The sequence below is a fragment of the Maylandia zebra genome, linkage group LG5 (genome assembly GCF_041146795.1).
Source record: "Maylandia zebra isolate NMK-2024a linkage group LG5, Mzebra_GT3a, whole genome shotgun sequence".
NCBI lineage: Eukaryota > Metazoa > Chordata > Actinopteri > Cichliformes > Cichlidae > Maylandia > Maylandia zebra.
Window position 1 is genome coordinate 11,589,315 of NC_135171.1, and position 279,205 is coordinate 11,868,519.

Consider the following 279,205-nt stretch of genomic DNA (forward strand, 5'->3'; position numbering starts at 1 on the left):
GAGATTTGATTGTGGATCATAGCGAAATGTGATGGATATCTATATGTTTTTATACTATTTCTATCATGTACTTTCTATTTTGAATATAATAACCATTCTATTATTTTGAAGTGCACTTTACACAGCGTCCCAGCTGTTGTTTTCACACGTGTCTGGCCACAGACAAAAATAAGCGCAGACAGATGTGGCACAGACAGAATGTGTTTTTTTGCTGCTGCACTTGGAACCCTTCACACCTCTGTCATGATATAAGTGTGGATTCCAGTACAACCTTTTGGGGGCTTAATGGAGTCGAGTGCATTAGGTACAAGTGCAGTATCAAGGCTTCTTAAAAACTTGGGCCAGTGCAGGAGGACTTTTTGGCACTCTGGAGTTGCAATATGAGCACTTGAGGAGCAGATCAAACATGAGGAGGAGTGAGAAAAGATGAAGCAGTGTTTGGTGGACTTCCAGGATGCAGGCCTTGGAGTCTGTGTACTGTAGCCTGGATGCAAATATTCTACGAAACAGCATGTGATAGAGCTGATTAGCATGAATTTAAGAAAGCAGAGTGAAATATTTTCCAATGAGTGAATTATTCTCTGGTCACGGTAAATCCAAACAAACATGTCACTTTAAGCATGCCAGTGCTTTCAGTATATCTGTCTCATCTTTGGCTCTTGGCCCATAAGAGGGAAATCAAATTCTTTACAAGCCGGTCCTGTTTTTGTTTTGATTTTTTAAAGCTAGATGTGTCGTTTTTATCAAGCAGGAGAAATGAGGCATCTATATTTAACTTTGGAGAGCTATTGAGCAGGATGGTGCATGCGGGACTGACTCAAAATAAACTAGAATGACTGTGTTTGTGCCAGAGGAGGAACGTGTCACACTGTGCAACAGTATTTCTCATTAATGCGTTTTTAATAGCTTTTGGAAACAATGCACTTTTGCTTCCAAAAGCCACAATGTGGGAGGAATCCAGGCTGCAGTGGTCACATTTTTCAACACATTGTTTTACATATGCAAACCGAAGCTTTACAGAGAGACATAAACAAAGGCTACGCACTCATCGGATTAGCCATGATTTTAAAAAAAGGTGAGGGATTTCATTGTGAGTCTACTGTTGGAGAGCCACTGTCTGTGAGCTCTCTGTGGCACTGAAGTCACTGCTGCTCAATAAAGAAACTTTGATCTGTAGATACTTGGAGGTCCTGGTTTCATTTAGGACCTAAAACACGTTTAAACAACTACTTATTTATTTAGTTATATATTTATTTTAAATGGTAGAGTGGTACATTGAGCCTTTCAGAAGTGCAGAGGTTTTCTTTGGCTGCAATGACCTGACTCATGAAGATAACTTAAATCAGATGATCTGACGCCTTAGAGTAGAAAGTATCAAAAACCCACTTTTTCTTGTGCGCATCCAATATGCAGACATCCTTGTATTTCCCTCCACCTTCATTAAGCGACTTGGAGTGTGTAGGTCCAGCAACACAACCCATCTGTCTCCATCTGTCTATGAGGACCAGAAAAGACATATAGACCTGCAGATAAGCCCTCTTCTTCCTGCCTGCCTATCTACCTCCTAATTTTCTCTTCATGTCACCAAAGGTGGCTTTGATGATAGACGCTCCTGCTCAGCCTGCAGCACAGTATGAATCCTGGTAGACATCTACAGCTGCTTTGAAAATCAAACTAACAAGGTGCTTGTGCAGCTCCTTATGTGCTTTGCGCTCATGTGATTTCTACCTTGTTGGAAATTAGCATTTGGCTAATTGTAATGTATGAACAGATCTCACGTTTTCTTGCCGTTATCGCCACATAAGTCACATCTAGAATAAGTGTAAAAATTAGTGCCTAGCATGAGTGCTTGCACTTGCCTCCCAGGCACCCGGCTCTCTCGTGTGAAGCCCTGCATTAAGATGTTGGCGCTTCAAAGTGAAGGACACTCGTGGAGCAAATTGATTTTAGAGTACAGTGCTCGAAGCCTTCCAACAAAGACTTTTCCAACTAGTGAAAGCGAGCAATCGCTAGGAATGTGCTTTGACCGCACATGTTTAGGGCATATTTAATCGCAGATTGCGACACTGTTGCGGTGGATTTAAGGGAAACTTGAGGTGTTACCACTCTCTGCGCGAAGCCTTGTGGAAAGTAACCATTTTTCATTTAGGGTCTCCTCTTCAACCCCTTTACATCTCTCGGTTTGTTTGTTTTTTCTTTGATGCAGTTGCCATGCACTCTGAGACGTGACAACAGGCCTGAGAGGGAGCGGGAGCAGCACGCTGAGCTGCTGCGCGTAACGCTGGCTCCATAATCGCCTTGTCTTGCTGCAACCGTGAGCAAATGGATTCTGGAAATGCTAATGCTTCATCATACACGGTCGCACAGATGCTAATGGAGCCAATGTGCTTTCCAGCCTGCAAGCCAGTTTAATGATTCTGCATCCAGCTAAATTTATATTTAAAGGTCGCAGCATGAGATTACTCCTGCCCTTTGCACATTCTTCCTGTGTGTTCTCGATGTCATTATTTCACATGGGTGATGTAGGGTCGGTTTGGAATATTGCATCAATTAGGCCCCAGTGACCGGTAATTGTTAAAGAAGAGCATGGTGCCAGTGTGGTGATATTTGGTGATTTTGTTTTCAGTTTTCTCTTATCTTGTACTTTTAGAGCACTGGCTGGAACTGATTGTCTTATAGAATTCTGTTAATGGAGGTGTGGAAAGCTTGGAAGAAGAGCAAGTGTCAACATTATTAAGAGTCTGAAAGGGAAAACTGGCAAAGTACTGTCAAAGCAAGCAAGAGAAGCAGACCCATCTGCTTCTGAACAAGTTATCTACCTGATAACTATGACCAAAACCTTTAATGCTAAGAATACTACAGGGTCCGGTGGCTGTAATAAGATGCTATTCTCAGCTGTGTAAATGCACCAATGACAGGACAATTACAAAGACAGGTTCATCTCTAAAGCCAGAAAAAGACCATGAGTGACTTTCAGTGCTGGTATGTGCTCCTGACTGAAACTATTGGACCATTCCTTTTTCTTACGATCATGCATTTCATCCACAAAAACTTGTTTTGTTTTGTTTTTTTGTTTTAATGAAGGGATAGGGGGTTATATATAATTGATACACGATTGTAACAATGGAAACATCCATTGCATTTTGGTTACTACCTCCCTATAACCAAGCCTGTATGACGTCCACTTGTGCCAAGAGAGTAGTGCAGATTATAGTGAGGTTAAAGCAAACCAGTTGGCATCATGTGTGCTTCATTGTTTAGTTGTTTAGGTTTTTTTTTATGGTATCATGGATTGCCCAATTTGCTTATTCTTCGTGGAACTCTTTCATTGCCATCTTACTATCTCAGAATGAACAAAAATAGTTTTATCAGCACTGTTTGTCTATATCACAGTATGCTTTACAGTATGTTTTGCAAGCCACGACGACATTTTTCATGATGACGAGGCTCCCATCTTAATTTCTTCCATCCACTAAAATTGAAATATTCCTGAGTTTTCATTAATATCTGTATCATAACTTATTTTAGGAACTTTAGAATCCTTTTTAGAATCGAACATTCAACTCAGGAGTCGATGTTCGGATTTAGAACATAATAATAATAATAATAATAATAATAATAATAATAATAATAATCCAAAGAATTCTCCCGTGTCCAGTAACACATTATATTGTCTTCGAGGTTTGCATCTAAAGGAGGCTAAAAGGGGAAGTTGTAGGTCCACCACTTCACCCCCAAACCCCCAACCCACACACATCCTCCCCCCATACCCCACGCCCCATGCTCCGCCACCCCGCCGCCCTCTCCTGCCTTTGTTCTCATCACAAGCCCGGAGCAGATGGTGCTCTGCTTTGCGTTGGCCGGCGGTGACAGACAGGCGCTCTCAGCCAATAGCCTGCTGGGTAATCAGCTGAGCGGTCTGGACAGCGCCAGGTGTTTTTATAATTTTTCTTCTCCCATCCGTAGGAGGAGGAGGTGCAGGCTGTGGCGGTGGTGATAGTGGTTGTGGCAGAGCGGAGGAATATCGGAGCGACAACGCAGTCGGTGGCGGGTTGCAGCAGGTTCAAGATCTCTGTGCAGACCACACCATGCCTCTCTCCGAGGCGCCCTGGGACTGATCGGATACTCGGAGCGACAAATCGCTGTAAACAGCCGCCAGCTGAACCCACCGGGATACCGGAATATGTGTTAGGACGCTGTTTGATGAGCCCCGTTCACTTGGCACCGGTGGCGTTTATTGTTGTGTGCTGACGCGTGTGTCTGGATAAAGGACCCCGTGCGCTCGGGAACATCAGACTGGAATGCCAACAAGGTGAGACCCGACAGGAGGAGGGGAAGGAGAGGTTCCCTCTGCTTTATCGCGTTAGTTTCCTCTCATGAACTGTAATTTCTATAAGAAAGAAATGAAAGCGAAGATGCCAGAAAGAGATTAGTGATGTTTGATGTGTGTAGTGATTCACAGAGTGTGGATATCCGTCTCCCCCTGCAAGAGACACGCAACGAGTTTGGGTATATTTAGGATGCAGACGCACTCAAGGGCATTTTTTTATGCATGCAGTCTGGTTTCAGCCCATCAGTTCAGGTTTGCAGTCTTCTCTGAACACACGTGAGAGCGTTTAACCTTACAGTGCACGACACGTTTCGACTCTTATTACGCCTCGAATCTTATTCCACCGAAAACAAACTTTGATCTCGTTGCGGCACTTGCCGTGCCAGCGGGGGCTAAGTGCGGCGTGCTCGGCGATGCGCGTGGATGTGATTTGCATATTAATGTTAAAGTCTGTCGGCAGATGTCTCGATCCCTCCGGTTTAAGCGAGAAAAAAAAATAGTCGCCAGAGTCTCCTTATGAGGGAGGGGAGGGGGCCCACTGCGAAAGATGCTGTGCTGAGAATGGGGTTGCATTAGCGGGGGGTCCATTGTGGCTCACAAACGCTGCTTGTGTCGCTGCAGCTGTTGCGCTTTTGTGACGGGAGACTGCTGCCGCTTCCTTGCATCACTCAACTAAACTTCAGGCAGACGTGGGGTTCGCTGTAGAGAGTTCAGGTTTGTTTTTGAGTGTTTTAATGCGTGGAGTCTTGCGTAATCGCCTCACTTTTTCTTTATTTTTATTATTATTTATATTTCTGCTGTCTATGGCCTCTTCCCGAACCCAAAGCGCCCAGAGTCGTGTTTCCTCGCAGAGAGCTGTGGGTCAAATTAAAGTGCCGCCTCAGCAATTTAACATTAGAGGCTTCTCTGTGCAGTTTTTTTTAGTAGAGTTAATAGTGTTTAAAGGTTGGACATTCGCTTGGCCTTCTTCAGTTGATTCTTTCACTCAGATTTGCAAAGCAAACAGAAGGTCAAATCGTTCATCACAACCGAGTGAGCTGGATGAGGCAGGATCACCTGATTGATTTTCTTTTTCATGCCAAGGGAGCATCTGGTCTCACATGGACAAAGTGCGCACACACCACCAGGCTCTCTTTTTCACACACACACACACACACACACACACACACACACACACACACACACACACACACACACACACACACACACACACACACACACACACACACACAGAGTCTCCTACTGTGCATATGTTGCAGGTGTCTTTCTCTACATCTATCTCTGTGTAGGGTTTTTAGGAGACATCGAAACTCATGGGAGGGAGGTTAAAGCCCCCACCCCCACCACCGACAGTTAGGTCCCGAGTCTATAAATACTCACTATTATTCCTGTAAGAAGGGCTGAGGCGTTGAAGCTTTGTCTTCCACAGACACTTTGGTAAAGACATTAGTATACAGGCTGCGTGCATGGTATGGTGGGAGGGCTTAAGTGATAGGTGGTAGTGTGTTATTAAAGTCCCAGTGTGGAGAACAGACGAGTGATAACAGAAGTTGGTTGGAGTGAATGGAAACTGAGTGCTAATCATAGTGAAAATCTGCGACAGCTGTTTTTGGTCTTCAGTGTCTCTCTTTCTTTTTTTAAACTTATTTTGTCCTGTTGTTGTTCCTTTTCTTCCAGCACTCCTTTCCGACCCGTCAGGGGCTTGACAGGAAAGAGTCTATTTGCTTACATAACACACTTAACTGTCATTCAACTAACATCATCTTTTGAAATAATTTAACTCCAAGTGCTGCAGGTTAGGTGTCACAGGTGCAGTTTAAGCTTTTAACTAGGCAGATTTACCAGCTTGGTGAAAGTAGGATCGTCATAGCAGGAAGCTCTGGGATTGCTTTCCAAATTCTAAAATAGCTTTGCTGGAGAGCTTCTGTAAAATTAACAAAAGCATAAAAGGTTGTATTTACTAGAATATCTGCCTTGCACCCAGTGCAGTTAAGGGAATTGGTGTAAAAAATGATGGCAGAAAATGACTCTTCTGTTGACCTTCAGTCTCAGTTTCATGTGAATCAGCGCTTAAACCACAGCATCCTGCTTTTCCCAGAATGTAGCTTGATATCAGGGATTTTTTTGTGTATGTAAGTGTTCAAAAGCATGTTTCAGAGTTACAAAATATATTGTTTGCCACATTTCCCCAGCTAAGTAAAGCTTTTTGTGTCCATAAACTGAAATCCATGTGTAAAATTTATGGTGCGCACCTTTAATCAGCTTTGTAACTATAAAACATATTTTATATTTGCACGCTTTGATCATTTATGCTCTTATCACTTCCTCTTTGACCAGATAAATGGCATGTATTCCCACATGTAAGAGTTTAATAAAACATTTGTGCATCTGGTGTGATCACAGTTGAAGAAGAAGTCTTTAGGATCATAGAGGAAGACCTGAAAAAAAAAAGCTTTGACAAAACAAAGTATGAAAAAGGTAAAAAAAAAAAAAAAAAAGAGAGAAAAAGTTCTTCTCCCCCCAAAAAACCCTGGAATTTTTCAGGACAGTCAGGCTTTGATGTTATCCACTGATTTCCTTTATAAAACGTAGAACACAGCAGTAAGCAGCCCGCAACAGACGTGTGTAGTTTTGGCAAAGTTGACAGGAGTTGCCAGGCTAGAGCGTGCAGAAGGCAGCAATCCAACATCACACAGTCTTCGTACCAGGGACTTGGCTGATTAAAAGCTGATCCAACAGCACTGGACACTGTGTTCTCTCATACACCTGTCGGGTGATATTTAGAACATTTGTAGGAAGGTGTGTCACTGTGACTTTTGTGGAAATTAAATGAAAAGCACAGTCCTTTTTGACTTTTTTCAGTCAGCACTTTGAGATCTTTAACAAACACATTGCTGCTGCAGCAGTAGCTTATAGGAACATCATCCAGTTATAACAGGTCATCAGTCATTGGTGAATTGCTTTTAGTCTTCCCATAAATAGATACATATGTAGAGGTGAGAAAAAAGTAGACAAAAGTGACATCAGTAACTGAACAAAGATCATCATTAAAAATAATTATCAGCACTAATGTCCTTGCAGCTTTACTGTCACTCTTTACTGCTTCAAAGTTGATATCTGTCATTCTCTTTGCTATTAAAAAGCCCATAAACAGGCTCAAGTTTAATTCGGTCCATGGAGACGTTTTATTTTAAAAAATTTCTTCCCTATTATTTTTCTCATCGGCTGTTTTAAAAGTCAGGGGAAAAGCTGGTTTAAAAAGTGGCAATTATCGTTTTCCATCCTCAGAGGTGACATTGCTGATAATCCCATTTTCAGAAGACACTCCAAAACCCAAATATATTCAGTTAGCTAAGATTTAAATCATCACTTTGGAGACAGTTTCTGGTTAATTTTCTATTGATTGACTATTAATTTGACTGTTTAGTCGTTTCAGCTTTTGTCTGGGTAATTTATCCTGTACTGGGGGGGTTTTTTGGGATCAGTAGCAAGTTCAAACCGCCTGTTTTGTGCCATTTCAACGTCTGCATGTCCCGCTTACTATAAGATCTCACTCACTGTTGTTCCTCCGAGACTCTGTTGTGTAATTCAGACTTGCAGTATGCATCAAATGCACTAAATGCAGATTTCTACACACTGGAAATCGTGGGCTCTCTGGCTGAAGGTGAAACAATTTTAAGAAGTGTAGAAATGAAGCTGTTGTAAAATAAATAATGCGTACATTCCTGGTGATGAAGTAGCCCTGTCATTTCCAGCCAGGGAAACCCTAAAGTGAGTCATCTGCTATGAAATCACTTGAGCCTTCACACTTGCTCATATGTTAATATATGGCAGAAATCCAGCATGGTGACTAATTTGTCACAGTGCTCTCCAAAAATACATGAACGTGTACGTAACACCGGCTATTTGAGACCCTGCAAGGAAGGCAAGTGAAAAGTGCGGATGACCTCATCATCCTAATAATAATAATAATAATAATAAAAAAAAGTTTACATTGCAAGAGCCGCCGAGGAAGGTTTAACCATTATTATTATTACATTATACAATATTATTATAATATATAATTATCATTATTTTGTTAACTGACATTTTAGGTAGATTATATTTTTCACTTCGACCTCTTGTTGTGTTATTTGTAGAACATATCGCTTCCCGTCACTCAGGTTCTCTCATCTAATTCAGGAGTGTTTTTGTCACCTCACTTTGGTTCCCTTTGTGTCATGATGTGTTTATAGCCACCCTGGGGTTGTTTATCTCACCTGCTCCGCCTGTAATTTGTTTTCCCTCATTTCTGTTTTATCTGTTTTTTTGTTTTGTTTTGTCTTTTTAATCCATGCACACTAATAAAGTAAAACTTAAAAGGTGAACCTGGACCAGAAGGGAGAGTTCTATTTCAGGCTCCCGAGAGAGCCCTAATGCAAAACTCTTGTTATCCATTTATTAAATCTCCTTTTCATATTTCGCATGTTACGCTCAGTTGATGTTACATTTAAGGGGAAAAATGCAATCAGACAGACATCATAATTTAGTAGCTTGAACGTTTTCAGAGAGAGACCTTTTGTACTTTATGACAGCGGTCCCCAACCCCCGGGCCTCGGACCAGTACTGGTCCATGAGTCATTTGGTACCGGGCCGCGAGAGTTGAGGCTCAGGTGTGAAATGTATGGTTTTCAGGGTTTTTATCGGTTTTCAGCTTTATTTTGTTATCGTTTTTATCGTTAACTCGGTTTTCCTGGGTCTTTTCTCGTGTGTTATGAATAAATCTTCTTTTTTTCGGTACCGGTACTGGTTTTATTTTGTTGCATTTATCCGCGACACCTTAAAGGCCGGTCCGTGAAAATAATGTCGGGCATAAACCGGTCCATGGCGCAAAAAAGGTTGTGGACCGCTGCTTTATGACATATTCCACTGCACACACAGGAACCACGATTAAGTGCTCATCACAGACACGTTCTACAGATATTGATGCAGGGAAACTGGATGCATTATCAAACACAGTCTTAGCATATTAGCCAGGTCATGACCTGTGGCTCACCAGTTCCTGCAGACAAATGTGATATTTTTAGGGATGTGTGAGGTCAGATGTAAATGCCATGTGTCCCGGTTCCCATTAGAGTGTGAAATTTTAAGTATTGCATCAAAAGTTTCTAAACTGACCGGGGTCGGCTTTTACAGCATGACAGACTCTGTTGTACTGACAGACTCTGTACCTGCCGCTATTCATGCTAAGTGGATGAGCTTCGAAGTTAGCCAAATAAATGGGACCCATCATAATAACAATGGGGAAATTATTCGTTAAAATGTTTTTGATTTAGAGCATATGAAACAAATTAATAAATTGCCTGTTGGTTTCAGCTTTTCTTTTGTATGTTTTTTAATCTTTGAGAGCTTTTATTGAAGCACACATGTGCAGCTGGTGAAAACGAGCTGTAATTGTTTTTTTTTTTCTTTCTTTTTTCAGATTTATTTTTGTCTTTTGCCTTTATTAAAAAGTGACAAGACAGGAAAGAAGACAGGAAGGTGAGGAAACAGAGTTACAAAAAAACATGATTTGGCACCTGCGTGTACTTATTAATTTAATTATGCATGTAACAATTTGAACAAATGTTATAAAAGCCTCCTTTTCACATTCTATGTAATCTACATGTGAGCTATGCGCCCTGTTGTGATGCTTGAGTATCCACTGAGGTATCAGTGGATTGAGGGCTAACTAAACGGCGGGGTCAGCTCACTTTTTTTGAAAGGAGGAAGCTGAGTAACCGTGAGATACTGTGATGCAAAAGATGGATGTGCTTTGCATTAGACACAGCTTAAATAACCAACAAATGCCTAAATTTCATCTTAATAATGTCTTGTCTTTGTGATGTGTCTCACCAGAGCATTGCACAGCAGAAATCAAGTCTTCCATAGATAATGTGCAGCTGTTTTCACAGGTGTCCGTTTGTGCCCACCCGGGGTAATTAAGTTAATTTCTTTTGGCACTATGAAAAAGTTCTGCCCTACCACGAGATGAGCTTAATGCATTTTGTCAAATCCCAGGAAATGAATCATTAAAGGACACTGCCAAGATCTGAAATTTAGAAAGCAAGCCACAATCCCCCATTAGCGTTAATAGGTGCATCTGGCTTCACTCTAAGGGCTGCTGTGATTACCATAAGATCACTTTGCTAACTGCGTAGATATTGTATTAATAGACTTAACCCACTAATGATGAAGGTGGCAGAGAAAATCATTCAGTTTCCTGTGGAAGGAATTGTGAAACTGATCTTTTTTTTCTTTTTTGCAGTCATTGCATTGAAACCTATCTGAAGTGTGCCTGTGTGGGTAAAATGTGTAATTATACAGTAAAAGTAGTCATGAGAGCTCAAATGAAAAAGAGTCAAGCAGACTAATGAAAAATAAATGTGTGTCTGTCGAAGAGTTGAGAAGTTTTGCAGTTCAGGTTACCGATGCATTTCTGTGAGCTGTGATGTTAAAACACCTACCCATCGGTGTGATGAGAAGGTGACACAAAACACTTCATAACAAACTGCTATTAATGTCTGAGGTGACAGAGCTGAAATCTCAAGCTGTGGCGTTTGGTTCAAGTGTCCCATTCACAGGTTCAGAGGTACCTGTGGTTAAAACCTGGTTTTTCCTCTTTCCTGCCTTTGCTGTTGTGTTGTTGATTTTTCCTCCACCTCCTGGGTTCTTTAAGCTTCCCTGTGTATTTGTGCTCACAATTGACTTGTGCAACCTTTATCAGTTTTGGCCCCAGACATCTTTCACCCTGTGTTTGGAAAAAAAATCAGGATTCTGATATTTATGTAATTTTCACCTTTTACATGGTTGTAGATATATCAAAACAGCATTTAAAGTATTAGTTGTGTTTTATGTACAGTACCAAAAGGGATAAGAAACTTCTTAATCTTACATTGTATAAAGAGGACAAAGCTGACAAAGTTGTCAGCATTCAGCAGGCGGGGAGAATTTAAGATTATCCCCATTTGTGTTAAATACAGGAGGGCAGACAATAATATATTCCTACATCTGCCTTATAATGTTGATGTGTGGCATATTTTAAACATGTTTTGCAGTCGTATGTCGTGGATATGGATTTAAACACTGCTTTGAAACACGTCATTTCATTAGGATGACACTGATCTAACAGTGTCAGAATGGACCTTTATCATTAATTGTGCTCTTTTATGCAAAACAATTTCAATATTTACAGAACAAGTTTAAAAAGGTTACATATACTGTCATCATCTTTATCCATGTTTCTGAAGATATTCCCATGAACTCAGCTAAATCATTTTAAATACTGTATAACAACAGAACATTTAGTCATTGACCAAGTGACAAACAAGCACTTAAACAATTCTTTCTGTAACGAGATTATCCGTGCATTAACGCTGCTCTCGCGCTCTCTAGTCTTAGATTCCACTGATGTGCTGCTATTAATTAAAGTGCCAAGTGACCTGTTTCTCTCCTCTGGGTCTGATTCCAGTACACTACACCCAGCTAATCTGCACTTCATCATCTCCATCTGCCAAACCCCGACTGCGTACGCAGCAATCGTCACAAAATACCAGCCTTTAGCTTAAAAACAAGATCTGTCTCACCAATGCTCCGCCCTGTCCAAGGGGAATCCCTGGTATAGGCGGAACAGAGTCGCGTTGCTGTCTCCTTGGTGCTGTTGCCAGGCAGTTTGCATTCAGATGTATTACTCAGCTTTCTTGCTCGAAAGCCTCTTAAGCGGTATCTTCTTAAGCTGGTGTTGACCACAAAGAAGGTGGAACCATTGTGAAGGCTGCTGTGTGGCTCTACACTGGGTGGGTGGAGGCCTAAATAGACCTAATTAACTTAGGGGGTAGCTTAAGTGTCTCTGTGGTTTACTGAAAAACCACTGAGGACAACCTAATATTACTAATTAGCATTAGTAAAGATACAGCAGTGACAATAGTTATTAAGTGGGAGAAATGCATTTGTGCTGTAAAGATGTAAACAAATCGAAAATAGAAGAAAGGATGTTGAATGTAAAGCTGCGCAGCATCGCTTTAAGCCAAGTGCTAAAGTTGATGTGCTTACATTAATAACAGAGATAATGATAATGTAGTATTATCATAGCTATCATATTGGTAAGCCTTTCCATATCTTAGTTTAGCTTTTAAGTATGTTAGCATTTGCTAACAGGCAGTAAGCACAGCTGAAGCTGATGGGAATTTCTTTACCTTTGTGTCTGATTTTGAGAGAAAATACTCGACAAATAAATGAATAAAAAACAGCGTTGGATTTTAAAAAGTTGTGGCTGCACAAAAAATCTTACATTTCATCTCCAGAGGCAAAAGGGCAAGTTAGATATATTTTATTGGCAGTGCATCCAATGATTATTGAGACAATTCACTCAAAACAGCAACCGTGGGTGCACTAAAAGAACTGCCTGGAGCATCACCAACATAATCTGAATTCATCCAGTGGAAAAGTCAAGGAGTCAGAGTAAAGTTTCTGTAGGGTAGCTGCAATATTGAAGTCCACACCAAAGTCAGCATTATCAGTCCTAGATAAAAATGTAATGACTGTATTTCACTTGCTGTCATACACAGCAAGTGAAAGTCTAAAACGTGGCAGTGCTTTCAAGTAAAAGCTGCCAGATTTAATGCTCTATCTTCCAACTCCGTGAAGTAGGTGTTACTGCCATATGGGCTAGCAGATGCCCATCACACCACTTAAAGCTCCTACTCCTTAAACAAAGCGACTGCATGGCCAGATCAAGGTTTCTCTTCTTCTCACAACTAACAACCCACTCCTTGAATTTGTAGTCTTAAGCCTTGTTAGAGCTGAACAAATAAACTTTTGACATTCTTCTTTCTATATTCAGCTATTTGTGAAAAAAAAAAAATCCTAGGCCCGCTGAAATCATTTTTTTTTCATGTTTGCCCCAAATTCTGAATGCTGAAGACACTGCATTAAAAATTAAGCAGTGCATCTTTTTTTTGTTTTCTTTGAGGCTTGGCATGTACCAATATCTCACAGGGTGTAATGATGTTCGGAGAAGCTAATGATCGAGTCCTTATGGGCCTGTTGGAGAGATGAAAGCCCTCGATGGAATATGAGCTGTTTCCAAGTAGTTCAGAGCAGTGTTTTGTGCATGCATTGTAATGAGCTGAAATTGCATTTTCTCAAAACTGTTGATGCTGCACATAATGACAAGTCTCACAAGGATAGTGGAGAGGCAGTTGTTCTTACTTAATCTTCTGTCTTGTGTAATTGCTGCATTTATGAGAGACATTAACGATCTTTGATATTTCATTAATTCCTACAGATAACAAGATTAAGCAGAGGATACATCCATGTCGGGGTAACTGTGAGGTGTACTGTGACACAGTAGCGCTTTGACCTAAATGCTAATATCAGCATACTAACACGCCCACGGCAGCAACAATACTGATCTTTAGCGGGTATAATCTTTACCATGTACCATGTTATAATATAGGCTCACTTAAGTTTTAACATAAATTTCTGTATCATGTTTCATCCAATAGTGAGTGAGATATGCAAAAAGAACAGTCAGAGAGGCACAAAAGTCATTAAGGATATACTAGGCTGGTCTCAGTTGCACCTGTACCTTGCCCAAGCACAATTGCTATCCCCTCCTCCCATCCCCCCACTGGTAAGTGCTCACACTGCACCTAATGATTCTGGCCTGAGCACACTTCACGTTGTCTCAGCATTTCAACCCATTCTCTCCCACGCACATTCACGCTTTTGAGAAGTGCTCTTGCAGAGCTTAAGGAAGTTTCTGATTTTCTTTTAACATTTTGTGGCTTAATTGAGTCCATATTTGGAAGCAGTGACACACTGTCCTCTTACATGCCTTATAGATTTGTTAATTACTTCATTTTTACAAGGGCAGCTGTCATTGAGGAAGGATTTGGGTTCTGTGTTTGGTTGCTCAGTAATCACACTACGTGTATACTATGCTCAAGTCCAACTGAACATCATCTGGGCCAACATCTTCAAGAACTCTGGAGTGCAGTACAAAGATCAGAGGTGCTCGGACACAGTACCCATAGTGGGGATACACCCTAAGATCCATTTTCGGGGCAACAAAGATATTTGTAAAGCTTGAATTAGCACCAGTGTCTGGATATGGAAATAGTTGCTATTCCAGTCTGGACAACAAACCGGTACTGGTGTTGTCTTTTCAAATCTTAGGGCCAAGATAACAAGCTAGCTAAAAAGTATCAACCCTTTATATTCTAAAAATGAGATGGAGATTATTTTCAGTATAATGACATACATGTTTTCTTCTTCTTTTCAGGTTATCCTGAAACTCAAAGATCCTGCTGTGAATTTCCTGAGCATTTGATTTCATGGACTTAAGGACATAATCTGTGGAAAGTCTGGTTGATGACTGTAACACACCGTTTTCCCAAGTCATTGGACCCACCTGCTGTCCCTCTCCATCATGGCTAGATGGAGGTTAGACTGCCTTTTTCTGGGCCAGGTGTTTATTGGCCTGATCCTGGTATCAGCAGGGTTATCTTTTGTCCAGAGCAATGAGTGCCCCCAGCTGTGCGTGTGTGAGATCCGACCCTGGTTTACCCCCCAGTCCACGTACAGAGAAGCCATCACTGTAGACTGCAATGATCTTCGTCTGACACGCATTCCAGGAAATCTTTCCAGTGACACTCAGGTTCTCCTCTTACAGAGCAACTATATTGCCAGGACCAGTGAGGAGCTAGAGCAGCTGTTTAACCTAACTGAGTTGGACCTATCCCAGAACAATTTCAGTCGCATTCGAGATGTTGGTCTTACCAATATGTCCCAGCTCACCACACTTCACCTGGAGGAGAACCAGATCACTGAAATGCCCGATTACTGTCTGCAGGATCTCAGCAACCTGCAGGAACTCTACATCAACCATAATCAGATCAACACGATCTCTGCCAATGCCTTCTCTGGGCTCCATAATCTGCTCAGGCTTCACCTCAACTCCAACAAACTCAAGACCATCAACAGCCAGTGGTTTGAATCTACACCCAATCTAGAGATCCTAATGATTGGGGAGAATCCTGTTGTTGGAATAATGGACTTTAATTTCAAACCACTGGGCAATCTGAGAAGCCTTGTATTGGCTGGAATGGATTTGACAGACATTCCTGGAAATGCTTTAGTAGGACTTGACAATCTTGAGAGTCTCTCGTTCTATGATAACAAGCTTGTCCGAGTTCCTCAGAGAGCACTTCAGAAACTACCTAACCTTAAGTTCTTGGATTTGAACAAAAACCCAGTGCACAAGATCCAAGAAGGAGATTTCAAGAACATCCTGAGACTGAAGGAGCTTGGTATAAACAACATGGGAGAGCTAGTTTCAATTGACCGTTATGCTTTGGATAATCTTCCTGAACTCACTAAGTTGGAGGCTACAAACAACCCTAAATTCTCTTACATCCACCGCCAGGCCTTTCGTGATGTTCCAGCTTTGGAGAGCCTTATGCTGAACAATAACGCTCTGAATGCCCTCTATCAGTCCACAGTGGACTCACTGCCCAACTTACGAGAGATCAGCATCCATAGCAACCCTCTGCGCTGTGACTGTGTCATCCAGTGGATGAGCTCCAACAAAACAACAGTCCGCTTTATGGAACCTCTTTCCATGTTTTGTGCCATGCCAACAGAGTTCAGGGGTATGCATGTGCGTGAAGTTTTGCAGAATAACTTAGCAAACCAGTGCTTGCCCATGATTTCTCACGATACCTTCCCCAGCCACCAAAATTTGGACATTGGAGTGACTGTGGACTTGGACTGCAGAGCCATGTCCCAGCCAGAGCCTGAAATCTACTGGGTGACGCCCATGGGAAACAAGATATCCATCGACACCATATCTGACAAGTACAGCCTCAGTAGTGAAGGTACACTGAGAATTTCTCATATCCAAGTAGAAGACTCTGGCAGATATACCTGTGTGGCCGAAAACTCAGAGGGAGCTGACACTAGAGTGACTGCCATAAGGGTGAACGGCACCCTGTTAGACAGCACGCAGCTTATGAAGATCAATGTCAAACAGACCGAATCTCACTCAATTCTCGTTGCCTGGAAAATAAACTCCAATGTAATGACCTCTAACCTCAAGTGGTCATCTGCAACCATGAAAATAGACAACCCACATATTACTTACACTGCCAGAGTACCCGTGGATGTTCATGAATACAACCTGACACATTTACAGCCAGCAACGGAGTATGAGGTGTGCCTCACTGTCTCAAACATCCACCAGCAAACGCAAAAGTCATGCGTTAATGTGACGACAAAGCAGGCTACCTTCGCCGTTGAAATGTCAGACCAAGGGACCAACACTGCTCTTGCAGCAGTCATGGGATCAATGTTTGCAGTCATCAGCCTGGCCTCCCTGGGTGTCTACATTGCCAAGAGGTGGAAGAGGAAAAATTATCACCATTCCCTGAAAAAGTATATGCAGAAAACCTCATCAATACCACTAAATGAGCTGTACCCCCCCCTTATCAATCTTTGGGAGGCAGACAGTGAGAAGGACAAAGAGGGTTCTTCTGAGACCAAACCCAGCCAGGTGGACACCACACGCAGTTATTACATGTGGTGAGAGCAGCTTTGCAAGTGGGACACTGTTTTAGGAGCACAAATATACATATTTGCTTCTTTGTGTAAAAGTGAACTGAGCATTTTTTTTTTTTTCCTTTTCTTGTTTCTTGATTTATTTATTTTTTGTTCTCTCAGACTGAAGCGGGCGATGAACCGCCATTTTCAAATCTCTAGTTTAGCATACTGCCTTTTTACCCAGTTTGACACACAACACGGCAGCTTTGTTTAGCTTCCTGGACTTAGTAGTCACTGTGCTTTACTTTTAGTACTCGTTTCGATGAACACAGCATGAGCATCGTCACGGATTCGGTACGCGTGAGCAAAGGAAAAAAAACTGAAATCCAAGATGTTTTTGATTCGTTTCTCTGGCAAAACTGTTAGAGACTGTAATCTTTCTTTCTCTTGTAAAACAGTTTCACCGTTGACTGTTGTGCACTGAAATATATATATATATATATATATACTAATTTGTCTATCAACTCAAATATAAGCTGACAAAGTATGTTTAGACTTGATATACTGTCTATTGAATAATGTTAGAAATTCTTCCGTAACGTTGTATCAGCTATGATTTAAGTTTCTTTTTGTCCGTTAAAATAACCATATGTTTAATTTAGAGTTTAAGTTTGCAGAGCCACTGCTGTAAGCCAGCAATAGAAATATGAATGTTATAAACTAGGTAACTAGATGTAAGGCTTTTTAACTTTCTTAAATACTTTGTTTCTTATTTTGCTATAATATGTCTACAATCACTGGTTTTGTTGTGGTTTACACACACCAACATGTTGTTCGTTGAGGAACAAGTTAAATAAAATCTTTTTTCCTCACATTTTCTAAACCATGATTTCAACACCAAGCCTTTTTTTTTATTGCAATACCATTCATTTACCATTGTGTGGTGCATGCAGCCATCGATTAATTGATGAATGACAGACCGAAGCAAAGGTTTAACAGCCGAAATTATTCTTAAAGGGGAAAACTCATCATCTATTAATATCCTATGTTGGGTTTTATTAATATCAGTATGATGAGAATAGCTGTAGGTGTTAGGCTGTAACCCAAGTCTGTCAACACTTAGACTTGGGCTGTGTTGATGGGAAGAAAATTGAAGATGCAGTTATCATAGAACAATTTAAATTCTTCTCTCAGAAGACTATAATTACTGCACAATATGCCTTAGAGTAGGTACAGTAACTTGAAAAACCAAGAATTTAGTCAATCAAACCCAAGACAGTGGATGTTTTTGTTGCCATAGCATTCCCAAGTCCATAATAGAAAGAAAACACCCCAGGAAGTATAACATAATCGAGACAAACCAAAGGAAATGGGGACTGTGGATAATCAACAATTACAGTAAAGGCTGCAGCACTGTTTTCCACCAGGCAACCGTTCTAATAATTACCCAACTGTCTCATATTCTCATTTTGCATGTTGTGCTTCATAAATTATACATCATTTCTCAGGCTGAAAATTATTAATCAGTGTGCCATGTTGGATTTTCATTCGCTGGAATATTATTAGCATCATCTGTGCTTCTCCGTCAGTAAAATTATGCAGTGCCCTTTCTGCAAAAAACTAAACAAAACAGAGAAATTCATGTTGAGTAATGTGCAGCCCAGCACTGTCCTAGCGAGGTCCAGAACTACATCGCAATGCAAATCCAAAATGGGATGGCTCTGTGTCTAGAAAAAGTGTCTTTCCGGTGGGAGTCCTGAAGCTCTGTTTGTTTCTGATGTTGACTGACAGCTCTGGGCCTTGTGGTGCAATCAGACGATCTCCGTTTAGTCTCCCCTGACAACATGTTCATTCTCCTGCGTGCTCTCTCCGCCCCTTTTCGCCTCAATTATTGCTGCAATGGAGACAAATCTCCTACGCTGCAGGGGGAAAAACAATGGACAGTTCATCAGCCATTCATTACTTTATGTGTAGCAGCTGTTTCTCTGTCATCAATTATAGTTTTCAATGAACAGATATCATCACAGGACACTTACACAATCATTATAGATTGTGCAAGGAAATATCAGGAATGTTGTTCATGCTGCAAGAAGAAGACACCTCATGAGTGGTCGGGCATTTGTAAAACCTGAGCATTGAAAGTGCTACTTTGAAACATCCGCTGCAGTCCTTTAATCTGCAGGAAATGGGCGAGCCTTTATACAGACTCAGCGGGTAGCCTAGTAACAGACCGGAAATCAGCTCATTGGGACAGCTATCAATGAAAGCTTTTCAAAGCGTGCGGCGGAGCCTGCACCGTGTCCCATCCCAGTGGCCGGTTTCCATGACAACTCCTCCCTTCATCCACCTGCAGGCTGTGGCAGCCAAGTGAGAGAAGTCCCCGGAGCCTGAAATACCACTGACAAGGTCAACACCCTGCAGGTGGGAAACCACTAAAACATCATGTACGCTTTCAAAGGTGCGGAGCGAGAGAAGCTCAGTCTTTGCGCTGAAGGTGAAGCAAAATGACATGGGGGAGTCTATGGCTTCCTTTTTCTTTTGTTACACTCGAGGTGAACGATGTAAAACTCCAGCTGAAGTGGATGAATACTGTATGAGAACCACAATGTCAGTGTGCAAATATTTGTGCAGGTTCTAATTCTTTTGGGGGCCATTGGATGATCTCTGTTTCTTTGCTTGAAGAGGTTTTGTCTAATTTATTTTCCATATTACGTCAAGTATTGTAAATGGGTCTATCTTAAAGCAATGCACAGAAGTGAGCTTAGCTTTTGTTAGACAAGTAAAGTAAAGTGTGCGTGTTAGTCCCCATAGGGAAAATAGTTCCTCTGCATTTAACCCATTCACCCAGTGAAGCAGTGGGCAGCCACCAGTGCAGCGCCCGGGGAGCAGTGTGTAGGGACGGTACCTTGCTCAGGGGTACCTCAGGGTAGCCGTTCAGTGGAGTCGAACCCCCGACCTTCCGATCATGGGGCCACCACTCTACCTACTGAGCTATCCCTGCCCTTTTTATTTACAGACACTGTGATTTCACATTCAAGATGAGAAGAAACACCATTTTTGATGTCTACTAACCAATGTGTTTGGAAAATGTTGAACATATTTCACAGCATATACTAGCTGTGAGAAATGATGGCATTGGGGATACATATACTTACAACTGAAGACATATGTTTTTCTTATGTGAAATTTCTATTTCTATTTCTATTTCTATTTAGCATTTCTATTATGCTAAATAGAAATCTCCACTCTACATGACTCCTGCTCACCTGGCAAATTAGATATGTTAGCATCATCCAGTAATGACCAAGTTTAACCCCAACGAAGGCCACTGTTGAAAGCAAAGTACTAGCATATATTGAGAGCCCTTAAGATAAGTGCAGTAAGAGTTCTCACAACCCAGGCTTCTCTCTGCCTGTATTTGAACAAAGTGATGAGCTCACAGGCATACATAACCACCATGGCTCCATGTTGGACGTTCTGGGGAGATTTTGGGTGTGACTTCACACCTCCTCTGGAAAGTGAGTGGCTCTCCTGCAGAGACAGCACCTGTGAGGGTTTTTTACTGCTATCCCCAAACTCTCAGACATGAAATTTTCACTACCAGTAAAGTGCTCTTTATCTAGATTGCATATGGCGAACAATGCTATCCAGCTGATAGAATGAAGCTAAGCAAATGAACAAAAACACATCTTTTATCCCTTATTACGACAGAACACTGGAGAGACGCTAATGGCAGTGAATTTAGGTGAGCTGAGGCAGGATTTGTAACAGTGGGGATGCAGACATTTAAAATGCATGTAGCTTGATAGTTAAGCTGTGATTTCTTTCATATACTAGATGCTGATTACATACACCTTGTATCTCACATTCAGTATTGGGGCAACTTGGGGTTCAGTATATTGCCCAAGGATAATTTGAGACATGCACAGGAGAAGCTGGGGACTGATGGCCCACTCTACCACCTGAGCCACAGCTAATTACCCTGGGAGTTTTTAATATTAAAATGAATGCACTAAACTACGGTAAAGACACACACAGAACCTTAAGCTCTCAGAACCTTTATAGAAGCCTATGATAGAAAAGAAAATCACACCTTGCCCCTCAAGGATGACTGAACACAGCTAACTGCAATGGTTAAAAATAGTTAATTTATCTTGTGTTCAATAATTGTTCTTTGAAATTAATCTACTGTGTGACAGTAAGGGGTTTCTTGCCATGGACTTAATTAGTCATTCATTCCATCTGGATGTTTACATGTTATTCCTCCAGTCCTCCGCTCCCCCATTTTCCTCCTCCTGCACATAAACTGAAATCTGCTGATTGTAGCGCAAATACACAAGAAAAAAGAAACTTGTTTGATTGTTTTTTTCTTTCTTTCCACCTGCCACGAAGATAACAGAAGAACAGAAAAACGTAGTGTAGCAAATTACTTTGTAACACAACACACCGGTGAACACTGTAGTTATGAACCCCTCACTGATATGAGAGTGTGTTATAAAGCCCTTTATGTTGAAGGGCTTTATAACACACTCCCAATTAAACCTTACAGGTTTTAGGGTGCTGGTTTAGCTCAGACAGATGCGCAGGCAACCATATGCCACATGGCCAGAGTTCGAGTCCAACCTGTGGCCTTTTGCTGCATGACTTTCCTGGCGATCTTTACTGTATCTATCCAATAAAGCCAGTTAAAAGGCCAACAAATATATTTGGCCTTTTAACTGGCTTTATAGACCACATCAGCTTTTCTTTGTCCTTGTTTCTCTTGGTGCTAACATTAGCATGCTAACTGTATAGTGGTAAACATAGCTGATGAACTTCAGCATGTTCACAATGTCCTTGCAAATTCATAGCATACATGCTCAGTTTCATCACTGGTGCACACCATTAAATCAACATACTCTAAATTTCCATTTCTTTCTTCTACATTGAGTCACACAAAGCCTTTCCTTGTTAGGTAAACTCCAAAGAACATCCAGATCTATGTTTTCAATGCAGCTTCTATTAGTTTTTCAAATGGCCACGAACGGTCGCCGAACAGCAGAAATGAAAAACTGAAATTATGGTAAACAAATGCTGTCTCTGAAGTATTGGGGCAATGAGGCAATGAGCTCCACCAGTGCCAACACAATATCAATTTGCTCGTTGAATAGTGGTGAGAACATCGCTTCGCAGTCCGTACACTAATGTCACCGTGTGATGTTAAACAAACTGACATTCATAATGCGGAATACAATCAACAAGAAAGAAAGTGATTTGCTTCACTTGTTCTTGTCGTGTACTTGTTGGACTCGACTGTGATGAGATTATTACTTCTGTAGTGTCTGAATGATGGCACACAAAAACACAATAACAGCGTGGAACCATAATGTATTTCAGTAATGTTAATCATCTGTTAAATGCATAATGAATTGTTGGATGGATTGTTCCGCTGTTTTCTCTGAGGGCCCAATTAAAGCGCTACGCTTTTTGCCTGCAGCCTACTGTGAGCATGAATGTGTGTTAAGTCTCGGGGCTCACACAGAGGATTCAAGCTCATTTCCATCTTCTTAGATGTAGCTCCTACTATTACAGTTGTGTCTTAATTCAAACAGGCTCGGCAATGAAAGTCAGCATCCATGTGAAAAATAGCCCAAAATAAGCAAATAACGAAAGCAGAGACAGATGAAACTTTGAGGGTCATGAAGGTGAAACAATGTGTATGTCATCAATGTACTGATTGCTTTGTTAAAACAATGTGAAATGTACTCATACTCATATTAACTGGTGTGTGGGAGTGGCCATTTTTATCTGTGTATTAAAGTTAAACTAAAACAAAAAGCAGTGGATTTCCACCTTGGTTTACATCTGACCTTACGCTGCTTCCGACTTTTCCTCCAGCACAACTCTGACATTAGAAAGCAGGTTGGAAAAGGTCAGCCATCTGTTGACTAACACAAACCCAAATGGGTCTCACCTTTATGAAGCTCCTCCTTTACTTCAAATCCTGAATGGTAAAGGGTAAAGGAGGTGGGGGTTTGTTACTTTATCAGGGCGGCAGTTTCAAGTTCTCCTGTACAATGACTAGAGGTTTACTTTTTATTGATAGGCATTTCTGTGCAAAGATTTATGAACACATCGGTCAGGCCTGATTATGTTGATGCCTACCTGACTAGTCCCTCAGGAATGAAAAGTGCGAAACAAACAGCAGTTCCTCTAGTAGCCATTTGAAGCTCATCCCAAAATGTTAAAATGCCCAATTTTGCAATAAAATTAGCAAATGTATCATCTGGTATCAAAAAGGAATTTAGTAATCTTTTTGGTAACACTTTATAACACCACCTGTGAATAATGCCTCTTTTTTAAATAACTCATCATGTGATCTGACACAGGCAGCTGTATCCTCTGTTACCTGTGCCACAGTTTTGGTAGGCAGGGGTACCTGTGTTTGTGGGATAGTTTGCCAACAAAGCTGGCCAGTGTTAAAACTTCAATCCTTCATCCAAATATGGGCACGTTTGGATTAAAAAATATGGCAGCAGCCAAAAATGCTAAGCTAAGCTTGGTAAGAAAAAAGAAATAGATGGGCCGTCTTGGTTTATATTATAATCTGTGGAGCCATTAGCACTGGTGGTGCAGCAGGATTAACATCACATATGAAGTAATCTAACAGCTAAATTCAGTAATTACGTGACACTGACAATTATATTGCTGCTTGCTTAAAAGCAGGGGGGCTTCAGTTATCTGCACCGTGAGCGGGTTAAAAGAGAAAAACTGAGCACAATGAACAGATTTCAGTTTGTGCGCAGGAGGTAAATAACAGAGTGGCCTACAGTGGCAATATGAACATTACTTTAAACCAACAAGAGCAGGGTGGTGAAATCCAAACTGCATCCAGGACTGTAGCCTACGATTTATGTTGCTAACCAGAAATTATAGGACAGTTCAGTTCAACTCAATTTTACTTGCCATATAGTGCCAAATCACAATAACTGTCGCTTTTATATCCTGTTGTAGTGCATTTTGGATCGTTTCAGTGAATAACGAAAAATTATTGTAACAATCAGTGTGATAAATGACTTTCTCAGAGTAAGTAATTAAATAATGTACTGCTGTTATAAAAAAGATTAACCTTTTTTTTTTAGCAATGGCCATCAGCAGGTGAAAGTGTCTGACTATTATGAATATATCAAAAATCTTTGTATAGTCACAGTTTCCAAGTGACACAGCATGATGGCCTCATGATTCACTGATTTCTTATTTATTTATTTTCATTGTATATAAGAGGTTGGCAGCCATGGTTTTCACTCAAATTAAAATTAAGAACTTTCCTCCAGGTCGAGAATCAGTTGGAAATGCTCTCATACCAGCATGTTTATATACACAGTAAATAATACACCTGGGAGATATACAATGAAGCATGTTTGACATAGACAAGCTTAAAACTTGAGCTTTGGATTAACAGTTATCACGATGGTGTTTGCCAGCTTTCATTTCGGACACACGCTTTCTGCTCCAGGTTATGTGCACTCTCACATAAAAGGGGGCACTTGACGTGTCATTTGACAGTTCTGCTGTACAAAATGGATTGATTGAGCACTCCTTACTCCAGTCAGAGACATTACCAGAGGAACAGCTGATAGAGATCTATAAAAAATGCAACTGTCAAATACAACACTATAAATAAAACAGGAGCGCAGACCTAATATTGCAGAAACTCAGCTTCATTGGCGATTTGACCATCAAAAGTGTGCACAGAGGTAAAATAAATATATTGATATCTTTATAGTAGTGCTCACTGTGCTTTTAGTGCTGCTTTTTATTTCTAAGATGAAAGCTGCACATTAAAGCTGTGAAACTTTAAAAGGCATATAGTTGAAAGGTAAAGGTTAGTCTGTGTGTTCAGCTCTGATACCACCCCGCTGTCTCTAAAGGAGACACGAAAATCACTTTAGTCTGTCGCCAGCTCAAAGTTGAATGAATTTTATTGATTGAATAGGTATTCTTATTGGCCTACAAATGTAATTTATCAGTTTAGTAATCTGGGTTCTAATAGCTGAAATTCCAGCAGTGTAACAAGAAAAGTGTTGGCAGCAGATTTGAACCAAAAAAATGTACATTTTTTATTTAAAAAAAAAATACATTTTCTGCATCACAATCTGAATGTGAATAAATGCAAATTCCAGTGACAAAGTGAAACACAGTTTATGCTGTAGTAGTTTTGCAGTAGTAGTTTTTAGTTTTGTAGTTTTTAACCTCAACAGGTTGCACCTACAATACATTTCTTCAACAGAGAATCTACATTGCTCTATATTAATAAACCTGTCACTTCCAGCTGATTTAAACTCTGAGCATAGCCTGCTTAAGATCAGGTAATATCTGCAGTATATGGAAAAGATATATATAAATCTTATAAAGTTTGTATCTGTCTTGTGTGAAACTTGTATGAAAAGCATACAAGAGTGAAAACAGATATAAGATCCCTTGAAAAATGATATAATGAAACTTGTATGTTTTGGATACTTACTAAAACAATATATGAAAGTAATGAGAAAGTGGCCACTTTCATGAGTAAATCATATAAGTTTTTACTGTTTCTTATCCATATGGATTACTTTGGTGCTGAACACATAAAAAGAGAGCCTTTTCGTAGTGGCCAACGCTCACAGTTAGCATTTAGCTTACATCATCATTCCACTTAAGAACAGCTTTGCAGACTCGCATGGCTCGAGAGAGGCGTGCAGTCATTCGGCACTTTAAGTTTTAACATCAAATTCAATTTTACCAGCAAATATTTGCCGAGAATCATATAACCTAGCTTCTTTTTTATTCAAGGAAACAAGGCTAGTTTGCAACTGTTTTTTTCACTTGCTGTGATAATAACACACCATTAAAAAATATTCACTGCTGAGTATTGGATTCATTCTCTGCAAGCTGACATCTCACAGACAGCCCATTTCATGGCCGTGTGCATGCAAAGACAGCATGCATATGGCTTTCAGAAATATGGAGCCCGTTTGGCTGCATGATAGTTACTGATCAAGGACTGAACATCAGCAGTGAACAGTGAGCACACCCACTGTTTTATACTCTGACAGTTACAATTTACAAGGCAGAAGCTGAAGAAACGCAACATGTGCATAGACACGAGCTAATGTGAAATCTGCGCCATGGTATTGTTCTAATGATTTCTTTGAACTTAACACTGACACGTTCTAATTCCATGGACGTGAAGTGAACGGCTACGTTTAAGGGAACATGCTTTTAGACCCTTATTAATGTAGGTACCTACCTAAACTTTTGACCTGTCTGTCAAAGAAGGCTGAATGCAAACAAATCGTCTTCAGTGAGAAATTCTTTCTTTTCTCTCCAGAGTGGAAGAGGTCCTGCTGAGAAAGTGTCCACTGGTTATTACACCCATTTAAAACACAGGGACTGACCCCGTAGCAGGCTAAGTGGAAATTGACAAAGGGTATCGATTTGATTTAGAAGAATGGAACCTCTTGAGAGATTCAGCATCTTTACAGGGATCCTGCTTGGCTGAGTTCATTTGTGAAAGCTGTGCATTGATTGCAGTGCTCTTATTCCCATTTTTACTCTGTAAAACACCGAAACACTTTTGCTACTGCGTGTTATTCTTGAGAGTGACAGGAATTTAATTATAGTAACTAAATGTGACTACAATACAGATCTGAGTTCGTTATAATCATACATAAAAGTCAGATTTCACTCTTTTACCATCTTAGCAATGTATTATTTTTCCATTTCTTTTTCTGGTGTAATTATTGTTATTATTGCCTCCTGTTACCTTTGTAATCATATCTTACGTGATACTTTTGCTGGTCTGCTCAAACCAACATTGCACAGGATTAGAAAATGAAGAAGAATCATAAAGAATTAAAATAAAATAAAACTTTTATGTCAATATACTGATACAGACTGGTGCAAAAGTCTTGAGTCAACCCTAGTTTCTTTATAGTTCCCTATCTGAAAGTCTTAAAGCTATTCTTTGGCTGCTTTTTCACTCATTTTAGTCCAATCTTTGTACCTGAGCCAAAGTCATCTAACACTGACCTATCAATCATTCAATTATAAAAAAAAAGACACCTCACTCAAACTTATTCAAGAAGAGTAGGATCATCTTGAAATCTCAAATGCTCTTCATGAAACCTAGGGAACTATTCTTGAAGACTACCTATAGAAACAACAAGAAAGTCCGGGCTGTGATGATGAATAAAGGCGGTCATACCAAATATTCACTCTTAAAAACTCTGTTTTACCCTATATATTTTATTTCCAGGTATGTTTGCACGTTTCAATAATTCACGGCATCGATTTCTAATCGTTCTAACAAAATATAAAGAAATGAGGGTTGGCATGAGATTTTAGGACATTACTTTTTCACTTTTTCATTACTTTACTAGGCCGACACATCTGGGATCACTTTGACTTTTATGTGAATGAACTAAAACAAGTTTGACACCACTGCCTCATTAACAGGTCCAGTATTCTGTAAACAGAGAAAGTATTCAGTATTTAACTTAGACCAAGATTTTCTCTTATTTAATGCTGACAGTATTGAGGGTTTTAGTAAAGGCCAATTTTATTTATTTATTAACTAGTTTTAATCATTTTGGCCTGCGACATTCTTAATATAGCAGGTCTTGACTGTAATTTAGGATGACAGGAGCATCTTGTTTGTGCGTCTTTCAGATGCCTGCAAAAACAAAAAAGTTTCAATCAAAACCTGGAGCTCTGTCTAACTTATTGTCTTCTTGTAAACTTCTCACTAACTTTATTCATTCTTCAAACTCAGAGTGAAGAGCTAAATATGAAGCTTGCCTCAGGAGGCTGATGAACTCCTCTGACTCCTTGCTTAATTGGTTTTGCAAAATCTTGCCATTTGAGTGAAACACATTGTAACTGCTGTTGCCTGGCAGCAGAGGAAGGCACATCGAAGTCTCGTGGGATTACAGCTAAAGGGTGCGTGAATGCGACCCGAAGTTACCTGTTTTCAACCACCCAAATCCGAAAAAACACAAACACAACTCTCCCAACTGCCTCTGCGACTGATCCAAACACGCCGCTTTCCCTGTTTGCTTCACCGCCTTTGATGGCCTCTGAGTAACTTGGAGGAGCAGTTGGAAGAAGCCCCTTTGAAACCTCTTGGGTCAGCTTGTCATAATCACGCCTTCTCGCACTGACACAGACAGATGAGGAAAACCTTTGAAAATTTCTTTGTTCTCCACTGTCAGAGTCGACAACAGGGCATCCAGCAGACCAGGCCACGGCACAGCTTTCCTCGCAATCTGGAAGAAGGATCGCAGCCAATTTGAGGCCAAGTCAATCAGCACAGTATCAGAGGGAGTGCCTCACCGTGGTTGATAATCTCCCCGGAGAACATGCTCTTTTCAAGCCTTTGGTTCATTAACTCTCGAACCAGTTGCGGTCCAGCCTCGGCTCCTTTGTGTTGGGACGCGTGTGTGTTCTCATTAAAATCAAAGGATCCCGAACAATGGCGCCTACCACGGACCCCCATCAACCTGCCTCATCTGGAACAAGTGAAGCTGTTTCACTCCTTTATAAACCAGCACAAGTACAACCACAATGCCAAGTCATATTATGTCCTCCTCTGGATGTGAGAGAGAAAAAAAATACCACATTCATATTTAATTATTTAAAAGCAACATTTTTCAAATGTAAGCTTGGAGATATACAGCTTGTTGTTTAATTAGGGCATCAGACTATGCGCCCTATATACACTGCTCAAAAAAAAATTAAAAGGGACATTTTGAGAACAGAAGAAAAAAAATCATGCTGATATCTGTACTGGTTAGGACTGGGTAGTGCTTTAGGAATGAATGAATGCCACAGTGTGTAAGCAGAGTTGAAAACTATCAGCCTACAAAGTGAAAAAAAAACAAAAGTGATCACATAATTCGACCATCATTGATGCTGACAGCAGCCAAATGAAAAAGTGGTGGAATACAGTCAAAAAGTTCCTCAGAGGATGAATTATGAGTTTGTAATTCCCTGATTTTCACCATTTAGTCAAACGTTTTTTCTTGGCCTTTGCATTATTTAAACAGCAACAAGCTAACAATTGTGCCACTTAAAATTAATTGTAAGAGCACTGCTCTGATCCACTGCACTGTGGCCTTTTCAGCATCTCTTTTAGTGTCAAACACAAAGGTGTTTGTAGCAAATCCTATAAGTCCTGTAAGTTGCGAAGTGGGGTCTTTGTGGATCAAACTTGCTTTTCCAGCGTATCCAAGCAGTGGGGAATATGGAGGATAATAAACACTCTTAGAGCTCTTAGTCATGTTCTTCAGACTATCCCAGAACAGCATCTGCAGTGCAGCCTAGCAGATTATCCTGCAGCAAGACACCCCTTCCATAAGACAGTATTCATGGTCATGTAGACAGTAGGTATCAAGGTAATATACAAAAATCTCCCAGCAGAATATTGCACTGAGCCTTATTCTTGAAATACAGTCAGTGTGGACACTTGACTAGTATTTGTCTGCAGTCCCAAATGCTCTGCTCTGTTTTTACAACCTTTCCACAGGCTTGGCTTTCCTTGGACCGCATTTGGTACATCATACCAAAATAAGTGTTATATTACAGCATCTATCAGTGAGGTTTTTTTAACCACAACCATTCATTTATACTCCACAATGTATGCTTGCCCACCACTGAAAAAGCAAAAGGGCCTCTTTGGTTTGGTTTGTCTGTTCTTGGGTACTTGAGAAACACGGCAGTGCAACACAGTCGACTAAAAGAAGAGAACCTGTTCCCTCCTTAGAAAGAAAGGACTCATTCAGAGGTAAGAGTAACACAGTGATTCTCATTCTCAGGTGATTACAAACTAATAAAAATTTAACTGAATATTAAATTAATTTTCTGCCAATATATTCTTCTAAATTCTGCACACTGGACCAAAATAGCACTTGCCATTGCATGACCTCATAGAGATCAAATGGATGAAAACTCATATATTTTGGATAATTAAGGGGAATTCTAAATCTGTTCAATAGAACTGATCAAATTGACAGATTTTACAAGTTGCACAAATAAACAGATAAAGGAGATCTCGTGGTACATGTTTCAAAAGCTTTTATATTTGTCAGTCCCTCATGTTGTCCACTTAGTCAATTTGTCAATTAGTTTATTGTCAAAAGCTTGCATTTCACTTCAGTTGATTCAATATGCAGTCCCAACTCTTGATGCAGGCTTACTGACAGCACTAATTTCGCCCAAGGACAAAGATGAAGGCTGGTTCTCAAAGGAAAATCCTCGGTCACTTGTGTGCACCATGGAAATGCCAGCTGACAATGTGACCTCCCTCCATCTGCTTCTGATAACCACCACAGAATAAAGCACTGCATATCAATTACACATGCCAGTGTAACACCACAGAAAGGTTAAACATGGAATCTGCATGGTTGAAGAGATGGAAGATGAGGATGCAGATGAAAAGTCCCATCGCAGAAAACAGAAGGTATAGCACATTAAGCACATAAGGTTGTTCAGCACTTTAAATGCACTTTAAAATGTTTGGCTTCTGTTAAAACAAGTGCTTTCCTCTCTTGCAAATGTGTTGGAGATGAGGACTCAAAAGAGTCATACTAGTGCTTTCCTGGTGAAATACTGCCATCTGCAGGCAATACTGGAAGCAACTGTAGGATGAAGTGCAAAGGATGCAAGAACAACTGAAGACCAAAGACGGAAAGAAGTTTTTTTTTCTCAGTAATAAGAAAAAAAAATAATGTCATAAAACTGATTGATTTTGTGTTTGAACTCTTCATTTTCACGTGGAAAAATAAGTGTCCTTGTCCAGCTGGTCAATAATGGCCATCAGGCTTTAATTGCTGTGGTGTAATGCCACCACTAGAGGGCGAAAGTTGCTAATGAAGCCACCGGAAGTTGGTTTGTTGACATCTGTAGCAGATTCGCTGTTTCAGGCAGCTACAGGAATGAATGTGACTGACGCGCACGGCGGTGATCTGAGTCGAGGTCTGGAGGAGGTTCCCGTTTTATTTGAAGGACTGGCATTTCATACTTTTCAGGTAACGATACTTTAACTCGCTTTTCTCTCTATTTGAACACGTTTGAGCATTTCAAAACACTGCACCGATATTTTAGCCGCTATGTTTAGCTAGCTTAGTGTAAGGGTGGTTAAAATAGAAGTAGTTCTTGCCTATTAATGTGGTGACACTAAAACTTTAATTAAACGTGTTGTAAGTTAAGACAAACAGCAACGATACAGGCCAATTACTATTTTTCCTAGTGGTGTTTAGATTAATCATGGGACATCGGAATTTTTAATTAAACTTGGTGGGAACACAAAAAACATAACATAAAAAGCTTTTTAAAACATCTCAGATTAACTGTCCTGTGGATATGTAACTATAAATAAGTAGTACGTAGCTGTACAATATATGGACAAAGCCACTGGGCCAAAACCGCCTGGGCAACTTTTATACACTATGATCCTCAGCACTTAGTGACGTGGCCTGTCACTTAATGGCGTTAGTAAGTTCCTAAACCCTTGCACTTTGCAGCATCAACACTACTTACAGTTGATCATGGAATATCTTTAAAAGAAGAAATTTCAAGAACTGACGTGTTGCAATGATGGTATCCTGTTGCAATACCACACCGGAATTTATTGAGGTCTTTACAAAGACCCATTCATTCACAAATGTTTTTAACAGCAGACAGCATGGCTAGAAGCATGATTTTTATACACCTGTGGTCATGAGATTCAGATATTAAGAGGTAGTGTCCAATACTTTGGTCCGTATAACGTATTTTGGATGAGACACACACAAAAATATGCAAATATAATCAAAATGTGAGCACTAATATTCCCTCCATTTCTCAGAAACTCGTCCTTTTAGTTTTACGTCAATGCTCGAGCCTGTGCCAGCTGTCATAAAGGCACAGGTACAACATGAACGCATAAAATAGTGTTTTTAGTTTGCTGTAACAGGTAGCCACACACCATTATCCAAAAGTAGTCATTAGCAATTCTAATCGCTAATGCTGCCATCAGCTGTTTACTGGGTGGTTAATATTTTAACACCTTGCAATTATAACACTTCATTTCAGTCTTGACACAAATGAAAAACTAATGTTACTGTCTGTGTGTCTTGTTTAAACCGAAACTGCTGGAACTACATATTTTTTAATAATAAATAAAGGGCCAGTAATTACCAGGAGTGGAAGGAAAGTGTTTTGGTCAAAATGTAATGATTAAGCCATCGTTAACATTAGCTTTCAAAGTTGAGTTCAAGCTTCATATTCACCACGCATCATACGAACAGTTGTATTCAGCCAACATGAGTGTTTTTATTATGTTCTAATCATCAGAAAGCTCACAAGATGTCCGAGTGAAGTGCCAATCACCGTATGTGTAGGTTCTTACATTACACATTTATATAGTGTACATGCTTATTAGATGGAATTTGAATACATTTGTATTACACTGGAATTACTTCTACAATTCCCCTCCCCTAATATTGACTTTGTGGCCGTGGCCTCGATGACAGCTCAAACTGAGATCACAAATTAAAACTGACGTGCAGTGAGAGTGGACTTTGAATCACAGCCCCTCTCTCTACCTTCTGTTCATGCCCTGTGCAAACATGGACATAAAGTAGATGCATGCCAAAGAGATGTATGGTGGTGCTGCTCCAGGTCACCAGTGTAACTCTCATTTATATGATTTTGAGTGTTGATACCAATGTTATGTTATTTTAGAGTTTCAAAAAAGACTAATACTGTGTAAACGGATCAGCCAAACAAACAGAAACAATGCTGTAATTCATTAATGCCATTTAAAAGATGAGTATAAAAGTAACCGAGTGATCTAGAAAACCCTCAGTGTCAAAAACCTCCTAAAATCCTGGTGGTTTTTAGCACTTTTAAATGCAACACATTGTTTTACCAACAGATGGCAGCAAAGCATCACAGCCACATTACCAACACGCAGTACAAGAAATAACTGCCTCCTAAACTTCAACTCCTTACTCGTGATGCTCCAGAGGACATATTATGATTGTGTGTGTGGATGTGGTTGTTAATGGAGGTTGACAGTTTTCAGATACTTAAAAGTCTTGTATGCTTAAACAAACTGTCCAAAAAAAACAAAAGAATTTGATTACTATCTGTGGATTGTCTTCTTCATCTGTATTGTTTTACACAATTTCCACAAGTTGTTGTTTTTTTTGTTTTGTTTTTTAAATTGCAACGCTCATTGTATCTTTATGTTGTCTTTCAGTACTCTCCAGATAACGTTCAGGGGCCAGGATCCACTGAAGACCCCAGTGAAGTTACCCTTCCTGGATGCTCCTGCCTTTCCCACTCGTGCTGCATTGACAGCTGTTCCTGCCTGCAGACCCATGGCCAGACGTATGACAGCACAGGCACGCTGCTCAACCTCAACAGAACAGACTTGGGTTTCTGCTCACCTGTATTTGAGTGTAATGCCCTTTGCACCTGCAGTGACGATTGCTCTAACCGGGTGGTGCAGAGAGGGCTGCGGTTTAGGTTGCAAGTGTACAAAACCCGGGACAGGGGCTGGGGAGCCCGGACACTAGAGAAAATCTCACACGGGGCATTTGTATGTGAGTATGCAGGGGAGGTGATCAGTTTTGAGGAGGCCAGGCGCCGACAGCTTGCCCAGAGGTCTGAAGAAAATAATTACATTATCGCTGTAAGGGAGCACGCGGGCACGGGCTCCGTCACTGAGACGTTTGTGGACCCCGCCCAGGTGGGAAACGTGGGTCGCTTTCTCAACCACTCCTGCATGCCCAATCTGGTCATGGTGCCAGTGCGTGTGCACTCTGTAATTCCCAGATTGGCGCTGTTTGCTGGACGGGACATTGAAGCTCAGGAGGAGCTGACATTCGACTACTCAGGAGGATACAGTAACCAGCGTCCTGCAGAGCTGCTGCCCATGCAAAGCGATGCACAGGCCAGGAGGACAGATGGACTCCAGAAGAAAGTGTGTCGCTGTGGTTCCAACAACTGCACACAATTCCTTCCTCTGGATTTATCCATTCTCAGCTGAAATTATCATGAACATTGGGGAAAGATTACTGTAAAACAGAGACCTTCAGCTTTTCTTTTCTTTTGTTCTGATGCTTATTAATTCATGTCTTTGTGTTCTTAAAATCTTCATTAATTCAGCTGCTTGTTAGCACAAGACAACGCAGCATGTTGGTGGCTCCATGAACACAATGAGCTGGATGAGTCATGTCTGTGCCCATCTCTGCTTCCTTCCTGTTTGGTCCCCTGAGTGTCTGCTGACCTGCCACTGTCTTAATGCCGTCTCCCACTAACTGCGAGATGATGCAATGAAAACAAGAACAATTAGATTCTTGCTGACATTCTTATCTGTTCTTTCACTTGTATAATCTATTTCATGTATTAGGACAGGCTTGTTCCCAGGTGATTTACAGTCTTATAGTTATTGTCCTGTCCTGGCCCATTTCTCACACCATACATGATTCTGGAAGAAGTAGTGAAGTCATTTGCACTGGCAGGTGTGAAAGAATGATGTTTAATAGGTTTCCTTTTATAGTCACATAGGATCGAGATTGGAACCTCTGGTAGAGCTCAGTGCAAGTAAAGACGTGAGATGTTTTATTCCAAAAAGGAAAACTCACATAAAAGGTGATAATTGTCATTTGTCTCCATCTGCTTGACATGTCTCTGTTGTCGTTGTGCTACACAGCCACCTTTCATAGATATCCTCAGCTTCTCATCGCACTCAAACCTCAAGAGAAGTGGGACCAATTAAAAAGAGCCGCGGGGTATAGTTTATATAGAAACAGACCTTATTCCCCTGTCGGAGGGGGGGGCAAGGTGTCCCACTTAAGTGTGACCATTCTGAAATCAGAACCTTCTCTCAATCTGCCCCATTTCTAGTCTAGACCTGCTTTCATCTTATTAATATCCACATCTGGGTTAATTAGGATGGAGACCATGTTTCATCCAGAAATGGGACCAGTACTCCAGCCACAGTGGGGCTGAGAAAGACTAGCGGCAGTGGTGGTGGTGGTGGAAGGAGTGGCAGTCTTCTGTTAATTGGAGACCGCTGTCAAGTTGATTGGTTTTCGTGTCACCCAGTGGAGAAGCAAAGTGCCGTATCAACCTATATTCCTTCCTCTCTTAGGGTTACCTGGAATTCTTTCTGTTCGTTGAGCCTAATCTGATCCACGTTCAAACTTAAAGGAGTCATTTGGATTTCTAATATTTTTCTTCCAAAGAGTTGGATGAGAAGATCCCTTGCATCAGTCTGGACATTTGAAAAACACCCCAGCTTTAAAGCATTTTTAAAATGTGCTAAATTAAACTTTGGGTATTATAAAAAAAAATACACAACATGTCTGACACCTCCCCTGTCTGACTCCAGTAACACAGTACAAATGTCCAGTGTTATACAGCAGATGCTAACATGTAGCATGTAGTCAGAGATAGCCAGGCAAAGTGTCTGGATGCTGCTGAGCCTGTGGCCTTGGACTCAACATTAACAGAGAAATGCAGAACAGGAGTAATTGTGCATATGTAACATAAAAGAGAAGAGTGTACAAAGTTATACATCATATTATATATCATTTGTATAACTCGTGTGTGCAGCATCTGCTATGTCTTTAGTTTAAGGTCAAGTCCTTAGAATTCTTCTGGTCTTTTCTTTGTTTTGCCTTTGTGAAAAATTAGATTCCACTGTCAGTGCAAACAAAAAAAGACAAAAAACAAAAAAAAGAACAGAGTGTAAGAAGAAAAACAATCGGTCTTCAAAATCATGACTCATGTCATTTTATTTTGAGTCAATGTCCCTGGAATCCCCATGGCAACCGGCTGTGTGTACAGGCGGTGGTTTGGACAGCAGCGGTTGGTTCGGAGGTGCACGATGGATGAGCTCAAATCCTGGCTGCTACATGTATGGCTCCTTTCCAGGGTTGTCACCTAGCAACCAGCAGTTAATAATCACATGAGGTGAACTTCCCTACCAGACACCCTCCCAGCTCCCTCCACCAGTCGGGGGAAAAAAATAAGCCAAACATGCTTTACAGTGCCATGTCACTGTGGGACTGGATTTTGACCGTAGACTGCGGTCATTGTTTCTGCATGTGTGTGGTAGCGGCTTGAATCAGTGTTCAGGACAAATCAAGAAACTGGAATGTCCAAAAAATTCCACAATAGGATGACGTGCTGTTTCATACCAGTGTGACTAAAATGTACTCTTTTGGATCTTTTCGAGAATTTTTGGTATTTATTTTATGAAATGTTACTTGGATATCTGCATAAAGAACTTCTGCTAACATAACTTCAAAGTGAGACTGTGCAACCTTTGACAGTACACATTCTTTTTTGTAGCGGGTCATTCATAAATTAAATAGCTCTGAATACTAAAAACATGCACTACAGCTCTATATTGGGTTTCTATGTGGTGTCAGAATCCTAAATTGGGAAATTTAAGAACATGTCAAAATACAGCATTCAAGTTATTGCTGTGTAACTGAAATTAGTTAACCGACTCCAAGAATTTATTGCTGCGTTAGAATGGCGCAGATAAACATGTCATGGGTTATCGCTGAAGTAAAACAAAAAGCAAACACTGTAGCTGGGTAGATGGCATGTTTGTACCTTCCTGTTTATGATCTTTGTTATCTCAGAGTGCCTCATGATGATGGATTTAGTAACGGTTAATTCATCATAGAAATAAGTTTCATGTCTTTTCTGTAGAAAGTTCAGTGACAATTTTAACACTGTCTCTTTTGCAAAGGGTAAACAAGCAGTTAGTCACCATACTTAGCATTAGGACAGAAAATGGCTTCCCGCAATGCACTATTTCTTCTTCACTCATCTCTTTGTCACTCTGTGTTTATACAAAACTCTGCTCAGAATCAGAAAGGGTTTTATTGCCAAATGTTGAGCAGGTTTACAACATTAGGAAATTGCTGCGGTACTTAGTGCAAACATACTGTCATATAACGCTTAAATAAACATAAAAATAAGAATTAAAAGTGCTAACTAGATAGATATATATACATGAGTGCAGGTGATGATCAGTGCCAAACATGGAATGATGCAGTGAACACAGTGTAGGGTCATGTGTTAGGGGTGGGAACAGTCATATGGTTATTGTTCATGAGTCCAACAGCAGAGGGGAAGAAACTGTTCTTATGGCGAGAGGTTCTGGTGCAAATGGACCGGAGCCTCCTGCCTGAGGGGAGCAGGTCAAACAGACTGTGTCCAGGGTGAGAAGGGTCAGCTGAGATCCGAGCTGCACGCCCCAGTGTCCTGGAGGTGTACAGGTCCTGCAGAGATGGGAGTCTGCAGCCAATCACCTTCTCAGCAGAGCGCACAACACGCTGCAGTCTCTGTTTGTCCCTGATAGTGGCTCCAGCGTACCACACGGTGATGGAGGAGGTGAGGATGGACTCGATGATTGCAGTGTAGAACTGCATCATCGTCCGTGTTGGCAGGTTGAATTTCTTCAGCTGCCTCAGGAAGTACATCCTCTGCTGGGCTTTCTTAATCACGGAGGTGATGGTGGGCTCACACTTCAGGTCCTGGGTGATGGTGGTATCCAGGAAGCGGAATGAGTCCACAGAGGTGATGAGGGTGTCAGTCAGGATGATGGGGGGGAGTGGGGCTGTGTGCTTCCTGAAGTCCACAATAATCTCCACTGTCTTCTGGGCATTCAGCACCAGGTTGTTGTGGCTGCACCAGGACACCAGACGTTCAACCTCCCTCCTGTAGGCAGACTCATCCCCGTCCGAGATGAGTCCAATAACGGTGGTGTCATCTGCAAACTTGATTAGCTTGACAGACTGGTGGGTGGAGGTGCAGCAGTTGGTGTACAGGGAGAAGGGAGAATCATTAGTTATGTTTAATTCTTCGCTCCCTTCTTCCACGAGTCTTTTGTCCTGTCTCTCTCCCCTCACCCCCAACCATTCCCAGCTGATGCCCCTCCCTGAGCCTGGTTCTGCTGGAGGTTTCTTCCTGTTAAAAGTGAGTTTTTCCTTCCCACTGCTGCCAAGTGCTTGCCCATAAGTTGGGGTTTTCTCTCTGTTATTGTAGGGTCTCCACCTTACAGAATAAAGCAGCTTGAGGTGACTCATGCTGCGATTTGGCGCTATATAAATAGACTAGAATTGAACTCAGAGATGAATAGAAGAGTACAGTGCTGTCAGAGCACTCAGTCTTCCTTTAAGAACAATTCTTCATTCTTCTATATAATATGTCTGTTTTCATCATGACACCTCTGCTTCACTGCCCCCACTTTGATTTGGCCTGATAGGCTTTACCTAAATGTCTTGCCTGGTGTAGCTCGAAAGGACAAAAGATAAGGTACACCTTGATCCTTATGTGAGCAATGCATCACATTGATAAAGGAGCGAGACACTATTTAAGGGTGAATGAACAGTGGAGAAATTACAACTGGCAGTCCATTTGTTCAGAAGTGGGGCACCTCTCTGATGAGGGAGCAGATGTCCTTGTCTTGAATCCCGCAGCCAAATCAAGGGGAAAAGAAAAAATGACAGATATCTGCGGGGCCTCATATGTCAAAGGCATTTCAAATTCCAGTTTGGGACACATTTTAAAACTCTTGACTTTGTTGTTTCAGTGTTAAGAGAAGACATATTTTAATCTGCAGTCTCTTTCAACAACACGTCATTAATTCTAATGTGTTTTAAAGAACTTGACAACACCTGACTAGCTGTGCTCTCTCAGGTTGTAGCAGAACACATAAAACATTGGCCTTTGTGCTGACATAATTGTCGAATGTGTGAAATAAGTTGTTTTTTGTTCTCATTGAAGCCATCAGAGCAAAGTATCTCAACGTTCAATAGGACTGCTGGCTGCTCTTCTAAGGAGTCACAGTAGTTTTTTTCCTTCCCCCCCCCTGTCGTGCTCTGATCTAGCGGCGTAAATTGCAATTTGCAGTTTCACTTCAGTGTTAAAGGAAGGTAGCGTTAAAGAGGGTTTTCAACGTGGCTCCTCCCTTCACAGATGTGAAGTTAAATTTGGCCCAGGGCACCTGCAGCAAGCTCAGCAGGAAGTTCTGGAGCCCAAGAAGCACCCGCCTCCACAGCTGCACTCAGTACTGATCAGAACACCACATATGTGCATTTTTTCTACTCTTACATACAACAAGTTGTTAACCAGACCTGTCCTTTGGAGTGTATTATTACTTTAGGAAATGCTTCAGCGAAACGTCACACCATTATTAGTGTGACTTAAATTGAAGGGCGACTCTTGAAAGGATGGATATCAGTTTTAGAGAACCTGAAAATAACCGGTTTAATCACAACCTCACTTATGCCAAGGATTTCCACTGATATAATCACTGTCATTATTTTCCACTGCAATCACAAGCTTTGCTTAATGACCCGCTGTTTCACAGGTTTAAACGCTTGGTTGAGCAAGAGTGCGTGTCGGCATAAGACGACTCATCTGCAGGCTATTACACTTAAGGATATTTAAATCATGTGCAGCAGTTCACTGAAAAATATAAGCCCCAGTTCCATTATTGGTCTTGTCATATCTTTCCACCATATAACAGAGACTAAGTTTAGTAAGCTGCTACTTTATAGCATGCAGTGAAAGTGAAGCTGGAGTCCTCCCATCCTCCTGATCCTAATGATTACCCGTCTTTAAAACAGCTTATGGAACATGTTCTCCAGGTTAAATAAGTGACTTCAGACCACTGTCTCCTCCTCCAGATATTGTTTCCCTCAGTGGGACTGGGTCACACAGGAAACTCTGCTAACGTCCACCTGTGCACATCAGACGCCTGGGAGACATATGGATACGGAGTGTCATATTGATTATGCCGTAACCAAGGTGACGTGGTGAAGTGATCCTCTGGTCTGGGCACATTGCTTTTGAAGAGGAGACTCATCGGCCATGAAATATCCAAAGCACACTTCTATCTAGATGCTATCAGACTCACTGTTACATTTTTTTTTAAGAGTGAGTGGGTTACATTTGCTATAAATTGAATATAGATCCAGCACAAAATGATTTTTCTTATATGAAAAAAAAAATCACAAGGCCTAATTAGAAAATCTCTGCAGCTGGTCTAATCAGACTATTTCCATTGGGGATATGCAGGCCATTATACCAGCATAATTATCTGGTATTTTTAGGGAGGTAGATCTCTACTTTATGCCCCAGTGTCTTACTAATACCTGTTGTCTTACAGGCTATAAAATAGCTAGGATCTGTATTTCTTTACAGCTTTGAGATGAAAAAAAATCTCTTATCTTATCTCCTTCTGGTTAATTATATTCTCCTATTTCACTTCTTTTGCTGTCATTGGTCAACCACTAAGCACGTACAGGAAGCTTCCTCCGAGCAGCTTGCTTTCATGCATCGTTGGGGCTGCCAACTACCCTGCTTACCACTTGTCTGCATGTGGTTCTGTGTGTGCAATCTGACTAAAACTGAAGTACCATGTGTGGACTCGACTCCACGGGGGTGTGATGTCATTCACAGCCTGCATACGTCACGTACTGAAAAAGGCTGGGAGACCAGGAGAGGAAAGCAGATTGTTGTCTCTTTTCAGACTTTGCAAGAAGATCCTGTGCTCAGTTAGTGTGTTTTTACACCACATTTGTTTACGGCACATTTGTTTACGCCATCTGCCGCACAGTTGTGCATGTTGCATGCTGATATTGACTAAGCTATTGGTTTAGGAAGTCCAATAAAAATAATTTCCGTTGGGATTCAGAAGTAGTATTAAAAAAGCACCAGGAGTCAGCCAACCTAAAACAGAAATGAGCCTTTATAAGCTGATGCAACAAACTGAGAAACACAAAGCAAGAACCTGGTACAGGAACACTGGAGAGGCTACACAAAACAGGGTAAAGAAGGGACTAGTACATGCACACACATACACACTGGGTGACTGGTGATTAGGCATAGGTGGGAAATAAATACGTGAAGCTAAGACAGTGGGACAGGCAGTCATGGAGGATGGAAAGGAAGAAATAGTATCACAACAGGACACATAATAAAACATGCCGTCAAAGTAAAAACAGGAAATAACTAACTTCACTTCTTAGTGTTAGAAAATACCACTGCAAGAAAATCTCGAAACAAAACCAAACAAAGAAGTATAACAGGAACCATGACAGTGAAGTTCTACCAGTATTCTACATTTAGCTTGAAATTGCTAATAAGTCATTATCTGTGGTTCTTGCTCCCAGTGGCTTCATGCCTTGAGTGGTTTCCTGTCCCAGATCCACAACACCAATAAGAGAGTGATAGGGTTACAGAGCCCTCCTTTCCTCCTTTTTTCAACACTGTAGAGCTGATGTGGACTTGGGAACTTAACGTTATAACAGTGAACACTCTGTCACCAAGAAATGATCTAAACTGAGCTGTTGCCTTTTAATATATCTTTTCCTCAATTTCCCCTATTTTGCTTGTATACCATCATTTCTGATGAATGCGGGGCTTGGTTTCGCAAGCGTGGCCCACACAGGGCCTATCAGAGGCTCAGAAGAGAATACTACCAGCCATTGTGCCTACACATTGCTGCAAAGGGAAGGCCTGGAATCTGCATGAGAATACTCGCTGTAACACATGCACAATGATGAGTCTCACAATCTCTGCTCCCACACAGATGGTCGCTGCATTTTGTCATCCCACTGTCTCCTTTGCACTCCCAGCATGCAGATGTTGTATTTGCTAATTTGATAGTCATTTGTAAATTTAGTGCATCTCCGTCAGCTACGAGATGAATCACCCGTCCTTCCAACCAATCTTGGGTTCTTGTCCACGACCCTTAAATTACACGAGAGATCAAGCTGTCTCCACACCTATCCTGCCTCATATCTATCTATACCGCGGAGTCTGTTGTGTTCATGCATCCTATGTGTGAGTGTGTGTGTGTCTTCCTGGAGCACGTGACTTCTTCACGTTAAAGGAGGCTACTAGAATTAAAACGCTGACCAAAGGAACCCAGAGAATAAAGAGGGCACTGTGTTAACCAAGCTACAAATCAAGCCATTTCTGACATCGTTTTCTGCAATTCACAAAACACAGCAGCAGTTGTATCCAGTTTTATATTTATAAACTTCCTCCCTAGCCAGTCGTCTGTACAGTGTATCCATGACAACTGAGTACTCAGTGATTTGTGTTCAACTTCACTTAATGTCAAATTCAACCAAAGCTTCTAAATATTTTAGAGTAAAGAAAGGTTAGTGTCTGATGTCGTGAAGTCCTGACAGTGATGCTGAGAGACAAGTCACCCACCTCCCATCTGTCCCCCAATGATTCGGGCAGTCTGTTTTTACATTGTGGTTTTTAATGCTCTTTTGATCGAGATTGTTTCATAGTTGGGTAACGATGATGGATTGGACAGCCGTTAAGCTGGAAGAGCAATTCACTGTACAGAAAGTGACGTAACACACGCAGTAATAATAAGTGGTTTTGTACAAGTAGACTGCGAGATGTGGTCAACACAAAGAATACAGAGCATAAGAGCATGAACATCAGAGGGGTTTTGGCCTTAGATAGCTCTACTACATAACAACATGCAGCCATTTACATCTGAAAGACCCCACTGTGTGTGTAAAAAGCAAATGTGGAATGTAGAAAGTGAAAAGAAGCACTTTTATGGTAATGGACACTTATCCAACCCCATTTAGTCCTCTTACAATCTCTCCACATCCGGTAGCTAAGAAACCAAATCAAGAGCTAATTGATGGGCTTGGTTAATACCACTGGGCCCATTTTTGGGATGAAAGTGCTCTTTCTCCTCGTACATCTCTTGCTTCCTCATTGAAATTGCAATTATGACTCATTATGAATTAATCAAGCTTTTAAGGATTTTCAGATATTCGTGTTTTGGAAGAATTGCTAGGATCACTTTAAGGACTTTCTCCTTCCTATTTTTTTTATTAATCTTTGTAAATTTGGCATCTGGCAGTGCTTACAACTATTTCAGTGCACAGAAGAGTCTGTTCCAGTTCAGTAGCCTAAAATGACACACTGTGGTTTTACTGGGTCGCTGCAAAAAAAAAAATAAAAAAAATAGATCACTCAAAATTGACTGAGAGAGACTGAGGTTGTGAGGTTGCCAAAGCTTACCTTACAAATTTAAAAACTTGTTGGCAAGTAGGCAGGTCCATCTCTGTTTCTAGGATGCATAGACCATTTAATTTAATGGAAGCAAAGCAAATAAATACATTACAAACCCAGGAATCTGACTGCTTGCGACTGAATCAGTGTTCCTGACAGGAGGCTGCCCACACAATGGATGTCTTTATCTCGTGTCCTTTCACTTTGGCATGCACAGCATGACCCCCTCTTTACAAGGCAGTGTGGTTGCCTCTGTTTTTGACATCATATACGTAAAATAATGTAGACACTAAAAAATCAAACAAACAAAAAAACAAGTCACATGGATGTGACCCCCCCCCCCCCCCCCCCAGAGATATGTTTACTAGTCCAGAACACGTGTCTATGGGTTTTATTTGTATTCAAAAGGCTTACGGCATGTGATATTACAGACGTTTTATCAGTGTTAGTTATGGGGTGGCTGTAGCTCAGGCGGTAGAGCAGGTCGTTTGCTTATCGGAAGGTTGTAAGTTCGATATCCTGACTGCTCCAGTCTACATACCAAATGGGCAGGATGCTAACCCTGAGTTGCTCTCTGATGCATCTCTTGGAATATCAATGTTAGATAGAAAGAGTGTTTGTGTTAGGCAAGTTACATAATGTACTTTGAGTGCTCGGATAGAGTACCATTTATCTACAGAGTATTTAAAAGACACCATAGTTTCTTCATTCTTATGGCTAATTATACATTTTTAAAATATATACATATTTTACTTTTTTATTATTATGCCACTGGGCATGAATACATTGTATTTATTTACAATAATTAAGGTCACGTATTTCCGCTCCAGGTTGAAAATTGTTTCTGTTTTTGAGTTAAATGCCTAAAGAACTACATTACCCAAGAAGCACTGCCGTATTATAAATAGTAACGAAAGGGGCGTTCCTGCGGTGACATGTGGAGGAGGTAAGAAGAGGATTGTTGCCGAGGACGCATTCAGCTGTCAGAGATAACGTCGCTCAGGCTGCTCTTACCTGGAGTTTCACTGCCATGGACTTAACCGAGGATAGGACTGTGGAAATTATCCCGTGCTGACCCACTTCTTCCCGCGGTTCTCTCTGCCTCTATCCTTTGACGCCTTCATTTTAGTTCTGTCAGGTAAAGTCCTTGCCTGTGCGCGCTAGTTTTTTTTTTTCCAGGCTCGGGCTTTGTTCATTTTGTCACTGAGATGCAAGCATCCCTGTCAAGGAAGTAGCCCACGCGCTCGTTTGTTTCTGTTGTCTTGCTGCAGCTCGTGCGACCTGACATGTAATGTAGCTAGAATGCTCGTGCAACTCGGTTCAAATGTGCCACGAGACGTTTAAATTAGTTTACGTGCTTTGACACAGGGCAGTAGAGAAGGGAATAGAAAGTTTACATGTCTAGCGTGGATTGAGACTTCTGATTTCATTTTTTTAATTTTAATCTTTTATTATTTTTGTTAAATGTCTCTGTTCCTTCACAATCACATCCAGGACTATAAATATGTTTGCCCCTTAGTGATGTTTGATGCTACAGTGTTACAGACAATGAGCTTCTCAGTCTGAAATGATGGTGACATAGGTTTTGGGTGGTTCTTAGTAACTGCAAAAATCACAGATTATATAGACCACAGAAGGTATAGCTGGTGGTCTTTCATTCGAGCTGAGGTCTCGTAGCCTGAAAACAAACAGGTCACCTAAATACCAGACCTATTGCTTTCACCCAGCTATAACAGCACAATACACATGAAGCTTTTTACTGTTTCATTTCTAACAAATCTATGAACGAATATTGCATAAATATGTACAAGCTGTACTGTTAGGCAGAACTGGCAACAAAATAAAGCCATGCAAGGGGAATGGACGGCTTTGTAGTTCAGTTATTTGTGGTTAATGTTTATAATAGTAGTTTTTGTTATAGCCATTGGTGATTTTGCAGTAGGTGGTGCTCTGAGAATGGCCTAAAAAATCAAGTAGACAAACAATGGGTAGCAAAATCATAAAGGTAATAATAGTTTAAATAGGTGATCATAACCACTGCAGCTTACAGTATAGGTACACCTGAATTGTATTACTGCATGAAATGATTTAAATGTCTTAAATAAGTATGGCTTGCTTGTATTTGCTGTCTGTCATGATTCTTTAAATTCTCATGTTGTCAACTTTTTGCAGGTGTTATCACCACAGAGAAACCATGTCAGACAAAATGTCCAGTTTCCTCCATATCGGGGACATCTGTTCCCTGTATGCAGAAGGCTCCACCAGTGGATTTATCAGCACTTTAGGGTAAGCCTTCCTGTGTTTATCTTAATTTTCATGACTCCTCCACCATCTCCCTATTCCAACACACTGCAAAACGAACAAACTAACCCATGTAATGAATGAGTTGTTTCGAGCCAAGGCCAAAAGACCCAAGTGTTGTTTTTCTTTAAGTATCTCACCCAATTTTCTTTCATAAGCTTCACTTATAATGTACAACATGAATGGCGATACCAATGTATATATTGGCCTCTAACAAATATCAGATTGGCCAGTCTTTAGTCAACATAAAAAAGGTGATAGTGAATAACTGATTTAACCAAAATTAATGAAAAAGAAAGATGAGGTTTTTTCAGGTGTTTCCAGTTCAGTTGATGTATTGCAGAGACTGGGATAGAAAAATATTTGGACTAGGCAGGAAAACGTAACAGGGTTTGGTCCTTTGGAGGCTTTATTTTGCACACTGTTTAGCCTGTCTTGCAGATGGCCAGGCATCAATATTTTAGCTCAAATATTAGTACAGTAATGGGTAGAACTTGTTCGTTATGCTGCAGTTTTGTTGCTTGGTTTTACCAGCAGTGGCTGGTAAATGCTGTCTCTTAGTAAATTATTTAAAATAGAACACAGTATCTACCAGCTCTAGCAGCTTTTACAGAAGACGCTGATACACCGTGCTTGTAATCTTCAAATTTAAGGACATCTATGCTGTGTGTACCTGATGTGTTGCAACTTATTTCAGTCAAATGTGTAGCTTTTCTTATCTATGAATACACAGCAACATACCATGTCACTCTGGATAACTGTGTCAGTCCAGTGTTCTCTCTGAGAAGTGCTAGGTCCTGTAGTTGTAGCTTTATTTATTTATTTTGTGTTTGCTTGCTGTTCTGTGCCTGAAATTACTCTCCCGGTACATGCTGAGTACCATGTTTTCAACTAGTTGACATCTCCACTCCTTCCTAATTGTAGGCAGTGAGTTAAAAGTGCATCTCATTATGTGGAAATTGAGAAAGTCTTGACACACAACTGGCACACAGAGGAAAAACAGAAGGCTAAAAGAGGAACAGCGGGCGATCATTGATGTGAATGTTCCTGTCCAGCGTCTGGCATCTTAGGCTTCAGCACCCAGAATTAGCCTGTTTCTCTCCCTCCTGCTTCTTTCTGTTTGCTGTCCTGGGGAGTTTGTTTTTCTTCTCCTGAGGTGAAAATGGGCACAGCATCTGTATTGTCCTGTCCTCCCTCTCCCTTTTAAGAGCTGCAGTTTTTCTGCTCTTGCCTTGTCACTATTTCAGTTTGCCGTTTACCAGAGGATGAGTCGAGCCCTTCTCCTTGCCTTCAGACGCTATGCTCTTAAACAATTTTAGTGTTATGCGTCACCTACCATAGCAACAAATGTGAGCACAGCTTTGAAGGCTACCACCATGACGGAGCTTGTCAATTTTCCTATCTTGTGTTGTTATGCCAAGTAATCCCCCCTCCCAGCCCATCCGCTTCTGTGAGCGCTCTCTGTTAAAGGGAATAGCTTAGAGGACGTACCTATAAATAGATTTATTGTATTAAGTGTTGCACTCCTGAGAGACAGGTGCATTTACCTGGATCACGACTGGTGCGGGAAGGCTGACAATCAATGATAGTGTAGCCCTGAAGGGCACTTTCTGCCCTTGGATTTCACTGACTCCTGAGTTTCATGTTTCTTTTGGAGCTCGGCCCATCGGTGCATCAGTGTGATCGAGGTGATCAGCTTTTCATTTCTGCAGCGAAGTTTCTCACGACATGTGACTTCTCCTGTGACGATGCAGAAGTGCAAGTGTGTACAGAATGACCTATAAAAAGATGCACCTGAATCAACCTGCTCGTGCATCCTACACAAGTGTCCTCTTTGTGCCGATATACTGTCTTATAGTTATCCCAGGGGCTTCCCCTGAATTGTAATTATCGTACTACTGACTTTAAATTTGTGCTTTCACTGGAGGTTGATGATTTAGAAAACTATGATTCAAAGAGGAATAATGTTCCCAAAATAGAGGCCCTGAAAGACAGGAGAATTGCTTACAGCTTATAATTTTAAGCTACAGGAATGATTTCAGCAACTTCTCAAACCCCTTTGAAATGTGGTGGTTTACACTGTTTGGATTCTAAAAAAAGGCTTTCAGACACCTAATATCTGTCCAGTTCTTTGAACTCAGGTGTCACATCTGAACTTGGACAGATTTCTCTTTTGCAGCAAAGGGAGTGCTGACAGTAAGGCTGAAACTGTCAATGTACTGGTCAGTCTGTGTTCCCACCTTCACCTAGGTGATAAATTGTGGATGGTACCCCAAATGATACGATAAATAGATACAAAGCAGCAAAAATATCTGCAAAGATTACCTGGGCTCAGCCTTAGGTTGAGGAGCTTAGTTATTTGTGAGTGGGTAAGAATAGATTTGCTTCTCCTCTGCATCAGAAGAAATTTGAGGTAGCTAGGATGCCTCCAGGGACATCATCTAGATGAGGTCATTAAAGTGAGTCCCACTGGAAGGAGACTCTGGGGCAGACCCAAGACATGCTGGAGAGATTGTGTGTCTTTGCTTTCTTGGGAACATTTTGGGGACATCATAAAAAAGATTTGTCATGACAATGAAACTTGTATTTCTTCTGACTGACAGAGCTGTGACAGAGCAGAATTAATATTGCATATACTGTTGTGTCAGATTAATTCATCTATGATTGTAGAAGCATGTAAAATACGGAGGAAAGTAGCAGTTAGTAATTAGTTTCAAGCAACCAATTTATTTATATAGCACTTTCAGACAACTCCCAGCTGAAAACAAAGTGCTGTACACTTGACACACCAAAAAACAATACCTTGAATAAGTTAAAAAATTTGTATTATTACAAGCTACTAATGCTGGGATGGGGCTCCTCTGTTATATTTGAGCTGGCAAGACATTAAGTGTTTACACCTTGGACGTCTACTAGAGTTAACCTTGCTTCTCTATTCTGAACTGAGCAGTTGCTTTCACATTTCAGGTCTGCTTTCAGAACAGAATGATTGGGTGTGCATCAAAAGTCATAGTGAGAGCAGCCTCTGCCTATATACACATTATTGCCAAAATTATTCTCCCACCCATCCAAATCATTGAATTCAGGTGTTCCAATCACATCCATGGTCACAGGTGCATTACATCAACCTAGTACCTAGGCATCAGCTCAGTGAATTCCAGCGTGGTACCGTGATAGGACGTCACCTGCGCAACATGTCCATTCATGACATTTCCTTGCTACTAAATATTCTACAGTCAGCTGTTAGTGGTAGTGGGAGTGATTGGGAACAACAACAACCCAGCCACTAACTTGTAGACCACGTAAAATCACAGACTAGGATCAGAAGATGTTGAGGAACATCATGTGTAGAGGTCACCAATTTTCTGCAGAGTGAGTTGCTATAGACCTGCAAACTTCATGTGGCCTTCAGATTACTTCAAGAACAGTGTGTAGAGAACTTTATGGAATTGGTTTCCATGGCTGAGCAGCTGCATCCAAGCCTTACATCACCATTGCAATGCAAAGTGTTGAATGCAGTGGTGTAAAGCATGTTGCCGCTGGACTCTAGAGCAGTGGAGAGATGTTCTCTGCAGTAATGAATCACAATTCTTCAACTGGCAATCTGATGGCCGAGTCTGGGTTTGCTGGTACGAGGATTGGTATAAGAATAATTTCAGACTGCATTGTGCCAAGTATAAAGTTTGGTGGAGGGTGGGTTTTTCAGGAGTTAGCCTCAGCCCCTTCTGTAAAAGAAACTCTTAATCCTTTGTCATTTAGAGACATTTTGTACAATTTCATTCTCCCAACTTTGTGGGATCAGTTTGGGGATGGCCCCTTCTTTTTACCACAACACTATTCACTAGTGCACAAAGCAAGGTCCATGAAGACATGGATGGGTGAGATTGGTGTAAAAGACTTCACTGGCCTGCACAGAGTCCTGACCTCAACCTTAGAACACATTTGGGATGAATTAGAGCGGACTCAGGCCTTCTTGTCCAACATCAGTGTCTAACCTCACAAATGTATTTCTGGAAGAGTGGTCAAAAATTCCCAGCAACCCACTCCTGAACCTTGTGGAACAGCTAAGGCTGATATAGCTGCAAAGGTCGGACTGACAACATATTAAGCCCTATGGATTAAGAATGGGATGTCACTCAAGTTCATATGGCTGTGAAGGCAGATGAGCGAATATTTTTGGCAATATAGTGTAGATTACTGGAGCTACCATCTGGAATCTATTCTAATGGTCATCAAACAATCTTTATTGATAAATACAAAAGTGTTAAAACTCATCATTAAGGGTACAGTGGAGTCTAAAACAGTGTACGGTGAACTTTGACCGGTCAGTGCAGTACCCCTAAGTTAAGTCAATTTCAGGGTTTTGTTTGTGTGTCTATTTTTCTTTTTTCTTTTTTTTCTTTTTGATGTTCTGCGCATTCGCACTGAGGTGATTAAAGTTGGTCAGCACATGCTTAAGTGTCCCACAAATCCAGGCCAGTGAGTCAACATTCACAGCACTCATAGATTCTGGATATTTGGTCGAGGGATGTACACTAGTAGTTAAGTCCATGTTTAAAAGTTGCTACCTTTGGGAGTTGGCACCAGAAATACTACAAATATAAACAAATTATTCTATAAATGCATAAAAGCATTAGAGCATTGGTTTTAAGATTTTATGATGCCACTGTCTCTATAAGGGGTTGCAGCCCTGACTGAAGGCTATGCCCCCTACTCTTTGTGTGAAGGCTTTAAACAAGCTAGGTGAAGAGTAAGTGCATGACACTTGTGTAAACCAGCACAGCTCTGCAGTACTTTAAATGAAGAAAATGAGAGCATCTATATAGGCTGTGTCAGGGTAAAGCAGCAATATGACCAGTCAACTAAAGCAATTCGTAACCACCTTTGATACAGCTATGTTGATGCTAGCATGCAAGAAAAGCGGGATACTGCTGCTAGCATTCCTTACATTTGCACACTTGGGGTGTTTGTTCCTGTGTGTGTGTTTGTGTGTGTGCGTGCCTGCATAATTCTGTGATGGCATAAACAGAAACATGTGTGGCCTATATTCCATACATTTAAAGCATTAAATTTGATTATTAAAGTATGTCTCTTGAATACTCATGCACTGTTTGCATGGTCAGTATTTAACCTTTTCCGGTAGATTATGCTTTTCGGTATTTTGAGTGTTTTGCTGTTAGACTTCTTCTCCATTTTTGGCTTGTTTAAACGATTTTTGAATTGTTAAGACATCAGAAAGCCTTTAATTGTCATTGTACTTGGCATTACAGTGAATTTAGGTGTTCTGCTCTAATGTGGTGCTTTAAAATAAACACATACATAAAATATATTTAAAATACATAAAATGACATATGTTTAAGGGCACAGTATAAAACCGTTATGGAGCTATCTTTATTTGTTGGGAGCGATTACTGGATTTGGAAGCTGTGAGTGAATCTGGTACCTCTGGATTTCATGGATCAGTAACGCCTACAGAAGGCAACAGTTCAAACAGATGGTGACCTGGGTGAGACGGTCTTTGATAATGTTTTGGGCTCTGCAGAGAATGTGGCTGTTCAAAATGCCTGTCCCAAGCAGCATCCCTAATTTTGACTATAAACAGTTAAGATACAGCCACAAGATTTGCATACCTCATTCCCATGAAACGCCAACTTGTGGCCAGAAGTTATTGAGTTGGTAGCTATATGTTACTAGTTCAAGGCCACACAATAACCATTTTTGTCTCTACAGGGCTCCATAGAATATGCTACAGTGAACAAATAAAGTAAAAAGTGTTGGAAACACAATACTTTGCTTATTTAAGAAAAGTTTTTTTTTTTGTTTGTTTTTGTATTCAGTCATATTTTGGGTACATGAGCTGCATGAATTAGAATAATCCAGATAGTGATGGGTTTTACCTGAATTATCGCCCTAATTTAATATGACTCTCTCATAATATCGTAATATCATTAGGAATGCTGTTATTCAAAAAGTTATTAAACCCTTCTGAGGATTAAAGCAAATTTCATTTGCATATGTCCTTATTGACTCACTCATAATGATGGCTGTCTGTGCAGGCTTGTGGATGATCGCTGTGTGGTACAACCAGATACAGGTGACCTCAACAACCCCCCTAAGAAATTCAGAGGTAAGGTCTAAAAATCACTCGCTTCTCTCTTGATGAACATTTCATGAAATGAGTCTGTGTTGCTGCCATTTTATGCTCACTGCTGCCTTACATTCAAACTGAAAGATGCCGTAGAAACATGCAGGAGAACGCATCAGTCTCACCTGTTACTCATGAGCAAATTGTTTTGTGGTCATTTGTGCCCATGCTCAGGATGGATTATATGCATACATTTTCTGCTTGGATCTTTTATTTAACTATTTAGAAAATGCAGAGTATAATACAACCCCAATAAGTTATATAAGCCCTGTTTGTTTTCAGAACAACTAACAATATATTTTAAATGGTTTGAAATAGTCTTTACTCTTTTTTTTGGATATTAACCCTCACAATTAAAGGTGACTAACTTGGAAGTTGTGTGCACAACTTTTTTTGTGCTTGTGAAATAATTTCGAGATGGAAAGGGCAATGGTTATACTAGGATGTCGAGTAGGGAAAACCTAGAAGGACTGCGTTGCCATAATTACCTGAAGCAGTTGAGTACTGTTCAGATATACTCTCTTGGCAGCAAAGGGAGTAAGAATACATTTGACATATCATTGTACAGCAAACCCTTTTTAGCTGTGATGGATTCATGAATTTTGCTGTTCATATTACAAATTCTGACCCTATTTTGAGTTGTTTTGCAAGTGAAATGGCACAGCTGCCAAGGACACATCCACTGACTTGTAGCAGTGCTCCTTCCAAACAGATTAAATTGGTCTCATTAGACATGAGAAGCCTAGCAGGACTTCAAGTGTCCCTGTCATGTCTCAATTGATGATCTCTTATGTCAGGTCATCCCTGAGTGATGATATCCAGGAGGAGAATAGTCTGTGCCCAGAGCCAAAAAGCCAAAGATAAACCTGCACATTATTTGACCAAAAGAAAAATCAAGAATGAATAAAAAGAAGTGTCATTTTGATGGTTATCTTCATATAGTGTCAGTACCAGGCAGCCAGAAATGGCTGATCCTTTATATCTACTGGCCTAGGGTAAGCAGTTTCCCGACTAGTACGCTGATGGTTTCAGATTCAAGTCTTCTAGTCTAGCAAGTGTTGTTGTGTGGACATAATAGCTTTGTCTCTATCACGTGTGGTTGTGTTATTGTTCTTATATGTAGTTTCTTTCAGGCAGAATGCCAGGCAGCTGTAAACAAAAAGCTTGTCACAGGAACTTGCCGTCCCTGCTAAATAGCAGGGTCTAAACTGACAGCGTGAACACATGCACAGATTAACTAGGAGGCATGTGTCTAAAAATACAATAAGACTGTGTTTTGCTTTTGAACACCAAGTATAGTTCTGCTTTTGATTGTATGCCAACGCTATCAAAGAGGATTTATACATCACCTTCCTCATTCATTGAGATCAGACTGGCTTTGTTAAGAGCTGCGTGAGCTCCAACAGTGTTTACAAAATATAACCAAAGCCTTTATGATGGGCATTCATGGGCCAACCTATTGTTAGGTACAACAAAAGACTTTCAGTCTTATCATATTTCTTTTTTTTATGCAGATGGTGTTCAGTGTACCTCTCGGATGTAGATAATTTGTGTCACATGCTCTGAATCACTGAGTTTAGCTTCTTCTAGCTTCTCTTTCAGTTTTCATACACATTCTTTAATCGCTGACTTTATTTCTGTGTTTCCTGAAATTAGTCTTAATGCATAACTACGATTTTTTTAAAAAGCACAGAATATTTTCACTTTAGTGCTTAGAACTCGTCCTGTTCTTCCTTCTAAAACCTGTGAATACCTGATTCAAACTAATTTAGTTCTTTAAATCATGGTATTCTTTTGAAAATGCATTATGCTTTTCATCAGTGTAGCTGTATTGTCTGTTTGGCACTGTGTAGGAAAACACCACACACCACATGCGTGAACCATTTCTTTGTTCAGTTATATTCATAGTTTAGCTATAATTGCTTTCCACATAGCATGCTAACCATAGACTGACCTGATTTACTGAAGCATCAGATTCAAAATAGAACATTTGCAGCTGTGTGTGATGACATGGGGATCTGATTGAGTCACTATTGGGGGAGTGGAGCATTTTAGGTTTAATAAAATGGTGTAATTTTCATAACCACTTAGTGGGAGCAGTCAACCAGGAACTGCTCCAGCCACAATATAAAGTAAATTGTCCTTAGCGGGTCCTATTCATGTTTTTAACACTTCAGGAATCATGCAGATCTTTTGATTTCTTTACGACAACATTGCCCTCAGGCTACTGCAGTAAAAGTGGCCACAGTTCTGTGGTGGAAATGACAGCTTAGGTTCGGGAACACATTTTGTTTCTGTGAAGTTGGAAGTTAAAACTAGTACACAGAAAAAAATATCCAGAGACGCTGTCTTCTTCTCACAGTCTGAATTACTTTTGTCGTCAGCACACAGTTCAGACACACTACCCTTATGAGTCTTGCACATTTAAAGCCTTATATGCTGCTTTTCTGTACCAGGGAAAATTTGGATGAATAGCAGATAGGCAGCAGTCTTTTATGAGTTTAAACAAGGCCTGCTTTTCCAGCTGAGGATGCAAAGAAATGTGTTCATGTCTGACTGACCTATTCAAATCATATTCAGAGATGTGGTTAATGAATACACTGCAGTAACTGCACAGGGGAACTGTATAAATGTACTTCTGGTATCATGCTAGGGTTCCTTTTATGACATAAACTTACATATATTATCCTAAATAAAATGGTATATTTAGATTACAGATCATTTTTATGAGTCAAGGAAGCAATAAAGAGATTTTTTTTTTTTTTTTTTTGGGGGGGGGGGGGGGGGGGGGGGTGGTATTGTGAAGTAATACATAATCCAGCCACAGACAGTAGTATCACCTCTTCTATTAAGGCGAGTGTTCAATAGAAACAGAGTGAAACCAGAGCTAAATCCTGACGTCTTGGTTTGGCAATAATAGAACCTGTAAGCTGTTTAAAAAGTCTTTATCTCAAGGATGTATGTAGGGAACCAGTTTTATTTTAAATCTACGTGTATGTCAGTCTATGTTCACATACAGGTTAACTCCATGATTGCATGTCATTTTACCTGTGCATATAAAACTTTGTGGGTACAGGAAAGCTTGGCGCTCAGCTCTGCTCAGTCGTCCTCTCGTGCACAATATTATGACTGTTTTTGTTGTTAGAAACACAAAATCCAGAAAACTGATAAATATTATATAATTTGAGATGCCATCCAAGCTGCACTTTGCATATAATTAGTAAAAACTGGAATGTGTTGTTGGACTCATTTGTTATTTACCTGAGAAAGAACAGGTAGCAAGATGCTCTAAGAGGAAAAAAGGCAAGAGCAAAAAGCCATGGTTAGCAGGGGAAACGTTTGGTTTTGGCATTTATGTGAATTCTATGCTTCAGACCGCATACTGCATGGGATGTTTTAAAAATGTAAATTTACCTGCCCTGCCACACTGTAAGAAACTGTTCATGACTGCTTTGGGAATTGATGTGATGTAGCATCAGCTGTCTGTGGCATGTGCTGGACAAGCAAGTCAAATCCCTGGAGGCCTCATCTTCTTCTTAACCACCGGACACCTTCAGAGCTCGTTGAGAAGTCTACAATGCAGTGGATCAGAGCTGTTTTGGTGCCCAAAATGTACGTCATGCACCAAATGTGCAAGTAAAATATTTGAAATAAATGTCCCCATTTCTGTTCTACCTGCTGTTTTAAATACAGCCAAATATTAACTAATGTGTAAGAAAACCCACAAAGAGCTTTTGGCCTTTTAGAATTTCATTTATTACCCTGACTTCTTTCACTTTACTGCTTTTTTTTTTTTTTTTTTAATTAATTTACCATCAAGTCAGTTAACTTTTGAGCTATTTAACGGTACAGTTAAGTAGGAGAGGGGGTTTTAATCAGTTTCAGCTGCTTTGGTGTTAATGAAATTAACAGGTGCACTAGAGGGGCAACACTGAAACAACACCCAAAATGATTTAGAGCTGACATGTTTCCTCCTCATCATCTTTGACTGTTTTTGCTAGTTTGCATTTGGCTAGGGTCGGTGTCGCTGCTACATTTCTATCAAAAAATGTGGTATCTTTTAATTCCTAACACATTACTCAGTCCCTATCAGGATAAGGGAGTTTTTTCCCCCTATTGAGATGTTTTGAAAATTTTCCCTTTAATTTTTTTCAAGAATGTATGTATACCAATCTTGTTCTTTTTTTCCAGGCTCAGAGTAAACATATTATTTCTTCACAAGTATTTTCAGTAGGGCTTGAGTGCGCATGAGGAATGAAAAATGTGAATTTAAACCATTTAAATGAATGAAAAAGGTTGTTATTTATGACAGCTTTCAGTTGGGAATTAGGAAACCAAAGTCATGAAATCAAGCAAGAGATTGAATTAGAGATGTTTAAGAACCATCACTCAGGCACTGACATCTCCTTTTGAAGTTTGTCATGATTAGCTTGTTAAAGAAACAGGAAATGTTAAGTAATCAGTTGGGAAAACACCTACTCTGAGGGTTTTGTTTTGCTCTGTTACATTAGGATGCCTGGGGGAACTACACTGGTAGGCTTAACAGAGCTAAGGCAGAGAGACAGGGACCAATAAAAGAGAAAGAAGCAGTGGTCTTTATGAGTGGAAAAATTACTCACTTGCCCTCATGTTAGCGTAAAAGGGTAATGCATGGGTATTGTACTGGATGCACTGTGTAAGGCCTTCATTTTTTGAAAATATGATTCTCTGTAGAAGTCTCTGTAGCTTCGTCTTACTTCCTAAACCCAGATAAAATTCACAGTTATTACTATGAATCAGGGATCAGGGTTGCCTCACTTCACTCTGTTGGAGCAAATTGCGAGCTTTAAATCAGAGGCCAAATGTGAAATTCATTTTCTACGAAGCAGTATTTCTAAAACAGGAAATACTGCTTTACCTATTTTTTTTCTTTCATTATTCACTGATGTTACAGAGTAGAATGACGCTACCATTCAGTAAAATGGATCCACTTGTAGTTTTCTGCTATGACAACTCGTGATGCTCTCTAAAATGCCAATGATGACAGGAAAGTGTATATAAATGTCTTTATTTTGTTATTTCAGTGATTTTCCCTTAAAAACCTACATACTTATTACTCTTTGCATAATAATTGGTTAAGTGTGCAAAAGGTGTGCTTTAGAGTTTTATTGTTCAAAGATTGGATTTGGAGCAGTTAAAAATTCAAATTTTTAACTGCTCTAAAAGAAAGGACTCAATTTCGTTGCTCGTTAGCGATTGTAATGTGTTAGTTTCTTACTTCCATCTCTTTTTGTTTTTCTTTCGCTTTTGGTTGAGCCTAATTGTGGTAAATGCTGTAAAAAATGTAGTCTTTTAGGTAAATTACACTATTTTCTCATGTTATTATCGTTCCTTCAAGCAAATACTTCTCTGCCCGTAATATTTAGGTTCTTCCCAGTCTATTTTTGTCTTTTCCTGGCTGCCTACCCCATCAGACAGATGTTTTTGCCACAGCCCACTTTTCTCTGTTGGTCCTTGGCCTCCTGTCATCCTGTCCTCCCTCTTCTACCCATGCCACATGATAGATAACTCTGGGACGCTCCTGCAGTGGCTGCATTTCCAACAGCAGCATCCACTCGGGCTTTAAAAAAACTGTACCACATTTATAGCTCACTGGGTCTCCTGTTCCACTTAGCATATACAGTACAGTGTCTACAGTATACTATAAAGAATTGAGCATGTTTGCTTCTAGTGGGTAATTCAGTCTGACCAGATAAAAGACGATTAATTTACTTCATGTTGCAAACATTATCTATAAATACCTGCAACACAAGTAAATTTTATTTTGTTCTACTGTTATAATCATTACTATTTGTGGATTTAGTAGTTCACTGTTTTGAGGTGTTGTTTTTGAGAGACTGGCAATTTATCCTTAATCTTGACATGAACAGCTAAATGTGAAGATGCTCAGGTCGTCGGTGTCACAGTGAAATCAACCACTGGTTCTTAGATTTAGCAATTTTCAAGCTTCTGTGTTAGCATTTTGTCCATCACTGTGTTACTTGGAGCCACAATTTACCATGTTTGGATGAAATGTTGGATAAGTCATCAGCCAATACTAGCAGCCTGTCCATGTACCGCACAGTCACACATAGCTGATTATTATTGCTATGTAACACTCTAAAAATATTTGTTTATGCCAGCTGAATCTGCCCATATTCCTAACTCTCACATTCTTTAGGAAGTAGGTGTCCATAAAATTCAAAGCTTTTTATACCTAAAGCTTTAAACATGTTTAATGTTGTAAACTTTGAGGGCACTTTAGTGTGTACGTCTGTAGGGATTAACTCTGTTATGGAGCCAAACTGTTTTGGCAATCGGGCCAATCAGCTGACCAGCATTCATTGTGACAGTGGGGGAAATTTATGTTCATACTCGTATCTTACATCAACCTATTGAGTTCCTGTTTCTTTATTCTTTGCTCCCTTTTAACCATTCAAATTTTAAACTGTTCTGTTATTTCTGCTAATGCCAGGTACATCTTTTGTTGCTCATAACTTTTATAGTTTTTAAAATATTAAGCTTTATAACATTTCAACTCGTCATATCTCTTAAACTCCAGAGACATGAGCCATGTGCCAGTATAGCTTCAGACACTACTGACACTGAAAGAACTTTTTTGATACCGTTTACCGTTTTTCCATGAATTACGTTTGTTTCAGGATAGGAAACCTGTCCTTCTCTCAGATTTCAAACTCTGGATTTGAAGCAGTTTTTTCTTTCATCATATTTCTCTCTGGGATGAGTGCGGGTTTGCCTCATTGGGACAAGCAGGCACCCAGAGAGCGGGCGGTGCAGGTTCGAGTCCTACCTGCATGTTTTCCCCGCTCTTGCTCCCTCTGCTTTCTTGACACTCTTCAGTGTACCCTTTCAAATAAAGCCATCTTCAGCAGGCAGTTCAGCTTCTTCAGCTGTTTTCGGGACATGATTTCTGCTACACGGCATTTTAGCAGGAAATGCAACTTTTTCTAGTATGATATTGTATTAAGGTTATATCTTGTAAAACGAATGCAGGGTAAAGTACTATATTGTATTGAACATCTTGCACAAACTCTGGAGAGGAGTGTCCTGTGCCATTTGTGTTGACAAAATAACTTGTGTATATATATATTTTTTTTTTTTTTCAAAATTAAACTCAGGAGCGTACAGTGTTTGGTGCGACTCTGTAAGACTTCTAGTCTTTCAACATTTAAAACTATCAAACTAAATTGCACACAGGTCATCATTTTCAGTTCCACAGTGTGCCAAAACCTTGCTTTGTTCTACTGACACATTCCTCTGTTTGCTGAGGTCAAGCAGACCACTGCTGATATGAAAAGATGAAGTGTAACTTTTCACCTTCCTCTTCTTATTTCCCCCCTAGATTGCCTTTTCAAACTGTGTCCTATGAACAGATACTCGGCACAGAAACAGTTCTGGAAGGCAGCAAAACCTGGAGGCAACAGCACTACTGACACAGTCCTCCTCACTAAACTTCATGTAAGTCTGACATCACCATTCCAACATCTTGCAGTGCTGTGTAACTTTGTGCTGTTGTGTAGAAAATGTGCACAGACAAAAATGCTGCATGTTTCCATCTCTGTACCTCTGTTCTGTGCATTAGCATGCTGCTGATCTTGAGAAGAAGCAGAATGAGTCTGAAAACCGAAAGCTGCTGGGGACAGTTATCCAGTATGGAAATGTCATTCAGGTGCGTTTAAGGCCCAGTGAGATAAGGTTCTTTGCTTAACAGAAAAGCTGCAGTATTTAAGATTGAAGATAACTCTATTTAATGAAAGAGGCGTTTTAAATAACTGCTACAGCACAAAGATGTGCTGTAAAGTTATCTGTTGCAGGCTCTATTATCTTTACACATTACAAAGGAATGTTTTGCACTCGAGTATGAGGTCATCGGCAACTAGAAATGTAGTCTATGACACCCACAAGGACTACAGTATATACAGTAGGTCATGGATAAATAGCTATACAGTGTATATGTTAGTATATCAGTGACTTGTTGGTTAACTGGTTTCAGGGGAGATCATTTTAAAAATATTAATAAATAAAAGGCTTTTGTATCAGTCAGCTTATATGATCCATGCTCTGTAATTCTTTCCACTGTCTCATTATGATAGTAGCTGTGGGGGTTGTGACCGTGTGATTCTGTTTTTTCTTGTTGTCAACAGTTGCTGCACTTGAAAAGCAATAAATACCTGACAGTGAACAAGCGCTTACCTGCACTGTTGGAGAAGAATGCCATGAGAGTGACGCTGGACTCTGCAGGAAACGAGGGATCCTGGTTCTACATCCAGCCTTTCTACAAGCTCAGATCCCTGGGAGACAGTGTGGGTAGAGCAGGGTGTGGGAGTCAAGTTAATTATGCTCAGCAAGAGAAATCAAGGATATATTTTTAGACTTTTAAAGAGGTTTGAAAACAGGAGTTACGTAGACTGATGTGTAGCGCAGAAAATTGGAACGCCAGAATAGGTTTACATTTAGCAATTGTACACTCACCTGCTGACTACTAAACTACTGATAAACTTTTTCAAGTCCTCCCAGTTTGTTTCTGGGTTCTTGCAGTTGTTTTCGCAGTATCCAAAAAAACAAACAAACAAACAAACATTCAGCAACCTGCTTTAGACGGCTCAGGTTTATTTATTTACTTATTTATTTATTTTTAATGTATAGCCCCAAATTATGTCAGTACTGTAAACATTTGCTTCAGTTTTACTAGTTTACAATGATAATGTTAAATACTTAAAAGCCAGTTCTTATTAAATATATAACTACATAGTAATAAATTATTATATCCACTCACTGGACATTTTATTAGGTATCAGGCTGAACCCTGTTCCCCTTTGACCTACCGTAATTAATTGTGGCAGATATTCAGCCTGGTGAGGGACATTTCTTAGAGATTTTGGTCCTTATTGACATGATGGCATCACAAAGTTGCTGAAGATTTGTCTCCTTCCGCCACATCTTAAAGGTGCTTTAATGATTTAAGCCAAGATTGGTGCACTGTGCTCCTAAAGCTCATGGTCAGCAGCAATACTCAGGTTAGATGTGACAATGTTTATGCCAAATTCTGACCCCACTGTGCAAATATTGCAGCAGATATTAAGACTCAGATCAAGCAACATTTTTCCAATATTCTGCAGTCCAATCCTGATGAGCGCTCGTTAAATGTAGCGTCAGTTTCCTGTTCTAGGCTGACTAGAATTTGGTCTTTTACTGCTGTAGCCCATCTGCGTGCTGCGTATTCAGCGATGTCCTGTTGTCTTCCTGTCAGCTCGAAGTTGAATGGTTTGAACATCAGCAGGCTGTGCTGTCTATGTCCATTGACTTGAGTTGCTAACATTTGATTGGCTGGTTAGCATTGTATTAGTGATTAGTATTACAGTTAAAGTGGTATACCTAATAAAGTGACCAGTGAGTGCATATCAGTTAATGTCCTTCTTTAAGTGGATTTAATGGAAAACTATAGATTTTATTGTTTTTGTATTTGTGTTTGGGAGTTTTAGGTGCAAGAAATCTGAAATATTAAAATAAAAAATATTCATGTAACTGCACTCAACCTCTTAAGAATTCTGCAGGTTTAGGTGTGTGCAGTTAAATAGAAGTGGATTTACCTTACCTGGCCTTACCTGTGGTACACTTGCCTCTAGCAGCTACATTGGAGGCTACTGGTTTAACACACTTTAACTATTAGTAGTGTAGTTATGTTGTGGATATTGTTGGTGCCAGGTTTTGACCTGGAAAGTAAGATGCGGTGATATGGAAAGAGCACACACTACACTGACATAACCTCTAATCCTCCGGCTCCTTTTTCTACTCCTGGTGGATGGAAGCTAATAGAGTTAAGACGACTGATCAGCTAATTAAGTTGCATTTTATTAATCCTCTTGGACCAGTTTTTCTTCTGCATGATTCATCCTCCCTACACAGGAACAGGGGCTGCTCCAGTGCAGAACTTATACATTCCACCAGCGCCACCAGTGGAAATGACAGGAGAGGCTAAAGGCTTTAACTATTCTGTTTGAATATGAAGGTTTTTCTTTGAGGGACAAATGTCTCATACTTGTCAGCTGGACTGGTTGCAGAAAGTAGAAGTTTGTCTATTAAAGTTGATCTGGTTCCTTGCCTGAAAGGCAGAGATTTCAAACTTGTTGTGAGACTGTTTTTTAAATTACTTCACCTAATTCAAATTTCTTTTAATGTTCAGATTGTGTGCAGCAAAAACGAATCAGCTGTTGATCAAAAGATGTTTGTTAGACTGAAGTTTCTTTTTATTATTTTCTAATACCTGCTCTCATATGTCATATGTGGTGAATATGTAATGTTAGAGACAAGGGCTACAATTTCATTATTTTCCTCAGGCTCTTTCCCACACAGTATGGTCTACAGCACCACCTAGTGGTTGACTGGAAGCTTGTTTCAGTATTGCAAAATAATATACAGTAGTTATCCCAACCATCCTCCATTTAATGCACCATTTTCTTTGTTTCTCTTGTTGCTCCTGCAGGTGGTGATTGGAGATAAAGTAGTCCTTAACCCCGTCAATGCTGGACAACCTCTGCATGCAAGCAGCCACCAGCTAGTTGACAACCCAGGGTGCAATGAGGTACAAAACACACAGTTTTGTTAAACTTCATTTCTGTCCATCCAATTCTGGGTGAATGCACATACACTTTATTTTATATATATATGAAGTAAAATAAAATACTCCTATCTTTCAGGTTAATTCTGTGAATTGCAACACAAGTTGGAAAGTTGTTCTCTTCATGAAATGGAGCGACAACAAGGAAACGATACTCAAGGGGGTCAGTGAGCTCAGATTTCTGCATGTGGTTGTTTTTTTGTGGGGTTGTTTTTTGTTTTTTTGTTTTTTTTTTACATTAAGCATTTTTTCCCCAAATGTACATATAACATCCTTACTGGCTACAAAGCAGGCGTATTAGAACACATGAAACGCAGTTTAATAGGAACAACAATAACCTAAAAACACCATTTAAGTTTGAAAATAAAACAGTCGAAAGAGAATAAAAACCATGGTAACTGTCCACGTGTGTTTATCAATGTAACTGCAGGGCGATGTAGTCCGGTTGTTCCATGCGGAGCAGGAGAAGTTTCTCACTTGTGACGACTATAGGAAGAAGCAATATGTTTTTCTTAGGACAACCGGCCGGCAGTCTGCGACTTCTGCCACAAGCAGCAAAGCACTGTGGGAAGTTGAGGTCAGTAATTATGTAAATGCACAATGCCTTTGAAGCTCAGTTTTCTGATAATTGAGTACTTAAAACTTAATGTTCACCACTATCTTTGAGCACAGTAAAAGTGATGTTGCTCAAATAAATAATGCGGGTTTATTGTAATTTGTGTTTGCGTGTTTTGCCGTTGCCAGGTGGTTCACCATGACCCATGCAGGGGAGGTGCAGGCTACTGGAACAGCCTTTTCAGGTTTAAACATTTGGCCACAGGGTGCTATTTGGCTGCTGAGATGGGTGAGGTGTGTGTCACCATGTTTACTTTCGTATTTTTGATTTGCAGTTATCACTTTGTACCCATGCTACTTTGTCATGAGCTTCCAGAACAATACTGTGAAATGTTTGGTTCAAAGCTTTGTTACTGTATATACACATGCTGGGATGTTGAAAGCACAGCAAAGGGACAGCAATATGAAAAGTAATGATGCTGAGGAGGCTGTTTTAATGTATGTTTGCCAGGTTAATCCCGACTTTGAGGAGGAGAATGCCGAGCAGCGGCCCTCTGTAAGTAAGCCTGATCGCTTCCCCCCTGAGTGCTCTGCAATGCCCTGCTGGTTGTCTCACCGTTATTAATCTTGCTTGTTAAAATCTCTGCTGGGTCTGTGCTTCCTGCTCTAGGTGGTGGACTTTACACCCTTTAATTTCCAGGTACTGTCACACAGTCTTTACATAGTTGCAGCAACGTATTTCAAACATTTCTTGTTGTCTCAATGTTGATCATGCATGCTTGTTGCCTTTTTGTTCGCTGCAGTTTTTGTGGCACCCTGTTCATTTTTTTTGTGTGTGTTTAGTTGCACTTGATAACCACATGGTGTCACCATTCTAGCATCCTACCTGATGCATGTCTTAAGTGAAATTGCCATTAGGTGTCAGTGTTGTTATCTATGGTTTGATCATGCTGTTGGTCCAGCAAAGTCCAGCTGTATGATCAATTGTTTGTTTTTTTTTCAACTTCCATCAGATATTAAATCTAATTTGTAAAATCAGATTAGCTGGTGATTAGTGGGTTGACGTAAGAAGACAACCTGGATATGCCTTTGCCTCAGTATAGTTGAATAGTGTAGCCATATTTTTTCCGTAAGCTGCAATCATTTTGTGTTTTAGTGGTTTGCGCCTCCTCACTGCATGCTTTCTTCCTTTAGCTGGATGGAGATAATGAAGCTTTACGTGGTCGCCTGCGGGGTCCACAGGAGAAAATCATGTACACTTTGGTGCCTGTTCCTGATGGTATGGATATTTCCTCCATCTTTGAGCTGGACCCTACCACTCTGAGAGGCGGGGACTCCATGGTGCCCAGGTTTGGCATTTAACACAAACTTTTTTATTCACATAAGCATGCCACAAATACTGCTTCTGAAGCCACTGAATTTATGCAAGTTCACAGTATGCAGAAATCAAAAGTAAAATGTTCCTAGTGTACAATCATAAAAGATGTTAAGATTAGTGTTCAGACACGTCCAATCAGACCAATAAGTGGTTTCATAGATGCCTCAGTAGAGTTTTTTTTGTTTGTTATTTCAGTGGGGGGAAAAAGCATCAGGAATGTTGTAAAATATGGGGGAAATATGCAGATGACAAATATCTCAACAACACCTTGGCTAATCAAAAAGACCGCAATGATGTCAAGACTTCAGCAGTTCAAACAGTGACAATAGTAAACTTTTGACTCATGTGCATTGTGGGGGGAATTTGGAACGGCAGTGGAAAGGGAGTTTCTGAGGTGATGACTGCGTTTTGCAAGGCTGGACAAGGGCCAGTTTTGTTATGAGTGGTCTGACACATCTTTCAAACCAGAGACAAAGACGTAGTTGTGTTGTTTGGGTAAATTTTTGTTGTTGTTTTTTTTGTTTTATTTACTTTCAGAAATCATGGAGCCTGTGTGTGTGCGTGTGTGTGTGTCACACTGGTAAGCTTGAGATTGTGTGAAACTTACCAAGGAGAGTTAGGAAAGTCCCAGTATGGCATGAAACAGGAAACCGCTGAGGTTTGGATAGTGTTCACAATAAGGGAAAAACTTTCAGTTTTCTAAGATGACATGCACTATCACTTAAAAACACACTTTAAAAAAAAAAAAAAAACATCTGGCAGAAATGTTTTTTGGATTTATTTTCTTAGATTAAAATTTGATGATACAAAAGCAGTCGCACGATGCAATATATCATGTAGTTTCTGTCCTAAGGTTGGTGATAAGCCTCTGGCTTATTCGTAATGAGCCTCAGTTTGGTTTCTCAATTCCAGCTGACATCACTGTGTTAAAGAGAGAATGTGTCGTTCTAACATTACAATTGTGTAATCGTCATTGTCACTGCACATAAGGTGAGCTTAGATTCTCCCCACCTTCTATCAAAGCCTCTATTGTGTGGCATAGTCAGGTGTGTGTCTGCATGATGCAGGCTACTACTACGCCTCCCACTCCAACCTAAAATAACCTTGTCCCTCAAACTTCAGCCAGGGGACTAACTAATGCCTGGCAGAACCAGTACACAAAGGTAAGCCTGTTAGCCTCAGTAGGCGGTTATGTAATGCCTGCCAAGAATATGGCTGCTGTCTGTGCTGAAGACCTCTCTCTCTCACACACACACACACACACACACACACACACACACACACACACGCTTACTCACTCACACACGTGGAGCTGGCTGGATGCTTTGAGAATGAAGGACGTAGTTGGCTCAAACTTTACTATGTGTAAAGGTTGAGTGCTTAATGTAAGAGAGATAATACTGTACAGGTCACTGCTGGCTAATCTGTACAAACAACACACTTTCCTGAGGAAGCCACTGTAAGCAGCCTTTTCCAGAACCAGGAAGCTTGTTTACAATTATCAGCTGCACGTTTGTCACATAACAGCGTCCAATAATAAATCTAATCAGAGTGCTTATGGTCTTCTGTGTTTTTTCAGACAGGAGTTGATTTATGGTCTTTTGTAGGTCTTAATTGTGAGCCATGTTGTGAGCTGAAAATGGAGGTCTTGGCCTGAGAGTGGAATAAAAGCTTGTTGAATGGAGCTGTCTGTCTTATTGAACGCTCAAAGCCTCCTTAAATCTGTCTAATATTCATAAAACACAACGGGATTTAAAACAGAAGATTTAGAAAGTTATTAAAGAAAGAAAATATAATGTGCCTTCGTATCTATTCTTGATCACAGAATGCCCACAACATTAAAACAAGGTTGCGTTTGTAGCTGTTGATAGCACCAAAGGCTTATACATGGGCTAACAATGATTTTACTCCATGATTAGTCTGATTATTGAAGCGCTATGCTAACTTGTCCCCATCACACTCCACTGTGCTCTGTAGCTGATTCGCAGCTTCTGTTTGTCTTTTGTTTTATTTCATCACATCAGCTTCCTCTCTTATTTACAGGAGCTCCTATGTGAGGCTACGACATCTGTGCACCAACACATGGGTTCATAGCACCAACCTCCCCATTGACAAAGAGGAGGAGAAGCCTGTTATGCTACGGGTGAGTAGTTGCTGTGGATCAACATGCGAATGAGTCTTTATTAACAGTTACAGTGATTGATTTGATGTTTTTTCCAGATTGGAACATCAGCAGTAAAGGAAGACAAAGAAGCGTTTGCCATTGTCCCAGTGCCACCAGCAGAAGTGCGTGATTTAGACTTTGCTAACGATGCAAGTAAAGTGTTGGCGTCCATTGCTGGAAAGCTGGAAAAGGGTACCATTACACAAAATGAAAGGAGGTATGTATGACACCAGACTGCTAACTTTCTTATTGGGCTTTATATTTTATTTGTAAGTTGTTTATTTGGATAGTATAAGTATAGAAGGACATTTTTCACTGAAATTAAGACTAAACTGTTGAGTTGGAACTTGTACCCTCTCCAGGTTTGTGACAAAGCTCCTGGAAGATTTAGTTTTTTTCGTGGTAGACATCCCCAACAGTGGGCAGGATGTCTTGGAGATCATGGTCAACAAACCTAACAGGGAAAGACAGAAACTCATGAGAGAGCAGAATATTCTTAAACAGGTAGGCCTTAAACCTATGAGACAGTTTATGTACTGGTTTAAAATGTTCACTTTAGGCACTAAAACAAATCCCTGTTGCCTTTTACAGATTTTCAAACTTCTTCAAGCCCCTTTCACTGACAGTGGTGATGGTCCCATGCTGCGACTGGAAGAGCTGGGAGACCAGCGCCACGCACCGTTTAGACATATTTGCAGGCTTTGCTACAGAGTGCTCCGCCATTCCCAGCAAGATTACAGGAAGAACCAAGTAGGTTCAACACCACAGCTTCACTCAGAGCTTGGGTAGTGTGACATTTTCTCTGCATTGATTACCCCCTCCTTTGTCTGATTTGCAGGAATATATAGCCAAACAGTTTCGCTTCATGCAGAAACAGATAGGATATGATGTGTTGGCAGAAGACACAATAACTGCTTTACTTCACAACAACCGGAAGCTGCTGGAAAAACACATAACTGCTGCTGAGATAGACACATTCGTCACACTAGTGAGGAAGAACCGGGAACCAAGGTAAGGCTTACAGAAAGACACGCCCTGGCTGCTCTCTTCAAACTGTAACACAAGGAGCCCCTGTGGCTAGACTGGGTCAGATTTGCTTATTTAGCAGCTCTGAAGGAATGCAAATCTATGTAAACGTATTCAAATGAGTGAAGTACGAATATGAGTGGAATTGCTTGTGCAGGACCTCGGTACTAGAGGGAATATGCTGACAGCTAGTGCGTAAATGTATTTTGTTTATGTCATGTAAATTGCTGTTAATGATGTGTGAATGAGGTGGATCCAGTGGTTCAAACAGAGAGGACTGTTTGAAATGTTAGAGTACTGAGGCAGGGGGAACGGCCAAGAACATTTTAATATACAGTAGTTTATTTATTCTTCCTCACATAGGATAGTATGTACAGTGGAACCCCGGCTTACGAAGACCCCATTTAACGAAAAATTCAAGTTACGAAGGCACTTAACGGCAATATTTTTGCCCGTGGTACGACAAAATGCCCGTGTAACGAAATCAGTTTGCGAAATGCGTTTCGCTGTTCCACGTGAAAGACGTATTGTTGTTTGCAGTGCGCTATTTTGTGTGCTTTTCGTTTGCAATTAGCCTATCGTTCATTCATAATGGGGCCGGCATAAGGCATAAATATGAGCGAGTTTAAAAAAATGTAAAAAAAATGTCATTGCACAGTGTACGTACGTACATTAATTAACGTAAATGTAAGTTTTAGTTTTGATGTTTAGAATTAAATTCCCTAATGTTATGTACATATGCACGTACGTATGCATGCATGCATACATATGCTTTCTTCAGCCTCCACCAAGACCTTCGTCTTCAGCCGCATCGCCTCACTCAAAAGGTGCTTCGACTTACGAAACCTTTGACTTACGAAAGACCCTCTGGAACGAATTAATTTCGTAAGTCGGGGTTCCACTGTAGTCTGAAATTTGTTTCTTTATTTTTTAATTTAATATATTGTCATCTGTCACCAGGTTTCTGGACTACCTGTCAGATCTCTGTGTGTCCATGAACAAATCCATCCCTGTGACACAGGAGCTCATCTGCAATGCTGTGCTGGACTCTAGCAATGCTGACATCCTCATTGAAACCAAGTGAGATGCTCATTTTCATCAGGTGCTTTAATGTGGTAAACTGAAATGAGAGCTTACAAAAAATGTTGGTGTTGTGTACCAGATTGGTTCTGTCGAGGTTTGAGATTGAGGTGGCGACAAACGAGGACAATCCAGTGGAGGCGGAAGATGAAGAGGAGGTGTGGCTCTTCTGGAAAGATAACTCTAAGGAGATCCGGAGTAAGAGCATCCGGGAGTTGGCCCAGGATGCAAAGGAAGGCCAGAAGGAGGATCAGGAGGTGGTCAGCTACTACAGGTGTCGTGTCTTTATGATGATAATTTTAATAAAAAGATTACAGCTCAGATTTAGAAAGGACTAAGAATCCATTTTCTTCCCAGGTGCCAGCTGAACCTTTTTGCCCGGATGTGTCTGGACCGTCAATATCTCGCCATCAACAAGATCTCCGGTCAGCTGGACGTGGATTTGATCCTGCGCTGTATGTCCGATGAAGACCTGCCGTACGACTTGAGAGCATCTTTCTGCCGTCTGATGCTGCACATGCATGTCGACCGTGACCCTCAGGAGCAGGTCACGCCTGTCAAATATGCTCGTCTGTGGTCTGAGATTCCATCTAAAATCGCTATTGATGAGTGAGTTCATATCATAAACCCTTTAAAGGGGCGTGTATCGCCATTTCAGAAACGACGCAGTGTCTTTTAAAAGCGATTCTCCTCTAATTATCCAGCTATGACAACGATGGGACCACACGGGATGAGATCAAAGAGCGCTTCAGCCTCACCATGGATTTTGTGGAGAACTACCTGAGAGAGGTGGTGTCGCAGAATATTCCCTTCTCTGACAAGGAGAAAAACAAGCTTACTTTCGAGGTAACGCTTCTTTGTTTGTGGTATGAACAGATGAGAAGTGACATCCGTTTATTAAAGTTGTAAATCATTTGTTGGTTCTTTTCCTGCTTGTAGGTCGTGAACCTGGCAAGGAACCTCATATACTTTGGTTTTTACAACTTCAGTGACCTGCTTCGACTGACAAAGATCTTACTGAACATTTTAGACTGTGTACATGTCAACACCATCTACCCCATTAACAAGATAGAGAAGGAAGAAGAAAACAAAGGTAAAGAGTGAATGTTTTCCCTTAGCCTGAATACTTTCTTGCAGCAACGATTTTATCAAGCTCTCACTTTTCCAGGTGTGTAGAGTTTTAAGGAGAAATAGTATCAACAAATAACATCTGACCTAAAATTAAATAGAGTTTCATTTCACTATTTTTTTTCCTTCATGCAGATTTGAATGTTTTCTTGCTCTGTCTGTATTATAGGTGGCAGTAATGTGATGAAGTCCATTCACGGAGTTGGGGAGCTGATGACCCAGGTGGTGCTGCGAGGAGGCGGTTTGCTGCCCACCACACCAACTCATCAGCCTGAGGGCGATGTGGTTAAAACTCAGACTGAACCGGAGAGAGAAGATATCATGGTCATGGACACAAAGCTCAAGATCATTGAGATTCTGCAGGCACGACATCAGGATCATTATCATTATTATTTTTTAAAAATCCTTCGACTATATTGTAACTTTTATCTGTTTTATTCAGTTCATTTTGAACGTTCGGCTAGACTACAGGATCTCCTGCCTGCTCTGTATTTTCAAACGAGAATTTGATGAGAACAACCCACAAGGAGACAACACTGCTATTCAGAATGGATCCAATAATGTCACAGGTCCGATGCCAGGTGTGAAACTCTTAACCTTGTTAATTACATTATTTAACATATATGTATATAATTATAAAGAACTTATTTGAAGTATTTTTTCTTTTCTTTTTTTTAAGGAAATTTTGACTTTGAAAACATTGAGGAACAAGCAGAAGGGATCTTTGGAGGAAGGTGATTCTTAAATTGGATTCTTAAGTTTTTTAATGGGCTTTAATTGCCTGTAGTAAGTTTTTTTTAATAAAGTAAAATTGAGGTAGTGTTTGTCATTTTTTTTGTTTAGTGAAGAAAACACCCCACTAGACCTGGATGACCATGGTGGTCGCACTTTCCTGCGGGTCCTTCTGCACCTGACCATGCATGACTACCCGCCCCTCGTGTCTGGAGCGCTTCACCTGCTCTTCAGACACTTCAGCCAGAGACAAGAGGTCCTCATGGCCTTCAAACAAGTAAGTCATCCACACCTGATTTTAATAGCAAGTCCTCTGAAATAATTCTAATAACTTGACTTTTTACAGATGAAGTTAAATTTGATGAAAACATTAAAAAAAAAATTTTTTGTTAAACCTTAAAAGGTCCAGCTCCTGGTGACCAGTCAGGATGTTGAGAACTACAAGCAGATCAAGTCAGATCTGGACCAGCTGCGTTCTATTGTGGAGAAGTCTGAACTGTGGGTTTACAAAAGGCAAGGAGAAGATGGGATGGACGGAGATGGCCCCTCAGAATCTGACAACAAAAAGAAGGTACGCTGAAAATTTGAATGTGGAAAGGTTTTCCTGAATGTAGAGTTATTATTGAAAGGACTCATAATTGATTCTTGATTTACAGGGAGATTCAGACAAGAAGAAGACTGAAAGTACCAGCAGTTACAACTACAGAGTTGTAAAAGAGGTATAATTGTTTGCCTTTTAAGTTATATTTTCATTTTAGATTTACTGCTGATTATTAAAATGTTGCTTCTGTGTGTGTCTGTGTTTTTTAGATCCTGCTGCGCCTCAGTAAGCTGTGTGTCCAGGAGGGAAGCTCAGGGAAAAAGAGCAGGAAACAGCAGCAGAGGCTGCTGAGGAACATGGGAGCTCACAGTGTGGTGCTAGAACTCCTACAGATCCCCTATGAGAAGGTCAGACACTGAAACAGAATACAAATGCAGAATCGTTAAAAAGCTTTAAAGATCCTCATTGCTTTCCTTTGCTTGCAATTGTCCATTAATGTTACATAACTGAAAAGAAGCTCTGTATTATCTGCACCAGGGTGAGGATGTACGGATGCAGGAAATCATGAAATTGGCCCACGAGTTCCTGCAGAATTTCTGTGCAGGAAATCAGCAGAACCAGGCTCTTCTCCACAAGCATATAAACTTATTTCTCAACCCGGGGGTAAGCATCACAAGCATCTCACAGCTACTCCTTGGGCGAGTCGAAGACTTAAATATCCCAAAATACCACATATTGGGAAAATGTATGTTCTCTTCTGTTTCATTCCCAGATCCTGGAGGCTGTCACCATGCAGCACATCTTCATGAATAACTTCCAGCTCTGCAGCGAGATTAACGAGCGTGTGGTTCAGCACTTTGTCCACTGTACTGAGTCGCATGGTCGGCATGTCCAGTATCTCAAGTTTCTGCAAACCATTGTCAAGGCCGAGAACAAATTCATCAAGAAGTGTCAGGACATTGTCATGGCAGAGGTCTGTTGTTTGAGTAATGCTTGTGGTGTCTAATACAGGGGCGACAGTTTGGGAATAACACTGTACACTCGGCTGTGACTCTCTCCCACTCAGCTGGTAAACTCCGGCGAGGATGTCCTGGTGTTCTACAACGACCGTGCCTCATTTCAGACCCTTGTCCAGATGATGCGTTCAGAGCGGGATCGCATGGATGAAAACAGTCCCCTGATGTACCACATACACCTGGTCGAACTGCTGGCTGTTTGCACTGAGGGCAAGAACGTCTACACCGAGATCAAGTGCAACTCTCTGCTGCCCCTGGATGATATTGTGCGGGTTGTCACCCATGAAGATTGCATTCCTGAGGTATGGAAGACTTTTTCTTCACTCACTTTAAAGTTGAGTGAATACACTTTATTCTAGTTTATTCTGATCGAGAAGAGCATTGGGAATACATGTTTTTAAAAACTACCTTGATTACCAGTGCACTCATTTAGTTTCCAACAATCCAACAGGTGAAGATTGCCTATATCAACTTCCTGAACCACTGCTATGTGGATACAGAGGTGGAGATGAAGGAGATTTATACATCCAACCACATGTGGAAGCTGTTTGAGAACTTCCTGGTGGACATTTGTAGGGTAAGCCACAAAATATTTGACAATAAATAGACAGAGAATCCAGTCAGCACATCGTGAAGTGAACACACAGCAAGTTACCCGTCGGCCACATGCAGGAAGTCCGATCCAGTGGCCGTGTGTCATGCTAACGTCTCTTCTATCCTTGCTTAGGTGTGCAACAACACCAGTGACAGGAAGCACGCGGACACCATGCTGGAGCGTTATGTAACCGAAACAGTCATGAGCATTGTCACATGTTTCTTCAGCTCTCCTTTTTCTGACCAGAGCACAAGCCTTCAGGTAAAATGGGCATGTCTTTTTAATGTATTTTCCAAGCAGTTTTGCTACTGCGAGTCCTTTGTGCAGACTAGAAATCAGACACCTTCTCAGCACTGTTTGGGGGGAAAAAAAGGAACTGTACTCATGCATGTACCGTACATACCATGAAATGTAACGTTTTTCCCTTTACATAGCTGGCTCGTCATATATATGTAAGTAATGCTAGCACTTCCCCAAATTTGATTTCCCAACTTTTGGCTGTGAATGTGAAGAAGTATTCAGTGTGTGGGTTTTTATATGGTCATAGTTTAGTCAGCACACAGACTCTGTTCTTCCCAGATCTGTGGGTGTGGTGCACAAGGTTTTGCTGGGACTTTGCTGGTGCAGATGATGTACTGATGCAATGTGGTTACTGTGTTTCTTAGACCTTGTTCTAGCCCTGTTTCTTCTCCCCCACGACTTTCCAATAAGTCATGACCAATAACCTCCTTCAATTTCCAAATCCTTGGTACAGTAACTTTGAGGTTTTTTGTGTTAGACACTTGTTTCCTGTTATCTGTGTATGGAGCTTTTTTGTTGCTATTTGGTTCCACTAGAAAATGGCGATTATCCTTTATGCAACTGCACTTCCTGGGAACTACGCTCGCTAAAGTGTACCATTACGTGATAATTCCGCAACCCTTTTCCTTTTTCTCTTGCAACAGGCAGCCATTGTTGGAAAGATGACTGAGGTACTTATTGTACTTTAGGGCTGTGGCCAGGTAGAAATCTGTTGTACTCTCTGTTAAACACCGGTTTGGTTTGTTTTAAGGGGAATGCATGTGATTAGGAAGCTTGCCCAATGGATCTTAAGCTGTTAACCCGTCTGCCTTTGATGCCCTTATATGCACACGTTGTCACATCTACCACAAACTGGGTTATGAATTCAAGCTATTCAGAGAGCACAATAGTCACTCTGTGTGTTATTAAATATTTGTTAACAGTTTCCCTCCTTTACACCACGATTCCTCCTTCCTTCTTTTGTTGAAAGGCAAGATGTAATTAGTTTTCCCCCTGTCTTACAGACCCGTCAGCCCGTTTTTGTTCAGCTTCTTCAAGGAGTGTTTAGGGTTTACCACTGTAACTGGCTTAACCCTGTCCAGAAGGCCTCAGTTGAGGCTTGCATTAAAGTACTGTCAGACGTGGGTAAGATATTAAGACTAACACAGACTATGAACCTCTTAGTGTTAAAAAGTGGCGCATATTATATGTACTTTCTGCTTCTGCCTAGCTAAGAGCAGAGCCATTGCTATCCCAGTGGACCTGGACAGTCAGGTGAACAACTTGTTTGTCAAGTCCAACAATGTCGTGCAGAAGAGCATCCTCAACTGGAGACTGTCTGCTAAGAACACATCCAGGCGAGACTCCGGCCTGACCACCTCAAAAGACTACAGAAACATCATTGAGAGGCTACAGGTCAGTAGACGGTCTGTTGCTGTTTCAGTGTAATAAACTTAATCCATTTTCATCCATTTAAATTTTTTGTCTGCTTTATTTAATCGTAAGCCAAAAATCCTGTAAAATGAAACATAAACATCAATGAAAGCAATAAAAGCTATAAAAAAATAATGCAAACATAGACAGAAAAAAACACTGACTGCATTAAACATTGCTAAAGTAAATGCATTGCCTTTTTTTTTTTTTTTAAACCAATCTTTTGAAAACGTTATTTTTAGATTGTGTACCTGTGTGTTCATAAAGAAGGCCAATATATCAGGGGGCACAGAAAGCAGTAAGTGCTTTTATGAAGCCCATTATCGACACATCAGATGGCATGGTGGTACGGGACATCCAGTTCTGTTAGTTGTGGTAATATGACCATTTGTGCCATTGTCAGTCTGGCACACAGGAGCTCTCTTAAACAGGGTGTAGATGTCCTACATTTCCAAATGCACAGCATAAACATGCAGCTTTTTTGCTTTTCTCTCCAGACTGATTACATAAATGGATCTGTACTGATTCATTGTTTATAGTATTTGTGTTTTGCAGTAAAATTCAAATTTTCAAAAATGAAAGTTTTGCTCTAATATTGATGTCTTATCTTTTAGGGTATTTGGTATTTCTCTGAAGAAGAAGTGATTAAAATCTATAAAAGTCTCTTAAAGCAACATGACTGTCTGATATTTACCACAGGTTTCTACCTATCAGGTAGTAGAATGAGTGCAGTGAATCTCCACTTCCTCTTTGGGGTTTTTTGTGGAAGAAAGTTAACACTATATGAAGACAGCTCGGTCTGCCTTTTTATCATAACTGAAAACTCCAATGTGAAAGTACAATGGGTTAATTAAGCCCCCTCACCATTGCTGTTAATTGTTGCCAGTATGCACAGGGTGATATAATGTTTTTGGTAACTGTGTGGCAATCAAAAACCATAAAAGATGTGTCCAATTACATCCTAGAAAAATATGTGGTTTTAGCAGCAGACCATGTTGCTCCACCTTATTCTCTAGTAAGACATGACTCAGTATTCACTGGAAGACTGAAAAATCAAGCCAAGGATCAGTCTGCACTCTGCTGATACTACTTATGAAACCTTAGGACTTTTTTATCCTGTAATTCCAACGATAAAGCAAAGCTGTTTTGTTATGGAAATACATTTTCAGTGATGTTTTAGATGTTTCGTTCCTAATCCACCCATTTCTAGACGGGGTTTTATGTGGTTCCCACAACTGTGTACTTCCCAAATTCCTGTTGTCTTTGCAAAGACTGCTGGAGTTTCACAGCTTTAGTGGTTTTTCCCACCTCTTGATGTTCTCAAACTTCTTTAATCAGCACCCAACACGGAATCACTCATTTTCACAGTAATCATCACCAGGCGTGACAGGAAGTGCACTGCAAAAGGTGGCACGGTGGTGTTTATTATGGTGTGATTTGATGTGTAATGCACTGGATGTGTCCCTTCCTGTTTCTATATTAAATTAATATTAAAGCAAAATAATGTGAGGCTGACTGTAGCTGGATGTCTTTGAACGAAATGCAGGAATAGGAAGACTGTTTTAATTATAACAGTGTAGCCGTTTGCCATAAAACACAGTTCTGGGTTATTTCTAACCTTTGGTTCTGCTCAATAGGACATCGTGTCTGCCCTAGAGGACCGTTTGAGACCTCTGGTCCAGGCTGAGCTCTCGGTGCTGGTGGATGTCCTGCATCGTCCGGAACTGCTCTTCCCTGAAAACACGGACGCTCGCAAGAAATGTGAAAGTGGAGGATTCATATCAAAGTGAGTCTAAAGTTGTCTGAACCACTTCCAGTGCTGTTGCTATTTTTGGAACGCTTTTGGAAGTCCCCTTGTAACCACTCGCATGTGTGCATTTGTAGTTTTGTCGTGTACCTCAAACGTGAATGGAGACAAGCATCTTTGTCAACCTGATGAGACTAGTTTTTCAGCAGAGGAGGGTCTGTAGCAGGGCCAGGAGCGTGCTTGTTGTTGTTTTATTTCCTAGATATTCATGTGGTTCTGCACAGTAAATTTGTTCCTCATAATCAGTTCTACTGTAACATTCTGAAACGTCTGAAGGTGAAAAAGCAGAGAAAACTATCTCAACTGTGGCTGCTGGCATCAGCCTGCACTGGCTTTGGGGAATCACTTAGTCTTTAAGTTTTCTGTGAACATGAAGCATCTGCTGTAGTCAGCTGAAGTCATTTTCTTAAATCACCGTTTTCAGTTATGCCCAAGGCACCTAAATATGCTTTAGACCCATAACTTCCAAGTCTCTTGTTTAGAACGAGGATAATCACTGTGTCATAGAAATGATTTCTGTCACTGTGAGACTAGAAGTATATAGAGTTTTGGAGGAAGGTGATGAGTTCATCAGTCTATTTCTATTGTTTGTGCTGATTCTGCCCCCCCGCCCCTGTTCTCTTTGATCAGACTGATCAAACACACCAAACAGTTGCTAGAAGAGAACGAGGAGCGCCTGTGCATCAAAGTACTGCAGACACTGAGGGAAATGATGTCAAAAGACCGGGGCTATGGGGAGAAGGTATGTTCCTCCTTCATTCCTGTTTCTCATTCTCTGGTTCTAGTGTTGCACAAGATTCTCCCACACACGAGTTAAAATGTTACAACACTTTTCTGACATGTCAGGATGTTCTGCGTCAAAACCTAGGGTAAGACACGACATCACAGAGCAAAAAACAAAACTGAGTGTTCTCTGCTTACCTCTGGAGCCTCTGTAGAACACAAAAAAGTAAATGACTCATACACAGCGAACGTCATCAAGTCTTTCATTTGATATTCCTGCAGCCAGGGCAGTTTGTGATTTTTCTTTTCTAGTTTTAGTGCTTTTAAGAGTCTGCAAAAAGTAATGATAAAAAGATTCCCATGTTGCTTTTCTCCTTAAATTAAAAAAACAAACAAAAAAAACAGTGTTATGTGTATCAGCTTTATTAACTCTATTAACAATGTGCATGATCCAACATTGTCTCTCAACCATTTTACGCACCATTCATTGGCTACTAATGATCACTTATACTAATCCTAAATAAATTGTCTCAACTGTGCCAACTTGTTTTCCAGTAAAAGGAGTAAAAGCGCTTTAATATCAGATGAAAACATTAAAACAACTTTCAAAAATCTTTTTGCTGTTTTTAACTGCTAAAATAAAACTATTTTTATCTAGATTTGCTGCCAGGGAATTTGTTGTACGTTACCCTGTGATTTATTCACTTTTTTTAATTAGTTTTTTTGAGTGCTTAGTAATGACTGGATTGTGTGTGTGTGTGTGTGTGTGTGTGTGTGTGTGTGTGTGTGTGTGTGTGTGTGTGTGTGTGGCAAGCAGAAAAAGTAAGAAGCTTGTAAGGGATCAGGTCCTAATTGTTGCATGGGGCTCCTCTTTGCCTTTTTTAGAGATTAATAGAGATTAAAAAAATAGTTAAATCTGATATTTAACAGGGAATGATGGCTAACGTCCCTTTGAGTTTGGTGTAAGAATCTATGAAGCTTCAAGAACATTTTAATCAGGCCAAGTAAGATTAACAGGAGAGCGTACTTTAATCACAACAGTCTCATTTTATTGGTTTGCATACTGAACCTGTTTGGTCCATTACAGACTGAGCTCATTCTGGAAAGAAATCTGCTTGCTTTCTTTGTGATGAAAGCCCTTCAGAAAGGGCTTTATTTATTTTTTTGTTAGTTAGTTTTTTTGGGGGGGTGGTTTGTGGTGTTTGAAAATGGTTAAACTTTTTTAATTAGATCTTCAATTTCAACTTCAAAATCTGCTGGATGGACTATTTCATGTTTTATTGTTTAACAAAACTCAACCATAACTGATAAAATGAAGACATTATTTTTGTGTTGATAAACGGGGAGGGAAAGAAAGCAACTGGTTGGGGGAAAGATACTAAATATTTCACATTCTCAACCAAACTGTGTTTAAAAACAAAGACTTGCACTTTTATAGTCAGTTCTCTTAACATGAAAATATTTGATGCAATGATGATGTAAAAAAGGTGTCTTTACTGCAATTAACTTGTTCTGTTTTTGAGCCTTGACAGCCCTTTCTTCGCCCTTTTTTACTAACCTGACATGCTGCGTGTGTGTCTGTGTGTGGGTTTCAGAGGCTTTACATTTGCACACTTGTTACAGAGCTCTAACTCACTAATCTAGCTCTACTAACTCTCTGCCTCCTATACTTCTTCTCTTGCAGCTGATTGCCTTTGATGATGAAATGGATGTGGCTGAGGTTGATCACTTTACTTACTATTGCGATGTTCATTTGTCTCCCACTAACAGCATAGATGTGCTTGTGTTTCACGTAGGCTTTCTAGCGTTTCAATCCCCCATCTGTGTCAGCAGCTTAGTCCATTTCCCCGCCGTGTGCCTGTTAAGAGTTGCTCCTGAATTTCATGGAAATAAGTAGCATAATGCTAAAATGTCTGCCTCACAAACTCTATATGGCCAATAGTACTGGGCCACCAACACAGCTGCCGGGCCATGGAAACCCACGAAGCTCACGGTGCACAGTTTTTGTGCTGATGTTAATGCCAGAGGTGCATTGATCTCTGAAGTTAGTGAGTCATGTATCTTTTATGCACGTCAGCACTTGGTGAAGTTACAGAGTGCAGCTACCAAGTACTGCAGCTCAGCAACTTCATGGCTGAGTTTTTGTGGTTCCTAAACACTTCCACTTTGCAGTGATACCATGTGCAGTTAATGCTGGAATATACAGCAGGGGAAAAATTTCACTTGTTGCAACTGCTTTTTGCAATGGTGGCTTCCTATTACAGTACCACACGTGAATTCAGTAAGCTTGTAATATATATAAATATTTGTAAAGGCAGACTGCATTTTATTCAGCTGTGGTAATGGGACTGAGGTGTGGCCCAGTGCTTTTGTCAGTATACTGTATGTGCTTTTGTGCCATGCTGTACTTTGTTCTATATTTTTTTTGAGTGAACTGTTTAGGTAAAGACGTGTTACATTTGTAGAATATATCCTACAGGATCTTACTGTTACTGTTATTTTTAAATAACATAAGTTAACATATTTTGGTTGGACCCTGGATTGGTCGTGTTAATTTTGGGGTCTCAAGACGAGACTGTGCTTATTGAATAGATCTTTTGTGCATGTGGTTTAAAGCTGGGTGTGAAGCATCCACCTGCTAGAATTTGAATCGTCTTCTCGTTGCATTGTGCCCTTTTTAAAGCACTGTCTGCTGTCATTGCTACAAGTTTGTGGACTGTCAGAACTGCATATCCAGTAGAAGTCTGCAGAGACATGGATGTAAAGCATAACTTGGTTCAAACTTTCTTGAAGTAGTTGAGAAATTCGAGAGACATTTTATAATCAATAGTTACTAATGTTTGGATATAGCATGTATACAAAAGTTATCCATCCATCAAACAACGATTATATTTTTGTGCAGGTTAAATTTTTTGTTTAACTCTGTACTCGTATTTTTTTAAAGATAGCTAATACAGGCTCCTCGATAAATGTATTCATTCAGTGCGTCACTGTCAGCACACAGGCGGCTTAGCAGTAACATTTGTAAGGCCATTTTGTTACACTGCATTACACCGTAGAGCTGTTTCTATTTGTGGCACGAGTCACTCTAAATGTCGCACAGCCCCCTGATGATGGATGGTGATAAGATGGCATATTTTTTCTTCTAAGCCCTTTGCCACAATTACAAGAGCAGGTGTGAGTGTATATTTAGCTGGGGATACTCCATCTATTAGCTTTGTAAAACAGGCCATCGGGCCGTGTGGCCTTTTTAAAATAGCTGATGAAACATGTTTCTGCTCTCTGAAGATTATGGGTGCCGCCACAACCACAACATATCTGAAATGTTACTTCAGACCAGTATTGCGAAAAGATTACTATTTTACACGAATGTAGATGTTTTGTGAGGAATTTCGTTTTATTTGATGTTTACAGCTAAACTTACAAATCTTTTAAGCTCATTTTGTAGGAGTTATTCACACTTTGCTCTCTCTCCTACTGACCTATTGCCAGATCTTTACTCATACTAGATGTCTGTTCACCAGCCTTCAGCTTTCTCAGGCTAGCTGCTATAGTTTAGCCATTTTAAGTATAGAACTGTGGGTTCTAGACTCAGTTTTAGGGCTATAGTATTGCTTTAATGACTGTATTGTTGCTTTAAATTGGTACAGTCTTCTTCGGTTTCTGGCCAGGGTTATTGAGCGTTTCAACATGTGCCTCCTAGCATTGGAATTTCTTTAAATCTGGTTCCAGTTCTTTTAAATATTTAAAGTGTTTTATTGTAAAGCACTTTGTATTTTTTTCCAATTCTGCTCTAATTGGATAAAAAGACCTGAACCCATTTCTCTGCTTCACTGGGTTTTTATCGGGACTTCTGCTGGCTTTCATCAAAGCATCAAAGTTAATTCTTGACCTTGTGATTCACGGTTTGATTTAAAATGTACTGAAACCTTAATGTTCTGAATAATAGAAAGCTTATATATCTATATGTTTAGCCTAGTTGGGAGCTTGTATTGTAATCACTAAATTGATTAAAACTGAAAGTATTGCACGGGAGGAAGCGTTTCTGTGGCAGCAGGAAACACTGAAGTTAAAAGCACGCCAACATCACAATAGCCACTTAATCCAGAGTGTGGTGCAGGGCGTGCGTCTGTGTGTAAGAGAAGTGAACAAAGCTGTTAAGTAAGGAAATGGAGAAATTGTCGGAAAGGGTCTTTCCAGAGTTGCAGGAAGCAGCATGCTCTCAGTTTCTCTGTTATGTCTCTGTCTTGCTTTCCCTCCTTCCCTCTCTCCCTGTATATACTGCTCAAGTGATGGAAATCCCCAGCTTCCACAAAAACAGGGCTGTTCTCACAGAGCACCACTTTGTTTCATCAACTCCTCCCACGTGCAGCATCCTAAGAATGTCCACACACTCGGCACATGTTCTCTGCCACTCATTCGCGTTAACAACAGCATGAAGCGGCGTGGCTGATGGCTGGCAGCACGTCTCTGGGTACTCAGATTGATGGCAGGAAGGCAGACGGGCCAAAACCCCAACTTCCCCTCATCAGCAGCAAGATAAACTGCCATTATAGCAGTTACGTAACTCAAGTGTGTAGCCTGCTGCTGCTCCCTGACCTTTTACAACACACCCCCTCTCTTTCAGAATCACCCACCCAGAGACCTCTAGGAATGAGTGCAGCTGTTAGTTCACTACTGTCTGACAGACTCCATCGTGCTTCTTGTTGCTGCACGCCCAGACGCTGTACTGGATTTTGCATATCCAGTCAGGCTGATGAGGGAGCAGGATCAAGTGGAATGACTTTTCACCCATTAGGAATAGCTTATCTCATTCTTCCAGAAATAGCAACGTGATCAAATGCAAGCCGGGAGAAAACAAGACCTGACCAGCTAGGCGGACTCATTGTCAGGCCTTATCGCATCAATCGCTGCGCGTTTGTTCTCGCTTCGTGTGCACGGCTTTCGTTTGAGAGGCTGCACGAGCATAAGGGGGCGAGATGGAGATCATTTCTCCTTCTAATTCAGGTGATACAGAGAGATTAGCTGAGGCCGAGCGTGTAACCGGACACGAAGGTTATATAAGGGAACTATTTCTTTGCGGTCTCTCTGTGTGGGCGCAAATGTCTTTTTCCAGTTCGCCAAATTCTTTTTGTCCACCGTCAACCCATAACAGTCTCTTCATTATCTCAGCCAATCAGAGTTTGTTTTTGGGAGGTTTTGAGTTTACTATTTCCTCTATTTTTCTTGTGCATTTTTTTTTTGTCACCACATTGTTTCCAATCCCCACACAAACATTGTTTTGTCTCTTTGCCTTTACCTACTTCCTCTTTTAGCCTTCTCAGTATTTACCAGTTGCCACTCCCATCATTCTCTCTGCCAAGCTGCCTCAGATAGCCTGCTCCTGTCCTCATTTATCCTTCTGCCCACTACAGTGACTGAATTCTGGAGACTCCGAGCTGCTCTGCTTTTTCTTCTCAACAGGGGGAGCTGCGGACGTTTCTCAGCAACAGGCTGCGCTGTCCCAGTTTCCTTAACTTAAGTTGCACGATTCTTGGGCTCAAGCCAGCTATCAAGCAGCAGTTACATAAGAGCCAAAAGCATTTTTTTCCCCCTCTCTGTTTTCCTGGAATTTCAAACTCTCCACTGATGTGTGATCTCCAGTGGTAATTGGAAATAAAAGCACTTCAGACACGTCTTCCAGGAGACAGTAGGATTGCTGGAGCTCAAGTTAGGTTAGACGGACTGCCATGAGAAAATTGAGGCCTTAACTTGGGTAGTAATGAGCACATGGTACAGGGCCAGCTTTCTACTCCCGGTAAACTTATAAAAATATAGAAAAAATAGATAATATAGCTCCATCTAATCCTATGTAGGTTTAGGCTTTTAGTTCTAATATTCTTAATAGAGAGATGGTTTGAAAACTGACTCTCGAGAGAAAGTGCAACAGATTTTCCTGGTCACTGAGACCATGTGACCCTTGCTGCCACTATTTACTGCAAGTGTTCACAGTGCCATTGTGTTTATTTGCCAGGCCTCGCCTCTGTAGTCATTTTAATCACACATTCTGGAAACGTTAAAAATGCTGGCAATTATAGGGTCGGGCTGTCCTCACGGTCAGATTTCGATGCACGTGTTAGTTTTTGAAGTATATTAAGAGAAGTTAGTTTTGCTACTAACTAGCTGCTGAATATAACTTAAGTTGCATGATGTGTGATGCATCACCGTTCTTCTGTGGAAGTCAGTGTGTTGACATTAAAGGAGACTTGATGCAGGGAAATTCCTGTCCAGTTGCACAATTAATCAGCATAAAGCCGCATGACTGGTAACCCAGTCATGACCGAGAGAGACAGAAACAACCCATGTTTGGTTGTGTATTTGTTATTTAGTCTTTTTTTTTTCTTGCATTATCTGCAGTGAGGTGTGTGTGTGTGTGTGTGTGTGTGTGTGTGTGTGTGTGTGTGTGTGTGTGTGTGTGTGTGTGTGTGTGTGTGTGTGTGTGTGTGTGTGTGTGTGTGTGTGTGTGTGTGTATAGACTTTTATTTTTTTAAATAGCCGTTCACAGAAAATAATCATCTACTGGGTAGGCTAGCATTAGCACTTTATTTTGTTTTAACTCATTTAAGGTAAATGTCTACAAAGCGTCTCTGTACAATTATGCCATCAAAGTATTCATTGTTTTACTATGTGGTAGGAAATTATTAGCATTTCTGTTATTTTTTTTATTTATTCTTTTTTACTCTTTCTCTCTCTCTGAATTTATTATGTATCTGTTGGTTTGAGTTGGTTTCATTACTTTAAGATATGTATTGAAAATATGTTGTACTTTTTGCATCTCTGACCATGCAATACATACATTTACTGTTCAAACAGCTAGCATGGGAAAGGTTTTGTAATTTTTTACTTTTTTAATTACTTTTTTAATTTATTAATTTATTTTTAGGCAATTTTCCAATTGTAACAATATGATTGTAACAATATGATTGTAGTCAAACCAAGCATATCATGACTATGGTTTGAAAACACGCTCAGTCATAAATATCTCTTGTTATTTCTTTTTATCCGTAGAAGAATCAAAGTGTGCATATTTGCTTCTGCCATCTTTGGTTTGTAATGTTATTATCATTTTATTAAGAGGGAACCACAGAATACCAAACACACCAGTGTTGCTTTAATAACCAGCAGTCTGTGGTGAGGTGGGGGCAACTGAGCTTTTGCTGTTTTGCTGCGATGTGGTAATGCTGCTTATCACTCATGCTCTGTCATCAAGCAAACCCTGAGAAACACTTAAAAAAAACAAAAAACAAACATCATTTTGTGTCTGCTTTCTCTGCTCCTGGCTCTTTGCACATTGATGATGAATCGTTGACGTTACTGGTAATAGAAAGTTTTGGTTTTGGAAGCTGCTCTTGGAGATGGAGTGACCTAACTAATCCGACTACTTCTAACCCCAACTAACTGCGTCCTTTTATTTCCAATCAGCTGGCACCGCCACCTGAGCCCGAAATCCCGGCCGAGGTGTGTTTTACTCATATTGGCCCATTGCCCACTAACATGCGTCAGTACTGATCATCACTCATACTCATGATTGGCCACCATCCTGTATTATTTGTGCTGTGCGTTTTCCAGATCCTTATTTAAACAAAGAAAAGTCACAACCTTTCCTTATGCATTTCCACTTTTATCTCCACCCCCCGCCCTTCCTGCATCACCCCTCTGCCGCTGCTGCTTCTGTGGAACTTGCTACATATGTGCCCTTGTTTGCATACAGTCTTCCGCTTCTCTACTCATCCTTTCCTCTCTGCCTCCGTCATTTCTCCCATCCGCTCATCTGTCCTTCTAGCTCTTTGATGAAAGTCCAATTCACTGACCTCCTTTCATTGGGGTTGCTGTAAGGGTGGGGTGGGGGTTGGAGTCATGGGTGAGGTGTTTTTCCATGCCAGATTGGTGCTTACAGTGTGTGTCAGTAGCTCACTGCTCTGTTATGTAACCTGAAGTGTTTCTTTTCTCATGGCTCATGGCTCATGGCTTGTTTCTTTCCCTCCAGCAGTCTATCATTCTTTTATGTAAATAATTTAGGCACTTTTTCCACTGTGAGCGTAAAGTAATGAGGGAGGTAGTCTGACAAATGGTTATAATTTTAGATTTTAAAAATGTACGATTTTTACTTCAAAAACTTCTTGAAGGTGTTAAAAAAAAAGCATGTCAGTCCTCCTCTGCATGAAGCCCTGCACGCCTTTGACTCGACCTCACATCTTCCCTGACACAACCACTTCCCTCTTAACTGCATGATCAATTTTGCACCCAGTTTCCTGCATGCTTGTAAAGTAACTAATTTGCACTGTATTGACACCCTACTTTTGTTTTCCCCAACTTTCCTTTCCAACCTTTTTGTTTCTTTCTTATTTTAATGCTTTCTGCTAACTCACCTCACCTTTAAGGAGCTTGATCCCAACCAGCCGCTGAAGCAACTGGAGGATCAAAGGAGGGTAGGTAAAGAGTTTGGTTTGCTGTGGTCTGGCACAGGCCTGCATCTTACTGACTGACTGATTGTGATGCCCTCACTGTTGCACTGCTGCTACAGCATGGCACTCACTCACTCCCCTCCCAGTTGTGACACAAAACATGTGACAGAGATCAGCCAGGAAACACTAATGTGGGTTCTCAGTCTGCGCTTTGTGTTTGCTACAGACTGACACAGAGGTGACACACTGCTGTGATTTACATACAAGGCCGAGGGTTAATGCATATGTTGAGACCGAGAAAGAGCACAATGTCAACTCTGAACATCACTGAGGTCAGAGTGCAAGGATCAAATAAAAAATGTGTGTGTGTGTGTGCTCTATTTTTTCCCAGGTGGACATCTTGATAAGATTTATCTTTATTTAATTTTTTTTTCTCTTTCTTTCTAAGTTTTGTTTTACTTGCACAAAAGTTCAAGGCACGTGTATGGCCATAAAATGCCATAAAACACCAAGATGACATGAAAAACCAAAAGGAAACCTTTCAAGTGAAGCGAGGAGATTTCAGAAATTCATTTTACAAAATGAAGTTTCATTTTTGGTTTATGTGGAATCTTGTAACCCTTTATGGCTTTATGTTGTGGCTTTGTGTATGTAGGACATACTACTATGAGTGCAATTCTGTATCAATTTGATAGTCTTGTGTCAGCATGGTAACTCTGGGTTCAACTTCCATTTCTATAGCAGAAATAGATCTTCATCTCCTAACATTCATTTTCCTGGTAGGGAGAGGCTCTGCGGCAGATTTTGGTCAATCGATACTATGGTAATATCAAAGCTGGCCAGAGGAGAGATAGCCTTACAACCTTCAGTAACGGCCCACTCACGCCTGGAGCGCAAGGGAAATCACCTACAGGTTTGTGTAACGATGCTCTACGTGTCTGTGTGTCTACATGGTTATGCTGTAAAGATAAGATGAAATGAAATGATTTACTTGGGGAAGGTGGGACAGCGCTGCACACCCAACATAAAAATTAGATCCCTAATAGTTTTTAGCCTGCCAGCTATAATATATGACTGCTAGCTAGAAACACATGAAAAATTTCAGCTTCAGTTGTGCAATTATGGAAATGTGGTTTTAAAATAAAGTTCAATAATTGGGTAGAGCTATTAAATAATTAGGTTTTCAGCTCCTGTAATGAAATCTTTCAACCATTGCAGTCTGCTTCAGCTATTTATCTCCATCTATCGCTGCATAGCTCCATCTAGTTCTATTAAACCGTTTGTTTTAATAGCTGCAGTCATTACAGTTTCATTAGGAAATAATTATTTATATCCAAGTCAAAGCATGTGTGCAGAAGCTTCTGTAAAAGTAATTTTATTTATTTTTTATTCAGATATTTTTTTTAAACTAAACAAGCTGCTTAAAAATTACTGTTTTGATGAATTACATGGGAAAATACAGTAACAATGCTCACACAGAGTTTTAACCTAATTAAAAATAAATAAGTAAATTGATCATAGACTAATCTGACCACATTTTGTTTGTCAGTATTCAAAATAACTTTACCCAGAAAGACTTTCTCTCTCCCCCTCCTTTTTTTTATTATTCAGTATTTTTTTAAATAGGTTAATTGCTACTTATTACAACCAGATGCTCATGTACATAAATGAAATGTTATCAAATGTACCTTCTTAAGGAGGAAAACTTTTAACTTTGACAATAATAAAAGAGTTTGTGTCATTTAACTCTTTACAGAGTAATTGGTTTTTGTCAACAGTCTAAATTATTTACAAATTCGCAACAAAGTATTTACTGATTATTTTACATTCCTTATAATGCTGGAAATATTTCTGTTAGTTGCACAGATTACAAGGAAAAGTGAGTGAGTGACAGTTTCCAGTGGGTAGCAGTCAACAGAGCGTGCTCCGAGCATTGTGTTGGAACATACTTTGTAAATGTTGTATTTTAAACTCAGCGCCCACATTCACAGTCATTTACCTGATAGACGCTGTGCATTTGCTTGAAAATAGTAAAGGACAACACGGCAAATGTTGAATCTGTAATGAATTTTGAAATTGACATTTACCACTGTCTTAAGTCTTCAGTGTTTAGGAACTGAAGAGACTCATTGCTGTAGTACTGAAAGTGATTTCAGGTGCTCAGGCTGTCTTGGTCCTCCGTTGTCATACTGCTTCGGATTTTTTGTGAAGCAGTGGAAACGGGTAGGCTGAACTGTGGCTCTTTAACTTTGGATACATTTTAGAGGTTGAGAATGTGGGTTGGCGTTGTGTTGTCAAAAAAAGCAAGCGCTTAACTGAAAAAGCCATCATCTGAATGTTAGCATATTTAAAAAAAAATAACAAAAAAAACCTGTTTATTAGGTCAAATTAAAGCCATCAAGGTCATCTTCTGCTGCCACTCTGGACTCTGAGCTTTGCTTATTTTCCCATTGCATCTGTCTGCTTGCACTTGTACCACTGCCATGCCTGTTTCTTCTCCACTGTGGCTAAATAGTGAGCCTTAAACTTGAATTTCATTTCTGGAAAATGGACATAGTTACAGGGAGGCAAATCTGGTGAGTAAGGCAAGTGGTGAACGACATTTGGGCCAAGGAAGTTGCAGTAAAACTCTTCTTGGCTGTCTGAATTTCTGCTTCTGGTTAAGCTTCTGACCAGTGGGCCTAATTAGTAAAAATATAGTTATTCACTTCACCTTAGTTAGGCCTAAATGACAGAGAAAAAGCAGCAGTACTTCCGGAACTGTCATATGTGTATACATTTTTTTTTAACTTACCGTAACAATAAATAAATAAATAAGTAAATAACCTTTGTATTTTTTTTTATGGTCCATTTAAAAAAAAAAAAAAAAAAAAAAAGTACATATAATTTATTGTAATATATACTGCTGGCATCCGATTTGAAAATGCCTCAGTTTGCCTCAATGAAACTGAATAAAATGTCCCTTTATCAACATTTAATATTTTGCCATTTTAATATTTGCAAAGAAATATACAGTAAAGTATAAAGGATTTGCAAATGTGTCCTTAGTTATTTACCAAGGGTCTCACCAAATCAGGAATTTGTACAGGAAACGGTTAAAGTGGTATTTTTATCCCCCCTCACTCTTTTTGCTTACATGAGATTGACATTCATAAATTTTATAGATTATTAGTAAGTGACATTTACCTATTCCAGTGAGTCACGCCGTGTCTCTCATCAGCGATGACTCATATTTGGTCTATAATGCTTTAGAAGGCATGAAAAAAAAAAAAAAAAAGATCTTATTCACAGCTGTGGCCTTGCACTGCTTTAAGCCCTTGGACCTGAGGGGCTCTGCTATTGAGCGTACTGGCTCTGTCTCCCGCATAACGCAGGTCGTGTTGTTGCCAGGCGACCAAAGAGCCAAGCTCCATCTAGAATGGGATGTGTTGTTGATTCAGTGACTCGCCCAGCCAGAGACAGCTCTGATGGGTGCTGTTATCTCACCAGTTCTTCTCTTACTGGCTATGGTTGGCAGCAGTAGGAGTTAAAGTACCTCAGTGGATTAGAGACACATCTAACGTGCTTTTTTTTTCTTTTCTTTTCTTTGAGTGTGTGGTGGCTGAAAAGACACCTGTGGCTTATTACATGACTCAAAATCGCCTTACTTCCTCCTTACCCAATAGCATCTTAAATAAAATAAACCGAACTGAAACAATCGCTCGTGATTGAATCAACCACATGTAGATTTTTAAAAATATAATTATTAGGAATTTCCCAAATGTCATTGTGATTTTAGCTATATTTATAAGCTAAATGCACAGCACTGTCCGCCGTGTCCACCTTTTAAAAACACACAAAAAGATACAAATCCTGAAATTAAAAAAACAAATACCTGTGCAACCAACAAATATCCAAACAAGGACTCAAAGAACACAAACCTCCGCCACAGTAGCTCACTGTCTCTGCAGTATTTACTTTTAAGGGAATAATTAATTAATTTGTGTGTGTGTGTGTGTGTGTGTGTGTGTGTGTGTACATACACATACACATATATTGACAATACACAAGAAGAAGTAAGCTATAAGGCTTTTTTTGTTTTTGCCGGTCATTGTCGGTCATTCAGTTGCCCTTGAATACCTTGGTGGGGCTAAAAACTTTACATCCCTACAAAGTTTTAGCAGACTTCAGTCAAAACTTTTTAAGCTGTCATGTTTACAGACATAATGTCAGAATGATGTTCACACTAAAACATAATGTCCTTGGTAGAGGTAATAAGGGTATAACCCAGTGTTTATAGTATCTCTCTGGTTATTCAGGTTGGTCTGAAGGCCAGCAGTAAACTGTTTTGCGTATGCACTAAATACCTGATACTAACAGTCACAGTAATCCACCTGTATTCATGTTTGATATCCCACTCTCTTTGTTAGTTGAGCTAGTTTACAGAGTTCCTAAATAAATTCTGCACTAAATGTTCCCTTTCACTCAGTGTCTAGATCATAGGTGTCAAACTCTGGCCCGCGGGCCAAATGTAATTAGGCTGCGGGCCAAATTTGGCCATACCAAAGCCATACCAAATTACTATTAGAGCTGGCCTACTGGTATTATACAGATAATATATATATATATATTGTTTAGTATTAAGCTTTGCTTGTTCCATATTCAGTTTTCCAGCAAAACTTATTTGAGTCCATAAGAAAAGATTCATTCTTATATCTGGAGGAAGATTTTTTTTTTCAATAAATATTAATGTTCGCCCACGACTTTGTTCCAGTTTTGAATTTTGGCCCACTGTGTATTTGAGTTTGACACCCCTGGTCTAGATAAAACTGCTGCTCTTTGTACTTTGATGGAAACAGTGAAGGGGAATGATCGGGCTTCTGACTTCTTTGCCCTTAGTTGTCAGCTCTGGGGTCGGAGGTCGAGGGGAGCTGAGCTTAGCGGAGGTCCAGTGTCACCTGGACAAAGAAGGGGCTTCTGATCTGGTCATTGACCTCATCATGAACGCCACCAGCGATCGGATTTTCCAAGAGAGCATATTGTTAGCCATTGCACTCCTGGAGGGTGGAAACACAGTCATTCAGGTAAGTGGGGGGGAGTGGGTCACAGGGTTCACAAGTAAAAGTTCACCACTTACAAGTCTAACCAGCAATTAAATGCACTGAAGCCTTTCCCTACACAGAGGCATGAGCAGAATCTCAATAAGATGCTATCTCATGTGTTCACCCGCAATGTCAAGAATTTAAGTCGGTGCTGCTCTGCTGCTGTCAACATAAAACAACACAGGCTAAAGATGCCTTCAGGAAAAGGGCGCATATTTGTTGTCAGAGTATCCGCCTGACTGTATTTTAAAAGCTCGACTTCACAACAATACAGAAAGCATGTTGTTGTCACATTTTCTATGTTTAAAAAAAAAAAAAAAAGCTCAGGCCAAGAACCAGAAAGGAAGATGAACAGTAGCCTGCTGGGAGATGTCCGAGCTGTGCAGCCAAGCACGTCATCACCTCTCTACTGTCAGGCAGGGGTTGCTACGGCAACACTAACTCTTTGCAAACCTCACAGAAAGCAGGATGAGAGTGGAGAAAACCACTGTGTACTATTGCATTATTTCAGCCTTGCGGTGTGTCTGTATGTCTGTGTGTCTGTGCATGTGTGTGTGTGTGTTTGTATGTGCATGCTGCTCATAAGCTGTCTATCAGAATATTCTGGTTTTGTGGTTTATGCATGTGTGCTCTAGTATTTGTGTTGCATAAACAAGGCTGTTGCATAATAGCCTCCTATTTGCATAGTATCGTTACCTGACAAGGCCTGACTTTGTATGCAAAGGCTCTCACATGACTCCTGTTACAAAAGCTGCTGCCTCTCTCTGTGTCTAGGTGAATAATACACAGAGCCCCAGTCCTTCTAACAGACTCCTATCTGGGTCATGTTTTGCTCCTTTTAAGAGGGCAATGAAAGGTGTGATCCTTAAAGGCCTTGAAAGAGAGCCGTTAAATTTCATACAGTCTTTGCTGCTACCTTTGGAAAGACCTGTAGCCTTCTTTAGGATTGCTTTTGTAACTTTTTAAATTCTGGGCATAATTAAAAAGCTTGATGTCCACTACTGAAAGCAGTCTGTAGCTTACTTTTGTTGCTTTAACTGCAGCTTTCAGTGAGTCTCTTGTGCACATTACAAGTGTAGAAGCAGTTTTGAGCCGTTAGTAAATGTATACATTTCTACCTGTGACACCTACTGTGACGAGGCCTACACTTGCTGGTACAGAAGCACCTCAAAGTGAACCTGATAAGCAAAGCAGTTCATGATCTTAAATAAGAACATTTTTATCAAGTAAGGTCCTGTTTTGAGTTAATGTGTTTTTCTGCTTCCTTGGAATGATGCTGGGACAAGTAAGCTTTGTTGAGGAGTCATGTATGATCCAAAGTTAATTTACAGCATATCAGCAGATGCATCACATTTTCCTGTCTTACACAACGATTGGTTGCCTGCCCTTCTTTTAGGACAGAAGGGTTCTTGTTGTCTAAATGAAAAGCAGGACAACAACATGGCCCCAGATTTCTCCAAGAAGGCTGCTTGTTTGTTTTCTAGGTAATCCAGGTTTGTAGCCTAGCCAATGGAATTTCTAGAAAATAAATAAATGAAAGAGGGAGAGAGACACAGAGAGAGCGCACGCTTCCTTTGCTTCAGAAAGGGTTCACACAGGGCCCAGAGCTCTGTGCTAGCTGGACTTAATATCACAGCCCTGAGAGAAGGAGTCAATGTCTTAGTAAAGACAGAAAGAAATGGGTCATAGCACAGTCCTACCTGTCTTTTCTTCTACCCAGGCGTGTCTGTCTGATGAAAATAGAGCTTTAGAAACTGGAGATCTGAAACATCATGCTTTCACCGAGTCATGGGAATCCAATCTAGGCCTGTCAAGATATGCCAACTTTGTTTAGTAACACCTAGGACTCACTGATGTCACCGATGCACCTCATCAAACACGCAACTATTGGTAGACGAACAAAAGATGTTTTTGATGCATTGTCAGTACATTTTTAAGCCTTTTTGTATCTACTTATCTACATATCTACCCAAAGGGCAGAGCTGTCACCAGTAAGTAAGTCAACCCCGCATGTGTTCATACTCATGTTCAGCAGTCACGTAGCAGGCGTCTCACTATGTTGGTCTAAGTGAGAATAAGATCTTCACTTTCAAATACATAAAGTAACAACATTTATTTTAAGTAAACAAAATCTGCCAACTTTACTTCTGTCAATTTTGTCTGACAATAAAATGACGCACTGCCTGTCTTGTGCAGCATACATGCTGTAGGTCTAACATTACTTTTTGACCTACATAACTCTCATATTATGACCAAAACCTGCACAGCTCACCCTGGACAGGATAACATGTTGCCTGACACGTATGCTCGTGCCCTCCAGGTGGTTCAGAGATGAGCAGTAAAACACTGTGACAGCCCCTGAGTAATTTTCAGCTTGCACACAGCAAAACTAGAGCGATCATAAAACCTCACTCGTGCATACTCAAATGCACACTTCATGAACACATGTACGCAGCCATACTGCAGGTTATACTTAGAGACTATAAAGCTTATTTGATAAACAGCCTTAGAGTTTGTGGGAGTGTGTGCCTATGTGTTATGTAAGAGACGAAGTGTAAAGTCTCTGCTTCTCCGAGCCCCCCATCCATCTTGTGATCGCTGTCATCAGGACCTCAGATCCCTAACTGTCACAGGCACGAACAGGTGCGACTGCTCTTACTCAATAGGCTTGTTGTGGCACACCGCTGCCCTCAGCCCCCTCCAAGTGTGATTTTACCCCCTCCCGCCTCTTCTCGGTTCAGTTTCACTTCACAGCTACCTCTTGGAAAGCTTTAAAAAGATTCTGCAAAGTGAGTTTCCAGGCATCGGTGCCCTCAGCATACCAGCTCTCGTTTAACTGCGGCGTGGGCAAGGAAATTACTGTTTAGATCCCAGTTTATAGTTTATGGAGGTCCAATTATTTCAGTCCTGCCATGTGTACCTTTTTCTTTCAATCATTACTTGCTGAAGTCACTGCATACATTTTTAGACTGTGTGGATGGTTGCCCGTGCAGATTTCTGAGAAAACGCAATCACGTGTAGATTGCTTTGATTTAAACCTGCTATCTGGAAGTCTTGTTATAGCTTCAAAGAGCAGATCTCTGTGGATACCAGCTGGGCGGTGGCAGAGTACGCAACTGAAGCCCTCCAATAAGCACAGAGATGGCTTTGTCACTCACCAAGGTGTCAGGCTGCAAAGGCGGGAGATGGATAAAAAGAAAGGGAGAGCTGGTGGTATAAACAGGCCTTACATAACCGGCTCGTGTTGATGCCAGAAGCTGGGGTAGCAGCTGACGGGAAATGGAGGGAAAAGTAGAAGTGCAGAATAATCAGACAGGAGGGCCTGCTGTGCTGTCCTATTGATTCTGTAAGATAGGAGGAAGATTTCAAGTCAACCTAAAGCAGCAGAATCAAAACTGCTTCCAGGAGGCTTATTGGCTCTTTAGTGGGAGACGTTTAAACTGCCTCAGATGGCAAACAGAGACTCACTAGGTGATGGCAGTTTTCTCTACAGAATGACTCAGCAGTCAGCAAAGAAGCTGCAGCTAGGCACATTCTTCAAAGGGTTATAAAAGTTGTAACCGGGACTTTTTTTTAAAGTTAAAATCTTTCAATTCTATCTCATCGTGGCACACGATAGCTAGCTCTGCTCTCTCTCTGCTAGGAAGTAAGCCACAATGTGGCAGTTAGCATGTGGTTGGACCTGTACTCTTACTCTCTGACTGCTTCCCAAGTACACAGATAAGACAAAACTTGAGTTCACACCCACCTAATTTACTGTTTGCTCCACCTCCAACAAGCTGTAGCTACTCAGCACCGATAACCAGATCTAAAGCCTTATTGTTTATGAGGTCCTACAATCCAGCAATAAAGATGCGATCCATGCCAAAGTGTTGCAGTACAAGTGCAAGAAAGGATTTAAGTCTTTATACAAACCCATTTCATTGTCTAGGTGTATCCTTATTAGTGTTGCTAATTTAGCCTGCAACATGTGTATAAATGATTATCTGAGTTAGGCTTGAGATCCTGTCATATTGAAGGAAATTGGACTCACTTATTGAGTGAATTGCCATCTAACAATGCTGATTTAATAAGTACATCTTCCTGTCAGCTACAGAGCTGTAGAGTTGCTTAGCAAAACAGCCTTTAACTTCTAAAAAATTGGAAATATCTAACAAAGGAGTGTGAGTAAGCAACTTGTGCTGTCTTTTGACAGTTTTTAATGTTTTTAACATGTCACAGGTGTCCAACCCTGACTGTGTGCAGACAGGAAAACAGCTGCTGCTTGCTGTTCAGTAAAAATAACAAGCAAGTGTTGACAAAATACTTTTCTTCACATTAGTGGAGAAATTGAGTTTTTATGGCCGCAGTCATGAGTTCTGTTTAATATAGTTATCTTGTAAAGCTGCTGTCCTGGAGCTGTTGTTGGGAGAAGTCTGCCTGCTTGCATAAGTCTGACTTTTAATCAGATCACTATCAGTGAATGACCCTCGTCAACAACACGATGTTAACGGCTTGAAAAAGAAACTGTTGCATAAAGGAAGGGAGGGAAACAACTTAATACACTGAGTGCTCTGCTCCTCTTGGGATTTGAGTCAGGTGATTTTTGCAGAAAGATGTCTCAACAGTTGTCTTGATTTCCTGCGCATATGTTGCTTATCTCATGCAGCGTAATGCACTGCTGATGTTGTACTGTTTCTATGCTTTGCTCCTTTTTCCTCAAACTTAACTGAGTTTAGCTAAACCTGGAGAGAGTCTTATGTAACAGACTTTGAAAGCTGCCCCAGAATCTCAGTACGTGATAACTCCTGCTTGCATCAACCCCACCTCCCACTTTCGGACCCTTTCTCCACCTCCCTCTCACACCACACGCTCACTTCGTGCCGCTCTGGCAGTGAAAAGTAGGGCAGGGTTTTCCTCTCTTCCTCTCCCGCTCCCATTTTCTTTCTCCCTCACTGCTCGCCCTCTGCGGCTGATGTAACAGTGTTGGCGCTCTGTGCCCTCACTGTAACCACTCAGCTGATTACAGGTCTTATGTAAGGAGGGATTGTTGAGAGGAAAATGGGACATAACATATGAGCCTGTTGCAGAAAAACAACAGCTCCATGTAACAGGGCTTTCAAGCCAGATTGGCCTTTGCGTAGCTGTAGGTTGCAGAATATTTCCTTTGCTCCAGTATGAGTAAGAAGTTTTTGAGGAAAACGTCTCGTGTTTCATGTTTGAATGCTTATAAAAGCAAAAAGTAATTGCTTTTTTGCCGTTAAACAAATGCACTCAGCACGAGTGAGCCCTACTCTATGAACACGTTTATACAGCTGTGTGCATTTTCCTGCTTACATGTACGCTCGTGTGAAGTACAGGTTGCACGACAGGTTGTGTAGTTGCTTCTTTTGGTGTGTGCATGTTTTTAAATGTGGCTGCATGCTAATCCCAGAGCTCGTCTTCGTTTCTGCCCTTGGTCATGTACTTGTGCATGTTAAGACCCATCTGAGTACTCTGGGTGCCAGAAGCAAGTTCTGATAAGGAGCAGAGAGCAGATAGTGTAAAATCAGGTGAGCCTTTAGAGCATGTTTTCCTGGCACTGTGAGAGCAGGATTATATAACTAATTCTCACTAAACCTCTGGCTAAAAGCGCTGCAGAACAATTAGCAGAGACAATGATAAGAAATGCCAATAAGAGATTAAAATGCGTTTAAAATATTGGTGTAAATGCCGATTTTTATGTAAACACTATAAGGTAATTAAAAACCTATAAGGATATTGTCTGAGCGACTCGTATTATTTAATTTCTTTCTTTTGTGTCTCCACCCCAGAGGTCATTTTTCCATCGTTTAACAGGAGACAACAAGTCTGAGAAATTCTTTAAAGTGTTTTATGAGCGGATGAAGCTGGCCCAGCAGGAGATCAAAGCCACTGTGACTGTCAATACCAGTGACCTGGGCAGCAAGAAAAAGGACGAGGAGCCACCAGACAAAGACACACCGGCACGCAAGAAAGGTCAGCGGACAAGTGTTGGCGTTACCAACATAACAATAGGCTAGAGAAGGAAGTGTTTGACTGCATTGTCAAATAAGTCACATATGACACTATGAAAAACTGGAAAAGCAAACCTCTGCTGCACTCTTCGTACGAGGCAGTAGATCCGTTTCTTCATTATTAATTATAGCCGTGTACAAAATTATTATTTATCACATGTATCATTTCTACATGTCTCTGTATGTGTAAATGACAGCAAGGATCAGTACATAAATTCTTAACTTGTCAAGTGAACAGTCATTGTAACCGTTGTCTTGTCCAATGGTCTGTGGTGTTTGACTGCCTCTTCTTTACCTGTGGTTAGTGAAAGATATGCCGGTAGTGGCGATGGTGACTGAGGAAGTGAAGGAGCAGCTAGTTGAGGCCTCTGCGGTCACCAAGAAGGCTTACACAACTTATCGTCGTGAGGCCGAAGCCGAAGAGCACCAAGCTGCAGCTGATGGCTCTCCTGTTCCAACTGCTGATAAGAGCCAGGAAGAGGGCGAGATGAGCGTTACCATCACTATCATGCAGCCCATCTTGCGCCTCATGCAGCTGCTGTGTGAGAACCACAACAGAGAGCTGCAGGTCAGCCATCATCAGACCAGCTTGTGATTATAAGTCCTTTATTTATATACACGACACTTACTGACACTGTCACTTTATCAGTGCTGGTCATCATGCCCTTTGCTGCTAAAGTATTTATATCATTCTCGATACTGGTACTCAGGTTGTTTCACTCCTACTTATTATATTATTTTATTACTTGCTATTCTGTTTGTTTAAAAATATATATATATTTATTACTTTAAAAAAAAAAGAAGCTGTTTCTTCATTATTTTGGTTCTTTTCGCTCGACCATGTGTACATAATTTTGTTCCACCTCATCTTAACATGATGCGAATGACAATAAAGCTCCTTGAATCCTTGAATATATATACATATAATATATAGGCTGCCATGGGCTGATGGGAGCAGGGTTAACTTTTTCTGTCCCGTGTTCTGAATTTCAGTCATCACACCATCTTATACAGAAATGAAACTGTTGAAAATAGGCACCAGTTGCAGAACTTCCTGACACAGTCTTGTATGTGCTGGTCTGGTTTCACTATGATGAGTGTGCTCGTGTTTGGTAGTGGCTAGCTCCGGCAGCCCAGACAGAAAACTTCCTGCTTGCACTGATTCTTGCACTCCAAACTGGGACAGGCCTTCATTAAATGCTGGTTGGCTCTGTGCTGTCTCTCCCATTCTGAACCTGTGTAGGAGCCAGATATTGATTTACCGCTAGCCTCGCTGCACAGATGATCAGTTCACTGAGATGTTTGTGTTCTTTCCAAAGACGTCACTGCAGTAATTGTCTTGCTGCCGTATACAGTAGGTTTGGAAAAGCCATCACGACTTTTTATATTTAGTTCTTACGTCAGCGAGAAAGAGAAAATGGTTTAGATTACCTAAGTAGAGGAATTTCTCTTTTGCCAACCATCTCTGCAGATTCCAACACTCTCGTGAATCATCTCATATTAAATCTCTTGGTTTTACCTCATGCCACATCACATATATTTTAATTTTGTGACTAACTGTTAACAAAGTGTTTATGTTTCCCTACAGGGGCTTTTAAAGTTTTTGATGAGATGAGTCCAAGTAAAGAAAGATTCCATGTTGAGTGTTTATTTTCATGTTGTCCTTCTGTAGAATTTTCTACGCAACCAGAATAACAAGAACAACTATAATCTGGTGTGTGAGACTCTTCAGTTCTTGGACTGCATCTGTGGCAGCACCACAGGAGGACTGGGGCTTCTGGGACTTTACATCAATGAGAAGAATGTAGGACTTATCAACCAGACTGTGGAGAGCCTTACTGAATACTGCCAAGGCCCCTGCCACGAGAACCAGGTAACACACTGTACACCTGTGTGCAAGATGAGCTTTTTATATTCTGTAGCTATCAAATCGATGACCGGCTGTGATCGTGATGCTAGTTTTGTTTGAGTTCTCTGTAGTCAGGAATGTGTCAGGCTCTTGTCTTTCCTAAGCACGCTAACACCAGCCTACTCCGGGTAGGACGCCTCTGTTTGTTCTTTGGCATAGGTTAGTAGTCTTCTCACATGATGGCGGCATCCTCTGTTCCTGCCGCTGTGAGGTCATTTTTATAACAAGTGTGAAACTGGCATGACTAAACAAGCAACTGGCTAAATACAGTCTCTGTTTGAATTGATTCCAGTTCCTTTACACAGTGCCAGAGGGGCATTGCCAGACTAAATACAGCGTTTTGTTCACAAAGAGAGAATAAACGGGAACAAGTGCTGGAATTCTTTTTATTTGTGCTTTGCATGTCCTGTTTGTAAAATTGTATCAAGTCACTCCAAACCATTTGGCTTCCACACTTATTGTTCAGTTCTGAGGTGTGGTACATGTTTGACAGCTCGTGTGATTTATGAGTGTGAAGCCTCCGAAACTTGGCCAGTATTTATGATATGTGACCTGCCTCGTCACTACCTTACCGTGCCAGGAATAAAAACCTGAGGGCAATCTGGCTTCAAATGAAATCTGGAACAAAGTTGTTTTGTTTTTGTTTGTTTGTTTTTTATGCCCTTTTTTTTGTCATCCCACCTGTTTTCTCCAGGATGTTGATCGTACCCTCTGCCCATGACGCTCTCAGAAAAGTGATTCTTAATCTCAGTAGTTTCACTTCCTGGTTAAATAAAGATTAAGAAACTTAATTGAGTGTTTTATAACACTGCGTGAAATTTACAGTCCCTGAAATTAGAGTGAGAATTCCTTCAAAGAACATATGAGATGTAAATAATGTTGCCACTCCCGCCTTCAGAATGGTGCTGGTTGTTTTCTAGATACCACCTGATAGATGGTTCCAGATTTCTTGGATAACTTACTGTTGTTTCCTCTTCTTGTAATTCCACTTTCTTAGTGAATACGTAATCTGTTGAGAGACCCGGTTAATGTTGTCTTTGAAGTTGGCACCTTATAACTGGCTGTAGGTTTGTGACAGCTGTCACATTGCATGAATTTGTGATGCACTATCAAATTTGCCATTTCAGACATAAAACCCTCCAATTCGTCCATCTCGCACTTATTAAAATCTTTATTTGTAAGTGTGCATAAGTACAAATAATAGATGCAGAAAAAAGAGAAGAGCTTGACTTACAGGAAAATGGATCAGACTCTTATCTTATTACTGCTAAAGAAAAAACAATTGGTCTGCTGTCCTGCTGGTTTTACTGATTATATCATGAAAAACACCAACAGCAGAGATTAAACATTCTTTTAACCCAGAACTACTGTCAAGCTTGTGTTTTGCCATTTCTTTTTCTTTGCTCCTTAGAACTGCATTGCCACACATGAGTGCAATGGCATTGACATCATCATTGCTCTCATCCTGAATGACATCAACCCCCTTGGCAAGAAGAGGATGGATCTGGTGTTGGAACTCAAAGTGAGTGTTCTGAAGTGGTGTGATACTTTTAGTAATCCGTCTAAAAGGTGTTATTTGATTTGATTATGCAGGTGTTACATGTCTGTAGGAGAAGTAATGTGGTAGTTGTGTCATTACAGTGTCAAAAGCTTTAGATACAACATTCAAATTCATGGAATTGCAGTTTCACTGACAGTAGCTGAAAGTAGAATCAGCTACCCAAAATCAGGGCTGGCCAGCACGGGTTTTTCCTGTGCTCCATCACAAATTGCATAAGTAAAGCGTGAAAGAACACTTGCATTTGATTTACTGTCTCTGGAAGTCTGGAATGCTGACAAGCAGGTAAAAAAGCCAATCTGTCTCTTGTCATCTTTTGCCCAGAATAATGCCTCCAAGCTGCTTCTTGCAATTATGGAGAGTCGCCATGACAGCGAGAATGCCGAGAGGATACTGTATAACATGAGACCTAAAGAGCTGGTATGTGTGCAGTGCAAACAGTTGCATAGTAACAAGCAGGTGCTGTTATGACAGTCAACTTTTTCTGCAGGTGGAGGTGATCAAAAAGGCCTACATGCAGGGAGAGATAGAGGTTGAGGAGCCGCAGGAGGGTGAGGATGGAGAGGAGGAGCACTCCGCGTCTCCACGCAATGTTGGTCATAACATCTACATCTTGGCACATCAAGTAAGCCGCTATAAAATAGGTGTGGAAAGGGGAACACACCATGAGCAAATAAGACCAGTGGATTTCCAGTAACTCCTGAAAACACATGATACTTTTCATTTTATAATCATTTCCTCTTTGAAAGCTTTCAGGCTGTGGGCTGCTCGGTAACAGAGGGCCTGTTTATACAATCAATTAGTGGAATGACGGTAATCATGGGGCTAAACAGCCCCACCCTGCAACCTTGCTGGGGAATGAAAGCTGACACATTCAAAAAAAGGAAAAGTATCATGTAGAGTTAACCTAAATACAAGCAGTGTTGCCCAACCTTTTTGACATGCTGGAAGTAACACTTGTGACGAGTGTCTGTCAATCATCTGTTTTCAGTTAGCCCGCCACAACAAGGAGCTGCAAGCTATGTTAAAGCCAGGAGGGACATATGGCGAGGGCGACGAGGCCCTGGAGTTCTATGCTAAACACACCGCTCAGATTGAGGTCAGTGTCTGGCTCCATGTCGTAAATAAACTCCGCTAATGTTCACCTGCTGCCGTCTGTCTTGTATTTTATTTTCAATTCATCATTTTCCCACAGTTTTATTTCTGGATGAACTCTATCTAACATCTCTGTTGCAAGATGCCAGTGTTGGTTTAAGGGGACTGTGACATGTTTTGGCCTAACTATTGACTTGGAGCATGTGATACTTTTTTTTCTTGGCTTGTTTTTGTGTTTCTTTGTGTCGTGTGACAGAATGACGAGTACCTTTGGCATGTTTGGTGCACTTGATGAGTAAGAGGAATGCAGATTGCTGGCAGTATTCCAAGCTCAAGTTGTTGGTTCAGTTCATGAGCTGCTTTTGGAAAGAAAACAACCCTGTTTTTGTTTTTTTCCTCTAAAGAGCAGTTTATGCCAGGCAGTCCATTTGAATCAGAGGTGTCATGGTGGTTATATTTTTCATTTTAAAAAATATAACCACTATTTTTACTTTTTGCTTTTAGTTCAGTTCAGCTTCAGCGAGTTTCCAGAGTGGGTTTGCTTGTTTCAGTTTAGTTCATATTGTTTGAAAATGTTTAGATTTACTTTAATTTTTATTAGCTTCAGTGTTTTAGTTTTTTTTTTTTTTGGTTTTAGTCTCAATAAACTTATCCATCAAAGCCTCGTCAGTCAAGTTATGATAGATTTTGCCAAACTAATAAATAAAACTGTTTTTTTATTTATTTTGTTTAGCTCATAAAATCTTTTTTTTTTCCACAGTATTGTTTTAGTTTTCAGTTTCTTTTTACTATAACTACAATAATCTTGACTTCTTTAAGGATACAAACTGTTTTCATATAAGAAAAGAATAAGGAATTATTTACCTGCTGCAGTCACAGATGTTTTGATCGGTGACTGTTGCTCTGTTTGGTGTCCAGATTGTGCGGCTGGATCGCACAATGGAGCAGATCGTCTTCCCTGTGCCCAACATCTGCGAGTTCCTCACTCAAGAGTCCAAGCTGCGTGTATACTACACCACAGAGCGAGATGAGCAAGGTAGCAAGATCAATGACTTCTTCCTGCGCTCTGAGGATCTCTTCAATGAGATGAATTGGCAGAAGAAGCTGCGAGGTACTCAAGAGGCTACTGGTAACACAAACACCGTTCCCTGTGCGTCTTTCTCCTCAACTCTTTATGAACTAGTGCCTGGTTTACGCTCTTTCTTCTTGCATCCCTCCAGGCCCCAAGCCCCTTTCTGACACATACACTGCATACAGGTTATGTTTTACATATTGGCATGAGGGATAAGCACAAAGTTTCCCTCCCTCTCACTCTAGTAGGATTACTCCAAATGTGTCCTCCACATATAACATTATTACAAAAACGCATATCCCAATAAAGAATATAAAGGCCTCAACTACCACAGCATTTATGGGGGTTTTCAAATGTTTTATCAGCAGACAGAACCTCACAGCTATATTGTACCCTCAGACAGGTCTCACTCATAGCTTCAACTTTGAATTGTGCTAACCACTGATCTGTCAGAGATTAGCTGCAGCAGCATTACAAGATCTGTTGCATCAGAGTAAATTGGACCTACTTCGCACAAACACGAAGAAAACACAAAAACTCAAAAATGAGTTTGGTTCAAAGTTTTGCAAGAACGGTTCTTTCTTGGTAGCAGAATAAAGTTGACCCATAGAGACATGTTGTGATGAGGGTCCACGTCTGAAAGAGGCTGCCAAAATGCTGAACCCTGGAGAGATGAAAGTCGAGAGAGCATGTAAACTTTTATAAGCTGCTTATATTTAAATTGCACTGTAATCACTGAGTTGGTTTGTTAATAATAAATATTAGTAGCAAAGCATACAGCATATAGCTCCCAATGTTGTGATATTATCACATCTTCTAATCTCGATAAAAACAAAAGTATACTGCTGTGAAATTACAATGTTCAGGTTCCTGTATTTTGTTTTTCTGGAAACTAAAAGCCTCAACTTCCCAACATAATGGGATTAATGGTTTGATGTACTTTACCTGCATACCAGCTGTAAGGTTATTCTCACATTGACATCAATCAAAGCTGGGCTAAAAGAAAGCAGGAACAGGACACAAAGGCAAAGCATTAAAAACTCAGCCCTGATGTCATTTTCACTTTAATCTTTTGTTGTTCATTAATCTTAAGTTATTTTAGTTATGCACTCAATAGCACTACTTTGACTTTCCCTTTAAGGTCAGGTCCGGTTCCTGACGACTGCCTACCTGACTCTGCCAGTTTTTGCTTTTGTTTGTCTTTGCTGGTTAAAGAAAAGGTTGTGGTTCGTCATACGGTCAGGCCAGAAGAGACAGCGTTAGCCTATAATGTGGAAAAAAAAATATGAAGAGACCAGCCTCTTTCCTATGTGAATGAATCAGCACAGCTGGAGACTGTGCTGTTCCACTGGTGCTAACCGCTTGTCATCAATATAGTGACTTCTGTTGCCAAAAGTCCCCACCCACAGTTCTTCTTTTCTAATGAATAGCTGACCTCAAAATAGCATTAGCCACGATACTGATCTCCTGACCAAGGTCTAATATGCTGTGTCTGTGTGAGTGTGCGGGCAAATATGTGCGTGCAAGTTGTTTTTACTCAAAAGAGGAAAAGCGTTTAGTGCGAAACCCTGTTTCCAAAAAAAACTCTGTCGCTGTCTAAAATGGAAAATAAACAAAAAGAATCAACAGCAAAATAATTTGCATTATTATTTAAACTTCAACGCTTTAGCACAAACCGCATATTAAGTGTTAAGACTAAGAAGCTATTTGTTAACCTGTGCTTCGATTGAGCAAAACCCGGCCCAAAACAGGACGCTGACATCACCATGCTTCACATATAAAGTTCGGCTGCTGAGATGTCGTGCTGTCCTTTTTCCAAATGCAAAGATTCTCGTTTATAACAAAGGTTCTGTGCAAGGTCTTATTTGTCAAACCAGTAGCAGTGTTGTTTTTGAAGATCAGTGGCTTTCCCCTTGATCTGTTTACGCTCACACACACACACACACACACACACACACACACACACACACACACACACACTCACACTCACACTCACTCACACACACTCACACTATTGTTTTTGGTGCATTCATTAACATGAACATAAGCCGATGCGTCGCCTTTAATTGCTCGGATGTTACTTGCAGTTCAGTTGTGACCTTGCATATGACCTTTTCTTCTTTTTACACAAAGTCTGGTGCTCAGACTTTTAAGTTAGGTTTTGCAAACACACTTCTTTTCCTTTTTGTGCTGTGAATCACTTCCCTAAATGTATGAAAGTCAGACTTTGATAAATCCCCATTCGTTGAATAAAACCGAGCCCCCACCCACACCTGACTGAAACATGTGACTCTGATTTCACCTTCAAAATAACTCCGATCCTAAACTTCAGTGAGGCTTTAGGACATATAAAGCAGAAATACGGCAAATTTAAAAGGATTCACCAACTTTGAAATAGTATGTCTATGTGTGGAAGTAGTTTGGTTGATGAGCAGATTGTCAGTAAATTACTGGGTCACTAAATGCAGCAGTGCACAGAGGTTATAATGATTTGGAAAACTGAGGAGAATTTCCAGATTTCATCATCTATGATAAATCATAAAAATGTTGAGAATCCAGAGAAATCCCTGAAAACAAGGGACAGTGTGAAAACCTACAGGTGTAAATCACTTGAAAGCCTCGGCGATACTTCAGAAAACATTCAGCATCCAAAAATTCCAAATGTTCATACTACCGTGCAACAACATCAAATAAAATAAACTGAGCAAAACACTAGTATCTGCTGTGTGCCTTAGGTAATTCGGGATGGTCTGAGCAGAAGTGAAAAATGTCCTGTGGTCTGATGAATCATAATTTGAAATTCTATTCAGATGCTTATTGTTTAAATGATTTGCAGATTGTTGCATTCTTTTGTTTACATTTTCCACAGAGTCCCAAGTTTGTTTGGGCTTTTTTGAGGGTATTTTTTTCCTTTTTCAAATGTGAAATGTGTGTGATTTTTGAGTACTTAAATGGATTTGAGGTGTCCCAGATTATTCTGTTTAGGTGGTTATGTTAGCAGTAAATGTACACACTCGCATTCTGACTTGTTTGACTGTGTTTCACACCAAATTTACTAACCAAATCAAATATCCAGAGTATTCACTCAGCGAGTTTTGGTTCTTCTAAACCAAAGAAGCAGAGCTGCTCGCTGTGGTTGCCACTTGTGACAAGGGAGTAGCTGGAATTGGCTTTACGAAAGAAACTATTAATGGCACCAGTTTTATAGTTGCCATGCTCAGTGTTTGTCGACAGCGACAGAGAGAGTTCAAGCAGTTCATGTAATTTAGGGTTGGTGCAAAGTTGGTTATCTGTATAAATCTTTTTTTTCAGCTTTGACTCAAAGGTATTGAAAGTGAAACTTGGTTGGTCTGAAACACTGGACAGTTTTTGGAGTACAAACATGTACGCACTACATCTGAGTGCTTTAGCATAGCCATCTGTGTTAATGTGCTTCACTATGCTGTCCTCTAGCCCAGCCCATCCTGTACTGGTGCTCCAGGAACATGTCATTCTGGAGCAGCATCTCCTTCAACCTGGCTGTGCTCATGAACCTCCTCGTGGCCTTCTTCTACCCTCTGGAAGGCATCCGTGGAGGTCAGTCACTCTCAGTCTTTCTCTGTGTATGATACCCAGTCATTGCCATTGCCCTGTTAAGATGACTTCTGTCAGTTTTCTTTTGGATCAGAGTTTAAAACACACAAACAAAAAGTCATTCTGCAGCTGAGATCATGCTATAATATTCTTAAACACAGAACAAATATTGTAAATATTCTGTGTAGGTACTGCCATCTGGTTCATAGTGTATGGCTACTAACAGTAGAAACGATTCATCGACTCGATCCTCGGAGCTGCTTATGGTCGAACACCCAGCAGTAGAGGTGGTGTGCTGTAGCAGAAGTGTCCGAGGTGAAATGTGAGATAAGCTTTGCTGTGTAGGTCAATTTGAAGCAGCATTATGAGAAATCTACAGCTTGTAGACAGATAAACAGAGTTTTGTTTTATGTGAACATCCTGTTAGCATGTCTCAGTTCATGGCTGCTTATATTCTCGTGCCTGAGCTGAAGATTACACATGTGGACACCATGACAGACCCTTCGTCTTACAACTTACAACTTTAACACTTGAGAATAACAGATTGCTTATGCCCTGATTGTTATCCGCGTGTGTGTGTGTGTGTACGTGCGTGTGTGTGTGTGTATGTGTGTGCGTGTGTGTGTACGTGCGTGCGTGCGTGCGTGTGTGTGTGTGTGTGTGTGTGTGTGTGTGTGTGTGTGTGTGTGTGTGTGTGTGTGTGTGTGTGTGTGCACTGTGGTTAACACAATGAGTGTGACTACTACAACACAGGAAATGGGAGTGAGTGACACAAGCATTACTGCTGAGATCAGGGGTGGGGCGGGATGCAGAGAGTGCAACATGTGTGTTATCAGAGACCTGGTTAAAAAGAACAGGAAAGAAACTGAGTGTTTACTCTTCAATTTCTTCATTTTATGATCAGGTGTATCGCAACACCTCAGCATATTTAGACCTTCCAGCTCACAGAAAGTAGTCCTCGACCACTCGAGGCAAACTGTGATCTAAAAAGTGTAGATTAGCCTGTAAAGTTATGGCAGGAATCTTTTTGATATATGCAGAGAAATGCAATAGTTTATTTTTTCCTTCACCAAGTTTCTGTTACTGGCACAGAGCAATTAAAAAAGGTGTTGTGTGTGCTGGAGTCACAGATGTTAGAAGTGGAAAAACTAGTGTTATCAGAAATCTGATTAATGTTAGCAACTCTTGGTTATATTAGCATCTACCAAGGAATGTGGATATCTGCAGCAACAATTAAATACCTTTAGCTGTCCAATGTCTCAAAAAATTACATAATGTCACATTTGCTTATTTTCTGTCTTTTAATCTGAAGTAAAAACAAAAAAACTAAAATCTATTTGAGATCTGGCTGCTGTTCAGAGATGTATGAGGGGTGTCTGGCTTGTTGATTTGCGTCCCAATTTTCACATCCTTTACGAAATGCTCTATGTTTAGACCTTTTTAATATTCATTTCCACAGTTGCAGCCAGTACTTGATCAGATTAAAGGAATTGTGAGTGCATAGCTTTAAAGGACCTTACAGAATGCTGTATGTTCCCGTGCTTGTGGTTTGGGTGTAGCCTCACACCTCCCTAACCAAAGTTGGGGAGGTGTGAGCATCGCTACAGCTGTGAAGAGAATGCAATCCCGGTTGAAGAGCTGGATCTTGAACTGCAGTGGTGTCATAAAATATTGATTTTGCACTTCTTTTCCTCTGAGGTCTTTTTTTTTTTCTCTCTTTGCGTGACTTCTGGTAATTATGGTATGTGATAGATTCACCCAGACTATTAATACTGTGACCACCTTAAAAAGCCAGAATCACGTCAGGGACACATACAGCAAGATTTCAAATGGCAGATGTCTTGCTTTACAACTGATAAATATTTGTCCAAGCAGTGATCTGTTTTAAATGAAGTTTTAAATGTAAAAGCAAACTCATAATGCTTTACAGTACAAACCATTTTTTAAGGTCAATTTACAATCACAAATGAACTGAACATGAATGTCTGTAGACTGTGGGAGGCAGTACCCAGAGAGGTCCTACGCAGCACAGGGAAAACATGACACGAGATTTCACCCAGGAGCCTTCTTGCTGCTTCTTGCGCAGAGAAAGTGCAAACTACTGCATCAATGCCAGTCATAGTGAATTTTAGTATTTAGTGTTTAGTTCAACACCAAGCGCTATTATGCTATTATTTATTGATCAAAATGACTGTATGTATAAGTGTGAACGTAGTTGAGCATGAAATGCTATCAGAACACATTATGACAGAAATCATAAAGTTTCCCTATTAAAGTGGAAGACTGCACCACGGTGTCCTTCACTCACACACAACATGACTTGCTAACTGTGATAAAGCTGTTTCACATGTGCTCACATGACAAATGACACTGATGACTGATCATTGTCTTCTCACAGACATGTTTTATCTAAACGGTTATCAGTAAAGTAAGCTCTGGTGTATGATTCAGTGATATCTGCAGAGCTATAAAGAAGGAAGATTTAAAGGTTGTATTCACAGCTAAAAATTGGTCAGCAGCATTTGTCATCACATTGGTGGCCGATTCTTCATAAAAGCTGTCATTTTAAAGCAATTCTGTGGTAACAGCTAGATGTTTATAAAGACATGCACTTGGTGTTAAAGTTTTTGTATCAATGAGGAAACCAATCAAGTTTCACACAGCTGCTTCAGACTAGGAAAAGGGAAGACATCGCAAAGAAACTCTGTGTTTGTTGAAGAAAACCTGCCAAGGAACAGGTGGATTCAGACTCCATTAATAACTGATGAGTAACCCAGAGTTTTATTTAGCTCTGTCTGAAACAAAAAACCCAGTGGATCGTCATTTCTCAGTTTCACTAAACCCATTTTCTGAAACGGACCTCTGCATTTTGATACAGCCAGACAGCAGTGGTCACAACTTTAACCCTCTCAGGCTCAAATTAAGTTTTTTGTTGCTAATGCACAACCAAGTCCTGCAGTGGTACTTCTGAGTAAAAAAACCTCATAAAATATGTATGTGGGGTAATCAGGTTGTTGTTTTAACTGTTGCAAATCTGCAACGTCTGCCTGGAGAGGGTTAAGACGAGAGCGGACTTTGTGATTGATACACACACCCCCACCCCACAAAACCAGAACTACACAACAAATGCTACAAGGCATCTAGAAGCATTTATGTTTTTACAAAACCAAACTGAGATCCAATCTTAGCCAGAATTTAAAAACTGAGGCCATTCATTTCGATACTGAAACTACAGATGGTGTTATTCATTCCTTAACATCGGTATTTTCTGTGTGCCATCCTTCTTTTAGAGTCACCGTTTGCCGACGCTGATTAGATTTAAACGTGTTTCCAAACAGTTTTTTTTTCTTCTCTTTTGTTTTTAGCAAAAAGTGTCTTCAGAGTGATGCTCCATTCATGCCCTATCAGTTTCTGACATGGGTTATGGTTAGGTTTTGTTATGTCAACCAAAGTCCATCATCCATCATGCATTTACTTAACCCCGTGTTCACAACTATGGAAATTATGTAAGCATATAAGCACCTACAGAAATTCAGTGCTCTGCTGATTTAATTGATTTGCTCTAAAGCTGTCGTGTCTCTTGTGCCTAAAGTGTAGATTTTGGCACTACAAAGTATGAAGTAATCACCCTGAAGAATATATGTCAGTTTAATGCCTACAAACAATTGAATGTATTGAGTAAAAAGGACAAAAAAGTGGGAAAAAAACCCAAAACAAACCAGCGTAATGAATATTGATCTTCATTTAAAATACATTAAATACACTCCTTTTCTTTTAACCAACAAGGATGTGGACATAAAAAGTTATTATCCCTGAGATCTCCAGATTTGACCTTCTTCCCCAAATGATTATAATCCCAGATCAGTCTGGGCTGTCACGAGGCTTTCATTTCTAAATTTAGGGGTAGGGAAAACTCTGTCTGGTGTTTGGTCACAAGTTGTAACTTCAAAGACTGAATATTCATTCAAACAGAGATTCTGAGTGATTACAGGAGATTCTTCACAAGCCAAAGGAATAAGCAGACCTGAGCATGTTTTTGTGTGAAGTTTCAGTTTTCTTTTTGATTTGCCGTCTCTTATTCCCTTCCGTTTTTTTTCTCAGTTCTGCTTCAGGGCAATATTTGTGGGGACGCAAAAAGCCTCAGCCGTTAAGGCCTCCATTGTTCCAGTGCAAAGAGAAGACGCACATTGTTTTTCGCATAAACTTTCAATTGTTCTGTCTGGGGTCAAACGGCGAGGTCCCTTTTGTTTGAACTTCCTTGCAGTGGTGTAGAGCAGACAAAAAAAGAGGTTGTTAGCTTAGCTTCAGAAACCTGATGTGGTTTTCAGTGTTAAAGGCCTTCTGAGAGCTTAGAGGTTCATTCCAGGATACACCACTCACTGCAAAATTAGGTGATTTAGGCATTTAAGAGATAAGATAAGATAAAACTTTATTTATCCCTCGGGTGGGTTCCTCTGGGAAATTCGGTCTCCAAAAGCACAGCACCGACAGAAGTTACAGAGTTACAGAAAATAATATATATATATATATATATATATATATATATATACATATACACACACACACACACACACACACAGACATATACAGATAAAATATACGAAGGGGATAAATAGAATAAATAGAAATAAAAATACAAGTGAATTGCACATTTAAAGTATTGAGTCTATTGCACTGTTGACTATTTACAAAAAGTATTGCACAAGGTATTGTACAGTGAGGTAAAGAGGCACTACAGCTTAGTTGTTCCCCCCTCCTTTGTCCTCCTGTTTCTCCTCCCTCTCCCCTGCAGAGAGGAGTTAAACAGTCTGATGGCGTGTGGGACAAAGGAGTTTTTAAGTCTGTTAGTTCTTGTCTTGGGGAGAAGCAACCTGTCACTGAACAGACTCTTCTGGTTGTTAATGGCCGTGTGCAGAGGATGCCCATCATTGTTCATAATGTCCAGCAGTTTTTTTTAGTGTCCTTTTCTCTGCCACTGTCACCAGAGTGTCCAGCTTCATGCCGACCACAGAGCTAGCCTTCCTGATCAGTTTCTCCAGCCTGGATGAGTGTGAAATGGTGAATGCTTACCGCCACACAGATGCGTGCATGAAAACATAACATGCCCTATTTTCTTACCAGCTGAGATGCTTCATTTAAATATTAAAACCAGCTTCTTGCAAAGAAATATCAAATTTTACCAGTGAAGCTAAATTGGTCAGAAATGTTGTTTATTGCAAGTTTGCCATTGAGACATAGCAGGCCTCACTTTCATACTGTCTTAAGCTACATGGAATCCCCTTAAATACTATTGAAAACCTCACTTACAGTGACCGTGGATGGTTCGCTGTAAGCGGTTTGTTTGGAGAGAAACTGTGGTTGCAAACTTCTAGTAGCAAGCAGAAGTGTGTAAGCCTTAAAAATAAACACCCGGAATAACTACAAGTGGAGGAGCTCGATGACGAGGTCCGAGTCAGGTGGTCAAACTGCCAGAGCCTCCACCCTGTCACAGGTGGCTGCTATAATATGAGGAGAAACGGATTGTTTTTGTCTGTCAACAATGCAAGCCATGTGGATATGTGAAGTGTAGTGCAAGTAGTTCAATGTGAAGGTCAGTCTCGCTTCTCTTCTTATAACTGCAGAGTAAGCAAGTAAGAGAGATGAATGGCCTTAGACAGTAGGTGTGTGACGTCAAAGCTGCTGTGTCTGGGATGGCTGCCAAGTCTGAGCGCCCAGGCTGCCTGTTACGATGCAGTACCTGGGATGCATCGCTGATACATTTGGCGGGAACAAAGTATATTTTTAGCCAGTGGGAGGTTATGTAACAACCCGCCATGTGATTGGTATACACGGAGTGACGAGAAGGAGGCTTCAGAAAGACGGGAATGGAGGGAGACATCGAAAGTGCTCTTCGTCCTTGCTCAGAGAAAAGCAAACCTGACACAAAAGTTGTTTTTCGTTTTTTGTTTTCATGAAGAAATCAGATTATGGGGTGATGCCAGTGCACCATGAGCTCATAATACTGCTTTCCTGAACCACATTAACTGATATAGAACAAATAATAAATGTGAGTTAGATTTCTGTAAGGCATCAACATTCACAACTAAAAATAAGTGAGCTTCAACTTTTCACCTGATGTCCACTTTGTGTCATTTACTTTTTGATGTAGTGGCACAAATGTTTTGTTCAATGTAGCAATTGTTCTGATACCACAGTTAGCACAAACAACTCTTGTTCCTTCTCTAAAAATGAAAGGCTTACTATTCTGTTTCCTGAAGCTTTTTTATGAATGAATACATCTGAAAGATGGCCTTGTTGAAAAGGGCTTGTGTGTTTGCTTCACTGCAACGATCACACAGCTGCTTTCATGTTTAAACAGATAAACTGATGCATTTATGTCATGGCGCACCGATGTTGGCGAGTGTGACTTGCCTCACTCCCGACTGACTGGATTATCATTTGACTTGATAAAAGAATTAATAACTACTTAAAATAGTTGGCTGTGATGGAAAAGATTGAGTGAAAGCTTTCTCATCTCGCCCTAATGACGTCTCCTTCATCCTCAGGCACTCTGGAGCCCCATCTGTCTGCCCTGCTGTGGATGGCTATGCTGGTTTCACTGGCTATTGTCATAGTGCTGCCTCAGCCTCACGGTATCAGGGCACTCATTGCCTCCACCATCCTGCGCCTGATCTTCTCGGTGGGCCTCGAGCCCACATTGCTCCTACTAGGAGGCTTTAATGTAAGTGGGCATGAACCTGACATTTAATTTTCATGCAGTACAGAAACACGGACTCTGTTCAAGCAAGAGTTTGCCTTCAAACAGCCGCTAATACAAATGTCACTCATTAAATCTTAAATCTTGTATATCAGGTCAGGGAGATTCCACACTACGCTGACAATGCAGCACTTGCACTATATATTTAGTAGTCTGAACAATGACTGTTTGAAATTCTTCTTGCACTGCCTTTGAACAAACCTTACCATACTGATTATACATGCTGTGTGTTTTCCATTGTTCTTCAGTTATGTAATAAGGTCATCTTCCTGATGAGCTTCGTTGGAAACAGAGGAACCTTTACACGTGGATACACAGCCATGATTATGGATGTCGAGTTCTTGTACCACCTGCTCTATTTGATTATCTGCAGCTTGGGGGTCTTTGTCCATGTCTTCTTTTACAGTCTACTAGTATGTGAGCTCACACATACTTCATCCTATACACATTTCATATATGAGATTTAACCCAGTTCCAGATGTTCCACACACATCTCTAAACCCTTGTTCTTTCCAGCTCTTTGACCTGGTTTACCGAGAAGAAACCCTGCTGAACGTAATAAAGAGCGTAACCCGCAATGGCCGCTCAATTGTTCTGACAGCTGTGTTGGCGCTTATCCTCGTCTACCTCTTCTCTATTGTGGGATACATCTTCTTCAAGGACGACTTTATTTTGGCTGTGGACCGGATACCCAACAAAACTCTCGGTAAGTTGAAATACAGGCTTCTTGCCATTTCCTTGCTGGAACCAAAATGCATGTCATGCCTTACCCAGATGCCAGAACGCATGGAATGTTTTTCCTCATTCATTCTGAATCACTAAAAAAACCAAAGATGAAAAATATTAAGTGTGGAGGATCTTTGTACATTCACTTGCTCTTAGCATCCAGCTACACTATCACTATTCGTCGCCACAAAAATGCATTGCATAAAAATGAGTGTTTGACTCTCAAATGTGAACCTTGTATAGTTTAGATACTTGCATAATTTCTTCCGTTCCCAACTGAACAGAGCATGGAGCCAGCATGGTGGGAGAGTTCCTCTCTGGTGGAGTTTGTCAGAAAGAAAATGGAGAAAACTGCTCAGCAGAGGCCACGATGGATGGTAGGTTGACAAAGTGAAAGGTAAATGTGAGTGCGTGTACATGGGGTGGAGGCTTGGGTCGAAGGTTTCTTTTTAAGTGTAAATCCATGTTTGTTTGTGAATCTCTTGAATTTTTCCACGAGGCTGGGTGCACGTGTTTGTGTGAAGGGCTTTATGTTCTCACACATTTCTGACTTGCCCAGAAGAGATTCGTCCCACCGAGCTACAAATCTAGGCGACTGGGTGGTCATGGGATTAAAACTGACTGGGCCAACTGGGGGCTTTCAGGGAGCTGGGTCATACACCAGGGGTTTAGACTCTTTAGACTTTGTGGTCTCACAGTACCAAGCCTAAGACTTGATGTAGGGGCCCATAGCTGAAAGGTCAGAGATTAGAGCAGGTCGATGGGTCCACCCAGGGATGGTGCGGGGACTCTCTAACTGCAAACAATGAGTTTTTGCAAACCATCCGACCTTGTTGGGATAAAGCCATCGTTCAAAGGTGAACACGTAGCACCTTTAAATTGATCGGCCAACCATGTCGAATCCTCAAACTGCTGGAGCTTGACCTTGTCTGAGCTTCCCATCCGTCATCACCAGGCGGGCTAATTAGGGTAGTCTGGTGACTAGCCTTTGTGTGGGAAGTTGAAGAATGTCCTCAGTCACATTAAAACCTCCTAATTTATTTTGGTAATATAATTGAATCTTTAAGTAAGGTAGCCACTTATTTTATTGAAACCATATATAAAGGTATTTTTGCTGGATGATAGAAATGCAGAGTAAACTTTAAAGGATCCTACAGTAACACTTCGCTGTGTCTTTGTAGCTTCCCTTGCCATCCAGCCGTCAGCGGTAGTGATTGAGGACAAGGAGCGGACGTGCGATTCCTTGCTCATGTGCATTGTCACAGTACTGAGCCACGGCCTCAGGAGTGGGGGAGGTGTCGGGGACGTCCTACGGAAACCATCCAAAGAGGTATAAAAAACAGGAACCCAACAATGAGGAGAGATCACACCTTTGAGGGTGTGAAGAAGAGTCATAAAATGACCAAATATCGGTTTTCCTGTTTTTACTTTAAAGTCTAGCAACACAGATGAGACGTACTGGCACATCCCCCTACCATGCACAATAAGTCTAACTCGAGTTCAGCTAAATTGAGAAGATAACAGATATTTAAAGGTGTATTTAGTCTTGTAATAAGGAATTTAATATTAAACATTATAAGTAAAAGTAGACATGCTGTCAATTTAATATGTGTTGGATGAGGTAATAAGTGTAGTAGAGGATACGAAGCACTTTGAGTGCTCCAGTAGAGTAGAAAAGCGCTATATAAGAACCAGTCCATTTATCAGGAGTCCAGTATGTCTGAAAGTCTGTGATTGAAAGTTGTCCTTTACAAGGAGGATGTTTTCAAAGCTCCAAACATAGCAAAAACACACAGGATGAAGACAAGTTTGTAACGACCACGCATTAGACCTGCAACTCAACCCACAAGATGGCACAAAGAATTATGAATCATTCACACTTTTATTAACTTCATATAACTTATTGCTCATTTGCATTGATGTCACAACTGTTTTCAGTTGTTCAGAAGCCTGCCAAACACAACCTTACAGCTGGATTGTACCCATGCAAAAGGGCACTGAGTCATACCAATATGTTAACTTAGTTCTTATATATGTATATACACTCCTCTCAAAGGACATAATATTTTTATGCATTCTCTTAGAAGTTTTCAGAATCACAGGTCAGTGCTTGTACTTGTAAGACTGCTTTGAAAACTTGTTCAGCTTCATCTGTGAGTAATGATTTAGTAACATGTGTTTGTTTGTTTTTTCTCTCTGCTCCTCACTGACCTTCTAAACTGAAAAATGCTCTCATTGGCTGACATAACGTGCGAGCTTTCATTGCCTGTCTCAATCCCCCCCCCCAATTTCTTTGGCTTCAACAGGAACCACTTTTTGCAGCAAGGGTTATCTACGACCTGCTCTTCTTCTTCATGGTCATCATTATTGTCCTTAACCTCATCTTTGGTGTCATTATTGACACATTTGCTGACCTGAGAAGTGAGAAGCAGAAGAAAGAGGAAATTCTGAAGACAACATGTTTTATTTGCGGTGAGGAAAGAAGCAAAATAACTTTTTAAAATAGTTAAGACTGTTTAAGTGCTGCTATTTATGCTTTCAATGGCCCCATTTTAATTTGTGCTCAAGGTTACTGTCCTATTCTCATGAAAGTGAGAATTGTTTAATTTGGGAGGTATTTATACGTTTCGCTGGTGTTCTCACAGACTTCAGTGTGAACTGATTAGATTTGGGTTATGAAACATTACATGACCTCACATCAGTCCTGCTCTTGTGTTAGTTTCAAACATATGGTTACCTGGACTCAAAGCACACTTTTTTCACACAAAGTTAAACGCACAGCTTAACATTTTCTTTCATCCAGTGTGTGGATGTGACTGGATATGTAAGGCGCTTTGGGGTCCTTAGGGACTAGTAAAGCGCTATATAAATACGGGCCATTATTTTGGATGTGATATTTTTATTCTGAAGGTTCTGCCCAAACTGTGGGTCTTTGTCTTTGTCCATCATGCTATCTTCAGTTTATAAATAAAGTTACACATCCAATAGTGCTGAAATGATGAAGGCAAGGAAATTTATGTATGTGCATCCCCAATTTAGTATATCAGGAAGGCTTGGACTGAATTTCTTGACATCTAGGACCTCTTTTGAATGAAATAATTAGAAATTAGTGTCAAAGGTGAGGCTTGCCATGACAAACACTGATATCTAATGGAATGAGTCGATGAAGTTGGTGAGAATTCAAATACATTCAAACAAAGGTGGGAAGGGAAACTTGTTTAGTTGGAGGAGGCCTACAACAGCTAGGTGGTAATTCTAGTTTTACTTTTAGAGCCATTCTGCCTACTCGGCAAACGCTGTAATATGTCAGCATTATGGGAATATGACTCATGACCTTTGACACTTCTTTTCCTGTCTTTTTAACCCTCATTTCTATGTACTAGTAGCACTCCATTCTTCAAGTTTAAAAGAAAAAGCGGAAATGCCTTTTTAGTTCCATTCGAGTCGAAGCTACAGTCAATACGCAACACGTTTCGCTACAGACTCGGTAATTTTGCGGGTGTGAACGATGCAAATGGATGATGATGATGAAATTAAGGGAAATCAAACGAGTGCCCTGTTCTCAGCTCTCATATGAGCATGCTCCTGCTATGATGCAACTTCACATCAGGTCTGTTTTCAAATGGGGGCTTTTTTTCTTTCTTCTTTTTTTTCTTCTGGGTAAACAACCAAACGCCTCCTCTTCCCAGAATGAATGGTTAGTCATGGCAGGTGCTGATGTGGAGGAGGAGTGTTTCTTCCTGTTACCATATGGGTCTTGACCATGTTAGACAGTACACATACTCAGACACTGGCCTCATCTGTCACTGCACCGCCACTTTTTTTTCTTCTTTTCTTCTTTTTTTTATGTCAGGAGGGTAATTTCAACTAAATAATCAGTAGTAAGTTGAAATTGTGCTCGCTTGTTTTGTCTGCCCATTCCCTCATACCCCCATTTCCTGTCTTTAAAAAAAAAAAAAAAGATCATCATCTGTCATTATTTAGGTCACAAAAATGATGATGCAGGCTTGCATAAGAAAATTTATTTCCTCACTTTTCCTAAGAAGTAAAGAGGACAGATTATTTGGTGTGTGTGTGTGTGTGTGTGTGTGTGTGTGTGTGTGTGTGTGTGTGTGTGTGTGTGTGTGTGTGTGTGTGTGTGTGTGTGTGTGTGTGTGTGTGTGTGTGTGTGTGAGAAATTATGTCATTTATTTATGTATTTATTTATTTATTTATTTTTAGGTTTGGAAAGAGATAAGTTTGACAACAAGACGGTCACCTTTGAAGAGCACATCAAAGTTGAGCACAACATGTGGCACTACTTGTTCTTCATTGTCCTGGTGAAGGTCAAGGACTCAACAGAGTACACTGGCCCAGAGAGCTATGTGGCTGAAATGATCCGGGTAAGGATGTTGTCACTGACATGCACTAGTTTAATGAGGGTCTTATTGGAGTAAATACTAGTGTAGCTGCAAGTCTTCCGAGTCTTGATTTCAGTTGCGTTAAAAAAAGCCCCAAAGAAGATGTTGAAAGACCTTTATTTTAATTAGGTACGTTGTGGATATTTTCTTTCTTTGCTTTAGACGTTAATTTAATTATTGCTAAAGCTACTAAGGTAAGGTAGTATGCGAGTCCCAGTTCCTAATAATATGAATTTACTTAAATTTGTTTTTCAACAGTGTATATTTCCATCTATTTGCTTTCTACTTTGTTGGGGTTGATACTAATTAAGAACTGAGCTACTAGGTACTTATATTACAGACTGATACATCTACCTGATCGTCAATCTTTTTTTCTTTTTTTTTTATATCCTTCAAATTCACAGACACTCCGGAAATTCTGTAATCGACTTGTTTTTCACTTTCTTCTAGCTGCCTTCCTCTCAAAATAGAGCTCTCGCTCATCTTCTTCAGTGCTACAGGTGTGCCTCAAAGCCTACATTAGCAAAACGTACGGTGCAACACTGTATCTGCTACCGCTGTGGTCTTAACTGAGGTTAACCTTCACTCGTGAAGAACACTGTAGGCGCTTCGACTAGGCGTAAAGGTTTATATGGGTTCGGACAGAAGTGATTACTGCAGTCTTTTTCGCTTCCTGCACTGTGACAGGCAGTAATATTTATTTTTTTTCACCTCGTGTGCTCTAGTGTACCAGCTCTGCTTTTATGTAATCCCTACCTCTGTGACCTTGAATCCTTCCAAAGCATTATCACATCAGTCCATTTTATGAATGGACAATTAACATTCAGGCACAGTCTGCCATTGGCATAAAAGGTTTTAATCCTCCGAAGGAGGCATGCATTGTTTTAATCATTAAACACACATGCATGCACCCTTTACATCACCACATGACAGCCACTTTGGCATGCAAACACACTGAAACCTTGGGTTATTTATTTTACTTTTTTCTATCCTGACATAATGCATATTTCTATGTGTTGTATAGAAAGTACGTCATCACTGTTATTAGTTCCAACAAAGGCTTTGCTATCATAAAATACTATAAGATAGCAAATGCCAAGTGCTCGTGTTTATGCCAATCAGATAAATGTACAGCCAGCGGAGAAAGTGATTCAAGTGGATATCTGTAGAATTGTGCCTTTCAGAAAAATAAAAGGGTCTGAAAAGTGATTGTTTTGATTGCTGCATCATACCTGTAGTCTGTGAGCAATTAGAAAGCATTTTAACTGCCACAGGAAAGCCCCTGTTTCTGAAGTGGTTGCTCCCCTGACGCACTTGTGCTGCTGTCAGTTTTTGACCCAGTTTCTCATTCGATGCCATTTAGCCCACTTTCCTGCTTTTTGCCTTGATCTGCTACCCTTAGTCTTGTGAGGAACCACCTGATTTGGGATTAACTCCCTGTCCTCTCGCTCATTAGCGGTGTACTCCCACTGAGCCAAAATACGTTTGTCAAGGGTTCATTCCGACTGGGTTAAGGGTCTTAGCCAAACAGAAGAAGTTGCACATTGTTTGAAAGATGCTGGCGTGCCCAGTCATCCTTAACATCAACTCTCAGCAAGTGTCCTTGTGTCTCGTTACAAAGAGTATATCATTCATAGAGCGTCTGTCATAAAACGCATTCAGTAAATCATTCACAGAGGTTAAATTGAGTCACGTTGTGTGCAAGGATATCGTTTTATCAGCTTTTAAAATGGGATGAGGTTTATTGGAGTTTTTTGGTTTTATTTTTTGGTTGGGTGGCAGACGGAAAACCATACAACTTATTTAACTTATTTTTTAGATATTAAAAAAATCCTGCATGAAAAAATGTAAGTAAACATGTAATGTTATCTACATTAAATAAAACTTCACAATAATATTCATATTTTTTAAACCATAATAATGTAGAGTGCAGTAGTGCCAATAAATTATCGTACAGTCATACATACATCTATTTTTTTATACAACATACAGCTAATTTCAACTGTGCTGGTTTCTGATTTTTCTCCAATTTTTGGATACTTGCTGTGTTAAACTTTATTTGAATGCACAAAAGTTGCATGACGATAATAATAATAATAATAATAATGAATATAATTTCTGCCAACAGTAATAGGAGTTATTAATGAATTATTTTGTTATAGCTTTTTCAGTTGTTAGCTCTTGTTTTTTCTTTTCTTTTATTACAGACATATTCCACTGTATTTACCAGTGATTTGATTAGCAGATGGTATATTTTCAGGCTCTTGTGTTTCAATCTGAGCTGCCTCTCTCCCACTGTGTTTCGATTTTTTTGATGCTGCACTAACGTGGAAGAAGCAGCGGGACATAAGGGGGTGTAGAAGTCAGACTACTCTGACAATGACTGGGACTGACGTCAATGGTGGAGGGCTCTGGGTGAAATGTCATATCTAAGGTGTTAAAAAGAAAACAGTAAAAAAAGACGATGCTCAGTTTGCACCCATTGTCCTACTTCTAATTATGTCCGACGCTTAAAAAAAAAATGACACCCATGCTCTATTTGCTCTATTTCCAATCATCCGCTGCCGTAAACGTTCAAGACTGTGATAATTCTGGGAGGGGGGAGAAGGGGGGGCCTTTATTTGCATATTTGTAAAGTGAGTGGGTCGTCAGCTCATCAGGTGGCTTGTGGCATGACTGTGACGTTTTGTGTTGCTATTTTAACCACACAGCATCCTGTTTCTCTGTCATGGCCCGTGCGGTTTTAATAATGAAAAATGTACTTCCGTCATTTCCATTGAACCAGCACGTTGTAGACTCTTAAGTCATGCCTGCACTTCTCAGTTTACTGGAAGTGCTTTCATATGTAAACACTGGGGATGGAAAGAAGGCTAGGCCGTTAAGTGATAAAGTCGTCAAACAAACACACGTGTGGCTGCAACCTGCGGGCTACATCCAAATGGGGGAAATGACCTCTGTCGTGTTTAGGTGATTTTTTTGTTTTGTTTTGCTTTTGTTTTTTTTAAGCAGAGCCGAGTCTGGGAACAGGAAGGTGTTTTCAAATTATTATATCTGTGACAGTCAGCGAGAGATGACAATCTTTCTTAGAGAAACTGGAGCGTTCCAATAATCAAAATGGCACATTTGTATCTTTTTATTTAATTTAATTTCTTACACGTACCAAATATTGCAGTAGCTGTCCTCAGATATAGAAGTGCGTGTTAGAGTGGGAGGAGGCAGGTAAACTAGTAAACACAGCCTCTGTCTCTTTGCATTCAGGAAGTGGAACTTGCTCACAGCCGTCCTCTCCTCCTTTCAGAATGACTGTTTGCTGCTCATTATTTTAGTGTTGTGTGATTCCCCCTCGGGCTACCGTCTGACCCAGGGCTGGTTTGCGGTATGCACGGCCACCTCACTTGCGTCGATGTCTCCAAATCGACCACTGAAACGCGGGGACTTTTTCAGCCCAGTTCTTTGGCACTGCACGATTTCTGGACAGTGCCTGCAGTGCCGCACACTTGCATTTCATTCATGCAGCATTAGGGCAGATCGTTGTGCTGATTTAAGGAACATGACATGCCTTTCTGTATGCTGCTTCATCTAAATAACATTATTAACATTTTATTTTTTTTATATATTAGTATTGCTATCTATCTATCTATATATCTATCTATATATCTATATATCTATATATATATCTATATATCTATATATATATATCTATATATATATCTATATATATACCTATATATATATCTCAGAGAGCATTTTGAAGTAGTGATGAGAACATTCGAGATCTCGGTGTTTATCTGTGTATATGATGCAAAGAATGTGGAGTCATATGAGAAAATTTCTGTACGCCTGCCAGTGTGATCGTCTGTTCTTTAAGATTAGGCGTGATAGAAACAGATCAAACAAGTGAGCTGCCTCGTGTGAGTGATTTCAAGAATGCCTGCGTATCCCATGTGATTCTAATATGGAAAGTCCCATTCTAATTAGTTTGATTCCACTTTTAGAGTCAGCTTTAAATCACTGCACACAAGCCAGACACTAAAACTGGGCATTAGATGGGGGGGGGGGAGTACAAATTTCATATGGCCTTTTGCCATTTAAGCTTGTTCTGGTGAGTTAAAATTAGAATGAGAAGTGAAAAACTTCCTAGAAAATTGCAAAGGTTCCAGCACCCTGAAGGCAGTCACGGGGAACGTGATAAATACATTTCATTGTGTCTTCATACCTCTCCTAACAAATCAAATTTCTGTTTACCAGGAGCACAACTTGGACTGGTTTCCACGAATGCGGGCCATGTCTTTGGTCAGCAGTGACGCAGATGGGGAGCAAAATGAGATCAGAAATCTGCAGGAGAAACTGGAGTCCACAATGAAACTGGTGTCCAACCTCTCAGGCCAGCTGACCGAGCTCAAGGAACAGGTCGGTTTGAGCTAAAGTTGATCAAAAGACCGAGAATCTGATTTTGATGTCTGACACTTTGTCAGGGGGAGAAAACATGAAGCATTAGAGGGGTTTTTTTCTTTTTCTTTTTGTAAAGAGCAAAGCTGACGTTTTTTCAGTTTTGTTTGTTTGTTTGCTCCTCATTGCCCTTTAGATGCAAAGCTTTCTAAATGCAAAAGGTGGTGAGTCATAGTTCACAGCACCGCTCATGAGATTCTCAATCTGATTTTATTTTCATCACTGAGTTATAAGCACATTTTTGTTTCTCTGGATTATAGACCCGTTAGCTAAGCTTTTTTCTTTGTATCTGTCTTATTTCGGTGCGTTATTAAACCAAACTTCAGTTCAGTTTGGTTATTCTGTAAAAGATTTTACTTTTTGCATTCAGCAGACACACTAGAAGTTGTGTAAGGATACAGTTCTGCTGGTATTGCATATCCAGGAAAACAAGACGATTGTTGCACAATCTGCTGTTTCTAGTAAACAGAATTGTAAAAAGCCTTTTACCCTCGAAATGAGAACTATTTGTGAGGAAGTGAATGTTTCAGAGACATTTTGACCCAGACAGTGGGGGAAATGATTATTGTGCCTCCAAGAGTGATGACGGGCACAGGAACATCTGTCACATCGCGCTGCAACGCACAAATGCTCGCACAGCCTGCTTTGATTTCTTTTCCTTCGCTTGATGAATTTAAACTCTTTACTTTCTCAGGAACAAACCAACGTTTATTCACCGGAGAGTGAAAATTATGCCATGAGCGCTCTCCATGTTGAGTCACTCAAAAGATTGCCATAATTAGCAAATTATAGCGCAAAAAGGACAGCATGCTATTGCTGTCTGACTTTAAATGATATTTTTGTCTAACACGTCCCTCTGCGCAGAATTATTTCTGCTGGAACACTCATTACAGGACCACTTTGTCTTCTCACTTTTAATATTGTTGTGTTTCACTGCCGAGGTGCAAATCACCACTTTATGTCAATTAAAGTAAATTCTTAGCAGAAAACCCTCTCTTGTTCCTGCTCGTATAAAGGTTAGCACCTGCGTTTTGACTCATGCGCTTCTCTTGATCTCTGAAATTTCTCTTGACTGAGTTTCAGGATTAGTAGTTTGTATTCGGCTGCTTTCGTCAGAAGACACAGCAAAGTGGATGACAAGGCTGGCAGGATTTCAGAAGAATGTGTTTCAGTTGAGCTGCATGCAGAGTTTGCTGCTGCATCTTGTCAGTTTCTATAAGGTGCTACGAAAGACTGAATCGATTAAGACTGCAGAGCAGAGAAGGTGGAATAATTTTTTCTTTTTTCTTCTTTTAACAAAACGAGCCCTCTCTGTTCCCCTCAGATGACAGAGCAGAGGAAGCAGAAGCAGCGGATCGGCCTTTTGGGACACCCTCAGCACATGAACGTCAACCCTCAGCAGCCTGCGTGAGGTCGACCGGCACACAGCCCTGAAGGAGCTCCGCGTCGGCTTTGCGCCCAGGTGGAGCGCGCACTCCTCACGCCGAGGTTGCACATAATGTATACTGCACTGAGTGTAACTTATAACGGTAGGGAAACACTGTAACATAGGTAGTCATAAGGCGATGTGTAGCTCTACCCACCACGCATGTGTTACTCTAGAACGTGACACTCACCCACCTCATTCTGTTCAGGCCTGTCAGAACTGGTGCCAAATGTTTCCTAGGTAGAAATCATTTGGATTTCTGACCACAAGGCCTTCACTGGTTGAACTTGAAATGGGGGGAAAAAGCTGACTGGACAAGAGGGAATAGTCCCATTTGTTGTTCTTTTTTTTATGTTATTGTTCTCTATTTATATTTCTAGAATAATGAGCAGTATTACACGTCTTATTTTTGTATGTTGTGCAATATATTAACTTAAATATGCAACCTCATTGGTGTGTGGGTTGAAATTCCATCATTTTTGTCTTATTTAAAAGCACAGCCCGATGTTTTGTCTCTGGATAAAATAGAGAGCTGTTGGTTGCCTGTACTTACACACAGATAGGGATAATACTTAATAAGCTGGCCTTCTCAGTTTTACTTTCTTCTTTTATTTCTTGAAAATGTGCGTACTTGTTGAGGGGCAACGGCACTCAGTATAGATAGCATATTGTTTGAGAGCAATATATACGGATAGTTTACTTTCACCTGTGTAAAGCCAACAGTGTCATATCTCAGCGCTAACTAATTTTATGATATATTTGCTTTCTTATTTAACTGGGTCGTAAAGGACATTTAGTGCCACTCATGCTAATATTTGCTCAGGAGTTGTGTCATTTTTACAATAATAAATTTGTCCAGTTTTTGCAGCAGACTTCTTCCATTTGTGCCCGTTTTTGGTCCTCGAGTTAAGTCTGAGACATGTTTGCTGCTTGTGCTGAGTCACTTTTATTTCCACCAAAACTCATTAGTTGCTACTGTTAGACTTCTCTCATTTTTGGACTACCTATGTGTATATACAATTTGTTGCTTACCTTCGCTTTTGTATAGAAAAATGACAAGAGGGGGGAAAAAACGGTTACTTATGAATATTATAATTACTTAAAAAAATTTAGGCGCTATCAATTTGTATACTGGAGTAGAATTATTTATTAAAATTGATGTAATTATCCTTTACTCCCTTTGCTGTGTTTGTTATTGATGTGCTTTTACAGGATTTATAATGTGTTTTTGTTTACAAATGCACACATTTGTACATTACCACATGACTCATTTCTTTTAATACTGCCTTTGTATCTTTATTTCAGTAACTGCAGACTTATAAAGCAGAAAAATGTATGAATTTGTCTTCATCTGATCACACAAATGGATACTGAAATACAAATGCCGCTCACTGGCAATAAGCAAAATGTTCTATATGGGTTCACACGGAAAGTTTGGTTTAAAAATTAAACTGGGCCACGTCCCGAATTATTCTTCTGGCTTTCAGAGAATCTGTATATGCTGACTGGAAACGAGGAACATCTGAGTAGAATATATCCTCATTGATCAGGGACTTTCCTGATTCTCTGACAGCCAAGTATATGTTCACCAAGCTCTACTTAATGTGTAACTGTCCAGGTTCAATCAGTTGGTGTCCTGATATTTAGATTTTTTTTTAATTCATTTTTTAATGAAATGTCTGCATACAAGAGCCATTCATTTTTCAGTCATTTCCAGAAAAATGTAAACAATTTTCTACAAAATTATCCCTCCAAAACCCTTAAACGAGTCCCTCGGTGCAAAATCAGCATTCTTGCTTGAGTGTTTTTCAGCAGATAAACTGTGGTCAGAGAAGCTCATGCTTCATAATGCCGATTCTTGCATAAAGAAGGTGGTAGTAGGTGCAGACTTTCTCCATCTGTAAATGCAAACTTTAAGGGTGCAGCGTGGTTACAATGATTATTAAACAACTTATATTGACTTATATCAACTAATATTTTAGGGCACGGAGAACGAGTGCAAATTTTCTACACTAATGGGAGTAGGCTATATGCACACAGTTCGGGGTAATCAGATACTGTTAATATTATTTTAAAACCACACAGTTTGGCACCTAATTGTGTGAAATGATAAGAAATGCAGACAGTTGCATCTCCACAGAACAGTGAAAACGGAAAGATGAGTTGAAAACAGTAGTTGGCACCCCCTCCCCCCCTTATCGGAATTAAGTGCAAAATCTTATCTGCAACCCCTTCCCGTTCCCTCCTCTCCGTTGTTTTGAAGCTGTTTCTATATTTAGTCTGTCTGCTTCGGGACGTCGGCGGGTGGAACCGACCGACCAGTCGGGCATTCTCGGTCGTCTGCTGGACTGACGTCACCGACAGGGATCCGCTCTTCGGCTCTCTCCCGGCCATGAGGAGCTCAACGTGACAGCGCGCTGGGTACAAGCAGGTCTAATAAGTACCAGCACGGTGTGGGTATGTAGAAAGAAAACGCTCCACCACAGGGACTCTGTCATCCTGCCGCAGGTGCACGTGCACGTGCCGCACACCAGACCCGTACAGAATGAAATTACACGGGTGTCCACGCCACATTGAGCGCGTGACACTTGGCAGGCTCTGAAAATGCGGAGAGTTAAAATGAGTGGCCCGCTGGCCGCACTGAAACGTTGAGACCCCATAGATAATTATCGCGTGACTCATCGTGTCGCAACTGTTTGTCTCGCCCGCATTGAGCCCAGTGTAAGTATGTTAGCGTGAGAAAATAAAGCGTCTAAAATGAGCAAAATCTTGGAAGAGTTTTTGTAAACAAGTGTTGCAACTTAATGATAAAAGCTTCTTCTGCGTTATAATTTCTACATGTTAACTAGTTTCGCTTAATTTTACCACACTTTTTGTTTCATCTCAAAATGTAGGCCTTTTGCTAATACCCAATAATAAAAAATAAAAAAGTTGTATTTCAGCGTCGAGGCTATAGTATTTTATGCTAGTGTTTCTATAGTGCAGCTTACTATGAAGCTTACTATGCCAGTTAACATGGGGAAAACGGCTCCACACTTCCTAACTGTCCAGGGGAAATCTGTTGCTCTACTTTCTGCCTCCATAAACACGCTCTGCTCTGCAAACACGACTCAACCCCCGAGATCCGAAGCGTGGTGGTACACGGGACTCGGCCCCGGTGGAGGAGTACTACACAAATGGGTTTGCTCCAGCAGCAGAGAGAGGGGGCGGAGCGAGCGGGGAGGTGAGGAGTTGAAAGCACCGTCCAACACGTGAGGCTCATGTGACGGAGCGGAGTCTGTGTCTGTAGCTGAGAGACGTGCCTGCAGTCACAGGGTTTATTTAACACGTAGTCAGAAATCCACCCAGCTCTCACACATTGCGCCGGGCGTGGAGCCTCCCTAGACATACTACTGAGTCCCGGACCTAAGGGCGACAAAACTCCAGCTGCGCTCGACTGCAGCTCACAACAGGAAAACACACTCACACTGGATAAGAGGAAATAATTTTTTCTCATTTATTTCTTTTATCTTGGAAAGTTTTTTTTTTTCATTTTGAATTGCGGCTGCTGGGACAAATTTTGGAGTTTTTAAAAAAAAAAAAAAAAAAAAAAGCATTTTCTTCAGGTTTTACATTTAATCGACATGGAGAGGATTACCAGCGCGCAACCACCTCCTTGTATGCCAAAACACCCCTCTCTGGATATAGCTGACATGCAAGGGTAAACGAAGCAATTTCTATTACATAAAAAAATGTCATTCTGCACTTTATACTGAAGCTCTGTGAAATCAACTAATTTAATCTTCTCTCCAAAGAGTGGATTTTCCAATTTATGTGTATAAACCCAGGAGGGGCATGAAGCGAGATAATGAGAGCAAGGTAAGTTCTAGTTTTTACAAGTGTAATATATTTAAACAGTTAAATCTGAGCAGAATTTCACTGACCACCTTTCACAACCCTCTCCAGGAGACCTACAAGTTGCCCCACCGACTTATCGAGAAGAAGAGACGCGACAGAATAAACGAATGCATTGCCCAACTGAAAGATTTATTGCCAGAACATCTTAAGCTTACAGTGAGTATTATTTCAGCATATGGCAGGTTTGCTAACAGCCAGAGAATCTGAGACGCCACATGGTTCTGCTGAGCAGTTTGTTTGCGCCATATTTTCAGTTCAGCTTTGAAGCCTTAAAAAATATATATTTATATACATATATCTATATTTATTTTTTATTAAGAGAAGAACCGAATAATAATAATTTTTAAAAAGTTTTATTTTTTAAATTTTAATTGCAATCGTACTTAAAAAAAATTCATTTAATTGCTGTTATTTTAAAATTTGTTACTAGAAGTTTTTGTACGTGTGTACATGGACTGCATGACTTCCCGGGTGTTCCAGACTTGTTCTCTGTTCAGCTGCAGAATGTGTTACATAAGAAAGATCAACATGCTTATTGAAGGTCTTCCTGTTTTAGACGCTGGGTCATTTGGAGAAAGCTGTGGTGCTGGAACTCACTCTCAAGCATGTGAAAGCCCTGAGTTCTCTCCTGGAGCAGCAGCAGCAGAAAATTATCGCTCTACAGAAGGACCTGCAGCTTGGTAAGTTTGAGTTTTCATTTTTATTTTTCTTATTTGTTTAGGCTGTGAAGTGGAAATGGTACAGAGGCATCACTGGGGCTGGCACTGTGTGGTCTGTTGTGTTTTATTGAGGTAAAACTTGCTGTAAAGAGGATTTAAACTTTTTTTTTTTTTTAATCACCTAGGTGATCATGGAGTTGACAGCGCTGAGAGCAGTGAGGAGATGTTCCGCTCTGGCTTTCACTTATGCGCCAAAGAGGTTCTGCACTATATGGCCACCCAAGAAAGCAGCAGGGACTTGACTCCTTCGCACGTAATCACTCACATCCAAAAGGTAGCAGCGGAAGTCCTGCAGCATCAAAGCAGCCTTCGGCCGGATGAGGATGTGGGCTCTTCTGAAAAAGTGAAGAAATCCGCCGGACAGCCACAGAGGGCCTCTGAAGGCCCTGCTAAGAACTGCGTCCCAGTCATTCAAAGGACTTATCCCCACGGGACAGGGGAGCTGAGCGGTAGTGACACAGACACTGACAGTGGCTATGGGGGAGAACATGACAAGCGGGACCCCAAAGCCCAGTGGTCAGAAAGCCACTCGATGGAGGGGGAGCTCAACCATTCGGGATCTGAGCGCATGGCCAGTGCCATCAAGCAGGAGGATGATGAGCCTCGGGCCAAGAAGCTGAGATCGGACTCCCCGGAAGATGAAATTCTCTCCAGTCACACGACAGGAGTTCCTGGTAGTTACCTGAGCTTCTCCCCTAACCAGAACCCGTTTTGCCTTCCCTTCTACCTCATCCCCCCCGCAGCAGCCGCAGCAGCAGCGTATCTGCCCATGCTGGAGAAATGCTGGTACCCTGGGGGCTTGCCTGTCATGTACCCAGGTATGAGCGGTTCTGCAGCAGGCCTACCCCCAGAGGCACTTCCCTCGTCTCTGATGATGTCCATGTCCCCGAGGGCAGGATCTCCAGTACACCACCAGAGTCGCATGGACTCCCCCACGTTTCACAAAGCTTTAAAGCAGGTCGCTCCCTTGAATCTGGAAACCAAAGACTGAGCAGATGTGTCACAAATCGTGTCTTCTGAATGTCGAATGGGATAAACGAACACGAAAGCACTGGTATCCCATTAAACAGCAGCTGTAGTTTGACCCATTGTGTCCCACCTCCATCTATCATGAGCTCCTGAAGTGAAATGAGACTTTCTGTGGGGATTCTGGCATGGCCACGAGAAGGCTCATGTTAGACCTTTTGCATGGCTCTGAAATACTGTGAGTTTTAATACGGTCAGTTTAGAGTGCACGAGGGAGCGCGCAAGTGTTTTTCTGCAATACCTGTCATCTCAGCACTTATTGTTGAATGTCAAAGGTTAACCTAGAATGTAAGGTGTAGACTAACCCTTCCACACACAAACACACACCCCATTTAAAAACATTTTGGAGCTATTTTCTTTGCGCGCGCACACAAACACACACGCCAGTCTGTAATGAATGTAAAGATTGAACAAAAGCTCCGTCGTAGATGCTGCTTGAATGACTTTTAAGGATGATCTACTTTCAGTGTTTGTTGCTCCTGTAAATGCAACAAACTATTGTTTTAGACCTACCACAAAAAACAAAACAAAAAAAAAAAATTGCCCCTTTAACTCCTTCAGTTATGGCAAAGCTAAATGAACGCAGAGTTTAGAGTTCAAAGAATTCAGGGCGTTGTCGCCGTACGAGGTGTGTCACTCATGTCTGTCGATGAATGATGTGGCCATACACGCTTTTATGATTTCATTTGTTGCTCATGACTGTTTCTGCATTTTTTTAGGTGGAGTTCCTGTGAAGCAGTGTCTTGTAATTATTTCTTTTGCTTATACTACTCGTACATCTCTATTTTTGATACGTGACCCACTGAGTGTATTTTGTAGGGAAAGGCTGAGGGAGCGATTGGCTGTACGTTGCGACATCGTGTACAGTATACATATGGCGTCAGCCTGATTTGCATATTGCCCACTGCTTTCCAGTCGAGTCCAGGCCTGTTTTTAGCTCACGCTGTTGCCTTTACTCGTTTTAACACAGACACAAACAGTGGCAGGTGATTCAAACATATTTGCTTTAAATGTGTCTGTGGCAAAGAGAGTGAATGTAAAGTAAAACAAATATAATAGTTTTGTATAGAAAGAGGTACTTGGGATTTTTATTTTGAAATGTAATGCAAAGGATGTACATATTTTGTATATAAAGTATTATTGATATATATTAAAGTATTAATAAAGCTTTTTCCCCTCCCTGTGGAATTTGTGTTGGACTGCCTGTTGGCTTAAACGTGTTGTAGCCAGCCACCCTGACAGTTTCTCATAACAAGGCATACTTACATAACACTTACATAACCCATAAAGCAGCACAGTCTCTGTAAATCAATAGCGTGTCTTAGACTACTGTAAAGGTTGTGAACATTTTCAATTTCGAAGGATATCTACAGAAATGTGCAAAGGAATTGTTCATATTTATTTAACCGTCGGCTATTACAGATGAGTAACAGTGGAAAGGAAGAACTTGCCATTATAACCCACTAGTATGACGATCCATAGTGTGAGTCTGAAACCTGGAGATACTGTTCCTAAAAAAGAATAAAGTGGGCATGAACTTCGTGTTCACCGAATTACGAGAAGTTTACCTTTTGTGGTTTAATTCTCAAGTGGGCCATACCTATGTCTGGAGATAAGATGTGTCTGGCAGCTTTAGAAGACCACACTGAAAATGGTATTTGAGGTTATGAGGGAAAGGACTTTTAAGCCTTTGATTTACTTTCGTGTTTAATATGGAATACGTGTCTCCGCCGACCTTCTGCCGCTCGTTTGGAGGCTGTTTCCTGCGTGGTAATGCAGCTGTAGCTGTAGTAATAGTGAAAATAACAAGGCCGATATCATGAGCCGCTTACCACAGACTACGTCTCCATGAGGCGCGTGGAAATGACAGTTTTTCTTTTCTTGTAAACAGTATGTTGATTTTTTTTTTTAAATTTAGTCTACAAAGACTGTTAAGGTTGCAAATGCGCCTGACTAATCCAACCATGCGACACAAGCGCCACCTTATGGAATTAGAGCTTCATTTCGTGTGATAAATTTTAATAAGAGCAAAATATTTCAGGGAACGTTTCAGTAACGATTACATTTTATAGAAGTTTGCTGAAAGCACTCATCAAAATAAAATACATTCTCACTGTTGCCTTGGTCAGCGTGTGTTTGCAGAATTTGCAGAAAACTGCACTAATCAATGAATAGTAAGTCTCTCAGATTACTTCATGGGGTGTGAAATGGGTTTCCATTAGTAATGAAATTCAAATACTTTTCTTTTACCCAACTCATTGGTGAGGTCAATTTTTTCCACCTGTAGCTAACAGCTGTTCACCAGCACCAAACAACGAGCAAATAAAATGACAACAGCTGACCGATTTAGCCGTTACTATACTTCAGATATTTTTCTCATGATTTGGTGGAACCAGACCAGAGTCTAATAAGCCTTGGATATAATCAAAAACAAAATTTAATTGTGCCAGTGTGTTTTTAATTGGTTTATTTACTCAGCGCATTCTTAAATTAAAATAGGATGAATACCTGACAAAACAGGCGGAAGAATGTGGAGCTCTGTCTGATTTTTGTTGGTGTGCTGTACAGAAGATCCACAAGGGACTGTGTTGTCTCTATTTCCGTTCACCTTGTACACCTCAGACTTTCAGTACAAATCCAGGTCATCCTACTTACAGAAGTACTCTGATAATTCTGTAGTGGTTGAACATATTAATGATGGGCAGAGGAGGAGTGTAGAGCACTAGTGGATGATTTATGGAGTTGTCTGAAAGGAATCGTGTGCTTCTTAATGTGAATAAAACTTTAAAAAAAAAAAAAGAGATGGCGATGGACTTTAAAAGAAAGAGGACGGGTACGTGGCCCGTGTCTATCCTGGGACAGGATGCTGACTTGGGGTGAAGAGGACAAGCCTGAAATGAAAGACTAACACAGATGCTGTGTACTCACAAGGGACGAGCAGGCTGCCCCTAAAATGATGATTTCTTTTCTTTTCTTTTCTTTTCTTTTCTTTTCTTTTCTTTTCTTTTCTTTTCTTTTCTTTTCTTTTCTTTTCTTTTCTTTTCTTTTCTTTTCTTTTCTTTTATTCTGCCTGTCCCGTTTGGTACTTTAGCAATCAGAATTATTGTCTGAAGGCCAAGAAAGATGCCCAATGAATTAATTTTACCAAGTGGATCATTATGGTAACTTGATTGACCTTTGTTATTATTATTATTATTATTATTATTATTATTATTATTATTATTATTATTATTATTATTATCCATCCATCCATCCATCCATCTTCATCCGCTTTGTCCGGGGCCGGGTCGCGGGGGCAGCAGCCTAAGCAAGGAGGCCCAGACCTCCCTCTCCCCAGCCACCTCCTCCAGCTTGTCCGGGGGAATACCAAGGCGTTCCCAGGCCAGCCGAGAGATATAATCTCTCCAGCATGTCCTGGGTCTGCCCCGGGGCCTCCTCCCGGTGGGACATGCCTGGAACACCTCACCCAGGAGGCGCCCAGGGGGCATCCTTGTCAGATGCCCGAACCACCTCAGCTGGCTCCTTTCGATGTGGAGCAGCAGCTGCTCTACTCTGAGCCCCTCCCGGATGGCCGAACTTCTCACCCTATCTCTAAGGGAGAGGCCAGCCACCCTTCGGAGGAAGCTCATTTCTGCCGCTTGTATCCGCGATCTCGTTCTTTCGGTCACTACCCACAGCTCGTGGCCATAGGTGAGGGTAGGGACGTAGATCGACCGGTAAATTGAGAGCTTCGCTTTTACACTCAGCTCCCTCTTCACCACGACGGACCGGTGCAGCGTCCGCATTACTGCAGCTGCAGCCCCAATCCGTCTGTCGATCTCCGGCTCCCTTCTCCCATCACTCGCGAACAAGACCCCGAGATACTTGAACTCCTCCACTTGGGGCAGGAACTCATCCCCGACCCGGAGTGGGCACTCCACCCTTTTCCGGCTGAGAATCATGGCCTCAGATTTGGAGGTGCTGATCCTCATTCCCGCTGCTTCACACTCGGCTGCGAACCGTTCCAGTGCGAGCTGAAGGCCCTCACCCGATGAAGCCAACAGAACCACATCATCTGCAAAAATCAGAGATGAGATTCTGAGGCCACCAAAGCGAATTATTATTATTATTATTATTATTATTATTATTATTATTATTATTATTATTATTATTATTATTATTATTATTGTTGTTGTTGTTGTTGTTGTTGTTGTTGTTATTTTATTTACTACAGACTGGACAGACATGACTGGGGGATGGGAAAGGGAGAAAGAAAGGGAGGGAAAGAAAAACAGAGAGGAAGAGGGACAGTGAGAGAAGAGAAAAAAAAGAAGAAAACAAGCAAAAAGAGAGCAAAACAATATGAAGACCACAGCAATAACCTAGACAAGTGTAAGTAACAATAAATACTAAATAGTGAATGTTATTTTGCAGCACACAAGACCGACAGCGCACGATAGCAGCCAAGATAGATATAGTTTGTGTCCGTGATCACCCGTGTGCACACCTGTGTAGATGAGTGCGCTTGTATTCAAAAGGTTTCTCCATGTGAATTTCTGCTAGAGGTTGTGGGGAGCCATAGCCCTGCCCCCCAGGGCATGAAGCAGGCATGCAGGAGATCCAGGCCCCAGACATCCAGAAGCCCCCAGAGCGCGAGAGCCCAAGGAGGACCATCGGCGGGGCAGCCGCGCCACCCTCCCGGAAGGAGCTGAGGAGAGCCCGAGATGTGGGGTCACGCAGCAGGGACGGTGCAGAAGCCACAGGGAGCTGCAGTGACGTGTCCGTGGGCTCCGCCAGCTGCCAGAGCAGACTGAGGTCCGAGAACCCCCCCACCCCCCAGAGGGGACCCAACTGAGCCACAGGCGCCAGACCCTGCAAAGCAGGTACCGGTAGTGAACCGGTACATACCTGAGCGCCCAGTCCTGGACAGCAAGAACCACCAATGCACCGACGTCTGAGGGTACCTGAGATGTTCCCAGATTGTCTAAGACCCGACCTGACACAGACACACACATACACAAACATGCATTCCCACCCTCATGCACACATATATAAATACTCGACACTCGCCCAACATGCAGACAAAACGAAATGGACACTGTACACACACTCAAACTCCCCACACATACTCTTTACCCAAGAGCTGCATCTGGGACCAAAGTGGAGGTTTGGCCATAATGCACAGCAGGACCTTCAGCAAGAATCAAACACCTCAAACCAACTGTCAACTATGCTGGTTCAAGGGTGGTGATTTTTTCAAAAAGAGCTTGTTCTGCAGCCACAAGAGATAGTAAGCTTGCAGGTGACAAACTCCTCTGCATGACAAAGTTTTCTAGAGTCAAATATGAGGCCATTTGTCCGACAGCTAAAGCTTCTCCTAAATTAGGCCATGCAACAGGATAATGACCCCAGGTACAGAAGCAAATCTGCAGCATGGAAGCCCAGACCTCAACCTGACTGAAATGTTGTGTATAAAGGAATGCTTGCATGCTTGAATTGAAGCAGCAGAGTTGTAGCTGCTAACTTCTGGTTCTGTAAACTACTCAAACATAGAATGATTGCTATATTGAACTAATAAAACGCCTAACGAAGACTGTCATGAAAAGTATTTGGCATCTGATCTCCTGTAACCTGCGGAGCTAAGCTGTTTTACCAGCTCTGCTCTCTGATTTTTCTTTTTTCTTTTATGAAAAAACACAAGTTGTCAAAGTTATTTGTTTGCAAATGTATTTCAGAAATATCGACATACTTTTTTTAATCAGCAGAAACTTTATGTCAGTAGTGCAAAAACCTGCACTGATCTGACCTCATTTCTTCCTCATCCTGATTCCTGACCTGGGAAGGGAGAGAAATATTTGTTTTTGTTTGTCTTCTTGTTTTATTTAATTCCTTGTGGGATTTGGATCCAACACGTAAAGTATGCATATTATGCGCACACACAAACACACATGCAGCTATTACCCATTTCTTGTATTCTTGAATAAAGACATTGATTTGACACATTTAATTAGTGACCAATTGTTTTTATTGTTCAATTATTAAGAAAAAAGAAAAGGTGGGGGTGGGTGGGATGGAAAGTAAAGGGAGAGAGGAGAGAAAACCCCAACAATCCCCTCTGAGCAAGCACTAGGCGACAGTGGATAGGAAAAACTCCCTTTAAAGGAAGAAACCTATGACAGAACCAGGCTCTAGAGGGGGCAGTCAACTGTCGGGACTGGTTGGGGGGTGATTGTGAAAAGAGGGGAGGGAGATGGGAGAGGTGTTAGTAGTTAAGGGGGGGGGGGGGGGGGGATTAAGCTGGAACAGAGGTGGGAGAGGAAGAGGCGACATTGGCAGTACTGAAAGAAGGAGTGTTCCTCCTCCAGAAGAAGCAGAAGCGTTTTTTCTGTTTCTTCAGCTGCTTTTCCACGAGCACCTTTTTCTCGAGGATGAGGATTTTCAGCTCCTCGATTGTTTCGGTGTTTTGCTTCTGCAGCTTGTTGCATTTTTTCTCCACTTCTTCTATTTCAGCTTGTTTTTCTTCCAACCTTTCTTTCAGCACTTTAGATGTTGCCTCCTGTTTCTCAAACTCCTGGAGAAGAAGTTTTTCTTCTCTCTGCTTACTGACCAGCTGTTCTCTCTCTTGAAGCAGGTCTTGATATTTGTGCAGTGTCTCTTCGAACTTTACCTGCAGCATCCTGTTGTTTCCCTCCATGAGCTGGAGTTGGCACTCCATGTCTCCCTGCTTTCTGTCCAGCTGCTCTTTCTCTTGAAGGATTTCTTTATTTTGTCGCAGAGCTTCATCAAGCTTTCGTTGCAAGCTTTCATTTTGTTGCTTGATGCTCTGCAGATTGGAATCCATTTCTTTTTGTTTGATTTCTTGTTCCCTTTTCTCTTGGAGAAGCTTCTCATTTGCTTGCTCTGTGCGATCAAGCCTTTTTTTGTCAACATTGTACATTAGCTCCATGTCTCGGAGATTGGAGTGCAGCCCTCTCTTCTTCGTGCTGTCTTTCATCTTCTCCTGGAGGAGTTTTCTATTTTGCCGCAGAGCTTGATCAAGCTTTCCTTGCAAGCTTTCGTTGTGTTGCTTGATGCTCTGAAGCTTGGAAAGCATTTCTTTTTCTTTTAACTCCTGTTGCCTTTTCTCTTGGAGGAGCTTCTCATTTGCTTGCTCTGTGCGATCAAGCCTTTTTTTGTCAACATTGTACATTAGCTCCATGTCTCTGAGATTGCTGTGCAGCCCTCTCTTCTTCATGCCGTCTTGTTTCTTCTCTTGGACAAGTTTTTCATTTTGTTGCAGGGCTTCATCAAGTTTTCCTTGGAGCTCCTGGTTCTTTTTGTCCATGTCATGGAGATCCTGTTGTTTCCCCTCAATAATAGCTTCCTTTTCTTGAAGCTGGAATGACAACTTTTTTAGTTGAGCGCTCTTTTGCTCATTTTCCTCCATCAAGAACTTAATCTTCTCTGCGTTTCTGAGCGCTTCATCCTCCAGTTCTTCCAAACGCTTTTCCTCTAGTTCCACTTGGTCACACCAGGGAAGAGAGGAAAGGGAAGAGTCTAGTGGCTCATCCCAAGGAAGAGCGTATGGGTCAACTTCTTGTCCCTTTGGATTTTTTTGAGACATGTTGGGTCTGGATACAGTTACAATTGCAAAGGATCCAAATATTTCAAAAGGCTTTTCTGGCGAACGGTTCAATGCTGCACACATCAAGGCTGCGAGAAACGGACTAAAAGTCGTTGCGCTTCACCCCTATTTATAGGTTTTTGGATCAAAGGAAAGAATGGTGGTAAGATTCTACGTGTGTGACGTCACAAGGCAATGAGGTTGTCACGTGATATTTTTGGAGGAGGGCATTTTTCAACTTGGACAAATTATCAGTAAAGTTTCAATCTCTGTTATTTTCCCCAAAAAACGTGTTGTCGCAATCATGTTTTCTACTGTAATTGGTGCCAACAGATGGCGCAGTTTAAAGTTGGCTGTTACTCTGCCCAGGCTGCTACCATAGAAGAAGAATGTAGACCAATAGTACTTTAACGATGTCCGCTGATCGTTTCCGTGTAAATCTTAGCATTGCTTTAGCCGTCAAGCTAAAGGTTTAGCTTCATACTGCCATATTTTCAGAGCAACAAAATATTTAAACGGTCTCAGATCATGGTGAGTATTTGAAAAAATGTTTATTTAATGTGAAGCCTGTGATGTGGAAAGGTTAGCAAGCGTAATTTTGCCTATTGTGTTATACACGGGTGCTTACATCCGAGTAGTGTTGATCTTTTCTAAGGTCCATGGGTTTATCCAACGAGCAGCTAAGTCACCGTTATATCTGTAATTTTGTGTGCAACGTCTTAATGCAAAAAAAAAAAACAAAAACACAATGCGTTTTTAAGCTCTCTCTGCGTTCACTGCCTCTGCAAGTGTCAAACTTCCTCGCTTTAGCTGATGCTAACCAACATTAGCGCTTACGGTTCGTATATAAACACAACTGTCAGCCCTTCACTTTTGGTGCCGACCACATTTTGAGCATTTTCTACAGTTTGTGAAATGGTCGCCATTGGCATTACATGCCAGTAGTGTTCGCTAATTGACTTTACCGGGGATTATATTTATTACAACGTTACTGCGTGGAAGTGATCATAGTGTATGCTTATGAACGTGAGTGGTAGGTGTTATTAGTGCGACTTTACCCTTAATTAGTTTTCCCACCGGAAGTAGAGTTGTTTATGCGACGTGATGGCTAGAGCAGTCCCAAACAATCGATTGCGTTTCTTAACAGACCAATTCTCTCCAAACTTTTAGGGTAAGCTAGACTCGAGATATGGTTGCAATAATACGAACAAGAGCGCAACAGCATATTGACAATGGCGAGAACTTTAATATTTACATTGTGTTAGTGCACCCATCGCTCCGCATCCTTAACGCTACATTGATGTCGAGAGTCTCTGACACAGCTGTGCTCTGCAGCACAGACACCCTGCTTATCTGTGATTCGGCCAGACTGGTGTTGAACTCCAAAGACATGCGCGGGGTTAGGTTAGTTGCTGTTGGTGTGAGTGGTTGTCTGAGTCTCTCTAATAACCCTCCAACAGACTGGCGACCTGTCCAGGGTGTACTTTTGCCCTATGACAGCTGAAATACAACCTGAATAAAATAAGTAGGAGAAAATGAATGATGTTTATGAACTGTAGTTAATGTAGTCAGACAATAAGTTACCGAGCAACAGGCCACAAGTCTTGGTGCAGAATCATACTAAGATTTAAAAAATAAAATGTTGGCACTGGTGTTTGAAACAGTATACTGTCAGTAAGACTGGAGCAACTGCACACATCTGGAAACTAATAACTAGAGTAGTTAGTAACATTTTGTTACTGCATCCATTTAGCCAGGTATAATTAGCATGTCTACATACATGTCATTTCTAATGTGGTCCTATGTGGTATGTTGTAGGACAGTGAAGTGTCTGACACTGACCATGTAGCAGTGCCTGAGAACACTGGTATGGAGGGGGAGAACGCACCTCTTTACTGTATTTGTCGGAAACCAGACATCAACTGCTCCATGATGTAAGTATATATCAGTTTTATATTTGCAGTATGCGCAGTAGGGGTGGGCGCTAGCTTCAGCAATGTTATCAGAGGTTTTTTTTTTTTAAAATGAAGAGCTTCTATTTCGAGAAAACTACCAATAAGGATATATGCACAGATATAGAAAACAATACTGTAACATTTTATTGATGCTTGCAGTTTGGAGGAAGCAGTATTTGCAAGTGTAACTAAATTCCAGGCATTTTCCATCCTTCTTTTCCTATCAGCTTTTTTCTAGTTGTCAGTGTGAACCAAGGTGTCAGCAGCAGCATTATAGTGCAAAAGTAGTGACCCAGCATAGATCAAATGTAAGCACAAAAGTAGCCAAGGTAGTGTTTTTCCTGGAAATTTTAAGTGAAAGGATAAAGTAACTGCTTACCACTTTAGTTTAACAATGATTAATGAAATGTAACCGTGTAACTCATCAGCAGTCTGCACAGTATGGTCACATATTAAAACTGAAGAATATGTTGTACTTGTTGTAGTGTTTCATCATGGGTCCAGTTTTTACCCAGGTGCTTAAAGCCCTTCTTTACCCTCATGTAACACCAACAGTAATTTCCAACCACTATTTCCTGTTCCTGTCAGTCAAACAAACAGACGACAAACATCTTCTATAAACAGGAATAATGTCATTTTATCGGATTAGAAAACATCTAATCTAGCGTTGATATTACACTGCTGTTTAGTGTCTGGCTGATCTCAGTGTCACCAAAATATCTGCCCTACATGTCAAACAATGAGAGAACTTGAAACAGTAACATCACCTAGCAGCTTATTTTAATTAGTGCTAACGTTTTGTTTGCTGGCTAACATTGCTATTATTATAGTCACAGTTAATTGACTTTGAATAGCTTTATTTCAAAAGTAATTTTACAATTTCACAGCCATTTAGCTGTGTTAACTGTACATGCTGTAGGTCATAAGGCGTGCATGGATCATTTTTATAATCAGCCTCTTGTCTTTTGTCCACCACAGACTTTGCCATGATAAATTGGTCAGTTGACAACCAGGAGCCGTACACCTTAACCTCAGAGGCCAGGACATCCAGGGGCAGTGTGAACACGCACTTGCTTAAATGGGACGCAAGACGGACTATAGAGGGCCACCCGCTTGCCAGACAACCAAGTGCTGTCCCTGTCCACGGCCAGTGTGAGAAGGACTCTCACTAAAGTCAACCCACACAAAGCTGCTGGACCAGACAATATACCTGGACGCGTGCTCGGAGCCCGTGCTGACCAGCTGACTGATGTCCTAGCGGGCATCTTTAACATCTCCCTGAGTCAAGCTGTTGTGCCACAGTGCTTTAAAACCACCACCATCATACCTGTCCCCAGACCTTCCCAAAGCCTAATTCCACAATGATTGCCTGAGCCTATTCTTGTTAAATGATGAAAAACTCAAAGGCACGTTTGGGCAGTGGATCTGTGTGAAATCAGCAGCTTGCAAAACTAAATCAAAATGTGTGCTATTGATTCTAAAAATAGAAATCACAATAAAGTTCAACATTTACTAAAACCGCCATTCAGTCATCTGAGAATCTTTACTCATGAAATTATAACGGTTAGATGAATGTATATGCAGTGATTTACTGATCAATGATAAAAGGGGAGATTTATGCAATAACGAAGACTGTCATGAAAAGTATTTGGCATCTGATCTCCTGTAACCTGCGGAGCTAAGCTGTTTTACCAGCTCTGCTCTCTGATTTTTCTTTTTTCTTTTATGAAAAAACACAAGTTGTCAAAGTTATTTGTTTGCAAATGTATTTCAGAAATATCGACATACTTTTTTTAATCAGCAGAAACTTTATGTCAGTAGTGCAAAAACCTGCACTGATCTGACCTCATTTCTTCCTCATCCTGATTCCTGACCTGGGAAGGGAGAGAAATATTTGTTTTTGTTTGTCTTCTTGTTTTATTTAATTCCTTGTGGGATTTGGATCCAACACGTAAAGTATGCATATTATGCACACACACAAACACACATGCAGCTATTACCCATTTCTTGTATTCTTGAATAAAGACATTGATTTGACACATTTAATTAGTGACCAATTGTTTTTATTGTTCAATTATTAAGAAAAAAGAAAAGGTGGGGGTGGGTGGGATGGAAAGTAAAGGGAGAGAGGAGAGAAAACCCCAACAATCCCCTCTGAGCAAGCACTAGGCGACAGTGGATAGGAAAAACTCCCTTTAAAGGAAGAAACCTATGACAGAACCAGGCTCTAGAGGGGGCAGTCAACTGTCGGGACTGGTTGGGGGGTGATTGTGAAAAGAGGGGAGGGAGATGGGAGAGGTGTTAGTAGTTAAGGGGGGGATTAAGCTGGAACAGAGGTGGGAGAGGAAGAGGCGACATTGGCAGTACTGAAAGAAGGAGTGTTCCTCCTCCAGAAGAAGCAGAAGCGTTTTTTCTGTTTCTTCAGCTGCTTTTCCACGAGCACCTTTTTCTCGAGGATGAGGATTTTCAGCTCCTCGATTGTTTCGGTGTTTTGCTTCTGCAGCTTGTTGCATTTTTTCTCCACTTCTTCTATTTCAGCTTGTTTTTCTTCCAACCTTTCTTTCAGCACTTTAGATGTTGCCTCCTGTTTCTCAAACTCCTGGAGAAGAAGTTTTTCTTCTCTCTGCTTACTGACCAGCTGTTCTCTCTCTTGAAGCAGGTCTTGATATTTGTGCAGTGTCTCTTCGAACTTTACCTGCAGCATCCTGTTGTTTCCCTCCATGAGCTGGAGTTGGCACTCCATGTCTCCCTGCTTTCTGTCCAGCTGCTCTTTCTCTTGAAGGATTTCTTTATTTTGTCGCAGAGCTTCATCAAGCTTTCGTTGCAAGCTTTCATTTTGTTGCTTGATGCTCTGCAGATTGGAATCCATTTCTTTTTGTTTGATTTCTTGTTCCCTTTTCTCTTGGAGAAGCTTTTCATTTGCTTGCTCTGTGCGATCAAGCCTTTTTTTGTCAACATTGTACATTAGCTCCATGTCTCGGAGATTGGAGTGCAGCCCTCTCTTCTTCGTGCTGTCTTTCATCTTCTCCTGGAGGAGTTTTCTATTTTGCCGCAGAGCTTGATCAAGCTTTCCTTGCAAGCTTTCGTTGTGTTGCTTGATGCTCTGAAGCTTGGAAAGCATTTCTTTTTCTTTTAACTCCTGTTGCCTTTTCTCTTGGAGGAGCTTCTCATTTGCTTGCTCTGTGCGATCAAGCCTTTTTTTGTCAACATTGTACATTAGCTCCATGTCTCTGAGATTGCTGTGCAGCCCTCTCTTCTTCATGCCGTCTTGTTTCTTCTCTTGGACAAGTTTTTCATTTTGTTGCAGGGCTTCATCAAGTTTTCCTTGGAGCTCCTGGTTCTTTTTGTCCATGTCATGGAGATCCTGTTGTTTCCCCTCAATAATAGCTTCCTTTTCTTGAAGCTGGAATGACAACTTTTTTAGTTGAGCGCTCTTTTGCTCATTTTCCTCCATCAAGAACTTAATCTTCTCTGCGTTTCTGAGCGCTTCATCCTCCAGTTCTTCCAAACGCTTTTCCTCTAGTTCCACTTGGTCACACCAGGGAAGAGAGGAAAGGGAAGAGTCTAGTGGCTCATCCCAAGGAAGAGCGTATGGGTCAACTTCTTGTCCCTTTGGATTTTTTTGAGACATGTTGGGTCTGGATACAGTTACAACTGCAAAGGATCCAAATATTTCAAAAGGCTTTTCTGGCGAACGGTTCAATGCTGCACACATCAAGGCTGCGAGAAACGGACTAAAAGTCGTTGCGCTTCACCCCTATTTATAGGTTTTTGGATCAAAGGAAAGAATGGTGGTAAGATTCTACGTGTGTGACGTCATAATTCTGTAAGGCAATGAGGTTGTCACGTGATATTTTTGGAGGAGGGCATTTTTCAACTTGGACAAATTATCAGTAAAGTTTCAATCTCTGTTATTTTCCCCAAAAAACGTGTTGTCGCAATCATGTTTTCTACTGTAATTGGTGCCAACAGATGGCGCAGTTTAAAGTTGGCTGTTACTCTGCCCAGGCTGCTACCATAGAAGAAGAATGTAGACCAATAGTACTTTAACGATGTCCGCTGATCGTTTCCGTGTAAATCTTAGCATTGCTTTAGCCGTCAAGCTAAAGGTTTAGCTTCATACTGCCATATTTTCAGAGCAACAAAATATTTAAACGGTCTCAGATCATGGTGAGTATTTGAAAAAATGTTTATTTAATGTGAAGCCTGTGATGTGGAAAGGTTAGCAAGCGTAATTTTGCCTATTGTGTTATACACGGGTGCTTACATCCGAGTAGTGTTGATCTTTTCTAAGGTCCATGGGTTTATCCAACGAGCAGCTAAGTCACCGTTATATCTGTAATTTTGTGTGCAACGTCTTAATGCAAAAAACAAAAAAACAAAAACACAATGCGTTTTTAAGCTCTCTCTGCGTTCACTGCCTCTGCAAGTGTCAAACTTCCTCGCTTTAGCTGATGCTAACCAACATTAGCGCTTACGGTTCGTATATAAACACAACTGTCAGCCCTTCACTTTTGGTGCCGACCACATTTTGAGCATTTTCTACAGTTTGTGAAATGGTCGCCATTGGCATTACATGCCAGTAGTGTTCGCTAATTGACTTTACCGGGGATTATATTTATTACAACGTTACTGCGTGGAAGTGATCATAGTGTATGCTTATGAACGTGAGTGGTAGGTGTTATTAGTGCGACTTTACCCTTAATTAGTTTTCCCACCGGAAGTAGAGTTGTTTATGCGACGTGATGGCTAGAGCAGTCCCAAACAATCGATTGCGTTTCTTAACAGACCAATTCTCTCCAAACTTTTAGGGTAAGCTAGACTCGAGATATGGTTGCAATAATACGAACAAGAGCGCAACAGCATATTGACAATGGCGAGAACTTTAATATTTACATTGTGTTAGTGCACCCATCGCTCCGCATCCTTAACGCTACATTGATGTCGAGAGTCTCTGACACAGCTGTGCTCTGCAGCACAGACACCCTGCTTATCTGTGATTCGGCCAGACTGGTGTTGAACTCCAAAGACATGCGCGGGGTTAGGTTAGTTGCTGTTGGTGTGAGTGGTTGTCTGAGTCTCTCTAATAACCCTCCAACAGACTGGCGACCTGTCCAGGGTGTACTTTTGCCCTATGACAGCTGAAATACAACCTGAATAAAATAAGTAGGAGAAAATGAATGATGTTTATGAACTGTAGTTAATGTAGTCAGACAATAAGTTACCGAGCAACAGGCCACAAGTCTTGGTGCAGAATCATACTAAGATTTAAAAAATAAAATGTTGGCACTGGTGTTTGAAACAGTATACTGTCAGTAAGACTGGAGCAACTGCACACATCTGGAAACTAATAACTAGAGTAGTTAGTAACATTTTGTTACTGCATCCATTTAGCCAGGTATAATTAGCATGTCTACATACATGTCATTTCTAATGTGGTCCTATGTGGTATGTTGTAGGACAGTGAAGTGTCTGACACTGACCATGTAGCAGTGCCTGAGAACACTGGTATGGAGGGGGAGAACGCACCTCTTTACTGTATTTGTCGGAAACCAGACATCAACTGCTCCATGATGTAAGTATATATCAGTTTTATATTTGCAGTATGCGCAGTAGGGGTGGGCGCTAGCTTCAGCAATGTTATCAGAGGTTTTTTTTTTTTTAAAATGAAGAGCTTCTATTTCGAGAAAACTACCAATAAGGATATATGCACAGATATAGAAAACAATACTGTAACATTTTATTGATGCTTGCAGTTTGGAGGAAGCAGTATTTGCAAGTGTAACTAAATTCCAGGCATTTTCCATCCTTCTTTTCCTATCAGCTTTTTTCTAGTTGTCAGTGTGAACCAAGGTGTCAGCAGCAGCATTATAGTGCAAAAGTAGTGACCCAGCATAGATCAAATGTAAGCACAAAAGTAGCCAAGGTAGTGTTTTTCCTGGAAATTTTAAGTGAAAGGATAAAGTAACTGCTTACCACTTTAGTTTAACAATGATTAATGAAATGTAACCGTGTAACTCATCAGCAGTCTGCACAGTATGGTCACATATTAAAACTGAAGAATATGTTGTACTTGTTGTAGTGTTTCATCATGGGTCCAGTTTTTACCCAGGTGCTTAAAGCCCTTCTTTACCCTCATGTAACACCAACAGTAATTTCCAACCACTATTTCCTGTTCCTGTCAGTCAAACAAACAGACGACAAACATCTTCTATAAACAGGAATAATGTCATTTTATCGGATTAGAAAACATCTAATCTAGCGTTGATATTACACTGCTGTTTAGTGTCTGGCTGATCTCAGTGTCACCAAAATATCTGCCCTACATGTCAAACAATGAGAGAACTTGAAACAGTAACATCACCTAGCAGCTTATTTTAATTAGTGCTAACGTTTTGTTTGCTGGCTAACATTGCTATTATTATAGTCACAGTTAATTGACTTTGAATAGCTTTATTTCAAAAGTAATTTTACAATTTCACAGCCATTTAGCTGTGTTAACTGTACATGCTGTAGGTCATAAGGCGTGCATGGATCATTTTTATAATCAGCCTCTTGTCTTTTGTCCACCACAGACTTTGCCATGATAAATTGGTCAGTTGACAACCAGGAGCCGTACACCTTAACCTCAGAGGCCAGGACATCCAGGGGCAGTGTGAACACGCACTTGCTTAAATGGGACGCAAGACGGACTATAGAGGGCCACCCGCTTGCCAGACAACCAAGTGCTGTCCCTGTCCACGGCCAGTGTGAGAAGGACTCTCACTAAAGTCAACCCACACAAAGCTGCTGGACCAGACAATATACCTGGACGCGTGCTCGGAGCCCGTGCTGACCAGCTGACTGATGTCCTAGCGGGCATCTTTAACATCTCCCTGAGTCAAGCTGTTGTGCCACAGTGCTTTAAAACCACCACCATCATACCTGTCCCCAGACCTTCCCAAAGCCTAATTCCACAATGATTGCCTGAGCCTATTCTTGTTAAATGATGAAAAACTCAAAGGCACGTTTGGGCAGTGGATCTGTGTGAAATCAGCAGCTTGCAAAACTAAATCAAAATGTGTGCTATTGATTCTAAAAATAGAAATCACAATAAAGTTCAACATTTACTAAAACCGCCATTCAGTCATCTGAGAATCTTTACTCATGAAATTATAACGGTTAGATGAATGTATATGCAGTGATTTACTGATCAATGATAAAAGGGGAGATTTATGCAATAACGAAGACTGTCATGAAAAGTATTTGGCATCTGATCTCCTGTAACCTGCGGAGCTAAGCTGTTTTACCAGCTCTGCTCTCTGATTTTTCTTTTTTCTTTTATGAAAAAACACAAGTTGTCAAAGTTATTTGTTTGCAAATGTATTTCAGAAATATCGACATACTTTTTTTAATCAGCAGAAACTTTATGTCAGTAGTGCAAAAACCTGCACTGATCTGACCTCATTTCTTCCTCATCCTGATTCCTGACCTGGGAAGGGAGAGAAATATTTGTTTTTGTTTGTCTTCTTGTTTTATTTAATTCCTTGTGGGATTTGGATCCAACACGTAAAGTATGCATATTATGCACACACACAAACACACATGCAGCTATTACCCATTTCTTGTATTCTTGAATAAAGACATTGATTTGACACATTTAATTAGTGACCAATTGTTTTTATTGTTCAATTATTAAGAAAAAAGAAAAGGTGGGGGTGGGTGGGATGGAAAGTAAAGGGAGAGAGGAGAGAAAACCCCAACAATCCCCTCTGAGCAAGCACTAGGCGACAGTGGATAGGAAAAACTCCCTTTAAAGGAAGAAACCTATGACAGAACCAGGCTCTAGAGGGGGCAGTCAACTGTCGGGACTGGTTGGGGGGTGATTGTGAAAAGAGGGGAGGGAGATGGGAGAGGTGTTAGTAGTTAAGGGGGGGGGGGATTAAGCTGGAACAGAGGTGGGAGAGGAAGAGGCGACATTGGCAGTACTGAAAGAAGGAGTGTTCCTCCTCCAGAAGAAGCAGAAGCGTTTTTTCTGTTTCTTCAGCTGCTTTTCCACGAGCACCTTTTTCTCGAGGATGAGGATTTTCAGCTCCTCGATTGTTTCGGTGTTTTGCTTCTGCAGCTTGTTGCATTTTTTCTCCACTTCTTCTATTTCAGCTTGTTTTTCTTCCAACCTTTCTTTCAGCACTTTAGATGTTGCCTCCTGTTTCTCAAACTCCTGGAGAAGAAGTTTTTCTTCTCTCTGCTTACTGACCAGCTGTTCTCTCTCTTGAAGCAGGTCTTGATATTTGTGCAGTGTCTCTTCGAACTTTACCTGCAGCATCCTGTTGTTTCCCTCCATGAGCTGGAGTTGGCACTCCATGTCTCCCTGCTTTCTGTCCAGCTGCTCTTTCTCTTGAAGGATTTCTTTATTTTGTCGCAGAGCTTCATCAAGCTTTCCTTGCAAGCTTTCATTTTGTTGCTTGATGCTCTGCAGATTGGAATCCATTTCTTTTTGTTTGATTTCTTGTTCCCTTTTCTCTTGGAGAAGCTTTTCATTTGCTTGCTCTGTGCGATCAAGCCTTTTTTTGTCAACATTGTACATTAGCTCCATGTCTCGGAGATTGGAGTGCAGCCCTCTCTTCTTCGTGCTGTCTTTCATCTTCTCCTGGAGGAGTTTTCTATTTTGCCGCAGAGCTTGATCAAGCTTTCCTTGCAAGCTTTCGTTGTGTTGCTTGATGCTCTGAAGCTTGGAAAGCATTTCTTTTTCTTTTAACTCCTGTTGCCTTTTCTCTTGGAGGAGCTTCTCATTTGCTTGCTCTGTGCGATCAAGCCTTTTTTTGTCAACATTGTACATTAGCTCCATGTCTCTGAGATTGCTGTGCAGCCCTCTCTTCTTCATGCCGTCTTGTTTCTTCTCTTGGACAAGTTTTTCATTTTGTTGCAGGGCTTCATCAAGTTTTCCTTGGAGCTCCTGGTTCTTTTTGTCCATGTCATGGAGATCCTGTTGTTTCCCCTCAATAATAGCTTCCTTTTCTTGAAGCTGGAATGACAACTTTTTTAGTTGAGCGCTCTTTTGCTCATTTTCCTCCATCAAGAACTTAATCTTCTCTGCGTTTCTGAGCGCTTCATCCTCCAGTTCTTCCAAACGCTTTTCCTCTAGTTCCACTTGGTCACACCAGGGAAGAGAGGAAAGGGAAGAGTCTAGTGGCTCATCCCAAGGAAGAGCGTATGGGTCAACTTCTTGTCCCTTTGGATTTTTTTGAGACATGTTGGGTCTGGATACAGTTACAACTGCAAAGGATCCAAATATTTCAAAAGGCTTTTCTGGCGAACGGTTCAATGCTGCACACATCAAGGCTGCGAGAAACGGACTAAAAGTCGTTGCGCTTCACCCCTATTTATAGGTTTTTGGATCAAAGGAAAGAATGGTGGTAAGATTCTACGTGTGTGACGTCATAATTCTGTAAGGCAATGAGGTTGTCACGTGATATTTTTGGAGGAGGGCATTTTTCAACTTGGACAAATTATCAGTAAAGTTTCAATCTCTGTTATTTTCCCCAAAAAACGTGTTGTCGCAATCATGTTTTCTACTGTAATTGGTGCCAACAGATGGCGCAGTTTAAAGTTGGCTGTTACTCTGCCCAGGCTGCTACCATAGAAGAAGAATGTAGACCAATAGTACTTTAACGATGTCCGCTGATCGTTTCCGTGTAAATCTTAGCATTGCTTTAGCCGTCAAGCTAAAGGTTTAGCTTCATACTGCCATATTTTCAGAGCAACAAAATATTTAAACGGTCTCAGATCATGGTGAGTATTTGAAAAAATGTTTATTTAATGTGAAGCCTGTGATGTGGAAAGGTTAGCAAGCGTAATTTTGCCTATTGTGTTATACACGGGTGCTTACATCCGAGTAGTGTTGATCTTTTCTAAGGTCCATGGGTTTATCCAACGAGCAGCTAAGTCACCGTTATATCTGTAATTTTGTGTGCAACGTCTTAATGCAAAAAAACAAAAACAAAAACCCACAATGCGTTTTTAAGCTCTCTCTGCGTTCACTGCCTCTGCAAGTGTCAAACTTCCTCGCTTTAGCTGATGCTAACCAACATTAGCGCTTACGGTTCGTATATAAACACAACTGTCAGCCCTTCACTTTTGGTGCCGACCACATTTTGAGCATTTTCTACAGTTTGTGAAATGGTCGCCATTGGCATTACATGCCAGTAGTGTTCGCTAATTGACTTTACCGGGGATTATATTTATTACAACGTTACTGCGTGGAAGTGATCATAGTGTATGCTTATGAACGTGAGTGGTAGGTGTTATTAGTGCGACTTTACCCTTAATTAGTTTTCCCACCGGAAGTAGAGTTGTTTATGCGACGTGATGGCTAGAGCAGTCCCAAACAATCGATTGCGTTTCTTAACAGACCAATTCTCTCCAAACTTTTAGGGTAAGCTAGACTCGAGATATGGTTGCAATAATACGAACAAGAGCGCAACAGCATATTGACAATGGCGAGAACTTTAATATTTACATTGTGTTAGTGCACCCATCGCTCCGCATCCTTAACGCTACATTGATGTCGAGAGTCTCTGACACAGCTGTGCTCTGCAGCACAGACACCCTGCTTATCTGTGATTCGGCCAGACTGGTGTTGAACTCCAAAGACATGCGCGGGGTTAGGTTAGTTGCTGTTGGTGTGAGTGGTTGTCTGAGTCTCTCTAATAACCCTCCAACAGACTGGCGACCTGTCCAGGGTGTACTTTTGCCCTATGACAGCTGAAATACAACCTGAATAAAATAAGTAGGAGAAAATGAATGATGTTTATGAACTGTAGTTAATGTAGTCAGACAATAAGTTACCGAGCAACAGGCCACAAGTCTTGGTGCAGAATCATACTAAGATTTAAAAAATAAAATGTTGGCACTGGTGTTTGAAACAGTATACTGTCAGTAAGACTGGAGCAACTGCACACATCTGGAAACTAATAACTAGAGTAGTTAGTAACATTTTGTTACTGCATCCATTTAGCCAGGTATAATTAGCATGTCTACATACATGTCATTTCTAATGTGGTCCTATGTGGTATGTTGTAGGACAGTGAAGTGTCTGACACTGACCATGTAGCAGTGCCTGAGAACACTGGTATGGAGGGGGAGAACGCACCTCTTTACTGTATTTGTCGGAAACCAGACATCAACTGCTCCATGATGTAAGTATATATCAGTTTTATATTTGCAGTATGCGCAGTAGGGGTGGGCGCTAGCTTCAGCAATGTTATCAGAGGTTTTTTTTTTTTAAAATGAAGAGCTTCTATTTCGAGAAAACTACCAATAAGGATATATGCACAGATATAGAAAACAATACTGTAACATTTTATTGATGCTTGCAGTTTGGAGGAAGCAGTATTTGCAAGTGTAACTAAATTCCAGGCATTTTCCATCCTTCTTTTCCTATCAGCTTTTTTCTAGTTGTCAGTGTGAACCAAGGTGTCAGCAGCAGCATTATAGTGCAAAAGTAGTGACCCAGCATAGATCAAATGTAAGCACAAAAGTAGCCAAGGTAGTGTTTTTCCTGGAAATTTTAAGTGAAAGGATAAAGTAACTGCTTACCACTTTAGTTTAACAATGATTAATGAAATGTAACCGTGTAACTCATCAGCAGTCTGCACAGTATGGTCACATATTAAAACTGAAGAATATGTTGTACTTGTTGTAGTGTTTCATCATGGGTCCAGTTTTTACCCAGGTGCTTAAAGCCCTTCTTTACCCTCATGTAACACCAACAGTAATTTCCAACCACTATTTCCTGTTCCTGTCAGTCAAACAAACAGACGACAAACATCTTCTATAAACAGGAATAATGTCATTTTATCGGATTAGAAAACATCTAATCTAGCGTTGATATTACACTGCTGTTTAGTGTCTGGCTGATCTCAGTGTCACCAAAATATCTGCCCTACATGTCAAACAATGAGAGAACTTGAAACAGTAACATCACCTAGCAGCTTATTTTAATTAGTGCTAACGTTTTGTTTGCTGGCTAACATTGCTATTATTATAGTCACAGTTAATTGACTTTGAATAGCTTTATTTCAAAAGTAATTTTACAATTTCACAGCCATTTAGCTGTGTTAACTGTACATGCTGTAGGTCATAAGGCGTGCATGGATCATTTTTATAATCAGCCTCTTGTCTTTTGTCCACCACAGACTTTGCCATGATAAATTGGTCAGTTGACAACCAGGAGCCGTACACCTTAACCTCAGAGGCCAGGACATCCAGGGGCAGTGTGAACACGCACTTGCTTAAATGGGACGCAAGACGGACTATAGAGGGCCACCCGCTTGCCAGACAACCAAGTGCTGTCCCTGTCCACGGCCAGTGTGAGAAGGACTCTCACTAAAGTCAACCCACACAAAGCTGCTGGACCAGACAATATACCTGGACGCGTGCTCGGAGCCCGTGCTGACCAGCTGACTGATGTCCTAGCGGGCATCTTTAACATCTCCCTGAGTCAAGCTGTTGTGCCACAGTGCTTTAAAACCACCACCATCATACCTGTCCCCAGACCTTCCCAAAGCCTAATTCCACAATGATTGCCTGAGCCTATTCTTGTTAAATGATGAAAAACTCAAAGGCACGTTTGGGCAGTGGATCTGTGTGAAATCAGCAGCTTGCAAAACTAAATCAAAATGTGTGCTATTGATTCTAAAAATAGAAATCACAATAAAGTTCAACATTTACTAAAACCGCCATTCAGTCATCTGAGAATCTTTACTCATGAAATTATAACGGTTAGATGAATGTATATGCAGTGATTTACTGATCAATGATAAAAGGGGAGATTTATGCAATAACGAAGACTGTCATGAAAAGTATTTGGCATCTGATCTCCTGTAACCTGCGGAGCTAAGCTGTTTTACCAGCTCTGCTCTCTGATTTTTCTTTTTTCTTTTATGAAAAAACACAAGTTGTCAAAGTTATTTGTTTGCAAATGTATTTCAGAAATATCGACATACTTTTTTTAATCAGCAGAAACTTTATGTCAGTAGTGCAAAAACCTGCACTGATCTGACCTCATTTCTTCCTCATCCTGATTCCTGACCTGGGAAGGGAGAGAAATATTTGTTTTTGTTTGTCTTCTTGTTTTATTTAATTCCTTGTGGGATTTGGATCCAACACGTAAAGTATGCATATTATGCACACACACAAACACACATGCAGCTATTACCCATTTCTTGTATTCTTGAATAAAGACATTGATTTGACACATTTAATTAGTGACCAATTGTTTTTATTGTTCAATTATTAAGAAAAAAGAAAAGGTGGGGGTGGGTGGGATGGAAAGTAAAGGGAGAGAGGAGAGAAAACCCCAACAATCCCCTCTGAGCAAGCACTAGGCGACAGTGGATAGGAAAAACTCCCTTTAAAGGAAGAAACCTATGACAGAACCAGGCTCTAGAGGGGGCAGTCAACTGTCGGGACTGGTTGGGGGGTGATTGTGAAAAGAGGGGAGGGAGATGGGAGAGGTGTTAGTAGTTAAGGGGGGGGGGGGGGGATTAAGCTGGAACAGAGGTGGGAGAGGAAGAGGCGACATTGGCAGTACTGAAAGAAGGAGTGTTCCTCCTCCAGAAGAAGCAGAAGCGTTTTTTCTGTTTCTTCAGCTGCTTTTCCACGAGCACCTTTTTCTCGAGGATGAGGATTTTCAGCTCCTCGATTGTTTCGGTGTTTTGCTTCTGCAGCTTGTTGCATTTTTTCTCCACTTCTTCTATTTCAGCTTGTTTTTCTTCCAACCTTTCTTTCAGCACTTTAGATGTTGCCTCCTGTTTCTCAAACTCCTGGAGAAGAAGTTTTTCTTCTCTCTGCTTACTGACCAGCTGTTCTCTCTCTTGAAGCAGGTCTTGATATTTGTGCAGTGTCTCTTCGAACTTTACCTGCAGCATCCTGTTGTTTCCCTCCATGAGCTGGAGTTGGCACTCCATGTCTCCCTGCTTTCTGTCCAGCTGCTCTTTCTCTTGAAGGATTTCTTTATTTTGTCGCAGAGCTTCATCAAGCTTTCCTTGCAAGCTTTCATTTTGTTGCTTGATGCTCTGCAGATTGGAATCCATTTCTTTTTGTTTGATTTCTTGTTCCCTTTTCTCTTGGAGAAGCTTTTCATTTGCTTGCTCTGTGCGATCAAGCCTTTTTTTGTCAACATTGTACATTAGCTCCATGTCTCGGAGATTGGAGTGCAGCCCTCTCTTCTTCGTGCTGTCTTTCATCTTCTCCTGGAGGAGTTTTCTATTTTGCCGCAGAGCTTGATCAAGCTTTCCTTGCAAGCTTTCGTTGTGTTGCTTGATGCTCTGAAGCTTGGAAAGCATTTCTTTTTCTTTTAACTCCTGTTGCCTTTTCTCTTGGAGGAGCTTCTCATTTGCTTGCTCTGTGCGATCAAGCCTTTTTTTGTCAACATTGTACATTAGCTCCATGTCTCTGAGATTGCTGTGCAGCCCTCTCTTCTTCATGCCGTCTTGTTTCTTCTCTTGGACAAGTTTTTCATTTTGTTGCAGGGCTTCATCAAGTTTTCCTTGGAGCTCCTGGTTCTTTTTGTCCATGTCATGGAGATCCTGTTGTTTCCCCTCAATAATAGCTTCCTTTTCTTGAAGCTGGAATGACAACTTTTTTAGTTGAGCGCTCTTTTGCTCATTTTCCTCCATCAAGAACTTAATCTTCTCTGCGTTTCTGAGCGCTTCATCCTCCAGTTCTTCCAAACGCTTTTCCTCTAGTTCCACTTGGTCACACCAGGGAAGAGAGGAAAGGGAAGAGTCTAGTGGCTCATCCCAAGGAAGAGCGTATGGGTCAACTTCTTGTCCCTTTGGATTTTTTTGAGACATGTTGGGTCTGGATACAGTTACAACTGCAAAGGATCCAAATATTTCAAAAGGCTTTTCTGGCGAACGGTTCAATGCTGCACACATCAAGGCTGCGAGAAACGGACTAAAAGTCGTTGCGCTTCACCCCTATTTATAGGTTTTTGGATCAAAGGAAAGAATGGTGGTAAGATTCTACGTGTGTGACGTCATAATTCTGTAAGGCAATGAGGTTGTCACGTGATATTTTTGGAGGAGGGCATTTTTCAACTTGGACAAATTATCAGTAAAGTTTCAATCTCTGTTATTTTCCCCAAAAAACGTGTTGTCGCAATCATGTTTTCTACTGTAATTGGTGCCAACAGATGGCGCAGTTTAAAGTTGGCTGTTACTCTGCCCAGGCTGCTACCATAGAAGAAGAATGTAGACCAATAGTACTTTAACGATGTCCGCTGATCGTTTCCGTGTAAATCTTAGCATTGCTTTAGCCGTCAAGCTAAAGGTTTAGCTTCATACTGCCATATTTTCAGAGCAACAAAATATTTAAACGGTCTCAGATCATGGTGAGTATTTGAAAAAATGTTTATTTAATGTGAAGCCTGTGATGTGGAAAGGTTAGCAAGCGTAATTTTGCCTATTGTGTTATACACGGGTGCTTACATCCGAGTAGTGTTGATCTTTTCTAAGGTCCATGGGTTTATCCAACGAGCAGCTAAGTCACCGTTATATCTGTAATTTTGTGTGCAACGTCTTAATGCAAAAAACAAAAAAACAAAAACACAATGCGTTTTTAAGCTCTCTCTGCGTTCACTGCCTCTGCAAGTGTCAAACTTCCTCGCTTTAGCTGATGCTAACCAACATTAGCGCTTACGGTTCGTATATAAACACAACTGTCAGCCCTTCACTTTTGGTGCCGACCACATTTTGAGCATTTTCTACAGTTTGTGAAATGGTCGCCATTGGCATTACATGCCAGTAGTGTTCGCTAATTGACTTTACCGGGGATTATATTTATTACAACGTTACTGCGTGGAAGTGATCATAGTGTATGCTTATGAACGTGAGTGGTAGGTGTTATTAGTGCGACTTTACCCTTAATTAGTTTTCCCACCGGAAGTAGAGTTGTTTATGCGACGTGATGGCTAGAGCAGTCCCAAACAATCGATTGCGTTTCTTAACAGACCAATTCTCTCCAAACTTTTAGGGTAAGCTAGACTCGAGATATGGTTGCAATAATACGAACAAGAGCGCAACAGCATATTGACAATGGCGAGAACTTTAATATTTACATTGTGTTAGTGCACCCATCGCTCCGCATCCTTAACGCTACATTGATGTCGAGAGTCTCTGACACAGCTGTGCTCTGCAGCACAGACACCCTGCTTATCTGTGATTCGGCCAGACTGGTGTTGAACTCCAAAGACATGCGCGGGGTTAGGTTAGTTGCTGTTGGTGTGAGTGGTTGTCTGAGTCTCTCTAATAACCCTCCAACAGACTGGCGACCTGTCCAGGGTGTACTTTTGCCCTATGACAGCTGAAATACAACCTGAATAAAATAAGTAGGAGAAAATGAATGATGTTTATGAACTGTAGTTAATGTAGTCAGACAATAAGTTACCGAGCAACAGGCCACAAGTCTTGGTGCAGAATCATACTAAGATTTAAAAAATAAAATGTTGGCACTGGTGTTTGAAACAGTATACTGTCAGTAAGACTGGAGCAACTGCACACATCTGGAAACTAATAACTAGAGTAGTTAGTAACATTTTGTTACTGCATCCATTTAGCCAGGTATAATTAGCATGTCTACATACATGTCATTTCTAATGTGGTCCTATGTGGTATGTTGTAGGACAGTGAAGTGTCTGACACTGACCATGTAGCAGTGCCTGAGAACACTGGTATGGAGGGGGAGAACGCACCTCTTTACTGTATTTGTCGGAAACCAGACATCAACTGCTCCATGATGTAAGTATATATCAGTTTTATATTTGCAGTATGCGCAGTAGGGGTGGGCGCTAGCTTCAGCAATGTTATCAGAGGTTTTTTTTTTTTTAAAATGAAGAGCTTCTATTTCGAGAAAACTACCAATAAGGATATATGCACAGATATAGAAAACAATACTGTAACATTTTATTGATGCTTGCAGTTTGGAGGAAGCAGTATTTGCAAGTGTAACTAAATTCCAGGCATTTTCCATCCTTCTTTTCCTATCAGCTTTTTTCTAGTTGTCAGTGTGAACCAAGGTGTCAGCAGCAGCATTATAGTGCAAAAGTAGTGACCCAGCATAGATCAAATGTAAGCACAAAAGTAGCCAAGGTAGTGTTTTTCCTGGAAATTTTAAGTGAAAGGATAAAGTAACTGCTTACCACTTTAGTTTAACAATGATTAATGAAATGTAACCGTGTAACTCATCAGCAGTCTGCACAGTATGGTCACATATTAAAACTGAAGAATATGTTGTACTTGTTGTAGTGTTTCATCATGGGTCCAGTTTTTACCCAGGTGCTTAAAGCCCTTCTTTACCCTCATGTAACACCAACAGTAATTTCCAACCACTATTTCCTGTTCCTGTCAGTCAAACAAACAGACGACAAACATCTTCTATAAACAGGAATAATGTCATTTTATCGGATTAGAAAACATCTAATCTAGCGTTGATATTACACTGCTGTTTAGTGTCACCAAAATATCTGCCCTACATGTCAAACAATGAGAGAACTTGAAACAGTAACATCACCTAGCAGCTTATTTTAATTAGTGCTAACGTTTTGTTTGCTGGCTAACATTGCTATTATTATAGTCACAGTTAATTGACTTTGAATAGCTTTATTTCAAAAGTAATTTTACAATTTCACAGCCATTTAGCTGTGTTAACTGTACATGCTGTAGGTCATAAGGCGTGCATGGATCATTTTTATAATCAGCCTCTTGTCTTTTGTCCACCACAGACTTTGCCATGATAAATTGGTCAGTTGACAACCAGGAGCCGTACACCTTAACCTCAGAGGCCAGGACATCCAGGGGCAGTGTGAACACGCACTTGCTTAAATGGGACGCAAGACGGACTATAGAGGGCCACCCGCTTGCCAGACAACCAAGTGCTGTCCCTGTCCACGGCCAGTGTGAGAAGGACTCTCACTAAAGTCAACCCACACAAAGCTGCTGGACCAGACAATATACCTGGACGCGTGCTCGGAGCCCGTGCTGACCAGCTGACTGATGTCCTAGCGGGCATCTTTAACATCTCCCTGAGTCAAGCTGTTGTGCCACAGTGCTTTAAAACCACCACCATCATACCTGTCCCCAGACCTTCCCAAAGCCTAATTCCACAATGATTGCCTGAGCCTATTCTTGTTAAATGATGAAAAACTCAAAGGCACGTTTGGGCAGTGGATCTGTGTGAAATCAGCAGCTTGCAAAACTAAATCAAAATGTGTGCTATTGATTCTAAAAATAGAAATCACAATAAAGTTCAACATTTACTAAAACCGCCATTCAGTCATCTGAGAATCTTTACTCATGAAATTATAACGGTTAGATGAATGTATATGCAGTGATTTACTGATCAATGATAAAAGGGGAGATTTATGCAATAACGAAGACTGTCATGAAAAGTATTTGGCATCTGATCTCCTGTAACCTGCGGAGCTAAGCTGTTTTACCAGCTCTGCTCTCTGATTTTTCTTTTTTCTTTTATGAAAAAACACAAGTTGTCAAAGTTATTTGTTTGCAAATGTATTTCAGAAATATCGACATACTTTTTTTAATCAGCAGAAACTTTATGTCAGTAGTGCAAAAACCTGCACTGATCTGACCTCATTTCTTCCTCATCCTGATTCCTGACCTGGGAAGGGAGAGAAATATTTGTTTTTGTTTGTCTTCTTGTTTTATTTAATTCCTTGTGGGATTTGGATCCAACACGTAAAGTATGCATATTATGCACACACACAAACACACATGCAGCTATTACCCATTTCTTGTATTCTTGAATAAAGACATTGATTTGACACATTTAATTAGTGACCAATTGTTTTTATTGTTCAATTATTAAGAAAAAAGAAAAGGTGGGGGTGGGTGGGATGGAAAGTAAAGGGAGAGAGGAGAGAAAACCCCAACAATCCCCTCTGAGCAAGCACTAGGCGACAGTGGATAGGAAAAACTCCCTTTAAAGGAAGAAACCTATGACAGAACCAGGCTCTAGAGGGGGCAGTCAACTGTCGGGACTGGTTGGGGGGTGATTGTGAAAAGAGGGGAGGGAGATGGGAGAGGTGTTAGTAGTTAAGGGGGGGGGGGGGGGGGATTAAGCTGGAACAGAGGTGGGAGAGGAAGAGGCGACATTGGCAGTACTGAAAGAAGGAGTGTTCCTCCTCCAGAAGAAGCAGAAGCGTTTTTTCTGTTTCTTCAGCTGCTTTTCCACGAGCACCTTTTTCTCGAGGATGAGGATTTTCAGCTCCTCGATTGTTTCGGTGTTTTGCTTCTGCAGCTTGTTGCATTTTTTCTCCACTTCTTCTATTTCAGCTTGTTTTTCTTCCAACCTTTCTTTCAGCACTTTAGATGTTGCCTCCTGTTTCTCAAACTCCTGGAGAAGAAGTTTTTCTTCTCTCTGCTTACTGACCAGCTGTTCTCTCTCTTGAAGCAGGTCTTGATATTTGTGCAGTGTCTCTTCGAACTTTACCTGCAGCATCCTGTTGTTTCCCTCCATGAGCTGGAGTTGGCACTCCATGTCTCCCTGCTTTCTGTCCAGCTGCTCTTTCTCTTGAAGGATTTCTTTATTTTGTCGCAGAGCTTCATCAAGCTTTCGTTGCAAGCTTTCATTTTGTTGCTTGATGCTCTGCAGATTGGAATCCATTTCTTTTTGTTTGATTTCTTGTTCCCTTTTCTCTTGGAGAAGCTTTTCATTTGCTTGCTCTGTGCGATCAAGCCTTTTTTTGTCAACATTGTACATTAGCTCCATGTCTCGGAGATTGGAGTGCAGCCCTCTCTTCTTCGTGCTGTCTTTCATCTTCTCCTGGAGGAGTTTTCTATTTTGCCGCAGAGCTTGATCAAGCTTTCCTTGCAAGCTTTCGTTGTGTTGCTTGATGCTCTGAAGCTTGGAAAGCATTTCTTTTTCTTTTAACTCCTGTTGCCTTTTCTCTTGGAGGAGCTTCTCATTTGCTTGCTCTGTGCGATCAAGCCTTTTTTTGTCAACATTGTACATTAGCTCCATGTCTCTGAGATTGCTGTGCAGCCCTCTCTTCTTCATGCCGTCTTGTTTCTTCTCTTGGACAAGTTTTTCATTTTGTTGCAGGGCTTCATCAAGTTTTCCTTGGAGCTCCTGGTTCTTTTTGTCCATGTCATGGAGATCCTGTTGTTTCCCCTCAATAATAGCTTCCTTTTCTTGAAGCTGGAATGACAACTTTTTTAGTTGAGCGCTCTTTTGCTCATTTTCCTCCATCAAGAACTTAATCTTCTCTGCGTTTCTGAGCGCTTCATCCTCCAGTTCTTCCAAACGCTTTTCCTCTAGTTCCACTTGGTCACACCAGGGAAGAGAGGAAAGGGAAGAGTCTAGTGGCTCATCCCAAGGAAGAGCGTATGGGTCAACTTCTTGTCCCTTTGGATTTTTTTGAGACATGTTGGGTCTGGATACAGTTACAACTGCAAAGGATCCAAATATTTCAAAAGGCTTTTCTGGCGAACGGTTCAATGCTGCACACATCAAGGCTGCGAGAAACGGACTAAAAGTCGTTGCGCTTCACCCCTATTTATAGGTTTTTGGATCAAAGGAAAGAATGGTGGTAAGATTCTACGTGTGTGACGTCATAATTCTGTAAGGCAATGAGGTTGTCACGTGATATTTTTGGAGGAGGGCATTTTTCAACTTGGACAAATTATCAGTAAAGTTTCAATCTCTGTTATTTTCCCCAAAAAACGTGTTGTCGCAATCATGTTTTCTACTGTAATTGGTGCCAACAGATGGCGCAGTTTAAAGTTGGCTGTTACTCTGCCCAGGCTGCTACCATAGAAGAAGAATGTAGACCAATAGTACTTTAACGATGTCCGCTGATCGTTTCCGTGTAAATCTTAGCATTGCTTTAGCCGTCAAGCTAAAGGTTTAGCTTCATACTGCCATATTTTCAGAGCAACAAAATATTTAAACGGTCTCAGATCATGGTGAGTATTTGAAAAAATGTTTATTTAATGTGAAGCCTGTGATGTGGAAAGGTTAGCAAGCGTAATTTTGCCTATTGTGTTATACACGGGTGCTTACATCCGAGTAGTGTTGATCTTTTCTAAGGTCCATGGGTTTATCCAACGAGCAGCTAAGTCACCGTTATATCTGTAATTTTGTGTGCAACGTCTTAATGCAAAAAAACAAAAACAAAAACCCACAATGCGTTTTTAAGCTCTCTCTGCGTTCACTGCCTCTGCAAGTGTCAAACTTCCTCGCTTTAGCTGATGCTAACCAACATTAGCGCTTACGGTTCGTATATAAACACAACTGTCAGCCCTTCACTTTTGGTGCCGACCACATTTTGAGCATTTTCTACAGTTTGTGAAATGGTCGCCATTGGCATTACATGCCAGTAGTGTTCGCTAATTGACTTTACCGGGGATTATATTTATTACAACGTTACTGCGTGGAAGTGATCATAGTGTATGCTTATGAACGTGAGTGGTAGGTGTTATTAGTGCGACTTTACCCTTAATTAGTTTTCCCACCGGAAGTAGAGTTGTTTATGCGACGTGATGGCTAGAGCAGTCCCAAACAATCGATTGCGTTTCTTAACAGACCAATTCTCTCCAAACTTTTAGGGTAAGCTAGACTCGAGATATGGTTGCAATAATACGAACAAGAGCGCAACAGCATATTGACAATGGCGAGAACTTTAATATTTACATTGTGTTAGTGCACCCATCGCTCCGCATCCTTAACGCTACATTGATGTCGAGAGTCTCTGACACAGCTGTGCTCTGCAGCACAGACACCCTGCTTATCTGTGATTCGGCCAGACTGGTGTTGAACTCCAAAGACATGCGCGGGGTTAGGTTAGTTGGCTGTTGGTGTGAGTGGTTGTCTGAGTCTCTCTAATAACCCTCCAACAGACTGGCGACCTGTCCAGGGTGTACTTTTGCCCTATGACAGCTGAAATACAACCTGAATAAAATAAGTAGGAGAAAATGAATGATGTTTATGAACTGTAGTTAATGTAGTCAGACAATAAGTTACCGAGCAACAGGCCACAAGTCTTGGTGCAGAATCATACTAAGATTTAAAAAATAAAATGTTGGCACTGGTGTTTGAAACAGTATACTGTCAGTAAGACTGGAGCAACTGCACACATCTGGAAACTAATAACTAGAGTAGTTAGTAACATTTTGTTACTGCATCCATTTAGCCAGGTATAATTAGCATGTCTACATACATGTCATTTCTAATGTGGTCCTATGTGGTATGTTGTAGGACAGTGAAGTGTCTGACACTGACCATGTAGCAGTGCCTGAGAACACTGGTATGGAGGGGGAGAACGCACCTCTTTACTGTATTTGTCGGAAACCAGACATCAACTGCTCCATGATGTAAGTATATATCAGTTTTATATTTGCAGTATGCGCAGTAGGGGTGGGCGCTAGCTTCAGCAATGTTATCAGAGGTTTTTTTTTTTTTAAAATGAAGAGCTTCTATTTCGAGAAAACTACCAATAAGGATATATGCACAGATATAGAAAACAATACTGTAACATTTTATTGATGCTTGCAGTTTGGAGGAAGCAGTATTTGCAAGTGTAACTAAATTCCAGGCATTTTCCATCCTTCTTTTCCTATCAGCTTTTTTCTAGTTGTCAGTGTGAACCAAGGTGTCAGCAGCAGCATTATAGTGCAAAAGTAGTGACCCAGCATAGATCAAATGTAAGCACAAAAGTAGCCAAGGTAGTGTTTTTCCTGGAAATTTTAAGTGAAAGGATAAAGTAACTGCTTACCACTTTAGTTTAACAATGATTAATGAAATGTAACCGTGTAACTCATCAGCAGTCTGCACAGTATGGTCACATATTAAAACTGAAGAATATGTTGTACTTGTTGTAGTGTTTCATCATGGGTCCAGTTTTTACCCAGGTGCTTAAAGCCCTTCTTTACCCTCATGTAACACCAACAGTAATTTCCAACCACTATTTCCTGTTCCTGTCAGTCAAACAAACAGACGACAAACATCTTCTATAAACAGGAATAATGTCATTTTATCGGATTAGAAAACATCTAATCTAGCGTTGATATTACACTGCTGTTTAGTGTCTGGCTGATCTCAGTGTCACCAAAATATCTGCCCTACATGTCAAACAATGAGAGAACTTGAAACAGTAACATCACCTAGCAGCTTATTTTAATTAGTGCTAACGTTTTGTTTGCTGGCTAACATTGCTATTATTATAGTCACAGTTAATTGACTTTGAATAGCTTTATTTCAAAAGTAATTTTACAATTTCACAGCCATTTAGCTGTGTTAACTGTACATGCTGTAGGTCATAAGGCGTGCATGGATCATTTTTATAATCAGCCTCTTGTCTTTTGTCCACCACAGACTTTGCCATGATAAATTGGTCAGTTGACAACCAGGAGCCGTACACCTTAACCTCAGAGGCCAGGACATCCAGGGGCAGTGTGAACACGCACTTGCTTAAATGGGACGCAAGACGGACTATAGAGGGCCACCCGCTTGCCAGACAACCAAGTGCTGTCCCTGTCCACGGCCAGTGTGAGAAGGACTCTCACTAAAGTCAACCCACACAAAGCTGCTGGACCAGACAATATACCTGGACGCGTGCTCGGAGCCCGTGCTGACCAGCTGACTGATGTCCTAGCGGGCATCTTTAACATCTCCCTGAGTCAAGCTGTTGTGCCACAGTGCTTTAAAACCACCACCATCATACCTGTCCCCAGACCTTCCCAAAGCCTAATTCCACAATGATTGCCTGAGCCTATTCTTGTTAAATGATGAAAAACTCAAAGGCACGTTTGGGCAGTGGATCTGTGTGAAATCAGCAGCTTGCAAAACTAAATCAAAATGTGTGCTATTGATTCTAAAAATAGAAATCACAATAAAGTTCAACATTTACTAAAACCGCCATTCAGTCATCTGAGAATCTTTACTCATGAAATTATAACGGTTAGATGAATGTATATGCAGTGATTTACTGATCAATGATAAAAGGGGAGATTTATGCAATAACGAAGACTGTCATGAAAAGTATTTGGCATCTGATCTCCTGTAACCTGCGGAGCTAAGCTGTTTTACCAGCTCTGCTCTCTGATTTTTCTTTTTTCTTTTATGAAAAAACACAAGTTGTCAAAGTTATTTGTTTGCAAATGTATTTCAGAAATATCGACATACTTTTTTTAATCAGCAGAAACTTTATGTCAGTAGTGCAAAAACCTGCACTGATCTGACCTCATTTCTTCCTCATCCTGATTCCTGACCTGGGAAGGGAGAGAAATATTTGTTTTTGTTTGTCTTCTTGTTTTATTTAATTCCTTGTGGGATTTGGATCCAACACGTAAAGTATGCATATTATGCACACACACAAACACACATGCAGCTATTACCCATTTCTTGTATTCTTGAATAAAGACATTGATTTGACACATTTAATTAGTGACCAATTGTTTTTATTGTTCAATTATTAAGAAAAAAGAAAAGGTGGGGGTGGGTGGGATGGAAAGTAAAGGGAGAGAGGAGAGAAAACCCCAACAATCCCCTCTGAGCAAGCACTAGGCGACAGTGGATAGGAAAAACTCCCTTTAAAGGAAGAAACCTATGACAGAACCAGGCTCTAGAGGGGGCAGTCAACTGTCGGGACTGGTTGGGGGGTGATTGTGAAAAGAGGGGAGGGAGATGGGAGAGGTGTTAGTAGTTAAGGGGGGGGGGGGGGATTAAGCTGGAACAGAGGTGGGAGAGGAAGAGGCGACATTGGCAGTACTGAAAGAAGGAGTGTTCCTCCTCCAGAAGAAGCAGAAGCGTTTTTTCTGTTTCTTCAGCTGCTTTTCCACGAGCACCTTTTTCTCGAGGATGAGGATTTTCAGCTCCTCGATTGTTTCGGTGTTTTGCTTCTGCAGCTTGTTGCATTTTTTCTCCACTTCTTCTATTTCAGCTTGTTTTTCTTCCAACCTTTCTTTCAGCACTTTAGATGTTGCCTCCTGTTTCTCAAACTCCTGGAGAAGAAGTTTTTCTTCTCTCTGCTTACTGACCAGCTGTTCTCTCTCTTGAAGCAGGTCTTGATATTTGTGCAGTGTCTCTTCGAACTTTACCTGCAGCATCCTGTCGTTTCCCTCCATGAGCTGGAGTTGGCACTCCATGTCTCCCTGCTTTCTGTCCAGCTGCTCTTTCTCTTGAAGGATTTCTTTATTTTGTCGCAGAGCTTCATCAAGCTTTCCTTGCAAGCTTTCATTTTGTTGCTTGATGCTCTGCAGATTGGAATCCATTTCTTTTTGTTTGATTTCTTGTTCCCTTTTCTCTTGGAGAAGCTTTTCATTTGCTTGCTCTGTGCGATCAAGCCTTTTTTTGTCAACATTGTACATTAGCTCCATGTCTCGGAGATTGGAGTGCAGCCCTCTCTTCTTCGTGCTGTCTTTCATCTTCTCCTGGAGGAGTTTTCTATTTTGCCGCAGAGCTTGATCAAGCTTTCCTTGCAAGCTTTCGTTGTGTTGCTTGATGCTCTGAAGCTTGGAAAGCATTTCTTTTTCTTTTAACTCCTGTTGCCTTTTCTCTTGGAGGAGCTTCTCATTTGCTTGCTCTGTGCGATCAAGCCTTTTTTTGTCAACATTGTACATTAGCTCCATGTCTCTGAGATTGCTGTGCAGCCCTCTCTTCTTCATGCCGTCTTGTTTCTTCTCTTGGACAAGTTTTTCATTTTGTTGCAGGGCTTCATCAAGTTTTCCTTGGAGCTCCTGGTTCTTTTTGTCCATGTCATGGAGATCCTGTTGTTTCCCCTCAATAATAGCTTCCTTTTCTTGAAGCTGGAATGACAACTTTTTTAGTTGAGCGCTCTTTTGCTCATTTTCCTCCATCAAGAACTTAATCTTCTCTGCGTTTCTGAGCGCTTCATCCTCCAGTTCTTCCAAACGCTTTTCCTCTAGTTCCACTTGGTCACACCAGGGAAGAGAGGAAAGGGAAGAGTCTAGTGGCTCATCCCAAGGAAGAGCGTATGGGTCAACTTCTTGTCCCTTTGGATTTTTTTGAGACATGTTGGGTCTGGATACAGTTACAACTGCAAAGGATCCAAATATTTCAAAAGGCTTTTCTGGCGAACGGTTCAATGCTGCACACATCAAGGCTGCGAGAAACGGACTAAAAGTCGTTGCGCTTCACCCCTATTTATAGGTTTTTGGATCAAAGGAAAGAATGGTGGTAAGATTCTACGTGTGTGACGTCATAATTCTGTAAGGCAATGAGGTTGTCACGTGATATTTTTGGAGGAGGGCATTTTTCAACTTGGACAAATTATCAGTAAAGTTTCAATCTCTGTTATTTTCCCCAAAAAACGTGTTGTCGCAATCATGTTTTCTACTGTAATTGGTGCCAACAGATGGCGCAGTTTAAAGTTGGCTGTTACTCTGCCCAGGCTGCTACCATAGAAGAAGAATGTAGACCAATAGTACTTTAACGATGTCCGCTGATCGTTTCCGTGTAAATCTTAGCATTGCTTTAGCCGTCAAGCTAAAGGTTTAGCTTCATACTGCCATATTTTCAGAGCAACAAAATATTTAAACGGTCTCAGATCATGGTGAGTATTTGAAAAAATGTTTATTTAATGTGAAGCCTGTGATGTGGAAAGGTTAGCAAGCGTAATTTTGCCTATTGTGTTATACACGGGTGCTTACATCCGAGTAGTGTTGATCTTTTCTAAGGTCCATGGGTTTATCCAACGAGCAGCTAAGTCACCGTTATATCTGTAATTTTGTGTGCAACGTCTTAATGCAAAAAAACAAAAACAAAAACCCACAATGCGTTTTTAAGCTCTCTCTGCGTTCACTGCCTCTGCAAGTGTCAAACTTCCTCGCTTTAGCTGATGCTAACCAACATTAGCGCTTACGGTTCGTATATAAACACAACTGTCAGCCCTTCACTTTTGGTGCCGACCACATTTTGAGCATTTTCTACAGTTTGTGAAATGGTCGCCATTGGCATTACATGCCAGTAGTGTTCGCTAATTGACTTTACCGGGGATTATATTTATTACAACGTTACTGCGTGGAAGTGATCATAGTGTATGCTTATGAACGTGAGTGGTAGGTGTTATTAGTGCGACTTTACCCTTAATTAGTTTTCCCACCGGAAGTAGAGTTGTTTATGCGACGTGATGGCTAGAGCAGTCCCAAACAATCGATTGCGTTTCTTAACAGACCAATTCTCTCCAAACTTTTAGGGTAAGCTAGACTCGAGATATGGTTGCAATAATACGAACAAGAGCGCAACAGCATATTGACAATGGCGAGAACTTTAATATTTACATTGTGTTAGTGCACCCATCGCTCCGCATCCTTAACGCTACATTGATGTCGAGAGTCTCTGACACAGCTGTGCTCTGCAGCACAGACACCCTGCTTATCTGTGATTCGGCCAGACTGGTGTTGAACTCCAAAGACATGCGCGGGGTTAGGTTAGTTGGCTGTTGGTGTGAGTGGTTGTCTGAGTCTCTCTAATAACCCTCCAACAGACTGGCGACCTGTCCAGGGTGTACTTTTGCCCTATGACAGCTGAAATACAACCTGAATAAAATAAGTAGGAGAAAATGAATGATGTTTATGAACTGTAGTTAATGTAGTCAGACAATAAGTTACCGAGCAACAGGCCACAAGTCTTGGTGCAGAATCATACTAAGATTTAAAAAATAAAATGTTGGCACTGGTGTTTGAAACAGTATACTGTCAGTAAGACTGGAGCAACTGCACACATCTGGAAACTAATAACTAGAGTAGTTAGTAACATTTTGTTACTGCATCCATTTAGCCAGGTATAATTAGCATGTCTACATACATGTCATTTCTAATGTGGTCCTATGTGGTATGTTGTAGGACAGTGAAGTGTCTGACACTGACCATGTAGCAGTGCCTGAGAACACTGGTATGGAGGGGGAGAACGCACCTCTTTACTGTATTTGTCGGAAACCAGACATCAACTGCTCCATGATGTAAGTATATATCAGTTTTATATTTGCAGTATGCGCAGTAGGGGTGGGCGCTAGCTTCAGCAATGTTATCAGAGGTTTTTTTTTTTTTAAAATGAAGAGCTTCTATTTCGAGAAAACTACCAATAAGGATATATGCACAGATATAGAAAACAATACTGTAACATTTTATTGATGCTTGCAGTTTGGAGGAAGCAGTATTTGCAAGTGTAACTAAATTCCAGGCATTTTCCATCCTTCTTTTCCTATCAGCTTTTTTCTAGTTGTCAGTGTGAACCAAGGTGTCAGCAGCAGCATTATAGTGCAAAAGTAGTGACCCAGCATAGATCAAATGTAAGCACAAAAGTAGCCAAGGTAGTGTTTTTCCTGGAAATTTTAAGTGAAAGGATAAAGTAACTGCTTACCACTTTAGTTTAACAATGATTAATGAAATGTAACCGTGTAACTCATCAGCAGTCTGCACAGTATGGTCACATATTAAAACTGAAGAATATGTTGTACTTGTTGTAGTGTTTCATCATGGGTCCAGTTTTTACCCAGGTGCTTAAAGCCCTTCTTTACCCTCATGTAACACCAACAGTAATTTCCAACCACTATTTCCTGTTCCTGTCAGTCAAACAAACAGACGACAAACATCTTCTATAAACAGGAATAATGTCATTTTATCGGATTAGAAAACATCTAATCTAGCGTTGATATTACACTGCTGTTTAGTGTCTGGCTGATCTCAGTGTCACCAAAATATCTGCCCTACATGTCAAACAATGAGAGAACTTGAAACAGTAACATCACCTAGCAGCTTATTTTAATTAGTGCTAACGTTTTGTTTGCTGGCTAACATTGCTATTATTATAGTCACAGTTAATTGACTTTGAATAGCTTTATTTCAAAAGTAATTTTACAATTTCACAGCCATTTAGCTGTGTTAACTGTACATGCTGTAGGTCATAAGGCGTGCATGGATCATTTTTATAATCAGCCTCTTGTCTTTTGTCCACCACAGACTTTGCCATGATAAATTGGTCAGTTGACAACCAGGAGCCGTACACCTTAACCTCAGAGGCCAGGACATCCAGGGGCAGTGTGAACACGCACTTGCTTAAATGGGACGCAAGACGGACTATAGAGGGCCACCCGCTTGCCAGACAACCAAGTGCTGTCCCTGTCCACGGCCAGTGTGAGAAGGACTCTCACTAAAGTCAACCCACACAAAGCTGCTGGACCAGACAATATACCTGGACGCGTGCTCGGAGCCCGTGCTGACCAGCTGACTGATGTCCTAGCGGGCATCTTTAACATCTCCCTGAGTCAAGCTGTTGTGCCACAGTGCTTTAAAACCACCACCATCATACCTGTCCCCAGACCTTCCCAAAGCCTAATTCCACAATGATTGCCTGAGCCTATTCTTGTTAAATGATGAAAAACTCAAAGGCACGTTTGGGCAGTGGATCTGTGTGAAATCAGCAGCTTGCAAAACTAAATCAAAATGTGTGCTATTGATTCTAAAAATAGAAATCACAATAAAGTTCAACATTTACTAAAACCGCCATTCAGTCATCTGAGAATCTTTACTCATGAAATTATAACGGTTAGATGAATGTATATGCAGTGATTTACTGATCAATGATAAAAGGGGAGATTTATGCAATAACGAAGACTGTCATGAAAAGTATTTGGCATCTGATCTCCTGTAACCTGCGGAGCTAAGCTGTTTTACCAGCTCTGCTCTCTGATTTTTCTTTTTTCTTTTATGAAAAAACACAAGTTGTCAAAGTTATTTGTTTGCAAATGTATTTCAGAAATATCGACATACTTTTTTTAATCAGCAGAAACTTTATGTCAGTAGTGCAAAAACCTGCACTGATCTGACCTCATTTCTTCCTCATCCTGATTCCTGACCTGGGAAGGGAGAGAAATATTTGTTTTTGTTTGTCTTCTTGTTTTATTTAATTCCTTGTGGGATTTGGATCCAACACGTAAAGTATGCATATTATGCACACACACAAACACACATGCAGCTATTACCCATTTCTTGTATTCTTGAATAAAGACATTGATTTGACACATTTAATTAGTGACCAATTGTTTTTATTGTTCAATTATTAAGAAAAAAGAAAAGGTGGGGGTGGGTGGGATGGAAAGTAAAGGGAGAGAGGAGAGAAAACCCCAACAATCCCCTCTGAGCAAGCACTAGGCGACAGTGGATAGGAAAAACTCCCTTTAAAGGAAGAAACCTATGACAGAACCAGGCTCTAGAGGGGGCAGTCAACTGTCGGGACTGGTTGGGGGGTGATTGTGAAAAGAGGGGAGGGAGATGGGAGAGGTGTTAGTAGTTAAGGGGGGGGGGGGGGGGGGGATTAAGCTGGAACAGAGGTGGGAGAGGAAGAGGCGACATTGGCAGTACTGAAAGAAGGAGTGTTCCTCCTCCAGAAGAAGCAGAAGCGTTTTTTCTGTTTCTTCAGCTGCTTTTCCACGAGCACCTTTTTCTCGAGGATGAGGATTTTCAGCTCCTCGATTGTTTCGGTGTTTTGCTTCTGCAGCTTGTTGCATTTTTTCTCCACTTCTTCTATTTCAGCTTGTTTTTCTTCCAACCTTTCTTTCAGCACTTTAGATGTTGCCTCCTGTTTCTCAAACTCCTGGAGAAGAAGTTTTTCTTCTCTCTGCTTACTGACCAGCTGTTCTCTCTCTTGAAGCAGGTCTTGATATTTGTGCAGTGTCTCTTCGAACTTTACCTGCAGCATCCTGTCGTTTCCCTCCATGAGCTGGAGTTGGCACTCCATGTCTCCCTGCTTTCTGTCCAGCTGCTCTTTCTCTTGAAGGATTTCTTTATTTTGTCGCAGAGCTTCATCAAGCTTTCCTTGCAAGCTTTCATTTTGTTGCTTGATGCTCTGCAGATTGGAATCCATTTCTTTTTGTTTGATTTCTTGTTCCCTTTTCTCTTGGAGAAGCTTTTCATTTGCTTGCTCTGTGCGATCAAGCCTTTTTTTGTCAACATTGTACATTAGCTCCATGTCTCGGAGATTGGAGTGCAGCCCTCTCTTCTTCGTGCTGTCTTTCATCTTCTCCTGGAGGAGTTTTCTATTTTGCCGCAGAGCTTGATCAAGCTTTCCTTGCAAGCTTTCGTTGTGTTGCTTGATGCTCTGAAGCTTGGAAAGCATTTCTTTTTCTTTTAACTCCTGTTGCCTTTTCTCTTGGAGGAGCTTCTCATTTGCTTGCTCTGTGCGATCAAGCCTTTTTTTGTCAACATTGTACATTAGCTCCATGTCTCTGAGATTGCTGTGCAGCCCTCTCTTCTTCATGCCGTCTTGTTTCTTCTCTTGGACAAGTTTTTCATTTTGTTGCAGGGCTTCATCAAGTTTTCCTTGGAGCTCCTGGTTCTTTTTGTCCATGTCATGGAGATCCTGTTGTTTCCCCTCAATAATAGCTTCCTTTTCTTGAAGCTGGAATGACAACTTTTTTAGTTGAGCGCTCTTTTGCTCATTTTCCTCCATCAAGAACTTAATCTTCTCTGCGTTTCTGAGCGCTTCATCCTCCAGTTCTTCCAAACGCTTTTCCTCTAGTTCCACTTGGTCACACCAGGGAAGAGAGGAAAGGGAAGAGTCTAGTGGCTCATCCCAAGGAAGAGCGTATGGGTCAACTTCTTGTCCCTTTGGATTTTTTTGAGACATGTTGGGTCTGGATACAGTTACAACTGCAAAGGATCCAAATATTTCAAAAGGCTTTTCTGGCGAACGGTTCAATGCTGCACACATCAAGGCTGCGAGAAACGGACTAAAAGTCGTTGCGCTTCACCCCTATTTATAGGTTTTTGGATCAAAGGAAAGAATGGTGGTAAGATTCTACGTGTGTGACGTCATAATTCTGTAAGGCAATGAGGTTGTCACGTGATATTTTTGGAGGAGGGCATTTTTCAACTTGGACAAATTATCAGTAAAGTTTCAATCTCTGTTATTTTCCCCAAAAAACGTGTTGTCGCAATCATGTTTTCTACTGTAATTGGTGCCAACAGATGGCGCAGTTTAAAGTTGGCTGTTACTCTGCCCAGGCTGCTACCATAGAAGAAGAATGTAGACCAATAGTACTTTAACGATGTCCGCTGATCGTTTCCGTGTAAATCTTAGCATTGCTTTAGCCGTCAAGCTAAAGGTTTAGCTTCATACTGCCATATTTTCAGAGCAACAAAATATTTAAACGGTCTCAGATCATGGTGAGTATTTGAAAAAATGTTTATTTAATGTGAAGCCTGTGATGTGGAAAGGTTAGCAAGCGTAATTTTGCCTATTGTGTTATACACGGGTGCTTACATCCGAGTAGTGTTGATCTTTTCTAAGGTCCATGGGTTTATCCAACGAGCAGCTAAGTCACCGTTATATCTGTAATTTTGTGTGCAACGTCTTAATGCAAAAAAACAAAAACAAAAACCCACAATGCGTTTTTAAGCTCTCTCTGCGTTCACTGCCTCTGCAAGTGTCAAACTTCCTCGCTTTAGCTGATGCTAACCAACATTAGCGCTTACGGTTCGTATATAAACACAACTGTCAGCCCTTCACTTTTGGTGCCGACCACATTTTGAGCATTTTCTACAGTTTGTGAAATGGTCGCCATTGGCATTACATGCCAGTAGTGTTCGCTAATTGACTTTACCGGGGATTATATTTATTACAACGTTACTGCGTGGAAGTGATCATAGTGTATGCTTATGAACGTGAGTGGTAGGTGTTATTAGTGCGACTTTACCCTTAATTAGTTTTCCCACCGGAAGTAGAGTTGTTTATGCGACGTGATGGCTAGAGCAGTCCCAAACAATCGATTGCGTTTCTTAACAGACCAATTCTCTCCAAACTTTTAGGGTAAGCTAGACTCGAGATATGGTTGCAATAATACGAACAAGAGCGCAACAGCATATTGACAATGGCGAGAACTTTAATATTTACATTGTGTTAGTGCACCCATCGCTCCGCATCCTTAACGCTACATTGATGTCGAGAGTCTCTGACACAGCTGTGCTCTGCAGCACAGACACCCTGCTTATCTGTGATTCGGCCAGACTGGTGTTGAACTCCAAAGACATGCGCGGGGTTAGGTTAGTTGGCTGTTGGTGTGAGTGGTTGTCTGAGTCTCTCTAATAACCCTCCAACAGACTGGCGACCTGTCCAGGGTGTACTTTTGCCCTATGACAGCTGAAATACAACCTGAATAAAATAAGTAGGAGAAAATGAATGATGTTTATGAACTGTAGTTAATGTAGTCAGACAATAAGTTACCGAGCAACAGGCCACAAGTCTTGGTGCAGAATCATACTAAGATTTAAAAAATAAAATGTTGGCACTGGTGTTTGAAACAGTATACTGTCAGTAAGACTGGAGCAACTGCACACATCTGGAAACTAATAACTAGAGTAGTTAGTAACATTTTGTTACTGCATCCATTTAGCCAGGTATAATTAGCATGTCTACATACATGTCATTTCTAATGTGGTCCTATGTGGTATGTTGTAGGACAGTGAAGTGTCTGACACTGACCATGTAGCAGTGCCTGAGAACACTGGTATGGAGGGGGAGAACGCACCTCTTTACTGTATTTGTCGGAAACCAGACATCAACTGCTCCATGATGTAAGTATATATCAGTTTTATATTTGCAGTATGCGCAGTAGGGGTGGGCGCTAGCTTCAGCAATGTTATCAGAGGTTTTTTTTTTTTTAAAATGAAGAGCTTCTATTTCGAGAAAACTACCAATAAGGATATATGCACAGATATAGAAAACAATACTGTAACATTTTATTGATGCTTGCAGTTTGGAGGAAGCAGTATTTGCAAGTGTAACTAAATTCCAGGCATTTTCCATCCTTCTTTTCCTATCAGCTTTTTTCTAGTTGTCAGTGTGAACCAAGGTGTCAGCAGCAGCATTATAGTGCAAAAGTAGTGACCCAGCATAGATCAAATGTAAGCACAAAAGTAGCCAAGGTAGTGTTTTTCCTGGAAATTTTAAGTGAAAGGATAAAGTAACTGCTTACCACTTTAGTTTAACAATGATTAATGAAATGTAACCGTGTAACTCATCAGCAGTCTGCACAGTATGGTCACATATTAAAACTGAAGAATATGTTGTACTTGTTGTAGTGTTTCATCATGGGTCCAGTTTTTACCCAGGTGCTTAAAGCCCTTCTTTACCCTCATGTAACACCAACAGTAATTTCCAACCACTATTTCCTGTTCCTGTCAGTCAAACAAACAGACGACAAACATCTTCTATAAACAGGAATAATGTCATTTTATCGGATTAGAAAACATCTAATCTAGCGTTGATATTACACTGCTGTTTAGTGTCTGGCTGATCTCAGTGTCACCAAAATATCTGCCCTACATGTCAAACAATGAGAGAACTTGAAACAGTAACATCACCTAGCAGCTTATTTTAATTAGTGCTAACGTTTTGTTTGCTGGCTAACATTGCTATTATTATAGTCACAGTTAATTGACTTTGAATAGCTTTATTTCAAAAGTAATTTTACAATTTCACAGCCATTTAGCTGTGTTAACTGTACATGCTGTAGGTCATAAGGCGTGCATGGATCATTTTTATAATCAGCCTCTTGTCTTTTGTCCACCACAGACTTTGCCATGATAAATTGGTCAGTTGACAACCAGGAGCCGTACACCTTAACCTCAGAGGCCAGGACATCCAGGGGCAGTGTGAACACGCACTTGCTTAAATGGGACGCAAGACGGACTATAGAGGGCCACCCGCTTGCCAGACAACCAAGTGCTGTCCCTGTCCACGGCCAGTGTGAGAAGGACTCTCACTAAAGTCAACCCACACAAAGCTGCTGGACCAGACAATATACCTGGACGCGTGCTCGGAGCCCGTGCTGACCAGCTGACTGATGTCCTAGCGGGCATCTTTAACATCTCCCTGAGTCAAGCTGTTGTGCCACAGTGCTTTAAAACCACCACCATCATACCTGTCCCCAGACCTTCCCAAAGCCTAATTCCACAATGATTGCCTGAGCCTATTCTTGTTAAATGATGAAAAACTCAAAGGCACGTTTGGGCAGTGGATCTGTGTGAAATCAGCAGCTTGCAAAACTAAATCAAAATGTGTGCTATTGATTCTAAAAATAGAAATCACAATAAAGTTCAACATTTACTAAAACCGCCATTCAGTCATCTGAGAATCTTTACTCATGAAATTATAACGGTTAGATGAATGTATATGCAGTGATTTACTGATCAATGATAAAAGGGGAGATTTATGCAATAACGAAGACTGTCATGAAAAGTATTTGGCATCTGATCTCCTGTAACCTGCGGAGCTAAGCTGTTTTACCAGCTCTGCTCTCTGATTTTTCTTTTTTCTTTTATGAAAAAACACAAGTTGTCAAAGTTATTTGTTTGCAAATGTATTTCAGAAATATCGACATACTTTTTTTTAATCAGCAGAAACTTTATGTCAGTAGTGCAAAAACCTGCACTGATCTGACCTCATTTCTTCCTCATCCTGATTCCTGACCTGGGAAGGGAGAGAAATATTTGTTTTTGTTTGTCTTCTTGTTTTATTTAATTCCTTGTGGGATTTGGATCCAACACGTAAAGTATGCATATTATGCACACACACAAACACACATGCAGCTATTACCCATTTCTTGTATTCTTGAATAAAGACATTGATTTGACACATTTAATTAGTGACCAATTGTTTTTATTGTTCAATTATTAAGAAAAAAGAAAAGGTGGGGGTGGGTGGGATGGAAAGTAAAGGGAGAGAGGAGAGAAAACCCCAACAATCCCCTCTGAGCAAGCACTAGGCGACAGTGGATAGGAAAAACTCCCTTTAAAGGAAGAAACCTATGACAGAACCAGGCTCTAGAGGGGGCAGTCAACTGTCGGGACTGGTTGGGGGGTGATTGTGAAAAGAGGGGAGGGAGATGGGAGAGGTGTTGGTAGTTAAGGGGGGGGGGGGGGGGGAGGGGATTAAGCTGGAACAGAGGTGGGAGAGGAAGAGGCGACATTGGCAGTACTGAAAGAAGGAGTGTTCCTCCTCCAGAAGAAGCAGAAGCGTTTTTTCTGTTTCTTCAGCTGCTTTTCCACGAGCACCTTTTTCTCGAGGATGAGGATTTTCAGCTCCTCGATTGTTTCGGTGTTTTGCTTCTGCAGCTTGTTGCATTTTTTCTCCACTTCTTCTATTTCAGCTTGTTTTTCTTCCAACCTTTCTTTCAGCACTTTAGATGTTGCCTCCTGTTTCTCAAACTCCTGGAGAAGAAGTTTTTCTTCTCTCTGCTTACTGACCAGCTGTTCTCTCTCTTGAAGCAGGTCTTGATATTTGTGCAGTGTCTCTTCGAACTTTACCTGCAGCATCCTGTTGTTTCCCTCCATGAGCTGGAGTTGGCACTCCATGTCTCCCTGCTTTCTGTCCAGCTGCTCTTTCTCTTGAAGGATTTCTTTATTTTGTCGCAGAGCTTCATCAAGCTTTCCTTGCAAGCTTTCATTTTGTTGCTTGATGCTCTGCAGATTGGAATCCATTTCTTTTTGTTTGATTTCTTGTTCCCTTTTCTCTTGGAGAAGCTTTTCATTTGCTTGCTCTGTGCGATCAAGCCTTTTTTTGTCAACATTGTACATTAGCTCCATGTCTCGGAGATTGGAGTGCAGCCCTCTCTTCTTCGTGCTGTCTTTCATCTTCTCCTGGAGGAGTTTTCTATTTTGCCGCAGAGCTTGATCAAGCTTTCCTTGCAAGCTTTCGTTGTGTTGCTTGATGCTCTGAAGCTTGGAAAGCATTTCTTTTTCTTTTAACTCCTGTTGCCTTTTCTCTTGGAGGAGCTTCTCATTTGCTTGCTCTGTGCGATCAAGCCTTTTTTTGTCAACATTGTACATTAGCTCCATGTCTCTGAGATTGCTGTGCAGCCCTCTCTTCTTCATGCCGTCTTGTTTCTTCTCTTGGACAAGTTTTTCATTTTGTTGCAGGGCTTCATCAAGTTTTCCTTGGAGCTCCTGGTTCTTTTTGTCCATGTCATGGAGATCCTGTTGTTTCCCCTCAATAATAGCTTCCTTTTCTTGAAGCTGGAATGACAACTTTTTTAGTTGAGCGCTCTTTTGCTCATTTTCCTCCATCAAGAACTTAATCTTCTCTGCGTTTCTGAGCGCTTCATCCTCCAGTTCTTCCAAACGCTTTTCCTCTAGTTCCACTTGGTCACACCAGGGAAGAGAGGAAAGGGAAGAGTCTAGTGGCTCATCCCAAGGAAGAGCGTATGGGTCAACTTCTTGTCCCTTTGGATTTGTTTGAGACATGTTGGGTCTGGATACAGTTACAATTGCAAAGGATCCAAATATTTCAAAAGGCTTTTCTGGCGAACGGTTCAATGCTGCACACATCAAGGCTGCGAGAAACGGACTAAAAGTCGTTGCGCTTCACCCCTATTTATAGGTTTTTGGATCAAAGGAAAGAATGGTGGTAAGATTCTACGTGTGTGACGTCATAATTCTGTAAGGCAATGAGGTTGTCACGTGATATTTTTGGAGGAGGGCATTTTTCAACTTGGACAAATTATCAGTAAAGTTTCAATCTCTGTTATTTTCCCCAAAAAACGTGTTGTCGCAATCATGTTTTCTACTGTAATTGGTGCCAACAGATGGCGCAGTTTAAAGTTGGCTGTTACTCTGCCCATTCTGCTACCATAGAAGAAGAATGTAGACCAATAGTACTTTAACGATGTCCGCTGATCGTTTCCGTGTAAATCTTAGCATTGCTTTAGCCGTCAAGCTAAAGGTTTAGCTTCATACTGCCATATTTTCAGAGCAACAAAATATTTAAACGGTCTCAGATCATGGTGAGTATTTGAAAAAATGTTTATTTAATGTGAAGCCTGTGATGTGGAAAGGTTAGCAAGCGTAATTTTGCCTATTGTGTTATACACGGGTGCTTACATCCGAGTAGTGTTGATCTTTTCTAAGGTCCATGGGTTTATCCAACGAGCAGCTAAGTCACCGTTATATCTGTAATTTTGTGTGCAACGTCTTAATGCAAAAAACAAAAAAACAAAAACACAATGCGTTTTTAAGCTCTCTCTGCGTTCACTGCCTCTGCAAGTGTCAAACTTCCTCGCTTTAGCTGATGCTAACCAACATTAGCGCTTACGGTTCGTATATAAACACAACTGTCAGCCCTTCACTTTTGGTGTCGACCACATTTTGAGCATTTTCTACAGTTTGTGAAATGGTCGCCATTGGCATTACATGCCAGTAGTGTTCGCTAATTGACTTTACCGGGGATTATATTTATTACAACGTTACTGCGTGGAAGTGATCATAGTGTATGCTTATGAACGTGAGTGGTAGGTGTTATTAGTGCGACTTTACCCTTAATTAGTTTTCCCACCGGAAGTAGAGTTGTTTATGCGACGTGATGGCTAGAGCAGTCCCAAACAATCGATTGCGTTTCTTAACAGACCAATTCTCTCCAAACTTTTAGGGTAAGCTAGACTCGAGATATGGTTGCAATAATACGAACAAGAGCGCAACAGCATATTGACAATGGCGAGAACTTTAATATTTACACTGTGTTAGTGCACCCATCGCTCCGCATCCTTAACGCTACATTGATGTCGAGAGTCTCTGACACAGCTGTGCTCTGCAGCACAGACACCCTGCTTATCTGTGATTCGGCCAGACTGGTGTTGAACTCCAAAGACATGCGCGGGGTTAGGTTAGTTGCTGTTGGTGTGAGTGGTTGTCTGAGTCTCTCTAATAACCCTCCAACAGACTGGCGACCTGTCCAGGGTGTACTTTTGCCCTATGACAGCTGAAATACAACCTGAATAAAATAAGTAGGAGAAAATGAATGATGTTTATGAACTGTAGTTAATGTAGTCAGACAATAAGTTACCGAGCAACAGGCCACAAGTCTTGGTGCAGAATCATACTAAGATTTAAAAAATAAAATGTTGGCACTGGTGTTTGAAACAGTATACTGTCAGTAAGACTGGAGCAACTGCACACATCTGGAAACTAATAACTAGAGTAGTTAGTAACATTTTGTTACTGCATCCATTTAGCCAGGTATAATTAGCATGTCTACATACATGTCATTTCTAATGTGGTCCTATGTGGTATGTTGTAGGACAGTGAAGTGTCTGACACTGACCATGTAGCAGTGCCTGAGAACACTGGTATGGAGGGGGAGAACGCACCTCTTTACTGTATTTGTCGGAAACCAGACATCAACTGCTCCATGATGTAAGTATATATCAGTTTTATATTTGCAGTATGCGCAGTAGGGGTGGGCGCTAGCTTCAGCAATGTTATCAGAGGTTTTTTTTTTTAAAATGAAGAGCTTCTATTTCGAGAAAACTACCAATAAGGATATATGCACAGATATAGAAAACAATACTGTAACATTTTATTGATGCTTGCAGTTTGGAGGAAGCAGTATTTGCAAGTGTAACTAAATTCCAGGCATTTTCCATCCTTCTTTTCCTATCAGCTTTTTTCTAGTTGTCAGTGTGAACCAAGGTGTCAGCAGCAGCATTATAGTGCAAAAGTAGTGACCCAGCATAGATCAAATGTAAGCACAAAAGTAGCCAAGGTAGTGTTTTTCCTGGAAATTTTAAGTGAAAGGATAAAGTAACTGCTTACCACTTTAGTTTAACAATGATTAATGAAATGTAACCGTGTAACTCATCAGCAGTCTGCACAGTATGGTCACATATTAAAACTGAAGAATATGTTGTACTTGTTGTAGTGTTTCATCATGGGTCCAGTTTTTACCCAGGTGCTTAAAGCCCTTCTTTACCCTCATGTAACACCAACAGTAATTTCCAACCACTATTTCCTGTTCCTGTCAGTCAAACAAACAGACGACAAACATCTTCTATAAACAGGAATAATGTCATTTTATCGGATTAGAAAACATCTAATCTAGCGTTGATATTACACTGCTGTTTAGTGTCTGGCTGATCTCAGTGTCACCAAAATATCTGCCCTACATGTCAAACAATGAGAGAACTTGAAACAGTAACATCACCTAGCAGCTTATTTTAATTAGTGCTAACGTTTTGTTTGCTGGCTAACATTGCTATTATTATAGTCACAGTTAATTGACTTTGAATAGCTTTATTTCAAAAGTAATTTTACAATTTCACAGCCATTTAGCTGTGTTAACTGTACATGCTGTAGGTCATAAGGCGTGCATGGATCATTTTTATAATCAGCCTCTTGTCTTTTGTCCACCACAGACTTTGCCATGATAAATTGGTCAGTTGACAACCAGGAGCCGTACACCTTAACCTCAGAGGCCAGGACATCCAGGGGCAGTGTGAACACGCACTTGTTTAAATGGGACGCAAGACGGACTATAGAGGGCCACCCGCTTGCCAGACAACCAAGTGCTGTCCCTGTCCACGGCCAGTGTGAGAAGGACTCTCACTAAAGTCAACCCACACAAAGCTGCTGGACCAGACAATATACCTGGACGCGTGCTCGGAGCCCGTGCTGACCAGCTGACTGATGTCCTAGCGGGCATCTTTAACATCTCCCTGAGTCAAGCTGTTGTGCCACAGTGCTTTAAAACCACCACCATCATACCTGTCCCCAGACCTTCCCAAAGCCTAATTCCACAATGATTGCCTGAGCCTATTCTTGTTAAATGATGAAAAACTCAAAGGCACGTTTGGGCAGTGGATCTGTGTGAAATCAGCAGCTTGCAAAACGAAATCAAAATGTGTGCTATTGATTCTAAAAATAGAAATCACAATAAAGTTCAACATTTACTAAAACCGGAGTCTCGGAGTTTTAAGACAATGGATGATTCGATCTCATTGGCACTCCACATAGCCCTATCACAACTGGATCAACGCAACACCCACCTAAGAATGCTGTTCACTGATTTCATCTTAGCATTCAACACCATCATTGCCCAGCAGCTGATCGGCAAGCTGGACCTGCTCAGACTAAGCAACTCCACCTTCAACAGGATGCTGGACTTTCTTACTTTGTATGAAAACGTAATAAATTGGTATTAGTATGTAAAACCTATGTTTGTCTGGCGTTAGAGCATTTTTTTTTGTAAATTAGCATTTTCGATCCCTTTTCACTGTGTGTATATTGTCCACTGCAGCAGCCTGGTAGGGGTGAGAAGCCATTTCTGTTGACTCGGTTTTCTCCTGTTTTTCACTTAGGTCAGGTAAGTCTTTTGGTTGGTGTTTTGTTTTTTTTTTATAGGGAAGTTTAGGGATGTTTAGGGGTTTGTTATTTTGGCATTGCTCACTGCCAATGTAAGTAAATGTCTTCATAGTGCTTTGAAAAGTACCGTAGTTTTCGGGTCATAAGCCGATACTTTTTTTCCCACACCGTGAACACTTATACTGACGTGCGGCTAATGCATTTTTTTTTTCATGCGGCCAAAAATTTTTTGCCTGGTAACAGTAGACTAGTAAAACCTGGACCTGCATGCATCCACATTCCTCTCATTAAGCAGGCATTAAAATCAAAATTTACAATTCCATGAACAGCGTAAACATGTCCAAAACCAGTCAAGCCTACAGTCATTTTACATGAATGAAAATCAGTTAATAAAGGTGGGCGGATTGATCTGAGGTTGATCCCAACCTATAAGAATAATATAATCTTGATATAATATCCTTAAGTTGTTTGACAACATTCATTTCTGTACAATATAGTCTGGCTTTACCACAGTCTGCTAGAGGCGGGCGGATCAATCGATTGATACCAACCAGTTTCAATAGTGTTATCGGCAATATTGATCCTGCATTTACTTGGTATTGGATCAATAATTGGCAGAAAGATTGCACCAGCTGTGGACTCATAACCCCTTTTGTGAGTGATTATCTAACATGCCAACATATCCTGCTGCTTTGGGCACATCTGTGATATGAAGATCACGCAGTGATGTGTTTAAACAGAGAAGACTGAAGCCCAAAAGTCATATTTTAGATCACATATTCTCTTCCAGATCTCTGCCACTTTTTGATTAGTGGCAACTGACCCATGTAGGGTTGCTATAGTTTGATAGTAGTTTCAAGTTTATTTATTTATATAGTACTTTTAAAAACAACAGTTGTTGACCAAAGTACTGTACAGTAAAATAGTCAAAGCAGAAGACATACCAAATAAAATAGAATATAGATTAAGAGAAAATTGAATCATGGAATGAACAATAGAAACAGAGCCATCTTGATTTAAAAGCCAGAGAATAAAAGTGAGTCTTTTGACATGTTTTGAAAGTCTCAAGTGTTGGAGAGGTCCTGATATGCAAGGGCAATGAGTACACTGCTGTGGCATAATAAACCGTTTCAACTTATAATAATAATATGATCTTTGTATAATATCCTTGAGTTGTTTGACAACATTTGTATGATGTGTATAACCACTGTCGATCCAGATATTGATATTATCAGTACCAGTGTTGGTATTAGTAGACTGATATACTTTGTTTGTATCCTCTAAGTTAGTATGTGTACCACTGAACAGGGTCAAATACATAAAAAAGACTACCTCAAACATCTACTATGAAAAAAGCCTTTTTGTCTTGACTGCAGTGTTTTTTTTTAATTTATTATTATTTACAGCCTATATCACATTTAAACAACAGAAGCTGAATGAAAGTGTGTTAGTGACAGGCACATTTAAATTCCAGGTCTCCAAAAAACAACAACAGAGTTTCGAAATACACAAAAAGCTAAAAGGAGTGTTTCTGTTCCTGTTTTTGCTTATGAGACTATATATAGATGACATTTAGTGCTGAATGAAATGGCTATGTAGGAGTTTAAATTGGTTTATCCACTCAAAATCTGGGACAAGCTGGAATCTCAGTGACCTTGACATTAAGGTCAGGGCAGAGGTCAAATTTTCTGAAGATCTTGTGAATGTGATTACTCCAGAAGGGGATCACTTAGGATTCACAAAATGATACCACAGATGGAGTTTGAATCCTGCTGACATCCACGTCAAGGTCAGAGGTCAGCTTACTGAAAATCAACCAAATCACCACTGGGTTTACTTTTACTGTCTTCCTGTTTCTAGCTGGGAAGAATGGTAACTGCGGGTGAGAGAACATTATTATTATTAGTAGTAGAAGTAGTTGGAGGAGAAGGAGCAGTACTTAATGTATGCTAGTTGTCCATTGATGTTCCAATATTGTGATCAAGTTCAACGCCTTCGTTTTGCGGAAGCGCTGCTCAGTTTGCATGAGTAAGTTCGCCGTTTCTTTCTTTTGTTGTGAAAAGCTTGAAGCGGAAATGTCGTCGTTATCGTTGCCCGCCAGAGGCAGAGGAGTCGGCTGTCTCCGGTGCAGACGATCGAAAGATGGAGCGGACAACGCTGCTGCTGCTGCTCGGACTCGCTGTGTCGTGCCGTGCACAGTTTGCTCCACCCACGGTGAACATCAGTCTGGATGAAGATCCAGCAGTGCGATGGATGCCTCTTGCGAAAGTCTTCGACATAGACTACGTGAATAAAGCTGCTGTAGAGGTCATTGAGTAAGTTTGCCAGAAAGTATGCAACAAAAAAGTGCCACTTGCGAACTTTATCTTCGAAGTGGGTTTCGGGGGGTTTGAAGGGTTACTTCAAACATGCCTCTGTTTCAGCGCAGATTACAAAATCCGTGGTTTTAAATGTGGTTGGTGACGTATTGCGTTAGGTTGCTCAAAGCGATTAACATGTTTAAAGTACTCGGTAATTCTACATCATTGTTTGCTTGATCTTGTGTAACGATGCGATTTAAAAGCGATCTTCACATAATATTGCTACCGGAAGAAAGCAGGGGTCGCTCTCATGAGGTCCGCCTGGCAGATTTTCTGAAGTTTTTCTTGACCTTTTGTTTGCGACAGTACTTACTATTTTTTTTATTTAGGTTGTGCAATCAAAAAGTGGTTGCCGGGAGGCGTAGGCAGTCAAAACAATAACTGCCTATGCCTCCAAGCAGTTATTGTTTTAACTGACATCAACCTCATTGGCAGGAGAACCAGGCTTACAAGGAAAACTGGGTTTCTACACGCGGTTTTTACCAACGTTTCAATTCTGTGAAATGTTAAGAATGCATGTCAGTATTAAAAGTTGCCACATTATGTTTTAATTAAACCTGGGATCTGTTTAACATGAATGACTGGGTGGCCGGTAACACTGATGTTATAGAGTGTTACCAGAGTAAAAGGGCAGAGCAGCTAGTTGTTACTGTTTTATTACTTTATCGAGCACACACCTGTAAATTTATGACTGGATGTTGTGAAAGGCAGTTTTATTCAAAGGGGGGAAGTGGGAGTCCCTTTTACATGAGGTGTCTTCAAGGTTGTGATTGCTCTCACAAACACGTTCACACTTACAAGTAAAGATCTGCTAGTATACTTGTCACCCATCAACTGTCAGCGCCTGCAGCACCTCTGTTTTCCTGATAGTTGGAAATTCGAGCAGCAAGAATCCAGTTAAACTAGAAACTGCTTTTCAATTTTAGTATCATGGTCCTTTGAATGTTCTTGGATTTGTGTTGATTCTTTTTGGTTTCACTGCTGCTTTAGTGCTCTTAGCTTCTGATAGTTGTCAGGAGTTTTTTGGTTTATGTTTTGTTTTCATCATCATTCTGTTCATTTGGATTTTGCTTCTTGTTGCATTTAGAGGTCTAGTTAATGTTTAAGTCAGATTCTTGGTAATGTAACAAGATTAGAATTTTACGGCTCTGGTCTGGTGACATTACTATCTTCCTGGGTGTGTGTTTTGCTTTATGTCTTATTTAAGTTTTGGTTTCTGTCACGTTTTTTTGTTCCTCCTTCTGTCTGATCTTTCTGTTAGTGATATATTAACATGTTCAGTGTGAACCCTCTCGTTTTGTGGGCTGTTTCCTGTTCTGCTTTGACTTTGGCTTTCTCTCGAGCCATGTTTCGGTGTTATTTCCCGTTTGTCCAGTTGTGGTTGTTACTTTTGCCTGTGTCTCCTTCAGCTTGTGTTTATCAGCCCCGGTCAGCCCTCTGGTTTTGAAAACATTTTGTTGTGTCCTTTGTGGACTCTATTATCAGCTATTATCTACAGTGGTCCTGAGAGATCAAATGTACTGCAGCTTAAGAAAACACCAGCAAATAGAAAAAGGCTGTAGAAGAACAAAACACAGTGGAAGTTGAATAAGACACAAAAATGTCTCAAAAGCTCACAAAAATAAATGAATACAAAAAGAAAAGTTCACAAAAAAATGTAACTTTTTGTGCGTTTGTTTTCTTCTGTTGTATTTATTTCACTTTTGTTGTGTTCTGTTTTGTCTCCATAAACCTCTATTGCGTTTTATTCAGCTTTCACTGTGTTTTTTTGCTTTTGCAGCATTTTTCTGTTGCCTGGTGTTTCTTTAATTTACAGTATGTTTGACCCCTTAGGACCACTGTACCCAAGTGTACCCCAGCATTTGGGCATTTTAACTTAATCGTGATTTTCATACATAATACAGACTTTAATAGAGTAAACTGTAAAATTGAATTTTGTAGTCTGCTTACTACCTGTTTTTGGGGGGGTTGGATTCTTAATACTTAGCTCTAACATATAACGGTTTCCAGTGAAAATCGAAAACTTTATTGATTCGTTGACTTTATTGACTTTATCGGACTCGTGTCTCCTTCATTTGCCTGTGATCTAAAAATAGCAGCAGCCCTGCGTTCCACAGGCGTATGAGAAAATTAACTTGAAGGGGAGGACGGACAAAATGTAATCATAATGGCTTTTGATTTCCTTACGCCACACCACTTTAAGCTACATGTAGTTGGTGTATTAGAAAGTGGAAGATACTGATGCGAGCAGTGCCTAAGCTAAGCAATGCACTGTAGTGCATGTATGTAGGGAACCACTGTTAGCCACTTAAACACAGGCTGCCTGAAAAACGCCAAGGCAGTCAGTCCAGGGGAAGCATTGCAGGCACTACACACAACTAGCTCTACAGCAGAAAAGCAGAGTATCTTCAGAGATTGACACCATCAAACTCGCACTATGTTGCTTTGAGACACCAAAACACAAAGAGCATTGAGCCTCACAAAGGATTATTTTATGTACAGTGTTTTTTTATTGTGTTTTTGTTGCTTTTTCCCCATCCATTGTTTGAGTAGTTGCAAAGGACAACTCACTGAAACCCTCACAGCACAGATTAAACTTAACCTCCTCTCTCATTGCTTTATCTTATTTCTTCCTTTGCTGTGTTGTCATGTTTATCTTCCACTACATCTCTGCTGACAGGGATTGCAGACCAACATGCTAAAGTTGCTTTGTTTGCTCCAGTTCCACGATTCCAAAATGGTTGCATCATGCAGTCAAACCTATTGTGATGGCCCTGGAAAAGTACGTTCCTCAGCCATATGCGGGGGAGATCCGTGGCCTGGCCTCACACTTGGGAGGAACGCTGTCCGATGTCATCCTGCTCAACTTTGCCTATGAAGTATCTGCGTATGTGTGATTTTTAAATCCACCTAGACATTTGTAGTGAAGCACCACAGTGAGCACACTAAACAACTTCATCCACTTCCAGATTCTGCACAAGCATCGTGGCTCAGGACACAAAGGGGCACGTGTACCACGGCAGGAACCTCGATTACCCGCATCCTGTTCTGAAGAATCTGACTTTTAACGCAGTCTTCCTCAAGAATGGAAAGGTACATCATGCATTAGCAGGTGCACAGCTAAAGTAATTACGTAGCAACTTTAATTTTTCAGACATTAAATCCAGTTTGTGTTTTATTGACACACCATTTCAGGAGGTATACCGTGGAACTTCGTTTGCGGGCTATGTCGGGCTATGGACGGGACAAAGCCCTAACAAGTTTACTGTCTCAGGTGACCAGCGAGGTAAGACCACACATGGCTGTGGAAAAGGTAGCATCTTCATTTTTCTTCTTGTCTCCAAGCTTGTTTTTTTCCTAAGGAACTGAACACTGGTATAACTGGTGGAAGAACATCGTCTCTGCTTTCCTGTATAAGAGATCCCCCGTTAGTTGGCTGGTGAGGGAGGTGAGAAAAATTAGTGTAGGGAAAAAGAAAAAAGAAAAAGTTGACAATATGCGGAAGTGAAAGTATTCTTTGTGTGGCCTGACAGACACTGGAGGAAGCAGAGGACTTTCAGGATGCAGTCATGCGTCTTTCAAAAGTCCCCATCATCACTGGGGTGTATTACATAGTCGGCGGGGTGCGAGCCGGGGAAGGGGTCGTGATCACCAGAGATCGAGAGGGCCCTGCTGATATCTGGCCTCTGGAAACTGCAAAGGGAGGGTAGGTGAAAAAAAAAAGATCTGAGGAGGAGGATGGAAAATGATTGTATCGCTCAGTAAGCATTTCAATGTGTGTTTTGGGGATTGCTTTCAGATGGTTCAGAGTGGAGACAAACTTTGACCACTGGCTTCCTCCTCCTGCTAAAGATCATCGGAGGTGAGTCATGTCTCATGATGAGCAGGCTTGCTGTGTTGCTGCTGCTGTTATTACACCGCTGCTGTGTGCTCATTTCTTAGAGAAGCGGCTAACAAAGCTCTAAATGCTACTGGCCAGGCGCACATCAATATGAATACACTCTATCAGGTAAGTCAATTAACCTCAACCTTGGTTCACGAAGTCACACTTCTGGTAATCGGAGACGATGTATGGGCTTATAACTCTGTCTCTTCCTCCAGGTTTTGTCCCTGAATCCAGTGTGTAATGGGTAAGAAGGACGTTATTCCTGTTTGATGCCCTTATTTGTCCTCCAGCAACTCTATAAATGCTGGTGTTGCTTAGATGGGATAGTTCACTTAGTGTGTTCATCACATACTTCCCCTTTTCCGACTTCAGCAGTTATGTCAGTGGGCCCTTCGTTGACATGTAGCACATACACTGTATTGCCAAACGAATTCGATCACCCATCCAAATGATTGAGTTCAGGTGTTCCAATCACGTCCATGGCCACAGGTGTATAAAATCAAACACCTAGACATGGAGGCCGCTTCTACAAACATTTGTGAAAGAATGGCTCCCTCTCAGGAGCTCAGTGAATCCCAGTGTGGTACTGTGATAGGATGCCAGCTGTGCAACAAGTCCAGACGTGAAATTTCCTCAGAATTCAAAATTCCACAGTCAACTGTTAGTGGTATTATTAACAGTGTGTAAATGATTGGGAACGACGGCAGCTCAGCCATGAAGTGATAGGCCACGCACTGTTGGGATTGTGGGATCGTTGTTTAGAAGTTGGGCTCAACTCTTTACTTCCAGTGAAAGGAACTCTTCATGCTCCAACATACCAAGAGATTTTGGATGATTCCATACGCCCAACTTTGAGGGGACAGTTTGGGGATAGCTCCTTCCTGTTACAACATGACTGTGCACCAGCACACAAAACAATGTCCATGAAGACACGGATGAGCGAGTTTTGTGTGGGAGATCTTAACTGGCCTGCACAGAGTCCCGACCAAATCTGATAGGACACCTTTGGGTTGAATGAGAGTGGAGAGTGCGAGCCAGGCCTTCTCATCCAACATCAATGTCTGACTTCACTGACATCACATTAAACCCTATGGATTAAGAATGGGATGTCACTCAAATTCATATGTGTGTTAAAGCAGAAGAGTGAATACTTTTGACGGTATAGTGTAGCGAGTAGATTACAGAGAAACAATAGCTGAATGAATATCTCGATGTCTATTTTTCTGCTTTTTAAAAAATAAAACCTCACGCAATGAATCGCATTAAATAGTGACCGTCGTCTGTCTTAATATCCTCCCAGAATTACTATTTACACGACAGTGATGAGCGCAGCAGCCCCTGAGAAGTACATCACACTCCTTAGGCTGCAGGTAATTCAGTTTACACCTTAAACATTTATGCTCAATGAGGCGGTGATAATGTCAATGAAAAAAAATATATAACATTTACTCAATTGTCTCTTCAAATCTTTTTCAAGGACTGCAACAAGACAGACTGAGCTGACAGAGGTGGAGCAGTAAAGGACGCAGACTCCTTTTTCTTGAGGCAGGCGGCGATCTTCACGACTACTTGGAGGCTGCGCGATCAATGAGATGACAAAGGAATGCACCTGAAATATTCAATGACACTGTGCTAGTGCCTTTAATAAAATAACATTTGCTGTGATTGTTTTTGCCATTTTATGCACCTTATCTTCCAATAAAACGTGGCTTTATTTTAATTATTGTCCTTACTTTATAAGCATGACGAGAAGGACGCCCTGCCGGTTTCACGTCGTTAACTGCCAAGTGCAACAGATTATGCGATGCAGTGCGCTCGTGTTGTTTGCATGTTGTTTGTTATTTAAATGAAAACCATGCACGCACACTCAAACCCTATTAGTTTGTGTTTCTAATGTGTCTATTCAGAAGGTGGCGGTGTACAGTTTTAGCTATCAGTTTATTGGTGTCCAGAACGTTTGGTCCTCTATTATAACCAGATCAAAGAATGGAAGGTGAAGAGAAATGCTTTTCTAGTCTTGTTTTTTGTGCTGATCTATCACCGCATAATGTGTAAAATGTACCTGCAGGGCGCACTTTGAAGTGCACATGTTCATGTTCGTTACTAAAATTAACATTACCGCGCTAGCGAGAGGTTGCGGGTGGAAAAATCAGAGTCAGCTTTCATGTTTTGGTGACCCAAAACATACTAAAACCCTGGTGCCAGCTGGAGGAAAGACGCCTATGCTCTAACCTTTATTCCAGAGAGTTGATCAAGATCTGCTAAATCCTGAGATAAGACACGCGAAAAATGAGAACTTCTGCATTTCCAAATAGCGCAATAGTGAGTCATCTGGCACACAACAAGCAAATTCACATATTTCTAAGTTAAAAAAGGTGAGCCCAGCAGGCTTAAACGTGTGAGGAAACACACGCATGAGTGGAGGACGAAAGAGTGCGATCACAGGCACACACATTTGTTTATTAAAATCAGACGGAGAGGAGACTGTGGAAAGGCTGGGAACAGAACTGGGCTTGCTAGATTATAGTGAGACAACTGCATTCAACGATGAGGTAGGGGAGAAAAGAGGATACGAGGGATGCCAAGCTCATTTTATGTCACCGGCCACATACAGCCCACTTTGAAACCCCCCTTTCTGTCAGTGTAAAGAAGTTTAACTACTCATTTAATTGATGGGATATCGTCTTTTTTTTATAATATAAAAAGTGTAATTTCAGCAGTACGTCTTACTTTTTATTGCACGATAAAGATGTGCCTCTGTAGTAGATGAAAGAAATCTGTCAGCGTGGTTCTTTGAGCTTAAATGTAAGAAGTAAATTTTAAAATACAGAAATTAATTATTTTGGTTTAGTATGAATGCTCACGGGGAGGTCTTTATTGATAGGAAAAGCTGTAAGCCCTGTGAAAGTACAGTTAAAATTTAAAAAAAAAATTATGTCCTCCTTCATGATGATGTTATTTGAGTCTTTGCTGGGCTGATTTTGCCCCCTGGGCCCTCTGTTGTATGATACAGTCATAATCAGTAAGGCTGAACACTGGGGAAAGTAATGTTTTCGTAACTACTGTCAGGTGTCATAAACAACAGAGCACGCGCATGTTAGTCACAGGAACTTTGACTGTGACATGATACAAGGAAAGAGTAGCAGGAGTAAAGATCATACCGGAGCAGGAAGGGCATCACTGTGCACCAGACCTGACAGCCTGGACAGGGTTTCTCCAGGAGATGGCAGTAGTGCACCACATAAGGTGCCATTAAAACCCCTCAGAAGAAGAAGAGAATCACTTCTCCTGTCGCCAGGATCACATGATATGACAAAGCAGCTAGCTGCTTCCTGTGAACGCCGCTTCCCAATTTCCATCCTGACGGCCGCATAGACTTGCGACTACAGTTTCATACGAGATGCTGGCCCTTATAAACAGGCTCTTGGACTGGTTCAGGTCCCTCTTTTGGAAAGAAGAGATGGAGCTTACTTTAGTGGGACTTCAGTACTCCGGAAAAACCACATTCGTCAATGTGATAGCGGTAAGCAGCTGACGATTGCGAAGTCGCACAGTCACAGTGCGGGCCCAGGCTGTTACCTTATATAGGTCGCAGAAGGAGGTTTCAGTACGTGCTGTGTATAACTTTAACTTGTCTGCATTTCTACACCGTAACTTCTAAAGACAATGCGACATGGCTGCTTAGCCGGGTCGCAAAGCTACAAGTGTACCGCAGTAGCTGCAGCATTAGCTGCGGTACTCCCTGTCGTTGTTTTGCTAGCTGCGGTGACGAACTTGGTTGGTATGATATGCGCTTACGTGTGAAACGGTCATGTGAACGGAGCCGTCAGTGCTTTCGTTGCTGCCAATGTGTCAACACAAGCGGTATGTCGACAACACGGGCTGTTATTTGGTTTTGAACACAGTCTGCCTCGTCATGTTGCTAGCAGGGTGTACCGGGGACGACGACACTTGAGTAATCATGGCTGCAGGCTGCCAGCTGCGAATACTTGCATAGTCTGTCATCAAAATATTTCCTAATCTTTCAAAGTGACATCCTCTAAGCTAACAAGAGCAGTCCTCCCACTTTCGTTTGAGTTGTATTTTTATGGCTTGTTGTCATGCAGCAGGCAGCGTGGACGCTATAAAAGTTAACCCCTCACTTTGTTGTTGTGTCTGACAGTCACAGTGACAGCTGTGGGCGGATGTGAGGTTAGTGATGATTCCACGTTTGATTGTGTCATTTTAAGGTCTCGAGCCATTTTCCCTCACACATTGATTGCATACATGACAGTTTAGACCTTTTTGCATATGTAAATCTGTTGACCTCTTATACATTTTCCTCGCTTCTTTCTAAACGTACAAAGTTCTCACTGCTGAGTCATGACCTCAGTCGATGTAAGACTGTGTTGTACTGACCAAAACAGTTTCCCATTTAGAATTAAGGTATTTGGTGCTTTAAACCTGTGGAATGTGTGATCACGGTGCAAAGGTTGGTATCAGAAAGCGTGGTTATTACAGGAGGTATGTGAGCAGTTTACACATTTTTGTTGTTTTGGTTCTCTGTTCCTGCATGTTTAGTTTGAAATAATAACGTACATCCAAGTGCCACGTCATAGTGTGTCAGAGTTGAGGGCTTCAAAAGTATTTGGATTCTTGGATATTAAGTTAAAAGTGGCCAGGCTAAAGATGTGAATATACATAAACAAAGGATAATCAAAAGTCTGTCAAAGGTTGGTTGTTGGGCATAATCACCAGGTCAGGTGATCACATCTTGTGGCTGCATGGGACAAGAATGCTCTTCAGGATGTAGACTACATAAATGTTTTTTTTTCTTTGTCAGTGGGTGAAACAAATCTTTGAGATCAGAACCTCATGGGACTCAGTACAGAATGCAACCTCATGCTAAGCATTCAAAAACACACAGATTGGGTAAAGCTGTGAAACAAAGTACATTGAAAGGCAAGTGTGAAGAAAGTGGGAGACCTTGAGAGCCAAAGCATACCACCCCTCATCTTATGATTCATGTAGTTAAAATGGCAAATGCTCAAATTCAGCTAGAAGAAAATAACCCTTGTAATTCAATTATTTCCTAATTTAATCGTGCACAGAAGTGACTAGTGTGCACAGTGTTTTTCATGTGGCTTTTAGATCAGATTAAAGCATGCTGACTTCAAAAAGGAAGCATGCAGTCTTGACTAATATGAGATTGTCCTTTGTCTGCTATTTGTCTCGTGCAGTCAGGACAGTTCAGTGAAGACATGATCCCCACAGTTGGTTTCAACATGCGGAAGGTTACTAAAGGCAACGTGACAATAAAGGTAAGCTAGCAAAAATGGGTATGCAGCTGGTTGCTAAGTAAAAATGTAAATGGGACTATTTACAATGTTTACAGATAAAATGGTGTGTGTGTCGTTTCTGACTCAATTTTGTGCTTTCTTGCGTCAGATATGGGACATAGGTGGACAGCCCCGCTTCAGAAGCATGTGGGAGCGCTACTGTAGAGGAGTCAATGCTATTGTGTAAGTGTGTTGCCAAAAAGGTACAACATGTTCCCTTTGTGGCTGCATGAAAAATGTAGCAAATTGCACATTAATATTCAGAAATGCCTTGTTTCAGTGAGCTCTAATTTGATTATCTCTCCCCATCCTTAGTTACATGGTGGACGCAGCAGACCGAGAGAAGATAGAAGCTTCCAGAAATGAACTGCACAACCTTTTAGACAAACCACAGCTACAAGGAATTCCAGTAAGAGACCTCTTGTTAATTTTTTTTTTTTTTTTAAAACACCAGAAGCTTGTGGTGTTACAGCAAGCACTCGATGATCAGGATCCAGTGACAGTCACAAGCAGTCATTAAAGTCATAGTTAGCAATTGCAGAAAGCCATTAGATGCAGTGACTCAGGCTTGATGATGTTACACTTGTTGGTAATATGAAACAGAGCTTGAATTATGGATGTATTTTTTATTTTTTTTTCATTGAGTTGACAGAGTGCGATTTGATGAATCCATAAGATTTCCTGCTTCCTCGACTCAGCACTTCACGCAGGCAGTTTATTTTGCCTTAACAGTAAAGATTGTGTGATGGTTGAGGCATCTGAAGAGAGAGATGCTGATACATTGCTGCATTAGGTATTGATCAGCCCTGTCTTTCTTTTCCAGGTGCTAGTCCTTGGTAACAAACGAGACCTACCCAATGCACTTGATGAGAAGCAGCTTATTGAAAAAATGTAAGAAATGAACTCCTGCCAAATGTTCTGTTAGTGGTGTTTTTACATAATAAGTGTCTACTTGACCAGTGTTTGATGATTCCTAATAACCCCATAGACTTTTTCTAAGATGAGCATGAAGTACAAGTTTGAAAATTGAGGCCACTGCATTCTTTCTGATAGCCAGCAGGGGTCCTTGTTTGCAAAAATATATCATGTACAGAGGTCCATGAGAACATTTCCATACTCCTCAATTGCTGTGACCTGAGTAAACAATTTTCTTATGAGTTTATGATCCCCTCACTAGTTTCATTAAAATAATTCAATCCACTTTCATGTAAAATTTGTAATTTACGGTCACAATTATTAATTTGTATGATAAAGTAGGGTGTGCTTTAGGGCGGGGCTTCACACTGTACATGCGTACAGTGTGCTTGGTTTCTCAGTCAGATCTACCTCTTGCTCATCATGGTTCAAGAAACCAAACCAGGTCAATTCTTGAAAACTGGACTTGAGAAGTTGATGGGTAACATTGCAGTTTATACAGTCTATGGGATTTTTTGCGAATGTCAATCTGTAAGATAAGCTAGTGACTGATGCGGTGGTCACGTGTCCATGGACTACTACCATTTGAATTTCACATTTCTCACTTTCCTCATTACAGGAATCTATCTGCCATTCAGGACCGAGAGATCTGCTGCTACTCTGTGTCCTGCAAAGAGAAAGACAACATAGGTAAGTATCTGAGGATTTGTGGAAGTCATGAAATGATCATTCAGGGGTTTAAAAGAACTTGAATCAACTTAACCTTCATTTTCAGTCTCAGGTTAATGTCAGGCATTGTTGGCAGTGCTGTGACTATTCTGTTGAAAATGACGTTATCTTGGCATTATCTTTAATGCAGCATAACTGAAATGAAGCTCGGTATACACGGGATGTAGGCAGTTACATAAAGTATTTAGTCTGTTGATATGGATTATGATTTGTTCTCATATTCTAACCAGGTATTATTCTAGATGATAGAGAGGCATAGCATGCAGAACTACTCTTTATAGTTGTCAGTTAGGTCCTCTTTCAGCCTTCAGGGTGGATTTGGTTGATATCTTGTGGTTTCCTTTTGTCTGTCATGCTGATTAAAGTGCTGTGCAGAAGACAGCTTAAACAGCAAAACAATCTGATGTAGAAGGGATGAACACATGCATAAAGGAATAGCATTTATGATACAAAGAAATTAATAAAGTGAGCAGACCAAGAAATCCATTGTGGCCCTCATCAGTTTAAGTGTACTGCCTAATGCTTCACAGATAGTGTTTGCTTGGGTGTTAAAGATCTGTTGACTGTTCCTCCTCCACCTGCAGATATCACACTGCAGTGGCTCATCCAGCATTCAAAGTCACGGAGAAGCTGAAAGTAAAGCCCCGCCCTCCTCTCCCTCCCGGTCGCAGCTCTGGCCTCAGCCCCACTTTACGGTCATGGGTCCTTGACAGTCAACCCCTTCCACTGCCTCTGTGACGTATTCCAGCTCTCTCCGCTCACTACTGTCACCACGCGCACCATCCACTACACTACCATAGATGTGTAGCCTCCCCCTGTACAGCACTACCACCACCCCAAAACCACCTGGAGTCTTGAAAAGTTGTCTCACTACTGTGCTAGCAGGTGGATTGTTCATACCCATCATGCCTTATCGCTCATCATTACAGACATGATGTGGGTCTGTGTACATCATGGAGTTTTTCTTTTAAATGTTGCAGTATACTGTTCCCCAGCTACATTAGGATGGAGCTCCTCTAATCCCACAATCAAACATGTGCTCTGTTGCCTGTCAACATTTGGTGTTTACGTGACATTGTGCGATTGTAGTTTTTAAACAGTTATTTGCCAAATGGTGATGATGATGATGGTCACTTGTGCTAAATGCCTTCAATTCCTGATAATCTCTTTAGCAATGTAGCCTGCGTTTTTATTTGCTGGTGTATGGAAGCACTGTTCTAATAAATGACTTGAATCAAAGTTTACACGTAACATAACGATCAATAGAAGGTAAGACTTTAAGTGGCGGCTGCGTCTGGGGCAACAATCCTGAGCAAAGTTTTAAGTGCCTTCAGCTGAGAGCGTTCCCGATCAGACAGTTATTGCCCAACGCACTTTTTGAAGCCTCTATTATAAACAAACACTCAGTACAGACACAGCAGAAATCCCTTGATTACACTTAACGCCGCCTCTCGACAATCTCATTCTGTTTTGTAATCACACAAACGCATTACGACGTCTGAGGAAAAAGGCAGTGGCGGGCTAACGCTGAGGATGAAGTAATGAATGAGTGACGAGCGAGTGAGACAATGTTACATGTTTGGTTGCTGGGTACTTTGAAGCCTGCAGGCTGTGAATTCTTATGTAGCTTTTTGAAGCGTAACTTTTGCTTGCAGTTCTCAGGTCGTTCTCAGTCTGAGCGCAGCGTGGGCGTGCCCGAGTCTGTGTGTCCATAATCTTCTTGTTTGAGTTGGATAAGTGGAAGGCAGTGTTAGCTGTGATGATGGAGCACACTGAGAACAGAGGGCAGTCTATGAGTTCAGAGTGTTGAATGCTTGATGTCGTCCATTCTTTGCGATACTCTTATCCGAGTCCTGATGTCTGATTTTCTTTTTTCTTGCTCTTGTGAAAGCCTTAGCAGTCCAAGGACAGTACTGTGTCCTCAGAAAACGACATATTGATTGACGAGCAGTGTCCTTGCAGCGAAAAGACAATGACCCCCCGGTTAAAGAAAACAAAAAGTATGAGCACTGTATACTATTAATCCACCCCCTGCTTGGCCAGTACATCACTATGAAATGTCTTTTTCTTCTGGTTTTCTATGCCCCCCTCCCCCCCAGTTTAAAGTGACCTATTCCTTCTGCTCCCATATTTGTATGTAGGCCTGCTCGGCTCGTGTATTTCACTGCAATACCGTCGACAAGTCCATCACGCTCCGTCGTCTCACATTGTTTTTCAGCGTCTGTTGGAAATCGTCGTAATCATAGATGTCGATTGTTGGGACCACAGCAGCGGTGAGGGGCTGTATAATCTGGTGACTGTATGGGAAATTTGGGGAAAGCTTTTGTTAACTGTGTAATAATCTAGCCTATTTGCAATTTGTATGTGCATGTGCTCAACTTATTCACATTCAACTGCAGACTTTGTAAATAAGAAGTTGGCGTTTTTATTCCAACAAATGCTCTGTAGATGTCATGCATTCTTTCCCTGTGATTGCTAATAAATTTGTTTTTATTTTTAAGGATTTCAAGTGTGGCATCACTTATTTTGTGCGTGTGTGTGGATTGTCTATAAATGTTTTGCCACTAGATGGAAGCAGAGGACTTTGCAAAGCTGGAGGTTTAGTGTTTCTTAAACACTCCTAGGTTTGTCAGAGGGTTTGTTCTGCTGCATTGTGCTGCGGCTTTCCTCTGCCCTGGGACTCTGGAGTAAACTCTTAACTCAAAGGTTATTTCTTTGAGTCGTCCATAGCACTGGAAATATATATTTATTATTGGCAGACATTTAGAATGAGACAAAGTGTATGTGATCACAATAATCATGCCATATTTTTCATCTTTCATTCAGTTAAATTTGATTTTATTTACATAGCACTAAATCACAACAACAGTCACCTCAAAGATCTTTATATATTAAGGTAGAGACCCTACAGTAATAGAGAGGAAACCCCAACAATCAGCTGTCCCCAGTGAGCAAGCACTTGGTGATGGTGAGAAGGAAAAACTCCCTTTTAATAGGAAGGAACCTCCAGCAGAACCAGGCTCAGGGAGGAGTGACCATCTGCCATCTGGCTGAAGGAGAGGAGACCCTGTGGAAGAGAGCAAGACATTAATAATGACTAATGATTAAATCTAGAGTGGTGTATAAACATACAGTGAGTTTAGAAGAAACACTCTGGGCTGGTGGCTTCCCATGATGCACTAAATATAAGTTTTATCAAAACAAAGTTTTAAGCGTAATCTTAAAAGTAGAGAAGATTTGGGAACTGGTTTCACAGAAGAGAGGCTCCTATATAAAAACAAAATAAAACTCGATCCCCCTAATGTACAAAAGAAAAACTTGGTGCTACGTTTGTGGATATATTGTTTTACCGCTATTGTGTAATAGAAGATTAGCACCTCTGTGTTTCTTGGCAGCAAATTAACTATTATGCAAAGAAATGTAACACCCATAACGTTAAGGCAAACGCCGGGAGGGCGTTGCAAACTAGGGGGCAATAAAGCGAACGGTGATCGCGGGCCTGTGCCGTTCAAGCTGGAACACCTTAATTAATCTCATTTCTTAAATGCAGCGTTTAATGAACACCATCTGGCATTTACTGCAGTCAGAAGGTGCGGAGAGATCCAGGTGTTTTCCGGCGGAGAAACGCAGGGTGTGAGTGTCCACATGGGGTCTTTAGGTATGTGCGTCTGCGGTTTACAGTTGCTGTTGGGATTGTGCAGTGCTTACAAACCACAGAGGGAAGGTCACACAGACGACCTAAAGGCGTGGCAAACTCTTAGCGTAGCTGCATCCTGTTACTAGTTCACCCATGCTGTAATACACTACCCGCCACTGCAGCATTGTTGGCATTTCTTGTGTGTACAAACTTGTGAGCTTGCCCTGTGAATGATCGTCAGCCAAATTACAGGAGCTCTAATGAGAAGAATTCCTCAGTGTTCCTGCAAATATGATTTGCTTTCTCTCTACTTCACAGCTACAACTCTGAGCTTAATGAGCTTAAACTTTCCTAATTAATGACAATGCAACTGGGCTGCTCTACAGCTATCTGACATCCATTCAGCGTCTTGTCTATAAAATACTCCATGTATAAATGTGAATAACAGGTTCACTTTGAAGCATACTGCATGTGTATGGAATCCTGCGCTTTCCTTTCCAAACATGGAGACAGTGTTGCACTTTTATCCGTTTTAAAAAGGGGAAATATTAAATATCTGCCCAGTTACAGGATAACTTCCTCCTGACGTACAGTCATAAGCACGCTGAGTTTATTTAGCTGGTTCCACTGAAGCATTAGTGACGACTGAACTATCCCTATAAAAGCAAGAGCGTTCCCATTTCCTTCCTTCCTTCCTTCTTCCTCTACCTTGGTGTCATTATAAACTGTTTTTATGTCTTCCAGACAGGGCTGTAATAATATTTAGTTCACTTCCAGCATTTAGACTTTTAGGTCATGCTGTTTATAATATACAGCATTTGCAGCGCACCCATGGAGCATCTCACTAAATCCTGGAGCTGAGAACATGTAGTTCAAGGAGGTCACGGTTGTTTCGTGTCTGATTTACAGCATCTGTGTTGATATGAGTTTTAAACAACAAGCTATTAAATCTAAACTTCAGCTCAGTTACAAAGATGTATGGCATGAAAATGATAGAAAACTCAAATTCAAACCACCACACGCTGAGTACGTATGTAAGTCAACCAACTCCTGGACTCCTGACTTTCATATTTCAGATTTTTTTTCCAGGTCTTTGTCAGACTGCTTTGTTCATGTGACAGCAGCGAGGGCAGAGTATCACTGTGTTTAGCTGAGCTAAGTGTGGGGCAATTTGTCCAGGGATCTGAAAAGCTTGTTTTATGATACATAAATAATGTGTTCCAAAGTTGTTAAAACTATAGTGTTGGGATTAGAGGTTTGGAGCTCAGCATTGACAGGCATCTGCAAGCACTTCATTCAGTTCCCTGTGCGGACCGTAATTTGGCACTAATCACTATGTGTGGAATGTCACATGATTCATACAGAGCTGCATGGTACATATCACCATCCTTAGTGCTCGGCACCCTGTAAAAGACAGATGGTGACGTGCACACACACACACCCTGTAGTAACCCAGCTTAATGGGGCTCCATAGACAACTGCATTCCTGCACTTAGCTGTTTTACCCCAGCCTTTTATGAATGTTTATTAGTGTGGATACATGAGTGAGTGTTTGAGTCAAATTAGTTGTGGTTAAGCAATCTCATTAGACTTTTTTTTCTCTTTAATGAAACTTTGTTAGATAAATGAAAGCTCCTCTCAGGAGATACTTATTCACAAGCAGGCACCACAGCAGGTAGAGCCATATATTTGATTTGGCAGATCTTTACATCCTGATATAACCTCCAGGGGATTTGAGTCTCCTCCAGGGACTGAGTATGGGATCCCTCACTTGTTTGTTAAATATGTAAAGTACTACACTATGAAGCCACTGATTACTTGGTTAAATTAAATACAAAATTAAATTTTCACACCAAAAGAATTTATTGTATGTAGAAGTGACCCACCTTGCTTTCTTTTTAATATCCAGAAGGGGGCGACTCCTGGGATGCAAAAGAATTTGGTCGTATTGTCTGTGAAAAAAAGGCATTGCGCTCCCTCATTCTGTAAGCTAAGTTAATGTTTCCTGTTTTTATTTATTGTCTTTATTCTCTATTTTATATTGTTGACTGAATTTGTTATATTGACTGAATATGAAATTCATTTAGGAAATTATGGTTATTATTAGAATCAGAAGGGAGATTTCCCAGTGTGTGCTCAATAAATAATAACTTTACAGTAATAACCAGTGAACGTTTCACAGTCAGAACCACCACTCATTCATCATGCCTGGTTTCTCGTTTACGCCATAGATGACACTAAATGATAGATGTAGCTACTATGATTCATTTATTAGTTCATTTCCCTGTGTGGACCTGCATTCTATTTCATGGCCAGCAGGGGGCGATCCCTCTGGTTGCAAAAGAATTCTGGTTGTATAGAAGTCTGTGGAGAAAACCTTGTTTAAGCGAGTGAGTGTGTCCTCTTGGTGTTTTTTAAATCAAATGTGGTGATGAGGGTGGGTCTGACTGAAGCTATATGCTCATTAGCTGCCAACTTGTCAGTTACAAGTTGGCATTCAGTGAGTATATCTTGGATAATCCTCTTTTCTCAAACTTAGACTGACTAAAATTTTAAAAATAGCTCATTGTTATATATAATATAAACCGAAATTAGCAACTGAAAACACGAACCGAGCTGCAAAGTGTTTATGGAGGTCCTGGCAATTTCCTATAGACTTCTATAGGACCTAAAGTCTTTTTGCAACCCCACTTATTGCCTACTGGTGGCCATTAACTAGAATAGCTTGACTTTTGAGCTCTGGAAGCTATGCCAATCTTTTACACCATAACCATGTTAGCAAGCTATTACTAGCGTCGGGCGAGGTACTGCAAGCATGGTTGTACGCAGGCATTGTTAATAATAGGCATATTATTTTATATTAATACTTATCTGTTCAAGGCTCTTTTTTTTTTTGTAATTTTTGTGAAACAACCAAGTTTTCTTTCATTACTATTTTTTCCAACCAATTAATCAGGTAAAACGTAAAAATATATGACAAAAACTGCTTCAACCAACACACATGCTTTATACTTGAAACAGAGATTTTCATTAGTCACGTAGTTAAGAGTGTACTCGAGCTGCAAGTGAGAAACTTGTTTTTGATTTGACATAAACCTTTTTTTTGCGTGATTGTAGGAGTCCGAAAAAGCTGCTGAGACCTTCAAATGCAATAATTCCATTTCCACTCAGTGAGAGTAATCTTTCAGGTCCATTCTGTTATCCGGTGTCCTCTCAGATAGCCAGCTCCCCTGTGAATGCTTTCATACTCTCACCTCCCTGCCTCGGCTCTGACACTCTGCCCTCCTCTGATTCCATTAAAAATCATAACTTCAGCTCCTGGGACTCTGATCAAACAGGGCGGCTAATGCATTTTTACTGCATTTTGATTTTTTTTTTTCCTGTGTACCTCATATTTACATATAGATTGAGTATTTATCAGTCTGCGTTTTAAGGCAGATTCACTGTAGTCCACTTTATTAAACCATGTTGGATTTATGTATATTTAATGAAAAGTTGGTGTAGGGAGTGTAATTCTTTGAACAAGGGAGTGTATTTGCTATGTGGGGTGAATAGTAATGCAGGGACTGAGCACAAGCCTGAACCTCTTCTCTCAGGAGCTCCACACATGTGCAACCTTCAACATGTGATTAATAATGCAAAACAATACATCAAAATCTTCCTCCGAGCGCAAAAATCTTTATTGGTTGTCTGGACTCCAGGAAGTCATTGCACCTGGCTAAGACATAGTCCCACACATAATTCACTACTGTTTTTTTAGGCATGTGTTACATATATAGATTTATAACATCTAATAATTTGAGGTGCTGACATCTAATTTTGCTGTGTTTGGGCCAATCTGGCTCCTTTCATCTCCTTCCGGTCTGTAGCTAAGCTAAATTAAGTAGCTAGCAGCACAGCAATAGTAGAAAGCAAGAGGTAATATGCTAACTGTTACATAGCACACAGGAGAGGTGAAAAAAAAAAAGGCTTTTTTTAGTTGAAAATCAAGGGTAGATATTGGGTAATTGCTACCCACACAATGCATACAATTAGTTTCCAGTAGTGCAAACACAACACTGTTCTCTATCTCACCGTAATTAGGCAGGTTTATTCATTAACATGCCCTGGGAGGTCTTTAAACCATGACAAACACAATTGTGAAGAGTGGAATAAAAGAGCATGTCGCCATAAAATGTGTCTTTTCTGATAAATGTTGTCCAAATCCCTACAAAGGAAGTCTTCACTGTGCGCTTCCAGCGTTCATAGCTGAAGGCTTGAAGAATCCGCTGCTCTTTGTTTGCCTTAGCACCAGGTATGAGTGTGTTAGAGGACTTTGCAGGGGCCGTGTGACTCCTTTATCCTCCAGTCACCGTAACTTCAGGTTGACAATGGCTGTAAACCCCCATGGATCATGAATAGATAGCACTGACAGGACAAATGGTGCACTGTAGGCTGGAATGTTGAGGGGGAAAAAAAAGATTAACAATAGGGGCAAAATAATGTGGTGCAGACAATGTAGCAAATGAGCAAAGGGTCAGCCGTGCTGATTTTTTTCCCCTTTCAAAAACATGGAGCGTTGTTTCACTTCCATTGCTCCAAGCACTAAGCCTGGCTGCCAGAAAGAGTTAAATATCATAGGCCACCTTTATTCCTCTAAATAAGGCCTTGATGAGACTTTGGACTCAGTTCAGTGAGAGGGACAGATGTTCTCAAACGAATTGGAAACCAAGCGACAGCTGGATTTAGACCAGGTAGCCTGCCTTTGATATCAGCACTGCAGGTAGCCTTGGCAGAGAACATGAGGCCAATCAGATGTAAGTACAGCCTTACCTTGGTTTGATCCCCTGCCAGGGCACACCCTACACCTCCAAGCTGACACGGTGTGCATATTCATCCTTACTGCGTGTCAAGTTGCATCGGCAGCAATGATGGAGTTAGCATAGCTCCAGATAAAAAGTGATTTATGAAGAAGCCTCCAGTGTTTTGTGAGATGGCGATCTGTTGCTCTTCTTCTGACTCAGTCTTCTTGGCTACATTTGTTTGAATTCTATTTTTTTCAGATTACCTTAGGGAAATATCTACAGCACTGTCTCTCGAGCACCATGATTTATTCTTGCTCATACAGTACAAGTAACATTTGTCCCCCTGGGTTTGGGCTCCATTATAAACTATGAAGAGGCTGAAGTTTTGCTGATGAGAAACAGCTGCAGCACAAGTTACCTCAGTCGCATGAAGACATAGGAAAAAATAGCAACTTGGCAACTTTTAGCCAGCTACCTGGACATGCACACTTTTCAGCTACAAGCAGCCTGCAGAGGGAAACAGAGAAAAGCGTGCTATGGGACAGCAACGTCTCTCAAATGCATACTAGATACTGAGTTTCGCTATGACATCCTTTTTTCCTTCCTGTAACATGTTCATGTTTTCCACACTGTATTCTAAGTGTGTGACTTTAATGGATTGTCCGTTTTAATTATGCTGACTTGCTTGCACTGGTTTGCAAATGGTAGTTTTGCTTTAGCAGTGTTGTTGTTGAGATTTTTCCAAAGCAAACTTTCCAGTCATTAATTCGCTCGCCTATACAACCACTTCTATGTGTTATGGTGTAATTAAAGAAGTGTTTGAACATGATCTGATGAAGAAAAGTGTTTGGCTACACAGAAAAGGAGATGAGGCATGGCAATCACAGCCGGAGAAAGAATTACATTCTTTGACATAGTTAGCATGTCCTTCACACTCACTCCGTTGCCAAGTTAAAAGCATTTCTGGGAGCCTGATTAAAGGTTGCATACAGAACAGCACTGGAGCACAGCATATGCAGGTCTTTGAGAGCAGAGTCCTTCAATAAAAAAGCATGATGAAGCAGGACTGGAACGCTATTGTTTTTTCAGGAATGTTGTTTCCTTGCTGCTGGCATTCGCCTCCGAAATGAGAACATGTTACTATTTCTGGTGCAGAATGTCTCATTGTGTCAGACCACAATGAGGACAATGCCCTCTGAAGGTGACACTTCATAAAGGTTGGTTGGTGGTAAACAATAACCCGGGCCAGGGATCCAATGCCTGGGAGCTCAAAACTAAATGCCAGTTCAGATGAGAACTCAGAGGCAATAAAAAAGCCCTGTACCTTACACTCCATTTATACCTCCTCATATTATTCTTAAAGGAGTTTGAACTGTTGGAAAAATTTATTTTTTAAAATCAGACGTTTAATTATTTGTAAATGAGCTACTTTAAAGTATGTGGTATTTAGGTATTTGCTAAACTACAAAAATTTAAAGATCAGACACCGTTTGACACCTTCAAGTTAAACTGACTGGTTCTTACATAGTCTGTCTGAGAACACAAAGCACTTTTTTCCCTATATAAATGCTTTCTGTCTAACATACACACACACACAGAGCAAAGTGCAGTTAGTATCTTGCCCGAGGACACATTCCACACAAACTGGAGCAGCCGGGATCGAACCACTAACCTTCCAGATAGTAGATGACCTGCTCTATTTCCTGAGCTGCAGCCACCCCAAAAGCAGAGAAATTTAACAAGTAAGTAAAATCTGTTTTCTGCATGTTAATCTAGAAGTTTTGAAATTTTAGGTATCATATAAAAGTAAAAAACTGACATTTAAGATGGTAGTCTAGTCTCTCGCATGCATCATATTTTAGGCTGTTAAGAAAATGAGTGCAATGAATTCTGACTTAAACATAATAATGAACTCTGTTATAAACAGAAATTGATGCGTTATTATTTGTCATAAAACACTTTTTTCCTTCACTTAGAGAACATACAGTAAAATTTCAGGTTGCTATGTCGACAGCAGGCTAGCTGTCTCTTTCAGTTTCCACTCTTTCAGGCACTAGCTGTAGCTTTGCACTTGGCTTGCTAGCTAATAAGCGAGCGGCACAAATCTTCTATTCTAACTGTTGCACAGAATACAAATAAAACAATAAACAAAAAAACAACAGAAAAAATGGAGTGATGAGATTTTTTTTCACCAGCAGCCCTAAGTCGGGTCATTTCCAGCTTCCATCAACTTAGCATTAACATTGTCCAGACACTACACATGCTGAGGTAACTTATTTTAAGCATGCAAACAAATCTAATGCTTGGAAACAATTAAAAGCACTATCTTTTTATGTCAATAGAAAAGAGAATTAAATCATGTTTGCAGACTTCCTGTTCTCCTCCCATCATGTGCACCTGCAAGAGGCTAATTCTGAGTAAACATGAGAGGGAAATTATTATTTGTTCTTGTGAAATTGGTTATATTTTCTTTGGAGCCACACAGACAAGTTCCTGGCTTGAGCCCACAGTATGAGCCTGAGAGGATATGGACACAGAGAGAGGTTGTCCATACTGACAAGCTGCAGAACAGGTTTTCCAGTTTATATGTTTGCACTGAATAGTTTACAGTCTTGGCTATTTCTCACTTTAAAAGAAATGTTTTTGTGGATTTTTTTTTCAGTCTCCAAGCATATCCTATTTTTATGTCTGAAATGTGGCCTATAGTTGTAAAAAAGGAGGGCTTTCATTTTCCTGTGACACTTGCATTGTGTGCCTTGTTTACAGGCCTGGCGTGTGGAATGCATGTGTAGCTTTCTCTGGCTTATTGCATTCTCATTAAGCTATAAAGGTTCTCTGGAGCTGGCCTGTTTTCTGCAGCTACGGTGGTCTTCTCAGCGAAAGACGTGTCATGTCCCACGTCATTGTGAACTACCGTCTCCACCCTTTCACTCAGAGACACGTCACCTCTGCCTCTCAACATGCGAAACGTCACAAACTCCTAATAATCGCCATGCATGATTTCTCTGGAGAGGGTTGACAACTATCTTTGTGTCCTTAGCGCTGCCTCTCGCTCTCGAGAGGCTCTGTGCATTCCTGCAGCCGTTGGTCACTGAGTCGTTTCCATTGTGGCTGGAGAGCATGGGAGAGCTGTGCGTCTCCGGACTGATGGATGGCCTGTCTGACTTTATCTGAGCAGGACGGACGCTGCGTTGGCTGTGACCCAGAGATTGTCACTTCTGACTGCTTTATCAAGGCCTGACTTATAGAGCTGTCATCCTCTTAGAGCAAGGTTCCCAGGCACCTCGTCCAGCCATTCCCTCCTTCTGTCTGTCACAGTGCCACCCAGGGACCTTGGCCTGTATGGCTTCATGCTTGACTGGATGCCTGCATCCTACCCACCCAGGGACTCATTCATTAAAAAAAAACAAAAAAACTTGTCTTGATCCATCAGCCCCACCCTTACTTGTTGTAAGAGCCACTCTATTGCCAAGTGGTTTAGATGTTCACATTTTAGATATACAGCAGATAGACTGAGTGTAAGTAAAAGATGTTTCCTGAGCAATTTCATAAGATGCCCGTTCCTGTTACATCTTCCTTGTCTTATGTGCTCAAAAGACATGATTTTCAAACACTTTCAGTACCATGGTGGATATGCCTCTTTTTCTGCTCTTCACACTACAAAGCCCGAGTGTAAAAAAAAAAGAAGAGAGAGAGAAAAAAGATGGCAATTTTTCAAACATATTCTTAAAAGCTCAGTCCAAGCTCGAGCTTGCTATGAAACCACAGCGGAGTTCCTTCCTTATTCTCACTTTGATGAGCCATTGGAGAGCTTGGCAGGAAGCCAGGCGAAGTCTGGGGCCCTCTTGCACATTCTGATGTTTTGTTTCAAACAGAGCAGCTTTTGTTCAGCTGTCGGAAAGGGAGGGATTGGCAGCACGTCGGAGTGTGTTTAGCAACCACAAACACACTGCGTGTGTTTATTTTTCTTTTTAATTTTTTTTTACCAAGGTAATAAAGACGCAGTTACACGTGTTTCATACCGCCACCATGAGCATCATCAATTAAGAATGTGAGGAATCGTGCCCGTGTTTGCGTGCGTGTGTGTACGCTCATCTCTAACAGATAAATGGGCTCAAGGATATTCCAGAGGGTAAAAGATCAGTTACAGAGTTTCGTCTTCAGATCTGTCCTTTGACTTCTGTTGACAAAACCCGATGTCCTTTGAGCAAATCCATAAATAAAATATAAAAATGACCATTAAATTCTTTTCAGCATGGTTTGTCACTTGGAGGCTACCTATGGCAGGGTCTTTTGGTTACTTTGCTCATCGTAGACTTTACTTGTACAAACTGTATAAACTGTAAATAAGGCACATGCCATTCAGCTCACTGCTCATCAGTACTTTGCTGTAATGCATATTGTGACCATCAAAACTGAGACACCAGGGACTCGTTAGGACCACTCGGCATTTTGACTCCAGATGTGAGGCCGTTTGAGTGCATTCACACTAATTTCCCCAAGAGACTGAGAGTGTAAATGACTGCGGTTTCACTGAGAGTGGCTTTCTGAACAGTAATGGCAAAAACAAAACCTTCCCCCCCCCCCCACAAACTGTGTTTATCCTATTCGTAGCCATGGCTACAGGTGTGTTAATCTGTCAGTGTGTTGCTGCTTTATCATCTGGCATAATGGCGTATCATATATCTAACTTCTGTGGGACGCCTGAGAGCGCAGATACAAACTTGGCTTTTCACGTCGAGTCCTATTTCACTACGTGGGTGAATGGGCTGTTACATTATCATGCATTTATAGATACACTGTGATCCTTCACTTAAATGTGATGTATAGCACTAGACTGGATTTTGACCATCTGAAATCAAAAGCACCAGCATCCCTATGGTAATAAACCTTGAGAGTGGAGAATGGGGCCAGTGTGTCAGCCAGAGTCATTCCAGGCAAGCTGGAGTCTTTCCTGTAGCCCCCTCCATTGCTCTGCTTTCCATCCAATCTGGATCATATGCCTTTAATAGCGTGTAATCTCTTAAAGGGTGAGATTTATGTCCTCTTCCTCTAGTAGGGGTCTGCAATCTTTTAGGAAGAGTGAGCGAATGCTCCTGTGGGAACAAACGATCAACCTTCTGTAAATTTGTGTGGGAAAAATTTCAAGCAAAGCATCTATAGTATTTAAGAACGAGCTTAAGCTGGACACATTTTTCATGTACCTTTCTCACTTTTAACGCACTGGTCGAGATTCCACATTATACAGAGCAGGTAACAAATATGTGGACAGCTTGGCCATCAGCTTGCAGCTTATATAACCTCAATAGCTGTATTGTGCCAGTTTATTTCCTGAAACTGTTGCTGTGATGGTTCTGTGAAACTTAGTATTGTGTTAGATGATGGAATTCATGCAGAAACAATGCACATTTGTTGAGCTTATAAAAGAACAATGCCTTTGCTGATTTATGGCAACTCTCTTTGGTGGGCTGAAGTTGCTCATAGTTTTGATATACTGGCTAGTTCCTCGATAAGCTGCTCTGCTACTCCAGCTTCAGTGTGTATGGAACATATTAACTCTGGGAAAATCTCAGATCAGAATTAAATGCTCAGTCAAAAAGTGCGCTTCCAAAATTGAAATTTCAGTTCTTGTCAAATTAAATGCTCAAACCTTCACTTTAATATGACTAAAGGTTATCAGCTCTGTATTTATCTGCCTGTACTAAGCCCATAGACGGTATAAACGATGCATGTAACTACCATGACACTCACTGATTTGTGGTGTCCCTTCCTGGAGCCTTGAGGTGAACGTTTCCACTGTTGCAGTCCCAAAAATCTGGATGCAATGTGGCGGCGCGTCTGACTGTGAAACCACACGCTCACTGGCTAATGACTTGTGATTGATAATCCTTTAGCCAATGACTGCACAGTTTCATACCACAGATAATACCACAATCTGAAACATGGTTTGACCAAGATTTAGAAAATACCCTTGCGTTTTTATTCACTTTTATTCATTTATCTCACTTATTTTTGGTCATTTATGATCAAAAATGAGTGAAAGAGCCATCAACTCAACAGGAAATGTTTACAGGGGTCAACTCAGAGAGCTATTTTACCATTACTGTTATAATTTAGGGTGTTAGCATTTTCTGTTTGGCCATAAACACAAATTACAACTGTAGGCTCCAACAGTTGCAGGTCACTGAGCAATGTTTGGGACAAAGTTGGTGAGCTGTGTAAAAAAAAACTAATCATGCTTGTGCAAATTGCCTCAATGAATATCCAATAGATGCTGAGGCCTTTCAAGAGAAAAGCATGCTGTCAGCACAATGCCATAACTTTTTTTTTAACGTGTTTAAATATATCAGGTTAATCTGTCCGGTCCCTGTTGCCACTATGTAGCCGTTTTACAGACTTCAGTATCTTTCTTTGATCAAGCTCGTGTTGCATTTCTCAGAAGAACAAATGAGCCACTTAACATACTAATCTAAGCCAGCCTGTTGAAGTTAACCAGGAGAATATTTCTTGCAATGGCAGCTCACAGCCCACATACATCATGACAAGCACATTTCTGGATGTGTAACATGTAACATTAACTGGGCTTTTCTACGCATTAGCTTGTCCAGCTTGTGAAATTCTAGCCTTTCTTGATTATAGCTGATGCATAAATCAAGGATGACTTTATCTTGTGAAAGCAACACAGTCCCGATGAGCGAAAAGGTTATTGGATTAATGGTACCGGCAGCAGCATTTACAAGGCTGCAGTACCTTTGATGTCTCTCTTAATGCAAGCCTCATGGATGAAGGACATACATCTATCATCACAGACTGATGAGTTTGTTTGGCTGAAATATAGAAGCCAAGTAAGATTCAGTGGCCTTACCTCACTCTCTGTGCTGAGGTCAGACTTTGAAGTAGATGCAGGTCCTTTCAGATGAAACTTTGCCATTATTTTCAATGATTTATGCATTGTTTGCATCAAAGAAATAATTGTGAATGTATTCATATGGTGCTGGTGAAGGATTACTTCAAGTATCATGTCCTGCTGATTTATCTACATATCTGCCGCAGGGATTTAATGACCTGAAGAAGAAACTTTTCAGCTGAAAGCATAGCAGCTGTGGCAACAGATGCTTCAAGAATTACTTGTATTTGTTTTAGATAAATGCTGATTGGTTGAGCCCATTTCTTGTACTCAGCTGCATTTATGCCTACTCACGGTCCCATTTTTAAAAGAAGCCAAACTTCCTTCTGTGAACAGTACTGCAGCAAAGACACTAAGACATTCTGAGTTCAAAGTCTTAGATGCTTACCAGCTGTTTTGTCTTTCACTCCAGCAATGCCCTGTCGCTGAGGTTACATGTCTGTACGCAGAACTGACCCATGTGACCTGGCAGAGTGCCCAGGTAGACAGTGCCACCCTCTGCCAAGGTGACCTGTCACCACAGGCTTTTATACCAGTCTGCCATGGGCCTTGCATTGCCCAGGGGAGCTGTAAAAGTGTTAACACCATGCTCACTTGGAGCACTGGTATTAATGAAAGGCCTGGTTACAAGAATAGCCACCTGTTCTCATCTGGTCTGGGATGACTGCCCCGACTGTCCCCAAGGACCCCATTCCAACCACAGCTTCCACAGACACACTGACAGGAGAGGCAAAGCAAAACAAACACACCACTGTGGCTCATTGTGGAACTCAGTTTGTGGACTGTCACTCAAAGTAGTATTGCACTGCAATTTGCAAGGCCTCTGACAGAATATCTACGATAGCTGAAATCCTATTATCCAAAATGATTCTTCTGTTCAATGCTATTATTTGTTTAGGCTACTTAAAAAAAACAACACAATTTTGTAGTCATAACTATACACTGATTAGTTTGTAATTACGTATTCCAATATAGCGATGAGTTTTTGTAAACGTATATTATTGCATTAAAAATAGAAGTCACCAAGTTTCCCCAACATCCTTAATACAGTGGCTGAGATGGGCATCGCTGTTCAGCCTGAACATGTTTTATTTATGCAACTAGACAGTGGCCACAGATATATGTTACTTATAAAGAACAATTAATAGCTTTTTCCAAATATATATGACCATTTAACATTTGTACATCATCTCTTCCTCATTATGTCTTTCATGTCCTCCACCACAGCTTTCTCTCCTCTCTCTTCCTCATTACCTCAAGCATCATCCCCTAAACTGAAGTCAAGGATCTCGTTCCTGAAAATGTGCATACAAATGCTTATTTATTTCCAATATTGTTGCAATTACTGTCAGCAGATTAGACAGGCAACCGTCCTGACTCTGGAAAGCTAACAACAAGCCAGCTAAAAAACAGCTGCTGGTTGTAAGCTAACATTTTGTTAGCTAATACTAGGCTAGAGTGTCCTAAAGATCACATGTTCTCTCTGATAAACAGTTTGACTCACGTCATGTGAGAGTTTATATGCTAAGTGTTTGAGTCCAACAATTCTAGATCCACTTCAAAGAAAGTTTCACTAATGCCAGCTAACAGCAGCTAACAGCGACAAACACAACAGCGCTTACCAACAGAAAAGTTGGGGATATCATCAACAACTCACCTCATTATCACTGTAATTGGACAGAAGTGATATTCACTGACTCCTCAACTCATATTGGACTCATTTTGCAAAGTTTTATAGCCTCCTCGAGATGAAATAGCTGGTCAATTGAAGCTAATAGCGGACTGACAGCCTACTCTACAGAAGAATGGTTGCCAGAGTTGTTTGTCCTACATTGTGGCCACTATAGCTAGGATCATGCACATAAATTGGGAAAGGTAAGAAAACAAAATCACGATGACTGCACTCTGCAGTCTACCAACACCTAGTGGTGAACCTTTACACACTACAACCTAAATGTGAATTCCTACTACAGTACTTGATTTTCCCTCAAACACACAGTTGTACCAGCTGCTGACTTCCACTCTATATTCACAAATGTACTGTATATGTGTAGGATATTTAATATAATTTTTATTTGTATTTTTAAGGCATCACACAGGAACATTTAATGTAATCTAAAGCCTAATTAGCTATTCATAACTTTAAAACCTTGTTTTAAAATGATCAGGGATTTCTAGCATGACTATTGAAATTGACACGTAGCCAGCTTTTTCACTGGTAGTCAGAGCACTCAGCAAAATGGCCAAGAATATTTTAAACAGCTGTCAACTTGTCACAATGCTGGCCTAACTACACAACAGTCTAAACTGGCAAAACCAAAACACACTCCAGCTTTCACACTTATGCAGCAGCAATAGGAGGTTCCTCCACATCACAACAGGTTTTGTTTTGGTTACAATAGAAGAAATGTCCTGATATGTAGTGACAAAACCAAGAAAAAGGGAATTATATGTTACAAGTGCTTCCAAGCTTTCACTGCACCAACCATGTTTGGAGTTTATAAAGTACAGTTTAAGCTAACACAACTGATATCAAGTGAAGACAAAATGCTTTAAGATGGCGCAGTTATCTGCACACCTCTATAAGTTTAATCATAAACAGGTTGATAAAAACATGCGTAAATCTCTTTCTTAAACAATCATGTAAGCTTTAAATTAATTATTAAGCCTTTTATATAACCAGATTTTAAGCAAATATATAAAGTGGAACCAATTTTCCAATGCTCTCTAGACGTTTTTCTCAACATAAGGAAACCATATTGGCAACATCAATGGGGAATTATCTTGGGTCGAAACCAGACATCTGTCTCAAAGAACTGGAAGTGAGCCATAACTGTTATTTCAGTTTGTTCAGTGGTCACTGGAAGCCTTACCTGCATGTAAAGGCTCGTCAAAAAAGGCTGTTGTCAACACCACTATAGTTGGCTGAGCAGGTGACTTCCTGCCATTTCCCCCCCTTTCCCCCCCTTCTCATTCCCCAGTCAAATAAAAGCCAAAAACGCACCCAAAATAATAATCAAAAATTGTCCCAAATAAAGTTTCTATGTGCAGTTTCACAGTATTTTTACTTCATTTATGGCTTTGTCCCTTACTGTTTGGATATATTTACAAATCTATATATTCTGAACTTTTCTTCTTGTTTTTCTTTCCCGTCCCCGAGTCCAGTCTGGCCTGATTACAATAACTTAGAATGAAAATAACTAATAAAGATCAAATAAACTATGACAATCAAGTGGACCAGTATAGCAAAAAGCCCACTTGGGAAAGTAAATCTGTTGGACATTTTTCTTGGCCTTCAGACAATAATTCTGATTGTTACAGTGCCAGACAGGACACAAAAAAACAAAACAAATCTATAAAGCACTTCAGAAATAACAACTAATAAAACTGACAGTTCAGGGATGGGCAGGATCCAACAAGGTGCGTATGTACAGGTTAAGTTGCCTTATCTCTGTTGGCTGCGAAGTCAAGACTACAAATGGTAAATGGCCTGTATTTATATAGCGCTTTACCAGTCCTTAAGGACCCCAAAGCGCTTTACATATCCAGTCATCCACCCATTCACTCACGATGGCAAGCTACATTGTAGCCACAGCCACCCTGGGGCGCACTGACAGAGGCGAGGCTGCCGGACACTGGCGCCACCGGGCCCTCTGACCACCACCAGTAGGCAACGGGTGAAGTGTCTTGCCCAAGGACACAACGACCGAGACTGTCCAAGCCGGGGCTCGAACCGGTAACCTTCCGTTTACAAGGCGAACTCCCACCTCTTGAGCCACGATCGCCCACTACAAGGTTATTGTGGGTCATTTATGTCAACTGATGAAAAACATTTCATGAAATAAGGACTATGGTATTTCTAGTTCTGCTACATTACTTTTGATTCCTGAGGCTGACAGTGTAGCACTCATTTAATAGAAACAGGCTGCGATTGCCTTGTCATTTGCTCCCCTCCTCCTCGTTCACCACACACACGCACGCACGCACGTGTTTCAGGTGTTCAGCTAAACGGCACACAGATGGAGACAAAACCTCTGGGCACTGTTTCCATTTACCTTTCAAAATAAAGATCTTGCACTGTGTTTATTTTATGCATGATGGCTGATTACATATAAGTAATGTATATTTAGATGGCTGCAGACCAAAGCGAGATTTCCTGAGCTGTTTTTTTTCACAATTTATTATCTCAGTCTCGTAAGGGCATCATTAAGCTGTTTGTCAGAGTCAGTTTAGAGTATTAATGGCTAATTATATGACCGCTTTTCCAGCTCAAAGTCGCTTACAAGTGCAATAATTAATTCATCGTCTTTTTTTTCAGTGAAGGCACATATTTAATCATTCTGTCATCAGTGCTCTTTTCTGTGGGCCTTTTGGAAAGTATTGTAAGGGAGGAAATGAAGGCACATTTTCAAACCCACCATGCCTTTGTTCCTTCTTTTTACACCCGCAACTTTCTGCACTTCTACATCTGGGGCAGCTACTCAGAATAAAGGAGGTGCTGTTCAGTTTGCATGTAGAACTCCACACTTTTAAAGCCCAATGCTGACTAGTGGCTTGGGTCAGAATGACAGTTTTTCCATTCGGTCAGTCCATTGTGGATTCTGTGCAAAAAGAAAAAAAACCCTAGGTGTAAGGAAAAGGGTGCAGTCCCTTTTAGATTCCAGGATCTGCAGCCAATGTCATCCTCACTGCAGCTGTTGGTGGAGGCCTTCCTTTATAGCTGATTACCTCACCATAACCGGGTTATGAAAATATCATCACTCGTTATACTTGTGCGTAAGGACATAGCGTGGCACTTCCCTCGCTGCTAAATCGAGAATGGTCAGCAATGATTGTGTGTCACTTACAAGAGGTAGAAAGCTTCCAAGGAATCTCTAATATCCAGCTGTGATTTGAACGTTTCTGTGCTTGTTGTCTTTTAAATCGTTGCATTTCAAATGAATTCATTTAACCTCTTTTCTTTTTTTTATAGGCGGTAAACCCATCGCTGTGTAAGAAAGACCTGACTTATGCCTATTTCAAGCCACATCTATTTCTCTTCCCTGAAGTTTCCATCCTCCACTTTGACATCCCTCACTGAAAAGCTGATGTCACTCCAATTTTCTTTTCACGCTCTCGTTTTCTTTTCTAAAACTTGTTGTCAAAACCTTCCACACTTTCAGAAAAAGCTTGTTTACTGGAGCAGAAAGTGCAGCGAGAGCGGCTCAAAGGGGGTCTGAGTTTCTTTTTGTACAGAGGTAATTATGTCAAAACAGAGGACTCTTTTTTTTTTGTTTTTCTTTTCCACCTAAATTATCTTCCAAGTTTGCCAGCAGCTGTCACGGGCAATTTTTGCTCTTGAAAAGATGAGGAGGGGAAAAAAGAAAAAAGGAGAGAAAGAAAAGGGCCCAGGAGACATATTTAGACATAAAACAGAGAGGCGCAGAACAGATGATAAGTTCCTCGTGAAACAGTATCCAGTAGTTTTACCCAGTGCCTGTTTGCCTTTTTACACACCTGTTCTCCTCACCTTTCTCCTGAATGAGTCTTTAAGATCCTTCCTTATTCATTCATATCAGCAAATTTGACTCATCTGTGCAGCATGCGACCATCCTGAATCTCAGCGTTAATGGATCAGCGTCCTTTTCTGTCCTCCTGGTAAAAATTTAAAACTACTTTTATTGCTTCTAGAGAACTGAGCTCGCACCATGCGGGAACTCAAAGCGTAGAGGTCCCTGCCGGCTGCTTCCTCATAAACAACATGAACAGGCGCGTGGCCTCGCAACAAAGTTGAGCATAAATTAGACAGAGGTTATGATCTGGGGCCCCAACGCTTGTCAGACGGTGGAGGTGAGTGCGTGTTCGGGTGAAGAGGTGAGCAATAGATTGTTTAGAGGCAGACGGAGACAGGAGAGGTCAGAACCGGCAGAACAGCGAGAACGTGGACACCAGAACTTGCCTTGGCTCACACATTCTGTTTAGTACTGTAAGCGCATGTTGTGAGTTAAGGACAAATCAGAGGTGTGGACTCGAGTCACATGACTTGGACTCGAGTCAGACTCGAGTCATTAATTTTATGACTTTAGACTTGACTTGAAAAAATGTTCTAAGACTTGTGACTTGACTTGGACTTTTACACCAATGACTTGGGACTTGAATTGGACTTGAACCGGTTTACTTGAAAAGACTTGATATTTCACCCCAAATATAAAATTTAACATGCATATTATATAGAGATTGAAAATGTGACGTCATTCACGGGTAGAACCGCAAAGGATTCTGGGAACTCGTGGCAAGCGGTACTAGCGCACGCAGGCTTTCAATTAAAATCAGTTACACAGCGATAAAAAGAAACACAAAAATGTCAAGAAGCTGTTGTATTATTAACTGCAATAGCCGGTCGCATGACAGCCACGGGAAGCCGACGGGTAAAGAGATCGGTTGTTATCGGATTACGTTGTGGAAGAGAAATTGTTCGAGCCATGTTTCCGAAGTAACAAAGAGGCGACTGGATTGCAGCCATTCAAAGATCAAATATAACGTCCTAGAACACTCCAGCTCACAGGTTAGTCTGCTCCAAGCATTTACACAAAGGTCAGTCTGCTGTTGTAGTTAATGCGTCATTTTTCTTAACATAATTGGTGATATAGGTTACAAGCAAGTCTGGCGCTGAACAGAAATTGTCGCGCTATGCTCCTTTATTTATTGTGCATAAATAGTAAATTATCCTGACACAATATTGCGTTTCGCTTCTGTTATTATGGTACATTGACAAAAACACATACTTTTATTCACAGGATAAAACAGGTTTTTTGTATCACTAATTGTCCAGTACGATTACAGCATACAATATTATTGTCACTGCTACATTTCTGTGATGCTACCAGAAATTATTTCCACTACTAATTAATTACCGTTGAGCTCAAAGGTTATATTAATAAACGGTTAACGAATGTGTATTTATGACGACGATTTGTGAGACTGGTAAACTTATGATACGTACGATGGTCTTTCGTTCTACACGGTGCATTTCAAGGTCCTGTAAACTGTACCTGGGCTTGTTGCAGTGACCGGAAGTTACTAAACTTCATGAGTGTATGCACTCACTCCAAGAACCGTATAATTATAAATATGCATATAAATATGCTAAGATGAGATAGCTGACTTCATCTAACTAGCAAATGTTTTCCAGGCTACGTTGGTGATACAGTTTTTTTTAATGTGTATGATATTTTTGTCATGCGATTTTAAAGCTGGTCCTACAAGCGCATCCAAGAATAACATGCAGCTTATCTCAGAACTGTCGGTGAAAATTATTCTTGGAGCTAGGTTTAATTGAGCTGCATTTTAAAGAGGTGCAATTTCACAATTTGTGTATATTTTCTAAGTTCACTATTTTGTATGTGTTGAGAAAAACACAGATTTTAAAATTACATGGTCTAATATTTACATTTAGCATAACTGCAACATTATTTTTTCGTTTGTTTTTTTTAAAGACTCGAAAGGACTTGAAATTCAAAGTTTCAGACTTGTGACTTGACTCGGACTTTTACACCAGTGACTTGAGACTCGACTCTGACTTGCCTGACATTACTTGAGACTTGACTTGAGACTTGAGGATAAAGACTTGAGACTTACTTGAGACTTGCAAAACAATGACTTGGTCCCACCTCTGGGACAAATTTTCAGGTGAAGAGCTGATTTGAGGTTAGGTTAGGTAAGCTGCTAAACTGTGTGTGTGTGCTTGTGTGTGTGTGGGTTCCATTCAGGTTGGTTATGAGACATCCTGTGTGAGGAGCACAGAGGCTTCTCTATTTATTGTAATGGCTAACATTAAAGTGCACAACACTTTAAATAGACTAATACAACAGCTGTGCGGGAGAAAAAAGTTGGGAAAAACATGCGCAATCTGATTATAATGTGTAAAATCTTATTATGAACCAAAATTAGATTATGGTGCATAATCTCTTTTTTGTTGGAGAAAGCATTACAACTAAGAAAAGTAAGAAGTATTTCCATAGCAAGAAATCAACCACATCTTTCAGTCTTTTAGTTTTTCTTTTTGTCTGTTTTCAGTGAACAGAAGGATGAAAATGCAGAAAATGTGAAAGAATCTGGTAAAAACAGAAAATGATCTTTTCATGTTTTCACTCAGATTTGACACAGGGATTAAAAATACACATAGAGGAAATCTGCAAATGTAAATGCAAATGAACAAGTCCTGCTGTTCCACAAGTATTCGGGACACTATTGAGACACTATGCAGTCAGAACTCATTATCAATATGGAACTGCATGTACCACAAAAACGTAATACTTCTTCTCATTGCTCCACCCAGATCTAAAGTTGATTCCCTCTGGACATTTTCCTATTTCATTAGTTTTTCTTATGACCTGAAGGATTTCTTCCTCATTTATCCAACTCCAGTTTTTATCACAATCACCATCCATACGTCTGTCTAATAGGTTCATTACAAAACTGATACAAAAAAGTCAGTTTTGTAATTGCAAGGGAAATTTTTTTTATAGTATTGTTAAGATGAGGATTTTCTGTTAGCTGTTGCAGTCATAGATCTCATCCAGTCAGTTTTAATTACCAGTGAGACCGGCTGGATGAGTGCTCGGGGTGCACTGGGCTAAATTGACCTTAGCAGTTGAGTCTCCAGTTTGACTCTTGAGTGCCCCATCTCACCACATTCTCTGTCTTTCTATGCAGCTACTACCTTGAATAAAGGGAAGTAAAAGGACTGGTTCTTAGATATTGCTGCTCTACTGTACTTTAACATTCAGAGCACTTTATACATCAAGCCTCATTCGCAGAGTCATACTACAGCTTTGTGTCTACTCCTAAGTACTTTCTAACATTCACACTCTGATGAACACATCAGAGAGCAACTTGGGACTCCGTATGTTGCCAAAAAGTATGCTGGCATGCAGAGTGGAGCAATCAGGGATATAACCACCAACCATCTGACTTGTAGATGACCGACTCGACCTTCTGCCTGCCTGTCTACCAAAAAGTAAATGGGTATGAAAGGAGAAGATCTCTTTCCTAGTAAAAAAAAGAAAGAAAGAAAGAAAGAAAGAAAGAAAGAAAGAAAGAAAGAGTTAAAAATGAAAAATGGGTTGGTGAAAAGATGTCTCTGCAGATGACCAGCAAATTAAAACCCAGAACCTTTTTGCTATTATGAGGCAGCGTTAATCCCTGACACACTAGCATGTAGGAGGAGAGTTGCTACTTTCTGGAGGCTAACCATGCAAAACAGGACAAAACAAAACAAAACAGACAATAAAAAAACTGATAAATATGGCTTTTATATTTCAAAGTAATTCCCAGTGTAGTCTGGTAATGCAGTTCTTTTATTTGGTCACAACCAAAAAAATATGAAATGTATTCCTTAAAAAAAAACATTCATAAATTTGTGATTTCTCACCTTTCAAACTAATTTAAATGTAAAACAACTGGATTTGACCCAGAACACATTCCCCATGCGTACTTTTTGGGGAAAGTTATGTAGCAGTCTGTAAATAAGTAGCTCATTTAGCACTTGGGAGTGATTTTCAGACCCAGTGAAATAGTTGTTTTATCTCTGGTAACTGCAGTATTTCCAATAACATTGAAATTTGCTGAAAAATGATCATATTAACAAATTCCCTGAACAGAATGATGTCCCTTTGGATATTACACTGGATGTTCTCATACATATACAGTGAAACTCAAGTTATGACTCATGTGTAAAGTCCACTTGCTATGTAGTGAAACAGAGAAAGGAACGCATGTACTGACAAATAACTTTGTGAGTCACCTGCAGTGAGCCTTACTGTAACACAACCTAGGGATGGGTATCGAAAACCGGTTCTTGTTGAGAACCGGTTCCCACTGTTTCAATTCCTTGGAATTGTTTGCCATTTTTGCAAACGATTCCCTTATCGATTCCAGTCGCCCCGAATGACGTCACCACGTTGCGGAGCGTCATTTACCTGGCAGGAAACATGGTAACTAAGCGGCTCAAACGCTCAAAAGTTTGGTTATACTTTACGAGAACAGATGACAGCAGGGCAACTTGCAATACTTGAAAAGTAGATATTTCATTTAAGGGAGGAAACACTATGAATATGCAAAAGCATTTGCTCACAAAACACACGATGACCTTAAATGAATGTCGTGTTTTTAATTCCGCTCCGGACTCGTGAATCTCAACCCAGCAGCAGCGGTAACGTTTGCACGTCCTCTCCCGTTAATGCGGCAGGTAAATAATCAACTAACAGTGCATGTTATTAGGGCTGCTCAATTATGGCAAAAATGATAATCACGATTATTTTCACTGAAATTGAGATCTCGATTATTTGACGATATTTATTTAACCCTTTAAGACCTACTATAGAACCAAGTCCGCCAGAGCTTATATTATATTTTTACATGCTGTAGTGCCATTTGTGGGAGCATTTCAAGTTGCTATACAACTGTTATAGCCCATATTTTAATAATATGTATGCATTAAGTCCATAGTAACTGCATTAATTGCAAAAAAGTGCAATAAACTACAAAAAAATTGAAAATCGTTTTTGTTTTTAAAAAAAATATATTTCTACTTGGAGAAATTTAAGAGGTTTATCCCTCAAAACTTTAAATACAAAAAGTTGCAAAAAATATTTTACAACAACAGGAAATTTATTTTGAGTGTTTTCATAGTTTTAATTTGGAGATACACCAATTTTTATATACTGCAGGAAAAAGGCCTACAAATAAAAAACTACATTTTCCGCGAAAATGACGTCACTTCCGGTTTCGGGCAGGAAATGGCGGACATGCGACAGTTCGCGCTGAGTCTGTTTCACTGTGGGAAGTGTTACCCTGAAAACCATACATTTCACACCTGAGCCTCAACTCTCGTGGCCTGGTACCAAACGACTCACGGACCGGTACCGGTCCAAGGCCCGGGGGTTGGGGACCGCTGCTCTTAATTGTTGTGACGCGTGTTCGAAATGCAGAGAGGTGCGCTGGATTTGCCAGACGGAGCAGCGCGAGAGTAAAGCATGAGGGAGGGGCTAATAATCGGCTCAGTCATTTTTAATGATCGTTGAAAGCCCAGATCGTAATCGTGATTAAAATTCGATTAATTGAGCAGCCCTACATATTATGTTAGCGTGATCTGCCTTATTTCAAAACCTGCCATTACTGTGCATTTAGGCGACCATGATGAGACAGACAGAGTCTGGTTGGCTCAGATGCTGGCAGTTCTCACTGCGTCTCCTTTCAGGCCAGGATAGACGAATGTCAACGAGCAGTGACTAAGTTTGTGGTCAAAGGCTTGAACCCATTTGCTACAGCAGATGCCCCCGATTTTCAGTAAGTGAATGTGTTTAATTGTAGGCAGGGACATTACTGGATATTCTTGTGTAATTTCTACAGAATAATTTATGTTATACTTTGTTATTGCTACAGAAGAAGATTTATTTTATTATTTTACATTTACAATTTTTTTTCCTGGGGACCCTGTGACACCCATTGAAGAGCCATAGGCTGTGGAGCTCTTAAGATCTCACTGTTGGGTTTGTAAGGCCATGTTACTCCTAAATTTCTATCTTGTTCAAAGAGAAGATATAAAACAAAGTTCTAAGCTAATCAACCTTAGTGTTCCCCTTTAAAAAAAAAAAAGAATCGATAAGAGAATCGAATCGTTAAACAGAATCGAAAATGGAATCGGAATCGTGAAAATCTTCTCAATACCAATCCCTAACACAACCTCTTACGTTTTATTTATTTTTGAGTTACAAAAAAAAGAAAAGAAAAAACACAAAGTTTATATTTAGATTAATCTATGCACATTTATTTTAAGCACAGAGTTTTTATCAGTGCACTTTCTATGAAACATGAGACAATAATTGTAAGAACAGCAACCATGGCTGAAAAGTTGGAGCTGCTGATGAAAGGAAGTGGGTGATCTGACCTTGGGCCACTAATTTTACCTTCTTACCGGCATGTGAGAGCTCACTGTACATCTGTCATCTTGCCCAGGATCATTGTTATGATTTGAGAGTTGGATTACACGCTGGCAGTACCTTTTTCTTTGTTACTTTCTTCATGTGGGGCCCTAAAGTTGATACTCTGTGGTCCAGTCAGACCATTCTCATTCGCAGGGCATCAAACACTGCAACTTCAAAGCTGTATCACTGCGTTTAGATGTAGGATTACAGCAGTAAAGGGTTAAGCCACATGTGGTACACAAAGAGATATTAATCATTTGGGAAACAACTTGAGCCAGCCAGGAGTCGAACCTGGAAACTTCTGATCCATAGTCAGACGTGTTATCCATTGCACCACTGGCCCATGAGATGAGGAGCAACGCATCGCTCAATTAGCATCTACATCCTGAACACAGGCTATCCTGACATTTAGAAGAACTTTGTCTGTAGTTATAAAATGATATCATCCAATATCGCTGCAGCCAGTGCATCAAAACGTCAACAGACACCTCGTTCATGTTTCTGCAATGTCAGTATGAGACGTCTTTTTTTTTTTTTTGGTTTTGTTTTGTTTTTGTTTTTTTGGCTTATTCAAAAGGCCACCCACTCCATGAGCTCCATATGAGGAGCTTTTGAAGTTTTGCTTCAGTACATCAGTCTGTGTCTTTGTAATCAGATTGTGGTTTGAGCTGTGTTGTTACTATATCCCTCCGCAAGACTACATGTCATGCACATTATGTCACTGACCACAATTATTGTTTTACATCATTCATCCCTTCACTGTAACCGCTTATATTTGGGATACATTATCAGGCTGGAACAAAGAGCGGCTCGTGCGCGGCTCGTTTTAGTTTTAGTTTCTCTTTTTTTTGTTCACCTAAATAGAATCCTGCACCTCATCAATCTACCTCTGTCTGTCGTGTTCATTCAAAATGTATGTTTGCATGACGATAAGACAAAACAAAAGATGCGTATCTTTTTCACATGATCTCATCACAGTTCAAGCTGATTAGGCCTGTCCCCACTTTATCCATTTTCCCCCTGCAGACAGGAAAGTTATGTATTTTAAATCAGTGTCATCTTGATTACGAAGAGGAAGAATCTAGTCTTTCATCTGTTTGAATGACGCGAAGCAGACGCTATTGTGTGTCGTGTCAGCTGATATCAGTCGGGCCTCTGTAGCGGTCGGACGGATTCACCCTGTTTAGCTGAAGCTTTATCTCCCTGTCTCGTACCATCATTCTGGATCACTGCGTTACAAGACAACGTTATGTGGGTTGCCACTTCTCATTAAATGTGTCGCCACTTAGGGGAGGATGGAGATAAAAAGCGGCATGTTTTTGAAAAACTATCTGTGTACATACGCAAAAACATCCAGGGCGCTTACGGGGAAAACAAGTATGTACAGCTGCTTGATGGAAAAACAAGGTAATATGGAAATAAAATATTTTTAAAAACAGTGTGTTCATGTCTGCATGGTGAACTGCTTTCTCTAAATATAAAAAACTAAACTAAACTAAATATAACAGCAATTCTGTCCAATATTTGGTTCTTGGTTATGGAGCTAAAGTCTGGATTACCAAAGTTATTGAAATACATCCTGAGAGAAACATGAAAGTTGTAATGAACACAAAGGTTAACTTCATAATGGAATGATAGGAAAGTCATGTGAGAAGGATTTCTGTGCCAATCTGTCATGTAGCTGTTACATGGACCGATTCTTAATTCTTAAGCGCTTTCTACTCTGAGTACTTAAAGTGCTTTACATAAATTGTACATTCACCCAATGACTTCTTCCCCCCTTTTTCCTACATGCATCGTAGAGCAACATGGGGTTAATATCTGGCGCAAGGATGTTTAGCATGCAGACTGGGATCAAACCACCAAGCTTCCAGTTAGTAGGTGACCTGTTCTACCATCTGAGCTACACCCACACCATAGCAACAGAAAAGCTCAGGAAGCATCATAGCTATATATACAATAGTTGTCAAGAAGCAAACTATTTAAACTTCAACACTGGGCTTGAGTGAGTCCCTTCTTAGATAAAACTCTGTAACTGTGTCAGATTAGATGAAATAAGACTCATACAATCAAGTATAGCTTGCTGTTCTCTACATAGGAAGTGCCAAAAGCCAGTTACAAATAACAACTTAGTGAGCATTAGAATCAGTGAAACCAGCTTTGTTTTATAAAAACCAGAAAAAAAAGAAAGTCTGATTAGGGACATATGCATGAGTAAAAAGGACCGTAAAAGGTTATTTGCCTTTAAGCATCTTTGAGTCATACTGTTTAATTTTGTTTTGGATCAAAATGAAAGTTTCAAAACCTTCTGGCATGCCAGTCCTTCTTTCTGGAAGTTTTGGGGGGTCCCACAGGCAGTGTTGGTCAAGTTACTTGAAAAAAGTAATCAGTAACTAATTACTGATTACTTCCCCCCAAAAGTAATCCCGTTACTTTACTGATTACTTATTTTCAAAAGTAATTAATTACTTAGTTACTCAGTTACTTAGTTACTTTTTTAAAACACGATTTACAACCTGAGGAGGTGATAAAGCGATAGATCTTTCAGCCCAATTCTACTTTTTCTGCATAATCCATCATACAAAATGTAATCAAATGGAAAAGTCTCTATAAAACTTGTTTTATTAGTTTTAATCTTTTAATTGTATGCATGAAGCAAAAATAAAATTATATGCACCATTCTCTGTCTTGAATAAATTTGTTTAACATTTAAACCTATTTTCTGCACATTCCAGCACATAAAATAAAATATTTTTTGTGTTTACACTCAGTCTTTCAAATAGATGCAAGTAAAACACAGCAGAAAATAAATAAAATCAAAGACTAGCGGTCCTTTTGCTCTATTTTCACCTGTAAAGCAGGAGTGGGGTAGGCGGAGGTTTACCCTGGTGCAGGTGTGCCGCGGTCAGTGGAAGAATCCGCGAGTTTCTCTGTGAGTTTCCCATTACCTCGTTGCGCACTCGGTGCTTGTTTAGGGGTTTTTTTTTCGCTGTGAAAAGAAGTTTTCTTCCCACACACAACGGACACTAATGTTTTTGCCACTTTTTATGGAATCAAACTCAAAGTAAGGTCAGTACTTCCACGCTTTAAACGCTGCACACTCATACTCTCTCCCACAATCGATATGTGATCCATTGTTGATCTGCACACAGCTGTTGTCATGAACGTTGCACTCGCTTACGTCACTGTCATGAGACATTCTCGCAAAAAAAATCACGGTTTTAGTAACGCAGCGTTACTACGGAAAGTAACGTAATCTAATTACCGTTTTTGCAATAGTAATCCCTTATTTTACTAGTTACTTGAAAAAAGTAATCAGATTACAGTAACGCATTACAAGTAACGCGTTACTGTAATCTGATTACTTTACTGCCCATCTCTGCCCACAGGGGCCGTTGTCCGATACACCAAGTCTGTTGTTGTACCAACAGACTATATATAAAAGATGGATTCAGTGAACATGATGTCACCCACTAGTGTGACTGCCACCTTTTTAAACTAGATATCACCGTAGCAAGAGGAGGATCTGACTTACCCGGCACAGCACATTCATACAATAGCGGCTCATAAATCATCAAGTGAAATGTCCCAGTGAAAACTAGAAACTGATTCAATGAGTCGTTACTCATTGAATCAGTAAATCACTTTCTCTTTTATGCAACTAAACTTCCTTTTGCAGGCTTTGTACACCTTTGTATACAGTCTATGTTACTGCCGGATACTCGTTTGCTCTCCTGCTTCACATCGCAAAGACTTCTCAAGACTCTGGTTGTTTTCACCATATTGTGCAGTGTGACATCAACACAAAGCAATAACCACGTCAATAAGGTTCAGCGTCTGGGAACCGTGAACATCTCAGCTAAATTTCATGGGCGCTGAGCCGGTAGTTGTTGTTACTTTACTTATGTGAGAGATCATTGAGAATCGTTTACACTTGCAAAGACAGAGAAAAAGGGAAAAAAGAAAAGAAAATTTGGTTGAGACCATACGGCTGGGTGACATTTGGGTTTTAGAGAATATAGTTAATCATACGGAAAAGACATTTCTCTCCATGCACCACTGGAGTCACACAGCAATAACAAAGAACAGTTCAGCAGCTGTGGTCACATTTGGCGCATGATATGCCACTTTGTTTGTGTCCAGTATCCAACAGGACTACATAACTGAGTGAGGCGCAGAACAGGACCTGTTTTCATTAGAGCTTTTCCTGAAGGGAACTGCAATTTTCCTTTATTAAGCTTTAAAGTTAGAGATGAAGATGGATTGTGTTTCCTTCATACTGGGGAACGAGTGCCAGGCATGACTAACTTGAAGTCATTTTAAGGGTTCCCCCAGTGTGTACACACAGCATGTAGGCATGCACAATCTTGCACATACTGTGCGTGTGTATGTGCAGCGGAACATATTTAAATGCATATACACAAGTGGCAGCATTTATTTTCCTTTCACACACTTCGCACGCACGCCCAAAGCACTTCTGTTCTCTTTGAAAATCAAATTAGGGTTGTCAAAAAAACCAACCCCCCCCCCCCAAAAGAAAAAACAAAGAAAAAAACAGGCACTGTAAGTTAAAGAAGACTTTTAGACTCTGTGATGCAAAACAAATATCACCTTAACCTTTTCAAGCTGACAAGCTGTTTCAGCTGCACCTATTACTCTGAAAGGAAACCACATTTTTGATATTCATCTGACATGTGCTAATTTATCCGTCTTTACATGAGATGCAATGGAACATGATGCATTATTAACATGGAGAAAGGAGGATTTCAGGTTGGATTTACGCTTTTGATCCTTTTGGAGAGTCTTTTTTTTTTTTCATTTTCAAAGCCAGTTGAGGAATATTTGGGAAGAAAGGAATTTTAATTTCCAGAAATTCAAACCAACACACAAAGTGATATACTCCCCACTCCTTCTAGCCCCCTGCTGGTTAACTAATAGGTTAGGAGTGATTGACAGGAGAGATTCACGCCTCCTGCCTCTCATGCGTCTGCTTGTTAGGATCCATGGCTTTCTGCACATTCAGCTTAAAATTAGGAAAGCACTGGGATGTGACCGGCTCTTTCTCTGAGATGCACAATTCAGTTTATCTTTTGGCTACCAACCTTTGAATCTCAGAGCTTTAATCTGAATTCCAGCCACTAAATAGCCATGAAAAGATATGATCTAGATTCCCCAAAGCGTTAACAACTATCTTCACGCTGTTTTACCTCTCATCGGCTTTTCTTTGCTTCCTGTGTAGCATGCTTCTGATCCCACATTTCCTGTTGTTTCATTATTATCCTGCTTCAAGATTTAATTCCCAGAAGGTTTATGAGCTCCGTACTCTGTTACCTGCTGACACTAATCTACATTGAAAGTCTCCAGCTGCTACAAGGCCCAACATCTAGCTGCAAAAAGCTTTTCAGGTCCCTCTGTACATCCACTTCCTTTCAGCTGAGTTGTAATGTGGCTTGTATGTCTGCAAATATGTCCTTGACATTGGTCGACCCGCTGGTGACATGCATGAGTGTGCATTTCCCTGCAGTCTGTGGTCTTTAGAGGATGAGTCCGTCAATAAAACAACAAATCTTTTTTTTAAGTTTTTCTAACATTTGTTGAATGCACCGTACATGTGTAATTTTCCTGATGAAAGCCTTGTGCTACCTCTGGACTGGCAACACTGCCAGATTCTGTCCCGGGATAGGCTTTCAGCCCCCTCAGTGACCCCATTAAGTGGTTAAGAAAATGGACTGATGGAAGTGACCTGACAACATGACACAAACACCTTTAAATGCTGTTTCACAAGTGCTGAGCAAATTTTAGTGTCTTGATTTGTGCGGCCTTGTGTGACAGCTCACAATCAGCCTTGAGAAGACTTCACCGTGTCTCTTAAAAGTCCCAAACTTCTAAAAAGTTTGTTTTTTTTACCATGACTGTTATAAATATGTCAGCACGCACAAGTTGTGTGTACAGGCATCAGGAGACCCGATACTGATCGATGAGGAGAAAGCGTTGCTGTGAAACAGGAGAGCTCGTGCATCACAGTGATGTTACGTCATCACAGTTTGGACGTGTTTTCAAGCTCTGTTTGCAAATTCTGCATCATAATCATGTGCAATTTGTTAGAGCTGGCATGGAAAAAATGTCCTTTTGTCAACAAAGGCCCAAAAAAATCATCACGTTTTAGTTATACTGAATTAATTCGTAGCCAAAAGTTCACTAAACATTCTCTGATTCGAAGCCTGACGAGGAAATGATGTGACGACGGGCGACAAACATGGCAGACACGACGTCAGCTAGAATGTTTTTTCAACATTAGCTTTCATCAGCCAACCAAAAATACCCACATTTTTTGCCTTGAAAGATTACAGAAATAGCGCACAGGGAAACATTGCCCAGCATGTAGATTGAGTGATAAGCCATACAGTGAAGCCATCCTCTTGGGTATAATCACTGTAACATTTGCTTTATGGGCACATGCTAAAGCTGGAAGCTGTCAGCTGAATGGACACAAACGCAACTCTTTCAGGCCTAATGACTTGTGGAAAATGATGCTGACTTTTTTGAATGGGATACTATTTGAGGCAGAAAATATTTTGGGTGAGCACCTAGAAACAATCAGTAGTATTTCACTTTAAGGTATTTTGCCACCGGCTTCACTTTTTAGACTCGGTGACTACATCTGATATTTTAAACACAGTCTCTTTGTGCTATTCATTAGACTAAGTTGTGCTTTCACACATCCTTCCATGGCCCAGAAGTTGTTTCCCTCCACCATCATGGAGAATTTCCAATTTCATAGACTGTACCTTGAGGACAATGGAAAATACTATGGGAAGAGTTTAGAGTGAGGAAACAAAGGTGTGTGTGTGTGTGTGATAAAGTGTTTTATCGTGTGAGGTGACGTAGATATAGATATATCAGCTTCTCCACAAAATTCACTCAGTGTGATTTTGATATAGTCAAATATGAAAATATAAATGATTACCAGAGTACCTGAGTATTTTTTTTAATGTATAATATTATCTGCAGTGGGGACATTTCTAGTTGTGTTTTCTTTAACATATAGGTGGCTACTCATTACTTTTTCTATTTCAGCCATTGTGTTGTAGATTTGCTACTGTTCTTGGGATCATTGGCCTTTTGCATGAACCAGTTTGAGCCAAGCTTTATGTGTCAGACAGATGGCTTCACGTTTGGCTCTGGAATACTTTGGTATTCAGAGGAGTTCCTATCCGACTCAATCACTGCAAGACGCCCAGGTACTGTGACTGCAATACAAGCCCAAATCATCATCCCTCCACCACCGTGCTTGACAGACGCTGTGAGGTGCAGGTGCTGATATGTTATGGTCAAGCATGGCCGCTTTGATCTCATCTGTTCAAATGACATTGGTCCTGATCTTACAGTTCGTTCAGATGTTGCTTTTCAAAGGGAAGTCTTTTTCTTTTTTAAGAGAAGATGCTTTTCTCCTGGCAACTCTTTCAAGTAAGTCATACTTCAGTCTATTTCTACTTGTACTGTCATGAACTTTAATTTTTAACTTGCTAACCGAAGCTTTTAGAGTCTGCAATGTAACTCTTGGGTTTTTTACAGTTTCTATGAGCATTACTCGGTCTGACCATGGGGTGATTTTCCTGGGACACCCACTCCTGGGCTGATTGACAACTGCAGTGAATGTTTTGCACTTAAAAATGATCTTTTTCACTTTATTTTACTAACACATGTGCTCCAGAATAGAAAAACTGCCATAACCCCTGCTTTTATATGCGGTGCTCACACTTTCTGATCATCAGTGCATTTGATTAGCAGCACCTGGCTGCTACTTATCCTTGTAATTTCTATGGAAGCAGTAAGGCTGTTCTTAGTTTTTGCACACACCGCTTCTGCACTTTGTCTGAATTCTTGGTGAACAAATAATGACACTGTGTAATATGCCATGTGTTGTGCTTCACCTCAGGATGCACCTATTTTTACCACCTAATTTTAAGGATCGGATTATTTTCATTATGTTCTTATACATAAAACCATAGAATTTAAAGAGATTTACTTTCTTTTTACAATAACTATATTTTCACCACACAGCTTATTGCCAGTGGGGTTTTTTTGGATTAAAAAAATACCCAAAATAAATACAGTGAAGTGCTACAGTAATAGAGGCTACTGCTTTCTACATTGCAGTCTGAATGGTAAAGTGCATTTATATATAAATAGTCAACAGATTTGGATAATGGGTGCTTGCTTTATGGGAGTAAACGACTACACTAAAATTATCTTTTGAGCAGGGAATACCAGAATTATCGCTGTTGGTACTTGCACGTGCTTATTTATTGTAATTCAGGCATAAAAGTATTATAACACTTGCCCCAAACCATTTTAACACTCTCACTGGGCTCTTTTATTACATACATTATTAGGTGTATCTGCTGGGCCTGCATTTTCTCTCTGATTCCAAGGCTTCTCTTGGCACATAAATGTACCACGAGTCAAACAAACGTGGCGCAAAATGGATTAACTGTAATAATTTACCTGGTTTGAGCAATTTGCAGCAGGCCTCTGCAAGTTCATTTCCTCAGAGTAATCAAATAAAACAGAAACCAACGACTGCTTTTGAGGCTAAAAAAACAAAAAACACAAACACAAGTTTGTAAATATATTACAAGTTTCGGAGAATAAATGGGAATATAAAGAATTTTTGATGTGTTGTTTAAACATGCAGGAGCACTGGTTTATGCAGAAAGAAAAAGTTGTTTGTCACTAGAGTATCTATGTTTTTCTCTGCTCATCGTGCAAATACAAATTGCTAAGCACACTGGGAAACTTCTTTGTGATTTATCATTTGTGCTTTGCGAACAAGCATGTTAGGATTTGGGAAAATGCATTTGTTGCTCAGAAACTGGCTGCATACTGTAGCTGCAATTAGAGTGTAATTTATCAAAGCAGAGCTCAGTCAAGCCATGGCAGAGGTAGTGTGTTGTACCCCCTGCTACCAGCTAAATTTCCACATTTTTGTTCAGCCAGAATGACTTCATCTGGATGAGGAAAAATATAAAAATATGGGGAAGGAACTCACTTTACTAGGCAGTCTTGGTAATTAAAAATGATTGACAGACAGCCAGGTTAATCCTTCAATCCAGCCTTTGCAAAAAAAAAGAAAAAAAGAAAACCTCCCCCAGAGCTGTTTTGGGTCCTGGCTTGGTTCCACCCAGGTCCTGAACACATGTGGTTTCCAGATGTGGCTCCTGGGATGGATGCAGTCAGGCACGTGGATGACTCTCTGTAGAGAAGCACTAAGGAGAGACTCAGTGGTTAAAACACTCACACATTTACATCCCTCATGTGTGTCCCTCAAGGGAGGATCCTCCTGCCAAGACACAGTGGTTTAAGGGGAGCTGCAGCTCTTATAATTGATATTTTGGTAAAAGCTCCCCCCCCAGGCTTTATAGAGCTTCACTGAGAGACTAAGTAACCAAATCTGTCATAAAGTTGTTTTTGGGCAGTTTAAATATCTGTGAAACACCACTGTAACACTACCCACTCACTGTCAGTCACTAGGTGGTTAAACTAGGAGAGCATACAGAGGTAAACATCTCCCTTGGGGGGTTTGAAGAGGACATCAACAGTTAAGGGATAGCTGGGTCCAGAAGTTTAATTTCCCCCAATTCTCTAGTCCTATTTTAGTTTTTTGTTTGACCAACATCCTTATCTCATAGATAAACCACGTACATTTATATGGCTTTTTCTTTCTTTCATGCTTTATATATCACTCTGGCATAGTGAACAGATTTCATCACTATAATACACACTGTACACGTTGTCCAGGACAACCTCTGGAAATGTAAAAAAAATGCAGTGAAACCTCAAACATCACTTTGGAGAAACGTTGCCAAACTTTTGACGTGGTTTGTATTTGATTAACTGGTGATTTTATACAGATGAGGACAAAATGATTACAGTCCCGTGTCCCACCCATTCAAAATTTCATTTTTTTTTTATAAAGTTTTGAGGTTCTTTTAAACAGAGCTTAAAGAGAACACTGGTTTTCAAAAGGATGCTAACATTGTTTTACACAGAAAAACAAAAACTACCAGGTTTAAAATTATTAACTCGCCTGGTGCTAATAGTAAGTTGTTTTTCATTTTTTTACTGGATAACAGCCTGCAGTGATTTGTTATAGTTTTCAACACACCTCCTGAGCAATCCCAGCCCATTCTTCTTTGGCAAATCTTTCAAGCTCCTCCAGATTTGATGGTTATCTGACATGGACCTTGTCTTTAGTTCACCCCACAGATTTTCAAAGGGATACAAGTCAGGGCTTTGTGCAGTCCAGCCAGTAATGTTCACTCTGGTCTTCTGGAGGTAGTTTTCCACTAAGAATGATGTATGTTTTGGGCCGTTGTCATGTTGGGCTACAAAAGGAGTTTTGCTGCTGACTGCTTGAAGTTTTCTTTAGAAGTCTTCACACATCCTTCTTTCTTCATGATTAATTCAACTTTGACAAGGTTCCTGGTTGCAAATGTACTGAACCATCACCACAGCATAATACTCCCACCACCATGTTTCACAGTGGGGACCGTGCTCGTTGTATGGCTCTCTCTTCTAAACATAAGCAGGGTTTCTGTGACCAAAGAGCTCTAATTTTGTCTAATCTGGCCAAAGGACACACTTCTAGTACGCAATATCTTTCTCCAGGTTTTCCTTAGGATACTTTAGTCTGGCCTAAAAGGGTCTCTTCTGCAGACGGGGAGTTTTCTCAGCATGCAACCTCATAGTCCATTCCTGTGTAGAGGCTTGTTCAGTGCTGTGTGGCACTCTTTGAATTTTTGGATGTTATGTCTCACTCCAGTTCATCAAGTGCCCTGATAATTCGTTGTTTCTTTTCTGAAATTATTTTGTTACTGTGTGCAAATAATAATTTATGCTTTGTAAAGAAAACTAGTTTGTTTAGAAATGCTATGCTGAAAATCCCTCAAAAACTTCATTTTCAGAGGGAAACATCTAAGACAATATAACCTCAGCTTGTAGCCTGCCACCATGAGTGTTTGTGGACTGAGGGTAACAGGAAATACTTAAGGTTACATCTTACCAGAGTGGTCAAAAGCAAAAAGAGTGCTTTTCTTGAGGCCTTAGATGAAGGATGCTCCAGGCACAGAAATCATAGCTGTTATCTCTGGGACGAACGCATTAAAGAACTAATACTCCTTCCTCAAATTCAGACTTTTTAGTTTGGACAACTGGACAGCTCTCTCAGTTCAAGAGTTTGCAGTTCTGTTTGATCATTTTTTGAGTTTTTGCTAACCCTAGCAAGTCTTAGAGACATCCTCACCACGTGGCTCCATCACAGTTTGAGAGAAAAGAGTGCACATATCTCTGATCTCGACCAAAATCCCCAGAGAGCAGGTTTTCATCTCTATTCTTGATAAATCTCTGAACAAAAACAAGAGATTCTGATGTTCTTCAAAGCGGGCTGAGAAAATCTATAACCCGTCTGGGCGGAGCCTTTCATCAATATCACATGAGGATGTTAGAGCATTCTCATATGAAGCTGGCAAGGGGAGGTTTTGTTTCTCCGCTGAAACTCTGGCCACGCAATGCTGGCTTTTCTGTGTGGAGCTGTGGGAATGTGGCAGTAGAGGACACACTGTGGCCACTGAAAACCAAGCAGGTCTTGACAGGTTGAAGGTCTCGCTCAACGAGAGATTGTAAAGGTTTGCCTGCAGCTGTAGCTGTTTTAATTGGCTGGAACTTCCACGTGAGAAGAAGTAGTCGTCTTTTTCGATCGTCACAAGTTCTCCTTCAAAGGAACAGATCAAAGATCTTAACATACCTGCCTGTTGAGGGCTAAATGCTGGATTGATGGATGCAGACCTGTAACATTTACTGAAAGTTGTAGTCATTCAGTTTGGATTTCTGTACTGACAAGGAAAACAAAATAATTTGAATCATTAAATAAAATAAAATTGTAATTAAATACAATGAATTAAATAGATGAAGTCTCTTGGAAATAACCGCATTATGAATCCCCCCCCCCCTCCCTTGTTTCTGGAGGTCTGTTGAATTTTTGTCTCATATTTCACTCTTTGGTCAGCTCTGTTTTGCTTCAACCTACTAAATGTTCCAATTATTTTGAGCAGCAAGTTGGAAACATCAACTGTCTTCTGTTTGGAGTTGGACGGGCAATTAACATTTAGATTTTACAGGTTTTCCAGTGAAAATAGGTGCAAGCAGAAGTTTAATGTGTGTCACAGGCTGGAAATTCATAACACTGAGCTGACATGTTTTGTAAACGAAAACTCATAATTAAATGTGCATTCGTTACCCTTTGTACACGCTTGATCCTTTAAAGTGGGATTTTTTGTACTTGTAGAGTTTTTGCTCTATATTAAAGAATCACTTTGCTATAAAAGAAACTTTCTCAAGTGGAAACTCAAAGCTCCAGCTCCCTCCACAGATTTTCTCCAGGATTGAGATCCGGAAACTGACTGAGCCACTCAGTGACCTTAATGTGCTTCTTCTTTAACCATTCCTTTGTATGTTTTCAGGACCCATCTTCAGTGTCCTGGCTGAGGGAAGGAGGTTATTGTCCAAGACTTCACAGTACATGGCCCCATCCATTGGTCCTTAGCTGTTATCAGAAAAACACCCCCAAAGCATAATGTTTGCACCTGAGGGGATGATGTTCTTTCCACCAAAGAACTTGATTCTGATTTCACTTGACCACAGCATTTCAAACCAAGCCTTCTCTGAATCATTTAGATGCTTAAGAAGGTACAGCCACAATCGCGTGCCAGAATTGTGGCTGAGTTCAAGGAAACCAAGTACTTATTTCACTTAAGTTTTTTGTAATGTGTGTTTTTGTGGATTTTTGTTTGATATTCTGTCTGTCTCTATTAAAATTAAAGTATCATAAAAATGAGAGACTGTTTATTTCTTTGTGAGCAAATTTACAAATTTAGCAGGTTATCAAAAAACTGATCTCCATGTACATGTTTACATCAGGGTCCAGATGCATAAATCTGTGTGGGGTTTTATGTATGTCAGTGGATTCACTACCCTTGCTTGCACTCACACAATCAGCCACAAATGAACATGTAAACAGCGTTGTGGCAGCTCTACCACTCAGACCTGTCAGCAGGAAAAACAACAAATGAGGTAGAGTCAACCACATTGTGTCTTCACATCACCTGGTAGATGTGGTTGTGGTTTGCACCACTAATTTATCACTATGCATGCCTGGTCCGAGGTCTAAGTGACTCATTCTTACTGTGATTATTTTATAAATGTTAGTTTTTGTGTGGGAAAAGGTGCAAACATGCTGTATGCTTCAAGTTTTCTCTTGAAAATGTACGAAACAGTTTTCATATAAGTTATAAACACATATTTATCTCACAATTTGCCTCAAAATAATAAAAACAACCCCAACGAACAGTTCCTATCAGCCGTATGAATGCCTTTCCTTCTCCCTGTCATCTGTTAGTGAACCGTTATCTGTCTTTTCATACTTGGCAGCACCGCTCATCAACAGCAGCCACACCTGTACGTCTGTCAGTGTTCCTCCCTCTCCACTGCTCTCCTCTCATTACATACAAAGCATGCACTGTATGAACCAGTGCCCAAGGAACAACCACCTTTATTCATCTTCACTCATCTATTTGTTCTTCTGCTCCTCTACCCGCTTTGCAAAACACAGACACCAGAAGAAGGTTATTATCTGGAGGAAGGATGATGAAAATCACAACAAATCTTTCATTTCAGCAGTCCCGAGGACTAGTCTGGGTCTCGCAGGCAGGACATTCTGATCGCTTGATCTGGAACTGATACTGTTTAGGGAAAAACATGGAAGGAAATCCTTGAGTCTTACTGAGACAAAGCGAGGGAGTGCAGCATAAAGACCTCGTGTCAGATATGGAACATTTATGTTGCACAAAATCCTTAAGTCTTCGTGCTTCAGAGCACTTCCTGGCATTATCTATATGCACTGGTACACACATTGTCATCTTGTAGATTAAGCCAGGAAAGAATAACAACGCCTGACCACACATTATATACAGTGTTGCTTTCTTACTGATGGGTCCTGTGACACGACGGGATAAAGAGGACCAAGTGCACTGGCCCTATTTGTGGTTGCACAGAGTCTGGTATGTGCAGAATTTGTCTGAAAGTTTCTGTGTCAGTGCTGTGGCTTGACCTCTCTCTGGGTCTCATCAGGGGTCTCTCGGCCTGAGACGAGGAGGCAGGAGGGGACTGGCACTTCACTCCAGAGGAAATGAAAGAGCCAAAGGTACCCAGTCCCTGCTGACCTCTTACCCTTTACATTGTCACTCATAGTGACCTCATAGAACCTGCCAACAGCTTGCCCTGTTTTAAATGCTGCTGATTTAAAATGCATACTGTGGTGCCTCCCAGTGATTTCAATGGGAGGAATGAGCCTGATGTCTGTCAAAATGAGCGTTTCCTCTCTTGATTTGACAGATGAAAAAAATAACAGCTATGTGACACAAAACAAACCCCATAGCCGCCTTTTCAAACCATCAGGCATTTGGGTTGGTTGCATTTCCGACTCATATATAAAAAGCACCTTTCTGTGCCACATGTGCACGCACCATGACATTAAAACTGCACGTGTCCAGTCTAGCCAAAAGCACAACTCAGTTTACCATGACAGCGGCACCATATTTGCCACTCTGAATTTGTGGTCCTAGAAACTGGAAGTCCCTGATATCAGAGAGAAGGCTTACAAAAATAATAACTGGTCCAGGGAGCTTTTACTGTATTAGCAAATTGAAATTGAATGAAAATCAGTTTTCATTTGATCTTTGACATCATCCTTTTTCTAAGTTTAACATACAGATTTTAGGTCTGACCAACAGCCTCAGCTGTCAAAGATGATGTCTAGTGATAGTTATTAATATATATATATATATATATATATATATATATATATATATATATATATATATATATATATATATATATATATATTATATGTTATTTTACATTTTTGAAATATAATTTATTATACAAATCTCACTAATCAAAATAGTCCCAGGTATAGTATTTGATGCATAAACTTAAGTGAGAAAACACAAAGTCTAAGGTCAGTGCAAGCTTTTGCCCCAGGTTGGCTAAACTCTTCAGTATCCTGAAAACTTCAGTTGCTGTCCTCCCTGATGGACCACCCTGTATGTGGCCTGCACAGAAAAACAGAAACATGTCCAAGTAGTCAGCTGGAACTTAATGATGCTCCTTTACAGAAACATGAATAAATGTCTACTATGAAATTTTTAAAAACCTAAATCATCTTAAATCAATACAACATACCTGCACAGAGGAACAGGAAAATGTGGCATCAGTGTTTGCAGTTTGAAATGGTAAATAGACTGGTTCTTGTATAGGACTCAAAATGCTTTATACAACATGTCTCATTAACCCACACATCTGTACAAGCACCTTTTTTTCTACATCTAAGTGCTTTCTATCTGATATTCTCATACATTCACACCCTGATGACTCAGGTCAACTCAGCGCCCTATATCTCACTCAGTTTTACAATGACGTGCAGACTGGAGCAGCCGGGGATTAGACCATCAACCTTCTGATTAGAATATGCCCTGCTCTACGTCTTAAGCCACAGTGTTGAGTATGAGTGCAATCAAATACACCTGCCTTTGATTAACCTAACCCAAGCACATCCATTGCCCACAGCAATTGGGAAACACACACAAAACCACTCTCAAATAATTGACAATTTCCTGCTGCAAAACAGAAGTGAGGCAGTGTGTTGGTCTACCACGTTATATGACTTTAAAACCCTTTCACCCCATCACAAGGTAGATGTTGGCATTTTCACAAGTTGTAGATCCGTAAAGAAGACACTGAAATAGAGCTGTAGCACTACAGAGCATCAATGTGTGAAAAAAACTTATCTCAGAAAAGAACATGGCAACATGGCAAAAACAAAACAACCAAGATTTCTTGAACAATGTCCTTTAGAAAGATGAGACAAAAGCAGAGATGATTGGCCATAATGCAGAGTGCTGCGTTTGGAGATAACCAACCACAGCACATCAGCACAAACACCTCACACCAACTGTCAAACACGGTTTTGGAGGGGTGATGATTTGGGTTTGTTTTGCAGCACAGGACCAGGGCATCTTTTAGTTGTTGAGCTGACCTTGAACTCCTCTGTATACCAAAATAGTCCATAGTCATACATGAGGCATAAAGTTTGGCCTAAAGTCATGCAACAGAATAATGATCCTAAAAGCAGCAGAAAGGGGGAAGAAGGCGTTGCAATGGTCCAGACCCACTGCTGTGGTGGGACCTTGACAAAGACCTGGGCATAAATGAAAGCCAGCAAACCTCGATGAACTGAAGCAGCATAAGAAGAGTGGGCCAGAGTTCCTCCACAACAAGGTGAGAGACTCGATGAAGTCAAAAAGCTAAGTTAGTGCTGCTAAAGGTGGTTATACAAGCCTTTGAATCATGGTGTGTATTAAGTTTCACATGAATGTTTACCCCAGTATTAGTGACAGAGGAGACAATGAAACATTCAGAGGTCTGGTTCGATTTTGCTAGAATCCATTTAAAAATTTTGTGCATAGTGTGAGTTTTTCTGTCACTCTTGTGCGTTTAAATGAAACCGTGATGAACATTAAAACAAAAGTGACCAGTGTCTGAAAGAATGCTATCACTTTGCTAGCTTGAAGAGGCTAGCAGTACCACTGTGCCATGTCTGAAAAGGTCTACAGCAAGTCAGGTTAATATACTATAAACTGTTCCTGTCCTATGTCACAGGGTTAGTGGGGTGCAAAGAGGGTCTGAATGGAGCGTGTGTGTGTGTCCATGAGTAAACATGGAGTCATTAGCCACTTCCTCCTGTGTCTCCTTTGCACAGCCACAGCTACTTGACCCTCATAAAAGTGATTAACAGCGTGTCTAGAGATCCTTACTCATATGAACGCAGTGAAAGCTAAAAAAGTTTAAACTTTCACCCTGTAGGACACATTTACTGTTGGCTCACCTCATATTGACAGAGACAAACAATAACTTCTCAAACTCACATGACCTAACTCCCAGTGCCTCATCAAATCAGTCTATAAGGCTTCACGCACTTCCTTTGAGTCATGTAGAGGTTTTAAGATGTTTCAGGACAGAATAGCCCATCGCCCGACAAACATATGACATCGGTTAATGTGGAGCCAGGTTTGTTTCATGGGCTTCACTGTAACGTTACACCACAAGTTGGAGGGCATTTGCTGTGCTTGTGTGATTTTAATGGAACCAAGGGAGAATAGAGGCTCCGGCTTCCTACCTCAACTCTTCCAGTGCACAGACTAACAAGTTTGTTCAAACATTTTCCTTCCTTTCTCACAAAAGATGTATACAATTCCCGTTAGTGTCTGCTAACAATGACTTTTATAGATTATAGATGTCAGCCAGCACATTGGTTTCTATATTGTGCTGCCTCATTTTTCATTCTTTAAAGCCTGTCATGCAGTATGGAGGGATGTGGTTAAAGTTTACCGTTTACTATAAGCATGTCAGCGATAGTATATGGGTCTACTCTAGTTATATCAACTTGAGTAAGTAACCCCCTCAACAACCACACGTTATGATAGTATTAAATCTTGAGATCTGTAAGTGACATACAATACCAGAAGAATGAGTGTGGAGACCACATTTTTATGATTTTCTTCAATAATTAATCCTCCTAATCCAGCTATCATCCTGTTGTATACCTTGAAAACAATTTTCAGTCTTTTATTTGACTTTAGGTTTGTTCAGCGGTCGGCCTGCACCATCCACACCTAATTAACATCGTTCACTTTAACGGTGGAGTAACTCGACACTAAGCAGAATACCCAATAAAGGCAAAACATTCCCACCCTTACCTGATCCAATAAGCAAGAAGTGGTAGGAGGGCTCATTACGGCTCACACGGGGCACAGTGTCATAGCACGACTCATAAAAAAACATGGCCACAGCAGCTGTGGGGGCTACACAGCTCACTTACACAGGCTTTATTTGTGTTTGGTGTGTTTGGGGGGTGGTAAGAGCATTTTGGTACACTGTCTGTCATGCTGCTGGAGGGGTCCAACCTGGGCTTCATTTTATAAGTCCTTGGTGCCAGGGGCCCCTGCTCACATCAGCGTGGGAACGACGCCTAGGTTATGTGGAAGTTTTTACAGTGTATTGTCCAAAGGAGTTGGAGGAGGGTGCCTCAGAGACCATGACCTTTATAACATCCATATAGCCATACAAAATTGCTCACAACCCGAAACTCAAACTTTCCTGGTCTTTGTGTTAATTAAAACATAAACAGAGACGATGATTTATATGCATGTTAGTTGTCTTGATGGTAAGTCATAGTTTTTCTTGCTCATCTCTGCCCTGTAATGGATGTATTCAGCCAGGATGTATGTGAGCAATGCGTCAGTGGGCTTGACAAATCCACATCTTAGAGTTTTAGTTGTATTTGCTCTGGTCCACCACTGAATCATTGGTCTTTGGTTAATGAATCAGCTTTGACCAAAACCCAGACATGCCTTTTATTATGTTGTCCACATTTTCAATTTAAGAGTCATTAAACATCATAAGCAAAGAATGTTATTTTGTTTTTGCTCATTATAAGAGCAAGACAAGTGAATCCCTGGATTATCTAGGGTTTCATTTTTAAAAGTTGCACATGGTTCAGCTTTTAATATTTGTTACATAAATGAAGTGGGAGGTTACAGACCAAAGGAAGTAAGAAACTGCTGTGAGGCTGTTTCTCAGTTACAGACAAAGAGCTTTTAGATAATATACTAACTCATCATATAAGTATATTAGCTAAAAGGTTAGCTTATATGCTAACTTAGATGTTAGCTTAAACATGATTTCAGTTTCAAAGTTGACCAGGATTTAAGAACTGCACTGCAGAATTAATGATAAAATAAAAAAACAAAGAAAGCATTAAAATATGTGTTGGCTTTGCCCCGCCTCCCGCCTGCCATGCTAATACATATTATTTTACTAAGGTGACAAGTAGGTATTTTCAGCCACCACACAGCTGAAACGACTCTACTGCGAGATTCTGTGCATCTGTGAAATACAGAGCAAAACAAGGTGTTTTACACTGGGATCCAATAACAATTAAATCCAGCATTGCAATAGAAGTAACTGCAACCACATTGTTAAGGAATTTGTCACCATTTAGTTTGTTATTCGCACCGTAAATCTCATCTTTACCCACACATGGCACATTATTTTATGTAGTGATTTATGTGGAAACAGGACATTTTACTGGTGTGAGTTAAGAGGACACAGCTTAGCGTGTATCCTAGCAGGTGTCTCTTCTTCCAGCAGTCTCTTATGTCCCATGTGTCCACTCCATCAAAGCTTAACATTTGAATGGACCTCCCTGTTCTCATGAATGTACATATATAGAATTAGGTTCCCAGGGTAGAGCATGAAAAAGCCTTTAGCAAGATGTGTGCATGCACCTGTTGAGGGGTATGCTGGACTGTTTGCGTGTGTTTGTGTCTGTGAAGTGTATGTATGTGGTCATTGAAAGAATCTGCTAAATATGCCAGTTCAAGACAGGCTGAAGACTGATGTTGGAAGACATTTGTTTCAGGATTTAGATGTTTTTTTCACCTGCTATAGACATTACTTGTGTTACAACTGTCTTGTAATTGCAGTAGAAAGAGGAACCTCCAGCATTTTTTCTATTTTTATAGAATCAGATTAAAATATAAATATTTGATATTTTTGAATATTTTGTTATAAAGTCTCATAATTTTTAGCAGGTAATCGAGCAACCCTGTTGCCTTAAAAACATATTAAAATGTCTGTAGGTATTGTTCAGTGGGGCTTTTATTTTGATGTACTTGACATACTTTCTATAAAAGTTGGGAAATATTTAATATGGCAATTCTTTGTAATTTATCCAAATTGTTGTATTTGGAAGTATTTGTTGACAAAAGGAATTATTTTTTGAATAATATTATTTTATTAATTAAAATTTGCATAAATTTGACTCACACATGGATTATGCCTTGTTTCCACAGATGTTTCACGAGTCCCATCTGGTGATCTATATTACATTATAATAATCCTGCCAACTGCCACTTATCTACTTCTTAGGCTAAACAATCTAAGATATCCCCTGAGCTTTTAATTCATCTGTGTTTCATCATGACATACATCTGGGACCAGTTGTTTGTGGCATTTGAAGCCTCACGATGAGCGGATGGAACCTGAGACTGTGTACGTTCCCATGAGTTCAGGATGAGCTTCATCTCCACTGCTCTGCTGTGCTGCTTCAGCCCAAACCACAACAGATGTTACTGAGTGCACATTAGTAAATATTTACCCTAGTGAGGAGCCTATGAAACTGAGGGAGGTGCACAGTCGATGGCGACGCTGACAGAGCAGCAGATTCTGGCCTCTGAATTAGCCCGGTGTTTTCAGTCTCAGAGGTCGTGTTGAAAACGCACTGTTGTTATGCAGCACGGTCCAATTTTGTAGAAAAGGCTCGGAGGAAGTCTAAACCCAAACTATGGGAGGCAGCCATTAGGGCTGATTTCAGAACTGGCAGAACATGCTCTGAGCTGAAGCCCACAGCCGGAGGAGACTAAGTGAAGAGAGCATTATGCTTCTGATAAGTACTTTCATAGTGCCCCCTATAGTGATTTCACATTACAGAGGTCCCTGCTGAGTGCTGAGTGGGGTGAGATGTAGTGATAAACTCTTTATGATATAAATCTTTGAGCTGATTAGGCTGATTTGAACAGCTAATGTCATGCTTACAAGGATTTTTTAATGAATGAAAGGAAAAGGCTTTGGAAAGTTTAAAAAAAGCGCTTTATTTAATATCTCCCAGGAGAGTTTTCAAGAAATATGTGCAATACATACAAGAAAAGGGAAAAAAAAGAAGATTTACTTTTAGTATGATATGAAACCTGACCTGCTGCCAAGTAATATCCCAGGAGAGGGGGGGTGTAAAAATGTGCCTCACTGCTCTCAGCCTCCTTCTTTCTAATGAAGATAAAACAGGCACGCTGCACTGAAGTCTGCCTGGATGCAAGTCATTACCAAAGCTAATTGGTAATTACTAGATTAATCAGCAAAAGAGGTACCTTTCAACATGTGGAAGTTTTGAATTGAGCGCTTGCTGTGTTTCTGCTAGTTGCCAGCATAAACGCATTGCAAAGTTAATGATAAGACAAGATAAAACAAGCCAGCGACGCTGGTTTTATCACATGTAAATGTGTACTGTGAGCATTTATATATGCAAACATAGGCTTCCGTGAATGTTTCTGAGATGATCCTTCTGCATGCCTTATGAATGTTTGGAGTGTTTCTGACATTCCTACATGGTGTTAGACATGATTTGCGTGTTGTGTCCATGTAGCCGGCAAAAAAAACCACTCCTCTGCTTCCCAACGTGTATCTCCAGAAGGGAATAAAAGCATTAATTATGCATTATTTGAATGATTATACAAGCATATGAGATTAGGAAGTGCAGTGATCTTCCATGTTGCAATACCAGCCTGTCTATGTTGGTACAGCTCGTCTCATTAGCACCATTCCCACAGCTGGATGTGGGCTAACAAGATAGCCGACGTTCACTCTCTAATTAGCTCCTCTGGCACCCCACATTCGCCTCTTGGAGCTCGGCACCGGGCTTTGCTATTGGAGGGGGTGAGAGATATTGATCGCTTCTTTAATGATAAATTCCCTTTGTGCTACGGAAGCCAGTTAGTGAGGTCTGTAGGACTGGCCAGACCTTTTCCCTGTAAAATGGTTTCGGTAAAGAATGAGAAAAATATCTTTGGTGTTCAGAATAAGGAAAATCCAAGGCACCTTTCAATGTGTTGTCTTCAGCTGGCCTTGAGTCCTGAAGCAGAGTGACATAAAAGGGAGGAGGGTCAGTAGTTTCCTCATATGCAACAGGCAGAACATTTGCTTTAATTTTGCTTATGAGTACTGGATTGCAATGGCTGATGTGTTTTCTCAGCAAATCTGCAAAGTTCATTCTTTCATATTTTCCCTATTACTTATCTGCATCCTTGTTAATGACCATGACATTGCAGTTAGCAAGTCATTGTTGGCAGGTCAAACATGTCAGCGGCACTGGGCAAGACAGAATGATAGGTCTCAAAGAGAAAAGGGAACCAAGGGGTTAAAAGGGCACAAGGATGGTCAGAAAGTGGGTACCGGGAACAACTCTTGGTAAGGAACCCTTTCAGCCATGGTGTAGGGTGTCTCCAAACTACATGCCAGTGGTTTATTTAGCACCAGGCAACAAGTTGTGGGGAAACCCAATCTCCTTGCCGGCAAGCGGCTGCTCCGTCTTCAGAAAGGGCCGCCCTGATCTTCGTGGCGTCTTCTCTCTCACTTGTCTGTCTTTCCCTGCATGAAGTCCCCCATTAGGTGACGTCTGAAGCCTCTTATAGCCCACCGCTCAAGCTTTTTCTCCCGTGGCCAAGTTGAAACCTCTCATATTACACTGGATGGTGGGTATCCTGTCAATGATGGCCCAAGGGCAGATGCAACGTTGTAAGGAGGGAGGGTTCATCTGTTGGTTTCCAAGTATGGTAGTTTGAAAATACTCCAAAAGAAATGGGACCTGGTGGTAGACCTTGCTGGTCTATGGGCTTCTGGACCAGGTTAAACATACCAGACTGTGTACTTTTGACCATAATAATATAAATATTTTGAAGTTATTTAGAGGTTCGTAGCTGACCTCTTTAATATATATCCAAAATAAAAACAAGCACATAGCCAACATTTATCCAGGACGACATAACTGAGTCAAAAGCAGTAGTGTTAACCAGCAAGGACTGGACAGGAATGACCGTTTGGATTACTCATATCTCATTAGCATGCAATGAGAACACACGCATGGTCATGGCTGGACAGCGTGATTAATGATGGGAAAGGTCAGTCAAACATGTTCCCTGGCTTTCCACATCCAGACAACAATTAAGGGTGTAGGGTTCACTGTTTGCTATCACTGGTGGATTTATCAGTACTACGCTATCACTGCTGTCTGTTGTAAGGGCCAATGATGTGGCTACAGCTGGTGCCCCTAAATAGACTTGTGACATGAAATTGGATGATCAGAATGAAACTTGGATGGGCTGACCTATTGTTTTAAGACTATCACGTCTAGATAGTATGTGATGTATTACACTCTGCTGTTATTGGAAAAGAAACGTCACTATTTTGGTCTTAGTCAATAATGGCCTGAGAGATTAGTTACTATCTGCTTTGAGAATTGAAACTATGCATTACATGTGCCAGGATACTGATATACTGCACAAGGGCAGTTGCAGACATACTGGTGGTCCTGTGCTGGCCCATGTGTGGACTACCTCTGGCAAACCTAATCTGGGTCACCAAAGGGCCGTCATTCTTTGCTGTATGTGGGCCATGTGTAAGTTGTGTGCAGCCACGGGCCAGTTGCAGACACACTGCTGGCCTTGTGCTGGCCCAGAACAGTTTTAGCTCTGGCCCCAGATGTCAGCCTAATGTGTACCTTCATCAAGCTATGTAATAACAATATGTGCCGGAACATGATAGTGCAAAAGCAACTCTGTTCAGACAGTGAATGGACTGATTCTTATATAGCGCTTTTCTACTATCCCAGATTACTCTATACAACATGCCAAATTTACCCAATCACACACTTTCTCTAAACTAAGTGCTTCCTAACTACATTCATACACATTCACACTCTTGACATGCAGATTGGAGGAGCCAGGGATTGAACCACTAACCTTCCGATCAGTAGGTGACCTGCTCTACCACCGGAGCTACAGCCTCCCACTGGCAAAGACGAGTAAACCCTCACCAGGTTTTGGATAAAGTGTACACACACAAACCTGGCAAACCTGCACAGTATTGCAACACAACATTTGGGTCTTCTAATTAAAATAGGAAAATAGGAACATAAAGAGTGCCATCATTGCCAAACCTGGCCCACATCTGGTTGACATACACTGTACCATGACACCAGTCAGTCTGAATTGCCAGCTTGATGCCGGATCTGGGCCAGACCTTTTTTCTATGCCTGGGCCACATAAACCAAACCACAATCGGGCCAGTTGTGGCATGCCATCACATAAACGGTGCCATCTATGCCAGGCCTGGCCTATATCTGGATGACATACCACTTACCATGCCAGAAGTCAGCCAGGAGTGCTGGCTTGACACCAGATCCGGGCCAGACTTGTCTGTTATGTGGGTATCTGTTGCTAGAACAATAGCTTTTGGGGAACTGGTTACTCAAAGATGATGTAAGTATAACACATTCCAAAGTATTACTATAACTGTAACAACTGTTGAGGATTTCTAATAAAGGCACTACTTTTATTGTATGAATGGACAAGAGAACGATAGTGGTGTTCAAACATCGTCTAGGAAAGAAACATCTGCACTGCTAACAAAACACTGACTCATGCTAACACAAAGCTAGCAAAGAACCTAGAGCAGGGGTGTCAAACTCAAATACACAGTGGGCCAAATTTCAAAACTGGAACAAAGTCGTGGGCTAACATTAATATTTATTGAAAAAAAAATCTTCCTCCAGATATAAGAATGAATCTTTTCTAATGGACTCAAACACGTTTTGCTGAAAAACTGAATATGGAACAAGCAAAGCTTAATACTAAACAATATACTGTATATATTAGCTGTATAATACCAGTAGGCTAGCTCTAATAGTAATTTGGTATGGCTTCGCGGGCCAAATGTAATTAGGCTGCGGGCCAAATTTGGCCCGCGGGCCAGAGTTTGACACCTATGACCTAGAGTGAGCATATCCCAACCTAAACCCAAAAGCCAGAGTCGAATCTTCAACAGGTAACAAAGGCAATGATGAACAGTAATGTTCATAGCATTGTAGCCTCCATTTGTACATACACATATTTCTACACTAGAATTTAAATCACTTTGAAGTATCTTCAGGCTGGTTTTAAGCTTTACTTTGTGTTGTCAGCTTTGTGTTCAAATTTAAACATGTGTGCCATTAGTACAGGAATTTGATCCTAATGTTTATATTATTAACTTGTAATCATGTGCATTTCAGGTCGTGTTACAATGTAATGCAAAACCAATGAGTAGTGTAACAAATTACTATTTTTGGGGACTAATTAAGTACTTTAAAAAAAGTAATGTGGCAAGCTTAAGCATAAGAAGGAGACAGAGATCTCTATTCTGACTTCAGTTCCTGTGTTCCATACACTGTTCGGCTACAGGAATGCAGCTTTATTAGCATAACACTCCAAAATACAAACAGTGGTACAGCAGTCTCATTCGTGGTGACCATTGCTAGCAATACAGAACAAACAGCTACAATTTTCTTATAAATTAACAATAACAAGGAGAAATCAACATGAGATAACTGGAATAGCTGTTATAATACTGTAACTTAACACATGAACTTCAGCACGAACAGTCCCATTATTCTTTCGGCTAGTGGCCCCTCCCCTTGGCCCACTACATAGCACCCACCTGAAGGCGTCGGTCGTCCGCTACAGTAATGAGTAATGCGTAATTCATATTGTTTTGAGTAATGACCCCAATAATGCATGGAGGTGTTATCACCCCCCACCCATCCTACCCCCCAGAAATAAACTACTTCATGTTTTACAAATACAAAAGTTCTCAAAAGAAAACAGACAAAAATAAAAACATGCACATTTGTGTAAATTGCGTGGTGTTACTTACATGCAACTCAATAAACCTGGGTGGCCTGGGATAGCCCTGTATTTATAGAGTGTGATAATTGCTATAGATTCAAATCCAATTAAATTCAATTCTGTTTTATTAGATAGCGCCAAATCACAACAACACTTTCTTCAAGTTGCTTTATGTTGAATGGTAAAGACCCTACAAAAATGAGTCTGCGCGCTTCAAACATTCAGTGTTTTTCCTGTCATAAAATGTTCTGAGCTTACAATGATTGATGCATGGCACTAAAGCTATAAATACTATATGCACAGTATTAGTAGGAAATAAGAAGCAGACATGTAACATCCCCAGCTTCCATTACATGTTGTACTGGAAATGTTCAGCATGGATATTTTCCTATTTTTTTCATGTTCAAAAACACTACTTCATCAGCAGTTTGCCATGAACCACACTTTTTCAATCATCCGCATACGACTTTTATTTTCACCTGATAATCTGTTAAGCACCGTTTGCAAATGTTGAATGGTGACCTGATACTGTGAAACTCTGTGAAAAAATCAAGCTTGAACAGCTGTCTGATGAAAAGCAGATGTACTGAAACAAAACAAAAAAGTGTGCTGTGAAGATGATGTACTATGTGGCAAAAACCCTTGCGGTCACATGACCCCATCTGACTGACATACAGTTAGCTTCTGAGCCAGATAACGGAGAAGCTCTGTGGCTATGTGAGGCCTGAAACCTGTGTAAGAGTGCTTTAGTCAAACAGGGCTGCATGTGCAAGTGATAAGTGTAAAACCGTCTAAACAAAAAGAATATGAGACATATCTATCTGTGGGCACCTCGACATTCTAACAGTAATGATGAGCACTGGTTCCTTGTGTGACTAAAAAGTTGGGATCAGTCGTAGTACATAAGCCTAGGAACTCATAGAAGAATACACAGGCAGTCTGACATAACAATTAAGGATGATCTAAAAGAGATGTAAAGATACAGCACTATTTTCAGTATAATGAAGTTTAATTTTAGAGTATATAACAACACTGGTGGTATACTGTATGCTCGGCTAGGAAATTAATAACGCTTGTGCTGAAAGCAATGCTGATCCATGCATTCCACAGCAGAAAGCGATTGAGAGCTGCTGCAAATGGTGTGTAGCCACAGCCCACAAGCAATCATGGAGATCTAAGTCAAATACCCCTATTCCCTATCATGGCACAACAAAGGTTTTCCCAGCAGCCACTTGGTATTCCGTGCGGAGGACTTGTGTAAAGATGCCTCGACCCACAGTGGGGGAGAAGCCTCCCCTCTTTTATGTCAGGCATTGTTTTACATATGTCTGTTTTTTGTTTTGAAGTCCAGAGATTAAGGCTCGCTGTGAACAAGGCAGGTAATCCTCAAAGCAATACAGGCAATTAAGGTGATTAAATGATAAGATCAATTTATGAAATATGGTTGTTTAATGCCAGTTATCACGAGGGATATAACTGGCGACTCTGGAGACATGCAGGTAATTAACGGGGCATGAAGGGTGTAAACACCAAGTGGTCACGCGGGAGGCCTGCTCAGATGGAGCTGTGCTTTGTTCATTTACTCACACAAGCTCAAATCGCAGTGTTTTGATATCGTGCAGACCTCAGACATGGAGTAGGTTGCTTATTTGCTTTAAGCAGACGTTGTACAAACATTCACATTTGGTGATGCTCAAGTGCCAGGAAAGTCTGCTTTTGCAGAAGCCTGTCTTCAGTTTACTGTGCAATGAAGCAGTGGCAACTTACAGTGCATAACAGTAGTTAGATTCTTTGCTGGTGCAGCCCACCATACAGATGAAAGGTAAAAACCTTGGGATAATGTCCATTTTTGGACATCTATGGTTTATAATGTACGCTAGGGCAGTATTCATTTGCACCCTGTGCAAGAAACAGTGTGTATACATGCTTGAATAAGTATGAAGTATACAAAAAAAAAAGTCTCGTCCCCCGTGGAGCAAGAAATTAATAATAATTAATGATTAATTTTAAAGTTGTGTACTAGAGTGAAAACGGGTGAGTGAATGAGTGAGTGGCGTTGTGCGCAAGAGTTAATTGTGTATCTCGTGAGGCACAAAAACCCACACTGAATCAGTGATGATGCCTAGCATGTTTGAATTGTTTTGACTGTCTTACACTGGTAAGTTGAGCAATGTGAGCACAGAGCATCCTGCCAGCCACTGAGTTTTCTTCTATGGCTTGGCTGTGTACAACTGTAGACATGGCTAAGGTAATAGGGAATGATGTCGCCACTACAGGTAGCTGGAATTGTGAAAGGTGGTAACACAAGACCAGCCAGTAACACACACGCAGCTTTGTTTGTCTAGATTCTACCTGCCTGCGAATTACATCATGCAAGAAAGCAGCGAGACAAAAGCCCTGTGCTTCTTTTTGTAGTCCACTTACCATTTGAGTAGTGTTCACAATTTCTGTCTGAGCAGCCTTTGGGTATCAAGAGCAAAAGAAGAACACATTGGCAAAATTTGATACTGAAATCATCAGCCTCATGACACTGTAAAAAACTGCATGCCGCAGCCTAAGCTGCATTTAATAAGCCATTTTCTACCTTCTTTTCACTGCGTTTGTCACTTTGTCACCATTAAAGATATGTTGGAGGATGCAGGTACTCAAAAACCTGCATCACTGAACATATTTGTGTTGTTTTTGCAGGTTGGGGCATGTGGATTGGTTTTCATCCCCGTGAGTTCTATTATTTAATAATGTTAAATTGGATAAATTAGCTCAAATTAACTCACAACAGATGGACATTTGTACACCTGCAAAGACCACCCACCTCAGATTATAGCAAAATTATCTATGATCAGAGAGTACAAAACTTACAATATTTTTAGAATAAGAATCCATCCAGATCATTAGGAATGTGCTCCAGTGGAGGTAATTGAACTTTGCATGCCAAGCATCATAAATATAGTAGCGTGAGTTGGATTTAGTCTTGAGTTGTTTTGCTTTCAGAGCACGCCTGACTGATAAGATTGTTGGAGAGATGGCGGTTGTGATAGCTAAAACCCTGTACTCCCAGTTTGGAGTTTTGCAACTTCACCTGAGTCATAGAGACTCATCTCGGCAAACTAGGAGCATTTACTCACTTTTCAGTCAGTTCTGTTCCGGGAATAACCTTCACACACTTGTGAGCAAACTCAGACACCTTATTTTCTGTTTGCTCTGGGAATGTCATTACTTTATCTGTGATTGAAATATGCATTATTTAGCACAGCACCATATATGTAATTCTTTGGTAAATATCTCTGAGGTTGCATAGGAGAGATGGAGATTTTTTAATTTGAAGAGTATGGTGAATCATTTTATTTCCACAGAGAGAGTGAAAAGGTCTTTGTGTACATGTGTGTTTTCTCTGTTTGTGCATTTGTGTGAGTGGGTGAGAATGCATTAGCCAGACCCAGACCCATGGGTCTGACAAGTCTTTAGAAGGAACAGGAACCAAGGCCTGTCGTCACGGCACATTCAGCTGCCACCAGCTTACACTAAAATCAGCTCCGCTCTGCTCTACATCTACTGAGTTTAACTCTACAGGCTGCAGCCAAAGGTCAGTGTCTAAAAAGGCAGATATTCGCTGCACTGTAATATGATGAACTAAAAAAAAAAAAGTGGTCACCTTTTCTGTCAACATTAAACACCGAGACCTGCTTTGGCTCTTCTTTCTTTCCAGTCACACAGTGTGGAATTCACGCTCGCACCCTGATGAAAGGACGTGGAGGCTAACTCATCTAAATGCTAGGTCAGGCCTTCACTGTCAAGGCTGTTTTTCTGCTCGTTCCCTCATTGTGACCTGGCACCTTTCTCAAAGTTCACTTCTTTAAAAATCCCCCATTAAGCCCCTGCTGGCATAGAATAGTTGGACCTCTACTCCAAATCACCCAGCGATGCCTATCCTCCACCTTTTATTTCATTCGTGAGTGACTCTGAATGCAAAGTATCTATTTATAGATTTGTCATTCATCCCTTTTCCTTAATCAAGCCGTGCTGTTTCGCCAACAGTTATGCTTCCCTACATCTGTTTCTAATTCCTTGGGGGGAAAGCGGGATAATAAATCCACCTCTATCAGTAAAGATTTAGAGAGAAGGGTTAATTGAGATATGTGGATATGGGCATCAGATTACTTCGCTAAAAGCCTTTATTTCAAGAAAGAATAATGGTTCACTTCAAGTACTTTAGTTCTAATTTTGATCTATGTATGGTGTTTAAATTATGTTGTTTGGGTTTTAGCCTTGCTGGAACTGCTGTTCCCCAAAATTCCTATGCTTTTCTTTGCATTACAATATGCTGAGCACTCACAAACAAATATGGTTTTATCGATCAGATACAGAAGCTGATTTTTTCAATTAAAGTTCAGTTCAATACAGTGTGAGCTCCACTGTATAGTGTGAGTCAAGATATTGAGCATGTTAATAAAATTGTCCAGTATTCAGTCAACAACAACTCATAAACTGTTTGATCCATAGGTACGTGGGCATAAAAGACTCAATTAATGAAAATCAAGCAACATACCTGATTTCAGTTTGGCTGTCCACCCCTTCAAGGTCATCCTCTTGTGCACCTCTGCACTGCTGCTATTTTCAGATTGCTCTGTAAAATCCTGCTCTGACTCCTTTTACTTGTGCACCTTTGATCAAGGTTATTATAATTAACTAAAACTAACAAAAAAAAAAATCAAAACTTTCCGTAACAGGCTTTGATAGATTTATAGAGATTTCGGATATCTACGACAGCGGTCCCCAACCCCCGGGCCGGTCCGTTAGTAATTTGGTACCGGGCCGCAAAAGTTGAGGCTCGGGTGTGAAATTCATGGTTTTCAGGGTTTTTGTCATTTTTAGCATCATTTTTTTAGCGTTTTTATCGCTAACTTGGTTTCCCTGGGTCCTTTCCCGTGTGTTATGAATGATTTTTTTTGGGGGGGGGACTTGGTTTTATTTTGTTGTATTAATCCGCGACACCTTAAAGGCGGATCCGTGAAAATATTGTCGGACAGAAACCGGTCAGTGGCGCAAAAAAGGTTGGAGACCGCTGATCAACGAGAGTGTGAGTCAAGTGCTTTCGAAAAGTTTGTGTTTTTATTGTAAAACTGATTTTCCTAAATCTTGACTCTGGCATATGCCCTACATCCAATAATAACTAAACTAAAATTAAGAGTAAAACTAATAAAAACTAAATTGAAACAAGCAAACTCACTCTGGAAACTTATTGAAATGAAAACGAATTAAAAGCAAATAATCAAAATGAACTAAAAATAAAAACTAATTACAGTTTATAAAACTTTAATAACTCTATCTGTGACCTCAAACTTTTGATTCAAACTGACCCTCCTTACTGTCACTGCCACTGCTTTTATAAATAAGATGTAAATCTTAAAAATGCAAAATTAAATTATCTTTAGAAAGCTGCAAACACAACTCAAACAGGACAAAGCGAGGCATTTGTTAGGGGATATTTATAGTACTGTTCCTTCAACAGGAACATTTTATGTGTGACTTAAGCAAAATAAACTGTTTCATCCCTCATTGTGATGAAGGAACACAGACTTCACTGTGTGTCATCCAAAGCACTGGGGAAATGTTGTCACAAGCTAAAAACAAGACACCTCCCTTTACCTGTTTCAAATTCTCTTGAGTCAACTGACCTTTAAGTTGACAGGAACCATGGCCTTATTCCTTCTTATTTATTTATTTAGTCAGAGGTCATAGCGATATTGTCCACTGGTGAATTATAAACCGAGATCCTATCAACCCAGCCACACTGGTCCCTCTCCTATCCCATTATGTCATATCTCTTCAACACACTATAACTCGCTTTACACTTTGCCTAGTAGTTTTTGTTGACCTGCACATCTGTATTTGATGATGTTTTCAAGCTGAGTTCAAAGTAAGGTCACTACAAATTACAAGGAAGGTCACCACAATGCTTTTCTGAAGAATGACACCTGGCATTTAAGCTGAAGAGTTACAACAACAAAGAAAAGCGGTTTTCTTTCAGGAAGATACCATCTTTGATAGGCTAATAGTCCACATTATTTCAGTGCATGGGACGCATTGCTGAAAAATGCTTACAGCTGTCACCACAGTATCCTGCGCATCTAACTTTGTGGAACAAGTGTGGATTTTAATTGCATCCAGGAATGGGGGGGGGGGGGGGATAAATGATGTCAATACAGTAGCATTAGTTCGTACAGTCTCCATAACAAGTAATTTTAGATGACATCAGCTTGCTCCTTTGAATAAATTATTTTATAATCCTTTCTCCTTTGGACAAGGCTCACACTAAGCCTGGTGATAATAGGCTGCCATAAGTGAAAGTAGACAAGGACTGAGCTTGTGCAGATAAACAACCAGCTGAGGAAGACGGGAAAGTGAAGAAGGAAAAAGCTCTGACCAAATTCAGCACATTCAGCAATCTGCCTTTTGAGTTTCTTCATGTCTAAACAAGATCATTTTTCATATATACTCATGTTTATGCAGATAATAAATATAAGATAAATACATGCTTTTTTGGTACTTTAAGACAAGGATGGTCTCTCTACTAACATTATGGCCAGAAAAAGCAAATTGAAACGACACGACCTGGATGAGAAACAATAGATTGCTCTTCACTGGTTTATTCTGTAGCTGGATGTACTATGGTTTCTATTTAATTGACATGTTGGATGCGTTAAAGTTAATGCTTTCACTTCAAAAATCACCACGGGCCAAAAATATGCTTTGAGAGTCTGAAATACAGAGAAAAGACACAGAAGCTCTATATTTATTGACATAACACTCAAACAAACCCCAGGCTGAAATGTTTCATTTCACTATATTGTTATAATGAAGACCAAAGCAAATCATCAGTAGGACTAAAGAACATGCGCATGAAGAAAGTTGTAACATAACAATAACACAAACAACACAATGGTTGTAATTTAAATCAACATCCTTGCTTTAGGACAGTGTTCATCCACACCCGTGTATTGATGTAGCTAGCTACACTAGGAATTTGTTCTCTCCAGATGATATTGTAACAGCTGTACTCATCTCTAGAGTAAATGTGTGAGAGATGCTGTCTTTTGAAGTATGAAGGATAGAGCCAGGCAGTCTTTGCAGGTCAAAGTAATTACAGAGCAACCTGAAGAGAAAGGCCAGAGAGGTCAGAAAGAGGTATCTGGTCTGGCCTCAGATTACCTGCTATGACCCACCACCCCTCAAATCTTATTGTTAACACCACAGATTTTATATTGAGAAATATATTTATAACACACTATAGCTTGAAAATCATGAAAAAGGCTTTTGTAAAAAGGGGAAGACTGTCTTAAGAAATTCCAGGGTTACCTTTTTTTTTTTATAACATAGTAACCTTAATACAGGACTCTGTGTGTGAGCTGTGTGTTTTTTAGACTACCCACCTTTCTTTGTGTTGGTGATCAAAATCACACTTGCTGTCCACCAGAACAATCTTTTCCAGACAGCATTTCAAGAATTGTCTTTTATTAAATTCATCCCTGTATTTAATGGTTCTTTCCACTCATTTACATATCATAAAACATTCCTCTCAGCCCTGCTAGCTGCTTTAAAGGGCAACACAGAACGTTAAATTTACAATATCACATTTAAAGACATTTCAAAAAGCATACTTTTCTTAATTTAAGGAGATTCATAAAAACAAATACTGATATTATAACCCCAGCTGTCTTAGGGCAAGAGGCATGAGACACTCTGGACAGGTCATCAGTCTAACACATAGACACAGACAACTATTCACATTCACACCTATGGGTAATTTAGAGCTTCCAATTAACCTATCCCCACTAACTGGACATCTTTGGGAGGAAGCCGAGGTACCCACGCAAACACGAGGAGAACATCCGAACTCCACACAGAAAGACCCCGGCCTGATGGTGGATTTGAACTCAGGCCTTTCTTGCTGTGAAGGGACAGTGCTAACCTCCGTGGCACCGTGCTGTCCGACTAGTACAAATGTCCATACATTATTTTCCTAAATAAAAAAATGTAACTGTGTGGGTCTCTTTGTCACTCCTCCATGCTCTTGTCTTGCTGTATGTCATAATGGAGCTGCTGCTGTCTTCACAAACACATTGTAGACAAAAACACTGTAGCATGTAACATGTGAGCCAGCAACGAGGTCAGTGTGTGGGAAAACATGTCTATCTGTGAGTGAATGTGTGCAGAGGCAATGACCCTGACAAGCAGCATTTTAGCACATCCATAAATCAGTTACATCAATGTTTTCTTACGTGTGTGTAGAGTTGATCTCTTCCAACCAAAAACACACCATGCATATCTCTGTTTCAGCAAAAATGACATACATGCATAAATGTCTGGCTTTTATATGTTGACGGGGAGAAAGCCGTTGGTCGCCAAGATGACATCTGCCACCGGTGTCGCTGAGATATGAGTGACTCTCTGTCTCCCTTTTTCTGCAACTCTCTCTGTGTGAGACTGAGACCCAATGACGCCAAGATAAAAGGGGATGTCACTCAGCATCTGCAGCAAGGCTACCCACCTGCTCCAAATACCACACAACTCAACAGCTAATGAGATACCTGTCTGTATTAGCAGAGATGCTGGAATACAGTATTTCATTAAGGGTCACTGCCGGTTGGCTGATTCCAGCCCAGCTCTGGCATTGAGTGGTGGCAAGACATGGTTGCAGGACAATGAGGTGATTATCTGTCATTTGATAATGCTGCCAAATACCAGCAGTACCATGTTGATTGAGCTGCTATCAAATGCCAAGATCTGCGGCTCTGGGGAACAGGTGGTAAATAGTTATCGGAGCCTCATGAGACCTCCTCCACCTATAAACCCAATCTTCAGTTGCACATTAACCTTGCTATAAGCTAGAAATGTCATGGTCTTTTTTTTCATCTTTATTTTTTTATATATAAGCCTTCTTTTATACATATATTCTCCAAGTGTCTTCCTTATCCTTCCTGCGACTCATGTATTTCCCTTTTCTGCATCCCACTGTTGGCTCCACAACATTTTTCTTGGTTCCTGTTTCAATTTCATCTGTTTCAGCTTTATTTTTTCATGGTTAGTCTGGTATTGTGTGTTCTTTACTGACGCTCTAGTTACTGAAGCTCTAGATGCTTCGAGTTTACCCGAGCTTTATTTTCCCTTTGCTCGACGTTTATATTTAGTCTGTGTGTTCTCCCTCAGTTTTTGTCAAGTTGTCATCTGGTCTGCTTTTTGTTACCGTTATCTTTTGAGCTTTACCAGCATGCCAAGAATGGTCTTCTCTGTTTTCAGATAATTCATGTCAAAGATATTCCTCTAAATCTCGAAATTTCCACCAAGTGTTTTTGTGGTCATCGAATACAAATTCGTGTCCATGCTGTGTCTTCAGCTCGACTGAAACCACATCGCTTTGTGCAAAAAAAAAATCCTATTTCCGAGACATCACCCTTTATGCCATTTATGCAAGTAGCAGCTTCCAAAATGTGACGGAGTGGAAGCTGGTTTTGCACTGTTTGAAGCACTAGCCGAGCAAACTGGCTAAACATGCTCAGACATGATATGGATTACGTATTGTGACTAACCAAAGAAATACTTTTGTAGTTATCAGCAACTTACTGCTTCAATAGATTTAAATGAATCCGAATGCCAGTGTCATCTGGGTGAAAGAAAAATGTTTCAGCACTGAGAAAACGAAAAGGTGACAACACACTGTTGACACAGCAATGGCCTAAGTTCAGAACAGATGAACAACTAAGCCTGCAGACAAGAACAGGTGGCCCAACATTCATGCAGCTCAGTCATGGACATGATCCTTTAACCCTCAGACCCTTGAGGAGACATAAGTAACCTACAGTTTGTTTCACATGTTAAGGAACAGTTGTCCTCTGTCAGCGTTCTTAGAAATAAACAGTTAACTATTAGATTGAAACATTAACTAAGAATAACCAAATCCCCTATGTTACTCTGTGTTTTATTGTATGCATTATACTATGTGAGTCTTACCTGAACCCCTTTTAAGCTAAACAAAACTAATCAGTGAATACATCCATAAATGAATTTTCTATTCTAGCAAAAATAGAAAGGCACTGAACTGGTTCAATTGGAGGTGTCATAAGGTCTCCAAACACAACAGAAAATCAAGATGACATACAAACAAGATGTTATTTGTTTGTATGTGTTGATATAGTGCAACAAATTAAGCATTTCATATTTATTAATGGACGGAGGTCTGCACAGATGCATACTATGTTGTAAAGCACTTTGGGTTTGCATATAAAATATATGATTTTTAAACAGTGTATCACTGTATAACAGCACCGTATCAAAAGGTTTCTCTTGATCTTAGTGATAAATATGCACATTAGAGCACGAGCATGCTCTTGGACGTGTCTGCTCACGGTCAGGTCGAATATTTGGCAGGTTGCTGAGGTGACAGCGTGGTGAATAATAGCTGTTTATGAGAGAGACACATCAGCTCTAAAAGTCACAAGCTGTAAATTATTATTGTTATTAGGAGGGCTATAAAGTCTTCATGTGAGTACAGGCCCTGTGAATTTGAAGCATTAGAACCACAAACTGTCTTTAGTTAAAGCATGGGATCCTGAGTGTGTGATTTACAGAACAGGTCATTTGGTGTGTATCACATCAGGACATTTATAAACACCCATAAACCCTCTCTCCTGGCTTTACATGTCTACAGAGAAGTTATTTATGGGAGCAGTTCCTTCGTACTGGTTAAAGTCTGATTTCTCTTTTAAAGGTGGACCTTTTTCTGTCTTCACTGGCTTATCCCATTTACTTTGTCATTAACAGTTCACATTTAATTCAATGATGTGGTGTAGTTTGGCAAAATGGATGTGTTCTTTAAAAAAAAAATCACTCATTGCAGTTTATCACTATTTGTAAAAAGCAAAACAAAAAAACAGTTTAAATATTCATTATCTTTTTTGTTTTGCACATTTATTTATTTATTTTTAAATTTCCCTCTGAAAAATCACCATAAAGGACGAAAGATTTTATTTCATACCATTTATAATCTCTCTGGTTTATTGGCCTGCTGGTTTTGGCAACACTCTCTGGCATAGGCAATCACCAGTTGCTATGGACGCTTCACAATTAAAAGCGAGCGTGAGCTGAGTGCTGCTAATACTGCTCAGAGTAGCATTAGCATGGCTCTGATCTAGGACATGAAAGTGAAACGCGCCAGACTTGCTTCACCCAAATGGGCACATTTACACAGTCTGCACACAATGCTAGCAGAGAATCCCTCCCTTTAAATATGGGGCGGTTGCCATGGATACCACAGACTCAACACCAATTTCAATTACTCTCCATGTGGCACTGTGTGAAGGCCACACTACCTCAGAAATCCGACTCAAAGCAGCAGAAATGAACGCTTTGACCAAACTGACTGTTATTAACTTCATCTTGTCATTCATGAGCTGCATGCATATGGTGAAAAATTAAAGGCATTCCTGAGCTATGAAGGTTTTGGGATTTGTCTTAATCAGGCACATTGGTAACTCCAGTATCAGCCCATGAGTTACCACAAACCCTCATACACATTTATTCATGAGAGCTTTGTGCATAAATACAGTGTTAGGCACACACTACAACCTCAGAATGTTTCAATAATTCAAAACCAAAAGTTTCTCTGCCTGTGTCTCTTCTCTGTTTTTATCACATATTCCTTTTGCTTGGTTGCTCTCCTGGGAGCAACATGGCAAGGCTGGAGATTTTCAGTCTGGTTTATTCATTTTCCTCCCTTCCCACCTCGGATCAAACAGTGACACCTCATCGGTTCTAAATCACCCTACCTGCCATAACCAAAGACTTGGCTTGGGTGCTTTTGAAAGAATCGGACATATTTATTTTTCCGACCCTATCTTTGTCATTGATTAGAGGCCAATAAAACTACCACACTGGGTTGTCAGCATACAGTAAACATAATAATTTGACCCACATGTACAGACCTTGTGGTGATCCAAAAATGGAAACAAAAACATCTAGAATGGATTTGTGCCAGGCAATCAAGTAGATCTTGTGATATTTGACTGGATAAGGGAAAAACCTGGATGTGCTGCTATGACTGACCAGTGAAGTGATTCATGTTATTCTCTGAGGCGACTCAAACTAAACACTACCATGTCATGTATTGGTTGTCCAGGTAAAAGCTCGCAATAGGTGTTAAGGTCACCCAACTCTTTGATCTCTCAAATGTTACTCATGCAGCAGCAGGAGGGTAGTTACCAGCATGTGCACAGGTAAAAGACAAAAAAAATCCCTCCTGCCTCAGTCAGTATTAACTGTTCTCTGTGTGTTGCTGTAAATAAGACTATTTCCTGGTGACAGGCACATTTCCCTGACAACAGACCACCACTGTCCTTCAGCTTGTAATGTAAATACCCACTGTGGAAAACCCCCTCAGGGTGGGGTATAAGTATGAAAGTGTGTGTTTTTATTTGTGTGTGCAAATGTGAGGTGGTCTAGGATGTGGTTGTGTTTGCACTATTGTGCATAACAAAGAGAGTAGAAGAAAGAAAGTGAGCCTTCTGGTTGGGTCAAAGTTCACTGCACAGCTTGCTCATTACAACCTTCAAGGATGGTTCAAGCTGTTTGCTTGCTCAGGATGAAAGATTTATGGAAACCTTTTGAAATTCTACCTTCGGTGACTGACAGAGGTTATTTAACATGTATCAGATCTATAAATGATCATTCAACTCATAATGTTCATATCTGAAAATATTATGTTTGTAGATATAACTTGCTGACAAGCAAGAAGCTTCTCTAGTTCAAAAATACCTTTTTTAATAGTTTTACATTTTCATAATTGATTTTTTTTTTTTTTTTTTTTTTTTTTTTTTTTTTTCTAAATGACATCAGAAACAGCAGTATGCGACATTACGTGATGGCAGAGCTTCAGTTCATCCTTTGTCATTTTTTTTTTTTTTTTTTTTTTTTTTAATAAATAGGACAGGGGGAATGAATGAGAGAGAGAGGGGGAGAGAAAGAAAGAAAACCAAAGGGGAGAAGAGACGGTGAGAAGGGGGGGGAAGAGAGACAAAAAAAAAAAAAAAAAAACTCCTGGGTCACCTGTATGGAGAAAAAAAACAAACAAACAAACAAACAAAAACAAACAGAGGAGACAGCAAACAACAAAGAGCAACATAATAATAGAGAAAACAAAGCACCATACCATCACAATAAACTAGCTAGTCATAGATATCAGTATTTACTAAGTAATAAACGATATTGTGCAGCACGCAAGATAGACAGCGCACAGTGTGCTTTGAGGCAGCAGCCAAGAAAGCTTTAGTCCGCGTCTGTGAATACCCATGTGTGCATACCTGTGTGGATCAGCATGCTTGCATTCCAAAGGTTTCTCCATGTAATGATCTGCTAGGGAGTGTGGGGGGGCCACAGCCCCGTCCTCCAGGGTGTGAAGCGGGTATGGAGGAGATCAAAACTCCAGACATCCAGAGGCCCCCAGAACACAAGAGACCATGGAAGACCAACAGAGGGGCAGCCGCGCCACTGTCCCAGTAAGAGCTGAGGAGAGTCCCAGATGAGGGCTCGCCCAGCAGCCGCGGAGCAGAAGTCAGGGGGAGTTGCAGTGACGCGCCCGTGAGCTCCGCCGGCCCCCAGCTGCGCCTGAGTGACCGAGCCCTAGGCCGAGAGGCCGGGGGCACCCCACCTCCAAAGGGGCCCGAGCGAGCCCCAGGCCCCGACAAGCGGCCGCCAAGGAGTGAGCCGGTGTGTACCTGGACGCCCACCCCCAGACACAAAGAACCACCAACACACCGACACCTGAGGGAGTCCGCCACCGGCAGGGGAAGTGGTGGTGGGTGGAGATAGGCCTCCAAACCTTGGAGGGCCTGAGGTGTCCCCAGAGAGGTGGCGTCTGATACCCAACCTGACATATTGACACAGACATACAGGCACCCACAGACACAAACATCCATTCCCACCCTCATGCTCTCATATGCACTCACTCCACACTCAACCAACGTGGAGACAGACATAAAGAGACGCTGTACACACAATCACACTCCCCAAGCGTACTCTACAAACCGGGTCATGCTTACCCTTGCCCCTGGAGGGGGCAAGGGTAAGCATGCTAACATTAGCGTTTCCAAGCCTTGTTCCATACTAGTATAAGCCATATAAGGATTACATGTTGTGTTTTTTAAACTGCATCCATCTCTTCCACCTCTTTTGTCATGACATATTAGGTTTATTCTCCTCTTTGCTTATCTCTCTTCTCTTATCACTCAGCTGTGTGACACTATCCAGACCTCCATCAGAGAGCTGCTTGCTAATACTTGAGTGTACTGTTGGGCTGCCTGCTGGGATAGGGGGATAATCTGATCACCTGTTCCACGCTGCATTCCCTCACTCGCTATCTGGGAGAGCTGCAGGTTTTAGTTGCAGGTGGTGTTTTCTTCTACAGCCCCCCTCTGTTATATTTTTTCTCTCATTAGCTTTTCTCATTGAAAAGGTAATGAGGGTTGCTACTGACACCGTAAATGTCCATGAATCACCCCAGGTATTTCTCACAAGAAAACTTCTGATGTAATACCAAAGTTTCCCTGAGGCCAAGAACCATTACCACAGAGCTCAACAAATGACTGTTTTATCCTTTCCTGTTTAAGAAGAAAATAGTCTGCATGCCATAGAGATATTTACTATTATGCTCTGGTGGTGGGTGATTGTAGTATTTCCAGTATTTCGAGTAAAGATAAGTTAATGCTACATTTCAGCCAAATGGCAAACCCTTAGCTGGAACCATAACAGTTTGCTTTATTTCTATGTCACATATCTCAAAGTGATATTGCTGTCCAAGCTGGGACTGATCTCTCAAAGTCACACCCCGAGACATGCAAACTGTGATCGCCCGCCTTCAATGAGAATCAGACCAGCATGCTTAGCTACTGGCCCGAGTCTGGGCCGTTGTGAGTTGGTCATTCATCACATAATAACTTAAAATCTGAGATCAGGACATTCTCTCTATACAGTGGTTTTATTTTATCCCTTTTCTTTTACATTTCATAAAGCGTTTATGAAGCAAGCTTATCCTGTCATCAATATTGCCTAGAGAGTACTAGCAACAACAAATCCACCCTTGGAAATATGTCGTGTTTTTAAAACTGATTTTAATGACCTGGCACCGGCACGACTGGGTGACATGCATATATTGTCCTCAGACTCCCTTCACACTCTATAACGTAATTAGATAGAAACTCCTGAGGCAGTCTCACAAATATGTTTCTCTCTTTATGCAAACCAAAGAAGCTGCTTTGAAGTAAGTTAGTATTTTTAAACTGCGGGTAAAAGAGCGCTTTCTGTTTCAAGTGTGAGTCATACTAACGTGACAAAAGTAAATTTTGTGCATGAGACTAATGTTGATGCCAGGGAGCAAGATTTGTCCTGGAAAATCCTTTAGAGGTGACAGCGCCAATAGGTCGTATTAGGAGAGCACAAAGGGTTTTCAGGGAAGGACAGAAATCCAGCCAGGCCTAGAAACCAAAACAGTTTGCGGTTCAAAAGGTTCATGTGGAGTACTGTTTGATGAAGTCTCCTGCTCTTGTTTGAAAGGAATGAAAGTCAGTATAATTTCCAGCAGTGTGTTACTGACAGGATTGCTGCACTGATACTAAACTCGAAGCCATTAAAGACCTTGACAGATGGTGTCTAGTATACACAGGCCTTCACATACGGCAACCTGCTCATATATCATCTAGGTAGAGAGCTATTAATTACTGCCAGTAATTAGAAGTGCATAAAACTCTGTGACTTTATCACCCTTTAGAGCCCATCTGTAAGATATGAACATTTGGATGACATCTGATCATGATGTCTGTTGCAGCTGGGTCTCCCACGCACACCTGAGCAAAATTTCAGTGGCTCTGATAGTGCTGCAGATGGAAAATAATCATTCCTGACAGGAAAAGTCTGGCTGCACTTGATTTCTTCACTCAGGGTTTATAAAATAAACAGCAGCATGCCTTTAAAGTGCCCTTTAAACCTACACACTTCTAAGTTATTAGGAAGAACTTTCACTCAGTAATCAATCATATCCTGGTCCTTGAGTTTTAAGGTGTTCCTCTTTGTTCTGTTTTAAGTGGAAGAGCTGTTTATTTACTGCCTGAAGAATTGTGTAGTTGTAAGCTACAACATGACAAAGTTGTACCGCACAGCTGCATTGTCACTGACAGGAGAATGAAATCATTCTGGAAGTGACCTCTGTGCATCTTCAAGGCAGTCTGGTTGCACTGCTTGCATTTTTTATTTATTTAGAGCTTTTTAATCATACATCCCTGAGTCCTCCACGGCACTGCGAACTATACATTTGTAGAAAAACACAAATGTTGCTACAGACATCTAGGGGCACACAATGTTCAACCCAGCAGCCACTCCCATGACATCATGCAATCCCACTGAGCTCAGTTCACACCCAAAAGCAGCTAAAGATTAATGTGTAAAAAAGGATTGATCGTGTTTGTGTAAACTTTGCAAAAGTCAATTTTACTGATTAAGGACAAATCCAATCTTGAAGCTGTGTATCATTTGGCGATGTTGACAGTGTTACTTAGTTCCCAGAAAATTAATTCAATCCAGGCTTTGGCCTCCTGGCGCTGTGTAGTCTACAAACTGAGAAGCTGCGCAGCCCAGACATGCAGGACCCATAGCCCCTCCAGCACTATGGCAGACAACACAAGTGCCACACATAGAGAGCTGGAATTTTAACAGTACTTAAAACACAATGTCACTAAGTCTCTTGATAGTCACATGCAGGTATGTTTCTAAACTTTTCTCCACACTTTTGGCAATGGGGGGTTATTGTGCTCAAGCTGAAGGACATCAAAGTATTCACGCATCCTGCAAACGCTACAGTTGCAGATAGTTTCAAGATAATTTTGAGCATGACTGTGCACATCCTTCCTGTCAGTCTTCACTGGAATCTTGCTGAGATATTTATGGATGATAAGGGGCATGCTGATATGTGCATTTTTGTTCTTTCTTCTGGCTCAGACCTACTGTATTCCAGTCACAGTAGCACGGTAACTAAGAGATAAAATTAGTCAGCAAATGTGGATTTGGCACAGGTGAGAGAAATTGGTTTTTGGGATGTCATGTCATAACAAGATATTCTTTTGGAATAACAAGTGAGTTTTCGTCATTACTGGGTGGTGTGCGAGGCAGTATCACCCTCACATGTATGTAAGGCATACCCTTGACCTTTCACCAGGGTAATCGTATCCTGTGAGCTGGCAAAAGGAAAGAGACAAACGTCAACAGGGAGAAGCGAAACAAGGATGGTGCTTCAGCATCCTTCCTTTGTGTTTTGAACACCTTTTTGGAAGAGTAAAATCTGTTTATATGAGACCTGACAGCATTCTCACTTCACTGTTTGACCAGTTTTTCTCCCAAAGTACCAAGAAAAACTCTTTCCTAGTGGAAGCCATTGAGCCTGCCTCAGCTTTTGTCTACAAAAAGGCTTTCAACCAGAATAGACTGGTCTGGAAACTTTACCCCTGATTTATCCTCTACACTGGATTACATTTGATTTGAAAGTTTTTGTAATTACTTTCAGTCCTAATCCTACCGACATATTTAACATCCTTTGTGTCTCTTGCTTAAATACATCTTTAACACCTTTTCACTGTGGTATCACTTTTCAGTAATTTCAAGTAAACTGTGTTTGTGTTTTATGTATATGATGAAGCCAATTGGGGTCATAAAAGAATTTAAATGAACCCACAGTAAGCCATCCTAGATATGTAATCTCTCCAACATGTCCAGGATCGGCCTGGTTTTCATTACATGTTTGAAGAACCTCACCTAGAAGGGTCCCAGAAGGGATCCTGGTCAGGTGTAGTAGCATCTCTACTCTGAAATCATCCTAAATGACCAAGCACCCTATTTCTAAGGCTGAGAACAAACACTCTTTCAAAGGAACCTCATTTCTACTGCTTGCACCTCTGATCTCATTCTTTCAGTTGCTACCCAGAGCTTGTGACCATAGGTGAGTGTAGAAATGAAGATCAGCCTGTAAATCGATAAGTTTTCACCCAACAGACTGGTATAGCATGTGCATCAGTACCACGATGGCACCAATCTGTCTGTTAGTGTTCACTTTTGCCTTCTTTTGGGACAAAAGCCAGAGATACTTAAAGTCCTCCACCTGGGACAGCAACTCATTCCAAACCTGGAGTGGGCATCCAGGCTATTTCTCATGTTAGCTGATTCACCTTCAGCTAACAGTCACAGTCTTCCTTGGGGAATGAGGTAGCTTGCTGGATGTTATACTAATTTTGTTCTGTTTTATGGATGCCTATTCCTAGAGATCTGTTTATTGCCTGAGTATTGTTTTTTTTTAGTTTACATATTATTCTATGGAAAATACTTCATAAAAAAAAGGGACATTTGGTGATTTCTCAAAAACGTTTAAAAAATGGCAACAAGTGATAATATAGACTATATTTTGTTAATTAATTCACTCAATTTACTAAATTATGAACTGAAATCTTATACACTTCTTTGTGGAATCACACTACATTACTCAGAATAAACACCTAAACTATCCAGTTTAGCCCTTCACCAACTCTTGCATCAAACCTTTCCTCCAAAGGGGCTCAGCATTTAGATGGAGGCAGCAATATGAACAGCAAATAGTTTACCTGTGAACACTTGACACATCCACCCATAAACACTAATATTTGGTCTATTAAAGTGCATGTGGAATGTAGCTGAAAAAAAATTTGATCTGGAAATGTCTCGGTACACAGACTGTTAAATCCTGCTCTAAAATGATAGCTGTAATTGCTTGCAATTTTGCCATGTATTTAATGTCTTTTAATGTTGCATTTAACTTGAGCTGGCCTACTCAAGTCAGCTAAAGTAGTTTGAGATACTGGGAGTGTATTTGACTTCATGGGTGAGAAAGGTGAGGATAAGGGTGTGGGAGAGGAAGGGAGTATCCTGTCTCTCCAGAAACAATACAAGTTACACAAGCCAGTATTGAGAGTCTGCAGGATCAGTTCTCTTAGGGAGTTTAAGATAACCCTTCAGCTCTGGCAGCGGCACCACCTCAACAACCAGGTTTACGTAGTTGGCATGGAAATGGTGAAACAGAAAAGTATCAACTCAAGGGAACAAAAGTGGCACAAGGTTTGTGGTTTTGCTGGGTGGATTCATTCCACTGGTGGTTGAGTATCGTGTTTTCATTATGTTTTGTAAATGAAACCCAGCCAGTTTGTTGTTAAGGAGGCAGAATGTAGAGATGGGTGCAACAATTTCCAAAACTGTACTTGACCTGAAAAACTAAAACAAAAAAAAAAATGACAACTTCTAAATGTATTGGTGAATTTAGCCAGTTGGAAGAAGTCACAGGTAGAGATGGGTATTGATAAGAATGTAGCAATGACGATTTCATCATTGATATTAATTTCTCTATTGATTCTCCTTGGATTCTCATTGGCTCTGCTTTGAGAGTTACCACCATTGCTAAGCAGTGTATCAAATCCTTAACGTGGTAACACTGTGTGATCAAATGTTCATTCATGTTGGAGGTATTTCCCCTCTTGGTTGCCATCGGTGTTGGGGTAATGCAATATATTACTTAATGACTCCCAGGAGAAAGTAATTTATTACAATACTCTGTACATTACTTTCACTCTGAAATATGACTTAAAACACATTGCCTCATAATTACCATTATTATAAACCTATAGGCTACAGCCTCACACACAAACACTAATCCCTATCCCACGGAGGACACAAATATGATCTTTCTCTCAGTATTCACATATGAACACAAAGCTGATAGCATGACACAAAATGGTAAATGGCCTGTATTTGTATAGCGCTTTACTAGTCCCCAAGGACCCCAAAGCGCTTTACACATCCAGTCATCCACCCATTCACACACACACTCACACACTCATAAAGATGAAAATCAGTACAAAGAGACTTCAAAGCAATCACCACAGTGATTCTACTATTTTAGAAACATGAACAGATAGAAACGGAGGCTGCAGCCTGACTGACAATCACTGATACCTGCTGAAATTCAGGGTCTGGTTGCTTGGCTGGGGCCAGCGTTCACTCCGCTTTAACATCATTATGAGTTCTTGGTTAGCTTAGCATTAGTGTCTTGATGCAGCTGCTTCCAAAGATCTGAAGTTGTGCAAGAAGCATAAAACAGTTTTTTTCCTCTGTATTACTCCTGCTGCAGTTTCCACTTTACAGTAGTGCTCTTATCTTTTTGTGCAATTAAAATAAAAGTAACGTTCACATCCATGATGTAGACGGTAGATTGCGACACTAATTCCTCCAACCGTGCACAAACTAATTGTAGTGCAAGTGGAACCAATAACAGGGATCGATAGGCAGGCAGACTAACAATTCCAAGGTATGGCATTACCGAACTGGATTCCCATCCCTAGATGCAGGTTTACCTCAGCCATAGACCTTATAGTTAAGGCTAGTAAGGCCCAGATACCTGAAGGACTTCATGCACTAACTGTTCCTTCTCCACTCATCTATTCTCACTCCCCACGTCTACATACCATTGCTGCATGTCAGTACATTTCTGTCTTCTGTCTCCCTGAGTTTGTGTTTTGTCCCGTCTCTGTCTATGCTCTCCTTTTCTGTTTTCTTCTCTTTCTTCTTTTCTTGCTGCCCTCACCTCGAGGTGCTTGTCGCATATGGCTGTCTAAAGAAGATCCTTTGATCGTTGGATTTTTCTCCTTGGCTTATAGTCTAAATCACTTTGAGGCCACTGTTGTTGTCATTTGGTTGTATATAAATAACCTGAATTGATTCAAGTTGAATCCAGAAACGGTCTCCTTTTTTTTTACCCCTCTTCATAAAGTGCGATATTTTGTTTTGGGTGTAACCTGCTTGATGGGTAGAAGAACACAGAACATTACTGACAATCAGATGCTGACTGACCTGTTGTTGGTGTTGTCAAAGGAGCTGGCAAAGAAAAGCGTCTGGACTTCTTTAAGTTACTTGAAGACGTTTCACCTCTCATCCGAGAAGCTTCTTCAGTTCTAAGGTCAAATTGTGGAGAGTCCCAGATATAAACCTAGTGGGAGTATCCCCCCACAGAGGGACAAGAGGACCCCCTGATGATCCTCTAATCGCCTGAGCCAAGGTGTGAAACTGGGTGTGGGTCCCAATCAGCCAGAGTTTCGGGTGTGTTCATTGTGAAACCTGGCCCCACCTTATCATGCGAATTCCTGAGGTCAGATGGCCCAGGATGTGAGTGGGCGTTAAGGCGTCTGGGAAGGGATCTCAAAACTGGATTATAGATGGCAGAGAGTTGGTGTCGTAAACCCCCGCCTTTGTTCAAAGATGGTCGCTCACAGTGGACATAGATGGCTTCTTTCACTCCTCTTTCAAACCATCTGTCCTCTCTGTTGTTGGTGTTAGTGTGTTAGGGAAACAGGATCCATAGTAAGAAACAGCATCTATTAAATTTTTGTGGATCAATTATATTGACTGGACACACTTGGACAACAGTGATACTGTCTGAGATTACTAAATGTAAATTATTGTAAATTATTGCTGGTGTCATTTCAGTCACTGGATATTGATAGCTGCATGTCTCCACTGCTATGTCCTGTATTCTCCACCCTCCCACATGGACTCCTTCATCTTCAGAAGTCTACAGTTCTTTCAAAGTTTTTTTCCCTGAAATTAAAGCATGGCAGGAAATCAGCTGGTATTAGAAGATGAGTGCAGCAGATGAGGTCATGACCCCCGTATCCTATTGAAAGGAAGGAATGACAACCCAGAGGAAATATCGTGCTATTACCCACTAGGAGTCCCATGACATCCTCAGGAAGTGACCACAGCACAGATTAGTGCCAAGTAAACACCACAGTAGACAGCAAGACACTGGGAGAAGGTGCAGAGCACAGACTGTTCTTCATATCGCTGGTCTCCACCCCTTGGAGTGCATTCATGTTCATCCATTATTATATCAGACACACTTAATATAGTTTTGTTATTACTTTTCTTGTCTTTTTTTCAGAGAGTATAGCGACAGTAACTACACATGCTGACAGAGGCATTGTTAGTTAGTCATGGATGGTTGTCTAATGAGTTTTGATACGTATTAAAGAGTTATGCTAACAAATAATGCAACTGTCACAACAAAGTAAGTGTCATGTTGTCTGCTGTTTAATTTCAATAAATCAGAAAGTATGAAGACACAAACTGATGATGTCCTGAATTTGAATTGTAAATTAATGATCAACACAACAAGTATTTATTAACCTGGCTGTATGTATTATGCATGTATTGGAACCAGTAGCTGGTTCACTTAGCTTTGCAAAACAGTGAAAACTGTGAGATGTAGCAATTTTTATTTTATTTTTTTTATCTTCTAGGAACATTACTTTTATCAGCCTACCAGGTCCTCTGACACTCACTAGTTAACTTGCTATATCTTGTTTGTTTAACTCATAAAAAGGTGTAAAATTACATGTTGTGAAATGTGGGATTGTTTCTAGCCTGGAAGCACTTGTTAAGTGTCTGACTGAGACTCCAAGATGCACATACACATACCTCCTATAAAACAGTAAATTGATACTTTTGCTCTTATGAATTCAAAAGCAAAACACATCATGTTAATTATTTCGGTTTAGCAGGGGATTATTGCTGCCTTTGGACATAGACGGGTTTTCTGTTTCCCTCTAAGCTAATGTAGCTGACTGAGCTAAATGTCTGTGGAAGCTCTGAGTCATGCAGGTTGTAGCAGCCTTCAGCATTGAAATTCACTTCAGGTCCAATTGCCTTGAATTTCAAGCACTCAAGACCAGAGATGCGTTATTGTAATCCGATTACTTTTTTCAAGTAACTTGAGCGACACTGCTAAAGACTAAGCTACCTATTTATTCTCTAAGCCCTTATCTTATTTCTTTAAAGCTGGGGGTTGGCCCTGCACAGACTCCCATTCAGCCCACTGGAGAGCTGTGATAAATGTGAAGGAAGACATACATTTTGAACTTTTAACTATATTTTAGAGTTTTACAGCTTTCGTATCGAAAAGACCTTGCTTACGGCCATTTAAAATACAGGGAGTGCAGAATTATTAGGCAAGTTGTATTTTTGAGGAATAATTTTATTATTGAACAACAACCATGTTCTCAATGAACCCAACAAACTCATTAATATCAAAGCTGAATGTTTTTGGAAGTAGTTTTTAGTTTGTTTTTAGTTTTAGCTATTTTAGGGGGATATCTGTGTGTGCAGGTGACTATTACTGTGCATAATTATTAGGCAACTTAACAAAAAACAAATATATACCCATTTCAATTATTTATTTTTACCAGTGAAACCAATATAACATCTCCACATTCACAAATATACATTTCTGACATTCAAAAACAAAACAAAAACAAATCAGCGACCAATATAGCCACCTTTCTTTGCAAGGACACTCAAAAGCCTGCCATCCATGGATTCTGTCAGTGTTTTGATCTGTTCACCATCAACATTGCGTGCAGCAGCAACCACAGCCTCCCAGACACTGTTCAGAGAGGTGTACTGTTTTCCCTCCTTGTAAATCTCACATTTGATGATGGACCACAGGTTCTCAATGGGGTTCAGATCAGGTGAACAAGGTGGCCATGTCATTAGTTTTTCTTCTTTTATACCCTTTCTTGCCAGCCACGCTGTGGAGTACTTGGACGCGTGTGATGGAGCATTGTCCTGCATGAAAATCATGTTTTTCTTGAAGGATGCAGACTTCTTCCTGTACCACTGCTTGAAGAAGGTGTCTTCCAGAAACTGGCAGTAGGACTGGGAGTTGAGCTTGACTCCATCCTCAACCCGAAAAGGCCCCACAATCTCATCTTTGATGATACCAGCCCAAACCAGTACTCCACCTCCACCTTGCTGGCGTCTGAGTCGGACTGGAGCTCTCTGCCCTTTACCAATCCAGCCACGGGCCCATCCATCTGGCCCATCAAGACTCACTCTCATTTCATCAGTCCATAAAACCTTAGAAAAACCAGTCTTGAGATATTTCTTGGCCCAGTCTTGACGTTTCAGCTTGTGTGTCTTGTTCAGTGGTGGTCGTCTTTCAGCCTTTCTTACCTTGGCCATGTCTCTGAGTATTGCACACCTTGTGCTTTTGGGCACTCCAGTAATGTTGCAGCTCTGAAATATGGCCAAACTGGTGGCAAGTGGCATCTTGGCAGCTGCACGCTTGACTTTTCTCAGTTCATGGGCAGTTATTTTGCACCTTGGTGTTTCCACACGCTTCTTGCGACCCTGTTGACTATTTTGAATGAAACGCTTGATTGTTCGATGATCATACTTCAGAAGCTTTGCAATTTTGAGACTGCTGCATCCCTCTGCAAGATATCTCACTATTTTTGACTTTTCTGAGCCTGTCAAGTCCTTCTTTTGACCCATTTTGCCAAAGGAAAGGACGTTGCCTATTAATTATGCACACCTGATATAGGGTGTTGATGTCATTAGACCACACCCCTTCTCATTACAGAGATGCACATCACCTAATATGCTTAATTGGTAGTAGGCTTTCGAGCCTATACAGCTTGGAGTAAGACAACATGCATGAAGAAGATGATGTGGACAAAATACTCATTTGCCTAATAATTCTGCACTCCCTGTATAACAAAAGTATATAAAAGATTAACAGCTGTTTTTCACTTTTCACCCGTTTTTATTATAAAAATAAACAAACAAACAACAGAACATTTTCTGTTAATTAATAAAAATGTTCTGTTTTCTTTTTACAGGATGGTCGATAGTCTTTTTAGCTATATGTGAGTAACTAAGTAAAACATAATTAATGTTTCTGCTACAGCAGCCCTAAATTAATGGCATTGTTATTTATCCAGAAAACATACACACAAACTTTTTGATCAAAATGATATTTTTAATGTCTTGATCTCTGCTCAGTCATCCAGGTAAGGACATAACAAAAAGCTGATTATGTTCATCTAGGAAAAAATGCTATGTCAAAATAAAAGTATTCTTCGTATCCATGAATTTTAATGTTTTTTCTATTTAAAAAAAAAGCTGAAAAAATTTGATGCACATTGCAGTTTTAATAGGGTATTTAAGTATGATTAAGATGCCAAATCACAACTATTTACATTTCTAAACAGGAAACTTAGTTTAAAGGTTGAATGTTTTATTTGATTGCGCACAAATGCATTAATTCAGTTTGTTATTCACCTAATGAATGACAATATAAGTTTTTGACACATTTCTAAAATGTTTAGCATTTTCTTTTTTTTTATTATCACAGGTCGTCTAATAAATTTGTTAAGCACTGTATGTCTAAATATATCACATCAGTTAAGATGAAGCATTGGAGCACTGATATGAGAGGATTAGAGTCAGCAATAAGGAGCTCAAAAAAAATGTGTCTTTTATGTGGAGCAGCACAAGAATTTAGTAATTTTTTTTTTGCATCAGTTCAGTGGCTGACAAATTTCAAACTAACCCAAGCCTCATTTCCATTTTCAAATAAGAAACTCTTTGCAATAGTCCTTTTGGTGGTGTAACACTCTGACAAAGTATTGGGTAATGCAACATCAGTCAGAGGTAGCTGACAATCTGTGTGGCCCGTTCCCCTGTCTCTGTAGCTTTTATTGCTGCATTGTGTTGGGATGGTAGCAGGACCTCCCAGTTCTGCAGATTCTGATATATAATCATCGTATGTGTGAAAACGAGTGCCGTTTCACGCACATGTCAATACTTCAGTGGTTCAGTGATTCAGTCCTGCTTATACCTCTCCCATGGGTAGCAGCAACACAACATCAACTCTGTCCTAGTATGGTACCTCCCAGAAAATTGGTGTGAAGGGGAAGTATGACACAGTATGAATCATGTTTGACCCACCTAGAGAACTTGTGTTTCTTTTTTCATAATCAAACCCAGCACTCCACTGAATGAAATCATCATTTATACTTTAGTAGATGGATTATTTGTTCAAATTCTGACACTCAACTTTACAGAGGTCGCCTGCCTCAGACAGGCAGTCTTGGAGAACAACGCTGTATTGAGAATCTTAGACTGGGTTGGCTATTTCTCCTCAGGCCGATGTGTCGGTTTGTGATTTTATTCAATTACAGAATATTTACCTTTCACATTATGTCAACACTGATGTAGAGCTGTGTTGTATAAAAATGAACTCACCTATTCCTCAACGCACACATTATATTATGCCCAACACACACACAATTCAGCTGACACAGTTATAAACGTGCACACACCCACACACAAACACACACACACATACACTGTGGCATAAGTTTGTTTATTCAGCTAGGTCAAGCCCCGTGTATGGGTTTCTTTCCCTTGCCCATTTGATGTGTGAAAAGTGGAAGGAAATCAAAGTCATTTCCTTCGTTCTGGTTGCTGTGGGTTGTGGTTCCCCGGGGCAGCAGGGGCGACACTGGCAGTAAAGCGTCGTTAGGGCCAAAGCGTCTGGGAAGTGGATGGAGTTCCACAGTTAGCCAAAAACAACAGAGGAAAGTGTTACTCAAAGCCACCAAACACAGGTAGGGGAAGAGGAAGGTGGTCCAAACACTGAACTTTAATCATCAGTCTGAGGAGTCAAATCCATGTATTCATTATGATTAGAAAGTTTGAAATCCCCTTCTTTCCATCCCCAAAGTACGTGTTATACTAATTGACTCACACTCAGTCATTTAGCTCAGGAGATGAGAAAACCTTAGTCTACACTTTTCCAGTTGTTGAACAAGTTTTACTCTGTTGAGAGTTCTTCTGTGATCTAGATATGATACTTTTCCTTTCTCATTTAAATGCTAATAACTTTGAGGACATCATCTAGAGAAAGTGCTGGGAGCAAAGCTTTTCTCCTATCTGGCTGCAACACAAGGTGAGCTCTTGTCTGCTGAATTTGAAATATCGCTAAGTCGTGTTGTTGGAGAAACAAGGCAGTTTAAGTTCGGAGGCTTTGTGCATGTGTACGTGTACAAGTATGTGGGTGTGTTGGTAACACTGTGTGCTAGCTGCAGACCTAATACTTTTAAGGATCAGTATTATTCCCGTAAAATTAGGTAGAAGTAGCCAAAACAAAGAGCACTTTGTAATTTACATTACCTTTTTGTTCTCAAGAGGAACAGCACTTCAGGTTTGCAGAACAATGTGACTTAGTGACAATTTATAATGTGATAACGATGCACTTACATGATTGTTTATATTCCCAATAATTTGGTGGTCAGCGTGTTTGTTTTACCTGCAGGGAAAACTGATATTGACACATTTTTCTCTGCATATGTTGACAGCACACATAAGTCAAAAAACACTAATAATGAGCATCTTGGTGTAGAGCCACAATATTAAAAAGAAGAAAACAACTTGAGTGTTGTTTATATGATTTAAGTCAATAAAATCTAAAAATCTACCAACAATTTATGAAATATTTTTAAAAATGCAAATAACACTGGGTAGCCAATGTAGCGGTTAGCACTCATGCTTCACAGGAAGAACGTCCTGGGTTCAAGTCCACTGTCCAGCTGGAGCTTTTCTGTGACAGTTAATATGCGCTCCCTGTATCTGTGTGGGTGCTCCAGGTACTTCAGCTTGCCCCCACCAGCCGAAGACTGGTGATTCAAAATTGACTGTGGTTGCCGGCTGTGTTAGCCCTGCCATATTATATGTCCCGGGTGCACCCTGCTTTTCTGTCAGTGACCTGTGAAATAAACTCCAGTCTCCCTGTGATATCAGGAATTGGGTAAATGAAAGAAAATGAATGGACAGATGAAATAAAAAGCAGCATTAAGAAATGTTATATAAAATACAAAAAAAAAATCACCACAGAATCCATTTAGTCTTGAAAGAAAAATGCACAAGCTGTATGTATGATAAGTTACAAAATTCCATTTTTTTGAAAATATTTTTTTGCATGTCTTTTTAAATCGATTTAAATTTGAGTATTGTTTCCATATTATAGCACTCAGTTCTTTTAAAAAGAAACTGCATTATATTAGAAATATTGCACTTTACCCACTAACATTCTGCATTCAAAACACATCTGAGTGTATACAATATGATGCAAATATGATGTTGTAAATGACGTTTAACAAATGTTTAGTAGCTTCTTCTCTAACCACCAGAGGTGGGACCAAGTCATTGTTTTGCAAGTCTCAAGTAAGTCTCAAGTAATGTCAGGCAAGTCAGAGTCGAGTCTCAAGTCACTGGTGTAAAAGTCCGAGTAAAGTCACAAGTCTGAAATTTTGAATTTCAAGTCCTTTCGAGTCTTTAAAAAAAAAAAAAAAACGAAAAAAGAATGTTGCAGTTATGCTAAATGTAAATATTAGACCATGTAATTTTTAAATCTGTGTTTTTCTCAACACATGACAAAATAGTGAACTTAGAAAATATACACAAATTGTGAAATTGCACCTCTTTAAAATGCAGCTCAATTAAACCTAGCTCCTAGAATAATTTTCACCGACAGTTCTGAGATAAGCTGCATGTTATTCTTGGATGCGCTTGTAGGACCAGCTTTAAAATCGCATGACAAAAATATCATACACATTAAAAAAAACTGCATCAACAACGTAGCCTGGACAACATTTGCTAGTTAGATGAAGTCAGCTATCTCATCGTAGCATATTTATATGCATATTTATAATTATACGGTTCTTGGAGTGAGTGCATACACTCATGAAGTTTAGTAACTTCAGGTCACTGCAACAAGCCCAGGTACAGTTTACCGACGGATGGGTACAGGACCTTGAAATGCACCGTGTAGAACGAAAGACCATCGTACCTATCATAAGTTTACCAGTCTCACAAATCGTCGTCATAAATACACATTCGTTAACCGTTTATTAATAGGATCTTTGAGCTCAACGGTAATTAATTAGTAGTGGAAATAATTTCTGGTACCCATCACAGAAATGTAGCAGTGACAATAATACTGTATGCTGTAATCGTACTGGGCAATTAGTGATACAAAAAACCTGTTTTATCCTGTGAATAAAAGTATATGTTTTTGTCAATGTACCATAATAACAGAAGCGAAACACAATATTGTGTCAGGACAATTTACTATTTATGCACAATAAACAAAGGAGCATAGCGCGACAATTTCTGTTCAGCGCCAGACTTGCTTGTAACCTATATCACCAATTATGTTATGAAAATGACGTATTAACTACTAAAAAACACTGACCTTTGTGTAAATGCTTGGAGCAGACTAACCTGTGAGCTGGAGTGTTCTGGGACGTTATATTTGATCTTTGAATGGCTGCAATCCAGGCCAGCCGTCGCCTGTTTGTCACTTCGGAAACATGGCTCGAACAATTTCTCTTCAACGACGTAATCCGATAACAACCGATCTCTTTACCCGTCGGCTTCCCATGGCTGTCATGCGACCGGCTATTGCAGTTAATAATACAACAGCTTCTTGGCGTTTTTGTGTTTCTTTTTATCGCTGTGTGACTGATTTCAATTGAAAGCCTGCGTGCGCTAGTACCTCTTGCCACGAGTTCCCAGAATCCTTTGCGGTTTTACCCCTGAATGATGTCACATTTTCAATCTCTATATAATATGCATGTTAAATTTTATATTTGGGGTGAAATATCAAGTCTTTTCAAGTAAACCGGTTCAAGTCCAATTCAAGTCCCAGGTCATTGGTGTAAAAGTCCAAGTCAAGTCACAAGTCTTAGAACATTTTTTCAAGTCAAGTCTAAAGTCATAAAATTAATGACTCGAGTCTGACTCGAGACCAAGTCATGTGACTCGAGTCCACACCTCTGCTAACCACGACATCAAGATGCTGCTTACATTTTAATGTATTAGTATAAATTATTAAACCAGTCCTGTTTGCATAAAAAGTAGAGTTCCTTTTAGCTTCAACTACCTGTTTATTAGCTTTTCTTTTACATAAGTAGAATTTTTATGGAATTAGAATATTAATTGTTTTTACTTGTAATGGATTTTTTTTTGTATTTCTATGTTCACTGAGGTAGAAGATCTGAGCACTTGTGAAAACTTTAGAAATATTTTGAGTCATACAGTCTCTTACTTATAGGTTGAATGAGAAACATAAAGTAAATCAACTTTATGTAGCATGTTTTGATGTGTTTCAATGCCATTATGTTATGTGATGAGTATTTAACCTTTCCAAACGTTGGGTTGATAAGAACATCACAATAAAACTAAAAAGAAGATTTATGGTCAAAGATTTGCAAAGTAGACAAAACAGAGTAAAAGCAACAGTCACGACATTTTTTTTAATCTCAGATATGGAACCTCAGATCTTTTACGGTTCAAAACAAGTATAAAAACCACAAAGAAGTGTCTATGGGGCATTCAGTGTGTCACATCTCTCCACACATGAACTTTAGATTGCATTACAGATGATCCCCTGAACAAATACTGATATAACACCTGGCATGTCTTCCTGCCCTGCAGGCAGAACCACCAAAAGCACTGTTCACACCTCACCTGAAATGCAGGGTCTTCTCCAGAACTTTAAAACAACTTCATGCATCTCTAAGATAGATGTCAGCAGCAACTTGGAATCAAGCACTGTCAAGATTTTTATCACAAATGTTGCAGTTCAGGGCTCGCTTAGAAACAATGTATGAAACTCGATGGTATGCATGCATAAAATATATGCAATCAAGCTGACAGATGATTGTTTTTTCCTTTCAACAAATTGGATAGCTTGTGTAGGATATCTTTGGAGAAGCATGAGGTCCTGGCTCGTAGAAAATCTGCCATGTCTTTACTGAATACCGAAGTTATTCTGAAGAGGAAGAAGTCTACTTGCACTCATCAGACTGATCCTTTTCTATTTGACCTCTGCCAAGTCACTTTAAAAAAGAACCTTTATGTTGAGTCAGGCTGCAAAATGAAGGCTGCAGAGCCAATGCCACGGCTTCATATGCGAGAAAAGTCGAGCGGGACAGCTTCTTTTGACAGCATTGAGCCAACAGCTGAATTCTTTTGCAAACTTTCAAACTCCCCGACAGGCTTAATGGTGACTCGCCATTAAAGCTCCAGATTGAATGAAAGGCAGATAATGCAGGTGTGAAAGGACACTGAATGGAATATGATTAAAAACTGGAAAATGTTTAATTTTCTCAACGAGCTTTAGAATATCTTCACAGGCGGTAACTCTGTGTTTGAATAGAGGAGTAAATTAACCATTTTAATGTCATTTTCCATGTACCATCAAATGAATTACATTACTCACCCTTTTTCAAATCAATGGGTACATAACGAAGATAAGAGTTTTAATTTCTGATAAGTCAGACTCGACAATCGCGACATTGTCTGTGCTCTAAGTCACAAAAAAATGGACTTGACGGGTCAAATATTGAGTAGAAAGAAATCAGTGTAACCCTGTAATAAACTTGCATGCACAAAACTTTTAGCTCATGAATGGAAACTAATAGGAGTGATTTTTGTGTCGTTTTGATAAACACTTTAAAAAGTATGAGGAAGGTGAGCTAAAGTGTATTTTTGGGCGTGAAGAAGAATCTGAAAAGGATTTAAGTTAAAGCCGCTCACTTGTTGAAAGAAAAAAGAAGACATGTATGCACCATTTAGGCCAATTCCTCTTGAAAATTTTCCCTCCACACCTCATGTGTGGGTGGCAGATGGTGCCTCGTTGGTTGTCAGAGAGATAGAAGATGGAAATACAATCGACTGATTTAAAGGAAAGTAACAGCTCCTCTGTGTAAGACTCTTTGCTGTACTATAGCGGTTGTTGAAGAGATGGGAAATTCGACTCAGAGCTGTTCACACAACAATATTTTTTCCGAGTCGTCATGTGCAGCTAACTAATTTGCATATTAATAAACACAGAAGTGGTATCAAAAGCTTTACATCATCATACTTGACAATTGCTTACCTCGGTTAGCATTTGGTCTTTTCTTGGCAAACTGTTGTTGCTTCTGCTGCCACTTTTAAAAACGTGCCTGTCATCTTCTTCCCTGTACTATTTTCAGGCATTACAGTTGACATAATTTATAATTTTATATCACAGTTGACGAAATGACTTTGTGTGCTATGAAAGGTGTTGTTTGTAGTGACAAACCCACAGAGAATTCTCACTTTCTTTCATCTCATTGGTTTGTATTTACGGCCTGTGACAAGTGTGTTTTACAGGCTCCAAGTAGCCCAGCAGAGTGCAAAAAAGCCGACTAATTTTTAATTTACAAATACAACTGCCTGCTTTGGAAGTTAAAATTAAGCATTCAGGGTGACCAGTGGAATAATTAACTATAACGTATGCCAAGTTTTGAGCCCAAAATCATTTAATGTAGCTTTAAATTCCATGCAAAAAGCAGCAAATCTCACATCTACCTGCATTTAATAATAAAGCTTTTAAATGCTAACCACTGCTTTCTATGAATGATTATCAAATAACTTTCTGCAGCCATGCATTAAACACGGTTTCCAAGTAAACATAGAACACAATGCAGACAAAAGAATGTAAAACCTATCAAAACATATCTGTCATCATCTAAGTTTTTTGAGATTCTAGCTGGTCAGGTCTTCCTTTATTACGTTTTCTTTTTAAAATTGTGCCAGATCTCTTCGGTGGGTGCCCTACAGCTTCAAATCCATAATGTTGTAGTAAGAGGTTTGGGATCATCTTTCTGACTAGCCAAGACACTTCCTGACCAAAGATGCTGTCCTGATGACCGTCTGTGATGCTCCAAAAACTGTGTACACTCTTTAACATTATTGATGCCTCTGAATCTGCAGGTTACCCAGGACAGACATAAATGAAGCCTCATGCAGTCATGGATGATGGCTCTTCAACTGTGTGGTGATAGTAAATCAAATGCTCCCTCTTCTCGTTAACCTGGAAAAGAGAATTTCAGTTTTTGATTGGTCATCCCACAGGACATTTTCCCCACTTTGCCTCAGTGTTAGACACGTTTGGAGAAAGCAGCTCTATTTCTAGTTTTCATGTGATTTTCAAGTGATTCTCAGCCTCTTGTGGGATTTCCAAAAAGAATCCTACCTCTCTGTGGGTTATGAAAACAGTTTTGTTTTTTGGCCATGTCCCTGCCTACAGAGATTGTTATTCACTTTATGAATCTTTTAATTATGCAGTGCATCATATATGATAAAAACCCCAAATTCTTGGCAACTTTAGATGAACAAATCTTTATTTTAAACAATTTAAATTTAATATTAAGAAACTCAGCCCTGCTGAGTTCTTTTTATGCCCAGTCTGTCACTTATCATCTTAATTACTGACAGATTCTGAAACAGGTGTTTCATAGTTTTTTCTTGAGCACTGCACAACTTCCCCAGTCTTGTATTTCCCTGTCCCATCTGTTTTTGAAGCATGAAACTGGCTCCAGCTTCGATGCATGTCTATTTTTTAAAGGCTGTTTTTCAACATTTGTCTTTTGAGTTAAATTTGAAATGATTTGAAAAGTATTGTTGTCTGATTTAGTTTTCTATTTTACACATCTGTTTCTGGTTGGTATACAGCCTTTGAATTGCCAGTTTGTGAACACTTTCGGCTGTCTCATTGTATGACCGTATATCTATAAAAAGGACCCTAATCGTTATTTTCTACTTTGTTTTACAGACAAAGTAGAAAATAACTAATTATTAAAAAAAAGACTGATGACTTATTACACTGTCATAACACCACTGAAA

The 279,205-nt window shown here is 40.6% G+C and overlaps 6 protein-coding genes, 1 long non-coding RNA gene and 1 other non-coding gene across 15 annotated transcripts; 7 read left to right on the forward strand and 1 right to left on the reverse strand.

The window, feature by feature from the left end:
• Positions 1 to 3,835: 3,835 nt before the first annotated feature.
• Positions 3,836 to 17,777, forward strand: lrrn1 (leucine rich repeat neuronal 1). Of its 2 annotated transcripts, XM_076883748.1 has the most exons (3): positions 3,836 to 4,312; positions 9,792 to 9,850; positions 14,634 to 17,777. In XM_076883748.1, the coding sequence occupies exon 3, from the start codon at positions 14,781 to 14,783 to the stop codon at positions 16,932 to 16,934; it is 2,154 nt and encodes a 717-aa protein (XP_076739863.1). In that variant the 5' UTR covers positions 3,836 to 4,312; positions 9,792 to 9,850; positions 14,634 to 14,780; the 3' UTR covers positions 16,935 to 17,777. The 2 variants fall into 2 exon arrangements, with proteins under 2 accessions (XP_076739863.1, XP_004567444.2); XM_004567387.4 differs by lacking the exon at positions 9,792 to 9,850.
• A 12,999-nt stretch (positions 17,778 to 30,776) lies between these two features.
• On the forward strand, positions 30,777 to 36,304 carry setmar (SET domain and mariner transposase fusion gene). Its single transcript, XM_004567386.3, has 2 exons — positions 30,777 to 30,933; positions 33,150 to 36,304. Exons 1-2 carry the CDS (start codon positions 30,841 to 30,843, stop codon positions 33,939 to 33,941), a joined length of 885 nt encoding a protein of 294 aa, XP_004567443.2. The 5' UTR covers positions 30,777 to 30,840; the 3' UTR covers positions 33,942 to 36,304.
• Positions 36,305 to 43,945: 7,641 nt separating this feature from the next.
• Positions 43,946 to 124,215, forward strand: itpr1b (inositol 1,4,5-trisphosphate receptor, type 1b). 7 transcript variants are annotated; one of them, XM_076883749.1, is made up of 64 exons: positions 43,946 to 44,114; positions 45,149 to 45,262; positions 51,334 to 51,404; positions 58,804 to 58,919; positions 59,044 to 59,130; positions 59,606 to 59,764; positions 61,945 to 62,043; positions 62,159 to 62,242; positions 62,510 to 62,656; positions 62,824 to 62,928; positions 63,146 to 63,190; positions 63,305 to 63,334; positions 63,829 to 63,983; positions 66,056 to 66,155; positions 66,233 to 66,393; positions 66,539 to 66,680; positions 66,768 to 66,926; positions 67,015 to 67,187; positions 68,163 to 68,282; positions 68,365 to 68,556; positions 68,640 to 68,891; positions 68,987 to 69,128; positions 69,222 to 69,375; positions 69,580 to 69,773; positions 69,853 to 69,991; positions 70,090 to 70,144; positions 70,254 to 70,419; positions 70,546 to 70,713; positions 70,799 to 70,861; positions 70,953 to 71,090; positions 71,221 to 71,346; positions 71,456 to 71,656; positions 71,750 to 72,001; positions 72,151 to 72,276; positions 72,427 to 72,555; positions 72,729 to 72,746; positions 73,239 to 73,265; positions 73,599 to 73,719; positions 73,805 to 73,989; positions 75,645 to 75,793; positions 76,445 to 76,556; positions 78,222 to 78,257; positions 83,999 to 84,034; positions 84,958 to 85,005; positions 85,765 to 85,894; positions 89,860 to 90,044; positions 95,855 to 96,038; positions 96,382 to 96,644; positions 97,749 to 97,949; positions 99,397 to 99,507; positions 99,868 to 99,963; positions 100,034 to 100,168; positions 100,535 to 100,642; positions 101,557 to 101,788; positions 105,164 to 105,286; positions 111,829 to 112,004; positions 112,289 to 112,453; positions 112,557 to 112,746; positions 113,051 to 113,143; positions 113,948 to 114,096; positions 115,073 to 115,238; positions 116,988 to 117,148; positions 121,415 to 121,576; positions 122,940 to 124,215. In XM_076883749.1, exons 2-64 carry the CDS (start codon positions 45,171 to 45,173, stop codon positions 123,024 to 123,026), a joined length of 8,391 nt encoding a protein of 2,796 aa, XP_076739864.1. In that variant the 5' UTR covers positions 43,946 to 44,114; positions 45,149 to 45,170; the 3' UTR covers positions 123,027 to 124,215. The 7 variants fall into 7 exon arrangements, with proteins under 7 accessions (XP_076739864.1, XP_076739867.1, XP_076739866.1 ...); XM_076883752.1 differs by having other exon boundaries at positions 101,557 to 101,749; XM_076883751.1 differs by lacking the exon at positions 83,999 to 84,034.
• Positions 124,216 to 126,285: 2,070 nt separating this feature from the next.
• bhlhe40 (basic helix-loop-helix family, member e40) lies at positions 126,286 to 129,871 on the forward strand. The gene is made up of 5 exons (XM_004567384.5): positions 126,286 to 126,741; positions 126,836 to 126,899; positions 126,987 to 127,094; positions 127,495 to 127,618; positions 127,783 to 129,871. Exons 1-5 carry the CDS (start codon positions 126,665 to 126,667, stop codon positions 128,646 to 128,648), a joined length of 1,239 nt encoding a protein of 412 aa, XP_004567441.2. The 5' UTR covers positions 126,286 to 126,664; the 3' UTR covers positions 128,649 to 129,871.
• A 45,997-nt stretch (positions 129,872 to 175,868) lies between these two features.
• LOC112434835 (uncharacterized) lies at positions 175,869 to 179,220 on the forward strand. Its single transcript, XR_003024255.2, has 3 exons — positions 175,869 to 176,018; positions 177,308 to 177,423; positions 178,422 to 179,220. It is a non-coding gene; the product is annotated as an uncharacterized LOC112434835 (long non-coding RNA).
• Positions 179,221 to 181,455: 2,235 nt separating this feature from the next.
• Positions 181,456 to 187,333, forward strand: LOC101470207 (N-acylethanolamine-hydrolyzing acid amidase). Its single transcript, XM_004571944.3, has 11 exons — positions 181,456 to 181,682; positions 184,450 to 184,614; positions 184,697 to 184,820; positions 184,923 to 185,013; positions 185,090 to 185,175; positions 185,261 to 185,433; positions 185,527 to 185,589; positions 185,670 to 185,736; positions 185,829 to 185,857; positions 186,914 to 186,983; positions 187,091 to 187,333. Exons 1-11 carry the CDS (start codon positions 181,510 to 181,512, stop codon positions 187,109 to 187,111), a joined length of 1,062 nt encoding a protein of 353 aa, XP_004572001.3. The 5' UTR covers positions 181,456 to 181,509; the 3' UTR covers positions 187,112 to 187,333.
• Positions 187,334 to 188,887: 1,554 nt separating this feature from the next.
• On the forward strand, positions 188,888 to 195,078 carry arl8bb (ADP-ribosylation factor-like 8Bb). The gene is made up of 7 exons (XM_004571939.5): positions 188,888 to 189,136; positions 190,833 to 190,913; positions 191,041 to 191,114; positions 191,247 to 191,340; positions 191,755 to 191,822; positions 192,466 to 192,536; positions 193,160 to 195,078. The coding sequence occupies exons 1-7, from the start codon at positions 189,014 to 189,016 to the stop codon at positions 193,207 to 193,209; spliced, it is 561 nt and encodes a 186-aa protein (XP_004571996.1). The 5' UTR covers positions 188,888 to 189,013; the 3' UTR covers positions 193,210 to 195,078.
• A 25,061-nt stretch (positions 195,079 to 220,139) lies between these two features.
• trnah-aug (transfer RNA histidin (anticodon AUG)) lies at positions 220,140 to 220,212 on the reverse strand. The gene has a single exon. It is a non-coding gene; the product is annotated as a tRNA-His (tRNA).
• Positions 220,213 to 279,205: the final 58,993 nt, after the last annotated feature.

Excerpts from the sequence above, each read along its gene's own strand:
- lrrn1 (XM_076883748.1), top strand. The coding sequence starts at position 14,781 with ATGGCTAGATGGAGGTTAGACTGCCTTTTTCTGGGCCAGGTGTTTATT.
- setmar (XM_004567386.3), top strand. The coding sequence starts at position 30,841 with ATGAATGTGACTGACGCGCACGGCGGTGATCTGAGTCGAGGTCTGGAG. Across the intron at positions 30,934-33,149 it reads TGGCATTTCATACTTTTCAG|TACTCTCCAGATAACGTTCA; the intron begins GTAACGATACTT and ends GTTGTCTTTCAG.
- itpr1b (XM_076883749.1), top strand. The coding sequence starts at position 45,171 with ATGTCAGACAAAATGTCCAGTTTCCTCCATATCGGGGACATCTGTTCC. Across the intron at positions 62,929-63,145 it reads TGGCTGCTGAGATGGGTGAG|GTTAATCCCGACTTTGAGGA; the intron begins GTGTGTGTCACC and ends TATGTTTGCCAG. Across the intron at positions 66,156-66,232 it reads AGAAGCCTGTTATGCTACGG|ATTGGAACATCAGCAGTAAA; the intron begins GTGAGTAGTTGC and ends TGTTTTTTCCAG.
- bhlhe40 (XM_004567384.5), top strand. The coding sequence starts at position 126,665 with ATGGAGAGGATTACCAGCGCGCAACCACCTCCTTGTATGCCAAAACAC. Across the intron at positions 126,900-126,986 it reads AGCGAGATAATGAGAGCAAG|GAGACCTACAAGTTGCCCCA; the intron begins GTAAGTTCTAGT and ends AACCCTCTCCAG. Across the intron at positions 127,619-127,782 it reads ACAGAAGGACCTGCAGCTTG|GTGATCATGGAGTTGACAGC; the intron begins GTAAGTTTGAGT and ends TTAATCACCTAG.
- LOC101470207 (XM_004571944.3), top strand. The coding sequence starts at position 181,510 with ATGGAGCGGACAACGCTGCTGCTGCTGCTCGGACTCGCTGTGTCGTGC. Across the intron at positions 181,683-184,449 it reads GCTGCTGTAGAGGTCATTGA|TTCCACGATTCCAAAATGGT; the intron begins GTAAGTTTGCCA and ends TGTTTGCTCCAG. Across the intron at positions 184,615-184,696 it reads TTTGCCTATGAAGTATCTGC|ATTCTGCACAAGCATCGTGG; the intron begins GTATGTGTGATT and ends ATCCACTTCCAG.
- arl8bb (XM_004571939.5), top strand. The coding sequence starts at position 189,014 with ATGCTGGCCCTTATAAACAGGCTCTTGGACTGGTTCAGGTCCCTCTTT. Across the intron at positions 191,115-191,246 it reads AGAGGAGTCAATGCTATTGT|TTACATGGTGGACGCAGCAG; the intron begins GTAAGTGTGTTG and ends CCCCATCCTTAG. Across the intron at positions 191,341-191,754 it reads CACAGCTACAAGGAATTCCA|GTGCTAGTCCTTGGTAACAA; the intron begins GTAAGAGACCTC and ends TTTCTTTTCCAG.